The sequence below is a fragment of the Pipistrellus kuhlii genome, unplaced genomic scaffold (genome assembly GCF_014108245.1).
Source record: "Pipistrellus kuhlii isolate mPipKuh1 unplaced genomic scaffold, mPipKuh1.p scaffold_m20_p_14, whole genome shotgun sequence".
NCBI lineage: Eukaryota > Metazoa > Chordata > Mammalia > Chiroptera > Vespertilionidae > Pipistrellus > Pipistrellus kuhlii.
In genome coordinates this window covers 5,267,885-5,556,242 of record NW_023425449.1, presented here as the reverse complement: position 1 = coordinate 5,556,242, position 288,358 = coordinate 5,267,885, and the positions used below count along the sequence as shown (strand labels likewise).

Here is a 288,358-nt window from a genome sequence, read left to right as displayed (position 1 = left end):
CATGCAATAGAATCTAATAAATCATATGCCTCAATAGTATTACTAAATCAAAGCCAAAGAGAAATCTCATTGGATACAGTCCTCAGGAAGATATATGAGTCGATGGATTCGAAAGAAGGAAGAATTGATGGATTTTTTTTTTCTTGTATGGATTTCCACACTGAGACTCACTAATGCAAATTCTTTTCATCGCGCAGCAATTAAAAATCTATACGTCCCTCTATTTTTTATTTAAATAGGTAGCATATTCCATATGACTTCTGTAGCGCATGGTAATTTTTCATATAGAAAATTGCAATATACGTCATATTCAGGTTAGGATTTGTCCCAGAGAAAGCTAGCTAAAATGAACTTAATAGTATACTTTTTTGCTTGACAGAGATACTTCCTCTATGTCTTGTGTCTGACCTGCACTTTTCATTCTGAAGGAACGACTGATTGATGTAAGGAAAGAACAGCAAAGGCATTACCATAACTTCTAGATCCTGAAAACACACACACACACACACACACACACACACACACACACAATGTTTGTACTGAGGAGCAAATTACTAACATGTTTTCTGGTTAAATCAAATCCTGGGCAGCTAGAGTTATAAAAAGGATAATCGAGTTTCTATAAAAGGCAATAAATACAAATCTCTGTTAGGGCTGATTGAAGACGACAGTTCTTCAACACCTATATTTGGTTTATTTCTGCCTCCACACCCACCTCTTCCCTGCAATTACATGCAGCAGATGCTTTGCTTTGCATTCAGGATGGGTGAGGGCAGTTCTGTCAGAGGTTTCCTGTTAAGTGAGAAATAATTGGCTGCAGCTTTATGTTGTAGAGGGAGTTGGAGGGAGATTTTAAAGCTTTTGTGAATCGTTGTTAAACCTTCCACGTATTTAACAAGAGTAAGTATGTAATCACAGATGAAATCTGTAGTGCCTGCTATTTAAGAGCCTAGGTTTCATTCAGTCGTCCATCTATCCACCCATCTACCCATCCACAGGCCCATCCACCCATCCATCTACCCATCTTTATCCAACATCCATCCATCATACATCCATGCATCTATTCCTAGGCATATTGAAGATCTGGGGGAGAAAAACACTACCAAATGATGATAGAAATTGAAGAAAATAGGAAAAATTTTTCTGAGGGTTCCTGTACCTGAGTTCATATGAACTTTATTTCTCAAATCCAGACAAAGGGCAATGCTGTCCCTATACTTATCCTTCTCAGCCTCACACTTCGGATCATTGACTAGTACCCCTGTATGCCAAGTTCAAATTTCTAGTCAAGACTCTGATTGACTCAACCCAGGTTAGCCAGTTGTTTGAATCTTCGGAATCAGACACTGCCTTATCTCTAATATTTAGATAATGGACATTTTTCCTAATTCAGTATAAGCCACAGTCTCATTTCCAATTAAAGCACCTCAAAGAAAAGTAAACTTAGTTTCATTTCGTTCTTTGAACATATTCTTTTTACATGTAATAACTTTTATTTTAATCTAAATATTTTCCTCTCTAGGTTTATACAGAGGAATGTGTTCTAAATGGAAAAAATAAAGATTAAGTTTTCAAATACTAAAGTCTACTGAGCCAATGATAATACAGTACTTTGAGCAACTTCATTCCCTGCTGGAAGGAAGCATTTTGTTCCTATCTACCACTTTATCATCTATCACAGAAGTATTGTCAATGATGAATTTAATCATTTAATTCAATATCTTTTATCAAAATAATATATCTTTTAACTGTTTTCATTAACTTTAACTAATTTGTTATTAATTAATTAAATTTTTGATCTTTTAAGCTCTCAAATGATATCTGGCTTATTGAAACCAGCTAAGTGGTCAAAGACTAGTCAGAAGAAATAATGATTCCATTGCATAAAAGTTAGGATAATAAATTATGTGATATCTATCCTTTTACCCAATTACCAAGTTTAGTCATTTTCTCTTGATTTAGTCTTTTTCAACTCCAATTCAGTTCACACTTCAGTTACAGCTGTTTTGAAACAAATATCTGCTTTATGACATTCTCTCCCTCTCTCTCTCAGGAAAAAAAAAAAAAAAAAAAAAAAAAAGTCTGCTATTTTGCTTATGTGATAAAGCCCAGCAACCCTTACAGCCTGGCAACAAGACCCTTGAAAAACTATTCCCAACTGATTTCTAACACTAGAAGAGAAGTTCTAGTGTTCCTACTCCTCAAGTCTATAATACAGACAGGCTATTATTTACTAAACAGTTCAAGCTGTACTCTGCCCAAGAAAGCTTGCTTTCCTTCCAGCCCAATCCACCTGGTGAATACCCTCCCTCACTTCCTCTATCCTCTCTCCCCAGCTCTATACCTGTCAGAGCCCAACTAAGATACCAATTCTTGGAGTCGCTTTCCCCGATAACTTCAGGCAAACTTATTCACACTCCAATTAACTAACAGTAATTGTATAACGTAATTAGTTGATTTATGCCTGGGACCTCCTATAAATTATCATCTACTTGAGGGCAGTGACCCAGTTGGAGGCATTTCATCTCTAGTATCTATCACAGGGCGCACATGTGCTCATTAAATATTAACCTAAATGTGTGCATAAGTAGATAAATACCCTGCACCCGCCCCTCCTAGGCTTCCACCAGACTATTGTCTATGTCCATGGGCTATGCATATCATATATAATAAAAGACCAAAGGCCATAGCATCACAACCGGAAGGACAAAGACCAGACCACCACGGCCCCTCCTCGGGCTGGCCCCGCCCCCAAGCAAGGAATTAGGGGCAATTAGGCAGGCAGGCAGAGTGATTAGGGGTGATAAGGTAGGCAGATCAGCGGTAAGGAGTGATCAGGTAGGCAGGAAAGTGGTTAGGAGTGATCAGGTAGGCTGGCCAGTGGTTAGGGGTGATCAGGTAGGCAAGCCAGTGGTTAGGGGAAATCAGGTAGGCAGGCAGAGTGGTTAGGGGCAATCAGGTAGGAAGACAGCCCCTCCCCGATCTGGCCCCACCCCCAAGCAATCGGTTCAGGGTGAGCAGGCAGGCAGGCAGAGTGGTTAGGGGTGATCAGGTAGGCACACCTGCGGTTAGACTTGATCAAGTTGGCAGATAAGCTGTTAGGGGCAATCAGGTAGTCCCTTGCTGAGCTAGCTTTGCCCTCAAGCAAGCAATTAGTGGTGATTAGGCAGGCAGGCAGAGAGGATAGGGGCAATCAGGTAGTCAGGCCAGTGGCTAGGGATGTTCAGGTAGGCAGAGGGCCCTTCACTAGGCTGGTCCCGCCTCCCCAGCAAAGAAAGAAGGAGGCCCTGGCCAGCCAAGCCATCGCACCCCAACCTGTTGCCTGCAGATGGAGGCAGGGGATGGGATGGGGAGCTGCCACACAGATGGAAGCAGTGGCAGCAGGGAGGGTAGGACCAGCTGCCTGTAGCCAGGGGAAGGAAAGCCCTGATAGGCCCTGATCTCAGGCCAGGTCTAGGAACTTTACCTGAGGGGTCTTGGATTGTGAGAGGGTGCAGGTTAGAGTGAGGGACCCACCTGAGTGCACAGATTTTCATGCACTGGGCCTCTAGTATGCCTTTAAGTTCCCAGGTTAATCTCTCTCCCAACCCACACCTCCCTGCCTTCCGTTTGAAATTCCTTCGTCTGTTCCATGCTTCTCTGTCTCTGGATCTATTTTTTTCATCAGTCTGTTTTGTTCATTAGATTCACACATGAGTGAGATCATGTGCTACTTATCTTTCTCTGACTGGCTTATTTCGCTTAGCAAAATACTTTTCAGGTCCATCCATGCTGTTGCAAATGGTAAGAGTTCCTTCTTTTTTTATATCCACATAGTATTCTATTGTGTAAATGACCCACAGCTTTTCTATTCAAACACTTGGGCTGTTTCCGAGTCTTAGCTATTGTTAAGTTGCACAGTTTTGAACATAGGGGTGCATATATCTTTTCTGATTGGTGTTTCGGGTTCTAAGGATATATTTCTAGAAGTGGGATCACTGGGTCAAATGGAAGTTCCAGTTTTAATTTTTTGAGGAAACGCCATACTGTTTTCCACAGGGGCTGCACCGGCCTGCATTTCCACCAGCAGTGCACAAGGGTTCCTTTTCCTCCACAACCTTGCCAGTACTTGTGTGTTGATTTGTTGATGGTAGTCATTGGGCGGGTGTGTGGTGGTACCGCATTGTTATTTGAATGTGCATTTCGAGGATGATTAGTGACTTTGGGCATCTTTTCATATGTCTCTTGGCCATTTGCATGTCCTCTTTGGAGAAGTGTCTGCTTAGGTCCTCTGCCCATTTTTTGGATTGGATTGTTAATCCTTTTGTTGAGTTGTATGAGTACTTTAGATATTTTGGAAATTAACCCCTTATCAGATGTATCATTGGCAAATATGATCTCTCCTACAATGACTCTCTTTTCATTTTGTTGATGGTTTCCTTTACGATGCAGCTTTTTATTTTGATGTAGTCCCATTTGTTTATTTTCTCCTTAGTTTCCTTTGCCCTAGGAGATGTATCGGTAAACCCATTGCTATGAGAGAGATGTCTAAGATTTTGATGCCTATGGTTTCTTCTAGGATTTTTATGTTTTCATAATAGTTTTATTTTAATTACTTGGTTTGTTGTTTTGCTTTCTTCGCCATAATTGAAATGAGACTGATTCCTTTAGTACAACCATGTTCCATTAAATAGTACTTATATTATTTGAATAGCACCATTTTATACTTTCTTACAAATTTATTTTTAAGGATTTGCAAGTTTTAAAAACTTACTTATTTTAAAAATTGAACCCTCAGATTTATTTTAATGGTTAACCCTATGTTTATTTCTTGGTTATTTAAAGAATCATATGTACACTTCACCTCGTTCTAAAAATCATTATGAAAAACATGTCCATAAAATTTTTAATTGTTTATTGTGGGTGACATCAGTTATATATAATATTTATTTCATATATACAATTCTATTGTGTGTTTAACAAAATGTGTCCATAAAACTTTATTCTATGTCTTTCTTTTAGCCCATTCTCAGATAGCTTTGGTTAATGTAAGCTGGTAGCCTTTGCAATGCTTCAGCTCATGACATAGTTCAGTATTAATGTCAATCATGCAGTCAGTTGGATAGTTTTATAATGTTAACTTGAGCATGATGGCCCAATGACCTGATTAGTTCATTCATTTAAGCAGGTGACTATTATTTCAGATGGTGTTATTCCAAAATATTATTACAGTCATTCACAATATCTCTGCTTAGAGTCCAGGATAACTAGGGAACATTTTTAATCTTGCTTGCATTTCATCAGTTTTCAACTTCTTTTTATTCAGCTTCTAGTTTTCATAAGATCTGCTATTCTTGACTCATTGAACTTTTAAAATATTCAAGGAATTGTTAACATAATCTCTTCCTGACATGACTGAATTTTTGTGCCAGAATTTTAATGACAAAATTATGCACTATTCCTCACTCTTAAAAAAAAATTTTATATATATATATATATATATATATATATATATATATATATATTATTGATTATTTTACTGAAAGGAAGGATAGAGAGTTAGAAACATCGATAAGAGAAAAACATCGATCAGCTGCCTCCTGCACACCCCTACTGAGGATGTGCCTGCAACCAAGGTACATGTCCTTGGCCAGAATTGAACCTGGGACCTTTCAGTCTGCAGGCCAACACTCTATCCACTGAGCTAAACCAGTTAGGGCCATTTCCTATTCTTGGATGAGTAAGTAAAGATGGTTGGTTATAAGGAGTCAATGCTGACATCAGATACTTTACAAGTTAATTGGGGAAATGGAGCACCATTACATAATCATGGTATCCTTATAAGGGAAGATAAAACAACAATCCATAAAAACATAAAGAAAATAGTTCTTCTAGTTATGAAAAATAGTCTTCACAATGGAGATAGCGGACAAGAGCTACCTTTATTAAACCATCTGGACATTGGCTACCAGCTACTCAACGCTACTTTGTGGCGTAAACGTGCTTCCCCGTAATCACTAATAAACTGCAATGTCCCCTGAGAGGGGACATTCGAGTGATATGCTAGAATTCCGATGTCCCCTGAGAGGGGACAGCGGAGTGCAAAGGGTTAAACACCTACTATGTGCTTGTCTCGAAGAGAACATTACACAAGCCAGTATATTTATTCTTTACCACAGTCCTGCAAGCTAAGAGTTATTCATAGAGGTTAAGCAATCCATTCCCCATCACACAATATAGAAGACAGAACTGGATTTGAATTCACAGCCATAGGATTCCCAAAGCTCTAAAACTATGGAGGACAGATCTCAAAGCAAGGGTAGAATTTCAACTGGCACAGATAGCAGTAGGGGAGAAGAGCTCTGACAAGTTCATGTGTGTTCCTAATTACCTGCAGGCTTTAATCTCTCTCAGCTTCCTGGGAGGCAGACCAACATTGAAACTAAGAGGCTGAAATTTGAAGTTTTATCATCTGAATTCAAGCCTTGGGTTCACTACTAAGAGAGGGTGGGGGCAAAAGTAAGTTTGAAGTTGTTCCTATGGAAAATAATGCAATAATTAATACATTATAATATAAGAATAAACTCAGTGTTTCATGTACTCACAACTGTAAACCTACTTTTTCCCATCATTGTATGGACCATATTTTCTCTATCGACTCATCCATTAAAGAGCATTTAGGTTGTTTTTAGTATCTGGCTATTAGGAATAATGCTGCCATGAACATAGAGTGTGTTTTTACAAACCTTAAGCAGATAGGCTTTTAGTCACAGAGCAAGAACAAAGGACAAAAATCCACCCTTGACAGATTGCATCTAATCTCCATATTTATATGTAGAGATGCATGTGATCCAAAAGATAAAACTGTAGCAAAATAATTTTTAACACAAGAGACACTTGAAAATAATCAGTATATGATTTTTTTAAAATTAGTTATCCCTGGAGTCCAACTTAATTTTTGGTATAGTTAAATTGCCAAATTATTTTATTGTATAAATTATAATTTTCTTCTTCCCCTTTTTGTGTGCAAAACTTTTATAAGCATATAATCTAAGGACAGCTTTCACCTTCATAATATTCTGAGTTGGTGCCAATAACCCTAACAGTTCAATCCACTCCCAAACATGTAGCTGTGTGTGTGTGTGTGTGTGTGTGTGTGTGTGTGTGTCTGCACACATACATATTCAGGATATACTCAAATTGATTCTTTGACTTTTAGGGGATTCTAATCAAGATCGTGAAACAAATTTCACTGAGGCTGCCCTCCTGGGAAGTTTTTCTTAATTACTTACTCCCTGTATAAATCACAGCTCTCAGCCTGTCATTTTTCAAGGCCTTGCTCTGAATCCAAACCAGGTGACTCCGGGGATATGCTGGAAACACCTGAGTTTCCATTTTGCTCAGGGGCAGTGATTATTAATGTGAGAAATCTGGAGTCATAGAAAGCGGCCAGAGTTTCAACAGAATTTATTGCTCACGGCTCGGAGGTCCCCTGGCCTTTACCAGCTGCTCCACACCTGAACACAAAGAGCAGCAACATCCCTCTCCAATTTATCTTTCCTAGACTTGTTGCTTATGGGACTCAGATGTCAGGTGACAGGGCTGGGAAGCAGCAGCGAGAGCCTCCATCTGCTCGGCCTGGATTCCTCAAAGAACTCTTGTTCTGACTCTGGTGTGGACGCTGGCATTTAACAACGTGTGTGCATTCAATCTGGGAGGAAAGGGAACTTACACACAAACTTACTTTTTTTAGTGTATTTTTTTTGTCCGTTTAATCTGAGACAAATTGATTAAATGAGCAGGAGACTGGGGTCCCTGAAGGGTTCGAGGACTCTGTCTTCCATCAGACGGGAGAGCAGTAAGCAGTACTTTTTTGAAAGATTTTGCTGGATTTCTGCAACTTTCAAAGAGTTTCCTGGGCCCCCAAATGTTGTGACTGGCACATAATAGGCATGAAGAAAAGTTGTGCACCAAATGAATAAAAATAAAAATAAAAAAAATGAATGGATGAAAAATAATATCGTCTTTCTGAGAGGCACTATATTTCATTGGTTCTGCTACTTGTTAGCTATGTGACTTAAGGCAAATCCCTTCAGCTCTATGTCTTAATGTCTTCATTTGTAAAAGGAACATAATAAGGATTAAGTGAAGCAATGTACTAGTATGCGTAGCAGGATTTTTTGTCTTCCTCTTCACATGACAGTTGACATTTTTCTAGGTGAACACAAATCAGAGTAGCAAAAAACGACCCCCTTTTCATAATAGGTCCAAGGAGATATGCTAGTGAGAGGCTGATCTTGGCAGTACTTAGGTCTGATTTTCTTTCCCATAATAAACCAGTGACCAGCCTACGATGGGGGGCTCTTCTCTTCCCCTCTCAGGACCTGGCCCACCCTCCGGAGGGAAGTCCACACCAATTAACGAGCAGAGTGTTTAGGTTACTGAGCAAGGGCCCATTGCCTGACCCACATAGAACCAATACGATGGCACCGGCTTTTGAGAAAAACAAAACTAAACAAAAAAACCCACACTTTTATTGGAAAGTGCACCGGGAAGGAGAAAGGAGGCAAGATGGTTTCAGCACCAGATCTCTTTGGGCAATGGATCCTTCACTTTTACAAGAGTCCAGTGTTCAGATTTGGGTCAGTCACTGGTCCTTTGGTTCCATGGGGGTGGGGGAGGCAGTTAAGGAGTCACAAGTGTTACTCGTGAGCGGTGAGTGGTGCTCACACGTATCACCGGTGAGTGGTGTAGCCAAGGTTTAAAATTGCATTCTGGGTCTTGTTAGACGATAGGACCAGTTTGAGCTGGTTCTGTGGTTACCTTGTTTATGCTCTTCAAACAATCCCTTTCAAGAGCCCCTTCAGCAATCAGTAGGTGGTTTAAATTTCTTCCATTGGGTTCATTTTGTCTTCCTCTTCCCATGGTAGTTTTGTCTGTTAAAGCTTAAAGGACAAACATGCAAGTTATTTATGGTGCAGAAATAACGCAATGTCGGGAATGAAGAATATTTGACTTTTGGCGTGTAGTTGTGAGGAATTGGAAGACTGCCCTTGCAAAAATTCGGGCTTTTTTTTGGTAAAAACTCTTGTAAAAGTGAAGGATCTATTGCCCAGGGAGATCTGGTGCTGGAGCCCTAGAAAGCGAAGAGCCCGTGACAGCACTGCAGTCTCTGTTCTTGCTGTCGTACCTGCTGGCACCTCCTGGGAGAATGTTGTTCTCTCCCTGGAGGGAATGAATGGAGCATGACTCATGGGGACTGGGATAATGTTCACGCACCTCCTTCTGGTATAAATGGTCCTCTTGGAAGTCTGTCCTCTTTCTTAGGGTGTGAGTTTCCTCTTTTCCTCATGCTGAGTCTAGGGACGGTGGTAGGTAGAATTCAGGCATTTGTTTTCATCTTTTTTAATGAGTTATTTTCTGAGAAAAGACGCATAGGCTTAGAAAGGACATACTAGCCGAAACCGGTTTGACTCAATGGATAGAGCGTCGGCTTGGGGACTGAAGGGTCCCGGGTTCGATTCCGGTCAAGGGCATGTACCTTGGTTGTGGGCATATCCCCGGTAGGGGGTGTGCAAGAGGCGGTTGATCGATGACTCTCTCTCATCGATGTTTCTAACTCTCTATCTCTCTCCCTTCCTCTCTGTACAAAATCAATAAAATATATTTTAAAAAAAAGAAAGGACATACTAGTAATCAGTTCTCAATTATATCTTTGAGACTAGGAAGTTTATCTTCAGAGTGTTAAAATGATGATGACTTTAATAGGAAGCTAGGAAGGCATGGTACCCACTGGCATAGGGAGGGAGGAAATTAGAGAGGAATGTGGCAAAGCAGCACAATTGAAGCTGAATTATTATAGAAGAAGAACGAGGATGGCCCAAGTCAGAGGTTCTGTACTGAAAAGAGAAAGTGCGAGGACAGCATTCTGAAATGTTCCTGTCAGTGTGCCCTCTATGAGTTTAGAATATGACACTCAAATTCCTGCAAAGCTGACATTCTGTGTACTATTTATTTTTTTATTCTTCTCCTGTCTTCTCTATTTTTTCTTTTACTCTCTCTTCTTCTATCTCAACATATGCACACACAAATACAAACATTCAGAACACAAACATGTATAAAAAGAGTGGCTCAGTTGGTTGAGCATCGTCCTATGCACTGAAAGGTTTCAGGATCAATCCCTGGTCAGGGCACAAACAAAAGGCAACTGATGGATGTTTCTCTCTCACTTTGATATCTCTCTTTCTCTCTCTCTGTCTCTTTCTCTCCCTCCCTTTCTCCCTTCCTCCCTCCTTTTCTCTAAGCATGTCCTTGGGTGAGGATTACAAAATAAGTAAAGCCCTAACCGGTTTGGCTCAGTGGATAGAGCGTCGGCCTGCGGACTGAAAGGTCCCAGGTTCGATTCCGGTCAAGGGCACGTACCTTGATTGTGGGCACATACCCAGTATGGGTTGTGCAGGAGGCAGCTGATCAATGTTTTTCTCTCATCAATGTTTCTGGCTCTCCTTCTCCTTTCCTATCTGTAAAAAAGCAATAAGATATATTTAAAATAAATGAAAATTATATGTAATCAATAGTGACTATTTCAATGTGAGACATTGAATGCCCAAGCAGTGCATGTTACCAGTGCTAACAATCGCACCTTGCTTCCTGGCTCCCCAGGGGTTATTAACACAAGGTGAGTTCCCTCAGGAACAGCCTTTCTGCCCATCTCAGTCAGCTGGAAGCCCTTTTGGTCCTCATAATTGATCCTGAGCACCATTGCTTCTTACTGGCAGCACCATTACCCCTTGCTGAAACTTGTGAAAATAAAATCATACATCTCATCAGTTGTATTCAGGGCATTGTTTTTCTTTAGTGCAACTGTGACTATTTAGCTTGTAGAGAGCTATAAGAGGTTAAGGGAGGTGACCTGGAGTGTTCTCCATATACTCGGTTGTCCAAGATTTAAAAAATATATATTAGTGAATTGATGACTTAGACATGGCATCAGTAATACATCTCTTAAATTTGCACTGGAATGGGCCATTGTAAATCATATCATTTGATTTACAAAATGACAGAAGCCAGCCATGGCTTAATTAATTCAGGGTCGTTTTCATTTTAGTTCTACAGAAAGATCTCTTAATAGAAACCATGTATAAATAAAAAAAATCAGGAAACTGATACTATACATTGTTGGTGATAAGGGGGAAGCTGTCAAGAAGTAAGGTCTAAAAAATATCATCTTTTCACGAGAGACAAGACTTGGCTGCAGACAGATGCATATAAGATCGTTGGAGAGGACGGCTTTATAAATAGATGCACAATAGCAGAAGACAGCTGTTCCAGATAATTGTCAGGTGATATTTGGCGATGACAACCTGCAGAAAGTCATCACTGCAATTATTTCACACCCGATCAGTCCAGCAAAACTGTTGAACCCTCTCTCCTGTTGTAAGTAAAATACTCGTTATTCTTGAAATGCCAATATGGCTTGCTAACTTTTTTTTCTTGAATAAATAATGACTTCAAAGACTATTAATAACTTAACCAGAGAAAATTAACTCAGTGTATGAAAGTTTCAAACACGTGAGGCTAAGGTTCAACAAACTTATGTCTAGGAGATATGCTATGTCCCACCATTAAAGACTATGTAAATAACACTAGTTATTTATTTCAGAAAAGCATACCAGTTGATGATAAATCAGGAAAATGTCCTATGAATAATGTCTTGGTTACTTTATCAGGACATACATAGAATTTCCAAATATTTCTCTAGAATCCATCACTAGTTCCCCAGATGCATTTATTTTATAACTACTGATGTTCATCATCATTCACCCATTTTCTCCCATGACCTCTGCAGTGCCTGGGTTTCTGTCTTATCACTTTTCCAATCCTTTCAGTTCAAAGACCCAGTTTAGTTATGTAATTGCTCATTTCCTACAGCTACACCATAGTTTTATGAACTTTTTAGATGGTCATTGGACTTCTGTGTTACAAGCTATGTGATTTGGTTAACCCATCAGTACCACTTTGCAATATAGTGTTTCACGTGAGGTTTAAATAAGTATTTGTAGTAGGTTTATTTACTCCTTGAAAAAATTTAGATTTTCATGATACCATGTGATGGGACAGGTATTCAAGGGTAAATAGTGTTGATTCAACAAATATTAATTCAGTGAGAATAATATGTGTAGTAAAGACAAGGTATGAGAGTTCAGTAAGGCACTTTTCTAAGCAAAATAAAATGTTCTTTCAAACTTTAAATGGTGCAAAAACAACGTGCCTTTAAACTTTAAAATGAGGCTGGTGGAAAGTAGAGTGCAAACATGTGAAAAATGACTCAGGATATTATATAAAATCAAAATAACTGGAAAGAGCTAAAACTGTTTTTGGCTCAGTGGATAGAGTGTCAGCCTGCAGACTCAAGGGTCCTAGGTTCGATTCTGGTCAAGGGCATGTACCTTGGTTGTGGGCACATCCCAAGTAGGAGATGTGCAGGAGGCAGCTGGTTGATGTTTTCCTCTCATTGATGTTTCTGATTCTCTATCCCTCTCCCTTCCTCTCCGTAAAAAAATCAATAAAGTATATATTTTTAAAAATAACTGGAGTGATATGCAATCCTGGTGGCTTAGAAGACAAAATGGTTAAGATATCAATCCTACTTAATTTGCCTACAGATTTGAAGGATTTTAATCAAAATGCCAGCAGGCTTTTTGGTAGAAATTAACAAGTTCATTCTAAAGTTTATATGGAAATGCACGTGATCTAGGACATACTTATTCTAGATCGTTTGTGTGTACTAATATATTTTACATACAAATGTAAATAATTGAGAGCTATATCTAGAGTTAAAAATATTAAGAAGTTGCCGAAGCCGGTTTGGCTCAGTGGTAGAGCGTCGGACTGAAAGGTCCCAGGTTCGATTCCAGTCAAGGGCATGTACATTGGTTGCGAGCACATCCCCAGTAGAAGGTGTGCAAGAGGCAGCTGGTCAATGTTTCTCTCACATTGACGTTTCTAGCTCTCTCTCTTCCTCTCTGTAAAAAATCAATAAATAAATAAATTTTAAAAAATATTAAGAAGTTAAGGGACAATTTTAATTATATTTTAACTCTCAAAAACGGATACTGATACTCTGCATAGTTGATAAAATAATTAGATACTTATATTACCTCTTCAACTTCCTAATTTTGTTACTAATATTTTTACATGGTCAAAATTTTCATTCTGTTCTATAATCAATCATGAGTTTATTTTAATTTTTTAGCATTTATTATTTTGTTGCTATTCTGGCTCTTAATTTGATCAGTGAATTGTTGCATAAGAGTTCATTGTACAAAGTTTTTCTTTTTAAAAATTTATTAATTTTTAGCATTATTTATTTACTTACTTATTTAAATCTTTATTGCCTGTGTCCATGGGTTATGCGCATATGCACACAAGGTCTTTGGTTGATTTACCTCCCACCCACCCACTTTACCTCACCTTTCCTTCAAGATTCTGCACTCTGTTCCATGCTTCATGTCTCTGGATCCACTCTGTTCAGTAGTTTATTTTGTTACTTAGATTCAACATAAGAGTGCGATTACGTGATACTTGTCTTTCTCTGACTGACTTATTTCACTTAGCACAATATTCACCAGGTCCCTCTGTGCTGTCTTAAAGGGTATGAGATTCTTCTTTTTTACTGCTGCATAGAATTCTGTGGTATAATTGTGCCACTCACGTACTTATGGGCGCTTGGGCTGTTTCCAGATCTTAGCTATTGTACTATACATTAGGCTGCTATGAACATAGGGGTAACAGAGATTCTTTCTGATTGGTGTTTCAGTTTTCTTAGGCTATATTCCTAGAAGTGGGATCACTGGGTCAAATGAAAGTTCTATATTTAATTTTTGAGGAAACTCCGTACTGTTTTCCACAATGGCTGCATCAGTCTGCATTCCCACCAGCAGTTGTACGAGGGTTCCCTTTCTCCACATCTAACTATAGCCAGCACTTGTTGTTTGTTGATGATAGCCATTCTGACAGGTGTGAGGTGATATTTCATTGTGGTTTTAATTTGCATTTATCTGATGGATGGTGACATTGTGCATTTTTCATATGTCTCTTGGCTATCTGTATATGCACTTTGAAGAAGTGTCCATTGAGGTACTTTGCCTGATTTTAAATTGGATTTTTGTCTTCCTTTCGTTGAGTTTTATGTTTTCTTTATATTTTGGAAATTAACCCCTTACCAGATGTATCATTGGCAAACATTCTCTTCCATACAGTGGGTCTCTCTTCATTTTGATGTTGGATTCTTTTGCTGTGCAGAAGCTTCTTAGTTTGATGTAGTCCCATTTGTTTACCTTTTCCTTTGTTTTTTTCTCCCTAGGAGATATATCAGCAAAAATTCCCCTATATGAGATGCCTCAGATTTTGCTGACTAGTTTTCTTCTAAAGCCTGGGGATTATTATGCTAAGTGAAATAAGCCAGTCAGAGAAAGACAAACATCACATGATCCTATTTATTTGTGAAATCTGAAAAACAAAAATAAATTGACCAACAAAATTACTCCAGAGGCACGGAGTCCTGGGACAGAATGGCTTACCTTGGGGGCAGGAGGGGAGATGGGAAGAGATAAACCCAAGAATTTACAGACATATGCGTAGCCCATGGACACAGACCATAGTGTGGTGAATTCTTTAAATGGGATAGGGGCTGGGTGGTGGGGGGCAAAGTGGGGGAAATTAGGGGCCATCTATAATGCTGTCAACAATAAAAAAAATTTTTTTAAATAAAAATAATAAAAAGAGAACTGGCAACAAGATGATGGTGAGTTTGCTGCAAAACAATTGTATTACACTAATGTCCTAGAGCACATGTGTCAAACACAAGGCCCGCGGGCCAAATCCGTCCCGCCAGGCCTTGCAATGTGGCCCGCACCTCGCTGTCATCACTGCACTCCGCTGCGTTTCCATCACAATGACAGTTTATGACTGTTCAGAAAACCATTCGGCCCGCGATTTAGGCTGGATTTTAGATTTTGGCCCCTTCTCTGATTGAGTTCGACACCCCTATCCTAGAGGATAAGATTAAATAAAATATATTCCTAGTTTTTAAACAAAACAAACAAATAAATAATATTGGCAGAGAGATCTACTGGGAAGACATTGGTTTATAAGATTATATAGGTTTCAAGTGTACATATGTAGGATACATGATCTGTATATTACGTTGTGTGCCCAACACCCAGAGTCAATTTTGCCTTTTATTGTCTCAATACATTCTGTAGCTAGACATGCATCATGAAGGCCTTATGTAAAAAAATGGTCCTTAACTTCATGGCAAAACTTAGATGTTGTGTCAGGATCATGTGCTCATTCTAATCGGAAAAGCCTCTTTCCCCCTAGGTGAGGAACCGAAGCTTTTGAACTCCCCAGGAACTACTTCCACAGAAGTGAGTGCTATTTCAGAGAAGATGACAACTGACAAAGATATTTTCCTGATATTCATTTAAAAATGTGTATGGGACAACGCGTCTATCCATAAGAGAATAAATCTGTATGGAAATGTGGTAGACACTATCATCTGACCCCTTTCTGGAGGTAAGAAAAAAAAAGTAGCACAGTTTTAATTAACCTATCAATGTATTGCACAACCTGGCCTGTCCCTGAAAAAGAAGCTGGGGGGGGAGCAGGGAGGAGGGGGGTGGTGTCCCTCAGCCCAGCCTGCACCCTTTCTAATATGGGACCCCTCAAGGGATGTCTGACTGCCCATTTAGGCCCAATTTTGGTTGGGGTTAATTTGCATACTCACTCTGATTGGCTGGTGGGCATGGCTCATGGGTGTGGCTTATGGGTATAGCAGTGGTGTGGTCAGTTTGCATATTACTCTTTTATTAGATATCTTTTTAATGACTCTGTATAGACAAGCTATGGGTTTACTTATCTGAGAGTCATTCTAGTTTCTGAAGTTTATGTCAAATTCTGGAATTCTGACTATGGCTTAGTGGTAGTGAATGCTTACTTTCAATGCACTGGTCTGATATCCTATGTAATAAAACCCTAATATGCAAATCGACCAAATGGCAGAAAGACTGGTTGCTATGACACACACTGACTACCAGGGGGCAGACGCTCAATGAAGGGGTTGCCCCTGGTGGACAGTGCGCTCCCACAGGGGGAACACCACTTATCCAGAAGCTGGGCTCATGGCTGGCAAGCTCAGTGGTAGTGATGGGAGCCTCTCCCGCCTCTGCAGCAGTGCGAAGGACTTCTCGGGGATATCTGCCAGCTAGCTTAGGTCTGCTCCCCGCCAGCGGGCAGACATCCCTTGAGGGGTCCCAGACAGAGAGGGTGCAGGCTGGGCTAAAGAACCCTTCACAGTGCACAAATGTCATGCACCGGGCCGCTAGTCCTATATAATAAATGGGTATATGTAAATTGACCATCACTCCAACAAACAAGATGGTGCCCACATGTAGGCAACCAGGCCTGCAGGGCATGGCAGTTAGAAGGGACCATGCCTGCAGAAGAGGACAGTTGAGGGGTGGGGCGGGGGGAGAAGAGAAACAGGCCTGCAGGTGAGGACAGTTGGGAGTGACCAGGATAGCAGGAGAGGTCAGTTGGGGGCAACCAAGCCTGCAGGGAAAAGCAGTTAGGAGAGAACAGGCTGGCAGGGAAGGGCAGTTGGGAGCAACCAGGGCTTCAGTAGAGGGCAGTAGGGGAGGACCAGGTCTGCAGGGGAGGGCAGTAATGGGGGACCAAGCCTGCCTGCAGGGGAGGGCAGTTGGTGGGGGGGACCAGGCTGTCAGGGGAGGGCAGTTGGGGCAACCAGGCCTGTAAGAGAGGGCAGTTGGGGGCGACCGAGCCTGCAGGGATAGAGTTAGGAGCAACCAGGCTGGCAGGGTAGGGCAGTTAGGGGTAACTGGGCTGGCAGGGGAAGACAGTTGGGAGGGAATAGGCCTGCAGAGGAGGTCAGTTGTGGGGGACTAGGCCTGCAGGGGAGGGCAGTTGGGAGCAACCAGCCTGGCAGGGGAGGGCAGTTGGGGGTGACCAGGCTGGCAGAGGGGGGCAGTTGGGTGTGACCAGGCCTGCATGGATGGCAGTTTGGGGCTACCAGGCTGACAGGGGAGGGCAGTTAGGGGCAACCAGATTAGCAGGAAAGGGCAGTTGGGGGGGGGGGGGGACCAGGCCTACAAGGTAGGGTAGTTGGGGGCTATCAAGTCTGCAGGGGAGGGCAGTTGGGGGACCCAGGCCTACAGAGGAGGGAAGTTGGGAGAAACCAGGCCTGCAGGGGAGGGCAGTTAGGAGTGACAAGACCTGAAGGGGAGGGCAGTTTGTGGGGATCGGACCAGCGGGGGAGGGCTGTTAGGGGTGACCTGACCGGCAGGGGAGGGCTGTTGGGAACAACCAGGCCTGCAGGGGAAGTCAGTTGGGGGGGATAGGGCCTGCAGGGGAGGGCAGTTGGGAGGTACCAGGCCATCAAGGGAGGGCAGTTTGCGGGGACCAGGCCTGCAGGGGATAGCAGTTGGGAACAACCAGGCCTGCTGTGGAGGGCAGTAGCGAGGTACCAGGCCTGCCTGCTAGGAAGGCAGTTGGGAAGGACCAGGCCTACAGGGGAGGGAATTTGGGGGAGACCAGGCCTACAGGGGAGGAGAGTTAGGGGTGACCAGATTTGCAGGGGAGGGCAGTTGGGGGCAATCAGGTCTGCAGAGGAGGGCAGTTAGGGGTGATTGGGCCAGAAGAAGAGGGCAGTTGAGGGCAGCCAGGCTAACAGGGGAAGGAAGTTGGGAGGGACCAGGCCTGCAAGGGAGTACAGTTAGGGGCAACTAGACTGGCAGGGAACGGCGATTGGGGGGATACTAGGCCTTCAAGGGAGGGCAGTTGGGGGTGATCAAATCTGCAGGGGAGGGCAGTTAGGGGTGACTGGGACAGCAGAGGAATACAGTTGGCAACCAGGATGGCAGGGGAGGGCATTTGGGGGGGACCAGGCCTGCAGGGAAGGGCAGTAGGGAGTAACCAGATTTTCAGGGGAGGGCAGTTGGGGGAGAGACGAGGTCTGCAGGGGAGGGCAGTTGGCAGGGACCAGGCCTACAGAGGAGGGCTGTTGGGAGTGACCAGACCTTGAGAGGAGGGCAATTGGAGGGTACCTGGCCTTCAGGAGAGGGCAATTGGAAGGGACCAGCCCTCAAGGAAGGGTAGTTGGGGGAATCAGGTCTTCAGGGGAGGGCAGTTAGAGGTGACTCGCTGGCAAGGGAGGGCATTTGGGGGTGACCAGGTTAGCAGGGGAAGGCAGATGAATGTGACCAGGCCTTAAGAGGAGGGCAGTTGTGGTGGACTAGGCCTGCAGGGGAGGGCAGTTGGGTGGGATCAGGCCTGCAAGGTAGGGCAGTTGGGGATGATCAGATCTGCAGGGAAAAGCAGTTGGGCGGAACAAGCCTATAGGGGAAGAAAGCTGTAAGGTGACCAGGCCTGCAAGGAAGGGCAGTTGGGAGGGACCAGGCCTTCAAGGGAGGACAGTTGGGAATGACCAAGTTTGCAGTGGAGGGCAGTTAGGAGTGACTGGGCCAAAAGAGGAGTGCAGATGGGGTCAACCAGGATGACAGGAAGGGGCAATTACGGGCAACCAAGCCTGCAGGGGAGGGCATATAGAGCTGACCAGGCCTGCAGGGGAGGGCATATGGAGCTGACCAGGCCTGCAAGGGAGGGAATTTGGGAGCAACCAGGCTGCACAGGAGTGCAGTTGACAGGGACCAGGCCTGCAGTGGAGGGCCAACAGGAGAGGGCAGTTGGGAGGAACCAGGCCCGCTGGTGGGGGTATTTGGGGGGGACCAGGCCTGCAGGGGAGGACAGTTAGGGGCAATTGGGCCAGCAGGGTAGGGAAGTTAGGGGTGACTCTTGGCCCTTTCCAGGGACCCCCTGGCTCAGGCCCTTCCCAGGCTGCTCAGGGCCCATGTGGGACCTACCTCAGAGTGACCTTGGTTCCAAGGATATTCCCAGGACCCAGGCCGCTGGATGCCTATGTATGCAAATTAACTTCCATCTTTGTTGGGTTTATTTGCATACTCAGATTGGCTGTGGGTGTAGTGGAGGTAGGTCAATTTACATGTTTATCTATTGTTAAGATTCACTTTGAAATTGGTAATAAAAAGGAAAGGATGAAAATTTGCCTGTCTTTTTTCAGAGGAAATAAAGTTTATCCTAATTGATGAGAAAATGTCCTTTTTTAGAAGAACCAGAGGCTCGGTGCACGAAATTTGTGCATGGGAGGCGGGTGGGGGGGGGGTCCCTCAGCCTGGCCTGCACCCTTTCCAATCCATGACCCCTCAGGAGATGTCTGACTGCCTCTTGCAATACAGGACTACTGGCTCCTAACCCTCCACCTGCCTGCCTGCCTGCCACTAACTGCTGTGCTGCTGGCCTGATCACCTCTGCCTCACCCTGTACCCAGAACCCAGGATTCCCTCCTCTGGCCAACTACAGACACCCAGGATCTGGGCTGGCTCCACCCGAGCCGGCTGCATAAGACTGTGAGTGGGCACCTTTTCCTGGGCTGCAGGTGCCCATGTCCTTCTCCTGGGCCTCAGCCATAGGTACAGCCACTGGCACCTGGGCCCACAGGACAGGCAGCTTGTCCCTCTCCCAAGCTGCAGCCTGGCTGGTCCCCATTCCTCTCTCTCCAGTGTTGAGAGTCTAAGCTATTATGGTGTGACAGTGTGATAACCCTTTGCATATTAGCTCTTTAATATATAGGATCCCAAGTAATAATTCTATTTATCAATAGAAGAAATGCCAAAATTAGTAAAATTAACACTTTGTACCTCCCAATACAATGATTAATTCAGGCACAGATCATAAGTGGATGCTAAAATCATTGTAGGCAATGCAGTTGGGGGGTGAGGGGGAATAGGTACCATATTTTTCGGACCATAAGACGCACCGGACCATAAGACGCACCAGTTTTGAGAGAAGGGAAATGAAGAAAAAAAGATTCTGAAACAAATAGTGTCCTAAAATATTTTATGTGCATTAAAACCCAACATCACAGTCATAAACACATGTAATCAACCCTGTAAAGTAAACAGCAGCATTTAGAACCATTTTAGAGCCGGGCAAGCACACAGAGACCACACAGAGCAGGGCAAGTAAAAAAACTTTTTTTTTAAAGTATATGTGTAGGCTATATTTGGACCATAAGACGCAGGGACTTTTTCCCCCCACTTCTGGGGGCGAAAAAAGTGCGTCTTATGGTCCGAAAAATACGGTAATTTACACTCTCTACCCAATAGTCAAGTATGACTATTGCCATGGGGAAAAGGCACCTTTACCAGTACAATGTCAAGACATCTGAGTTTTTCCAGCCTAATCAGTGACCAAATGTAGGACAAACCTGACATTATATGTGCAAACCAAAGAACATCTTACACTGTAATAAAGAGTAGAAAGCATTTATTTGGAGGGGTGGAGGGGGGGGAGAGTGCTGTAGCCCGGGAGACACAGACTCAGGTAGCAATATAAATTGTGTCCCACCAAGACAAAATGAAAGTTTCTGCCCAAGTTCTCAATTAGATCTGTTTTATATGAATGAGGCATCCACGCTGTGCACTTCTGGTTGGATGGGGCAGTTCTTAGCCCACAGGTGGAAAGCTGAAACTGGAGTTTCCCTGCAGAGTTCGACTCATGCTGCATAAGAGCTCAGCCTGGGCTGCTTCTGGAATACAGAGCGCCTGGAAAGCCCCAGTCAGCGAATGGCCAAGAGGTGGTTGTTATTTCTGAAATGTGGGCCTTAGTTGACCATGTGGAGTCCGTCATGACAGATAAGTAACTTCTTGGGGTTAACATGAAATAAATCTTTCCTCCTGGGATCCATATCTGCCTCCTGTTGTGAGGTGAGGTCCATCATGATCCATGAAACATTCTTTCAGACATGTTTGACCTGAACTTCATCAATGATTTAAACATAGCTTATACTTCTACAAATTATAAATAAAAGAATAAGGACAAAATTAAAATGACAGCACAAGAAAATAATTCAGATGAATCCAAAATTTGACATGTTCTACATGACAGTGAACCTGGTTTTGACATGCATGAACATACAAAATAGGCAGCAGGACTGCTGTTATAAATGAAAAAAGACTAAAGATACAAAATATCTAAATGTATGATATGAAACTTCATTGATCCTGGATTTTTCTTGAAGCCAGAAAATACATATTAGGAACACATGGGAAAACCTTGAATATGGACAACTATTTAGATGATACTATAACATTTTTTTCACTCACTCCTTGGGCATTTATTTTTTAATTATTTATTTTTATTCTTTATTGATTAAAGTATTACATATGTGTCCTTATCTCCCCGTGGCCCCCTCACTTCCCGGCTCATGCCCTCACCCCGCCCCCCCCCCCCCCCCAGTGTCCACTGGTTATGCTTATATGCATGCATTTTTATTCATTTCTTAGGTGTGATAATGACATGGCTATAAATAAAAACTTGCTCATCCTTTAGAGATACATACTGGATCATCATGATGTCTTTCACTGATTTTCCCATTATTCCCATTGTGTATATTTAAAAAAAGAAATGTACATACATTTATGGTTCACTAGAGGCCCGGTGCATGAAATTTATGCATGGGAGGAGGGTCCCCTCAGCCCAGCCTGCACCCTCTTCAATCCAGAACCACTCAGGAGATGTCTGACTGTGGGTTTAGGTCTGATTCCGGGGATTGAGCCTAAAATGGCAGTCAGACATCCCTCTCACAATCTGGACTGTTGACTCCTAACTGCTCACCTGCCTGCCTGATCAACCCTAACTACCTGCCCTCCCCCCCACTCTCCCCCCACCAGCCTGATCACCCCTAACTGTCCCCACCCCCTTCGCCAACCTGGTCACCCCAACTGTCCCCCCTGCCGGCCTGGTCACCCCTCATTGCCCCCTCCTTCAATCTGGTTGCCATCAACTGCCCCCCACCCCTGTCACTGCTCACTGCCCACCCCCACCACCATCACCAGCCTGGTCACCCATGCAGCCTACTGTTCTATCGTTACTGTGAAGGCATCCTGACCAATTTGCATATTACCCTTTTCTTAGTATAGATTAACCAAATGTGGCAAAAGTGAATAATTATCCAATTTAGATTTTGAGTATGTGGATATCCATTTTTTCACTTAAACATTATAAATTATATAACATAAATTTGGGAACAAAACAATGCTTTTTGTGTTTTGTATGCTAAATTTTACTTGTATATATAATTTAATCTATATATGTAATTAAAAATATATGTAATTTAATCTCTAGAAAGTCAATAAAAATCCTTTGTTTCAGGATTCTCTGTGTTTTCATATGAAGCCACTTTGTAGAGGATGGATGGGCCCCCAAATCAAGTTTGTGAAACAGTGTCAGCTCATTTTGGACAGAAGAGTCCCCCCCTTACCCCAAAGTCTGTAATGTATGCACAAAATTTATGTGGTGTCAGCTGCGTGATGGATGTTCCTAACACTGGGGAGAAATTATAGACACATGTTGCAATGTTAAACGTGTAGACTGCCATGGAGTCAGAAAGGAGAGGGCACAGCCGTGAAAACCCGGATGGAAGTAGAGTTCTGAAACCCAAGAGCAGAGAAAAATTGTCAAAGTGGACCGAGGGGGATTAAGAAAATGGTGAGCATAAGGAGGCAGGATGTATGGGAGCCATGTGGCACAAGAATGTGCCAGATGGTGTTGAAAGATGGCAAGGAAAGGGCAAGTGCCCTGAAGAGGCAGCGAAGTGAAAATGACAGTTACGAAGACCAGACGGAGGTCAGCATAGCATGAGTGGGTGGCATACCTATCACAATTCAAAGCAGGAGAGCAAAAATCAGAGGACCAACTTCAGCTGGTAAGTAGGGGATTTTGAGAACAGGGAAAGGCAAGCGATTTGAAGCCGAGTCAGCTCAGAAGAGTGAAACAGGATGAGCCTTGGTATCAGGTAAATCTAATTTTAAAGGCAGGCTTTGCTATTTACTACCTGTGTGACCTTCGACAAATCTCCTCCGGAAGATCGGGGGTGGTGCCCTACAAAGTGTATTTTGAACACCTACGCAGGTGGTTTTGAGGTAGGTGAGGAGCGGGTCACTTGGAACCATTGAAAACACCAGGGCCCAGGAAGGCTGGAGCGGGAGGTGGAGGATTAGGTTTAGGGTGAGGGCGAGGGCTAGGGTTAGTTATAGGGATAGAGAGAGGATTAGGTTTATAGTTAGGGTTAGGGCTACAGGCACAAGTTGCTCATCCTGTTGGAAAAGTAACTCAGAGATGGACAGGCACAGGGGTTACTGGTTTAGAGTGTGAGACTGTAACTGTTTTTTTTGGGCAAAGGACTGGGGGTAGCTGAGCCTGGCCTGGGGAATCTGGTCCCCATTTGGTGGGCTGACTCCATGCTGACCTTCAGTAGATTATGGGAGGTGCCTTAGAAAGTGAGGTTTAGACACTGCCCAGGTTGTTTTGAGGTACCAGAGGAGCAGATCTCAGGGAATCATGAAAACACAGGGGCCCAGGAAGGCTGGAGCAGGTGGTAGAGGGTTAGAATTAGGGTTGTGGTTAGGATTATGGATAGAGCTTGGGGTAGGGTTCTGCTCTAGGCATTTCAAAATACATACATGCTTTCTGTTGTTTCACATTTGTTTTGCGACCTATCCCTTGGAAAATACTCATAGTGTTTTAAGACTCAGCTCTAATGACAATTTTTGAGGATAGGGCGTCTAAATCTCCCTATCTGTAACATGTTTTCTGAATTCTTTATAATCATAAGATCTACCACGATGCACCTGAAACTGAGCTTGTTATCAATGTTGCTAATACTCAGCACTACTTTAACAGTAGGTATTATTACAGCTCTTTATCAGCTCAGAAAATTGTCCATAATTCTGTAGCCAGCAAATGGGTGTGCCAGGATTTGGCTTAGAGCTGTTGTCTTTAAAGCTATATTGGTGTGTGTGTGTGTGTGTGTGTGTGTGTGTGTGTGTGTGTGTATCTGGCTCCCTTACTCTATGGTGTATTTGAAAGTAGGAATCATGCCCTATTAGCACAAAAATAACGTATATTAAGTAGTTATAAATGCTTGCAGAACTACACTGAATTGATTTCAATTTAGGAAGCATAATGCTGTGTTAGGGGCTGAAATCATATATTGAAGTCTTGGCCTCCAGTACCTCAGAACATGACTGTTTAGGACACAGGGCTTTTCCAGAGGTAATTAAGACAAAATGAGGTAATATGGGTTGGCCCAAATCCAACACGACCAGAGTCCTTAGAAGAGGAGATTAATACACAGCCAGACCTAGAGAAGTGACCACACACTGACACAGAGAAGGATGGCTAACCTCATGCCGAGGAGAAATACCTCAGAAGAAATCAACCCCAATGACAACATGTTCTCAAACTCCTAGCTTCCAGAACTGGGAGGAAGTCAATTATTTGCCACATAACTTACAACTGTAGTTAAACACACACACAAATATCAGGCTTTAGAGCAAGGCATTAAGTTCAAATTCTAACATCCTGCTAACTTCCCAACACTTAGTGTCTTTTTAAAAAAAATTAAATATTTTTATTGATTGCAGAGAGAGAGAGATAGAAACATAAATGATGAGAGAAAATCATTGATGGGTTGCCTCCTGCACGCCCCATCTTGGGGATTGAGCCCACAAACCCTGAGTGAATGCTCAATAGCTGAGCCATACCTGGCCCTTCGGTCATTTTTTTTTTTTAATGTATTTTATTGATTTTTTACAGAGAGGAAGGGAGAAGGATAGAGAGTTAGAAACATCGATGAGAGAGAAACATCGATCAGCTGCCTCCTGCACACCCCCCACTGGGGATGTGCCTGCAACCAAGGTACATGCCCTTGACCGTTATCAAACCTGGGACCTTTCAGTCCGCAGGCCAACACTCTATCCACTGCGCAGCTGTCCTTCTTAATCTGTAAACCATTACTAATAATTAAACCAGATGTCTTCCGGACGTCCTTCCTGACAAAGCAGGGCATGGCTGAACTGCAAACCACCCACAGCTCCTTGCCCAGGCTGGCCTCACCTCCCAGCCGGGACCCCTGCCCCGACGGGGCCATGGTGAGGCTGTAAACCCCTGGTGGCCCCTCACCCATGCTGGCCCTGACCCCCCAGTGGGGACCGAGCCCTCCCCCTCCCCACTCACCCCCACCCCGATTGTGGGCATGGCTGGCTAGCAAACCCTCGGCAGCCTAAAGCCCATTCTGGCTCCGCTACCAGCGGAGTGTGGGTGTGGCCAACCTGCAAATCGTCAGCGGCACCTCATCCTAGCCAATCCCGCCCCCTAGAAGGGACCTCCCCACCCCAATGGGGGCACGGCGGGCCTACAAACCCTCAGCAGCCCAGAGCCCAAGCCAACCCCGCCCCCCCCCCCAGTGGAGACCCCCACCATGATCAGGGGTGTGGCCAGCCTGAAGCCCAGGCCAGCCCCACCCCCCAGCAAGCACCTCCACCCCAATAGGGGCCACAGCTGGGCTGCAAACCCCTGATGGCCCCTCACCCAGGCTGGCCCCTCCCCAGTGGTGACCCCCGACCCTGATCCTGGGCGTGACTGGCCTGCAAACAGCCGGCCCCATCTCCCAGCAGGGACACCCCCCCCCCCACCTCAATCTGGGGCCCCCTTCATGGCAAGTCACCCTCCACCCATGCACCAGGCCTCTATCCTACACTGAAGGCCTGGCGCACGGAATTCATGCACAGGGAGGGGATGTCCCTCAGCCTAGCAAGCACGCTCTCCAATCTGGGACCCATTGGGGGATGTCCAACTGCCAGTGCGATCGGGCCTAAACCAGGAGTTGGGCATCCCTCTCACAATCCCGGACTGCTGGCTCCCAACCGCTCGCCTACCTGCTTGATCACGCCCTAACCAGTCTCCTGCCAGCCTGAACAACGCCTAACTGCTCCTCTCCTGGATCAATTGCCCCTAACTGCCCTTCCCGGGTGGCCTGATCACTCCCAGCAGCCCCCCTGCAGACCCAGTAACCCCAACTGCTCCCCCTGTGAGCCCAGTAAGCCCCACTTGCCCTCACCTGTAGGCCTGCTCACCCCCAATTGGCCTTGCCTACAGGCCTAGTTGCGACCAGCTACCTTCCCCTGCAGGCCTGATCACCCCCAATTGCCTTTCCAGGCCTGCCCAGCCCCTGTCAACTGCCCTCCTGTAGTCCCAGTAACCCCTAACTGCCCTCCCCTGCCTGCCCAGTAACCTGCAACTGTCCTCACTTGCCAGGCTGGTGGCCCCTAACTTCCCTCCCCTGCAGGCCTGGTTCCCCCAACTGCCCTTCTGTGCAAGCCCTGTCACCCCTAACTGCCCTCCCCTGCAGGCCTGGTCCCCCACAATTGCCCTCCCCTGTAGGCCTGGTTAACCCCAACTGCCCTCCCCTGCTGGCCCTGTAACCTGCAACTGCATTCCCTGGACAGCCTGGTTACCCTTAACTGCCCTCCCCTGCAGGCCTAGTCCCCACCAACTGCCCTCCCCTGCAGCCATGGTCCTCTCAACTGCCCTACCTTGCAGGCTTGGTCCTCCCAACTGCCCTCTCCTGCCATCCCTATCCCCCCAACTGCCCTCCCCTGCAGTCCTGGTCGCCCCCAACTGTCCTCCCCTGCTGGCCTGGTCCCCCCAATTGCCCTCCCCTGCAGATCTGATCCCCACGCAACTGCCCTCCCCTGCAGGCCTAGTATCCCCCCAATCGCCCTTCCCTGCCAGTCTAGTTGCCCCTAACTGTATTCCCTTGCAGGCCTGGTCCCTCCCAACTTCCTTCCCCTGTTAGCCTGGCTGCCCTCAACTGCCCTCTTCTTCTGGCCCAATCACCCCTAACTGCCCTCCTCTGCAGACCTGATTGCCCCCAACTGCCCTCCCCTGCAAATCTGGTCACCCCTAACTCTCCTCCCCTGTAGGCCTGGTCTCCCCCAAATTCTCTCCCCTGTAGGCCTGGTCCTTCCCAACTGCCTTCCTAGCAGGCAGGCCTGGTACCCCGCTACTGCCCTCCACAGCAGGCCTGGTTGTTCCCAACTGCTATCCCCTGCAGGCCTGGTCCCCCAACAGCCCTCCCCTGCAGGCCCAGTCCCTCCCAACTGCTCTCCCCTGCAGTATTGGTTGCCCCCAACTACCCTCTTCTGCCATCCCTATCACCCCCAACTGCCCTCCCCTGCAGTCCTGGTTGCCCCCAATTGTCTTCCCCTGGTGGCCTGGCCCCCCTAACTACCCTCCCCTGCAGTCCTGGTCACCTCCAACTGTCCTCCCCTGCTGGCCTGGTCCCCCAACTGCCCTCCCCTGCTGGCTCAGTAAACCGCAACTGCCCTCCCTTGCCAGCCTTATTGCCCCCAACTACCCTCTCCTGCCATCTTTATCACCCCCAACTACCCTCCCCTGCCAGCCCAGTCACCCCCAACTGTCCTCCCCTGCAGGCCTGGTTGCCCCCAACTGCCCTTCCCTGCCAGCCCAGTCACTCCCAACTGTCCTCCCCTACTGACCTTGTACCCCCCTGCCCTCCCTTGCAGGCCTGGTGATTCCTAACTGCCCTTCCCTCCTGGCCTGATTGCTCACAACTACCCTCCCCTGCTGGCCATCTTGTGGCAGCCATCTTTGACCACATGGGTGTGGCCATTTTGTGTGAGACTGTGAGGCTCAATTTGCATATTACCCTATATGTGATAACAAAAGGGTGATATGCAAATTGACCCTAATGGCAGAATAACCAGAACAACCACTTGACCAATCACTATGAGGCACACTGACCACCTCTTGGTCCCTTTCCCCGGCCATCAGGCACCGATCCCCCAATGGGGAACAGGAACTGCGGGCAGCTGGGGAATGTGGCCCTGATCGCAGGCCAGGCCTAGGGACCATACCCGCGCACGAATTTCATTAGCTGGGCCTCTAGTTCCATTTATATCTGTCCAGCCAGCTCCTCTACATTGTTGGGCACTTCGTTATTTTTTCAAATCCTTCATCATGCTTCCTCCAACCGGACCCAAAGTAACATCAAAGTGCTAGCTTTGCCATCCTGGCCCTCCCCACCCCCTGCCACCCAATTCTAAGAAGCCCCTTTTCCATTCATTCCTTTGGGATTAACCGCTGGCAACGTGTCCATAAGACATTGGCAAACTCCTCCTCAAAAAGGTCTTTTGGAAAAAGAGTTTCAGTTGTTTACCAACTTCATGAAGTTCTTCTGTAAATAAACCAGTTTAGGTTTCGCTCACGATCTGCTTTTATATTTAAAGAGCAGAATCAATGGTATGTTTTGTTACTGTGCTTAAAGGGAGACACAGTTAAGGGGTTTAACAGAGACCTCATAGGCCATACAGCCATTGCCTTGGGCTCAGTAGATGTCAATTAACTCCTCAATGCTCCCTTTTAGACAGATGTTCTCCAGGAAGCTTGCCAAAACACATGCATATTCTGTTAGCAGCAAAGAAGTTAAATAGAAAGCCACTTCCTCCTTCTCCTGAATGCGTGCTTGAAAATCAGAAACCATAATTAAAAGCATATGGGACATTTTTCACAATATGTTAGAGTGGTGGTTCTAATCATTATCATACGTACCATATTTGATATGGTAGAACATGTGAAAATGTTTATATACTTCTACATTACGGTTTAACAACACGCATAAACATTTAGGTACAAAGGGATTATACATTTTGGTAAAGGCATTGAGTTACTGTCAAAAAGAGATAAACGTTAGCCACGACCCCTATGTTCTTGGCAAACCTGTTGTCCCAGGACAAAGACTGTTTCAAAAGCAAAATGGAAGGAGAACCCAAATCGTGGACGTGGGGTTGAAATGTGCCAAAGAAACGGTGCCTATTTTGCTGGTGTATCTTTCAGGGCTTTTCAAGGACCTGAGACGCTGGTGAGCAGGACTCAGCTCTCTCCTCTCAGCTTTGAGTGGAAGGTGAAGAGGCAGGAATGGAGGTGGTGGGACCCACCCAGCGTCACAGAGCAGATGTCTTCCTGCACATGATCAAGAACCTACTATGTGTGAGGCAATCCTCCGACATGAATTGTAATCCTTGCAACAAACTGTTATGTTATGAACTAGAAAAACGAGTCAAAAGTTTTATAGTTATCGAGCCGACTCAAGGCAGAACCCGGAATGACAGCCGTACCCAGGCCTGGGGGTAAAAGCCTTTATTTTCCAGGACTGTCTTGGGGGGAGAAGGGTGAGCTCAGTTTGAGCTCCTCCTCTAACGTGTTAGGCGATTTACGTTGATTAAACTGAGGTGACTCTACTGCCAGAGCTGCCTGCCTAAGCAAACAAAAATAACCTGTAAACGCCTCAGGCTACTGAAATGGAAACTGAAGGAAAACCACTCACAAACAGCCAACTAGGCGGGAGGCGACAGCCAATCAGCAAGCCTCGGACTTTCTGCCTCTTCTCTATAAGGGCACACTGACCACCTCTTGGTCCCTTTCCCCGGCTGGCATGCTCCCATCACCTGATGGCCACTCACTGTGGGGCCAGGGCCAGCGATTGGGCAGGAACAGCCAACCTCTCAGTCCCTTCCTCCAGCCGTCAAGCACCAATAACCCGGTGATGAAAGGGGAATTGGGGGTGGGTGGCGTCGGGGAGTGGGGCCGGCTACGAGCAGCTGGGGAAGATGGTCCTGATCGCAGGCCAGGTCTAGGTACCATACACAAGCACAAATTTCATGCACCAGGCCTCTAATAAGTTATAAAAAGGCTCCTGGATAAGATTCTGTACACTGTGAAATACCTAATTTTGCAATTAAAATTACAGTATAGTCTTTCCATATGCTGAATACAACAAAAGTGAATTTAATGAAGAAAATATTTAATATTTTAATATAGAATTCAGAGGAACAAGGTTAAGAGATTCATATTTTGATGAGACATAATAACAGTTATAGTGGTTATGTAGAATATATATTTAGGATTTTCATTTCTATGTGCAGACACCTCATATTTGAGATATCCAAAAGGGTTGCAAACTATAACATTTAAGTACTTTCTGAAAAACAATTTAACTATGTGATCTAAAATATCCTGACATGAATCAAAATAGAAATTATTACAGTGCCTATATTTAACAATATTACAATGTACACTTAAAGTTTTCTTAAGAGGGAGATCTTAAGTGTTATTAGTAAAAGAAATAAATAAACAGCGTAGTTCATAGTTGTTAGAATGTTTGTCATCAAAAACATAGCAAGAGATAATAAATGCTATCAAGTATGTGGATAAAAGGGGCATTGTTGGTGGGAATGTAAACTGATATTGCCACTATGGAAAACAGTATGAAGATTCCTCAAGAAAATAAAAAAGGAACAATATATGATTTAACACTTCCGCTTCAGGATCTCTATCCAAAAGAAATAATTATCTTGAAGAGATAGATATACTTCAACGTTTACTACAGCATGATTCACAATAGCCAAGGGATATAGACAACCTAAATGTCTGTCAACAGATTAATAGGTGGTGACCCACTGAGGGTCAATTTGCATATTACCTCTTTATTATATAGGATAGTTTCACAGATGTATACTTATCTCCAAATTCATCAAGTTGTATACATGAAATATGTACAGATTTTGTATGTCAATCATACCTCAAAAATGTGGTTAAAAAGTAGGAATTCAAGAATGGGTAACTAGAGGTCTAAACAAAGAGGGGTAAACAGTGAGATCAGTTACACTGAACCTACATAATTTCCAATCCTATATAATAAAAGAGAAACATGTAAATTGACCATACCTCTGCTATGCTCACCAGTTAATCAGGAGTGAGTATGCAAATTAACCCGACAAAGCTGGCAGGTTAATTTGCATACACAGGTGCTGGGCAGAGAGCAGAATTGGAGAGCTTGGGGAACTTGGCTCCCCACGCCGCCACACAGAGAGCAGAGAGGGAGAGCTGGTGGCTTGGAGGACTTGGCAGAGCAGGAGGCCATGGGATGGAGACAGAGCAGGAGGGAGCACCAGGAATTCTGGGAATGGTAATTCTGGAGGCAGCTCTAGGATCAGGATCCCAGAGTGTGGGGAGTACTATGAATGCTACTGGGAATTGTAGTTCTGGTAGCAGATGGATTTCCTAGACAGTAGAGCAGAGTGAGCCTGGAGCAAGTTACTCTTGTGGTGGGGGGAGGGGGGAAAGAAAAGGTGAGAGACATAAGTAAAATCAGAGTGCCTAGGAAAAATTAAAGGGAAGTTTTCCTAAAACTTCCAGGAAATCTTCACCAATGAGGCAAAGAAAAAATAAATGCCTCTATTATTTGTGAGCAACAAACCAAACTGGGTTGGGGTCTCAGACAATTTTCTCATATGATTGCAAAGACAGACAGACACTCCTGGATTGGAGAGGGCTTCCAGATTGGAGAGGGGATGGATTGAGGGACCACCCCTCTCTCCCCTCCAATTCATGAATCTTCGTGCACTGGGCCCCTAGTATGGTTATAAAATGTAATGCAAATGTGAAAGTGGTCTTTGAAAACTAGATGCATAATGTAATTAATCTATACTAATAAAAGGGTAATATGCTAATTAGATCAGATAGAGTGGACGTCTTCCAGACAAAGCCACGGTGGGTGGCGGGAGCCGAGGCAGAGGCAGTTAGGGATGATCAGGCAGACGCGCAGGAGAAGTGGCAGTGTGCGAGAGGGGGCTGCACCAGCCACAGAGGCAGCGGTGCAGGCCCAGGCCCAATGCCATTCCTCCACAGAAATGGGGAGACAGGGGGCAGCGCAGTCCCAGAGCCTCCGCAGAGACTGGATAGGGTATGATCACTGGGCAGGGGGTAGGGGGTGGGGTCAGTGCTAAGAAGCAGGAAGCCTAGCTGAACCAGTGAGCCCTGGCTGGGTGGCTCAGTTGGTTAGAGCAGAGGTTGCCAACTGGTGGTCTGTGAGGTCTGAAAAGTTGGGTGACCACAGAGTTAGAACATTCTCCTGTACACCAGAAAAATTGTGGGTTTGATCCCAGTTAGGGGACATATATAGGTTGTGGCTTTGATACCTAGTTGGAGTAGGTACAGGAGGCAATATGTTTTTCCATTACATCAATGAATCTCTCTCTCTATCAAATCAATAAAATTTAAATCTTTCAGTGAGGATTTAAAAAAAGATGAAGGGATTGAGAAGTAGAGATTATTAGTCATAAAACAGTCATGGAGAAGTAAAATACAGCATAGGGAAATATAGTCAGTAATCTATACTAATAAAAGCATAATATGCTAATTAGACCAGACAGCCAAACAACCTTCTGGATATCATTCCGAACATCCTTCTGGACAAAGCCACAGTGGCAGAGGCTGAGGCAGTGCAGTTAGGGGTGAACAGGCAGGCAATGGAGCAGTTAGGGGGCAGTCAGGCCAGTAGGGGAGCAGTTAGGGGGAAGTCAGGCCAGCAGGGGAGCAGTTAGGGGGAAGTCAGGCCAGCAGGGGAGAAGTTTAGGGGGTGATCAGGCAGTCAGGGGAGCAGTTAGGAGCCAGCAGTCCTGGATTGCGACCAGGATCGGGCCTAAACTAGCAGTCAGACATTCCCCAAGGGATCCCAGATTGGAGAGAGTGCAGGCCAGGCTGAGAAAACCCCCCTCCCATGCACGAATTTCATGCACTGGGCCTCTAGTAGTCATAATGTTTAACTGAAATCTAAATTATGTGTTAGAAATACATGTGTTTTTAGATACATACATATTTATACACACTTATCGAAGACTCCAGGATTTGAATCTTAGTTTTACCATTTAGTTTTGTGGGATCTTGGGCACTTATATTCCCAGTGTCCACACACATATGCTCACACACCTATGCACGCATATAACACACATGTAATAGTATATATTTCAACAAAATGTTCAAACCATCTATCACTAGTTAAAAGAATTATTTGAATTTTTTATTTTCTCAATACATTTTTTTGTCTTACTCAAATTGGTAAAGTAAGCATGTATCACTTTAGTAATCATAAAATATCACTGTTAGAAAAGAGATACTAAAAATAAAGCTTTAATTCTAGCTAAGTATCTTTTTTCTGCAGGCCTGGGTTAAATTTTAGTTGAACCCATATTGGTAAACTTATTAATCACACATGCCATTCTATCCATCTTGGAATGTCAATACAATATTTTGGTGCGGTTTTGTATTTAACTGTCACCAAATCAATTGTTCCATTAATTTTTTAGGTCAACAAACTCCTAGGAACTACCAAACTAGAACAGAACAGAGAACAACATGTTAATTACCCTGACTTTCAGAAACTGGAAAATGCTATGAATGATCTCTCTCATTGAAAAAGAGGAACAGAGACACCACATTTCCAAAGCATTGCCTATCAGGGGCCTGGCTGATCAATTACCAATATGTTCTCTTCTGAGAAGCAATGAAAACCTTACAGCACGATTCACAAACCGTGTTTGTGACATTCTACCGATATTTCTGGAAAATGGTGAAATTGTCAATCAGCAACTAAAATATCTTCAAAGACACCCTGACGATAAGAGCACCATATTTTCAAACCTGAAACAGATGTGCAAGTCCTGGAGGCTCAGTTCCCCGAGGCCCCTTTTGAACTGGGAAGCATTACCCAGATGTTGCTACTTGGAAGGCCTTCAACAACTCGCGTACTTTGTCTAACATAACAGGACAGTGGCCGGGCGCCTGAGGTCAGAGGTAGGCTACCACGCAGCCAAACACACGCAATCCGCACAGCATGGCAGCGGCCCTCGGCCCCTTCCTCCACCTTGGTCATGAACTGAATCATCTTGACTAACGACGGAACTCTCGTGTCCCATTTATTTTAGTTGTGCTTCAAGGACATATGGTTCGTCAAATGGACAGACGTTAACCTCCATGATTCCAGCCCCCAAAAACATTGAAGTCTGTCTCATCTGATTTAACATCGGCAAATAGGTGCCTTCCAAGTCTCTGTTAAAGACCACCAATCTTAATGTTCAGAAAAGGCCACGGCTGACTCTGATGACTTTAAAACATGGAAGGGTGAAAACCAAGAATTTCACAAGATTGCTTTGGTTAAAAAAAAAAAAAAAAAAGTTTTATTAGTCAGGACTGCCAAATGGGTAATGTATCAAAGATAATGCTACTACAAAGAGGAGAGTGCTTTGCTTGCACTGACATATGGCGTGCAGCTGGGGCCTGCTCTCTGTTCTGAGCCTTGTTTCATGTGGTGCCCTGATTCTCCTTTGGCCCAGAGCCCAAGCATCGCTGATGATCCCTTTCCTATCTCCCCTGACTTTATACATTCAGACATTGAAACGTTAAACCACACACAGAGGAAAGGGTTAACATGCAATTGAATCTCTGTGTAATCAAGAGTTCAAATGACATGTTTGTCCAAAGGAAAAAGTAAAACAAAAGCCTTTTTTTTTTTCTACATGGAAAAGCATCTTGGAAAAGCTGCACATTAATTTTTCTATAAATAGTCCTTCCTGTAATGGTTCATTTAAAAAAGTGAGGTGAGAAAGGAAATACAAAAATAAAAAAGGAAGAGGAGAGAAAATTTTTTGAAAATTGGAAGGACAGAATATAAAATTTCAAAAATGGTGTTGATGGATGAAGGAATATTATAGTCAGAGAAAGAGTGGACAGCGTTAACAGACATTTGAAAGGTACCTGCACATTAATGCTAATTCCACTGAGAAAGATGTAACTGCTTCTGAAGCATAAACAGGTTAAGGGTCGCGCCTCTGTGTCCTGCTCACCATGTGTCCATGATTTATGACTGAAATGATTGCTTCAGTGCTTCCTCCACTCAGAAGGAAAGGCGAGAGAGAGAGAGAGAGAGAGAGAGAGAGAGAGAGTGTGTGTGTGTGTGGGGGGGGGGCACATTTGCTCTGTCATGAGGCTTTAAGATCCCTTAGCAAGCCTGACCCAAGTGTTGATGACTTCAAATCTCTTATTTTTGCTAGTTTCTTCTCAATGTTCACAACTCCCCTAGGTTCCTGAGGAGACGGACCTGACCATTTCAGACCCAAATGTTCTCAGGCCGTACTATGCTTTGAGGAGCAAAGGAGAGCACACAAACATTTGTACGGAGATGTCATGAATTCACCACCTTTATCTTCCTTTTTACTTTTAAAATATATTTTATTGATTTTCTAAAGACAGCAAGGGAGAGAGAGAGAGTTAGAAACATTGATGAGAGAGAAACATCTGTCAGCTGCCTCCTGCACACCCCTTATTGGGGATGTGCCCACAACCAAGGTACATGCCCTTGACGGAATTGAACCTGGGACCTTTCAGACCACAGGCCGACACTCTATCCACTGAGCCAAACCGGTTTCGGCACCCCTATCTCCTTAAAAGACCATTTCAGTGCCTCCAGACTCTCTCAGGGGCCACCACCACTCTAGTCGTTTGTGGGAGGTCTTTAGAAGCTCATGAACTTGACTGCTCAGGGGGTTGCGGTGGCTCTCCATACTCCTGTGGACACAGGAGATGCTCTGCCCGTGAAAACCACTGATCTGCCGGGACCAGAAGCCCAAATCTACTCCTCCCGCCCTAAACACAGAAACACTTTACCTTGGCCTCTCCCTCGTCCCTAATACGTCACGGAGTGCACTGAGCCAAGTGTCCTACGCACCTTCTCTTCGTCTCATTGGTGAGGGAGAGAGTCTTACCCTAGGGTTAGGGAGAGGGCAGAATAGACAGCACCCAACAATGGACAGATGAGATGGAAAGCACGTTCATAGTCACACACACTCACCCTGAAGGCAACACCTGAGGCCACAGGGCCCCGTGGGGCTTGCAGCTGGGAGCAGAGAACACAGCAGGGGCTGGGAATGGTGGGCTTTGTAGCTTCAAGTCTACAGAGTGTCCCCCTGGCTCTGTGGGGGCCTGTGATTGGCATGTTGGGGGGATTCCCGAAGCCAATAAGGAACTGGGACCTACTACTCCAAGATAAGCAGGAAGTACACCTGGTCCTGTTAGTAAGCAGGGCTGTTTGTTAGAGTACTCATTCTCTGGAGCAGAGAGGGGAGAAAACTTGTAGTTAGACCGGGTGACGTGCCCAATATTACCAGGTGTCCTGGCAGTACATAACATAGAGCCTTAATTTTAGGTCTTACACCATACCACGTTCAATGCAGGAGACACCACCTCTTGTATGTGTCTATACCCAGATAAGGAAATCAATGATCCTTTGCAAATTATCTGTTTCGCCTCCCCAATGCCTTCATGGACAGTCAGTGTGTGTCAGTTATATACGTTGGAGAGGAAAACACTACAAAATTTATTATCAGCAAGCCTTCTATCAGATGTGCTATGTTCTTGGGAAGAAAAGCACTAAGCATGACTTTACATATCATAGATCCCATAGTCAATACAGGAAAGCGAGGTAAGTATTGTGTCTTGCTACTGCAGTGGTTGGCAAACTACGGCTCATGAGTCACACGTGGTTCTTTGGCCCCTTGAGTGTTTACCAAAGGCCAGCTTAGCAGTACCCTAATTAAGTTTAATAACAATGTACCTACCTACAATATATAGCTTAAGTTTAAAAAATGTGGCTCTCCAAAGAAATTTCAATCGTTGTACTGTTGATATTTGGCTTTGTTGACTAAGGAGTTTGCCGACCACTGGTCTACTGGGTCTCCACTGAGCAGCCTGGATGCCTCTCTCATCCTATTATCCTATGGGTGGCTTATGCTCCTTCAGGATGAAGCTGAGTCATATTTGTCCTGGTGCCTCCAGAATTGAATCTCAAGTCTCACGGAATACAGGCACTATACCAGCCAGTTAGTAAGAATTTACCCTACGCAAATATCCTAAGCAGTATGTACACATCATCCGATTTAATTGTCACTATCAAATCATGAGGTCAGTCCTATCGTTTCAGTTTACTAGATTGGGGGATGGCCAAGTTTCCCTGTGAAGAGCCAAATGGTAAATATGTTGGGCTTTGTGGGCTGTAGCGTGTGTGCTGAGATAATGACTTTGCTATTGTGGTGTACAAGAAGCCAGAAAAAAACATGTCAATAAGTGGCCATGGCCTCGTTCCAGTAAAACTTCATTAACACAAGCAGAGAGGAAGCTGAATTTGGCCCAGGGGCTGTCGATTGCCAACACCTGTTTCTGATGACACTAATGCTTGGCTTAATTGAGCAATTTGCTCCCAGTCACGCAGTTCACAAGAGGCAGAGCAAGATTCTATGGAAACCCAAATGGGTCTGATACCAAAACTCCTATTCTGTACCACACCTCGCTACTGTACTAGTCCGTGGGGCTCCATACATATGTGTTGAATAAATTAAAATGTCTATTTTTATATTCATTTTGCAAGAGCAAAAACGGAGTCAGGTTACATTTGTCAGCACATAGTCAGGGCGTCTGAGTCCTATTCCAAACTGAGTTTAGAAAGTAATGAAAATCAGCCCTGGCCAGTGTGGCTTAGTTGGTTGGAATGTTTGTCCCATACACGGAAAAGTTGTGGGTTTAATTACTGGTAGAAGCACATAGCTAGGCTGAGGGTCCGATCCCAGGTCAAAGGATGGGTGGGAAGCAGCCCATCAGAGTTTCTTTCTCACATCATGTTTTTCTCTATCTCTCTATCCCTTCTATGTCTAAAATCAATGGATATGTTCTACGACAGTGGTCAGCAAACTCATTAGTCCACAGAGCCAAATATCAACAGGACAACAATTGAGATTTCTTTGGAGAGCCACATTTTTTAAACTTAAACTTCTTCTAATGCCACTTCTTCAAAATAGACTCGCCCAGGCTGTGGTATTTTGTGGAAGAGCCACACTCAAGGACCAAAGAGCTGCATGTGGCTCGCGATCTGCGATTTGTTGGCCACCGTACTAGGGTGAGGATGAAAAAATAATTAAAAACTCATTGAACAATTTAAAAATATATATGTAATTTAGATTGAGTCAGTCAGGGATCAGTACCCCTCTGTCTTCGAGTTGAGTGGTATATTAAGGCCATATCCAGTAGAAATGACCAGTTGTTAACAGAAGAGAAACAGACTTCAAATATGGGCTCTATTTTCCATTATTTGGATCTTCAGCTATAGCGGCCTCACTTAATTCACTTTCATTTCCTTCAGGCTTTACCTAAAAATGAATGCATTTGACTTCACATGCCATATGGCAGAAGAAATTCAAATACCCCAGCAACTAGCTCTTTTAATCTCTCACATTAGTCATATAATGCTAACAATGTTTTTAAACCGTTTGTTGAAAAAATTGCTTCCTAACTGGGGGAAGCGATGTTTAACCCAAAATAGAAAGGATAAAGAATAAAAAAAATTGCTGACACAACTTTAATTGACTATGGCTAGAATAATGAATTTCTAAGCAAGTTCAAGTATTGTTTTTCATAATCTGGAGGAATAGTGTTGTTACTTATAATTCAGAGATGGTTGGTGTTTATAAAAACAAAAACCATACGGCATCCAGAAAATGTGATTAATTTAATGATATAAACCAGGGGTCTTCAAACTTCTCTCATTATGAGAATCACCTGATGGAGGTGTTAAAACACAGATTCCTGATAGCACGTCTTATATTGGGTCGGCAACTAGGTAATTGCGTATTTTTAAAAGAAAATCAAACAATTTTTTCATGGAACTAAATAACTTTATTCTGTAATGTATTGCCCATTTTGATCAATGACCTTTTGCCATCTTTCAGGCAGCATCATAATCCCACGTTCAAAAAACTTCTGGTTTTTATTAGCAAAAAACTGAATCAGGTACGATTTGACATCATCATCATTATTGAAATTTTTACCATTCAAGGAGTTTTGTAAAGATCGAAACAAAAAGTAATCAGATGGTGCAAGGTCAGGACTATATGGTGGATGTGGCAAAACATCCCAACCAAGCTCCATTAATTTTTGCCGAATGACCAAAGATGTGTGTGGCCTTGCATTGTCATGATGGAATACAACACCTTTTCGATTTGTCAATTCGGGCCGCTTTTCTTCAACTGCATTGTTTAATTTCGTTAGTTGTTCAATGTAGACATCAGAATTGATCGTTCGGTTGGGTGGTAAGAGTTCAAAGTAGACAATTCCTTTGTAATCCCACCAAACTGATAACAAAACCTTCTTTTGATGAATATCAGCTTTTGAAGTTGTTTGAGTTGGTTCACCTGGCCTGCTCCACGATCTTTTCCGCTTGATATTGTTGTAAACAACCCATTTTTCATCGCCAGTTATCAGTCGTTTTAAAAATGGATCATTTTCATTATGTTTCTTTAGCAAATCGCAGCTGCTAATGCGTTGCGTTAACTGTGATTCTTTCAGTTCGTGAGGAACCCATGTATCGAGTTTTCGAACATAGCCAAGTTGTTTTAAGTGATTTTCAATGCATGTATGTGATACATGAAGCTTCTCTGCAATCTCACGTGTTGTACTGTGACAGTCCGAATTGATTATTGTTTTGATTAGGGCGTCATCAACTTCAATTGGACGACCAGAGCATTTTTCATCTTTGAGTGAAAAATCACCAGAACGAAATTTGGCAAACCAATTTTGACACTGCCGTTCTTTTAAGGCTTCGTCACCATAAACAGCACATAACTTTTTATGAGTTTGCGATGCGTTTTTCCCTTTGCGGAAATAAAAAAGCAAAATGTGACGAAAATGTTCCTTTTGATTTTCCATTTTTCAACGAACGCAAAACGAAAACTACAAAACAGATCAAAAAACTTTTACTGATTAACAGCTGAATAGCCAACTATCAAATAACAAAATATGTTTTACATTTGTACTACGTCTGCAAACCTAAAAATTCAACTGAAGCCATGTGTGAAACGCGCAATTACTTAGTTGCCGACCCAATAGTTGGGATCCGGGAATCTGTGTTTTAACAACTCCACCAGGTGATTCTCATAATGAGAGAAGTTTGAAGACCCCTGATATAAACCTTAAGAAATTACCCAGCATTCCCAGGAGCAGCTATGAGAAACTTAGAACATGAGCTGCCTTTAAATTGCTTACTTTGCTAACAACCAGTGGTTGAGTTGCTGCTGGAATTCAAAGGTGTCTGAAGTATTCTTACCATCCATGGCCGACGCCACCTTTAAATGAGGCCGTAGAAATTTGGAGGCAATACACAAGCCAGCATCCGCCTCCGGAGGCTGTCACTTTTCTCGCTCATAAAACAGCTTACAGTGGTGAATTATGGGGGAAGGGTTGCTGCTCTCCCTACCAGAAATGAAGCATCCAGATTCCAAATTGAGTGTTGCTGAGAGGGGGTCCAGCGGCTCCACCTTCAAAAGCTTGGCTCACCGAGTGCTCATTTTGCCAGAAACAAGCAGCCTTGCTTGCGACTGCGCACTGGGCGGAGAAGGAGGAGGGCAGGCCTTGTGATGTCACAATGAGCATAGAAAGCAATCCCAGGAAGACAGAACAGCTGGGTGGCCAGAACCATGCCTGGGGCCAGAGCAGTGGGTTTGGGCCAGGGGCTGTGGGTGACCATGAGTCTACCTTTGAATAGCTACATGGTATTTGCAAAATAAACTTATTTGGTGATAAACACTGGCTTCTGTGGTGGGCTTTCTGGGTTGAATTCCAGTTTTGTCACTTACTGCCTATATTACCTGGGGCAAGTGTCCTACCTTTTCTTTTTCTCAGTTTCCTTAACTGTGAAATAGGGATGGTAATGGAGGTTGTTTTTTTTGTCTTTATTTTAGCTTTTAACCATAAGGAAATAATAGTGCCTGGTATAAGCTAGCACTAAAAAAAAAGTTAGACTTGATTATCAAATAAGAATGGAGTTCGACTGATTCTGTAACTATTGAACCTGAGCCAGATTAAAAGCAGAGCAGAGTCAGATGTAGCAAGTTCAAAGGCGTATTACCCACTTGTTTCAGAGCGGGTGCTGAGTGCTGATTTTGCCTCAGGTACCAAATAGGATTGTCTTTAGTTTTCTTAAATGCCCAGTGGGTTTGCATTATCATTCTCACGTTATAGGTTAGGAAACCAAGGCACACACGTTAAATGAGGGGCCAGTGGCCTCACAGATACAAATATGGCAGGTCAAAGATCAGGATTTGACTTGCTTAACTCTAAAACATGTGTGCCACCACGGAGTTTGAGCCCTGTGATGTGAGAAAGCAGGTGGGGGTTAGGCTAAGGACTAGTAGGTATTGTCAAGGCTACCAGAGCTATATATGCATATAGGCATGTCTACCTGGTACTGTAAGCACTTCATATTGCACTTTCTCCTTTTCCTGGATAGAAACTCCTTGAGAGTGGCTATTTCTGGTTCAGTTCTGACTCATTCTATCACCTAGCACAGTGGTCGGCAAACTCGTGAGTCAACAGAGCCAGATAGCAACAGTATAACGATTGAAATTTCTTTGGAGAGCCACATTTTTTAAACTTAGTACCAGGGGTCCTCAAACTTTTTAAAGTGGGGGCCAGATCACGGTCCCTCAGAGAGCTGGAGGGCCGGACTATATGAACTACTAATTCCTACTGTAACACCTCGGCTGCGCTCACTGCCCAAAAAACCTGGCGGGCCGGATCAGACTCCTCTGCGGGCCGCATGTGGCCCGCGGGCCGTAGTTTGAAGACGCCTGATTCTTAAACTATATAGGTAGGTACATTGTTATTAACTTAATCAGGATACTCCAAAGCTGGCCTTTGCTAAAAACTCAAGGGGCCAACCACTGACCTAGGGCAATGGCTGAAACACCACAGATAATGTATGCTGGCTGAATGTGTGTGAGAGAACGAACGTGAGATGGAGTTCAGATAACCTGTAAATGAGGTTCATCTTTTCTTACTAGGCGGCTACCACAACCCGCCTCCAACTGTATGGTGGTAAGGTATCCTATCTATCCATCAGGAGCACTCCGGAGCCATGGAAGGTTTTCATTCTGATGATGGCTCAATAGTAGTCACTTAGATTCCTGGGGGGCAGGAGAGCAAAATGAGAGCAGTGACCTCACTTCCTTTCCACTGATTATCTCCCCAGAAGCACAGCGGCTCCCTGGGATGGCAGGTGGCACAGACATCCTGCCGCTCAGCAAGAGATGTTGTCTTGATGCTCAAGACCTCTGCGACGTTGGCAGGTGTGGCAGAAGTAGAGCTGATTTCCCCTGCACTGGTTCAACTGATTACACTCGAGTCCCCATGGTGCCCAGCGCCAGAGGGCCCCTGGGATGGGCTGCAGCTGACATTTTCATTTCTAGGTTGCCCTTTCTGTGATGCCGGACATTTTTAAAAAATATACATATATGTTTTATTGATTTTTTTTACAGAGAGGAAGGGAGAGGGAGAGTTAGAAACATCTATGAGAGAGAATCATCGATGAGAGAGAAGCATCGATCAGCTGCTCCTGCACACCCCCCAATGGGGATGTGCCCGCAACCAAGGCACATGCACTTGACCGGAATCGAACCTGGGACCCTTCAGTCCACAGGCCAACGCTCTAACCACTGAGCCAAACCAGTTTCAGTTTCGGCGATGCCGGACATTTTTAAGGCTGAGCTGGAAAGCAATTATGATGACAGCCTTCAGAGAAGGGACTCGTAATAAATAACTGTAATAGCATGTGTTGAGAGAGTCTTTCTGAGTACTTAGCAGATTACCTCATTTCATCCTCCCTCTGTTCCTTTCCTATAAAAAAAAAAAAGCAAAAGTGGTTTCCACTCATGTTTCAGCTAAAGAAACAAAAGCACATGCTGTTCTAGATCTGTGAACTATACCATCTAAAGATTGTCTTGTCCCTTTCGTTTTTCTTCAAAGCATCGGTCAAACATGAATCAATTCACTTCCCTCTTTTTTGTCTTATTCGTTTTCATTGTCAGTTTATCTTTAATTATTTATCCATTTTACCTGAGCAGGCCAGCTCCACTAGCAGAGCTAAGCTTTAAAAGAGAAAAGGAATAGATGTCAAAAAAAAAAAGGAATTTAATTTCTCTTTTTTGCCACATGCCAGGCAAAAAATGACACCCTTCTGTTTGTCTTCTCCTTTTATTGGTGAGAAGTGTAAAATGGTTCACACACCGTCTGCTTTTTAAAGACCTGCAGGCATTGCCCGAGTGTGTCCAGGTGCCATTAGCACAGCCAAATAACTGGAGAACTAAATAAGGCACATTCCCCAGGATTTCCAGATCTAGTGTTGTTTTGCCTTGGAAAATGACAAAAGAGCAGTTAGCATACGCTGGAACAAGAGATGTAGTCTTCTTTTGATTCTATTTGCAGATGATTTTTCTCCCCTAAAAATGTACTGCCATTTTAACGACATAGCAATGTATTTTAAAATGCAAATTAAACCACTCAGCTATGCCCTTGACATTGAAAGTGTTACAGTCGTCACCTTTTGGGGCTCACTCAATGTAAATCTATTTTCTCATAGTTCTGGATGCTAGAAGTCCAAGATCAAGTCACCTTTGGGATGGGTCTCTCATGCGACCACTATTCCTGGCTTAGATGGCATCTCTTCCCTGTGCCCTTATGTGTGAACATACAGAGAGAGAGACCTCTGCTGTAACTTCCTATTTTTTAGTGAAGTCTATTTGCACACAGTATTATATTTGTTTCCATTGTATATCCTAGTGATTCAGTATCACTAAGTCTAGTAACCATTGGTCACAGTGCTAAGATGTCACAACATTGGTGACTATATTCACCTTTCTCATCCATCCCTCTACCCACTCCCCTCTGGTAACCATCAGTTTGTTCTTGGTTTCTATGAGTCTGGTTTTTATTGTTTGTTCATTTCTTTCTTTTTTTTTAATTATTTCACATAGAAGTGAAATCATGTATTTGTCTTTCTTTGTCTAATTTATTTCCCTTAGCATAATAATATATATGTATCCAATATATTAGAGGCCCAGTGCATTGGGGAGGGGGGGTGTTCCTGAAGCCCAGCCTACACCCTCTTGCAGTCTGGAATCTTTTGGACATCCCTCTCATGATCCAGAACCACTGGCTCCTATCTGCTTGCTTGCCTGCCTGATTGCCCCTAACCACTTGCCTGCCTGCCTGATCACCTCTAACTACTCACCTGCCTGCCTGATCACCCCTAACCACTTGCCTGTCTGCCTCATCACCCCTAATGATTCACCTGCCTGCCTCATTGCCCCTAACTACTCGCCTGCCTGTCTGATAGCCCTGGTCTCTGGTTGTTCCACCATTTTGGTTGCTGGGCTTTTATTATATAGGAGATATATATATATATATATATATATATATATATATATATATATATATATCCTATATGGTGCCCTCTTGTTCTTGCTGGAGAGGCTGTGGAAGGAGTGGTTGAAGACACACTACTGTGGCCCTGCAGGTCATCCACAGCACCTGGCTAGAACTCCTGTCTTCTAGCCAAGCACAGAGACAACGCAAACAATGGGGAGTTTTAGCTACGCCCCAACTTCAGATGGTCTCTCTGTGTTTTGTTTGCAGAAGCTGTTCGATTGGCCCTCAGCTGTCTTTCAGGAAGGACTTTCTCTAAACATAGGAAAACATTGCGTGTGTTCTCGGTAGAAGGCAAGCTCAGTGACCTTTTACACCACCATCCCTTTCTATAATAATGAGTATTTAAAGCAAAGTGCTGCAGCAATGGAAAGAGAACTTCTCAATATCCCAGCAGAGACTCACTTGCAACTGAAAGAGAATTCATCTAGTGCCAAACCTTAATTTGGGAATTGAAAATTCTCTATCTCGTGTTTTCCCTCTGTCTTGTAATCCCATAAGAGCTTCTGATTATGCTCTGGGTTTGTTTTTGTTCCTTTTTTTTTTTTTTTTTTTTTTTTCCCCTACAAGTGCATATAGCAAATTATTAGTTGACACAGAAGAAAATAAAGAAAATTTATAATAAACCACTCTTTAAAAAATCATTGTCTGAGTGTAATGCTGCTTACAGCCTAATTATATATATGACCTGATAATTCCATTTTGGGGTATATATCTAAAGAAAACAATAACACTTATTTCAAAAGATCTATGCAGCCATGAGCAATCTGGCAGAGGATGAGGGTGGATTAGGGAGTGAAATTCTTGCTTTTGTAAGTTCTAAGATTCCACTTACCTTTTAGTTTTTCTGTAACGTCAGTAGGAAACACTTGAGTAACACTCCCTGCCCTCCTGTCATAACACCTGAGGTAAATAGAAAAGAATGAAGCACAGCTGTAAATGTTCCACAAGGTTACATTTTTCAATTTGAATAGTATTACAAAAGAAATCAGACATAAGTGGAATCATTGTGTATACGGATGCTCACTGCTTCATTTTCTATTGTATTTCCACTGCTTCTTCCTAATAGCAGCCTGGTGAGTTGATCAGGTGTTCAGTCTTTATTTTTTGAACTTGATGTCATAATACACACAAAATCCCCAGGGAATGAGGGCAAGAGAATCTAAGCTAGATGAACTGTGACTGATTGTAAATTCAAAAAGAGAGATTGTTTCAACACCATGGTGATCTGGAAATATTTTATTTATTCTAAAAGCCATGGAAGCATCTTCCTCACAAACATGGACTTTTTCAACAGAGACACGTGTTAAAGATCAGTAGGTGAATCTGAGAGAAAACAGTTATTGTTGAAGGCCAACGCTAAATTTCATCAGTTATTTGGGAACTTTTTAAAAATATATTTTTATTGAATTTTTACAGAGAGGAAGGGAGATAGTTAGAAACATCGACGAGAGAGAAACATCAATCAGCTGTCTCCTGTACACCCCCTACTGGGGATGTGCCCGCAACCAAGGTATATGCCCTTGATCAGAATCAAACCTGGGACCCTTGAGTCCGCAGGCTAATGCTCTATCCACTGAGCTAAACTAGTTTCGGCGGGAACTTTATTTTTTTTAAATATAAAAAGTGGAAAAGTGCCAAAACTGGTTTGGCTCAGTGGATAGAGCATCGGCCTGCGGACTGAAAGGTCCCAGGTTCGATTCCGGTAATTGCATGTACCTTGGTTGGGGGCACATCCCCAGTAGGGGGTGTTCCCACAACCAAACCACATGCCCTTGACTGGAATCGAACCTGGGACCTTTCAGTACGCAGCCTAATGCTCTATCCACTGAGCCAAATCAGTTTTGGCAATAACCACTTTTTAAACATATCTCTTTGTTATGCTCTTTTGTTTCTCATGAAAGGCATCAAGCAAGGGCTAATGTATCCACTGTTTTGGGTAAGCATTGCTGTAGGCATTATGTGTGGACACATATATGAGATTTCTAACCACCGGTTGAATACGCAGCTCTTATGACAAATAAAACCCAAATCTTAATGCAATTATCAAAAGAATAAAATTCATTGGCTGGAAAGTTAGTAGTGCATTATTAACTTTGAGTCCTAGCATACTCGATTCTTATCAAGAGAATTTCACATAGGCCAATGGGGAGAATTAAAAAGCTCTGGAAAAAAATCTCCCCAAATGTCTCTAAATATTTCCTAAATGCTGTAAATAGCCCATCAGGGGAACTCCGTGAATGTTTGTCTTTCCATTAGAAAGCTGTTATGATACTTAATGCCAAATATCCAAACAAGACAAGCCCCCTAAATTATTTATCCTTCTCCAAATTCCCCGATATTTAACCTCACAAAGATTCAATTAAAAGCTGTTTACTTCCAAGTTTTGTTTTGGCAGTGATTTATTAACCAGAAACTGCGAACGTTGCTGAGAATAATAGCAAACTGAAATGGATTGCTGAACTGTCAGCAAAACTGCCAGGCGTATTTTCTAATTTGTGGGAAAAGAGAACAAATAACGTAATAGACAGAGTTTTTATTATTTGCATCGAACTGCTTTCATCGTTGCCAAATCTTACTATCTGGATGCAGCGCCCCCAAAGAGGAGAGCACTCTGAAAATCCACATTAGCAGCCAATGCTTTGCCTCAGGTGTGTCCTGCCCTCTTATATTCAGTCACTGCGTCTTTAAGAGGCATTTTTACAGCAATAAAATCAGTGGTGGATATTCTTTTGCTGTCAACAGGAATAGCCCTAGAGGTTCAGGGAGGACCCTGGAAGTCAATGTTGGCTTTGAAAACGTGCATTTTAAACTATGAAGAAAAAAGTTAGTTACATTCTATTAATATGTTGCTGGTATTCACTTATATAGCGGGACACCTTTTATCAGTGTAAACACAGCCATTGGGCTTCCCCAGTGATAATGAGGTCATTCTATTAGTGAGTCCTTGTGACCAACTTAAACCTCTACATCGACGATCCACTTAAATGCAAAGACCCTTTAGGTGGAGAGAAAAATGACAAAACAGCCTTGCCTGAGAAGTGCAGTAGCTGAACTTTCATGCAATTTCTTTACTCTATGCCTTGACGCTTTTACATCCGTGACCGTCATGCTGACACAAATGAAAGACGTCAGACCGTTGCTTGAGTGAACTCTGGGATGGAAGGCACGGGCAGATGAAACCCACAGGTAACCCAGAAACACCCTCCGCAGTCCTGCCTCTGGAGGAGAGCGGGGTGGGTTTTTATGAAATCTCAGCTTGAGCTTGATCGTGGCGAATGGGTGAGTCAGGCCGTCAGGACTTGATTCGCCTGCAGAAGAGGAATTTTGGAAGCACTCCTTTGGGAGGTGTGCTCGTTATCTACGGCTGTAACAAACTATCCCAAATGGAGTGGCTTCTAAAAGATAAATATTTATTACCTCACAGTCTCTGTAGGTCAGACATTGGGCACAGCTTCTCTGGGTCCTCTGGGTCAGGGCTTCCCAGCAGGCTGCAAGCAACATGTCAGCCAGGGCTGAGCTTTCATCTGAAGGCTCAAGAGAGGAAGGACCCGTTTCCCAGTTCAGTGATCACCGGCAGGAGCCAGTCCTCCAGGCTATTAGCCTGCAGAGCTTGGTTCTTTGCCTGCTGTCAGACGGAGGGCCTTGGTTCCTCCCCGGCTGCTGGAAAGAGGCCATCCTCATTTCATGCTGTGGGCCTCTCCACATGGTAACTTGTTTTATCAAAGTCTGCAAGCTAAGGAAACAATAGAATCTGCTAGCAAGACGAAGTCACAACATGAGGAGCCTCATCGTGGAAGGGACATTCCATTACCCTTATTTTATTATTTGGTGACTAATGGCCTTGGGCACGAATCCGTGCAGGAGTGGCTGGCTGCCCCTTGCCTCAGCTGGCCGCCCCACCCACCGCAGCTCGCAGGTCTCCGTCCTCCTGCTGATCGGTCCTTATGTGATGGCATCCCGACCAATTTGGATATTACCCTATTATAAGTATAGATAGGGAACATATATGGCGATGGGCCTTATAAGATCCTAGAAATTATTTGGTCTGGCCCTGCCAAGGATTAGGGGTGAGTTTATTAAATGTTTGACCACATATAGTGCACTAGTTTTTTGTTTTTGTTTTTAAATATATTTTATTGATTTTTTACAGAGAGGAAGAGAGAGGGATAGAGTTAGAAACATCGATGAGAGAATCATAGATCAGCTGCCTCTTGCACACCCCCTACCGGGGATGTGCCCGCAACCAAGGTACATGCCCTTGACCAGAATCGAACCTGGGACCTTTCAGTCCGCAGGCAGATGCTCTATCCACTGAGCCAAACCTGTTTCAGCACTAGTTTGTTCTTTTTAACCATATGTTTATTGATTTCAGAGAGGAAGGGAGAGGGAGAGAGATATAGAATCACTGATTGGCTGTCTCCTGCATGCCCCCTCCTGGGGATCGATCCTCCAACCCTGGCATGTGCCCTTGACCGGAATCAAACTCGGGACCCTTCAGTCCACTGAGCCGACACTCTAACCACTGAGCAAAACCGGCTAGGGCAAGCAGGCTAAGTTTTTAAGCTGATGCTTTTGAATGGCCCACAAATGATGTTATAGATATCCAGATAGCCCTTGGCAGAAAAAAAGATTCCCACCCTTGGTTATGTCTAGCCCTCACACAGGTGGGGAGGGGCCAGTGAATGCTGTTACACATGGGCATGGCTACCAGGAGGCAGGGATGATTGGGAGCCATCTTAGTATCTACCTGCCTCAGGAGAGTTGAGCAGAGAAGAACTGGGATGGCAGAAGAGCTGGGTGTCTGCCCAGGAGAGATTTCTGGACTTGTGCCCAAGTTCCATGGTGACAGAGGCCTTCCGCAGCCCAAGTGGAAGGAGCTGATGTGGCTTTCTGGGCTCTGTGACAGCCTGTGGCCCTGGAAGGGCTCTTTCTTTCTTCATACAATGAGCATCGCTTTGTTCTCACAAAACCTGTGTTCTTTGCAAAATGGCTTGAGATAGTGGAGCTCTGCTGTTTCAAGAGCTGAATTGTGAGGAATGCTGGGAGATTGTAACCTTGGGGTTTTATGCAACAAGAAAAGAGAATAATAAATGCTATAGAAATGGATGACTCTTGTCTGTTTGAGCAGGTGTGCGTACTGGATACACAGATGAGCACAGTTACCGTAAGAAATGCATATGCTCTGTTTAGCAGTTCTAGTTCCTTAATTTCCATTCTTTGACTCTGTGGCCAAGTTGATGGAGGCTTTAAGCATCCTAGTTTCTATATAAAAACAATAAGGAGGCCAAATAAAATTAATTCTCTACGTTTCACAGGAGTCTGGGTGAGAAATGATAGGTGGCTGCTACTCTGACCTCTAACTTATCTCCAATATTCTTCTAGTATTTTGGATGGGTATGTGGGTGTCAGCACATTAATAGCAAATGTTGTGAGCAATTTTCTGGCCACGAAAGTGTGTCTAGTTATCCACATATACTAGATACACGAAGAGTATGTATCAACGTACATCAAGCAATAATAGGCTAAAGAAGAGGAATATATTAAAGAAAAAGGAAGAGGGAGAAGCAAAGAAAGAGAAATGTCAATGCAGTATTTTTTTCTTTGATAACTCTTATTAGATCTTTTCTGAAAGATATACTCTAGGGACCATTATAAATGTTCATACCTTTTTTTTCTTTTGAACAAAGCCCCTCAGACATCATGGAATAAAAGGAAGGACAATAGGAGACACAAATGTCAGATTTGTCTGTTGAATTGGCACACAACATTTTTTTTTATAAATAGTCTTATAATGAGCTTATGGTTGGCTATTTTCTTTGAAAACAAAGAGATTTCAGGATGATATTTCAGTACCACCTTATGTCTAGTATTTTTCAAAACAGAGGCTGAAGGATTAAAGTGTCTAAACTTTATCACACATTTGTTTCTGCTGGCAAGACTAACAATTGTTAATACTGAAAATGAGATGAAAGATGTTCTAAATTTATCTTATCAGTGCTGTCTTTCAATGTAATAATAGTAACCTGACTCTGTCTCATTGCTTTCCAGCCAGCTGAAACCAGGCCTGTAAAGACACAAATACATTCAAAGTCATGGCTCAGAAATATAGAGTGGTGTCAAATGAATCAGGTAAGTTTTCATTCACCTGGGAACCATATTTGGACTGCAGCATGATGCAAGGTGGAAAAAAATATCAATGTTCACATCGATTTAAAAACTCATACTTGAAAGACCTCAGATGGAAACTATATAGTTTTCCAAAATCCATATAGAAATGGTTATGTACCATCTGGGTTACATCTGGGGACATAACAATGCTGTCTTATGGACAACAAAAGTGTTAGAACCATCACACGGCTCCAACGTGGATTTGGCACATTTGTTCAAAGAGCAGGCAGCTTTTTATTGGTAAGATTTAACCTAGAAAGTAAAGGGGAGTTGAAGAACTCATTCCAGCACACACAGTTGAATCAGGTATATGGAGATGGATTACGTTAATATTGATGAGATAAGCAGGGTGCTGTCTGTATTCAAGGATAAAGAAGAGTGGACTTTGGAAAATGAGGCTGCATTTAGATCTTTTCATCCATGCTTTCTTGCACCCATTTTAGAAATGTAATATGTGTACAGCAATGGTGATTCTCCTAAGAAGGAAGACTGAGAATTAGCTGCAGCCTCTGCCTGCAGGTCTGTGCTCAATGCCATGTAAACGTTCAATGAGTGGCCTATGCTGGCCATGGTACAGAGAGCCTCCAACTCAACTCCTATCTGTATATTCTAATGTCAACATGAAGCAAAGTGTTTAGTAGGCTGCCTACTCTGTACTGTTGTTTGGAAACATCACTTAACAAAAATGAAACCCAGTTATTTCCAAGTCAACACACTGTTCCCATTTATGAGGAGTTATTCAGGCTCAAATCCAGTGTACATAAAAAAGGGCCTTCACTCAATATGAACAAAGGTGAGGGCATGTATGGGAGTGGTGGTGGTGGGGGGCAATGGTAAGATATGTACACATATAATACTTTAATTAAAAAAATGAAAAAAAATTTAAAAATCTATAAAATCAGGGACACACAGGTCTATTATTTGATATTCAAAAGATGATGTTAAGTAGTCCTGATTAGTTCATGGAAGCTGCAATGATGAATATACTAGATTTTAGGGAGAAAAAAAAGTAGAACAACTGTGATCATATTTATAATTGGAATAATGTGTTCCATAAAATTGGCAAAGTTGTGAGAAAAGCAACACAATCAAGTCAAAGAAGATCCTCATGTTCCTCAGCCTTCAGGCAGGAACACTCTCTGTCAGTCCACGCCTTAGTATCTGCCCCGAAACATAACCCTCCGGATGACTAAACGTAAGTGTTGTCTGTGGTGGTGGTAAAGGGAAGAAGAGAGCCAGAAGAAAAAGGCTGCTGGGAAGGGCTGAGAGCATAGCCTCCAGGTGATCCTGAACTGGGTCTGGCTGCATTTCCGGGACCCTCAGAGGACGCTCACGCTGAGCCAGGCCTTAGGATGAGCTCATGAATCATCCCAAGCACTTCCTTCATCTTCCAGTACCGTGGTCGGCAAACTGTGGCTCAGGAGCCACATGCAGCTCTTTGGCCCCTTGGATGTGGCTCTTCCACAAAATGCCATGGCCTGGGTGAGTCTATTTTGAAGAAGTGGCATTAGAAGTTTAAGCTTAAAAAACTGGGCTCTCCAAAGAAATTTCAGTGGTCATACTGTTGATATTTGGCTCTGTGGACTAATCAGTTTGCTGACCACTGTTCCAGTATGTTCATGCAGGTTAACACCGAAGGGAAAAGAAGTATGTGGCCACATGCTCACCTGACTAGCTCAGGGAAGGCCTGCATGGCAGCTTTGCAAACTCAAAGACCTAAAGTAACCGCAAAGGGTGGTCTGACATGAAAACTTGAACTACAAGCAGTTGATACTGGGTAGTCTTGTCCTAGGCCAGCATCTTCCCTGGAAAAGGTCAGTCTTGACCTTCACTGAGCCTACTGTCCTTTTGCATCTAAAATAACAACCTTGTGAAAGGTCAGGGTAACTTGTAACTTCCCCTTTTCCGGATCCCTCAGGGCACAACCAAATGCACCTGAGCCCAGGACAGAGACTATAAATTCCTTTGTTGTTACTGTTATCCTGATAACTGTTGACTGTTAACTATCCTGTGCCCACTTGAGTAAAAGAAGCATGTGTCCATCATTTCATTTTTTATCCAATCCCAGAGGTTCCTTCCCCACTCCCCACCCCGCCGCTTTGCTTTCTCCCATCTCCCTAATTTATCACCAATGGATCTCAGGTACCCACTTACGGCTCCTCTTTTGGTTGTAATATAGAAAACAAGGCGAAGGATTGCTATTCTCCAGAGCATTATCCCAATCTGTTGGGATTCTGCTTCCTGGCAATTGTTGACAGTTTGTTTGGCTCAAATAAACTCACAAAAAAAAATTCTTTACAGGTTTGAATGTGTTTACGTTAACAGAGGCATAGAAAGTTCTGATGGGACTATCACAAGGTAAAAACACTGTGCCCTGTCCAGAGGGCTGACCTGCTGGTCATAGAGGGAGGCCTGCCGGGCAGGGTGCTTCCGCAGGAGGAGGCGCCAGTGATGGATTCCTTGGCAGTGCAGTAGCCAGAGCGCTCCCAGGCCTGCACCAGATGGCAGCGCTGTGCAAGGAGCACCAGATACAACACCGGCCACAGCGCCCAGGCTAAGAAACCCAATGTGGGCGGCACCTGGAGAGGGTGGTCTTCTGAGGCAAATGTAAGGAAGGCCTATTCTTGGAGGAGTCTTGGCACAGTGTGTATATGTAGTACTGGTCAGGCCCACACCCAGAACCAAGTCACAGAACACAAAGTACCAGGTGAGGCTGCTGCACTCACGGAGCTTCCCGGTTAGTGGTATTTTGTGCTTTTTTCTTAGCTGCATCCCATGAACGGATTCATAATACTGGCTAGCTAATTCGGCAAAAGAAATTGCAGCTTTGGGATTCCAAGTCAGACACAGGACACATGAACTAATCAAAATTAATGTCCTAGCTCTACCACATTCACATATCAAGAATCACAAACTCTCCCTGGCTAAATTTGGTCAATGGTTAGTGTCAGCCCGAGCACCAAAGGGTCTCGGGTTCGATTCCTGGTCAAGGGCATGTACCTGGGTTTAAGGTTTGATTGCCCTGGTCAGAACACTGGGAGGGAGGCAACCAATAGATGTGTCTCTCTCATATAAATGTTTCTCTCTCCCATCCTCCCTTCCTCTCTCTCTCTCTGTCTCTGTCTCTGTCTCTGTCTCCCTCTCCCAAAAAATAAAATAAAAAATAATAATTAATGGAAAAAAATGGAAAAAATATCCTCTGGTGAGGATTAACAAACTAACAAAAAGAACCACAAGCTAATAACAAAGAACACATTACACAACTTCTACATGGTGTGGAATATGGTTCCAAAGACAAAAAGAACGAATTTATCATCATTACACATGTGTGCAGACTATTTCAGACAAATAAACAGTCCCAGGTTTAATTTGATCTCTTTACTATCATCAGCTTTAAGGATACCCATAGTCAGCGTGGATGGTGTCTTCAGGAAAATACCTTTGTTAGAAAACGAGGCATCCCTTCGAGATCGACCCAGCTTCCTTCTCTGCCTGAGCCCTGGAGCTTTTGACTCCAGCCCACATCCGACTTCCCTGTCACCACGAAATAGTCTCGGGGTGTCTGGCTGTCACTACAGCGAGCTCGTGTGGAACCCAGCCACCCCAGTTCGCCGAGTGCAGCCAGCGCCGAATCCAACCCACTTTAGCACTCTGTCTGCGCGCTGGGTTTAGCAGCTTGGTGATTTTCACCTCTGTCAATGAGAGCCTCATTATGCGAGATCCTAAACATGTTAACTTGGGGGGAAGAATAAACAGCATACTTAGTCCTAATGAGGTGAGGTGCTGCCTTTTTATCTGCATGGCTGTTTGAGGCTGGTGCCATCTCCAGCACGCTGCTCGCTGGCTGCTGTGTGGACGGATGCCGTTTTCCTGCACGCAGCCCTGCCACAGCCAGCTCCTTGCACAGTTCTGGGTGTGTGGCCTCCAAATTACAGCACAGCGGAGCCCCCGCCATCCACGCCCATGGCTGCTGTACAGGTGAGAAGGCCACTTTTTGTTTTCCTTTTAGCACAAACATTTGGAATGAGTAGTCACCAGCCAGAGGAAATGAATCGTAACACGTCTCTGGATGTTCCCACTCCATGCCTTCGCTACACCATGGCTGTTAAAATGCCAACAATGTAGAATAGTTCTCAGATCTTCACTCATCCCCATTCTTTCCGCCTCGATGTGACTTGGACAGATCGATGACTTAAACACATATTCAGTGCCGTTCTGTAACATGAAGCGCAATTCTCCATACTCCAAACTAGGCACGGCGGACAGCAGCAGGTAGTGCCTTCGCTATACAGTGGTTGTTAAAATGAATCCATAGGAGGCATTCGATACGTGTGTGCTCAGGTTATTATCATGGAAACACACCAGAGGGAGACAGGTACATGGATAACCCACAGCCAAACAGGACAGTAGAAGTGGTGCTAGAGCCGAGTGGTCACGGGGAGACTCGTTGAGCAGCTTTCCTCTGTGTTTGATCCCTGAGCTTTGAAAGCAAAGGCTCCCGCTCACACACACTCACACCTGGAGTGTGTCTGAGGGACAGTGTTACCGGGAAACCCCCGGCAGGGCTCAGGCGGCCTGTCGCTGTGTCCAATAACGAAGGCAGGGTTGATCATAAAAGGCGTTTATTGAGAAGGCCAGACCACCAAGAAGCATTCAAATCCTGTCTCACAGCAAGTGCAGGGACAGAATTACAAAGGGAAGGAGCTAGGATGAGGCTGGGAACCGGATGCAGCTAGTGCAGACATCAGCTATTGCCTTTAGTCATCAGGTGAGGAGATGATCTGATGAGATGAGGTTTGACTCCTGGTGGGCCGGTCTGACCATGCTTATTGGTTCTGTTTGCTGGGTTCACAGCTGAGCCATCTCCTCAATCGCCTCATACAGGCCTTAGAAAGGATACTTAAGGAAAATGTAACCCCTATTCATATGTGTATTCTAAGATTTAAAATGATGTGATTATTTTTCAGATTAATTCAGGTGCTCTATCTATCCGGTTATAGATCCCCTTATCAATAGTAGAGCTTCCACATGATTCCTCCACAGAAGGAAAAGTACAATAGATTCAAACCTCAGCAAACCTGTGAGGTCAGATCATAACCCCAGATGTGTCTACGGAAACACGTGGATAAGAACGTACCATGAACCGTAGTTGAATTCAATGTTAAATTTGGCATTAGAAACCCTTCTTCTGCAGCGCAATAAAAATTCCTTACAAAAAAATAGTTTCTTGATTGGGGCTGGTTTTGAAAAAATCCCAAGTATAGTTTAGGTTCTTTCTCTGTGTTGCATGGTGGCCTCATTTATTCCTGCGTGTTAAGTAAATTCCATGTTTCAACCACTGTGCCAGGGCCCGCCGTACTGCATGACATGAATCACACACGGTGCTGCCTTTGGACACAGATTGGCCAGGTTAGCACTCCTGTAATCCCAGAATGTGGGGAAAAGGGGAAGCAGAACGTGTAAGCTTGAAGATCTGAGAACAGGTAGGAGGGAGTGTGATAGAGTGGGACTGGGTAAGGGAGGAGAAACAGGAGTTTTGAGATTTTAGCCGTCACTTTTCATAAATAACTGTTTATGAGTGAGTTTTATTTTTTTTATAGTTCCAAAGAAATGCCAAGTTTAATATTTCATGCTATAGAATACATAGTGAACTGCTGAATTAAAAGAAGAATTGGCTAGAGATTTGAAAATAGGAGAGTTTTTTTCCCCTCTCATTTGAAATAACAGGTTTTTTTAAATTTAATCTTATTTTTAAATTAATTTTATTGGAGTGACCTTAGTTAATAAGACTACAAGAGGTGTGAGGTGGTACCTCATTTTAGTGCTGTTTCTTTTCTTTCTTTTTTTTTCTTTTTCTTTTTTTTTCTTTTTTAAGAGAGAGAGAGAGAAAGAGAGAGAGAGAGAGAGAGAGAGAGAGAGAGAGAGAGACCAATTTGTTGTTTCACTTACTATGTATTCATTGGTTGAGTAGGTTCCCTAACCAGGGATTGAACCCACAAACTTGGTGTATTGGGACCATGCTCTACCAGTGGTCAGTAAACCATGGCTCCCAAGCCACATGCGGCTCTTTGGCCCCTTGAATGTGACTCTTCCACAAAATACCACAGCTTGGGCGAGTCTATTTTGAAGAAGTGGCATTAGAAGAATTTTTTAAAATGTGGCTCTCAAAAGAAATTTCAATTGTACTGTGGATATTTGGCTCTGTTGACTAATGAGTTTGCCAACCACTGCTCTAACCAACTGAGTTACCCAGCCCGTGATACCAATGGGCGAGCAGAAATTCTTGCTGGGATCCTGTCTCATGGAATTGAAGAATGAAGCCACGGACCAGAGGTGTTCACTTAGGGCAGGAGTTTATTGCAAGCAGCAAACGCAAGCTCCCCCTGCTCGGGGAGGGGACCCAAATGGGTTGCCACCCAAGCATACTTCCCTTCCCCTTATCCCTTCTAAAGGCCCGCTCTCTGTCCATCTCTGCTGCTCTCTGATTGGTTCCTGGCCTTTTGGCAACATTTTATTTTGCACTTGCAAGAAAAATTTCCTTGTTTCAAAACTCCCTGTTTTTCTGCTATCCCTTTTTTTTGGGCAAAACATCTGTGGTTTCAGCTAGCTCCTTTCTCTTCTTCCATCCCTTACCCTGTCTACCTAATTCTGCTTTAACTCCTTTCACCAGGGCTTATTGTGGCTTTGATTTGCATTTCCCTAACAGCTAGTAAAGTTGAGCCTCTACTCATAGATCTATTGGCAAATTATTAAGCCTTCTTGGGAGAAGTGTCTGCCCAGGTCTTCTGCCCAAGTTTGTTTGTTTGGGGTTGAGTTGTACGAGTTCTTTATATATTTTATATATTAAACCCTTGTCAGAGCTGTTGTTTGCAAATGTTTCCTCCCATTAAGTTGGTTTTCTTCTTGTTTTGTTGGTGATTTATGTAGCTGTGCAGATTTTATTAGAAGTTCATTGTTTCTAATATTTTTGTGTGCGTGCGTATGTGTGGAGTGTTTAGGGTTTTTGATGTGAAGAATCATGTCCTCAATTAAAAGTGACACTTACACTTTTTCATTCCCAACTTGAAAGCATTTTACTTATTCTTCTTGCCAGATTGCTCCAGCTAGGACTTCCAGGACAATGTTGGATAACATGTTCTTAGTTTGATATTGTCCCATTCATTTATTTTTGCCTCTATTGGGGTGTCAAATTCATAAAATCTTCTCTAAGGCCAAGGTCCACAAGTTTAGGATGTATGTTCTCTTTTAAGTAATTTCTTATTTCAGATCTCTACTTAGGTCATTTATCAAATTTGAATGAATTGTTGTACATGGGAACAAATTGCACTTATTTCTTTCTTTTGCATGTGAGTTTATAATTTTCCCAGAACCATTTATTGAAGATACTTTCTTTTCTCTAATGTATGTTTTTGGCTTCTTTGTCAAAAGTTATTTGCCAATCCACATGTAGTTTTATTTCTGGGCTCTCGATTCTGTTCCATTGGTCTATGTGTCTGTGTTTCTGCCAGTTCCATGCTGTTTTGATTATCATTGCTCTGTGGTATAATTTGAAGTCAGGTAGTGTCATAGAGAGATGGTGACACTCTCATACTGAGAATAGCATAACTGCTGCTAGGCAGAACATTTTTCAACTCACACATGAATCTTGACAAATGTAGCTACTTATTAGTCTAGTGTCTCTTCATTGTCAACCCGCTGCCTGTTTTTCTTTGATGTTTACAGTTATCCAATTTATATTCCTTGACCCAGCAATGAATACTGGGGCTTACTTGAATATGCTCGAATTTGAACCCAAGTATGAGATGCAAATTTCCATCAATCCAATGTTCTCTGTGATTCTCTGAATACCTTGGCAGAATGAATGTATTATATTTTGCTTTTTGGAGAAAATAAACAAATGGTAAGAGTCTCATACAGAAATGACAGGCTCTCATAGGAATTAATACAGAGGCTGTTTTCTGTAGACAAGTGGAGCTGCATACTATAAATGGTGATGAAACAGATTTTTCTGAGAGCCAATAGTAATTTTAAAGGCACCAAATGTACCATGAATGTCTTTCTACAAATCAATGTGATGTAATATGATTAAATGGACAGAGCAAGGCACACTATGCTTCAGTTTTTGAAAAATCATTTTATCCACACAAAACATCACAAGTAAACCTTTAAAGAAGAAAAGAAAGAAGGGGAGGGCAGGAGAGGCGAGGAGGGAAGGGGGGAGTTGAGAAGAGAAGAAAGAACCTTTTTTTTTTTTTTTTTTTTAATTATGATAGACAAGAGTATCACACAGCTGATGTTATAAAATTCCATCTTCTCACAACTTCTCAACTCAGGTGTCAATGCTTATTCCCAGATTTCTTCCATTATTAGCACAGAAGCAAATATTTACATTTGACATTTATTTCCTACAGATTTGGAGGGTTTAGAAAAGGTGTCTGCACAGCAAATGTTTCTAAAAGTTGAATGTGAGTTTGGACTGTATTTTTAAAAATATATATTTTATTGATTTTTTACAAAGAGGAAGAGAGAGGGATAGATAGTTAGAAACATCAATGAGAGAGAATCATCGATCAGCTGCCTCTTGTACACACCCCATTGGGGATGTGCCCGCAACCAACATACATGCCCTTGACCGGAATCAAATCTGAGACCCTTGAGTCCACAGGCTGATGCTCTATCCACTGAGCCAAACCAGTTTCTGCTGTATTTTTAAAAAATTAATATTAATGTACATCAGTAAATTCAATTCTTTTTTTTAATTTCAAGAATTTACATTTAGCTCAGTAGGCAATAATTATCAACATTCTATGCCGTTTTCTAGTGGCCTGGCTCATCTCCCATGTTTTTCTCGTCTTCTCTTGGTGGATAAAAAAAGGAAAGATGAAGAGGTTTCCTAGCCCTGGGTCTGTAATCATTACCAACTAGAGGTGGGCCTGAATTAAAATATTCTTACTTTAGACAACATCAGTTGCTAAGAGTCGGTCATAAATCAGATCCACTGAGGACTGTCAACATTTACATATTAACATGACAAAGCCCAAATGCTAGCAGACACAAGAATCATAAAAATTCAGTTGCTTATTACTGAACCAAGAGTTCATACCTGGGGAAGCAGACTCAAATCATGAATAAAACAGGACCAAATACAAACTGTTCCCAAGTAATTGGCCCAAAAACTCGTGAGTATTAATAATTTATCTTTAAGTATCAGGAGATAAGTGGGCCAGAGATGCAAAAATTATTAAGAGAGAGTGAACATCCCTATTGGGCATATGCCGATACATCTGACATCTCTTAACAACTTAAACTATGAGTATTTTCCCCTCAACTCATTTTTTTTTCAAATATAACCAATATAGCAGTCAAAAATAAAAGAATTATTGAAATAATCTAGCTTTGGTTAGATTGGGATAAAGCCAATTAGAAAAAAAAAAAGTTTTAAGAATAACTATGAAAATCTAATTTTCTGGGTGTACATTAAAATTCATGTGGAGAGCTGTTTTTTATTGTTATTGGTGGTGGTTTACTTTAGTTTGATTTGATTTGCCTTTTAAATATGTTTATGCCTTGGCTCAATACAAACAAATTTAATAGAATATCTGGAGGTTGGTCTTAAACATCAGTATCCATTTTCTAGGTGATTCAAACTCAGAGGTAAAGTTGAGAATAACTAGCCTAATTCTATCAGTCCTGGAAGTCAAGGTCAGCCTTTTAGGAATCGTTATTCTTATCAAAATTGAATCTTAGCTTTATTAAGAAGTAGGCAAATTTATCTTCAGAATTTCAAACTGTTCTTTCCGGGTCTTTCCCACTCATATTTAACATACTCTTTTCCACCAACTTGCTTCACAACCATGGAGCATATCCCTTTAAAATGTACCTTAAGGTCCCTCAAGTTCACAGAAAGATATAAATAGCTCACACTACATAAATGTATGCTGTCAGTAATAAAGATCAATTACCAGTGATAGTGAGAATAATTTATCTTTGCTTATATTTTACTAGAGGCCTGATGCACGAAATTCATACAAGGGATTCGGCCCTTGTAGCCTGGGCTGCCTTGGCCCTAGCCCTGGCTTTGTCTGGAAGGTTGTCAGGACAGTTTTCCAGACAGCTGTTGTGTTGTTCGGTCTAATTAGCATATTATCTCTTTATTATATAGGATAGTTTGCAATACATTTTTTTTTTTGCCATTACTTAATAATTTGCTCCTCACAAAGGTTCTGTGAAATAGTCATGCATGTATCATTGTCCACATTTTTCAGGTGGTGAAAGGAGTTTTAAAAAGATGAGCTTCAAGGGGGAGAGGACTTGTGTGCATGCATATAAGCCTAACCAGTGGCCATGAACAACAGGGGGGTGGGGGCATATGTGGGGAGGGGTTTGAGATGGGAATGGGGGGATGAGGACAATTATTTGATACCATAATCAATCAATCGATCAATAAATAATAAATAATAAATAAAAGAATAACTATGATTATGTTATTTATCAGCCACACAATGAGCATGCGCCATTGCCATTACTCAAACACCAAGTCTTCTGACTCTAAATTCATTGCTAACCACGCAGACCATGGTGTAAAGTTGGGACACCCTTTTTGTTCTGCGGGGGATATTTGGAAAAGTTTTTCAGTTCTTGAGACATCAGGTCCTAAAGACAGTCACTTGATTTGCTATATTTAACCAGCCCCGGTGATATGACGAGGGACACATAAGCTTCCTGATAATGTCCCCTTTCTCCATTCATGTAAGCTTATCATTTGTCAGAGTGAATTAAACTAGGGAAATTAAAAAAAACAAAAAACTAAAAAAAAAACACCACTTCACAGGAAATCAACATTTAAAATTCAAGACTAGAGCATAATTTGGACAAGTTAAGGATGTCAAGTGGTCTACTGATACTATATCTGTCACTCAATAGCTTTCTTAGGGTTTTCATCCAGCAGCAAAATAAAGTGTCGAAGCTTAGCCAAAATAGGACCGATAATCATACGGAGTGACAGCGCTTCCATGTCACTGGAGACAGTTCAGCGAGTTCTTGCAGAGGGCTCCTGGGAGATGCATATGGAACACTCAGTCTATGAATGAGGCATGTGTGCTCTCCGGGGAGAGCTGGCCAAAGTGCTAAAGTGCATGGATTTTAGATAAGTCAGCGTGAACATGTGGTGTTGTGTGAATAAAATGTGATAGTGCCTATCAGAATGAGCCCGTATCATATTCTTACTTGACACGTTAAGCATAGCTTTCAGTTCTGGGCATACCAATGTTTCAATTTTGTTCACAATTGTGTTTTTTCCCCCGAGACTTTAAAACCAAAGACTCTAACTTTCAGCATCAAGAAATACTTTTAAAAAGTATTATACACTTAGCTCATCTGTTTTGGCTCAGTGGCTAGAGCGTTGGCCTGCAGACTGAAAGATCCCGGGTTTGATCCCAGTCAAGGACACATGCCAGAGTTGCGGATCCCTGGTGAGGGGAAGGAGGGTGGGCGGGAGGCTGCCAATCAATGATTCTCTCTCATCATTGATGTTTCTCCCTCTCCTTCTCTGAAATGAAATATATATATACCTCCATACACTGAGTGGCCAGAGTATTATGATCTCTGAATACATAACAATCTGGCCGCCCACTGTATATCTTACCTAATAATAGAGAAACATGTAAATTGATTATACCTCCACTATGCCCACAGCCAATCAGAGTGAGTACAAAAATTAACCCAACAAAGATGGCAGTTAATTTGCATACGTACCTGGGTCCCGGGAACCTGCTTGGCACCCAGGTCACTCCCAGCTGGCCATTGGAGTGTGTGGGGGAGGGTGCTTGGAAGGGGCTGAGCAAGCAATTGGGGGGGAGGGGTTGCTCGCTTCCCAAGCCTAAAGCTTGGGGCAGAGGCTTTAGGCTTGGGAAGGGGCCGAGCCTGCGATCAAATGCAGCCCATCCAGAAGTCAGCACTGGGTTGCCCAGCTGCAGCCTGGCAACCCAGCACTGGCTTCCCAGGTGGCTGAGACCCAGGAAGTGAGTCAGGATCTGATCTGCAGCCTCAGTGGAAGCTGCTGACCAGTGTACTTACCTCTCTCTTTCTCTCCTTCTTTCTTTCTGATCTTCCCCAGCAACCAGGGTTTTCTTTTTCTTCCAGCCACCACAGGGGCTGCTGGTAAGCCCTGCCTCTTTGATCAGGCCCAGAGATAGGCCTAGAGATGCTGACTGGCATAGGAACTGACCAATCAAAACCAAAGATGGGTGCTGTGGGAAGCCAATGGATGCCTAGGAGGCGGAGCTTCTGACACTGTCATAGGAACCAACCAATCAGAACCAAATTGACCATCAGAGGAGGGCAGTTGGGGGTGACATCAGGCCTGCAGGAGAGAGCAGTTAGGGGTGATCAGGCTGGCAGGCAGAGGCAGTTAGGGGCAATTAAGCAGGCAGACAGGTGAGCACTTAGGAGCCAGTGGTCCCAGATTGTGAGAGGAATCAGGCCTAAAATGGCAGTCAGACATCCTACAAGGGGCCCCCAATTTGAGAGGATGTAGGCTGAGTTGAGGGAACCATCCTCTATACACAAATTTCTTGCACTGGGCCTCTAGTCCTATATAATAAAAGGCTAATATGCAAATTGTCCCCTCAACCAGGAGTTCAACCAGCAGGCAGGCTGGCCAACCGCCCATGTCCCCTCCCCCTGGTCAGACTGGCCAGACCCCACCCATGCACAAATTCATGCACTGGGCCTCTAATATAGTACATTTGTTCACATTTATTGAACTGAATAAATGGGGTAATATCTATGTTTTTGTTTGTTTGTTGGCACCTTATTTTAAACCTCTAATGGATATCAATATAATTACTTGCTATATTATTCATGGATCATTTTAAGGTATCTTGGATTGGGTTCCCCAGGAATCAGGATCTATGATAAAGTAGCAGTGCTTTATTAGGAAATGAGATACACTAAGTAGAAATGAGAAGTGAAAAGAGGGAAGAAGAGAGGACCAATCCAAAGATGCCTCCCGAGCTGACTGTTGCTACAGTGCAGGTGGCTGCTCACTCCCACAGACCTCTTGAAGAACTTTGTGAAGCACATGTAAGGGCTTTCTCTAGAGCACATGTGTCAAACACAAGGCCCGCGGGCCAAATCCGTCCCGCCAGGCCTTGCAATGTGGCCCGCACCGCGCTGTCATCACTGCACTCCGCTGCGTTTCCATCACAATGACAGTTTATGACTGTTCAGTAAACCATTCGGCCCGCGATTTAGGCTGGATTTTAGATTTTGGCCCCTTCTCTGATTGAGTTCGACACCCCTACTCTAGAGTAAGGAAGGAGGAAACTTCTATCCGTGGGCTCCTGTTTCCCTTCCGTCAAAGGTCTGTTTTTCAGAGCACATCCAGATCCCACTTGAGTGAGTGTTCAGAGATTACCTCACTCCAGCAGCTATATCAACAGCGGCCTTCAAGGAGGGTCGTAAATGCTGTCAAGAAATGCAGGCATGAAAGTGGTTTGAGCCAAGCAGAGCTGGTTGTTCCTGTGGCTCCAATAAGGAAGAATAGGATGTGGTACCTAAGAGGTGTCTGATGTGTGAGGATCCCACGATTAATGAGTAAGCTGGATTCCATAAGTGTACTCATAATCTGTTATAGGAATCAATGCTTAATTCTTCACATGAACTATCTAAAGCTCTAGATCCATCTCTTTCTATAAACATTTATGAAGAAAATCTCCAGATAATCCATCGAGACCCATTTTACCCATATGGATAAAAATATTAAACTTTTTCCCCAATGAAAATTGTGTCCAACTGCATCAGCTAAACATGCTGTTTGTCATTCAGCAGCTCTTGGACAATGAGTCAGGGTCAAACCAGGCTTACCTCCAAGATCTCTGTTCTGTTCCATGGGTCTCTATGCCTGTTCTTGTGCCAATGTGAGGCTCTTTTGATTTTGTGGCTTTGTAGTATAGTTGGACATCCAGTATTGTGGTCCCTCCAACTTTGTTTTTCTTTCTCAAGATTGCTTCCACTCTTCAGGGTCTTTTTTTTAATTCCATATACATTCAGGGAATATTTGTTCTAGAGCCATGGAATATGCCATATTATTTTTTTTTTAAATAGGAGTTGCATTGAATATATAGATCGTTTTTGGTAATATGGACATTTTAATGAGGTTAATTGTTCTAATGCATGAGCATGGTACATGCTTCATTTGTTTCTCTTTTCAATGACATGTAGTTTTCTGAGAACAGGCCTTGTATCTGCTTGGTTAAGTTCATGTTAAGGTATCTTACTCTTTTGGATCCAATGATACATGAATTATTTATTTTTATTTTTTTAGTTTTTCTGTCTGAGAATTCATTATCTTATATAATAAAAGACTAATATGCAAATCGGCCAAACAGAAGAATGACAGGTTGCTATGACATGCACTGACCACCAGGGGGTCAGTGCACTCTCACAGGGGCCGTGTTGCTCAGCCAGAAGCCAGATTCACAGCTAGCAAGCACAGCAGTGGTGGTGGGAGCCTCTCCTGCCTCTTTGGCAATGCTAAGGATGTCCAACTGCCTGCTTAGGTGGACCTAAGCAGGCAGTTGATCATCCCCTGAGGATTCCCAGACTGCAAGGGTGCAGGCTGGGCTGAGGGACCCCCTCTCCCCCCGAGTGCATGAATTTCATGCACCAGGCCTCTAGTTAGAGTATAACTATGCCATCAATTTCTAGATGTTGTTTCTGTATCTTGCTACTTTGGCAAATTCATTTATTAAACCTACCCTGTTTCCCCGAAAATAAGACAGTGTCTTATATTAATTTTTGCTCCCAAAGATGCGCTAGGTCTTATTTTCAGGGGATGTCTTATTTTTCCATGAAGAAGAATACGGTACACTTTTATTGTTAAATGAAAATAAAGGAAATTTATTACCTGAATACGGTACGGTAGTACGGTAGTTGTCAACACAAACCAGACAAACTGTGAATCCTACAGGATCAAGAATTTACTCATTTATTCAATGACAATCATGTCATCATCTTCTGGAACATCATCATAACAATCCAATTCCTGAATTTCCTGGTGAATTTCTTGTGACTCCATTTCTTTCGAAATCAGTGGACCAAATCTCTCATGTTTAGCCTGGGGGGGGGGGCCTTATTTTCGGGGGGATGCCTTATATTTCACTCAGAAGGAAACCTGTAAGTAGGTCTTATTTTCGGAGGATGTCTTATTTTCAGGGAAACGTGGTATTAGTGTTTTGGTTGAGTCTTTAGGTTTTTCTATGTACGATAATGACAAATTTACTTCCTCCTTTCCAATTTTGATATCTTTATTTTCTTCTTGTCTGATCACTGTGGCTAGGACTTCTAGTTCTATGTTGAATAATAGTGGTGAAAGTGGACCTCCCTGTCTTGTCCCCAATATTAAGGGAAACATTTTTAGTTTTTTCCACTGAGCATGATGGCAGTGTCCCATGGCCCTGGCTGGGGGCACTGGGTCTCAGCCACTGCCCACAGTCTCCTCCTGAGACTGCACATCCTTCAATATGGCCCGCTTTCCCATCCCCAGTGGCTAAATGCTCTGCTGAGCAGTGAGTACTGGCTGCCTCTGACTCTCGTGCCAGGAGAGCCAGAACCACCCATCCCAAGTCCCTGCACCGACAGACACCCACCCCCACTCACAGGCAGGCATGCTCTCCTTCCCATATGCTCACCCACCCCGCTCACCTATCCATACTCTCACCCTCAGTCTGACCTGCCCTCCACCATGGTGGAATCCCCTCACTCAATTCTTCTGACAAATCATTCTCTACCAGATTATTCTGTTCTACTTTTTTTTTTAAAATTATAAAACCTTGAATGCCTATAATATTATCTGATTGCAAACAAAATTATTTCTTGTCATATCTCATATATACAGCATGCACATGCATAAATTATCAGTGCCCCATTAGTTGTGGGGGGAAAAAAGTTTTCGTAGACAGATAAAGTGCTCAACATTCTCTAGCACAGAAAGACTGCTGCCATCGCGTACCTTCAAACAGCCCTACCCTCTCTCTTTCCCAGCCCTCTCCGTGTTATTTGTATACCCCTAGTTAAGTAAGTAATGGATTTGGAGAACTGTGATTAAGAGTGTTTGACCTATGCTCATACTGCAGGCTATAACTGCAGATTAGGTAAATATTGTGACAAGTAGATTACTGAAATGCCATTTTTTTTAATTTTCTAATAAACATTACTACTACTACTATGCTTGACAAGTCAGCAATGAGGGGTTGACAAAATATGCCAGGAGATGGGAATTCAAGACATTTTCCAAAACCACCTCTCAGCCATGTAGTTTGAGGCATTCCACCGCGTGCTTCCACGAATGAAAATGCAGACCTTGCTTGCTCTCTCCCTTAGGATTTCCTTCACGTGGCCTTTCTCGTCTGGAATGTCTTCCTTGTTCACCTCTGTTCATTTAAACTTGACCTTTTCTCTAAGGCTCAGCTGGAACAGCACCCCCACTAATAGAGCCTTCATCAATCTTTTATTGCTGGGACTATTTAAAGCAATTACAGGATATACAGTGTAGCCTGTGTATTTTGTTATGTGTTTTTCAGCACTGTGTAATAAAGTTTTTTCCCCCCTCAACCAAAGAGCGAATGGTGTCCTTCACAGCCCCAACTGTGCTATGTATTTTCCCAGTAATTCATCTTTGATTGTTTATATATTCTAGTGACAAGCATCTAATCACATTACTTTTTCTGTTATTTAAATTCATTTCTTATTTTATTCATAGATAAAAATTGTCTGAGCCAAAATTCTATTAACTAAATATGTGAGATATATATACATATACATATATATACATATACATATATATATATATATATATATATAGAGAGAGAGAGAGAGAGAGAGAGAGAGAGAGATTCTTTATGTGTATACTTTATCTATTATCTACTCAATACTTCTTATTTATCTATTATCTACTGAATATTTCTTATTCATTTTGATCAAAACAACATAATTTTGTAGAGAATTGGTCATTTTTAACTCAAAGGTTTTAACACAGAGTCTTATTTTTAGAGTGATGGCCTACACAAATAAATAGGCCCTTAACAATAATTCTGACTCCTTTAAAAACAATGAAAAACCTTCCTAACGTTGTGTCCATAAGAGATTCTAATGAATGACTTTTTTTTTCTTCTGCTTAAAAAAATACAGGAAAAATAAGTTTTGGCTAAAACATCATACAACTAGTTTATTGGCATTTTTCTTTTGTTAACAAGCTGTTGGCATCGTGTATATAATGTTAATGTCTTCTTGGTGCCAAAATATTTACCATAACAGTAAGCTGACATATGGGGAGGAACCCACTTGATTTCTTCCATATACTTAATGCTAAACAACTGCCTTGACTTCGTTTTTAAAATGGAAACAGCCACATTAACCGTTACTGTGGAGGATTATATCCCAGTCCCTCAAGTGTAGACTAACCAATGATGGAGAAAAATGTGAATAGATATATAAAACATATAGATATATATAAGTCCTCTGTAAAATAGATAGGCAGAGTCCTCTATAAAGCCCCCTGAGGACCCTTGGCTTAAAGAAAATGGGTTTCCCGCTCTCGGGTCCAGGAGCAGCCTGCTGAGTAGGCTAGGGAAACGCCGTGCTTTATTGATGCCAAACAGAAATTGTCTCAAGCAGCGTCCACCTTTACCAATAAAAGCTCACCGGAAAACTGTTGTGATACTGAAAGCATGGGGGACTGGCCAGGGGAGGAAACAGACCACTTTTTAAAAAAGATATTTTTAAAAATATATATATTTTGTTCATTTTTCACAGGGAGAAAGGGAGAAGGATAGAGAGTTAGAAACATCGATGAGAGAGAATCATCGATCACCTGCCTCCTGCAAACTCCCTACTGGGTATGTGCCTGCAACCAAAATACATGTCTGCAACCAAGGCACATGCCCTTGACAGGAATCAAACCTGATCTGCAGGCCAATGCTTTATCCACTGAGCCAAGCTGGTCATACCACTTTTTGATCAGAAAAAAAAAAAAAAAAAAAATCCACTGTTTTCCATCTTTCCTTTACTTACTGGCACGGGAAATAGCATTCATCTAATCATCATTAAGTCTGCCCTGCTATATTCTAACACCATCATTGTTCCTGGAGTTTTAGAAGGACTTGGATTCTGACATATTCTGCTGAGGGGTAAAAGCATGAAATGATAAACTCTAAGACCTACTTTCCAGAAAAGGTCCTGAGGGAAGAGCAGTATCTGTCCCTGAAGGGAAGGAAATTTGGAGCCAGAGGCTGGGTTAAAGCCGCAGTCTCCTCACCAGCCAGTTCTGCTTTGCCATGAACCAGCGATGCCACTTTGCCCTGACTGCTCTGACTGCCTGGATCTCACCCTCTCACCTGTAAAAGCGATGAATAATACCGTACCTGCTTAAGAAAATACCCACATGACCTGTCTGTGGTGACATTAAATAACGTAAGAGATAGAAGTACTCTTTGTAACCCAAAAAATAAAAGACTGTCAGCCCAAGTCACTGATTTTTCTGTCATTGTCATTAATATTATCAGACAGCAAATGGCCCTTTCACCTAGAGCAGTGGTCGGCAAACTCATTAGTCAACAGAGCCAAATGTCAACAGGACAACGATTGAAATTTCTTTTGAGAGACACATTGTTTAAACTTAAACTTCTTCTAATGCCACTTCTTCAAAATAGACTCGCCCAGGCCGTGGTATTTTGTGGAAGAGCCACACTCAAGGGGCCAAAGAGCCGCATGTGGTTCTTGAACCGCAGTTTGTGGACTGCGACTCCATCCGCGTCCCCTAAAAAAAAAAAAAGGTTTATTGGTTTATTCTCCCTGGCTGGTTTGGCTCAGTGGATAGAGTGCCGGCCTGCAGACTGAAGGGTCCCAGGTTTGATTCTAGTCAAGGGCAAGTGCCCGGGTTGCAGGCTCAGAAATACCATATATCCTATTCTAAACATATACATTTAGAGCATTTTGAACTTCAAAATATAGCATACCACCTAGGGAATCTTTCCAAATGAACTAATTATAGAACATATATTATGGGTTAAGAACTATGATATGTTATTTATAGATATTATCAAATTTGATCCTCACAACACAGACCCCAAGAAAATGAAGCCCAGAAAATGAGAAGATTTAGCAATGGCAGATTTTAAAGTCCATAGTTACCTCAGAAACCAAGAAAGAAGGCTTTCAAAAAATGGATTTGATTACTCAGGTCAAGTGCAATATAAAAATAAAGCTAGAATTGGGGCGGGAAGGGTGGTGGTGGGGGAACAGATTTGGCCATTGCAATACCATGGTGACTTTAGAGGGTGCAGCTCCACTAGTTCCATGGAACCTGTTTGTGGTGGTTAAGTGGAAAGTTAGAAGTATGGACATGAGAAGAGCCGGTCTCATCCTGCCTTTCACGTGGCTTTTCTTCATTTGCTTCCATATCATATAATCATAGCTGCACATATTCAATATCCCTACCTTTGAGATTTTAATCAGAACATTAATTACATTTAGACTTTGAGTCTTTGCTGTCTGGTTACCTTAGCCATATCAGGTCACCCATTTAGTTCACAGGCATCTTCATGCTCTAAAAAGAACAGACGATCCTGTCAAGATTCCAAGTCACATTGACTTGCAACAGACAGAAATCCTTTACGAGGGAAAACAGTGGGAAAAAGCTGTGTGGTGACCAGGGAAAGAGGACAGATTTGATGAAGCTTTCTGAGGAATTCCTTCCTTTCCCCATGGCACCTGTCTGGCCACAGTCACTCACAGCCAGACGGGTGTCTACACTTCCATGAGCTGACTTTCTGGCCAGCCTTGTAGCAGTCCTGCTGCAGAAGCTGCTCTCCTTCTAGATTTCAACATGGAATTTTTGTGCAGTTGTGCTGGTTTCTCTTTGGTGGTATAAACCAGTCGAGAAGACACATATGGCTGGTAATATACACCGAAAAAAATAAACACTTTCATTGAATTATATGTGGGTGAGTTATTAAATGAAGGGCATTGTCTATATTACATCTGTCATAACGAAAAACTTCCAACTTGAATGGACCTAATCCATTCATTGTTTTATGAGCATCCTGGCCTCCAGAGAGAATCACGAACCCAAATAATGTCTCTGAGTGATCGGTCTTATGTTCTCTTCACGGGGATGGCCAAAAATATTTGTAAAATTTGTATGCATCATGACGGCTCTTCTTTGGCCAAACATAAAAAAAAAAAAAAAAAAAAAAACCAAAACATTTAAAGGAGAGTTTCCTGAGACTATTTGGAAATGTTTCTGTCCAGCTGCAAACATTATAACAGGCATGATGGTGAATACTAGCTTCGAGGGGAGAGCTGCAGGAAGCCTTTACTTCCTTTACTAGTTCTCATCCCATCTCCAGGTCCATCCATGCTGTTGCAAAAGATAAGACTTCTTTATGGCCGCATAGTATTCCACTGTGTGAATGCACCACAGCTTCTATTGTATATTCATTCATCTACCGATGGGTGTTTGAGCTGTTTCCATATCCTCGTTATTGCAAATAATGCTGATATGGACATACGGGTGCTACATTATTTCAAATTGGTGTTTGGGATTTTTAAGATATATTCTCAGAAGTGGGGTTGCTGGGTCAAGAGGCAGTTCCATTTCTAATTTTTTTTTTATAAGACTGCCTAATGTTTTTTACAGTGTCTGCACCAGTCTACATTCTCACCAACAGTGCACAAAGGTTCCTTTTTCTCCACCTTAAAAAAATTATTTATTGAGCTAATCAGATTATTGAACTATACTTGAATTCCTCTCTTTAAAATACTTAGCAACACTATAGACATCAGGCTCTTTGCACAGAAGGCTGTGCGATGCCAGTATCAAAGTTGACATGCAGGATTAGGTTAAATATTAAAATGTGTCTCTTTGTGGACAACATGTGCTGTTTGACTCATCCATTAAATTAAAAAAAATAAAACTACTTAGATCATTCCATTTAAGTATATTATTTGATGGCAAACCATTTTCACTGAAAGAGAAATAGTGACATCTACTGGAACAACCTGGTTTTATCCTAAAGTCTAGTCATTAACAGTTCCTCTCAAAATAAATGTTTAAGATACACATGCTCTACCTGGAGGAAATGAAAATGTACCTTTATGGTGCTATATATCATGCTGTTGCTTTATGGTGCCAATATCAGTAATTAATTCCCTTCCTAAAATAAAAACATGTAAATTCTTCAGTAAATTCCGAGAGCAAAAACAAACAACAAACAAACAAACAAAACACACATCTTAAAACATTGAGTTTTCCATTTTTCTAACCATTTGAACAATGCAATATGAGTGTGGCAAGCACTGTGCTCTGTACAAAGGTATGAAAACATATGGATTTTGATCTGTATATTTTTAGATGGCAAGATCAGTAGAAAATTGAGGGAGAAAAAATGCATAATGGCCTTTATGTAGAATGTGGGGTTAGGCAAGATTACCTGTAGAAGATCCTTAGAAATGGGATTTAGAAAAGAGGTTAACAATATGGTGATGGTTTAAAATACTGAAAAAGAGCTGAAACTGGTTTGGCTCAGTGGTAGAGCATCGGTCTGCAGACTGACAGGTCCCGGGTTCGATTCCGGTCAAGGGCATGTACGTTGGCTGCGGGCACATCCCCAGTGGGGGATGTGCAGGAGGCGGCTGGACGATGTTTCTCTTTCACCGACGTTTCTGGCTCTCTATCTCTCTCCCTTCCTCTCTGTAAAAAATCAATAAAATATATATTTAAAAAATAAAATACTGAAAAACAGAAATAGCAAAATTACTGAGCCCAGGGAAGTGAAAGCATTGACTGACAGCTCTAGAGGCTAGGAATTTTCAAGGACATAAATCGGATCACCCTCCAGCACCTCATTTGTTTACCAAACCATCTGGTGGTCTGTGACATGCACCACAGTTGGGATCCAGGATCTCAGGAACACACATACTGGTAGTAGATACTGTTCCATTTTAACTTAGACTGCAAGGAATTTTTCTAAGCTTTATTACATCCAGTTTCATACTACCCTGTCTCTCCCTCACATTGGCATTAACCTAGAGGGGTTGCCCTGGGAAGATGCACAATGAGTCCCCCTCACAGTTCCTCTGGGACTTGGATTAAAGAACACTGCCGGAAGCCAGTTCCAGCATGTCATAATTGCAAGAGTTTCATCAAAAGGTTGATAGAACTTGGGGACTCAACAAGGGCTGAGTCACATATGTTATTGCCTGTTGGAAATGGCTAAAGGCATTTCTCCAAACCTGAAAGGGATGTATTAAATTGTTTGCTGTCAGACAGCTCAGGGCATCTTCATCTACATGTTATTGTCTCCTACTGGCCAAACACCTGAACAGCCATAGGCTATTCTGACAATGGACTCTGTATGAAGCCCTACCCTTTGAAGTGTATATCTCCATCTTGCCTTGGGACAAATTGTGTTAATAAAAAGCAAGGGGTCCTGAGACAAGAAGAACTTGGTTTCTTTAGCCAGGCTCCTCTGACCCTCAATGCCTTTCAAAATTATCGTTCGTCTCTGGACTCTTAAGTTACACACAGCCTTTCTCCAGATTGCTGAACCATTCTTTATATATATATATATAAATTAATTTTTTACAGAGCGGAAGATAGAGGGATAATTAGAAACATCGATGAGAGAGAATCACTGATCAGCTGCCTCTTGCACACCCCCTACTGGGGATTTGCCCACAGCCAAGGTACATGCCCTTGACCGGAATCGTAGGCCGATGCTCTATCCACTGAGCCAAACCGGTTTCGTTAATGGTGAAACAAGAACCCTAGCACATTGCTGCATGAATTACCTTTAGAACAATTTCTTACTTCCTTTTTTTGGATTATGAGATAAAGTCCAAATACATATTTTCTTTTTAAAATTCTTATTGAATTGATGTTGGTGACATTGATTAATAAAATAATATAGGTTTCAGGTATACAGTTCTAGAATACATCACCTGCATATTGTGTTGTGTTCACCACTCCAAGGCAAGTTTCCTTCCATCACTATTTATACCCCCTTTATCCCTCCTACCTCCCCCCTCTCTCTAGTAATTACCATATAGTTGACTGTGTCCGAGTTAAGAGGCTGGGTGAAAAAGGTGAAGGGATTAAACACACAGCAACCATATTTTCTTAATTTGGGGCTCTCCTGAATATTTAATGCCATTAAATTCATTACCCAAAGAAAGAGACTCACAAAGTAGATAAAAAATGTACTACAGTAAGCACATTTCAGAAAAATGAAACCTGAAGGCATGAATTCACACATCTGGCAGTGATTCATAATTGAATATTATTTTTCTCTCCAGTTATGACGGTTTGCATCAGCCTGAAGCCTCGAACTGAAAGCAGCTGAGCGATACTGCTGAAACCTTCCCTTTATCCCAGCTCCATCTGTGCACAATACAATATTTAACTAGAATCCACTCTGGTAGCATCACACAAGCAATTTCAAAAAAGGCACTGAAAGAAAACGATTACCTGGGGCCTCGGGCCAGCAGGGAAATCTCTCCCTCCCTGCGTGTGTTTCTAAGGGACGTCCGTGAGGAAGAACCTGGAGGGCGGGACTATTTCCTTGCATTGGTATCAGTCAGAGACAGCATGCATTTGTAAACTAAGAAGGAGCTGACATGTTCCCTGATGAGAGATATTCAACACAAACTTCCAGTCTTGGGAAGTTCACTCAGGAATATATGAATAATACAAGTAAGCTTCCAATATTTTCTGATTCCGACCAACTCATGTTTGCCAAAAGCTACGGGTGAATTTTACTTGGTCCTTTGCCAGATGACATGATTACACACCTAGTTCTGGTCACATAAGAGGAGCCTCCTAGATCTATTATGGAGCCACAACGCTCTGTGACTGATGTACAAGGCCAAATAGAACTGGGGATGAACACCTATGTGCCCGAGAATGAGAGATCAGGGGCTTTCTTCGTAAAGCAGACTGAAGAAAGGCTCTGTGACTGTGACTCCAAATTTCAGCGTGTAAAGTTAAACACTGGAGGGGTGTTTGAAAGCCCCTAGTCCTCAAGCCATCCCAAAGAAGTGTTGATCCACTAAGGCCTGCATTGGGTGCTTGAATCTGCATATTTCGCAAATACACCAGGTGACTGTGGTGCAGTTTATTATCCGGATCACATTGTTACTATGATTTAGGAGAAAGCTGTATCACAATCTGGTTGGTTTTCATTGATAAAGCCCCTACTATGTTAAGTGAGATCTTGACTATGTGTATTTTTATTAGCAGTGTGGAGAAGGGCAAGTAAAAAAATAAAAAGGCATACACAAGATAAAAATGACATGTCAGTCACGTTGTTTCGGCAGTGACACTGCTATTCTCAAATAGGCCTCTGGGGCTTGTCAATTACTCTGCTGGTTGGTGGGTTTATAGATACTGTATTTTCCGGCGTATAAGACGACCCCCTAGTTTTACAGTTAAAACATAGGTTTAGGCCTATATTCACTGTATAAGACTACTCCCCACTTCAAAGAACTTACTTTGCCGTCAAGATCTGCAGGTAATTTTTGTGCAATTTTGGTCTTTTGCCCCGATTTTCGGTTGACTTTTTTTCGTTTCAAAAGTCATCTTATATGCCGGAAAATACAGTAATCACATACCCAAGCTCTCTACAACAAAAGTAAAACATACATAAATAGCTAGACAGCGATAAGTGTATTATGTTACACTAGAGGCCCAGTGTGCGAATTCGTGCACAGATGGAGTCCTTCTGGGTGGCCTGCAGAGATCAGGCTGAAACCTACAGTCCAGTGCCACAGGCAACTCCTTCCTGCCACTCGCACTCATCCCAGTCCCACCGTGCCTGCCTCAGGATCGTGCCCAATCAGTCCCGATAGGGAGAGGCTCACACTTCTGTGGCAGCGCTCTCACCAGCCATGAGTCCTGCATCTGGCACTCTCCCTGCGGGATCGGGCTGAAACTAGCTCTCCAACATCTCCCAAGGGATCCCAGATTGTGAGAGGGCACAGGCCAGACTGAAGGATCCCACTGGTGCACAATCAAGCTGGAGAAGTACTGGGAGGGCTCCAGGGCATGTCTAGCCCATCTCTCTCAGTCCCAATCGGCTGGACCCCAGCAGCAAGCTAACCTACCAGTCGGAGCATTTTCCCCCTGGTGGTCAGTGCACATCATAGCAACTGGTTCGCCAGTTGATTATCTTCCCCCTGGTGGTCAGTGCATGTCATAGCGAGTGATTGAGCAGCCTTAGCATATCATTAGCATATTACATTTTGATTGGTTGTTTGGTTGTTCTGCCGTTTGGTCTATGTGCATATTACCCTTTCATTATATAAGATTGACTGTGTCTCTGAAATAAGGAAGTCTCAAACTACTGTAATCTTACATCAGAACAGCACAAAGCTGTAAATACTTATCACTGGTATTTTCTCATCTGAAAATCATATTAGTGAAAAAATATAAAATGTGCAACTTGCACATTCTAGGGCTCCAATAAAAATTAAGCTGAAAACAGGTTTTTTTATGCGATGGGGATATGGAAATTAGGGGTATCATGTCTTATGATCTCCTAATCATTTCCAATATTCACAGCAAAAGAGATTCACCTAAAGAACTTGGTCCCATTGGGGTACCGATCATCTTGACAACAATAATCTGGAAGACCACCGTGCATGGAAAGGTATGGAGAACAATGATTGCTAGTGTGTCATTTGTTTTTGTTTGACTTACCGGTATTTGCTGTGAATTGCATATCACATCAAATAAAATAGGTATTTAATTGTGTGTGCTTTTTGTAAGGGAAAAATGGCAATTCACTATGTTGTTTTTGTATATTACTTACAGAAGATCCTGGATTTTTACAAACGGTTTGCAAATGTTCTAAGTCTCTGATGACAAGGTGTTTCTCAGTTTTACAAATTAACTGACAACAAAAGAGAAATAAAATAACAACAACAAAAAATACCAGAAGAAAGGAAATACATTCATGCTTACCTTTCAGTATACCAAAACTAAATACAACCACATTTTATAAAATAACTATAAAATAACCTATTCAGTCAATTTGCTTACTAACAAAAATCAGAAAAAAAAGTGCTAGCAAATCCTGACCAGGGACTGTGTAGTTAACAAGTCACATTGCACGGATAGTAGCAGAGGTCTTCTGTAGGGTCTGGACCACGAAACAGGTTGTGCAAACGCTAGCGTGTGTTCTCCGCAGGGCAGTTGCTAAAGCAACAGCTGTGCTGCAGCAAAGGGGGCTTCAGACTTCACTCTGCTCACTGAGCTTGCTCAGATTCTGAAATTGAAAAGGAAGCAGTAAGCACATGCTGCTGACCAGTTTAAAAAACAAACAAACAAACAAACAAAAAACAGTTGGAATGGAAGCAAGCTGTCCAGCCAAGCCACGAAAAGCCTCTGAGGCATCGGAGTCAGCAGTTTAAAGCTCCAAGGCCAGAACCAGAGTGCTGACTTTGAAACTGCCTCCATCACTTACAAATGTTAGAACTCTCTGGGCCTCTGTTTCTCCATTTAAAAAAAAAAAATTATTTCTTTATTTCTTTTGGGAGGACACCACGATAAAACAATTTTATTCTTTCTCACCACATCTCCCAGAGGGAGCATTTCTCTTTTGTTTTCCATTTTTATTGAATTTATTGGGATGACACTGGTTAGCAAAATTATACAGGTTTCAGGTGCACAGTTTCACTGCACATCATCTGTACACTGTATTGTGTGCTCACCACCCCAAGTCAAGTCTCCACCCATCACCATTTATCAGCCCTAATCCCTCCTCCACCACCCCACCACAATCACCACACTGCTACTATTGTTCCTATTGATAAGGTTTTTTTTCTCTTTATTTTCTTTTTTGATCAATCCCTTCACCCCCACCTGCCCAGTTTCCTCATTTCCAAAATAAAATAATAGGTTAAATAATAGTATCTTCCTTATAATTTCATAGCAAATTTAGTGAATTCATATGGCTGAAGTTCTTAACATATTCTTAGATCAATGAGTGTTAGGATGTTACCTCACACTAATAAAAGAGAAATATGCAAATTGACTGTACATCTGTGATGCTCACCACCCAATCAGGGGTGAGTATGCAAATTAATCCAATTAAGATGGTGGGCTAATTTGCATATGCATGCACAGAGCAACCAGGCAGGGTGGGACACCTGCTATGAGGAGGAGGGCGAAGGTAGAAGGAGCTACAGGAACAGCGGTGCTCCACTGGGAGCAAGGACTTCTAGGCTCTCAGGTAGCCAGGAGTGAAGCAAGGGGAAGGAAGGCCTAGTCTTGCATGAATCTTCATGCAACAGGCCTCTAGAAATAATAATAGTAGTAATGTTATTATTTTGTAAATGCATACAGCTCTGATAGAATATAATAGAAATGACTCTGGGAGGCACCAAATTCTAATCTAGGGATGAGAAAAGGCAACATGATTTTAAAATCAAGGAAAAATCACAGGAAATCAGAGCTCTAGGAACGGTCCTAAGACTAATCATAAAGCCCAGCATTTGGACAATTCAGTGTCAGTGCTGGGCTTTCTAGACACTATTTCCAAAATGGCAATATTTGTAGAGAGTCAAGGGCATCCGAGCAGAAAAAAACGCTATAATGCTATATTTAGAGTTTTTGTATTTGACAGAGGTAGAACCAAATTCCCAGAACAGTGGATCCTGCAAGAAAGAAGCATTTATTTTGCAAGCTAGCAGACTGCACTGAATAGGTGATCACCGAATCCTCTATGCCATGATACTGTTAGAAAAATCTAACTTATTAAATAACTAGAGGCCCGCTGCACAAAATTTGTGCACGGAGGAAGGGGGTGTCCCTCAGCCCAGCCTGCACCCTCTCCAATCTGGGACCCCTCAAGGGAAGTCCAACTGCCCGTGTAGGCCCAATCCCACCTAAACAGGCAGTCAGACATTCCTCTCACAATCCAGGACTGCTGGCTCCCAACTGCTTGCCTGCCTGCCTTATTTATTGCCCCTAACTGCTTCTGCCTGCCAGCATGATCATCCCCTCACCACTTCTCTGCCAGCCTAATTGATGCCTAACTGCTCCCCTGCCAGGCTGTTTGCCCCTAACTGCCCTGCCCTGCAGGCTTGATAACCCTCAATTGCCCTCCCTTGCAGGCCTGGTCCCTCCCAACTGCCCTGCCCTACTGGCCATCTTGTGGCAGCCATCTTGTGTCCACATGGGGGCAGCCATCTTTGACCACATGGGGACAGCCATCTTGTGTGTTGGAGTGACAGTCAACTTGCATATTACTCTTTTATTAGATAAGATGTTCATACCTGGTCCAGAAAAGGAATGGAAACATTTCTTTACTTGAGATGGAGGCCTCTGAGGAGGGTACATTTTAATGCAATGTTAGATGCCAGTGGAATAATAAGCTAATATTTAGAAATACAAAGCCCTTGATCTTACATTCTAATTTTTCTTATAACTGTAGCAGGCCGACTTACTTGTCTCATTTTATTCGCATGGATATCACTTATGGCAGCAGATACTGAATTAAAAAAAATTGGCTTCTCTGAATCTAGGTTTCCAAAGTACTTCATGGCTTTCACCAAGGAAGCTGCAAGAAAGCACAAGTGATGTAAAGTATATGTAGCAGCAGGGATCTTGTTCAGTTGTTCGAGGATCCATGTTAGCTAAGGACTTTCCCTTACCTGTGCAATGGGCTAATGACACATCCACACTCCTGCTCGTACAATCCCTGTAAGCCTGGAAGAATGAAAATAGGAAACGGCAATTACTGCAGGATAGCCAGCAAGAAGGGACTACAAGGGCTTCAGGAACAAGGACCATTTCCAGCAAAAAGAAGCCATTTTTATGATCTCAGACCACCAGAGGGCGGTATTGCTGCACAGTCGGGCATACCCTGGCAAACTTCTACAAGAGCCTGTCTTAGCAAAGAGGAATGCATCAGGGCAGTTTACCTTTAATGCAAATAAATTTGGCTGTTGACATTTTCCACTTCGTTTAATGAAAACTATTAAATAATTACCTTTTCTTCCCTCTACGAATTATATAAAATTGTTCTCAACCTTCTTTTATTCAAAGGTAAGGACCCGTTTATAAGTGATGAGAACAGCTGACTTTAATGTTTGTACAATTTGTGCATATTCATGGACTCTCAAAATCCCACCTCTGAATAGTAAGTTGAGAACCTCACTATACTTGAAAATAAGGCTGTTTGCCTTCCTTCCATTTTCAGGATACATCAACATAAGAGATCCTAAATGATGTGCTTGCCACACTGTAAGGTCTTGCTTCATTTAAGTCCAAGAAATGCTCCAATAGAAACAGGTGTTGAAGGCCCTGACCTTAAATTCACCCAGATCAAAATCATCCCAGGAGTGCAAGCAAATCTGACGTTTTAGTAACTGTAGGACGGATTTTGTTACGTAATAGTGACGTATCGTACATATAAAATAGCAAGCAGCAATTCTGAGATTATGCGTGATACATCCAAAAATATCCCTTATATTCCTGTACCAGCATCCAGGTCTGTGTTAGGAGAACTGCAGACTGGGAGATGTATTGCTCTGAGCATGAACACACAGACAAACAATGAAACAAATCATGAATACATGAGCCTTGGCCATGGAATTTATAGTTCCTGCTTTTAGAAGGTAAAATGATTAAGTCAAGGTGACCTGACAGTGTTTGACTTTTCCTGAAGCCCACGAAAGCACAAACACAGGGCCATGGGTGGTTTGTGGATGCTGATAGACATAATCTACAGTTGGTTGATTTTTCCTGTGTCCTAAGTATAAAAATAAATAGAAATCCTTCCATTTCCTTCAACCTCTAACTCATATGAGAATGTTGCTTATGCTAAAGCAGCTAAGAAAGCAATCCAGGAAATGTTATTGAAAAACGGAAGAGGATGGATGGAACTGGAGAGCATCATGCTAAGCGAAATAAGCCAGTCAGAGAAAGATAAATATCACATGATCTCACTCCTTTGTGGAATATAATAAACAATATAAACGGATGAACAAAAACAGATCCAGAAACAGAGAAACATCGATCAGACTGTCAAACCTCAGAGGGAAGGTAGGGGAGGGTGGGGGTAAGGGGGAGAGATCAACCAAAGGACTTGTATGCATGCATATAAGCCTAACCAATGGACACAGACACTAGGGGGTGGGAGGGCACGGCACCAAAGGAGGGTTGGAGGGCAATGGGATGATCAGGACACATGTAATAACTTAATCAATAAAGCATTAAAGTAAATGAATGAATGAATGAATGAATGAATGAAGAAATTCACTCTGAAGAGACTCTGTGGCCCTTTACCATGACCTTCTTTCAGGATGGCTACAATGAAGACGTCAGTTGCCATGATATTATTTCCATTTTAAGAAATAACTATTGCCTCAAGGTCTATGTCCTCTGGAGAGAGGGGGTGAGGTGAGAATTGAAACAAGCTGAGTCAAGACCCCAGCGCTGAGAGCCGATGGTGGAAACCCTCTTGCTGAAGGGAAAGGAAGGGATCAGTCCACACAAACCCTGTCCATACCTCAACCAGCACGGAGACGCCAGCAGAGTCAAAAAAGGCCAGCCCGCTGCAGTCCAGGATCAGGGAGCAGGTCCTCTCCTCCGGGCAGCGCTGTGCTGCTTCTTCTGTGGGAGGAACAGACTCCAGTGAGGACCATTCTTTGAGATTTCTGTCGCTGATTTTGTCGAAAAGTGGCACCCTAACAGCGGCCTCGCATGTAATGAGACTAATACCAAACCCTCTTTAATCTTTACATTTTTCAGTTGATTGCTCATTATTTCCAACATCTTTATATTTTTGTTATTCAGAGGTTATTTCAGGTAATGACTGCATAACTCAGAGAAGAAGAGGGGGGAGAGCTTCACTGCCAGTGTCATTCCACAGATGGATGGACAGAAGCTCAGCAGGTTAGGCCTCCTTTTTGATGAGAGATCCGGCAAGTCCGTGCCCATGGACTAGAACCAAAGCCTACAGCCACTCTGCATGGCACTCCTTCCCACAACCTCACAGTTTCCTTCCTGGGGACGGCCAGAGGGAGAGCCCTGATGTGTTGTGCCTGGAGCTTATACAGATTTGGAGTCAGACTTTTAAGGAAAATATTCACTGTGGACTCTTGTCTGTTGGCCTCGGGGAGGACCTGAAGGAGGGGCCCTGACATTAAGTTGCATTGGGTTCATGGGAAATCTGCCTCTGAAAGCACCTGTTGGAAAAAATAAAAACTTTTTCACAGGAGTTCCTGACGTTTGTACACTGATGTCGTAAGGGCCACACTTCCCTCGTGGGAAATGACATACTTCCAAAGCAGTGCCAGGCCCCATCCGGGTCTTGCTAAGGAGTGACAGGGCTCTCCAAGCAGATCTATAGGCTAAGATTTTCTCACAGTCAGAGGACAAAGTTGGCCAAGTATGTTCCAATGGACTAATTATTATGAAGTTCTCTTAAAAATGATTTCTTAATTGGAATCACTTGCCACTTAAAATGCCCATGGTTTTTCTCCTGATGGTAGCTACAGCAAAGTGGGAATATGGTAGAATCTCAATTAGCATTGAAAGGAAGTATTAGGGAAATTGTGTATTTTTAAAAACTACTGCTTTGAGGAAAATACAGGCAAGCAGAAAATGTAACATAAATTCTGAACACTTGTGTAAAAGAATAACTGATAGGAAAAGGATAAGTGCTGCGAAGTGGTTTTAATACATTGAAAATTGCTATTCAGGCATAGGATTTGTTTCTAAGTTTCACCTTTAGATCTACATTAACAGTTACGGATTGAAAAATAATAGCATATACTATGTTCAAAACATTTTTTTCAAATGTAATAAAAAGTACAAATGTGAGGAAGGTCCTATTTCTACTAGGAGTTTATCCATGAGTGGCAAAGATAAGTAACATGATTTAAGATGTAAAAAAGGAAAAAGGATGGGAATTTATAAGAAAGGAGAAGTCTCTTTGGAGTGATTAAGAAGACTGCAGGCAAAAGTAGTCTTGAAAGACATATACACTTTCAAAAGGTAGAAATGGGAGAAACCAAGATGGCGGCATAGGGTAGACACCTGAATACAGCCTACCACGACAAATTTGAATTTAGAACTCGAAAACAGGGAAAACATTGCCCTGAAGCGCCGGTAGGCTGGCTGAGAGGAGGTTCTACCATCTGGGAAGGAGAGAGAAGGTGCACTGAGCCTCAAAAATATGGAGAACTGTGTGCGGAAAAGGCAGCCCCAGAGTTCGCTGCTGGCTTGCTTGTGGAGCACAGACAGGGCGGGCCGAGTTCACAAGGTAGAAATGATATGGAGATTTAAGCATTCCAGTCATACAGACAGCTTTAATTGAACACTGATGACAGTTTGAGCTGTAAAACTCCTCCTGCTCTCATTAAACCAGCATTTATTGAGCACCTCTTCATGCCATGCTTCTCCCTTCCTCAATGAAATCAATAAAAATATTTTTTTTAAAAAGAAATAAAATGGCAAATTAGAACCTTAAACAAAACGGGAAGTAACCACAATGTAGTTGATCCACTGACCGCTCACCAGCAATCACCATCTGCACTATTGGCCAAATTAAACAGAGGACCTACCTCTATTATGCAAGAGCTCTTATTTATATTCTCAAATATAACCTGTCCCTGCCCATTACCAGAGATAACAGGGAATCCAGATCACAGAAAAAATAAAAATACATATGCCAAGCAAAGATAAACATTTGAATTTATCCATTTTATCTCCTAGTCTCATCACACACACACACACATACACACACACACACACACACACACGTCGATGCTACATTAATTAGGTTATAGATACTATATTAAACTTTGTTTAATCTGGGACATGTATTTCCTTGCATGTTTTTATGATTCATAAGTATTTTTTTATTTCATTTGGAAAAATTTTACTGAATTTTCAGAGCATAAAATATTTACAAATTAAATATTAGTTAAACTTAGAATAGTTTAATATTCATATGATATATATGTAATAGATATTTTCTTACCAAGTTATATATAAAAATAGTTTTAATAAGACTAATCATATTTGCAATTTTCCATAGAGTTCAATATTTGAAGGGTTCCTATGCACATACTTTTCAACACATCTGTTTTAGAAATAAAATGTATGGGATGTATTTAAAGACAGTAGAGAATTTAAGTCAACTCATAGCAGCTGTTTTGACATCTTTTTAATATGTCAATTATGTCCATATTTCTTCAGCTACAAGTTTAATAATAGCATGTTGGTAACTTGAAATTAGCCATAACAGAGTTATTTATATCCTGGATATTGGCAAGTGCTACTCATCAGTTCTTCTCCAGCACCTCACACTGTATTCTCTGCCCCAAGAGTTCGTAAAGATTTACCAGTACATCACTGCTTAAAATGGATACTCTCGTTAAACATTGAGAAAATAATCAATAATTTTTAAAAAAACAAATGGTCTTGATTATATAAATGACTTACTCTACTGACATCTTTAGCAAAGGTTCTTAAAATGACATGATAACACAATTTGTTACCAAATTTGGTCAAGTTCTTTTTATCCATCTACTTATATAGTTCTGTTCTTAACAAAAGACGTGCCTTTTACAACACAGTATGTATTTCACAATAAGCTGCAACCTAAAATTCATAGTCAGAAAATTTATGTAGAAAAGTTGTTAGAGAAGGACCCAGCAGGGAAAGGCGGAGAAGAACAGAAGGAGAAAGTGGGAGGAAGGAGGAAGAGGAGATACAGAATGGAGGAAAAGGAAGGTAGGGAGGAGAGGAAAAGGAGGACAGAGGAGGGAAGCAGAGAGAAAGGAGAATGGGAAGAAGGTATCATTCTATGGTCTATATTCAAGGCAAAACACTTTATTAAAAAAAAAAAAACACAAACTGACTCACCAATGCAATTGCCATTGGACAGAGAATTGAGCAATGAGTTTTGTTCACACTGAAATGGAAACAAATATAAAGAATAAGGACATTTCGAAAATGTATTTCTGTCCCTGAAAAAAAGTACATAATTCTTTCCTCCATAACAAAATACTAGTCTTCAATAAGTATTGTCCATAGTCTACTTATTTCAGAATGGTAAACACAACAAACTGAAATAATAAAATGATAATTATTATAGCTCTAAGTATAAGTTTGTCCTGTAGATAATTTATGTTGTCAACTCAGACTATCTTGTTTACAATATTTTATGCAAGTTGTTTTAATTTTTGACTGGGAATTAAATATTTGCATGTGTTTTCAGGTAGCATATCCAATCAGAAGTAATCTCATTAACACAGCATTCTTTGAGAATCATTAACCTTATATTTCATATTATACAAAAGTTAAATGTTCATCAGAAGATCCATGGAAATGTCTGAGAAACACTCCTGATTTATGGAAATTCTAAAAAAATAAAATGACTATTTTATAGAAAATGACTCTATTTTATAATTAAACTTAACAGTGATTATAACTGATGCCCTAAAGCAGTGGTTCTCAACCTTTCTATTGCAGCAACCCTTTAATACAGTTCCTCATGTTGGTGACCCCCAACCATAAAATTATTTTCATTGCTACTTCATCACTGTAATCTTGCTACTGTTAATGAATCGTAATGTAAATATCTGTGTTTCAGGCTCTGCAGCAGCTGTTCTTTGGTTCTAGAGCAGTGGTTCTCAACTACAACATGAGGAACTGTATAAAAGGGTGCTGGAACAGAAAAAAAAGTACATAGGTAACACTAATAAAACCTGAATTAGAGCATGGACTTTAATAATAGTAATGTATCCATATTGGTTGCTTGATTGCAACAAATAAGCCACACTAATGAAAGATAGAGGAAACTGTGTGGTGTAAGGTACATTGAAACTACTAATTTAAGTGATTTTATTGATTCAAGATTATAGTACCTAGTACACATGTCCATTAGATATACTATTCTGAATGAAAGTATATATAAGTTAATAAGTTAGTAAACAAATCACCAAATAACAAATGAGAGACTACCCAAGAGCTAACTGTAAGAACCAAATAAAAAATCATAATACAATAGAATGTTTTGCTGAGGTAGAGGTCTCTGTACACTTTTATAATGTATTCCATTGATGTGGTACATTTTTTAGTATGGCGAGATAAGGTTATCATCACATTATCATCATGAAATAGTTGATCCTACCTTGCTGGTATCATCGAGTGGCTGGTTGCTGGCTTGTTCTTTTTGGATTATATCCATTAGATCAGCACGAAACTTCTTTGCATTCAGAAAAACAAGCGGGTTGTTTACTGAGATAATTTTCACCCGCTGCTGGGCTTCCTTTTCGGAAAAGAAATGGATTCAATTCAGAGTGCTGAAGACTATAAAAAAGGATAACTCTGTCCAATGAATGTGTCTCACACGGCCAAAAGTCACTCAGCCATGGGAGCAGTCCCTTAGCTAACGTTTTCATTATTCAAATGTACTGGGAGAACTTCATAGACTATCATGTTCCTCAGGGAGAATGTGTGCATTCTCTTCACCAAGAAACATGAATATCCATGAGATGAGTCTGAAGCATTTTAGGAAACGACTCTTATCCTACCTCCTGGGTTTGGGAGACACAGCAGCCTACCAAAGATTGCCAGGAAGACTTATCCTTCCAAAACAGGGTTTTCTCTACTTGATCTAAAAGTCAACACTTCATTTACTTAACCATGAGTATTTTAAAAGCAAAAATAGGACTACAGGCTCAAACGGGCAGTCATTGACCTCCTAAGGACATAGCTTTCCCTTGGCTGGCATATTACCCTGCAAGTGCCTGATAGTCCTAATTGAGAGAAGGAAATCTAGAGATTAGATCAGAAATCGAGGCCCTGGATTTAAGGGTGTAGGTAAGGCACACAGAAAAAGAGAAGGAAAAGTGTCACTATGAAAAGTATCTCCTGAGGCCATTTGCCCAGGTCTCCCTAGGCAGCCACTGATGGGTATGCAACTATAATAAAACTGTCTTCTCCATGACCTTTGGGAAAGGGGTCAGACTGAGAAGTTGAGAGGATGGTATTTTCTATGAAATGATAACTCCTTACCAATTAAATAAAGCATTACTCCTCCCTGTTTTAGTATGTCCATAGAAGAGACACAGAAAATAGTGAAGAATCCATGCAGTGAAAGACAAATAAGAGGAAATATTAAGAATGTGAAGTTGGATAATTCATTTAACCTTTCTCAGTTTCTTCATATTAATAATTGGGTAAATATTTAATCTAGATTATCTCAGGAAGTTCCTTTAGTTGTACAACTAACTATACTCTAGAAAGTGAAGAGATTTGCTACAAATAACTCAATTTTTAAAAAGCCTTAAATTACCAAACCAACTTCTAATCAAGGGTAAATTTCTTACAAACCAAAAATAAAACAATTCTTGAGTCTGTCATATTTAATTATCACAAACCTACACATGGTGTGATTATATCTACCCACTAATCACACCACATGATTGTACTAATGTATTGTTTTATGTTAACATTATTAAAAGACAGGTATTTGTTAAAGAATAAAGATTCAAATTGTGCCAGAAAATAAATTCTCCATGTGATTGAATTTACTAGCATTGAGTGGGAAGAGATATCCCAAATTGAGAATGAGTATTTCATATTAAAAAAGTATGGAAGAATATATGAATGAAAGAAAGGGATGACTAACTGCCACCAAGCTAACTTGGTTAGCTTAAACCTGGTCTGGTAGCTTAGTTGGTTAGAGCATCATCCTGATATACCAAGGTTGCAGGTTCAATCCTGGTCAGGGTACATACAAGAGGCAACAAATATATATATATATATTCTATTTAAGAATTTTAAGTTTGAAACTCCAATTCTGTTTCAAAGTTAAGAATGCCAAGGCTAATGTATGTAACTGTACATGTGGGCTAGATACATGAGAATCTTAGGGGCTCAAGAGTCAGTCTGCACTAATTCCTATGTAAAATGTAAAACATACACACACACACACACACACACACACACACACACACATACACACACACACACACACACACAAAGAGAGAGGAAAGAAAAGAAAGGCAGCATTGGTAGGAAAGTTGATACTGGGGCACTTTCAAAGGCTCTGACTGCCAATAGTTCTCTGAGAACCAAATCTCTTGGTGGTTATTGAAAACAGGCCATTCCCCTGGTGTCCCAGGAAGACTCCTGGTGCTACTTCTCACTCCCAGTTCACTCAGAAATACCCTGACTGTGGCCCTGCTGGTGGAAGGCCAGTTCTCTCTGAAAGTAACCAGGAGGTACTGGAACAAGAAAATGTAAAAAACAAAGATGAGGTTAACCAAACATTTACAAAACAGGTTCAAAGGGAGGCCAATCTGCAAAAAGTTCAAGGTAATATTTTTTCCCTTCACTTTAAACTTGTCTTGGCCATCCCTCAGAATAAAAATCCTAGAACAAAAACACAATTGGCCTGATAGGGAAATTTAAAAAAAAGTTGTTATTTTTTTAAGTGTGCACTGTACAAGAAACTAATTCTACTGGCTTTCCATAATCATTGGAATAAATTACTATCTGCTAATAATACAATCTCATTGTATGTGTGTTAAAAAAAACCACAACAAAACAAAACAGCAACAACAAACTATAACAAGATCTGACTTCAACTTATTTCCTTTCCTATTCCCTCTCTTCCTTCATCATTTAGTTTGGAATGGCCTGTTGGTTTCGTTTGACTGTTTTATGGAACTGAGCAATGGAAAAGAGGTTTCCAAATGCCTGCATTAATCTGGACTATGATTCGACTGTGGAGTGTAGTTCTATTGTCTTACATGAATGCTAATATAAGTTTTTTCTTGTAGATGTTCTATTTGCTGCTTGTCAACTGCCATATATATATATATATATATATATATATATATATACATACAGTTATGTTAAAATAGTTATGTTAATGACATAATTTATCTGTTTTTAATGGTATCTTAAAGCTATCCGAATCACAAAAATTGTTAATAATTGCACAAAGTAGAAAACAAAAACTAAACTTACACCATCAATTTCTGTTTTCACTTCAAATTCCATTTCTTTCATATTTTTTATGTTCAGTGTCTTTGCTCTAGAATTAAGGCAGATAGGAAACAAGATGTCATTTCCTAATTACTGCACTAACCATGAAGAAGTAAAAATTATCTTTTAATAATAGGAATATACCTAAAATGATTTAGACCTTATATCTCATTTGTTAATGAGACACTGGTAAATCTGCATTTTTCTAAAATCATCAGGAATAACAACTTTATTATATACCATATGTAGATAAAACCTTTTCTTTTTGTCTCCAATAGAAAATAAAACATGAATTGTAGCACTATATAGACAACAGAAATAAAAGTAACCGGTAACACCATATACTGTGCTGCAGTGTCATCATAAACAGAACATTTAAATAAGATCTTACCTTGGGAAGCGACCAATCACCATAGCTATGGTACCAACAACGCCAAACAGTAGCCCCACATTGGCACCAAAACATATTGTAAAGACATATGTACTGACCCAAATGCCCTGAAAGAGAAGCAAAGAGAAAAGATGCGGGTCCTTGGATATTCTCAGGATTGATAAATTCATCACAGTTTTATTCTACAATATTCCAATAACCGCATCTCTCAGGAAGAATGTATTATTTAAGATGTCATAAACAGAAGCCCAGGAATACAGAGACAAATCCTTGCCCCATCACACTCCCAGGAGCAGTGGTGGGTAAAAGGCAGATGCTTTTATTTCTACACACCTCCAATACTTAATTCGATCCCCAACTAACATTTTATTGAAGATCTGTAAATTATTGGTTGATGTGTGGGGTTTAAAAGCATGCCATATTGTTTGGTCATTCCCAAAAATATTCTGCTTCCTAGGGTTGCTATAAAAAGGACTAATTTACTTTTCCACACGACTCAAACCGTAATGTTAAAATGACTGAATCTAACATCATGATCAAAGCCATTTTTAGATCAACCACTCCAATGATAGTTATGATTTTATTTGCAAGGGGCCACTTTTTGTGAAATTGTAAAAGCTAAAGCATCAGAGCCAATTTGGCTCTTGAATAGCATGTTAAACATTTATGTTAATAGAAGCCACACTTTCCCACTGTTTAGTATAATTTAATCCCTTCCTGGCAATATCCTATTAAAATAATGATTCTCTCAACATAATCGATTTAAAACCCAATTCATGAGACTGTTTGTATTTAGAATGAATATGGTCACTATTAAGATTTTCACCTTATGTTAATGTGGTGTACATAACTTAGCAATTAATGATTTCTCATACATGTTAAACTTGTCATATCTTTATTAGTGTGTTCTTCATGAACTCACTGGCAAAAATTAATCCATAACAGAAATTAAGAATCCCCAATACACTCAAGTTAGTTAGCATTTCTTTAAAAGTTCTCAAACAACACATCAATCAAAATTTGACAAGATCCCATGCCTATTTCTTATAAAGACACTTCACATTTTAATGCATCTCTTGGGATTTTAAAAGAAATTACTGCTAGTTTGTAAAGCGTAAAAGTCTCCAGTGACTAAAACTACTTTCTGCAAATGAAACAATTAAAATTTAGTTTTCACATGTGTTTAAGTCCAAGATGAAAATGTAGGTTCAATATCTACTAACCCAATCGATTTTATCCACATTCCAATATTTTTTTAAATCCCGAAACTGGATGAGCATTCCTTTCAGTCCCACGACAATAATACTTGCAAGAACACACTACAAATAAGAAATAGGTCAATGAAAAGGCAAGATAAATATTTTAATCAAAATTTAAAAGGACCAAACTATTTTCATTTCTTCCTTTCTTAAAGTACTTACTAGAAAAAAAGCAATCATCATTTAGAAGACTAATGTAGTATTCATTTTGCTTAGAACTAACCAATTATTGCACCTCAAGAATACAACATCAATTCTAGGAAATAACAGGGTAAAACATGTCATTCTAAAAAAATTAAAAAGAAGGAAAAAGAAAAGTAATGAATGATAAGGGCAAATGGTATAATGCTGATTGACCTCAACTTTATAATAATAACCCACCACCATTTGTTTGAAAATAGTTTGTTGCAAATTAAATATTTATATCATGTATTTCTTAAATTTATGGATTGACTTCAGAGAGAGAAACGTCGATATATTGTTTCATTTATTTGTGCACTGATTGATTGATTCTGGTATGTGACCTGATTGGGGATTAAACCCGCAAACCTTGGCATATTGGGATGATGCTCTAACCAACTGAGATCCCCAGATAGCTAAGTATTCCTTTATAACTGCCTTGCGTACCAGTTTATCTGGTTTCACTGAAAGCTATAACTCTGTTGAAGTAAGAACTCGGTTATTGAAAGATCCTCCAGTGGAAATTACATAATCTCATGATATGAATGAAGACAAGGGAGGACTGACACTATCTCTGGTTCTCTGAAGACCAGAATCTTACTTGTGTAACTTTGGTACCTCAGGCTTAGGAAAGGCAAGATGAACCACTGGGACTAGGATTCTGAGTCCTTTCGATTTTTTCTGTTTGTTTTGTTTCTATCTATATATATAGAGAGATTTTTTTTTTTTTCTGTGTCCCGGCACTTGAGGATAGAACTGGCGGACTGGACACCGCCGGAGCCCTCTCCCTCTGCCTCCGTACATTACGGGGTCCGGGACCACATGCCTGAACCCTGCCAAGAAAAGAAGGGTCTATCTATATTTTTATTGATTTCAGAGACGGAGAGAGAGGGAGAGAGATCAATGATGAGAGAGAATTACTGATTGGCTATCTTCTGCATGCCCTACATGAGGGATGAGATCACAACCCGGGCATATGCCCTGACTGGGAATCAAACCATGACCTCCTGGTTCATAGGTCCATGTTCCACCACTGACCCATGCTGGCCGGGCTCTGAGTCACCTGTGTATAAGGGTGTGTCAAAGGTGGTAAGATGTATTTTGTATCCCACTTTCTTCTCCAAACACATTTTCTAATGGTACAAATTAGGATAAAATTCTTCCAAATTCTATTTCTTATAACAAATATGGCCTAGTTACACTCTCCAAATGAGCACAGAATAAATTTAATTCCATAATGGCATTTTATACAAGAGCCTAATGCTCAGAAAACTCCTGTTCCTCCCCCATTCATATGGTCTTTTTCCACCTCTCCTCCGTTCCACCATCACTTATGTCACATGAATGACCTGGGGATCATTAACGATTATTGAAGTAAGTCATTTAGGAAATTTAAAAATATGTTTTTATGGGTCTCAGAGATGAAGGGAGAGGAAGAGAGAACTAGAAACATCAATGATGAGAGAGAATCACTGATCCACTGATCGGCTAGCTCCTGCTTGCCCCCTACTGGGGATCAAGCCTGCAACCCAGCATGTGCCCTTGGCTGGAATTGAACCTGGGACCCTTCCGTCTGCAGGCTGATGCTTTATCCACTGAGCCAAACCAGCGAGGGCAGTCATTTAAGAAATTTTAATATGCAATGCTTCTCATTGAAAGTAAACGTATGGAAGAGCACTACTATACCATTGGCAGCCAGTAAAGCAAAGGTCCTACGGCATAAATGACTGTCAGGATGAAAATGCAAGATATGAGACAAGCCACCTGTAAAATACAAGACAGATAAAAAAGAAAACTGTGAACTTTCTAATAATTCCAATGTAATAAATGGGGGGCATAAAATTCTTAGTTCATCTTGATTAGGAAAAACAATATGCTGGCACATGATTATTAAATTACGTAGATTGTTATCTCTATTTTTCAGCTGAAGGAATCCGAATGTGACATCTGACAGACTGGTGCAATCTAATTAAGTCAGTGATGACAGAAAAGCAATTCTAAGAAGAAGAAAAAAAAAAGACTTTTAGTACACATAACAACAATGGCTTTTTTTGTTTCATAGTAAAGACATTTCAATTAAAGGTCCTTTGGTTTAACTCCTCTCCTCACTTCCCAGGGAGTTATCTGGGTAATACTTGAACATGCAGCTGAAGGTTTTGCTGATAAGTTTTCACTGAGGCATTTACCCTCTTCTGTGGAGTCCTTTCTAACAAAGGACTCCAGTGTGAAGCAGTTATATAGGATTACGGTAGAAGTCTCTGCAATGAAACAGATGCATTTTATTAATCCTGAAAAGCTATGAGTATCATCTTCACATCAATCCCTGCTGACAAGAGGACGTTCACATGACTTGACTCTTAGCTATGTTCCATCTAATGGAAAACCTGGTTTCACACAAGCAAATGTCCATGACGTAACAGAAACTTTTGGCCAAACTGGCAGCCTCACAGAAAAGAGGGCTCTCACAGCACCACAAAGATGCCCAGAATACCATGACTGAAAAAGCCCGGGGAATCAGGGTCCATTAGAATGGCTAACACTAAAGATAAATATATAACTAATCAAGTAGTCAAGCAATACTAAGGGCTGGCAAGGATTCAGAACAACTGGCGTTCTCAGACTTTGCTGAGAAAACAGTTTGGCAGTCTCTTAGGAAGCTACACATACACTTACCGTATATCCCAGAACTGTTTAACAGAGATAAAAATGCACACGCATGTCAATACTTATAAAAAGCTTTATTAACAAACACTAAAAACTGTAAATAACTGAAAGGTCCACCAGTTAGTGAATAGATAAACAAGTTGTGGTATATCCTTACAGTAGAATACTACTTAGCAATAGAAAAGAATACAAGAATAGACTATTGATATACTAGTAGGCAACATTCTAGATGAAACTCAAAATAATTAAACTAAGGAAAAGAAGCTAGTCATAAGTTCCTTCCTTATTTAGTAGACCTTAATCTCCAGTACTCACCAGCATATAAAGAGGAAATAAGTCACTAGGTAATAAAAAATTGCCCATAACAGAAGGTATAACAAATTGTCACTAAACTAGTCATATAGTAGTAATTGCTGATTTTACATTACAAACATTTAAAAAATATATATAAACATATTTTTATTGATTTCAGAGAGGAAGGGAGAGGGAGAGAGAGAGAGAGAGAGAGAGAGAGAGAGAGAGAGAGAGAGAGAGAGAGAGAGAAAGAAGCATCAATGATGAGAGAGAATCATCAATCCGCTGCTTCCTCCATGCTCTTCCGACCTCCTCCTAGGGATGGGATTGAGCCCAAAACTCAGGCATGTGCCCTGACTGGGACTCAAACTGTGACCTCCTGGTTCATAGGTCAACACTCAACCACTGAGCCACACCAGCTTAGGTTTGATAAAAATTTTAAACACAAATTGATGCTGTCATTCCACTAGACCAGAGAGAGCTAGGTGTTCAGAGAGCAAATAACAGAATTTATTCAGATACCTTAAGAAGTAACTCATTATACCACCGCTTATATGGAAGAAGAAAAAAAAGGATAACTGCCAAGGTTTATTTCATGATAAAGACAATGGCATTCACCCTTGGGTGGGATCCTCACTCATGCATTTATAATGTACCTGAAAATAAAACCCTTATTCTTAGCTGCAGATATGAACTTGGGGAAGGTAGCCTACACTCTGTGAAATGCTCTGAGGCTCAGGAAACAAGGAGATTTGAGGAAGGTCCTAAAACGAAGGAGTTAGAAGGTGTATGGACCATAAACTAAATTGGGATCCATCAAGCTAAATACTAGTATATCTTAAGGTCCCAAAAATATCTTGTAGTAAAGATGATAAAGAAAATACAACTTAATTAAATAATCCTATTTCAAAACAGTAAACTATAACTGCCTTTGGGCTTTTCTCTAACATTTAACTTGTTTTTTATTTACATGATGCTTTGTATGTACATCAATAACATTCTTACTAAACTACAATTTTGGTCCTACTGTTAAAATAACTCGAGTTAAAAGGGTCTTACTTATAAAAGTGACAAATGATGGGTGAAACATACTATTTGTTTACTTTACATGGGAAGTCATAAAATAAAATGGGTCAGATAAACAAATGGCAAATGTCAGTAAATTCTTTACTGCACTTGCCTCATCATTGTTGATGCCCGAGGACAAAAGACAAGTGCATCTAATTGGACAAGAAATTTTTATCAGTTCTGCCTCATGTATCTACTCCTCAGGCATGAAAATCAATAATATAATAGCTTCTGCCCTCCATGTCCTCAAAATACTGCATTCGTTGTCTCCATAAGTAAGAGATCCAGATCTAAACTTCAGATTTTTAAAAAAATTTGTGAGATCATGCAATCCAAGTCATCACTTCAGAGATGGACAACTCAGTAAATGCCACAAAAAAAAAGTTAGATTAAGATATTTTCAGTGCTATAATAAAATCCTCTAACTGCAAGATTCTGTAATAATCCCACTTAGTTATATTTTTAAAGCTTTACTGCCGTTTTTACTTTAATTTGCACATAAAGTGCTGTTTCCTTATATATCTCTGATCAACTAAGAGGAAAAAATTTAAAAGCAAGTTGCAGCCAGAACAAGAAAGATAAAATTGTAACTTTTGCTGAAGCTAGTTTGGCTCAGTAGATAGAGCGTCGGCCTGGGGACTGAAGGGTCCCTGGTTCGATTCCAGTCAAGGGCATGTACCTTGGTTGCGGGCACATCCCCAGTGGGGAGTTTGCAGGAGGCAGCTGATCGATGTTTCTAGCTCTCTGTTCCTCTCCCTTCCTCTCTGTAAAAAATCAATAAAATAATTTTTTTTTTAAATTGTAACTTTTTTTAAAACTCAGAAACAAAACAAAACTAAGTACCCCCTTATATGTTTTAACTAGTAAAATGTTCACATCCTTAATTACCCATAGGACAAACATTTTCTAGGTATTTTACTTTTCTTCAACCCTTACCATTTTATATTTAGGAATAAAGTGAAGAAATGTAAATGAAATCATGATAGTCAAGCTGCTATTAATAATTACTAAAATCAAGCAGGTTGAGGGATGATAAAATGATTCTATTATTTTTTAAAACAAAGTTTAGATTTTGTTTATATTGAAATAAACTATACGAAATCGACTTTCTTCACCAAAAGTAGCAGCAATATTTTCTATGTTATTCCTAGATGACTACAGAACACATTTTTTTAGGTCTTCCGGGCTTTGATTATAAATCAAGATACGGAGTAGGTACAGCATAGTCATGGAAAAAGACAGATGAGACAAATCCCTTGTCAGTATCCACAGACTCTGATCCTGTTGATGGTGAAACAGAGTGTACACCAAGAGCCTGCTAAAAAGCTTATGAAGATACAGGTTCAACAAAGGAATGTAAACAGCAACATCCAGATTTGGAACAATGATAGGTTCTTCCATTCAACCTTTAGCTGTAACTTTTTTCTTTAAGGTAACTGAATAAAGACAAAATCTACACTGAAATCCTTGTTTGGCAAGCTCACCTCTTTCTTTTACTGTCTGATCATTCCCTTAACTGTCCATTACTGATTTTTAACAGCATACTTAAAACTCCTGCTGGTCTTTACTCATCTTTCTCCTGCCACTTGCTCCCCAAGGTAAAAACAAAAACAAAACACCATACCCTTTCAAATGTATTATTCTAATCACCACCCCCAAAAACAGTCTTACTATAAGGGTAGGCTCCTAAAAATGTTCGACCTGTCACATAATATAGTTTACAAATCCTTGTTCAATTCCAATGTTAAATACATGTGAATTGTTTTAATAATGATAAGCAGATAATATGAGTTTCTATATTAACACATACATGCATTTTCTTGTATAGAACTTCGGATAACAGTGCAAGATCTGGAGTAAATCTATCTGGGTTAAAATCCCAGCTCTGCTAACTCATTAGCTCTGTGAACTGGGTAATTTACTTTAACCCTCTTTTCTTTAACTTTATCATGTGGAAACTGAGAATAATAATTGTACTTTCTTCAGAGTTGCTTAAAAAGGGCTAAATGAGTTAGTTCATTTACATAGAAAGTATGCTATGCAATGCCTGGCACATGAATCAATGTATGTTTCCACTAACACTAACACTATGATAATCATCACAGATTATCTTCATTGTCATCACTGTCATCTTGCTTGGTATAGAGGAGGCACTCAAGTGTTGAGTTGACGTGAGTTCCTAAAAATATATCATAATTGTTTCTTTAACCTCAAATGTGCACAAACATCTTATTACTTACTTAAATACTTGTACATCTATTCCTACAGGAATCGCAATGGTAATGACTAATTTTTCATACAATTGATTTCATCTCATCTAAAGAAAGTGAACAAAAATAGAAATTCTTCAAATGGATTAGCTTAGCAACAACAGAAAATCAGAGGCTCCAGAAGTGAGAGCTTTGGCTCAAAGGCCGCCAGCAGCAAAGCTGCTATTGGCAGTATTTTTTTTTAGTGAGCTCACTGAATCTATTGGGTTTTGGAAGGAACATTTACAAGAATGAGAGGAGAAATGGACTTCCTTGAAAGTAGTTAGAAAAAAAAAAATGAAGTAGTAAAACTATTTTCTGTGCTTGTTGGAGAGTGGGAATTTTTGAGCATGCCCCATTCCAGAGAGACGGTGGACTATGCCCCAATAGAGTTGTCAGTGCTGACACTAGGCCAGGTCTTAAGATATGGTCTCATGGCCCCTTCCCAGCACGTAGGCCTTCTTTCACAGGACACTGTCAGCTTTCTGAAGACCAGGATGACCCTGTGAATAACATGGTCGTCGATGGCATGATTCTGACGTTACTTGGGAATAATTGTTTTGTCTTAGGTTACATGCTCTGCAAAAACAGGATGTGGTTAATGTGCTTAAAAGTGGTCTTGCTCAAAGGGTCGCGGCTGTTCTCTGGACTCATTGCATGGAGAATGGCAGAGCAGACGCCCAGCTAGTCACTCACCAGGCCGGCTAATAAAGGCTCCCTAAATTTTAATTTGGTCTGGGCTCCAGTGGTCTTTACTCACATTTGCTCCACAACAGTGTTTTTAAAAAATATATTTCTATTTTTGTTGGTTTCAGAGAGGAAGGGAGAGGGAGAGAGAGAAACATCAATGATGAGAGAGAATCATTAACCAGCTGCTTCCTGCATGCCCCAGTGAGCCCACAATGACCAGGAATGGAACCACGAACTTCTGGTTCATAGGTCGCCACTCAACCACTGAGCCACGTCAGCCAGGCTATCTTCTGTACTTCAGACAGAAGCCTGCTCTTAAGCACTCTCCCACAGAAGGAGCATAGAGGCCAGGGAGTTCCCTGCTAGACAGGAAGTTACCTGTGTCTTTGCCCCTGTGCTGTATAGGCCAATGGTCCTCCCCATGACAGCAGCGTTTGGTATGCAGAAGAAAAATGAAGGAATCACATTGCTGAGGCCGTGAGCCAAACATTCCTAGAAGATTGATAACAGGGGAATACATCATTTTTTAATAACAATCAACTTTTAGAGACCACGGGTACAATCTATCAAACCATGAGTCTTGTTCATATCCCATTTCTGTTCTCTCCAATGGTTGTGATTTAGCCATTGCAAAAAAACAAACAAAACACACACACACACACACACACACACACACACACACACTCAAAAATGGACATTTACTAAGTGATGAAATGAGGAAGAAACTATTCTAAGTACTTTAATCATTTAATCCTCATAACAACCATATGGAAAAATACAAGATATTTATTGTCTCTGTTGCCAATTTCTCCCCCGTCTTTTAAATCTCTATAATCAAGGCTGTAACACTGACAGCAGCCTCATATATCTCATGTTTACTGTGTTTCTTGATCATATTATTTTTGTTGGGCTGGATTAAGTCTCATGTTGTTTTGTACAGTAACATGCTGCACAGGTTTGTAGTCTAGGAGCAATAGGCTATAACATATTCTGAGTGGCCAGATTATTATGATCTCTGAACGCATAATAATCTTGCCACTCAGTGCATGAATTGATGCATGGGTGGGGTCCAGCCAGCCTGGCCAGGGGGAGGGGACATGGGGGCATGGGGGGCTGGCTGGCCTATCTGCTGGTTGAATTCCTGGTCGAGGGGACAATTTGCATATTAGCCTTTTATTATATAGGTTATACACTGAGTGGCCAGATTATTATGCATTCAGAGATCATAATAATCTGGCCACTCAGTGTATATGTAGGTGTGTAGTAGCTGATACCATCTAGGTTTGTAAAAGAGAACTCTGATGTTTGAAAAATGACAAAATAGCCTCATGACACATTTTTCAATATGTATCCCCATCAGTCACATGACAATATTCTTCAGTCCTTCCCTTTTTCCCAGATGGTATCTACATTTAATCCAGAATCGGTCCACTTTTCATCTTTTCCACTGCTACATCCTGGTACATACCGTCTAATTTTACCTGGATTCTTGTAAAAACCTCCTGATGTTTTGTTTTGTTTTCTGCCTTTCCTGTTACCTGTAACTACAGAGACCAGTCTCCCTGCCCTTACTGAACTGACATTCTAGTGAGGGAATGCTGACAGAAAACAAGATGAGTATGTCAAGTACAGCATAGGAAGGCATGGAAAAATCTGGAGTTTAGGATTTTATTTTAGGCTTCTCTGAGAAGGGAACATTTAAATAAGGGAGGCATGCAAATATGTAGGGGACCAGTTTCTGGAAAAGGGAAAAGCAAATGCAAATGTCCTGAGCCAGAATCATAAGTGGTGGATTCAATGAAAAGCAGGCAGCAAACAGAGTGAAAAAGGATATCTAGAGAAACAAAGGGATGTGGAGCTTAGTAAACCTTGGTGAAGAGATTTTTAACCTGAGTACAAGGGTAAACCCACAGGAGGCTCTGAGTTGAGAAAAGATACTACCGTATCCCTTGTTTTCAGTGCCTGGATGTTAGTAAGATTTGATACTCATCTGTTGAATGAATAAATCTTCTTTTGTACAGATGACAAAACTAGGCACAAAAATAATGAAGAGCACCCACCCAGTGTCAGGGTGAGATTACACAAAGGTGAGTTGACATTTGTAACTAGTGTTCCGCAGCTATCTCTGCTGAGCTGTAGGGATATGGGGGGGGCGGGGGGAGCAGGGGGACACCACAGGACTTAAAACCAAGACACTGGGAGAAATAGATTCTAAAATGTGATTAACATGATCTGCATTGTTTGACCTTCCAAAAGTAGATTTTCACGTCCTTTAGTTTTCTACTAAGAAGAGTAATACTACTGTTTTCTGAACTTTAAAAATCATCATTTTTATAAGTAAGTACTCAATGGTAATATATTTGGATTCCCACCTAAAAGCAAATTAAAAAGGAAATCAAGATGCCCCTCTTTCTCAAAATAAGATAAAGTTATAAACCAACCCATAAAGGACAGATATTCAGCTATAAATGATGTAGAGATTTTTTTTTTCCTTTTATTTTTTGTCCAATCTATTCTTGCTGTACATGTAGGAAAGTTATATTTTTCATAGGGTCAACATTTTCAGGATCTGGGAGTTCACAGCAGGATGATACGATAGCGATGAAGAGGGGCTGGGGCATACTCCACCTGGTTGTCATCCACAGAATATTTGAACTTTCTGGCAGATTCTTGAGCGAGAGCCAGAGAGGCCGCATAGCCCACGAGTGCGACTCCAAAAGCTTCTGTGACTACTGCGGAGAGGACATTCATGGGGGGAGCTCTCGGTGAAGGAATTCTGTGGAAGGAAATACACAATGAAGCCATCAACTTCCATGTAATTTCTGTAACAACTTGCAATGGATTCCACTATGGAGGTATGACTCTGAAGTTAACAGAGAATAAGTAAGAAGCCCATGAGAAAGCCAGGCAGCCTTGCCCTTAAAAGCCCTTTGCTTTCCACATTATTGAACAGAAAAGCAAACTCGCAAGGAACACCCCGGGGACAACACCACACCACTGCCATCTGCACTCGAGCTCACCACAGGAACTTGCCCGGCCGGCTAATAAAGGCTCATCAATGATGAAAAATAACTCGATGAAAAATGTTCTATATTGGAACAAAAGCGTATTTGGAGCTTTCTTTCATTTGAACCTTCTCAAATATTTATTTGGCTGGCATGAGAGACTGGATTCCCTGCCTTGAACACGATAGACCTGTATGAGGACACTAGTTTACTGTGAGCTACAGCTTCCTGAGCTAATCCTCAAATTGGCCATTGAGTTCATCAGCTTAATTATGTTTCTAACTCGATTCTTTCACAGCACACTTAACTATGCATCACGTATGTCAGGGAAAATAGGCATAAAGGCTACATCTACCCTCTGTTGCAAAATATAGGGCCACCGTTAACTGTATCTCAGGTTTAAAGAATTTTTTAAAATATTTATTTCAATGAATACCTGACCATTGTCTTATTGTCTTTTGAAAACCACTTGCTCCAAATAAAGTTTCATCATTTATTTATGCCTAATGACCCTTTGGGAGATATATATCTATAATAATTTTTTTATAGATATATATCTCCCAAAATATATATATATATATATATATATATATATATATATATATTTTTTTTTTTTTTTTTTTTTAATAGCAACCACCTGACTGGCATGGCTCAGTAGTTGAACGCCGACCTATGAATCAGGAGATCCTGGTTCGATTCCCAGTCAAGGCACATTCCTGCCTGGGTTGCGGGCTCTATCCCCAATGTGGGACATTCAGGAGGCAGATGATCAATGAATCTCTCTCATCGTTGATGTTTCTATCTCTCTCTCCCTCTTTCTTCCTCTCTGAAATCAATAAAAATATATATTTAATTTAAAAAGTACAATATTTTTGTAAATAACTTCCAAATCTTTTATCTGAAGCAATGTGTATAAGACAATCAACTAATAGATCTCAGAGGGAAGGAGTTGGAAGACAGGAAGAAATTAACCAAAGAATTAATATGCATATATGCATAACTCATGGACACAAACAATAGTGTGGGGAAGGCCTGGGAGGGCTGCATGCATAGAGAGGAACAGATGGGGATAGGAAATTGGGGACAACTATAATACTGTCAACAATAAATTTGAAAAAACAGTTACCAAATGTCCTAGTTACATTTAAACAGTCTAAGATGTTAGTTTTTCTCTATATGTGCATTATTTGTTTTAACCACTTAAAAAAATAAGAAAATAATTAGAATTTTGTTCTCTACAGGTTCTTTGAAAGAAATAAAATCCATACCACCTACCTCCAGTCTAGTCTTTCAAAAAACAAAGAAACACACAAACAAAAAAGTAAGAAAAAAGACATTACCCTTTTGGAATATGACCAAGTACATCTAATCCATATGTATTTTCCATATCGATATAATAACAAGCAAATGATGCAGCAATAACCTGCGTGGTTACATTTGGAAAAAAAATTATTAGTAGCCTTTCAAACACCTTTTAAAAAATTAATGTTGAAAGTAAACATTATTCATGTGTCCCAGGATTGTCATGAGTGATGTAGCAGTTATACGAATTTTTTAAAAATTAGGAAATTTTAAAATTCAAAGGATACTTCTGAGATTTTAGAGCACTTAATTTCAGTTTCGAAAATTAAATGGCACTATAATAATACTAGAGGCCTGATGCATGAACTTTGTGTGCTCGGGGGGCGGGGAGGAGTGTCCCTCAGCCCTGCCTGCGCCGACTCGTAACTGGGACCCCTTGCTCCTTTCAGCCGCCAGCTCACTGCTCCTTAACGTTCACCAGCCGTGAGCCCAGCTTCTGGCTGAGCGATTCTCCCCATGTGGGAGCACACTGACCACCAACGGGAAGCTCCTGCATTGAGCATCTGTCCCTTCGTGGTCAGTGCACGTTATAGCGACCGATCATTCTGGTGGTTCCACCATAATGGTTGCTTATGCTTTTATTATATAGACTAGGGGCCCAGGGCAAGAATTTGTGCACCTTGAAAAGAACTGCAGTAGGCAAATGGGCGGGTCTCGGCCCATCCTCTGCGCTCCCGCCCTGCCCCTCCTACCACGGCCCCCGGTTCCCTGTCTGCTCGTAGCCATGTTCCCGGTGCCACAGCCACCCCGGCTCCCACACGTTGATGGTGCTGGTGCCACTCGCACCCACTGACACCCCCCTTTATTTTTTACATTACAATCAAAAGAGGAGATGTAGGTGGGTCCCATGGAATCCACAGGTGGGAGAAGATAAGGTGGGAAACCTCTGGGATTGGATGGTCAGCACACATCATAGCAACCGGTTATTCCACCATTTGCTCTATTTGCATATTAGCCTTTTATTATATAGGACTTTTTTTTTTTTTAATGTTTTACTCTACTTAAACCCAATTATATCTGATTTTGAAGAGGGGGAAAAACAGACTATAGGAGTGTGTGTGTGTGTGTGTGTGTGTGTGTGTGTGTGAAGTTACCACAATCCAACCTTAATACTTGTCTCTTGTGACATGAAGGGATGGTTTAGAAAGTAGCATGTTTTGAGAAATTGCATTGATATTCCTAATAAAGATTAGTAATCAATAATGTGGACAAAAAGGGGCCACATGCTAACCTGACTAGCTCAGAGAAAGCCTGTGAGGGGGCCTTGCAAATTCAGAGAGCTGAGGTAACCACAAAGGAAGCTCTCAAATTAAAACTTGTTGTTGTTTTTTGTTTTTTAACTAAAAGCAGTTTATGGTGGGTAGTCATGTCCGAGGCTGGTATCTTCCTTGACAAAGGTCAATCTTTACCTTAACTGTACCTCTCAATATTGTTTGCATCTATGATAACATATCGTTGGGATATCGAAGTAATTTTCCTTTTTCCGGACTCCTGAAGGCACAGGCGCTGCCCTGCGGAGACCACAGACCCCCTCATTGTCACTGAGTTCATTGCTGACTGTGCACTATCCTATACCCACGATGTAAAAAAGGTATGTCTATCCTTCTACTTTTTATCCAATCCCAGAGGTTTCCCACCTTACCTTCTCCCACCTGTGGATTCCATGGGACCCACCTACATCTCCTCTTTTGATTGTAATGTAAAAAATAAAGTGCAAAACTTTGCAGCCAGTATCTCCGCCAAGCACCAGCTCCCAGGGAGCTCTCCTTTCCATGACTCCCCTCCTCTGACCAGTCTCTAGGTGTTCCTTTGGTGCTCCTTAGATATAATACGTCCACACAGCTATGCTTCTCTTGTTTTGTTTTGTTTTGTTTTCTTTCAAGTTGATTGCATAGTATTTTAGGTATAAATCCCATCCCTGACTAGGAGCAAAGGATGGGATTTATAGCCACAGCCTCTGGCCCCCTCTAGAAATGTCTCCATATTCAAAGTCTTAGGATATATGTTCTTATACTTAGATAAAAATAACAAGAATATGGGAAATTCTGTAATAACCAAAAACGTGTGTGTGAAGTGACTTCAAATGTTTCCTGGTCTTACATGAATGGATAGTCACACAAATGAGACATCTTCATGAGAGGTAGGAGCAGCTGTGTGCTACTGTAGGCAACATGGTGAACCTCAGCAGGTCACCCCAACAGCTGGCAGACATTGTAGGGCGGAATGCTAACTGTAGATTTCATACTTACCAGAACCAAATCGACAGGCAGGACAGCTTTAATTCTCCTTTTAAACTGCTCGTTTAACTCTTTCACTGTCACAAGCACCACAATGCTCAGCACGGATAGGAGCAGGGCTTCCAGGCGAACAGACTTGATGTTCTCAAACACATATGTGTAGATCTACAAAGATGAGAAGAAATGCAAAGAAAGTAGAGGGTCACCCACACTGTAACCACCTCTGACTCCAAATGAACTTCGCAATGTTTACCAAGAACTCTTAATGGCTGTAGGATGGGAAGGTGAGGTAGAGATGGGTGGTCAGTGCAAAGCTCTCATTCGCTGCACACACAAAATTTCTTTGCCCTTCTAGCGAATGCAGGGGTTGCTTCTTTCATACATAAGAACACTATGTGTGACTCCTCCTGACCAGCCACTTCAAGAAAGAGATGCTCATGGGAGACTTACTGTTAAGCTCAGTAAGTCTCTTGGACCCCTCCACTCTTCCTCAAACCCGAGAATCCAATACAAAGGAGTTAAGCGCTGGTATTTAAATGATATCAGATATTTGGTTTAGCGTAAAATATTACCATATTCTCATTCATTCAATATTTTATTTACCTTTCAATTGTCACATGCTTTATGCCAACCACCATGCTCAATTCTAGGTCTACAATGGTGAACAATTTAGGTGAGCATCAGTATTTTTAGAGCTAACAATCTAGCAATTTAAATTACCAATTAAAGCAACAAATTAGTTCACCGTGGTGCTATAAACATAAAGGTGCACCCGAAGCATATGTGTCTTAGAGGAGTTAGTGGTCAGCAGAGCTGTCCCTAAAGAAGATAAACAGGAATCGGCCAGATGATGGATCAGAGAAGTAGTGGGAAGAGTCTGTTTTGCCTAAAATACATAGAATGTGAGCAGTGAGAAGACTGTATGCCTTTTATATACTCAATAGATCTATACACACACACACACACACACACACAAATATATATATATATATATATATATATATATATATATATATATATATGATGATGATGATAAATAGGCTGAGACACTGGTGCCATTTCAAATACATCCATTTGTGTGTGTGTATTCTTTATATTTATTTGAGAGTACTTTTCTTTTCTTTTTCTCACAGTTTACTTTCAATTTCATTTTGTATTGTCTGGGTATACAGGTTAAAGTCAAAGAAAGAATCTTAAAAGCAGCAAGAGGAATACAGGATTGTCATGAAATATTCAAAGTGATGAAAAACAAGGTCCTTTAGCCTGCTACATTTTCTATCCAAGTCACAACTGAATCAAGCTACCGATGAGCTTTCTGTTTCTCTCCCACTCAATTTACGCTGTCCATTTTTCAGGGTATATGAAACATTCCTAAAATTCACAACAGAAATATCAAAATAACTGAGAAGCAGATATGGGCTTTCAGCAAACCACCATGAGTTCTTAACTCAGATATCTCAGATTTGTTCTCCACATCTAAACCTCATGTGTACATATCTAATTGTGATCTCATTCTCTAGAGAAGAAAAAGAGTCATGGGCTCTGCTTTCCTTCTGACTTTTTAATCCCTTTTTATTAACATTCTTGGTTCCCACTTTGCAGCCTGCATGAGTGTTTAAACTAGAAAAATGCTTTGCGTGTCCTGCAGAGACAGGGCTGAGGATGAAACTGTGTTCCAGTTCTGAAACTCCTTGTTTTTAAGGAAGGAGATAATACTTCCAACAAAGGCAGTCACATAGATTGCCACATTGCCCTCTGCTCTTGGTTGCCCTGTCTAATTAGCATAGTTTGCTTTTAGTATTATAGATAACTTTTTTTTAATGTATTTTATTGATTTTTTACAGAGAGGAAGAGAGAGGGAGAGAGAGAGCCAGAAACATCGATGAGAGAGAAACATCAATTACCGCCTCATGCACACCCCCTACTGGGGATGTGCCCACAACCAAGGTACATGCCCTTGACCGGAATCGAACCTGGGACCCTTGAGTCTGTAGGCCGAGGCTCTATCCACTGAGCCAAACCGGCTAGGGCTAACCCAACTTTCTTTAACATGGAAATATCTCAGTGTTGTAATGAACCTAATTCTACTTTGTGAAATGCACACCAAAATGTGTATGAACGAAGACAAATTGGAAAACTCACGTGAAATAAGCGGAATGACCCGGTTATGTAGGGCATTTTCATTCCCAAGAGATACTTGACTTGTGAAGTCACAACATTCGTGGCAGCCCCAGTTGTCATTGCGCTGATCACAGGCTCCGTGAACAGAAAGCTAGCGCCGCCCAGCTGCAGGGCAAACATGGCCACCTACGAGGACAAAGCACAAGACGTCTCCCAAGCTGGCCAGACAGTGTCATATCCCACACCGCCGCACTTCACACAGACATGGAGAACCAATGTCAGAGGGGATGCTACAATGTTATGAGCTCAATCCCTGGAGTTTTCTTGACAGCATTACCAGGCTCCAGGACTCCAATAAATGGTATTAGGCACAATCGAAAGTGTTTCGATTAAAATGAACATGTTATTTTTTTCCTGAATATTTACTTCCCTGTATTTCTCTTTTCCTGATCACACACGTTACCAAGAAATTCTAGAAAATCAGTTGATCTATGGGGCTCTGGGGGGGGGGGGAGAATCAAATTTGCATGATCATATTTGCAATTATTTTAAAAATCTAAAATGGCACCATTACTGGTGCCTTAATATGGTTGAATCTGGACTGGCAAGACAAAAATAAATAAATAAATAAATAAATAAATAAATAAAATAACAACAAGAGAAAAAACACCTCTTTTTTTCTTCAGTGAAATAGCAGGAAGCTCCAAAGGAGCATGTGTTCTGAGTAACCACAGGTGGCGGGTGCCAGGAGTATAAGAGGATTAACCACTTCAGTTCTTCGAGGAAGACTGGAAGCCAGGGCAGGGACTTATGCATAAGGTAGGAATCCCAGCCAGGAAGACTGAGTTGGTTTTAATGTACAGAACTGCACATCATTATTTAGAAGAGTACTCATGTGACGCCATGCCAGTGAAACCAGCTTTGTCAAATTTATCACAGGCTGAGACACTGGTGCCATTTCAAACAAATCCATTTGCTAAGACAAACTAAAAATTTTTATAATTTTTATTTTGTCTTCTTGAGGAAGACACTCTTTCCAATAATATTTTTTTTTCTAGAGAGGAATTAAGCTTTTCCCTCTTAACTATGTAGGAAACCAACTATCATTCAAATATTTGAATCCTAAGAACAATCCAAGTAAAACAACTCAGTGGTGAGCCAGGGTCCCAAGTCAGAAATGAAAAACTCTTTTTAGAATGTTTGTTCTTAAAAAGTCAAAAACTATTTCTCTGTAACTTCAATATATTAATTCTAACCCATTTACTCAACCAGTACTTATAGAGTAACTATTCTCTATACCAGACCGTATTTTCATAAAGATAAAACACATCTGCCCCTTATCCATCTAAACAGACACACCCATGAACATGAATAAAAATAAAGCTCTGACTGTCTCTCCTTTGCTCTGTCTCAATTTCCTCATCCTCGCATCTCAGTACCACTTACCTGAATCACACCTCCCAAGAAGGAAACAGATGTAGCAATACCAATTCTTTCCATCTCAAAGTCAGATAAGCCCAGGATGCTTGTGTTACTTTGTTTAGTGAGGTTCTGGCTACTCGGGGGGACAAGCCGTTCCACCGCATTGGCTGATATTAAGGATGTCAAGGCACAAGTGCCTAAAACAGGGGATGGGGAGGGGAATCTCCTATTAGTAACAGACACAATAAAAATTGTTGCAGTCCATCATTGAAGTTGAATCCATACTGTAAAACCAAGTCCATCTATTGGAAACACTCACCTCTGCACCCCCATTACTCCAGCCTTTGTTCCACTCCATGGAATAAGTAGAAAATCACCTTTTTTATACACATATTCCTTCAACAGACAACCACACCCATCTACTTGCTACTCCCTCCCAGACCATACACATCCCAACCTCTTGGTAGACCTGCACAGAGAATATCCCCAGTGTAGGGATTAAGATCATGGACTAGACATAAATCTAGCTCCTCTCATTTTTTCTCAAAGCATATTACTGTGAGTCTAAAATTGCCTCATCTGTAAAATGGGAGTCATATATCTATATTTCAGAGTTTGGGGCAATATAGTTAAGATGATAGATATAAAGACCCCAGTATGGCTTAATATGAGTTCTTTGCATGAATTTGAAGTTCTTCACCTACTATGCTTGCTCTTCTATCTACTTGTGCAAACCCTGCTGTCTTTTAAGATCTGTTTCCAATCCCATAGCCATATGGATCCATTTCAGAACATGCAAGCCAGGTTTAATCATTCTTCATGTGCTTTCATCGGAGAGTATACCTTTATTATAGTATAACAACATTCTGTGGCCATAAAATGATTAAGTATGCCATTTCTGTGTAATGTAATTAATGTTCAATGGTATTTCCCCAAAATTGTCCTGGTCTCACACAAATGTGGAACGATTTTCAATGCCTTCTTGTGTAGCAAGTACACAAAACAGTGTCTTGTTTCTAAGCCAGACACTGTATATCAATCATCTCATCTAATTCTTAATATAATCATGTGCATTTTTTTGCATTTTAATATTAAGAAAGCATCAAATAAACCTTTGAAACTTTGTTTAAGCTTATGCAGATAACAAGCAAAATACGAGATATACACCCAGGACTAATTCTAAAGCCCATGTTTTTAACCATCTCGTTCAATATCAATATATTTGTGGCAGTTCACATTATATTTGGAAATGCAGAGCTCCATAAGTTAAAAGATATATATTAATTAAAGCACATTAGAGATTATAGCTTAGAAGAAACCTAAAAGATCAATTATGTGGAAAATACTTTTCAAGATTTAAGTCACGAAATTTTAGAAATTCTTATCTTTATCTCTCAAAGTGCTTATCTTCTACATTTCATTGTAAAATCAGAACATTTGTCTTTCTTTTACAGGCTTATTACAGCTAAAAAAGCAAAGACTCTTGAACAATAAACTGGTTACCTAGTAATGTAGTTCACAACATGCATCGAGTGGCTGAGGCACAGAAAGTAAAATGTCTTAGCTCTAATATTTGCTGAGATTTCCCATAGTAAAGGTAGAAATGTAATCTAATAACTAATGATCACTTCTCAGGTCCTTTTCTTCACAAACACAAGAGGCATAATCAGAAACAGAAAGTATTACCTGTGACAACATGACGTCCCATTCCGAAGATGGCATAAATGATGGCAGGGAATAAAGACCCGTATAAACCGAACACGGGGTGCACAGATGAGAGAATGGCAAAGGCCAGCCCTGTGAAGAAGAGCAGCATAACAAAGATGATTTTAAAACCCAGAATGTAGTCCATTACAAAGCAGAATGAATATTGGCTTATTCAGTAACAAGATAAGCCATAATTTTATTATTCTGTTTGCTCCATGAGAGACTAGCATCATGGTTCTAAATAACAGAAAATTCACTCATTCGTTTATATTTCGTTTCATTTCCAATTTTTGGAGTACTGCTTTTTGTCCTTGCTTACAAAGATCTATATATATAAAAGCCCAGCAACCGGATGGTAGAATGAGCAGAATCACCAGTCGACCAGTTGCTATGATGTGCACTGACCACCAGAGGGCAGACGCCCAATGCAGGAGCTGCCCCCTGGCGGTCAGTGCACACGCAGAAGTAGGAGCGCTACCCAGCTGACCAGGATGAGCGGCACTCCCACAGAGGACAGATCCTCCATAGGCCTTGCCCCCCCACCAGTGCACAAATCCATTCTCCTGGCCTCTAATAACTACATGAAAATATTTGTGTTGAGTGTCTTCCTGTAGAAGTGTCAATATCACAGCAAAATATCTTTGCACACTTAGCAAAGCATTTTCATGTGTATTTTTTTTTAAAGTTTTTGTTTTGTTTTTGTTAATCCTCACCTGAAGATATTTTCCCATTGATTTTTTAGGGAGAACAGAAAAGAGAGGGAAAGACAGTGAGAAATATGGATGTGAGAGAAACTCATCAATTGGTTGTCTCCTGCATGAGCCCTGACCGGGGCCCACGCCCAGACGGAATCTGCAGCCATGGTACATGCCCTTGACTGGAAATGAACCTGTGGCCCTTTGGTCAGCAGGCCAATGCTCTATCCACTGAGCAAACTGGTTAGGGCTCACATGTACAATTTTATTTGCCTAATAACATCTGTGAGATAGGCAGGGTTTATAGCATTACCACTGACAAATGAGAAGCCTGACATGAAAGATGACTAAGGCTGGGACAGAAAGAGCACACATTCAAAGTGGCCTTGTTGGGCTGGCTGACTGGCTGGCCTAAGATTGTGTATCTCGGAGGCGGGGCCAGTATGTGCATGCATGCAGTTCTCATATCTGGACCACAGGGATTTAGTCATTTCGGTACAATTTCTTAGAGTGAAAAAAGAATCAACTTTGATTATTCAAAGAGCTAATAACTATTATTATTCAAAGTAGCTAATAACTATTCATCTTCATTCCTAATAGATTCTACTGTCTACATACTTTGTATGTTGTATGCACATCAAGAAAATGTCCTAGTGTGTCAAAATGACTACTAGTGGTTTAAAGGTGACCGAAATAAACGTGATCTTGTTTGTGGCTGGTTCTTGTCATTAAACAGCTAGTTAAGGTCCTGATAAATCCAATCAAGTCTATATACATTCTTCTCCATGTTTAATAAATAGGGTGTTCCATTCAATAAGAGCACAATTACAACCTTAACTTTCTTAATCTGGGATAAAATTGCTGCATGTGCTAATAGATATTTGTATTACTTCATCTAACTTAGATAAGAGCAAAAGCAACACAATAAACAAAAGTATAAAGGAATGAAATAAAAAATGAGTATTAAGTTAAAGGATACCCAAAAAGGGATAGAGATAAAAGCAAGGAAAAGAAGAGTGAAGAGTGAAGAGTGAAGAAAGAGAGAGAGAGAGAGAGAGAGAGAGAGAGAGAGAGAGAGAGAGAGAGAGAGAGAGAGAGAGAGTGTGTGTGTGTTTGGAGAGAGAAATAAAAAACTTAAGATTTTTAATGGCTCATTATTTTGGTGATTTTTGATTTACACATTATTTACACATAAATCCCACTTAAATGAAATAAAAAACTTAAGATATTTAATGGCTCATTACCAATCATATATTGGTAATGCAAGTTTGCTATATCCACACACACAAAAATGACTACTGGAAGACTTTAAAAGATGCAATATTTGAGGGAAAATGTTTTGTGGGTACAGTAACGTTTAATATAGTAGAGGAATAGAAAATACTCTACATTCCTACATCAATCTCATCAGTAGTTTCAAGGCTTGTGAGCACTGCCAAATTCCCAGGGAGTGTGAAGTTGGACATTAACCACAAACACCCCTTCCTCTTCAGACCCAGGCTGCAGTGAGAATGGCTCCCGTGGACATAGGATCTGAACCCTGACCAAGAAGGAGCGTGAAAGCAGGCAGGTAGCTCAGTCTCTGCCTCTGCTGCTGCTATAATCTCTTGGCTGAGAGAGCTGGAAACTGACACTGTCACTACTGATGAGAAAGAACCATTTATCACAGAGAAGGCGATGTTTCATATTTAAGATACAAGTATTTACTTTCAGGACAGTTTTGTCTGGATTTACACAATAAGCAATTATTCTGAAAATCAAAGAAAACTGGAACTGTAAGAGATTGTTTCTAGAACTTGAGAATTGCGCAGAAATTATATAGAGAGAGCCAATCTGTTGAAGACTTTACATTTTGTTGTCTTAATGACCTCACTATAAAGTGGAGAGGCAGACTTAGAGACAGGAAGTGGTTTTACTCCCATACATACAAGAACAATATTATTTTATAGACTGTAGTCCATGGTTATGGAGCTTCAGTTACTATCCAGAAAATGACAGCTCACACTACTCCATGGATCAACTATTCCCACAGGATTCCCTGCCCTCACTTATCAATCCTTTTTGTGAAACACCCTTCAGGAATAGCTTCTGGTCAAGATGGCGAAATAAGTCAACTCTATGCTCACATCCTCCAACGGCCATATCAAAATTACAACTAAATTATAGAATAATTCTCTTTGAGAACCAGCTGAAGACTAGCGGAAAGGAATTCCTATAATTAAGGATATTAAAAAAGCAACATCAAGACCACAAAAGAGGAAGAGAGGCAGAACAGGCAGGTCCCACATCCCGGGTGTGGAGAATAAGGATTGAGAGTGGTATCTCAGACGCAGAGGTCTCCCTGAGAAATGTGGGGTCCCAGTCCCACATCAGGCTCCCCAACCCGGGGCATCAATGCCAGGAAGAGGAGTCCCCATAACACCTGGCTGTAAAACACAGTGGACGTTAGTGGTATCCCAGATATACAAAGGGCTCCTATAGATGGAGGCACGTCAGGTCTTAAAGAGACCAAGCACATACTGACTTGCTCAAAAATTCAGCTACTCTAAACTCTAGCACAGGGGTTACAGCATGAATGGCTCCAGGGACATACAGAAAGAAACGAAAATGACTAACTTCAGGGCAAGAGTGGGAGGGTCAAGGGTTGGGAAAACTCTATCTGGGGTGCTAGAAGGCATTGTAGTTTCTTTAAGGAAACTATCAGAAAGAGAAATTAAATAAATGATCCCACTTAAATGAAATCACAGGTATTATGAATAAATGGGTATATACTCATAAATTTATTATGTATTTTATTATTTATTCCAAGGTGGTGAAAGACCTGCACTTAAAAACTATACAACATTGAAGAAAGAAATGAAAAAAGATACAAATAAATGGAAGCATATACCACGCTCGTGAATACGAAGAGTAAACATTGTTAAAATATTTACTAATATATGACCCAAAGCAATCTAGATTCGGTGCAATTGCTATCAAAGAACCAATGGCAGTTTTCACAAAATTAGAATAAATAGTCCTGAAATTTATATGGAATCACAAAAGATGAGAAAGAAACAACAATCACAAAGTTGGCGGTATCATGCTACTTGATACCAAACTATACTACAAGGCAATAGTACTGAAAACAGCCTGGTACTGGTATAAAAACAGAACATAGATCAATGAAATAGAGCAAAAAGCCCAGAAAAATTCCATGCCTAAATGACCAACCAATCTATAACTGAGGAGACAAGTATATACGATGTGGTAAAGATAGTCTCTTCAATAAATGGTGTCGTGAAAACTATACAGATAGACACATACAATAATGAAACTAGATCACTATCTTAAATCATTTACAAAAGTCCATTCAAAATAAATTAAAATGTAAATGTAAGACTTGAAACCATAAAATTCCTAGAAAAAAATAGGCAGTAAATTTTTTGGCTTTGCTTTTACTGATACATTTTTTTATGTGTCTCCCTACGCAAGGAAAACAAAAGAAAAAAAAATAAACCAATGGGACCACATCAATCTAACATATGCACAGTGAGTGAAGGAAATCATCAACAACAATAAAAAAAAACACACATCCTACCAAATGGGAGAAGATATTTGCCAATGATATATCTGAGAAAGGGTTAATATCCAAAATGTATAAAGAACTAACACAACTTAACCCCAGAAAAACAAATAGCCTTATTTTAATAATGGGCTAAGGATCTGAACAGGCATTTCTCCAATGATGACACACAGGTGGCCAACAGACATATTAAAAATAATCAACACCAGTGATCATGAGGGAAATGCAAATGAAAACCAGAATGAAATATCACTTCACAGATATCAGAATGGCTATCATCAATAAATCAACAAGTGCTGGCAAGGATATGGAAAAAACACATTGCTGTTTGGGATTATAAATTAGTGCAGCCATTATATAAAAACAGTATAGGTTCCTCAAAAGATTAAAAACAGAACTACAATATGACATAGCAATTCTACTTCCGAGTATGTATCCGAAGAAATCCAAAATACTAACTCAAAAGGATATACACATCCCTATTTTCATTACAATATTATTTTTAAAAGACAGTATATGAATGCAACCTAAATGTCCTTTGATAAACAAATGGGAAAGAAGATGTGGTACATATATACAATGGAATATTATTCATGCATAAAACCGGCAACCAGACATCTCCCGAGGGGTCCCAGATTGCGAGAGGGTGCAGTTCGGGTTTAGGGACCCCCCCTCCATGCACGAACTTCATGCACCGGGCCTCTAGTCTATGAAATAGAGCAGAAAGCCCAGAAAAATAAATTTGCATATTGATTCAGTCAATGTGCATATTTGCTTTTTATTATAGATGCCTAAATGTTATAGATTGGTCGGTCATTTAGGCATCTCTAATAAAAAGTTAATATGCAAACTGACTGAACAGTGGTACGACCGGTCGCTATGATGTGCACTGACCACCTGGGGCAGACACTTAACGCAGCAGCTGCTCCCTGGTGGTCGGTGCACTCCCATAGGGGGAGTGCCGCTCAGCCTGAAGCCGGACTCACAGCTGCAGAGTGCAGTGGTGGTGGTGGGAGCCTCTCCCACCTCCAAGACAGTGCTAAGGAGCAGCAAGCCCTGCTTCTGGCTGAGTGGTGCTTCCGCAGGGAGAGCATTGGGCTCACGGCTGGAGAGCACAGTGGTAGTGGTAGTAGCCTCTCCCGCCTCCACAGCAGCTCTAAGAACCCCTCAGGGGATGTAAGCCGGCGGGCAGACATTCCCCAAGGGTTCCAGATTGCAAGAGGGCACAGGCCAGGCTGAGGGAGCCCCTTCCCCTTTGCATGAATGTCGTGTGCCAGGCCGCTAGTGTATATGTAAAAGAAAGTCAGTTTAGAGCTAGGTAGCTAATACTAGGGTTCAATATCCCCAAAGCCTGAGACCATGAAAACCTTTTAACTTTTGCAATATAATATGCTTCAGAAGTTTCCATTTATTGTTCACATGTCATTAAGCTGCCCTCAGGAGTGCAATGAAGCTCCATTTCTACACATATGTTTCTTTCTGTGCCAGTAATGCCACACATTCTGCAGAATTATAGGAACATCCATCTTTTCCCTGCTAAGGCAGCATAAAATCTTCATGGTGTGGGAACAGAATTCTAGGTTATCCCTTAGTATTACAAGCCCAAACATCCTCATACTGCTCCTCAGTGACTTAGGTTCTTATATGGCAAGTGATGCATTGTAGGCCTCCACTCTGTCTCAATGCTTGAGTTTTCAGGTTAGAAACACAGAAACTACTTCCCCCCAAGTGTCACCCAGACTAGAATGTTAACTAAATACTCTCCAGACCAGAGTCTTATACTATTTAGCTTGCCATCCATGTTGGTGGCATGTTTTAAGTCAATGACCTTCTCTAGAATGTTTGCTCATCTTCAAAATACATTCAGTAGAGTGAAAAGAGGTATTCGTTTCTATTGTTTGTTATGAGGGATAACAAAACATTACCCCTTAGTACAATAGTCCTTACAGCAATGTCATGATATTTCACTTTTCATATTTCCATAGTGGCATGAGATAGTTTGAGAGGATTGTTTTTAAAAGAAGAGGTAATTTTAGAAGAATGAATCTTTCATTGCACTAACAAAAACATTTAAGGCCTTTCTAGCGGTGGAGACTTGTCCAATCACTGGTAGACTTGAGAGAGAAATAGTAACCAGACCCATAACTTTAGGAGACACGAGGTCTGAACAAACTTTGTGTTTCTCATCAGTTGGGAGCTGGCCAGTTTTTCCTCATAACTAATTAAATATGTAAATCATAAACAAAATTTCTCAAAATCTATACAATTAATTACTAATGACTTACAACATAAATGCTATCACTAATGACATACCACAGGTATTTTATTATTATACCTCCAATTTCTTTATTAACCTGATATTTTACAAAGGTGAAAAAACAAATTGGTTTTAAGTATGTCTTTAATTTCACATTAAAGTAAAACAAAATAAATTTATAACAAATACTGAAACTATAAAAAAGCCCTTGTAAATTAATCACCTAAGTTTCAAAGTATGTCATAGTGTCTCATTTGAATAAAACTGACTAAAATCAAGGCAGGAAATAACTCTAACCTGTTTATTTTGAACTTTTATGAAAGATTAATATGTTTTGCTGTTGACAAAATCGTCATTAAAAATGCAATACAAGATTATTCAGAAAAATGTAATCCCATAAAATTTGGTAGTATTATGGATCTTAAAGCACCAGGGCAGATGTTTCTAATCACATTAAAAACAACACAAATACACAAATAAATTTGTTTCAATTACTCAATAATTCAGTTAAAAGAGTGCATATCATGGAATGGTATGGATAATAGTTCAAGACAGGGAGGTAGTGAAACTGCAAGGAAACATACATCTATTAATACAAAGTCTGTGCTGAGGAGTGTTCCAAATTCTCAAGGCTGAGAAGACAGTTCCTTTCTTTGCTACAGTTAGTAAATTATTACCTGAATTAAAGAAATATAATGAGTATACCTTTAAGGAAAACACACACACACACACACACTCACTCACACATGTGTGTGCACACTAGCTAACTAAAAGCTTTCACCAAGAGAAACACCTACCTAAATCCAAAAGGTCATTTAGAATTTGCCTTGGGAAAATTAAAATAAGACTTCTCACCAGTTTAAATTTCTTACTGAGAAATAAATACAGTGCATAATGTTGTGACAGAAGAGTGAGAAGCTAGAAAAATTCCTGGGCAGGTGGAATAGGGAATCCGAGATGAGAAAATTAAACAAGGCCAAACAGTTTTGGCAGCTTGCAGCCAGCTTGTGAATCACAAGACCTTATCTTCCCCAACCAAGGACACTTGAGAGCAAATGGCTAATACCTCTCCTCCCCAACCAGACAATACATAGCTTAAATCACCCTGGAAAGAACTGTTAAGGCAGGGGGTGGGGGAAAGGGAGAAGGAAAACATGAGGCATTTTATCTCACTCACTGAACAAAGAGGTAAGCAGTCTTGGGACATACAAGATGGTCTCATAAATTCTGGGAAAGCCACCACAGAGTAAAAGAGGAACCTTGAAATCTATTAGTCTATGCCCAAGAAATCCAGCAGAGGAATCTGGAAACCTCTAGACAGAAGGTCACAAAATCCCTTGAACCCACACCAGGCATGCACTCAGATTAGCTGGGTGCCCACTTACGTTTCATGCCAAGTGCATTTTTAATAAACTTGCTTGCTACAGCACTGCTGTCCTGTGTCACTCATTTGAAATCTTTCCTACAAGACTGATAAGAGCCCCAGCTGACCCAGGGGCTATGTGATAACACATTTTCTGGTGTGATAGAGAATTACTGTAAATTGGCTTGTACAGTCGATATTGGGGGGGGGGGGGGAGCACGGGAGACTTGGCTGGAAAGTTTGTAAGGAGAAAATTCTAACCTAGTGGAGTTGGCTGAAGGCAGCCACTCCTAATAGTTCCTTGACCTTTCCAAACAAGTCTGTGTGCGTGTGGACACTCAGGTGTTTACCGGGATCTTTATGTTTAATCTTTAGACGTCCTTGCCTAAAGGACACTGCAGACACATGTGTCCTCCCAAGAATGCCTACCTTGATTTTATCTAAAAGTTAAACTTTAACTCAAACTTCTGTTACCATAAAAGCCAGAAGAGGCAGGAGAGAGGGGCTATCTGGTTCCTAGAGCCAGGCAGTCCCTTCGCCCTTTCTTTCAAGGCAATAGGGTGTCAGAGTAATCATTCATCCATCGCTCAGGGTCTGCTGGTCAGCCCCAGCACAAAGTAATCTCTAAGGGCATACAGGACTCTCTATATATTTATACAGATATTCAGTATATAAATATTCAATGGGTCTATTTTCCTCAGATTAATTAAAAATTCATTTCATTAGCTAAATTGTAAATCTGAGGTCACAATACGCTTCCACTAAAACAAAGTGACAGTTTCTCTGCATCAAAACAGGAAAATCAAGTGCAACACATTACCTTGTGTCACCTGTTGAACTGCCAACATGATCCCAGACACAGTATCTGGAAGCAAGTTTTCTTTCGGATTGTAATGTAATGCCCATTCCAAAATCGGCAGCCTCCTTCTGCACCACTGTTTAACGCCTGCCCCACGGGGAGACTTCACCTGGCTCCAGAGCACACTTTTCTTTTTCCTCTTTGCCCCTGTCATTTTTCAGATTTTTCTCTTGCAGAAGTAACCGTTAGATAAGAAAAAAACTGCTGCACAACAGCTCCTTTCAATACAGGGCTCCAATTCTTCTTTGTTTTCAATGTCAAAGCTATCAAAAAAAATCAATAAAAGAGAGAAGCAGGTAGAGAGATTAATAGATGCACTTAAATATATGCAGCTGGGCTGTATGTATTATAATGGTGCAGCTAATCATTCTATTTTATATTTAAAAAAAATTCTAGATTAAAACCTTGAAATCTTATCTGAATGAGATGGGGAAATGGTTTCGGTTAGGATAATATTTTTCCTACCTTGGAAAAGAAATGGGTTCAGTTTAAGTTGGTCTAGAGCTCTCTCACGAGTAAATTCTGATATATGCTCGGCAGTCTTAAATGTCTGGCTTCAATCTCAAGGACGAATGTAGTTCTGGGCATGTGTCGGAAGTAGGCTGGGTCACGCCAATGAAAACAGGCAGCATTCAGCTAGCTGATCTCTCCCTGTTAGCTATGCAAAGAGATAAAGCCTCCAGAGGGCTCAGTCCTGCAAAATAAAATCCGAGAATTTCGACTTACATCTTTGGGAAGTATATGCTTTCTGTTCTACAAAAATTCAGAAACATGAGATAATGTCCTTATCATCTTTAGTCCCTGGGAGAGTAAACATGTTCATTCATTCACTAACAGCAATACTTATCTTTGTATTACATACTTCACTCAACACATAAGCAAATAATTTCTGAAGCTATACTGAGTATATATTATTGAGTATACTGAGTATATATTATTTTTATAATCCAAATTCACAGCAAAGACTTTTTCTAAACATATCTAGATCATAAATTCAAATCTATGCTGACAAAATAAGAAGACTTGAAAGCTTGACTGAAGTCACTGATCAACAGCAATGATTCATTTAAATATAACCATTTAAATTCCTTTTTTTTAACTCTGTATTATATATCAGTAACAAAGAATTCATGTAAACAGGATTATTAGAACTGAAAATGAATCTATATCAAAGTACCTAAACAGTGCCAGCAATTATGCTAAAGCATCCTAAGACCAGGAGGGAGCAGAAATTAGCTTGATAAAATATTTTTATAGTTTCTCAATCAAAAGACTTCCAAAAATTTTGAATAAACATTTCCTTAAAATCTTTTAAGTGTAACTCTGGAATTCCATTTCCAGATTTTTTTGCAATTTCATGTACTTTACACATTATTTAAAACATACCAAAATCTTACTCCAGAGCAAGGTATCACTCCTATTTATAATCAGCAATACCAAAAAACCTTTGTGAAGAAATTTATTCACACCCATAAGATTATCAGAGAATCTTTGACCCAGCCCATAAAATTCAATAATATTTATGCAAAAGTTTCAACGACTAAATTTATATTAAAGTTCAACACTATGTATCATCTACATGAGAAATCTGTTCCCAGATGTCTAGGTAACACCTATACAGATAAAAACATAAACTTATCTTATCTTTGACCTACCATGTGAAAGTACAGAAAAATTCCTCTTTCTAAAATATTATTTTGATTACATCTCTAACATATTTGATCATTCAGTGTTCAATCTTAAACTCATTAGCACAAGCATGAGACCTCTCTCCCCTCCCTTATACTCCTCTGATTATCTTTCCATCAACTCTATTTATTAACCCAGCAATTATTGATTGAAACCCATATACTGTTAGACTCTGTGTGAAGTTATATGAAAGAGGGGGTATATATTGTCTTTATTGTCTAGGAGCGATTTAATTAAGGAAATAGGAAAATGTATAAATCACTCAAGGCAGAATGAGATAATCAAGTCACACAATAAATGCTGTGGAAGCTCAGAGGAGGGACAATTATGGTCCCACTGAGAAAAACCCTTCACACACCGCATCGACCCTCTGTTCCAGCAGATAATTAGACTCACCCTCTGTTGCATACTGGCCCTCCAGCATAACCCTACAGCAATTTCCCTAACTCCCTGGTATTTCTCCTTGTGCTAAACATTTAGCCAATCCTTACCTCTTCCATGAGACTTTTTCTGGTTTCCCCACAGTTCTGTTCCTGCTGTACACGCAACATCCAGGAAGCCCTTAAGCTATTCATGGGTGTACAGCTGCGCTCCTTCTCACTGTCTGTTGGTTTTCTTCCTTGAAATCTACTTCATGTGATTTCATCCAGTCACGCTGGTGAGATTGTGAATTCCTTGTGAGGAGGGATTACTCACATAACTCACTTTGCGACTTTCCTAGGACCTAATAGAAGGTCCTGCAGACGTAGGACCCACTCAGTAAGAATTAACACATGAATGTCCCTACTCCTGGGAGGACCCAAGAATTCTTGAGTCTATTTCAGCCTGGTTCCAGGCTATGCTGTTAGAGAACCAGGAGACTGGGTGGAGAGAGAAAAATAGTTAGAGATAGCAGGGAAAATAAAGACTCCTCCCCATTCTCTCACCATGTAGGGAAAGGTCTATCTCTTTTCAATTCCTTTTGCTACTGTTATAGAATCTGGATAATGGAGAGAGGAAAAACTAGATAGCGAATGCAAGAGAAAGGAATATATACCCCGTGGAAACAGGGAACTATTGTTCACTCACGCCTGAGAGGTTATAAGTACAGGCCCAGAGACACACTGTAATAAGTAGAGGAACATGAGCAAGACGTGCCAGGCAACCAGTAGACACAGTGTTCTCACTGCAGGGATTGCATGCAAAAGGCTAACGTGGGCGTGGCATGGAAGCTTCAGGGTCCTGGAAGGAATAAGACTGGAGAACAGTAAGGTTAAGAAAATTAGAGTGGCAAGAGGTGAGACCAAGGAAGAGGTAAGGAAAGCTAAGTTACACAGTGCCTGTGAGGTAACGTTAAGGAGCTTCTACTTAGAACTAGTGTAAGTGGTAGCCACTGCATGTTTCTAAGAATGCTTTGGTTTGTAACAGCTCATTCGTAACAGATAGAAACTAGAAAAAGCCCCAGGTGGAGAAGAAATGAACAAACAGTGTTACACATGCATTATGGAATGCTATTCCACAGTAAAAAGACACAAACTCGTGATAAATGCAATGATATGTGAATTTCAAAAGTATTATGCTGAGTGGGGGGGGGGGGGGGGGGAAGGGGGAGCCACACAAAAGAAAATATACATTATGAAGTTCTAAAACAATTCCCTGCCCTGCTTTAAGGAATTTACATTAGAGTGGAGGGAGACAGACAATAAATGACATTAGTAGGTAAATTATAAAATGAAACAGAAGGTAAGAAGGGATGGGAGAAACCAAAGGGAAAGAGTTAAGTGTGCTGGGGGTGGGACTCACAATGTTAAATATTCTGGCCAGGAAGGAACTTCCTTCAGGTTGTGGGGCAATGAATGACAGGCAGATCTGTGAGGAGAGCAGTCATACCAGGGAAAGGAGGGGATGAGGGTTGCAGACGGGGACTGGGCAGTGAGAGTGAGATTGGTGAGAGGAGGGCTTGATCTGATTTGTTTTAAAGGAATTTCTCTCTGCTTATTATGATAGGAACAGTCAGAAGCTCTCTGAGGTCTTCTCCACTCTTAAATTTAGAAAATGTCTTCCCTATTGCAGATATCAAGAAATATTTGTTGGCTAAGCAATTATAAACATGAAATAACTCTTTCAGTGGAAAATGTATATTTTATTCTTTTAAGTATTTCTTTTTAACTTCAAGCCAATACAATAGTAGTTGACTGAGACATTTTAAATGGTCTTGAACATTTTAAATGCCCTTTCTCTTTGAGAAGATAAAATAATAAATCACATGGAACCCCTGATTTATACCAGAAAGAAATCAAAGGCCTTGGTTATAATTCAATTGCCTATTTTTCCCCCCCAATTTTACTAGGACAGTGATGGTTATTTATGATCCTCTTCCTCCTTGCATCCAGCTGCTTCATCCTTCAATACACCTGCCTTTTTTCTCTCTCCAAATTTTTATCAACTTACACAATAGAATAAAAGGTAAAGATTTCCCATAAGATGGCTCTTGGGAAGACCCTGCCCCACGCAGTCCTTGTCCCATGCTATTGGTCTGCTAACCATGATCCAAGATTAATTATGACCAGCTCCCTCACCTACAGTCTGCAGCAATGATGACTAGCCCCGTCTTTCTCTTAAGATCCAAGCACTTGCCCTAAAATGTGCCGGATCTCTCAGCTGCCCTGGGACAGTTTGACTCAAGGAGATTATCGATCCGTTGTCTTCCCATTCCACCATCTAAAGCAGTCTTGCTTTTTGAACTTTTGCAGCTCACTCACCTACCCTTGACCTCCCATACCATTTATGTAGGGTGTTGCCCTACTCCTGGTGTGCCGTGGCTTGTCTATGAGGCTCAGTGTCTCTTCTGAACTGCAGGTTGGAAGCATCCTGCCTTTTGAAGTCCTGTGACCTACAGGAGGCTCCCAAGTAAGCAGCAGGTTAGGAACGCTCTCTGCACCAAGAAGCAAAACAAATTTAGCAAGTGCAAGTGACTTCCAGCCATTAATTTTTCACAGGTACAGTGGGAAAATAACCTAGACAAAAGAGATGTTTTATGAAGAAATGGCGATGAGAGTCCCAAGTGTGATTTTGGAGTTTTAAAAAGTTTTATCAGGTGGGGAAAAAATTCAATAACCTTAATTTAAAACACTCTCAGTAATCTCCATTAATAACTGTGAGTGTAAAGAAAACAAGTTCTGCCCTTCATTTAAAACATTCTCAGTAATCTCCACTAATAACTGTTAGTGTAAAGAAAAAACAAGTTTTGCCCTTCATTTAAAACATTCTCAGTAATCCCCATTAATAACTGTGAGTGTAAAGAAAACAAGTTTTGCCCTGACCAGGTAGCTCAGTTGACTAGGGCATGGTCCCAGTATACCCTAGGGTTGTGGGTTTGATTCCCCAGTCAGGGCACATACAAGAACCAACCAATGAATGCACAAATAAGCAGAACAACAAATCAATGTTTCCCTCTTGTGCTTTCTCTAAAACCAGACAATAAGTAAAAGTAAATCAAAGAATGTTTACCATAAAGGTCAAAAGAAAGCAAATATCCTTAAGTACTTATTAGTATTGCTTTAATTATAGAAAATAATAGCAATACTTTAAGCCAGCTCTATTGATTCTTCACCCACTGGATTCAACTAACACCATTCTAAAGATTATTAGAAATATTGAGTACATAGAGAAAATCCATCTTGAATTGTGTAGAAGAAATACACAAGTATAAGTAATCAGAGATTATGCTTGAATCATTCATAGTAACTAGGGACATGTAGAAATTAATTAATTAATAAACTAGAGGTACAATGCATGAAATTTGTGCAAGGGTAGGGCTTCACAGCTCCAGCTGCCGGTGCCCTTGCAGCCCCCACCCCCTGCCCACACCAGCCTTGGCCTGGTGATGCCCATGTCCACCGCCCTATCCCCCTGGTTCCCCAGAACCCTCGATTGATCACCTGACAGAGGGTGGCCTGGGCCTCCCTCGTTGAGGTTATTGCAGAACTCCCTCCCCTCATCAATCATCTCCCTCCACAGCCAGTGGCCTGGGCCTCCCTTTGTGGGGCAATCACAGGGTGATGGCAGGGCCCCTCAACCAATCCCATCGCACCAGCCTTGGCTGGCCTGTTACCAGTGGGTGTCATAGTTTGGTCGTCTGGACAATCGTTCTGCTGTTTGGTTGATTTGCATATTATGCTTTTATTATTAGAGATGACTGGGAACAAATTAGTAACTTGGAAAAATGAATTCATGAAATAATTCTAAAATAATACATCTTATTCTGTTTGAAACTACTTCCCCAAAACACAGATAATAGCTTATAATAAACAGTATAAAAGACTTGAGAGAGATGCAAATCAAAACAACAGTGTGGTACCATCTCACACCTGTCAGAATGGCCAACATCAACAAATCAACAAACGACAAGTGTTGGCGAAGTTGTGGAGAAAAAGGAACCCTCGGGCTGCTGGTGGGAATGTATACTGGTGCAACCACTGTGGAGAACAGTATGGAGCTTCCTCAAAAAACTGAAAATGGAACTCCCATTTGACCCAGTAATCCCACCCCTAGAAATATATTCTAAGAAACTAGAAACACCAATCAGAAAGGATATATGCACCTCTATGTTCATAGCAGCACAATTTACAATAGCTAGGATTTGGAAACAGCCTGGGTGCCCATCAGCAGATGACTGGATCCTAAAACTATGGTACATCTACACAATGGAATATTATGCTGCCATAAAAAAGAAGAAATTCTCATCATTTGCAGCAACCTGGATGGAATTGGAGAACATCATGCTGAGTAAAATAAGCCAGTCAATGAAAGAGAAACACCACATGACCCCACTCATTTATGGATAATAAAGAACATTATAAACTGATGAACCAAAAGATAGGTATAGAAACAGTAAAGCAACAAGCAGACTGTCAAATTACAGAGATCTGGGGTAGATAAGATATCAACCTAAGGACTTGTATACATGCACATAAGTACAACTAATGAACACAAAACTCTGGGGAGGGAGGGCGTGTATGGAAGGGGAGGCAATGGTATATGTACACATATTAATTTAATTTTAAAAATTTTTTAAATTAGGCTTAGGCTGAGGCTTAACTAGGCTTAGGTTTAGGCTTAAATAGGCTTAGGCTTAACTAGGCTTAGGCTTAGGCTTAACTAGGCTTACGCTTAGGCTTAGGTTTAGGCTTAGGCTTAGGCTTAACTAGGTTTAGGCTTAGGCTTAGGCTTAACTAGGTTAGGCTTAGGCTTAGGCTTAACTAGGCTTAGGTTTAGGCTTAACTAGACTTAGGTTTAGGCTTAGGCTTAACTAGGCTTAGGCTTAGGATTAACTAGGCTTAGGTTTAGGATTAACTAGGTTTAGGCTTAGGATTAACTAGGTTTAGGCTTAGGCTTTACTAGGTTTAGGCTTAGGCTTAGGCTTAACTAGGCTTAGGCTTAACGATACTTAGCTAACTAGGCTTAGCTTAACTAGGCTTAGGCTTAACTAGGCTTGGCTTAACTAGGCTTAGCTTAACTAGGCTTGGCTTAACTAGGCTTAGGCTTAGGCTTAACTAGGCTTAGCTTAACTAGGCTTGGCTTAACTAGGCTTGGCTTAACTAGGCTTAGGCTTAGGCTTAATTAGGCTTAGCTTAACTAGGCTTAGCTTAATTAGGCTTGGCTTAACTAGGCTTAGGCTTAGCTTAACTAGGCTTAGCTTAACTAGGCTTAGCTTAACTAGGTTTGGCTTAACTAGGCTTAGGCTTAGGCTTAACTAGGCTTAGGCTTTAGCTTAACTAGGCTTAGTTTAACTAGGCTTAGCTTAACTAGGCTTGGCTTAACTAGGCTTAGCTTAACTAGGCTTGGCTTAACTAGGCTTGGCTTAACTAGGCTTAGGCTTGGCTTAACTAGGCTTAGCTTAACTAGGCTTAGCTTAACTAGGCTTGGCTTAACTAGGCTTAGGCTTGGCTTAACTAGGCTTAGCTTAACTAGGCTTGGCTTAACTAGGCTTGGCTTAACTAGGCTTAGGCTTGGCTTAACTAGGCTTAGGCTTAGGCTTAACTAGGCTTAGCTTAACTAGGCTTAGGCTTAACTAGGCTTGGCTTAACTAGGCTTAGGCTTAGCTTAACTAGGCTTAGTTTAACTAGGCTTAGCTTAACTAGGCTTGGCTTAACTAGGCTTAGGCTTAGGCTTAACTAGGCTTAGCTTAACTAGGCTTAGGCTTAACTAGGCTTAGCTTAACTAGGCTTAGCTTAACTAGGCTTGGCTTCACTAGGCTTAGGCTTAGGCTTAACTAGGCTTAGCTTAACTAGGCTTAGCTTAACTAGGCTTGGCTTCACTAGGCTTAGGCTTAGGCTTAACTAGGCTTAGCTTAACTAGGCTTAGCTTAACTAGGCTTGGCTTAACTAGGCTTAGGCTTAGCTTAACTAGGCTTAGCTTAACTAGGCTTGGCTTAACTAGGCTTAGCTTAACTAGGCTTGGCTTAACTAGGCTTAGCTTAACTAGGCTTAGCTTAACTAGGCTTGGCTTAACTAGGCTTAGCTTAACTAGGCTTAGCTTAACTAGGCTTAGGCTTAGGCTTAACTAGGCTTAGGCTTAGGCTTAACTAGGCTTGGACTTAGGCTTCACTAGGCTTAGGCTTAGGCTTAGGCTTAGGCTTAGGCTTAACTAGGCTTAGGCTTAACTAGGCTTGGCTTAACTAGGCTTAGCTTAACTAGGCTTAGCTTAACTAGGCTTAGGCTTAGGCTTAGGCTTAACTAGGCTTAGGCTTAGGCTTAACTAGGCTTGGACTTAGGCTTCACTAGGCTTAGGCTTAGGCTTAGGCTTAGGCTTAGGCTTAACTAGGCTTAGGCTTAACTAGGCTTAGGCTTAACTAGGCTTAGGTTTAGGCTTAACTAGGCTTAGGCTTAGGTTTAGGATTAGGTTTAGGCTTAGGCTTCACTAGGAAAAACATAAATAAATAAAAGACTTGAGTTTCTCCTTTTTATTCTCCTATGTCCTGAGGCGAATGTGAGTGAACAAATAAATTGCAGAGATCATTCACAGAAGAGACAATAATGAAGAAAAATTGAATCTAAATAATTCAAAGAAAGTTAATACTCCAGTTGCTTCCACTTCCCCTGAAAAAATAAAAGTCGGCTCTCATTGCTATAAAATAAAAAAAATATTTTAGTGTTTCAGAGTCCAAAAGTAGCATTATCAGATGAATTGCAGATTGACAAGAGGAGACCATCCACTTACAAAACCGTACACACCCACATATACATGGAATTGAAACCAGAATCAAGTGTTGAGCTGCAGGTTGCTACCAGTTGTAGCTAATTTGTTTTAACCTTACCTTGTCAAAGAGTAGAACAAGGATGAATCTTGAGGTGCTTTTATTCAGAGGCAAGTAAGCCAAGAAAGAGTGGCAGATATAATACCCCCCCGCCCAAAAAAACAAAAAAACAAAAAACAAACAAACAAACAAAAAACAACTCTCCCATCTTGTCTCAAGCCAGCTGAAATCTAGAGTCCTTATAAAGATTAGACCCCAGGCATTTATCTCCCTTTAGGAAGATCCTGTCCTTGATTTGCTTTCAAAATGTACGAGTATGTTCTTTCTGAAGATACATTATCCCTCCAACTTTGTTTTTCTTCTTACAACCTCCCTAGTTTCCCAGGGTCCGAAAGATAAATCTCTTATCTATAGTTGACAACATGGATGGACCTTGAGAATATCATGCTAAATGAAATAAGTCAGGCAGAAAAAGCTAAGAACCACATGATTTCACGCATCAGTGGGATGTAAAAGTGAAACTAGAGGGCACGCACAGCAGGGTGGGGGCTGCCAGAGGGAAGGGAGTAGGTAGGTGGGGGATGAAGGAGATCAAATATATGGTATCGGAAGATGATTTGACTTTGGGTGGTGGGCACACAGTGCCATATACAGATCTTGTAACATAGAAATCCACACCTGAAACATACATGATCCTATTAGTCAATGTCACCCAAATCAATATATATATCTACCATGGACATGGATAATAGTTTAGTGAAGGCTAAGGAAAGGTGAAGTGGAGTGAGTGGAGGTGGACAAAGGGCAGGGAGAAGGGGGACACCTACAATTATGTCAACATTAAAAATTTTTAAGAAAAAAAAAAAGGTTTATTTCCCCATATTTTTCTTCCTGAGATTTACTGACTGTATGGGGGAGGTTTCAGAGTGCTTTTCCTCTGAACTATTCACTTAGGTCCTGTCGAAGTAGAATCCTTAGGATGTAACAACATGAAAGGTTGCACGTAAGTCACCTATGGCAGAACCATTCCAATTAGTCGCTGACTTAAATGTGCGGGTTAGCTAAAAACAACCTCCTGGGCCCTGATGGAACGGGAGACCAGACTCTTATCTCACAACGGAAACAAAAACAACAATGGAAGGTTAAAACAAGTTAGCTACAGAACAGCAACAGTCAAAGGATGTCCCCAAAAGACAAGAAAACAAGCAAAGAACAATTGTAACCGAAGTGTTGTTTCAGACAGAGGCGAGCTCTCAGCCAGAAAGGGCCTACCGACTGACCTCCCACGGAGACTCTGGAATTAGCCAGAGTCTTACCCCCTGCCAAACGGGGACTGGGCTGTCTGCTGGCCAAGACCCAGAGGGCTAAAACGTCCAGAGGCCAGTGCCAGAGGACTCCTGGCATGCCCACGGGTTTGACTTGCCCCGTCAGGCTTGGGAGTCAGTCCCGGGGCTCCTCACAGATCTATTTCCTTCACCAGCTAAGCATCTCAGGTAGCTAACACCTAGAGAGGGAGTGTCCTGCAGATAAACAACTGCTGGCAGGCACCTGGAAGTTCCTGCCATCCCTGCCATGGGCGGTCAGTCTGCTACAAGCAGCTGGGACCCTAGCTAAGTGGTAACCAACAAAACAGACAGAAAGAACATAGCACCATACACATATGTCTAAGCAATGGTGCATGTAGCAGAGATATACAAGCCTCGATAAATATCTGGCTCTTGCAGAGACAGAGTCCCTGGTTTGGTTGTCTCCCACCTAACCACAGAGGCAGAGGCGCCTCACACCTCTGCACCCAGAGAAGCGCTTTGATCTGGAGCTGAGGAGGCTCAGCCCGGACTTTCAGATTCAAAGAAAAAACAAACACACCCACATATAGCACTTGATGAACTGGATCAACTCCTAACGAGGCAATGGGGAGACTGATGATTGGGAGTGGACTCCTACAGGGAAAATTCCTGGCAGTGCTGCCAGAAGGAACCAGTGGGACTCCCACCCTTACCAGTCACATACCTGAGAGTCCCATGGCTGTCCCAGAGGCGTCGCCGTAATTTGAAACTGGAACTGGAAGTTCAGCTGTCCTTGGCTACCAGAGAAATAAGTAGAAACAAAGTTGAATCTTTGAGGTGCTTTTCGTCAGATGCTGGCCATCTAAGAAGGCAGCAGGTATAACACCAGCCCCAAAAAGCCACCCTCCCATCTCACTTCAAGCCAGCCGCTATACAGGGTTAGCAGGTGGCAAAGAATCTAAAGCTTACATGAGTTCCCAAGATGTGTTTTCTGTCCTGGTTCTTGTAAAGATTCACGTCCACTCTCCACCCTCACCCCCCACCTACGTCTCGCTCCCTTCAGGCAGGTCCTGTCCTTGATTTTCTTTCAAAATGCATCTTCTCTTGGAGGGATTGGCCCATCTTTCAAGGCTGCTTATCTTTATTTCTCTTACAACACATCCTCCACAGAGTCTGTAAAAAAAAAAATAAATAAAAATAAACCTCTTCTCTATAGTTAGTGCAGTGGATAGTTATTAATCAACTGTGATTCTCTTCTTATTGCTACCCTTCCCCTATCAGAATAAGATGAAAGTTTTTAATTAACCAGGGATGCAGAACACAGAATTGGCCCCACAGGGCACAAGCAGATCCATCCATCATCCTAATATGTAAAAAGCCAGGGGCCAATCACGACCTAAATGACCAAGTGGGTGGCTGAACAAGAGGCTGCGTGGGGCGAACTGGCTGGCCGGGGGTCAGTGAGGGAGGACCCAACGACTGGGCCCTGAGCCCCAGCCAGGGTGCGGCAGCAGAAGGGAGTTCTGGGCTCCAGCTGGGGCGCGGCAGAATTAGGGGGTCTCCCGTGATTGGAGGTGTGGCTAGGCCTTCAAACCTGGAGCCCAGAACTCCCTGCTGCCACCCCATCACAGTCAGGGTTCAGAGCTCCCTTCTGCTGCCATGCCCCGTCAGGGGAGGCAGTTAGGGGTGACAGGTCAGCAGGGATGACAGTGAGGGGCAACAAGGCCGGCGGGGTGGGGGGTGTAGGGCAACTAGGCAGTTAGGTGGTGATCAGGTCAGTGGGGAACAGTTAGGGGGTGACCAGGCCGGCAGGAAGGTGAGCAGTTAGGAGGCAGTGGTCCAGGATTGTAAGAGGGATGTCCAACTGCCGGTGTAGGCCTGATCCCAGGCTTTGGGCCTAAACCGGCAGTCAGACATCCCCCAAGGGATCCCAGATTGGAGAGTGTGCAGGCTGGGCTGAAGGGACCCCCTCCCTGTGCATGAATTTTGTGCACCAGGCTTCTAGTATATATAATTCTTTATTGTTCAAAGTATTACATATGTCCCCTTCCTCCCCTCTATTGACCCCCTCCAGCCTGCCCCAGCTCTTCACCATCCCATTGTCTATGTCCATGGGTTATACATATATGTACACAAGGTCTTTGGTTTATTACTCCCACCCACCCACACACCCACGCACCCATTCACCCCCACCTTCCTTATAGGCTTCTGCATTCTGTTCCATGCTTCCAAGTCTCTGGATCTACTCCGTTCATCTGTTTATTTTGTTACTTGGGTTCTACATGTGAGTGAGATCATGTGATACTTACCTTTCTCTGACTGACTTATTTCACTTAGCATGATACTCTCCAGGTCCCTCCATGCTGTCTCAAAGGGTAAGAGATTCAAGAGGTTCTTTTTTTAAGCAACACTAAATTTCTTGATGTCAGAGTCATGATATTTTTTTTTTTAGTACACATCGTTATTCAGTGCTTGCTAGCATCATTCTGGGTGTTCAGCCTTTCTACACAAAAGTGGTTTCTATTCTCAGACCCAGATTGCCTTATATAAAAAGTATTCCAATCATTCCCTCTCTCTCCAATTCTATTTTCCTTCTCTTCAAAGTACCTATCACCATATAATTTGTCTATTTTTAACTGTTCGCCTCCCCCATTAGATGGTACGTTTTTTTAAGAGAATGGGCCCTCTCAGTTTTGTTCAGTGCTATATCCCAAGAACAGAAAACAGTGGTCTATCCACAGTAGTCCCTCAATAAATATTTAATACATGAATAAATGGGAAAACAACATTTTGTGAAGATGTGAAAGTGTTATTTCAAACATGCTAAAGTTGAGAAACTTGGATACATGGGTTAAACATGGAGAGAGCTAGGATTTACCCACTCAGATGTGAAAAATGAGGCCCAACGAAACTGTGGGAGTAGATGAGTTCCTACAGGTAAAGAGAAAGTGCTAAGAAAGGAGAAAATAGGACTGAGTAGAGACAGGGAAGACCAGCCAGAGGAGGAGCAGGTGGGTTGGTAGGCACTCACGGATCCCCTCTGAGAAACCAGTCGTGGAGTAGTGGGGCAGAAACCAAGTCTCAATACCTTCAGACATGAAGAAGAGAGCAGGGTGAATGGTGTAGAGTCAAGATTCTCTTTCTGTGTCACCTGAGCTTCAAGGATCCCTGAAATAAGGGATAGATGAATAAGTGGATGCAATTTTCTCTCCTCAGTGAAGATGGCACATACATTTTGGCTGAGGTCCTGGGGTTCAAATGGTGAACAAAACACCCTCTTCCATGGCACAGGCCGTATAAAAATAGTTCCCTAATCAAAATCAACTTACTGCACAGTGTTTGCCTCCGTGGTTTATTTCTGTAACTCCTTTTTAATGAGCTCCTGTGACTTTCATTTTTACTTTTGCTTTGTGTTTTCAGTTTAAAATGCATTCCTAGTGCAGGGAGCTTTCAGAGAGCAGCCTGGAGGCCCTCATCTCTGCCTCAGTAGGAGCTGACGCTCGTGTCCTTTGGGGCTGAGGGCCTCTCTGCTATGCTCCAGTGACTTCGCTTCCCAGGTATGCCGGCGGGAACGCTGATGCACACAGGAGTGGGACCGAAAATAAACTAACGAAAGGCCCAGTTAGGAAGGTAACACGACAATCTATGGACTATGAGAATCCACTCAGCTTTCCACCAGAAGAGCCACCCAATCGTGTATGAATAAGTATATTCCTAGTGGGGTTTAAATGTAAAGTTATGATTAAATCTCTTGCTTTTCTGAACACACAGCAGAGGGTTATCAGCATTGACTAGACTAAGGATTTCTTTAAAAAGATGGCTGGGCCACATACTGCCCCATTTGTGATCCAGTAGTCTGGGGTGGGACCAGATGTTTTGCATTTCTAACAATTTCTCAAGTGACCTGGGTGCTGCTGGATATACTTGCAAAAACTGCTGGTCTATGCAATCCATGCCATATATTTTCAATGACTTTTCTCCACACTTTTCTGTTGTCCTTCACAGGAAAAGAGCCAAATTCACATTCCAGCTCTTTTGCTCTGGCTTCTGTCAGTTTCATTTGTGAGGAAAACAAAACAAAACAAAACAAAAAATGAACAAAGTGATGCCAGGAATAACCAACCCTGGATTTCTAGCCTTTTACTCATTTTTAAGTGGAATGAAGGTTTTATCTTAGTCAGTAAGATGTTAATGCCTTTTAAAAAGTAAGAGCTTACCTGAATTATACAAAGGTGATACAACTGTCTCACACTAAAAAGTGATTCTCTTTCAATTACAAAATGTTTCTCCATTGAAGTCTCTTAATACTAGAAAAGAGAGATGGTGGTCATAAGATGACAGGAAAAAAATAAGACTCACTTCCCACAGAGATCGGAGTTATTTCATTTATTACTTTGTTTTTTAAGACAAAGACAAAACAGTACATCCAGAGTGTAAATGATGTAGGCAGATTGTAATACTGACATTGGGATGTTCAAAAGGAATTGTTTTTCTTCCTCTAGTTTAATGTATTGACAAAGAGAAACAGCATGATGTCATAATTAGGGCATAATCTGACTGTATGTAGAGCTGACAGGGCAACTCCTGGGAAGCTCTAAATGAGCTTCTCACTGATTTTGCACGTGAGCAATTCCAAACTGGTTAGGGCCACGTTGATTAAAACATGCGAAAGAACAAATTAATGTTCGAAGAGGTACCAGCTTTAGATTTCTGCTCGTCCTCCAGTTCTAAAAAGTAAAGATTAGAAATAAAATTAAGGCATTGCTCAACAAATACTTTTGAATAAAATAAATATTAATTTTTTTCAGAGATTTCATGACATTGATTTCTAAAGGACCCACTCTTCTGTTTATGCTATTTCTCCCACACAAATAAACTTTACTAGCTAATAAAGGCAATATTAAACAAAATTCAAATGATAAACAATTACCTATGCTTTTATCAAACATATAATATTGTCCAGCCATAATGTGTTTGGGATGAAGGTAAATTATTCTATAGAATCTATCATCCTGGGTAAACCCCACCCACTGACCTGCAATCAAAACTTAATTACAATAGAAAGGTGCACATCCCTCAGCTGGGGTGGTCATGGAGGCTGTGCCATTGGACCATAAGGATGCCACTACATTAGGCCATGCTACCAAGCTTAAGAGGCATAGCAGCTCTACCTACTACATAGAAAAACACACACAGGGAGGTGGGGAAAACGGTGAGACAAAGCAACAAGGTCCAAATGAAAGAAAAGAATAGTATTCCAGAAAAAGAGCTAAACAAGACAGAGACAAGCAATCTGCTAGATGCAGAGTTCAAATCACTGGTTATAGGGATATCAAAAAACTTAGTGATGCCGAAACCGGTTTGGCTCAATGGATAGAGTGTCGGCTTGGGGACTGAAAAGTCCCGGGTTCGATTCCCGTCAAGAGCATGTACCTTGGTTGCGGGCATATCCCCAGTAGGGGGTGTGCAAGAGGCAGCTGATCGATGTCTGATGCTTGCTCAGGCATGGTGGGATCAGGCCTAAATGGACAGTTGAACATCCCTCTCACAATCCAAGATTGCTGGCTCCCAACCACTCACCTGCCTGGCTGTCTGATTGCTCCTAACTGCTTCTGCCTGCCAGCCTGATCACCCCCTAACCATTCCCCTGCCAGCCTGATTGATGCCTTACTGCTACCCTGCCAGCCTGTTTGCCCCTAACTGTCCTCCCCTGCAGGCCTGGTCCCCCCCAACTTCCCTCCCCTACAGGCCTGGACCCCCACAACTGACTTCCCTGGTTGGCCCGATTGCCCCCAACTGCCCTCCCCTGCTGACCTGGTATTGCCCAACTGCCCTCCCCTGTAGGCCTGGGTCCCTCCCAACTGCCCTCCTTTGTTGGCCTGGTCATCTCCCAATGGCCCTCCTCTGCTGGCCTAGTCACCCCTAACTGCCCACAACTGCCCTCCCCTGTAGGACATCTTGTGGTGGCCATCTTGTGTCCACATGGGGCAGCATCTTTACCACATGGGGGTGGCCATCTTGTTTCTTAGAGTGATGGTCAATTTGCATATTACTCTTTTATTATGATAGATAGGATTTTTGTTTTTAAATTTTTTAAGGGATCTATTGGGTTGACATAGGTTAATAAAATTATAGAGGTTTCATGTGTACAATTCTATAATACATCATCTGTATATTATATTGTGTCTTCACCACCCAAGTCAAGTCTCCTTCCATCATCATTTATCCCCCTTTACCCTGTTCTACCTCCCTCTAGTCCTTTTTCCCTCTGATAATCACTATATATTTCAATGCTCTTAAGACAGTAGATTTTAAGTATTCTCCACACACACACACACACACACAAAATGAAATAACTATGTGATAGAATGGAGGTGGTAGCAAATACACTATGGTGACAATGATTTTGCAATTTTTTGCAATGTATTTAATCACATCTTGTACACTTGAACATAATGTTATATATCAATTACGTCTCAATAAAGATAGGAAAAAACATTATACTTTGATAGAAATAAATTCTTATATACAAATCTAGTTAGTATTGGGAGATTTAGATATGAATAAAGAATAAGAGGAAGTCTTATGCTCATTTTCACACACAAAAAAGCACCATTTACCTTTGATGGAGGAACAAACTCAACACATTCTATCCACATGGCTAAAAATGACTTTCCACATATTGCACATAATTTTCCCTTAGAGATTGTCTGCCAGATCTGCGGGTACCATGCCATGGCTTCCATTAGGAAAGGATTCATTTCTATCAGCTGATTCATTATAAATCTTGATGTTATTTCCTAGGTTAAAAAAATATGATGCCTCAAGATAATTTTCAAAATAACCATTCTTTATTATTCTTCAGTGTCTGTTAAATTAATTTTTCAAAGTGTATATAATAAAGTATATTGTCAATTATTGGCATTATAAGTAAGTTTAAATGTGTTTTTTAATATATTTTATTGATTTTTTTACAGAGAGGAAAAGAGAGAGATAGTTAGAAACATCAATGAGAAAGAGTCATTGATCAGTTGCCTCCTGCACGACCCCTACTGGGGACGTGCGGGCAACCAAGGTACATGCCCTTGACTGGAATCGAACCCGGGACCCTTCAGTCCACAGGCCGACGCTCTATCCACTGAGCCAAACCGGTTTTGGCAGCATTATAAATAAGTTTAGTTTTCAACAATGTAAGAAAAGCAACTTACTCTTATTTTATTATTATTTTTTAATATATTTTATTGATTTTTTTTTTTTTTTTTTTTTTTTTTTACAGAGAGGAAGAAAGGGATAGAGAGTTAGAAACATCGATGAGAGAGAAACATAGATCAGCTGCTTCCTGTAGGTGCCCTTTATCAGAATCGAACCCGGGACCTTTCAGTCCGCAGGCCAACGCTCTATCCACTGAGCCAAACTGGTTTCAGCAACTTACTCTTATTTTAATATTTCCATATTTTTATATACAGGAATCCAAGTTATAATACACTTATTAAAGTTTAGTTTAAATTTTGTACCGCTTATTACAGTAAACAAGGACTGTACACATATTCAGACTGACTTTAAAATTGACTCTATTCTATCTATTAGTGTCTAAATTCTTACTACTAAAATTGTTGATCATGAACCAGTAGAATTTGCATCACCTGGAAGCATATTAAAAATTCACTCTCAGGTGCACTCCAGACTTACTGAATCAGAATCTGCAATTAACAAGTTTCCTTAGATAATGCCTTTGCATATTAAAATTTGAGAAGCATTAGTTTAAGTTACCTACTGCATTAAGTACCTAGATACTTGGTAAAGAATACTTGTTTCTATTAACCAAATCTCTGAATTCACTCTGTATTAAACCTATCCACACAGGTATGTTCAGAAACTAATAATAATATGAGAATATTTTTATATATAAAAGGCTGACCGGCCGACAGGCCAGTAGATATGATATGCACTGACTACCAGGGGGCCGCATTCTTTAAAAGAAACTCTTTAAAACTTAAATCAGGGCTTCATTTGGAGACGTGTGTGAATGACTCAGGCTTCACCTGTAGGCTCAGGACGTCCAGCTTCTTGATGGCACCAACAGGATGCTTCAGGTACAGAGGGTTTCCCTCACAGTAGAATTCCTTCAGCTTCATATACTGAAACTTTCAAAACAAAATAAAAACTTCGTTTCACAACAAAATAACAAATTTTACTCCTGAGGTTACATCTTCAAGAAAATTTGATTTAAAATGCTTTATTTAGGACTTACATTCCACATTAGTATTTTAACACCAGGACAGTTGTTAGAAACATAAGCAAACAAACAAACAAACAAACAAAAAATCCAGAGGAGAGCTTCAAACTAAAATAACAGACAGAAACACAAGGGGAAAAAAAATAAAGCCAATGGGGACACAGAATTACCAGAAAACACAAATAATTGGATACAGGAAATCTTTATAGGCTAATAATCACCCTAAAGGGAAATGGGCTGAACTCACCAATAAAAATGCATATAGTAAACAGTTTGTATTAAAATCCAAACCCAAGTGAATGCTGCCTTCAGAGGACAACTCAGCTGTAATAACAAATATAGATTCAAATGGAAGGATGGAAAAATGATACTCCACCAAATGGTATCCAGCCATATTTATATGGCAAAAAGATGTCAAGATAAAAATGTAGAAAGATGGATATTTTATCATGATAAAAGGGACACTACATAAAAAAGACATAACACTTAATTCATAGTCACCCAATCTGAGAGCACCAAAATAAAGATAGCAACTACTAACAGAACAGAGAGAAACTGACAAAAACACAATTATAGTTGGAGACATATCTCATTTAAAGCTGTGGATTGATTATCCAAACAGAATATGAATAAAGAATTATCAGCCTTAAATGACACATTAGACCAAAGAGGCATAAATAACCATTACTGAGCCGTTCATCCCAGAACACCAGATTATCAGTTCTCCTCTAATGCACATGGAACATTCTCAAAGATCAACTATGTGGCAGAAAACGTCCCTATCATCAGCAATGTCTATAAGTAGGAAACCTTTTTAAACTAAAAGTATTCAAGGCAAGACGGGACATCAGGGTAAGTAGTAGGCAACATATTGAGTAGAGTGTCTTCATGAAAAAAGGAAGGTCAGTAACCATGGGCCTTATTTTCAGGGGACTCTTGTGTGACAATCAGAAAACAAGTGGTTCAGGAAGTGGAGGCAGTGTGAGAGGAGTGGGTGAGACAGAAATAATCAGAATCAAAGGCCAAGATCCAGGAGGCAAAGGACTGCATTCAGGGAGAGAGTTTGTTGGTTATAATTTATTGCTTACCCAGGTAGGCCAAAAGACTGTAAGTGGGTTTGTAGAGGGAAATCAGCTAACGTAGCAAAGAGCACAGGGGAAATAGGAAGCACAGGGTACTGAGAGCAGGGACAGTACCCTCAAGTATACCTATCCATATGATTAGTCGTTACCCTGCTATTTGCAAGTTAGAATCATCCAGGTGCACTCACAGCTTTAAAAGCATGCAAAGGTCCCTGTTTGGGAGATGAATTCAGTGGCAACTAACTCAAATCAAACTTGAAAATAAACAGCAACATTTAGCAGCCAATCAATGATACTCTCTCCTCATTGATGTTTCTATCTCTCTCTTCCATGGCCCTTCCTCTCTGAAATCAATAAAAATGTATTTTAAAAAAGGTATGCTCTGGAAAACAATATTTTCAAAAAGTCTGAAGTGGCCTAAGACAGTATATACTAACAATAAATACCAACCATACAAGTATATTAAAATATTTGATAGCAATCATAGTTCACTTAGTTCAAACAACTTCAGCTGGCACAGAACACAAAGGACAATAGGACAATAGAACCACAAAAGATTTTGAAATATAGAACAAAAAAAGGTATTTGAGTCATTTGTATAACTCAAGATTCCAATTACTACAAGTTCTACTGGTTTTTCATTTTGTTCTAATCCCAGTAGCATAAAAAAAATATGTTTTTCAATGTTAACAGAAGTTGACTCTACTTACTCCTGATGGAAATATCTGAATGAGATTTCCGGCTATGTCTAGGGATTTTAGGTTTATAAGATGACACAATAACTGTTTAAAAAAAAGAGAGAGAGAGATTTTTTAAGAATCTGTAAAATACATAGAATCATAAATATGTCTTCTAAGTTTGAACTTGATGGTATTGGCCATCTTTTCTAATTACCTGATCAATTCTTTTTTACATCCTTCCCAAAGAAGATCTCTGTAACATGAATTGTCAGATTCTCTGAATTTCCTATTTCCCATGACCACTCCAGGGCAACTGGCCAAGAGTTAGGCTATTTGTAGGTTCAAATCTCATTTCTGACATTGACTATGGGTAATTTGTACTTAAATTTCTCCATTTGTAAAATGGAATTGCTAATGGAAGCCCCTACTTCAATGATTGTTGAATGGATTAAATAAGTTACTAAGTGCTTACTGAAGGACCCAATACAACCCAGTCGGTGTGGCTCAGTGGCTAAGCATCGACCTACGAACCAGGTCACTGTTCTATTCCTGGTCGGGGCACATGCCTAGTTGCAGGCTAGATCCCCAGTTTGCATTGTGTGTGGGAGAGGGGCTGATTGGTGATTATCTTTCATCATTGAGGTTTCTATCTCTCTCTCTCACTCCCTTCCTCTCTGAAATCAATACAAATATGTTTTTAAAAGGGCGCAGTACATAGTGAGCAGTAGGCAGACATTACTATTATTACAATGGAAAGAATCTTTGAGAAATGGAAAAGATGTTGAAAGTTGTCTCTAATTGACAATTCTACCACTGGCATATATTTCTTATCTCCCTCTTGCTTAGCACTGTGCTAAATGAACATTTTCCTACACTTGATCTTAGCCAAAAGGCCGAGAAGCGATTGAACATTTTCCTTATACAGTAAAGAAAAAGATCTGTTAAGGTCTCTATCTACATGTCTAATGTGACTGATGGACATATACATTCATACACATGTGAAGATATACATACAATTTATAATGTATCAGAAAATGATTCATACTTTTTTTCATAACCAAAACAAGTATTTTTTGTAAATACCTACATTTACAAAATAATTATAGACTGAATCATATTAAATTACAAGGACATAAATGATCGTAGGCATTCTTTATATAATAATTCAAGATAGGACTTATTAGCATTTAAATTTTTTTAAATTTAAACTCCTGGGGATTTATAAAATTATAGAAAGAGTACTTTTAAGTTAGAGAGACATGGATTTGAGTTTCTTCTCTGATCTTTGCAAGTTGTTTCAAGTCACATATCTCTTTTCCTTATTCTAAAATGGATATAATAAAAAGAGCTACACCATAAAGTTGTTATAAACACTAAATAATATAATGCTTCATCATGACGCTCATATTGCTGCTGTTAAAGCTTTTCCCTAAAAAAAAAAAATGAGTTATACTTTTAATAGATTTAGTCTGTAATTTAAAGATATTTTTACTTGTTTATAGAAATTAGGATTTTTAAAGAATTTAAGAATACAATTTTTTTAAATATATTTTATTGATTTTGTACAGAGAGGAAGGGAGAGATAGAGAGTTAGAAACATCGATGAGAGAGAGTCATCGATCAGCTGCCTCTTGCACACCCCCTACTGGGGATATGCCCGCAACCAGGGTACATGCCCTTGACTGGAATGGAACCCGGGACCCTTCAGTCCCCAAGCCGACGCTCTATCCATTGAGCCAAACCAGTCTCGGCAAGAATACAATTTTAAAAAAAATATTATTTGTAGCCTACAACTTGGTATATTTTCACATATTACATTACAACAAGCACAGAATTTTTTAAAGGAATATTCCTTTGAAAGAAAAATGAAAGCAGGATTTGACCTGCTTTTGTTCTCTCTCAATGTACTGCATGGCATGCATTCCCTCCTACCTAGTTAATTCTAATTTGCATAAGAAGGAAAGGTAAACCCATTGACAGGTTCCCTTCAGGAAACAGTACTCTCAAAGGGAGAAATGTGAGGTGAATTTAGTCAAGTCACTATTTTTAAAAGTTTGACAGGATTTAGAAAAACCTAAACCACAAAATGTAGTTCCCTAAAACCTCCAAGTTCCCAGGAGCTGGGAACCAGCAGCAAGGTATTTTACCACCATAAGCCTAAGGAGCCAAGGGAGATGGTAACAGCCCATGAGAATCACATGACTTCAGCTATGGCTTTCCAAGAAGGTGTGCAGGAAACTCATAGCCCCCCATCAGGCAGGGTACCTGATACTCCTTCTCCTATCCTTTCTCCTGCTAGTGCTGCCAACTGGCCATGTCCAAGAGGAAATTTTTAAAAAATATATTTTATTGATTTTTTACAGAGAGGAAGGGAGAGGGAGAGAGAGCTAGAAACATCAATGAGAGAGAAACATCGATGAAAGAGAAACATCGACCAGCTGCCTCCTGCACACCCCCTACTGAGGATGTGCCCGCAACCAAGGTACATGCCCTTGACCAGATTCAAACCTGGAACCTTTCAGTCTGTAGGCTGATGCTCTTCCACTGAGCCAAACCGGTTTCGGCCTCACTTAAATTTTAAACAATGAGTTTTTTCATATAGTTATGTACCATGCAGTATTAGGAACCTACTTATACTAAAAATTGTTTGTTGCTTATCTGAAATTCAAATTTAAGTGAGTATTGTATATTTGTATTTACAAACCTGGCATCCTTAACTATGTGAAATAAATTAAAAAAAGTTACAACCATCCTTTGTCACAGGAACTTGGGAGCTGACTCCATCTAATCAATCACAAGGAAAGCAAATGGTGGTGCACACTCAGCCACAATCTACAATCATTCTACAATCCCTCCGAATCGTGTTGTAAGGAGAGTTCTTCCCCAGCCAAAGAAAATTCTGTCCCATGCTTTGCTTACCTCTGGCAAAACTTCAATGTTGTTTCTGGCCAGGAAAAGCTTCTGGAGACTCTTCAAGAACCAAATATCTTCGGGTATACAACTGATCTGATTGTAGTTAAGTTGAAGTTCACAAAGATTCTTAAGAAAACAAAGTTCTCTAGGAATACTTGTTAGCTGGTTATGATTTACACTCAAGTATATAAGGTTTTCTAATCTGAAAATTAAACAAGGAACATGAATGAAACTCACACAGAAAAGGAAAGTCTATTGCACAGACACTGCTTGTCAGAAGCCATGTGTGAATTAATCTTCTTGTAGGTCATCTGAGCTTTATTTCAGTCAAATGTTCACAACTACTGTGAATAATCGGAGCATAAAAATTCTTGATTGCAATCAAACTTTTGAAAATAATTTATATTCAGATAGCTTGCATTTTACGTAATCAAAACATAGTTGTTTTTTAAAATATATTTTTATTGATTTTTACAGAAAGGAAGGGAGAGTGATAGAGTTAGAAACATGGATGAGAGAGAAACACTGATCAACTGCCCCCTGAACTCCCCCTACTGGGCAATGAGCCTGCAACTGGAATCGACCCTGGGACCCTTCAGTCTGTGGGCTGATGCTCTATCCACTGCCAAACCAACCAGGGCAAAACCTAGATTTGAAAGAAAGAAAATTCTATTTTCATTCTGTGTACTTACACATTCACTATATTAAAGAGGAAGACAAAGACAAAGGAGGACATATACATGCAGAAATATACATATACATATAAACACATACATGGATATAGGTATTGGTATAGGTATAGTTACAGTTTAATGTATCGTGTGCTAAAAATTTGTGAGAACCACTTAGTTCCTGAGGAAGATGCAAAGATGGGTCAAACACAAACTCTGCCTTTATTTATATATCCTGGTCTAGAGCCAGTTTGCCGACCACAGTGCTAAGCCCATGAGGTGGAATAGAACTGGGATTCAGGTACTACTAGCTGCCCCCACCGAACTATCCCTGTCCCTTGTGGTACCTCCTAGTGGAAGCAGCTAAGTCAAGCTGGAGTAGCTCTGACTATAGGGAGTGCACATGGAGCACCCAGAGGATCCACAGCCTTCCTGCAGGGGAGGGGTTCCCCGAGTCTGAGATAACAAGGTAGTGGAGGGGATGCCCAGCTACTGGGCAATGGGGAAAGGTCTGCACAGTTTAGGGACACTGTCCCACAGAGATCTAGGCAACCCTTGCAATAGAGGTAAGAGAAAATAAAAACTACCGCTTCAACGCCACCTACTGGAAAAAAGGAACTCTATTTTAATTCTTTTTTAAAAGCAGTTTACAAATGCCAGAGCAGAGAATTAAACCATCAAACACAATGAACAACCAAAATAACCAAAGAAATCCAAAAGAAAAATCTTAAAATCTCTAGAAATTGAACTTAACGTCATGGAAATACCCGATTTAAATGTCAGAATATTAAAGACTGCAGTTTTGAAAAGCTCAACAAAATACAAGAAAACTCAGGCAACTCACAAACTCAGAAGTAAAATCAGCGAACAAAAAGGACTATTTTACTGAAGAGGTAACAGCTATAGAGAAAGAGCCAAACAAATACTGTAGCTGAAGAACTCAGTAGGAGATGGAGAATGAACTAGCAAGCTTAAAAAATAAAGCAGACCAGGTGGAGGGAAGAATTTGTGATATCAAAGATAGACATCTAGAAATAAGTCAGATGGAAGAGGAGAAATTTGAAAGTAAAAAAAAAAAAGTGAAAGCCGAAACCAGTTTGGCTCAGTGGATAGAGCGGACTGAAAGGTCCCAGGTTCGATTCTGGCCAAGGGCATGTACCTTGGTTGGGGGCACACCCCTAGTAGAGGTGGGCTGGCTGACATCCCTAGTAGAGGTGGGCTGGCTGGACCCCACCCATCCACAAATTCATGCTCCGGGACTCTAATATACTTATATGCATAACCCATGTACACAGGCAATAGGGTAGTGAAGACCTGGAAGGGTGGGTAGGGCCAGGGAGGGAGCAGGGAAAGGAGTGGAAATGGGAGACATCTGTAATACTATCAACAATAAAAAATATACTTAAAAAAGCCAACCATGTGAAATAGGCGCTATTAATATCTTCATTTTGCAGATAAAGACAAAAGTATAGGAAGGTGAAGAAATTTTCCCAAGGGCAGAAAACAAAACCATGCCTGGGGAGGTACAGCTAGAATACAGACAATCCATGGTAATCTGTAAAACTGTGTAAACCTATGCATTTTTCAATTCTACTTTCTTTCACTTTTCTGACATATCACCATAGGTTTATACAGTTCCTTTTAATATTTTTTTTTGTACTTTAAACAGAGCTTACAAAATTGTAAAATCATAACATGTTACAGCTGCAAAGATTTTGGAGTTCATCTACTCAGATTTCTTACTTTAGAGATGAGAAAGCTAACATATAAGACAGTTAAAGAACATGCTTTAGGTCATCAGGCTGGTTGTAGAAATGTACATTCACAAGATCTTCCAAGTGTTCTTTTTTCATTCAACCAATACATCAATCAACTGAATAAGTGAAGAAGCAAGCAGACAACTATTGGCGTTGTCATTGCTATAGATATTCCTCTTCTTAAAAAATTAAATTGCTTCAAAATTTTTTTCTAGTTGCTCTGACTTAAAACATTATTTTCTTTTTTAAAATTTTTTACATTTTATTTTATTGTTTAAAGTATTACACATATTAGTACATATATCCCCCCCCCCCCGCCCCACTGACCTTCCCCCAGTCTCCCTACACCCTGTCGTTGCTCTTATCCCACCCCCCAGTGTCTTATGCCCATTGGTTGTGCTTATATGAATACATACAAGTCCTTCGGTTGATTAAAACATTATTTTCTATGCAAAAAATCTACCTGGAAAACAATACATTTGTTAGAGGTATTGGTAAGTGAATTAGAATAGACTTTTATGATACCTTTCTATCAATCTGAAAGTGATTTACAATACTCACATGAAATAAAATTTACTGTCACCAATTCTGTAGTGGAGCAACCTCTAAGAACTACAGAGTTGGGAGTTTAATAACACTTTAGAACTGTATGTTTCACACCCCCACTCTTACACTTAGACTACCAAGCCATGCTGTTTCTCATTTTTCTTCAGCGTTTAAGGAATCATCTGCTTAAAAATGGCGGCTTGTCTCAGTTCTTCAGATGTCCCCTTTGCTATGTACAAATCCCACAAGGACTTGAAGCTCAGCATAAGATTTTCCAAGGGCCCTGGTGGGTAGGGGGGTGGGCGGAGGGGTAAAGAGGTGGGGGGGGGGGTAAAGAGGTAGGGAGTAAACTAAATGTCGCTATCAACAAAATTACCTGCTGACTTCTTTAGGAATATATGTGAGCTGGTTGTTGTTCAGATTAAGTAGGGTCAAATTTTTCAAGCCATCTGTTAGAAAATAATTTCGGACACTTTAGCTATATACAAGTTAGCTATAATTTTTAGACATTTTTCTGTATAACTTGATTTTCCTTCTGATTTCTGGTCTTGCCCATGGCTCTTGGCTTGCTGGTAACAGATAAATTCTTAAACTCGCTTCAACAAAAAGTGGTGAATTTACCACAAAGTCTTACTATGCTAAATCACGGTGCCTGAGGATAGAAGGTATAGCCTAGTTAACTGAACTCAAACCAGAAAGGCACTACAATAGACACTGGAACACATAAATATTTGTGGAGGGAATGAATGAAGTCCAAAATTCTTCTTTACGGATGACATTCATCTACCCAACAAACATCCTGTGGGATATCAGTCCGACGCCCCATCCCCCCGCATCTGTGAATCCCACATTCAGCTCTGACAGGCCCAGCAAGCGTGTCCACCCAAGCAAACCAACACGGGCACACATAACACCCTCTCTTGGCACTTGTGCACACCTATCCCCTTGCGGGGCTCACTTCTCCTGCCCATGGTTCTGTGCCCTGTGCCCCACTGCTACACAGCACCTCTGTGAGACTGTCCATGATGACAGTTTCTTGAGAGCTGAGCAGGTTGGACTCCCATTCAGCCAGCTCCTAGCAATTGCTGGCATGTGGCAATGTGATTCCAGTATTGCCTAATCTTTCTTTTTTTAAAAGAGAGAAAGGTCCAGAAATTTAGCCTTAATATGAATTATCTTGATCTGCAAATCTTGATGCTAAATTCAAACTTATATGTAATACTTTCAACAATAAAGATAAATTTAAATAAATAAATGCACTGCAGAGAGAGAGAGAGAGAGAGAGGGGGGGGGGGAGAGAGAGAGAGAGAGAGAGAGAGAGAGAGAGAGAGAGAGAGAGAGGGAGAGGGAGAGAGAGAGAGAGAGAAAGGAAAAAAAAAGGAAAGTGAGAAGGAAAGAAAAGGAAAACACAGACAAAACAGAACCAACCTATCTGTGACCCAAATTCAGCTCATGAGCCACCCATTTACAACTACTATCTTATGATTACTCAAGCCAATTAAATTTTTAAAGATTTTATCACAATCTCTAGCAAAGCATGTATGACTGACCCAGCTTAAGATACATGTAACCCTAGTTCACTCTGCTCTGGTCAGGAGACAGGGTCATGTAATACATGATGAACAATGCAGTTGAATAATCATGATCTGATAGAGACCATAATTTATGTCAACCACATAGGATTTTCAAAGTTCAACAGCCAAAATTAAGATATACAGGAACCGAAGACATTTAGGGGCAGTGTACACAGATCAGATATATTTTATAAATCTCACTTAAAGGCAACATGAGAAAAAGATTCCTTACAGAAATCTAAATTAGCATTGAATTGTTTAATATTATATATATATATTATAATTATATATATATATATATATCAGATTTTACTTAAATTTATTCCCTCAGTATAGCTAAAAGATATTGTCTACTTTTTCCATTCCATAATTGTTTTCTTGTGTAAACTGTTTTCTTCCTAATTAAAGTGTAACAGAATGCTAAATATGTGGTTTTGTAAATAAAATGTGCGTAAACATTGATAAGTATTTGTCACATTTTTTTTTAACCTTCACCTGAGAATATGTTTTTATTGTTTCAGAGAGAGAGAAAGGAAGAGAGAGAGAGAAATGAAGAGAGAGAGAGAAAATCATTGATATATGAGAGACACATAGATTAGATTGGTTGCCTTCCTTACGTACCCTAACAGGGGCTGGGGATCGAACCTACAACCCAGGTACATGCCTTTGACTGGGAATTGAACCCGACACCCATTGGTGCACAGATCAACACTCTAACCCCTGAGCCACACCTGCCAGGGCTAAAGCTATCATCTTGATCAAAGACTGTGACTTAGTATCTGAGACAAAATAAAAAGTATAAAGGAAAAGGAGAGCTGTGGAAAGCTTTCCTTGATTTGATTTTCCACTAGTTTTCACTCTGGCACAAAGGAAGGGCCCATAGATTCAAGAGTATAAACAGATACAAAAATTCACTACACTAATGCTTGCTTAGGTCTACATCTAAAGAAATATAGTACAATAGCTGGGGAAAAAGTACCCCAAATTTCATAATTTCAAGAGTAGCAGGTAAATATCTCCCCCCAAAAGCAAAACATGTAACGTTCATTTTTCCTTTAGTTATAAATGGTTAAATATAAGGGGATTAAGTTTGAGACTATAATACTGCTTTTCTTTGACTAACTTACCACATATTTCAGATGCAAATCTACTAATCCTATTTCCAAATAAATGAAGCTTCGTCAGGGATGTGAGGTATTTCACCTCTTCTGGAACTTCTTCTAAAAGATTGTTTCCCATATTTAGTACTGTAAGCTGCAAACATAAAGATATTTAATGGACTCAGACATTATCTACCTTCAAATGAGAAAAAAGAAATAACTAAGTCCCTTTGCTGAGGTCCACGTAACCTAAGAAAACTTCCGCATGATCACAAACTGTTATTTTACACATATCTAAAATAATTTTTATAAAGTTCATTTAGTTCGTGTTCAAACACTTTATGCTAATTAAAGCACACTTTAATTTTATCAATTACAGCCCTTCATTAAAATTTCATCACAAACTATTCCAAGGGTATTTAAAAATGCAGTTAACAGTTCATCTATAACTCACTTGAACAGCTCAAGAATACACTAGCATTGTGACCTATAGACTCAAAAACCATTAAAAAAAAAAAATCAACAAAAGAGCTAATTCCCTGAACTAAGAAATGTTGCCAAAGATCTGAGGCCCTCCTGTCATACTACTCCCAAAGGAAGCATTAAATTCGGATGGAGCAAGAGGCGAGGACAAGGATAACAGAGGCATGACTGCAATGGGCCAGGTGGGAGAGAAGGATGGCTTGGGCGACATCTTTGCTTAGATCCTTTTCCTTCTCTGCTCTACTCTGCTTCCTTCACACCCTTATGGGTTTCTCCTGATAGCACAGCCTCAATCAATTACAGAAATCTATGACTCAGGCTCTACAAGAAATAGAGCGTCACAGAAACCAAGAGAAATGAAAAGGCAGCTATTTTAAGAAGGTAACTATGGCTCAAATCCTGGAGAAAAGGTAAAAAAAAAAAAAAGAAAAAGAAAAAGCAAAGAAACAACCATTGGAATTAGCAATGTGAACATCAATAGTGACCTTGACAATGGTACTAAAGTGTTGGAAAGGAAAAACTCTTTGAGGTGTGCCGTCAAGAAAATTTGAGAAAGCAGATAATTATTTGAAGAACTTTTTTTTTTTTTTTTTTAATAAAGGAACACTGGAAAATTAGGAGGCAGCTGAAGGGGTTTTCCAGAAAATAAAATACACTTCATTTTGTTATATGCTGATGGATATAAACCTGTAGATAATGAGTAGCTACTAATACAAGGAGAGGAATAATTGCAGAAATCAAAATCTTTTAGATTTTAAGATGATAGGATCCAAAGTGCAAATAGGACCTTTTCATCTGGGGACTAAGAAGGAAAAGAAAAGGTGTGTGCAGATCAGAACACTGGATCGATTTGGTGATGGAAAAATAAGGGAGCTCCGACTGATAGTGTTTATTTCTCAATGAAATGTGAACCAAAATTTGCTGAGAGGAGAAGATGTAAGAAGTTTGATGAAGTGTAATTTTGAAGACCAATTTTGGGAAATATACTAGGATAGTTGACAGCCAACAGTTAGCTCCCAAAAATGATATTAAGTAGATAAAAGGCTAATATGCAAATAAACCGAATGGCGGGACAACCAGTCGCTATGACACACACTGACTGCAAGGGGGCAGACGCTCAACGCAGCAGCTGCCCCCTGGTGGTCAGTGCGCTCCCACAGAGGGAGTGCTGTTCATCCAGAAGCAGGGCTCATGGCTGGTGAATGCAGTGGTGGAAGCCTCTCTCACCTTTGCAGCACTGCTAAGGATGTCCGACTGCTGGCTTAGGCCCACTCCCCACAGGAAGCAGGCCTAAGCTGACAGTCACACATCCCCTGAAGTCTCCCAGACTGCGAGAGGGCACAGGCTAGGCTGAGGGGCTCTCCCCTGCAGTGCCCTCCACCCCTCGCGAGTGCACGAATTTCATGCACCAGGCCTCTAGTTAACCATATGGCTTTTTGGCTAGAAAAGGCTATCATGTGAAATTCTGAGCACCACCACCAAGAATATGACACTAGATGATGAAGAGGGTTCAACTGATAACCTCAACATTTAAAGGATTTCAAAGTTAAAACTAAGATGAAGTCAATGGAACTGGGATGATTCTAGATGGAATAAGACCACTAAAAAAAGAAGATTCACTGATGACCTTCAAAGTCATAAAGGTATTTGAAAGACCAAGTGGTTACCCTCTCTCACCCTGGCAAATATGTCAGAGTTCCAGCGTAGATTATATAAACTATACAGAAAGGTCCAGAGACACCTTAGCAAAAAAAAAAAAAAAAAAAAAAAGGCCGAAGCCTGTGTGGTTCAGTGGTAGAGTGTCGGTCTGCGGACTGAAAGGTCCCGGGTTCGATTTCGGTCAAGGGCATGTACATTGGTTGTGGGCACATCCCCGGTAGGGGGTGTGCAGGAGGCAGCTGGTCGATGTTTCTCTCTCATCGACGTTTCTAGCTCTCTATCTTTCTCCTTTCCTCTCTGTAAAAAATCAATAAAATATATTAAAAAAAAAAAAAAAAAAAAGAGTTGCCTTTGAGAAGTACCTCAGGACCCAATCTAAATATTCCATTACTTCAATTGTGTTTGTTATATGTGTACTGTGTACCTGTTATTATTCTGAATACTAAAGTTAAAAAAGACACACAAAATTCCCTCTCTCATAGTGCTTATACATTGGGAAATGAGACAGACAACAAATAAGTACACAATTTCTGTTACTGCTAAGTGCTACATATAAAGGAAAGAAAATAGGACAATGGAATGGAAAGTAACTCGGGCTGCTATTAGGGAGGACCACTCTGAGGAGGTGATGTTTGCAGGAAGGCAATGGGATGCCTTGGCAAGGCTATTCTCAATGGTGCTTTACTCACAAGGCTTTCAGAAATAGCAAGCATCCAGAATGAACATGACAGTGTTGCATTAGTAACACTCTCTATGGTTATGGGCAGTCCCCAAGGGAAGGCTTTAGTCATCTAAGAGACAACTACTTGGGTTAGTTTAAAACTTACATTACTTTAATAATTGTATATAGAATGAAGTTCTGCTTGTGTTTTCAGAGTGTAGCACTTCTATTCCTTGAATGTGGCATAGTGCTATAGATTGAAATACACCATGACTACTAAATAGTTTTTCATAGACCAGTAACACAGAGAAAAATGAACTTTTAGAAGTCATCTAGTGTATCATAGAATGCAAATGGGCTATATCTTCCTCATGACACAATAATGGGTAGCTTTTTTTATTTTGCTAGATGTTTTTATTTATTTTTCTGTATTTAGGCTCTCTGAAACATCTACCCAATTTTTCCCACAGTAATCATAAAAATAGTTTCATCCCCCATATAACAGTCTTTCAAAATGTTAAAGATTGCTATTATATTTCTCCTAAATGTGTTCCATTCTTCCTTAACCAATTTCCGCAGGACATCATTTGCATACCCCTCACCATCCTGGTCATTCTTTAAGTTTTGTAAGGAGACCTAGAACTTGGCTGAGACAGGGAATGTGGTCTCCGCATAGATACTGATGAGACCACAGACTCTCCCTCAGGCAGATGACTACACTTATCTTAATGCAGCCTACACGGCACCCACTCTTTGTTCAGCAGCACACATTGTTGGTACATAATTAATTTTGTTTGTGACAACAAAAACTGCTAAGAGTCAAGGAGATCACTAACATCCAAGACTTAGACAATTAAGTTATTTTCTTAACCTAAAATGCAGTTATCCCTGCAAAAATTGCATCGTGATGGTTTGGGCTCAAAAGACACCTCAAGTGAATGTGAAGTTGTCGCTTTAAATTCAGTCTAAAACTGGACAAGCCAGTTCTGTTTTTCCCATCTGCACTTTGGTTGACGCACCCATCGTTTTTGTAATCCTATGGTAGCCCCACTTTGAAATCACCTAGCACTTCTTTTTATCCACCTACATTCAATCAACAAATTCCATTCTCAAAATTCCTTGTAGATGCAACTTTCCAGCTATACCTCATTGCAATCACCCTATTACTAGTAATCATCACTGACTAATTATAGCATTATATAGCTGAAGAATGCAATAAATAGGATGTGCTATCATTTAAATTCCCTTTATTCGACCCTGTTGGATTACATATAAACAGCTGCCCAAATTATCAGCTGAGGAGCAATTTGTTTACCCAATATTTCCTTAAATGTTTCAACCTCTCTGTAGCCTTTTTGACATTTTTATACACTTGCCTTAAATAGTGTCTATCCCAAGTCGCCCTAAATTTGATTTATCTGATTACATTGGCCCACTCATACCTCTGGGTTATAACCTATCTGTGGCCTGCCTTGAAATAAATATGTGTGTTCTTACATCTTGGATGTGAGATAAGCATCTCAGTGTCCACTGATGCCTTTGGATAATGAAATCTATGTTTAATGTGTAGCAATCCTACCTAATAAAAGAGTAATATGCAAATTAACCACCACTCTACTACACTCCAAGCCACGCCTACCAGCCAATCAGAGCGAGTATGCAAATAAACCCAACCAAGACGGCTACAGCCACAGAGAGCAGGAGGAAGGCGTTTCCCTGGCAATGGAGGAAGCCAAGCTTTCTGCCTGCCCTTGCTGGCCTAAGCCTTCACTCAAGACTACAAAGTTTTAATTATGGAAGGTAGACAAATTCCAACAGAAATGGCTGCTGCTAGGGAGCAAGCAGGAGGCTTGGCTCTGTTCCAGGTTACAAAGTTTCAATTGTTGAAAGTATTGAGCCTGCAACTGAAATATGTGCCCTTCACAGAATCAAACCTGGGACCTTTTAGTTCACAGGCCACACGCTATCCACTGAGCTAAACGAACTAGGGTGTAACTTTCTCTCTTCTTAACCTCTCATCTGCCCTTTTATTAGCAAATGTGAACATGAATGAGCAATATTTCTCAACTGTGTAAATAATCTATATTCATCTTTTGAGTGTTTCCAGCATATTTCATCCCAGAGGCCCAATGCACGAAATTCGTGCAAGAGTAGGCCCTTGCAGGCCTGACTGCCTTGGGGCGCCATCCTCCACCCACTGGTAGTTCCAGGTCATCTCACCATCCAGTCTCAACTTTGGAGACTATATATAAGAAAAGTTAGGAGTTCATGAGCAGCTAAACAATGTCATTGCCCTAAGTAAAGAGCTGACTCAGCTTAGCCCTTACTTTTAAATAAGAAATCATACTTTACTTTTAAAAAATGAATATAACTGATTTGAAACTACTTCAAAAGAAATGAATATCCCTTCCTTCCCATTCCCTGACAACACTCCATTTCAAAGTTCAGCCTACTGTAGCTGGTTGGTGTAGTTCAATGGTTGAGCATTAAACCATGAACCCAGAGGTCCTCCTGGCCAGGCTATCTGCCTGGGTTCGGGTTTGAATCCCTGTGGGGGGTGTGCAGGAGGCAGCCAATGAATGATTCTCTCTCATCATTGATGTTTCCTCTCTCTTCCTCTTTAAAATCAATACAAATACTTTAAAATTTTCAGCCTGCTGTAGGAAACTAAAAGGAAACCCCATTCCATTACCCCAAATGTCTCTTCATTCCATAGGCAAAAGCTTCAGGAGAGTCCCCAGGATGCACAGCATTCTAGGGATCTTCAAATGCACTTCCAGATGGAGTCCCCAAGGTAGACAATTAGATCTAGACTCTTAAGCCTTTCCAGAAGACAGCCTTCAGAAAGATGAGTATGGCAGAGACCTAATCATGAGTCTAGATGTGCTCCCAAGAGAACATGAACAAACTGTAACTTCTTCCCCTACCACATGGAATTCCTAAGGGAGGACAACTCCAGGTGCCTCTCTAACAAGGATCCATGGGAAGTCTTCAAGAAACCAAATCTCCATATATCAAAGCCTACTGTTCTCTCACCTCTTTGACCCTTAATCCCCAAAGATAAATTCTTCTTCACCTGGGTTAAGGTGCTTAACTCTGAGCACACGCTGGGGATTAGGTTATTCTGAAGGTTTAGAACCTTCAGGCCAGTCAGGTTTCCTATAGTTGAGGGTATCTTCCTCATCTTCTTCCCATTCAAGGTGATGATCTTCGTGGTTTTACCACCCTTTACTCCTCCAAAGAACAACTTTTCTTCCATGAAGTTGGAAGAGTGATAGAAAAAGGGTACGGTACACATTATGGATTAAGTTCCTTAGTAGGTAGCTTTACAGTCTCTCATTGCAGAATTGTTGTCGTGTCATGGAAACAAAAACATTCTAAGATCTACCACGCAGAAGGTGGGAGGCAACTGACAGTTTCTTGAGTAAGAGGTAGGGAGGGGAAATAGCTGATTCCAGGCTTGGGGTAAAAAAATGTACAAGATGAGCTGAGAATATCTTATGCCAGAGACATGGAAGTAAAGACTAAGGAGATCCAAGAACATGAAAGCCAATTTACAAGGAACATCACTGGCCTAAAATCAGAAAATTTGAGGATCAGAAAAAATAATCAAGAGTGGCCTCGTACATGAACATGTACGGATTCATAAGGGTATTTTTAAAATAAAAGAAACTCATTGATTACACTGGGGCTCGCTGGGAACCAATTCATAAATGTGAAAATTGATCAAGGAAAAAAAAAATGCAGCATTTATCAGGTATCTTGATCTGAAGGCTTATGAACTAAAAAGACAAGTTACCTGTTATCATATATCCAGAATTTAACAAAGGGTTTTCTAGGCATGCCCTTGACTTCACCTTTAGACTTTCATTTGGCAAGCTTATTTTGTGATTAAATTTGCTCTTTCTTGTGGTAAATGTTTCCAAACATGAGCAGATGCTTCGTGTATTAGAAATCTGTAGAAATCCTCTCCTGTAATAAAGAAGAATATTGTGTTTCTCTCGGTTTTCTTTTGAAATTTGGAAATGGCAGTTTTGATTTCAAGTGCTGTGGATCCTCAAAGACCCACTTTCTAGGGGCAGCCTCACCACTTAATAGCCCTGTGGCTAAGTTATTCATTCTCAACCTCTTTGAGTCTCATTCCCATGAGCTATAAAACAGGAATGACGATACCAACCCCTGCCTTCTGTGAGGAGTGAATAAGCTTGCTTATGCAAAGCATTTAGCACACCGCTTAGCACAGTAAATGCTCGTTACATAAGAGTAATTATGTTTTCTTTTGTACCACCTCACAGACATTTAAATTCAGATTGCTGTTTTGTTAACAAATCTCAAGCATGCAAGCATAACTCTATTCTCAGGATTAATACAAGGTGCTAACATGTTACAGAAAACCGAAGAACAAAGCAATACTTACAGAGATGGAGTTACATTTATTAGGCACGGGTCCAGAGGAAAATGTATCTCAAATTCTGGGCCCCAACATACAGGAACTTGCCCCATTTATATGATTTTACCTTCTTTATCTCCCAAATATGGAGTGTTTCCGGCCTCTTTTGCAAGTTCTTAAAGAGCCCGTGTGTACTGGGCCTTGAGACCTCAACCAGAGGCCCAGCCTGGTGCCAGCACCGATAACCTTGTCTGGGGAAAGTTTAATGGCCTAGCTGAAGTGGGAGTAGTCTTAGCAAGCAAGAATTTACAGAAGCCCATTAGCAGGGTTAAAATTTCAAACAGCAGTTTTCATAGAAGATGGATGCTTCAAACATATGCCTACTGTGCTAAGTAAGGCCTTTTCTCCCTATGGCCACCCGCATTCACCATATTGTTATCAATCACCACTTCATCTGCTTAGACACCTGAGTGCACTCTCAATATGAGGGTCTAGGTGAGATCTTTCAGAGATGTTCTTCAAAGATTCTCAGTTGGTCATGAGATTAGAAATATGTTGGGGGGTGGGGGGTAATGGGGAAGTAAGGACACATATGTAACACCTTAATCAATAAAGAAATAATAATAATAATAAAAGAAATATGTTAGGGGTTCACACTTTAAAACAGGAAGCAATCTGAAAAATACAGCTACCAACTTTTACTTTTGGCAAGTAAAAGCACTTAGAAAATTCTCTCATCTACCACCACCCCAATTTTGTTTAAAAAAAAAGACATTTTAACCCCTCTGCTAAAAGAATATCACTATCTCATATTAAATTTTCTTATTTTGCCAGTGGTTTTAACTTACAGACCATATTTGATTACTACTAGGATGGATAAACCCTCTGAGATTCTACTTACATATACCCTTTACAGTTTTTTGAAGCTTCCGCAAAAATTAAATAAGAAAACAGAAGAAAATAATTAAATAAAAAGTAGAAATAAGCAGTGAAAAATAGAGCAGTGAGGTAAAACCAGGTCCAATAAGATAACTAATCATCTACAAAGTCTAATTAAGGATGGAATGAAAGCAAAAGAGGAACAGAAAAGGGAGTAGTAGAAGATAATGCCAGCCGAAACCGGTTTGGCTCAATGGATTGAACGTTGGCTTGCAGACTGAAAGATTCCGGGTTCGATTCTGGTCAAGGGCATGTACCTTGGTTGTGGGCACATCCTCAGTGGGGGGTGTGCAAGAGGCAGCTAATCGATGATTCTCTCTAATCGATGTTTCTAACTATCTCTCTCCCTTCCTCTCTGTAAAAAAATCAATAAAATGTTTAAAAAAAAAAAAAGATAATGCCAAGCAATACTTTAGCTCAGAAATTGGGCATTCTTGCCTGAGGCATAAAATGGAAGTTAGCAGACCAGGTAGGAATGGTGGGAAATGAACAGAAAATCTGCATGCTCTAATGACTGCAATGATGAATGCTGACAAGACAAAGTCCTGGCCCTGTGGTGCTGACCGTTCTAATTTTTTTTTTTTTTTTGAAAAACCAGAAATATGGCTTTTAAGTGAAATCTCCCAGTTCTTAAACACTACCAACTAACAGATTTTTTTTTTTTTTTTTAATCACTTGAACAGTCCAAATAAAATCCACCTCTGGGCCACATTCAGCCCTCCGGTTGGGAAGCTCTGGTGTAAAGTGAGAAAAAGATGATCCTGGGTAACAACCTGAAAGAAAGTCAGAGGAAGAGGCACAGCCCAGAACAAAGACTAGGACTACAGAGGAGGAACCAGCAAGGTGTGGTGTTATGAAAAGTCGGAGAATTTCAAGGAGCAGTCTCCTGTGAAAGGCAGCGGACATTTCCAATAAGATAAGAACAGGTAAGTGGTCACTGGGACTGGCTGTAGAGCAGATTCAGTGGAGTGGTGGGGGCTAAAACACGGGTGCTGGTTGAAGAAGATATATAGTCCAAACCACCAAGGTTCAATGAACGGCAATGAGTGGAGATATCCCCCTCACATCTGCTGCTGGCGCTGAGCTGGCTCATGCCGGAAATGCTGCTGGCCATCTTATAAGGTGCAGACGGCCTCCACAACAAGGAAGTACCCAGCTCACAAAGCCAACACTGTGAGGTAGGTGTGCAAGACTTTCTGATTTTATGGGGGGAGAAATGCCTGTTTCAAGAACAGTTAGCTAAAACAAGGTCGTTATTTTTGCTCAACTCATGCATTCAGGGTCTCTCTCATTAGGCCCCATGCTGATACTGTATTTGTTAAGATTATAAAAATAAATAGGTGTTTCCTTTTGTCAAGACAAGAATGATAGAAGAGCCAAAACCGGTTTGGCTCAGTGGATAGAGCATTAGCCTGCGGACTGAAAGGTCCCAGGTATGATTCCGGTCAAGAGCGTGTCCCTAGGTTGCGGGCACATCCCTAGTAGGGGGTGTGCAAGAGGCAGCTGATCGATGTTTCTAACTCTCTATCCCTCTCTCTTCCTCTCTGTAAAAAATCAATAAAATGTATTTAAAAAAAAAAAAAAAAAAGGAGTGATAGAAGAAAAATCAGGAGAATTGTAAGTCATCTCTGTTTAAAGAATCGATACATTCAACGATCTTGTAGAAAGGCAGTAAGTTTCAGTAAGACATACCATCATACCAATTATAATAAAATAAGACAACTACAAACTTCTTAGTAAGTATATTAACAATGCTTTTAATATATTTTTAGTACGTACACTTATTTTCAAGGATCTTTATATTTTTCAGGTTCATTAAAATCAAATTGTCCTAACACACACATGAAGGTATAAATTAACCATAACACACTATCAGAAGTTAAGAAAAAAGGAAGTTCCCTTGAGTTCCATTCCACAAAAGAACAAAAGTTTTAAGAATTCATCCAGCCCTAGCTGGTGTGGCTCAGTGGATCAGTGGATAGAGCCTCAACCTGCGGACTGAAGGGTCCCAGGTTTGATTTCAGTCCAGGGCACATGCTGGGAGTGTGGGCTTGATCCCCAGTGCGGGCATGCAGGAGGCAGCCAATCAAAGACTCTCTCATCACTGATGTTTCAATATATCTCTCCCTCTCCCTTCCTCTGTGAGATCAATGAAAGGATACACACACACATATAATTCATCCAAAGGCAAGATAAATTATAAAGCAGCCCTTTTATGAAAAAGCACTATTGTCAGTCAGTATTTCTCTTTTCCTAAAAGTCCATTAACCTAATGACAATTCCTCAGTCATATACTGTACTTTCAACTGATCATAAGTATACTGTCAACAAACATTTATTAAGCACTTAATATATAGGCCAGGCAATGTGCTGAATATTATAAATAATAGTGAACAAGTTATTTCTAAGCATTTAAATACTAGGAGAAGATAACAGCAATAATAAACAACGATAACAAACTAAATACAATAACTAATTTCAAGTGAGTAGTCACTAGAAAAACGCATTAAGTGGGGTACCTACCCACCTGGGTGGCAGGATTCTGGGAAGCTTGCCAAGATGGGTGCTATTTAAGCTGAAGACAGGACAGTAAGCTAGATGAAGCAGGTTGGCCTCAAAGGCCTCCAAGTAGGAGGGAAAAACAATGGGGTAAAGGACAAGAACTTTGCTTCCTAAATCTTACCTTGAAAAAAAAATTAGAAACCCCATTAGTTCTACTATTTCTATAAGATGCAGAGAGACTATTTTAAACAAGACAAAGTGGAAGAATTGATTATGTTAAAACATACTTGACAGGAAGAAAAAGACTCATTTGTTCAATAAGCAAAAGCAGTATAAAATTGCTAAATAAATCCTCAGAAAAAACAACTGATCTGCTCCTTCATCTAGTTCATGACAACTTGTACCAAGACATTAACAAATCTGTGCCAGCATTAATTTGCACAAACTTCCTTCTTACTGCTTCACATTCTTGCACACTAATTATTCATTTGTCTTTTCCTCAACACCCACCAGTCCGAGAATATTCCAAGTCACTTGCCCTAAGGCCTAAATAAACCTTCATTATTTTAAAATATCCAAAATTCCAACCTGATTTCCAAGAGCCATACCTTAAGTGGCTATTATTTTACTATTTCCCTCATTCAGTTTGGGGCATAATATATTTATTCCAAATCTTTTAAATGCAAGAATAGGTTGTTGCATTATTTTCAATTATATGTGAGGACAATATACTAGTGTAGGCTGGATATAATTCTACAACAAACTGAGTTTTCTCTATTTCTATTATATTATATAAAAGTGTTAACGAATAACAATTTAAACAAATGTTTATTGAATTCATCTTTTATTCTTCTTTTGGCAAACAGATAATATAAACAAAACTATACCGCTCGCTATAGTTATACACACTCTGTCTTGCTTTACACAGTTGTAAACATATTTAAGTGGATAAAATTCTTGACTTAACACATTCCAGAATTCTGACACTTTTTGAGTTAAAGCAAAAGAAAGCTTATGAAACTTCCATTGGACTATCATTACACAGCAAACAAAATTAGTATATCTGCTTTTAAATTAACATCTACCATTTTTTAAAGACTTCAATTTTAGGTTTAAGCTAAAAGGATTTTTATCTAAAGTTTTATGAAAAAACAGAGCTAACCATACAAATGCTATTCATAACCATATCAACCATTTAAAGATGACATATGTCAGAGGGGTGGTAGTGGGCAGAGATTAACCAGTGCAGTTATATGCACATATGGACACAGACAACAGTGTGGGGAAGGCCTGGGGAGGGGGCATGAATAGGTTAGAGGGGAACAATGGGGGGAAGGGAAGGACATGTGTAATACTTTCAATAAATATGTTTTAAAAAATTATACAAATTAAAAATAAACCTATAATTTAAAAAAATGCCACTCATCTTGTTAAAAAAACAACAAAAAAACCTATCAGTAAGGTATTTTCCAATGCTTTAAATGTAGATGGAACTTATAATAACTGTTTCATGATACTTTATTTTATTCTTTTTAAAAAATATATATTTTATTGATTTTTTTTACAGAGAGGGAGAGGGAGAGCCAAAAACATTGATGAGAGAAAACATCGATCAGCTGCCTCCTGCACACCCCGTACTGGGGATGTGCTTGCAAACAAGGTACATGCCCTTGACCGGAATCGAACCTGGAACCCTTCAGTCAGCAGGCCAGGGCTCCATCCACTGAGCCAAACTAGTCAGGGCTTATTTTATTACTACTTAATGGTTATCTTTTAATTTTAAAGCAATACCTTACTTCAAATAAAGGTAATATAATTAGTTTATAACTTCATTACTTTATAAATTTTAGAGCCTCAAGAAAACTCAGCCTTCAGAATGCATTTTGCAGAATGGTTGGTTTTTAATCTCTTTAAATGGAATACCTTCATGTAGTACTTACTTGCTCTAGTTGACCAGCTTCCCACATCATCAATGAGATTGACACCATATTTTTAATATATAAACCTGATATTTAACTGCAAAAATTAGTTGCATCCATAAAGCAAAAATTCAAATATTAAACACTTCATGATAAATTACGCTTTTTCTAGTTGGAGAAAAACATAACTAATCAAAAAAAGTCTAATTTTCATAATACTTTTTTATCAAATTATCAGACATTTGTATATATGAGTACTATTTTCTTAGAAGGAATACTGTTACATGTAACTTGAAATTTGAGCTAGATATATCATTCACACCTAAAGGTATTATATACTCATTTCTACTACACCGTCTGGCTCCTAAAAAGTGGCTTTCAACTTGATCCATGTATGTGATACAAACATTCTCAAATAGTTCAGGTTATAGAAAGGTGACATTAAAAGGCTAACAAAATAACAGAAAAAAAAGGCTTTCTTTTAATACTAGAAAATGAAGCAAAATAGAAAGGTTTTGAAAGATAAATTGGAAAAGAGGAAGGATTTGAAGTAATTTGGCCTTGGACACTTTTGAAATTGCTACTACTTCAACTTGTACAAGTTACAAGTTAATGGGTAAGAGCCAAAACCAGTTTGGCTCAGTGGCAGAGCGTCAGTCTGCGGACTGAAAGGTCCCAGGGTCGATTCCGGTCAAGGGCATGTACGTTGGTTGCGGGCACATCCCCAGTAGGGAGTGTGCAAGAGGCAGCTGATGGATGTTTCTCTCTCATCGACGTTTCTGGCTCTCTGTCTCTCTCCCTTCCTCTCTGTAAAAAATCAATAAAATATATTAAAAACAAGACAAAACACAAGTTAATGGGTAAGAGAGGTCACAAATTGTTTCTTAGTGGAAAAAAAGTGCAAGGAAAGCAAACCAGCTGAGCAGTGAAGGAGAAAACACCACAAAGAGTACAGAAATTAGTAGTTATGAAAATAAGAAGTTTAAGAAACAGCAAGTAGTAACAATCAGACATTAGTATGCTAAGACTTTTAAAAATTACACAAAAATAAAAAGCTAATCTGTAATTCTTACAGGTTTAAATCTGATAGGGAACACATATATATTTTGAATCTGTCTCATTTTTTTAAAGTTTTAACAGCTAATTCCCATAAAAAAACATTTAAAAATTCTTATTCATTAAAACAAGCTTCTTGGCCGCACTTTGATAGGGTTATAAAAAGCTTCACAGCATTAAATTCCCTAATACTAAGGTTACTGCACTCAAGTTTCTTTATCAGGATAAATTAAATTTTCTATCACCATCCCCACATTACTGCAATCTTCCAGAAAAATTACACTGAAGTGGTTACTAAAAGCTTTTAGTAAAACATTAAGATTTATTTCAGCACAATGTTCAGGATCCTAGTTTAATAAAAAATATAAGCAAATAGGGCTGCATCTTGGGAGTATGAATGATACTCTCCACAATGAACTTAAAGTGTTTAAAATACCAGAAAAGGGGATACTGTGTTTATCTCTGACATTTTTATAAAAAAAAACACATTAGCAGCGATGCCATAAAACTGATTTAAAGTAGTTGCTTTTCAGTAACATGTAAAACAATCCAGCACTTGTATAAATACTCATATCGGCACAGTACTAAAACATAATAGCGCAACACTTTGTTTACTAGCTGCAATTTTCAGTAGGTCTGTTCACCAACCACGTGACAGAATTGTAATGTTCTCCTAAGCCATATGCATGTCTCATATATCTGAAACAAATAAAAAAAAAGACTGGTTTTAATGAAGGGAATTCTTTATATATAAATGTTTATTATGCATATAACACCAAGCCCTCTGAATGAATCACTCCACAGATGTATCATTCAATAAACTGCATAAGCATATTACTTAAAAAGTTCAACAGCATGTAAAAAGCATAAGATCTTCAACCAAGTCCAGTAAAACACAATCATTAGTGGGGGGAGATGGATTGAAATTCTGAGTACTCAATAAGCTTAAAATTTACCTAAATCCAAGTCATTAATGACCACCTTAGTAGTTTTATCTAATAAACACTAAAGCCGATAGCAAACTCTCCATACTGTGTTTCAGATTTCTCAATCATGTAAAATACTTTTACAATACAAAGAAAAAGATCTCTAAAGAGTAAACAATCAGGCAACATGAATATATTTCAGTTTTTCACTTGTTGAAACTTTTAGCATTATTAATGTCAACTCAGAACAATGTTCAAACTAACCCTAAACCTTTCTAACCTTTAGAAATGATTTGTCAACCTATATGCAAAAATAAATCACTATAGATTTAAATAATTATCTAAATCTTACATTTTGGCAATGCTTTTAATTCTATAACTGCCTTTAATATACTAGTAAATAAGCTTATTTAATTCTGCTAAGGATAGATTTTTTTAAAATTATTAATCAACAACCTAAAATATTTCAATAATCCTTTTTGTCTTAATTATGAAAAATAAAACAGTAGATATTTCCAGATACTTACACAAGTATTAATGGTTTGTTTGGATATTCTTCACCAACTACAATAGGAGGAGAATCTGCCTGTATTATCTCTATTGGTGTTTGTAGAATATGAGACAGGGCTCTTAGCTATAGGAAAGAAAATGTATTAGTATAAAAATAATTATTGAAATCATAAACTACTGAGGTATTCATGAATAGGGCAATCATTCAGAGCAGGAATTCTCTCTGTTCATCAATATACAGAGAACCTGGCACACAGTAGGCACTTAATACATATTTGTTAAAATAACAAATATAATATTTATTAAATTGAACGCGGAAGTTTCAAGTCCTGGCTACATAATAGCTTCTTGGAAAGATCAATGTCATAATAAATAAAGTGAAGGAATTGGTAGACGGGGCTCATTGTATAGACTCTCTACTTTTGAATATAATCGAAAACTTCCATAATAAAAAGTTTTTAAAAAATCATTGTTAGACACCAGACCAAATCACTTACAATTTTGGAGGGAAAGGGGGAAAAATAGGGAACAGCGGAGAATAAGAGGTTTATTTTTCTTAAAGCTTTTCAGATTATTGTAAAGTACAACCAGGGTTGACAGCCACTACTCTGTAATTTTCAAGGTGCAAACAGAATGAAATATGTATCTGAATTGCACTACTGTTTCATGGAATTTCCATCTAATTAATACACAAGTTTAAGTAATTTTATACCACAAAATATAAAATTAGAACTTCAAGTGGATGAATAAGTTAGTAATACAATCAATCTTCACATTATCTTATGGAAAATACAACACGTTATTTTATTTTTTTACTATATTTATTTTAAAGACCTAGAATTTGATGCAGAGAAGTTAAGAGGCCTGCCTAAAGTCATGCACAAGGAAATAAAATGACTTGCAAACTTACCTCCAGCTGCCCTCCCCATGCAGCTGTGTTTATAATATCATCACAGTACTTTCCAAACTCTTCTGTAGAGAATAAACAGAATATAGCAGTTAATAATTGTCACAACTCCTATTATAAAATCTCTAGTTTCTACAATTCCTAAAACTACTCAAGATTTGAACTTCCTCCTTTTCTACCTGTACTCTCAGAATTTAGTCCACTTACAGATCCAAACTTAATTCACTACAATTTTCCACCACCTTTCATCCAAGAGCGAAGCATTTCTGCTTCTCTCAGTCTGAGACCCAAGGAAGGACCTTAACTATATAACAAGCCTACTTCCCTCTCCTTACCCAAGCAATGACTCCCAAATCGTCAACTTATTCACTACCTTGACATGTATTTTAAAGCCTAAAGCTGCATCAGAAATACACCAAAATAAAAATGCAGCCTCTATAAAATCAGCTCCACTGTAAGATCTTAAGAAATGTGTGAAGAGCCGAAACCGGTTTGGCTCAGTGGTAGAGGGTCTGTCTGCAGACTGAAAGGTCCCAGGTTCGATTCCGGTCAAGGGCATGTATGTTGGTTGTGGGCACATCCCCAGTGGGGGTGTGCAAGAGGCAGCTGGTCGATGTTTCTCTCTCATCGACGTTTCTAGCTCTCTATCTCTCTCCCTTCCTCTCTGTAAAAACAAAAAAACAAAACAAAACAAAAAACAAAAAAACCCAATAAAATATATTTAAAAAAAAAGAAGAAAAGAAATGTGTGAGGAGAATCAAGAGTAAAAGCAGTACAAATGCGCTGAAACTCCTTTCTCAGAGGTAGCATCCAATAGGGCCTCCACTTGTTATTTTGGAAACATTTACCTTATTTGTATCAAGATCGTATAGAAAACAATATATTTTAACTGCAGAATAATTAAATACGTAAAAATATTAACTACCTAGTAAAGCAACTTGTACTACAAAGTTATAGAAAATAATTCTACCTAAATTTTGAAATCTTTTCCCCATAAGGACTATACCAGTTTTTCTTATTCTCAGTCTCAGGAGGCACTTGATTTAACAATAACCACCACCACAACTGCAACACCAATACTGAGTAAAGAGAAATAAATCACCTGGAGTATACATATCTCCTGTATTAGCGTTTGTTAAAAATGGCAGAAAGTCATCCATGTGGCTTTGCATATAGTTAGCAGTTTGGCTTCTTAAGGCAGCTACAGTCAGAGGGCATTCCCGCTCTTTCAGTTGATCTTCAATGGCTCTATACATACAGTGGCCATCCGAGGGAATCTGTTTGATTTCCAACTCTCTAGCTGCCAATATTTGAGCAAGTTTTTCACTTTCTACATGTCTAGCTCCATATAAGTTCTCAATTTCAGCTTCAGCTATTCTTTCTTTCTGCTCCTTTTCCAATGCAGCTTTTTTATCCTAAGAAGACAACATAGGAAAGTTAACTCATACAAATTAGGTCTAATTTACATTTATTAAGAAAATATAAAAATAAGATTCATAAAACATTTTGTCATTTTTCTTCCTTCTCCCATAAGCACTATCCTATTGTGATCTCATCACTTGTAGAGTCTTCTATACTGGGAACTCCTTTGTTAGAACAAACTACCTTTCTCACTAGTGCTATACAGGGACAAAAGCCCTCAAGTTTTCCCTTGAAAAAATATAAAATTTGTAAAAACTATATCCCTACATGTCAAGTTTCTAAAAACTTTACTTACTGATTTCAATGTCCTCTCTTAAGACTCGCTTATCCTAGTTCTTAAAACACGCATTACCAATTTAAGTCCAGACTCATACCAAGTTTTGTAACTTACCACTACACCAGTGGTACATTAACATGCTAACACCTTTAGAAGGGAACAAAAATTCTACTTATATGTATCTATCTAGCTTTAAAGGAAATGTTTGTGTGAACATAGACACAAACGTTTTATTCATTTAACAGATAAAAATATTCTTCTATAATAGATAAAAAATTAAAATATTACAAATGAAACGAAAGTTCCCCTTGAGGACCGCTATCAATCCCAGTACCTGCTCTAGCGGTCTGTTGTATATCCTTCTAGATTTTTTGCCTATATGTTTTTTTAATTAATTAGTTAGTTAATTAATTTATTTATTTTTGGTTGATTTTAGAGAGAGAAGGGAAGGGGGAGAGGGAGAGAGACAGAGAAACATCACCTTGTTGTTCTGCTTGCTATACATTCTTCGTTGTTTGCTGTAGTGCCCTAACTGGGGATCGAACCTTAAACCTTGGCGTATTTGGGAGGATATTCCAGGGTCTCCTTTGTATTTTAATAAATACAGATGTACTTATAGAAAATGTGTAAAAAAAAATTTTCTTTTCTTTTTTTTAGTAAAAATGGTATACATTACATTCTGTAACTTGCTTTCCATATTCAAATGGCATAAGAAATCTTCCTATAAAAGCATATGCAAAGAAGGGGAGGGTTAATGAGAGATTTGCGATACGAAGGATGGTTAGGAGGTAGAATGAGAAGGTTGGAGAAAAAGAGAAAACATTCTTGACAGCTGGACTCAGAAAGATGAAAAACCAGAAGCGATATATGTCACACAGATTAACAGAGCTCATATAGTTAGAATACCAGAGAAAAGTGTCAAGAGCTGAGGTTGGAGGAAAAAAGATAGTTACAAACAGTCCCGATTTACGATGGTTCGGCTTAGATTTTTTTGACTTTATGCGAGTAGGAAAGCATGCACCTCCAGTTTCAACCTTCCTTCAAATTCTGAATTTGATCTTTACTCAGGATAGCTCTATGTGGTAGGACACTTTTTCATGATAATGGACAGCGGCAAGTGACCATGAGGGTCAACCACCACACGCTACAGTGCAGTCATTGTTAGATGATTTTGCCCAATGTAGACGAATGTGAGTGTTCTGAGAACACCTACGGTAGGTTAGTTAAGTGGAAACTCAGCAGGTTAAGTGTGTTAAATTTCATTAGGTCCTTCAACAAGGAACTCCATCGTTTCTTTCCTTCCCTCTTCTTATATGACACATAAGATACACTGAGCACACAGCACTGACTTAAGTACTTGGTGAAACGACTTCCATACCCGTCTCTTTTGTGCTCTTGAAATCCGAGGCGGCTGATTCTCAAGAACCAAGTTTGAAATGTTAACAGCATCAAAATCTCCCTAAAAAAAAAAAAAAAAAAAAAAAAAAGAAAAGAAAAGAAAAGAAAGAAAAAGAAACAGAGAGAAAGCATTAACTAGTTAATAAAAAAAACCTTTTAAGTTAGTATTCAAAGTATCAGAGCAATACATTAATGAAAATCACAAAAACATATAATCCCATAATTCAAATTTGAGTAACAGCAGTAGGTATTAGATAGTATAGTTCTGCCTCCTTTCTCTTTACAAGAGAAAATTTACCTGATCCTCAACAACTTTCCTTAGAGCTCTTCCAAGACAATGCTCATCCCCGCATGCTTTTCTTCCTTCTTAGCATGCCTACTCCATTAATCTAAATAATGCTTTTAAGGGCCAGTGCATTCAGCCCTCTACCTTTCCCTTCTCTAAATGTTAGTATTGCCCTAACCGGTTTGGCTCAGCTGATAAAGTGTCGGTCTTCGGACTGAAAGGTCCCAGGTTCGATTCTGGTATGTACCTTGGTTGCGGGCACATCCCCAGTGGGAGGTGTGCAGGAGGCAGCTGATCAATGTTTCTCTCTCATCAATGCTTCTAACTCTCTATCCCTCTCCCTTCCTCTCTGTAAAAAAAAATCAATAAAATAAAGTTTAAAAATGTTATTCAGAGGCTAGACAAGGTCCTGTGCTGGCTCAGTTCATTGCTACCTTCTTCACCTCCAATGTGGCATTAGCATAATTAACCAGAACCTAATGAGCACTGCTTCTTGACCCTGGAACAAGCTGAGTCTTTACTATCCTTTCCCGTCTACACACAGAATCTAACTTATAAATATCAGCAAGGCATCACAATGAATTTTAGACATTAAATGGGGATCTTGTACTTGCTAGAGAAAAAAATATGTTAGACTCTTAACTATCAGGATTAGTAGCTAGTATTTTATTACTGCAAATAAGTGAAGCTAGCTTTTAGTATGACACATTCACACACCACATATCAGTACCTCTAACAACTCTCCAATGACCAAAATATCAAAATCAGATTAAAATTTCAAGAGTGGTTATCACCTTTAGTGAAATTAGTATTCTTATATTTTTCAGAGAAATCTGTTAAAATGTATAAATTGCCATACTGTCAATAGGCAAGATACAGAGAAGCATTTGGGGGGAAAAAGGGAAAGAAATGACATAATTCAGGCAGCCTGCAGAAAGGAAACAAGCTTAAGTTAATGAAAAAGTTAGTAGTCCCAAATAAAACAGCGGTTTGTATTTGAACAGTTGGTTAATATGTAGCTTAAGAATAAAAGATTTTTGTCCCTAGAAACCCAGGAAAGAAATTTCAAAACGGAAAGGCCTGAAAGAACAAGCAAAACTATCTCACTAAAAAGACGGGGAGACAATTAGGAACACCCTGATCGTGACAATACAATTAAACACCTGCAGCACCAACCTTGCGGCTTGCCAATAAAATATCTAAGGGCACAGAAGGCCAGGATCTGGATGACTGGCTAGTAAAGTTAAAGAAAATGAGACTCTGTTTAACATAACAACACTGTAAGTCAGTACATACAAGCTGATTTCCCTGTCATCAGCAGATCAAAAATGAACCAAACAAAATAAAAATTAATTTTGGCAGGAGAACTTTGCATAGACATACAGAACTTTCTGACTACCAAAATGGCGTGAGGTTATGGAGTCTGGCCTTTGCTATCCAAAACCCAAGCAATAAAATTACCCTATTATACAAAATTATAACAGAATTCAACATTCACATCTGGCTTTGGCACTTAATAAACGCTATGCATTCAGAACAATGTTCGTAATCTCGTGGAGTCTGTTGCCCTCTTGAACATGGGGTCATCTGCACTTAGCTCATAGGCAATACCTCAATGTGTTACTATGAGAACCATCATGAGATACTGCATGCAATACGTTTATCACAGTGCTTGGCATACAGCACATATTAACTATTATAACAAAAAGATGACAGTATGCTCGTTTACCCAAGGAGCCAGTAAATTTTCATTCATTACAACCAGTCCCTAAAGCACTTTTATACCTTAAAAATGACTCATTGTCCCATGCGATGCATACAGTGTCTTGACTCAAACAGCAGAGGTGTTTGTGTTTGTGTAAGTGGAGAAATGGATGCTCAGGAAGTTTAGGTAACGTTACCCAGGTTACAACTGTACTTAATGGCAATGTAGGGACTACCCGTCTGTCCTTCCAGCTTTCATTGGGCGGGGCTTCCTCTAGTCTGCGTTACCAATCTGTCCATCTTCTGGGCAAGTAACACTTAGGAGTGTCCTTCCTTTGCTGACCTCCCTTACAAAAACACATACTACCACATACACCTGGTCACAGGAAGAATGAGGCAATGCGCCGGCGGGACTGGGTGATGCCATTTCCCTCCACAGGTGTGATTTTACACAGTGAACAGTTTATGCGGACAATCGCTGCCAAGCACTGCGGGCAGAGAGAAACGTACCTGGCTCCCCTTGGCCGTCAGCTTCAGCTGCTCCAGTTCCTCCCGGTGTCTCTGCTCCATCTCCGCTTCCAGCTTCGCAACATCCTCCGTGAGTTGCTTCCTCCTCTTTTTGTCATTCTTGGGAACGGCATTCTTCATACCTTGGATTTTGGCTGGAAATCCACCAAAAAATAAAAAAATAAATAAAAAATCGAGGTTAGCAGTGGTCCTCAACCTTTCTCATGCCGCCACCCTTTAATGCAGCTCCTCGTGGGGTGGTGACCCCCAACCATAACATTAATTTCATTGCTACTTCATCACTGTAATGTGGCTACTGTTCATGAATCGTAATGTAAATATCTGTGTTTTCCGATGGTCTTGACCGGCCCTGCTAGCAGTTCTCAGCCTGTGGGCCGCCTAAGACCCCGGGAAAAAACAGATATTTACATCACGGTTCATGAACAGGAGCCACATTACAGTTAAGAAGTAGCAACCACGACTCTCTCATTGCTGTTTCTAACTCGCTGTCTCTCTCCCTTTCTGTAAAAAATCAATTATATATAAAAGAAGTAGCAACGACAATAATTGTATGGTTGGGGGTCCCCACCAACATGAGGAACTGCGTTGGGACGGTGAAGGGGGAGGACACGGGAAATGGCCATGTAAACAAGCCATGTCACGGCGATCCCACAGGGCGGGGAGGGGCACAGGAAGCAGCCGCGTGGCTGCCGGCCCCCCACGTGTCCCACGGACACCGGAGCCGGCTGTGTGACCGAGGAAAAACAACATGCCGGAAGTGTCTCCCTCCTTCCCGGCACCCCTTCCGAACCCCCGAACCCCGAACCCCGAACGGAGGGAAGGCTTTTCAAAAGGCACCCGAGGGCCCAGGGCGGTGACTGGGCGGGACGGGGACCCGGAGGCCGGAGGGAGCGGGGCGGCCGTCCTCCCGGGCGGCGCGGAGGGTCTCAGACCCCGACACCCGCGGGGCGCGGGGCTGGGGCCCCCAGCGCTGAGGAGGGGGGACCCCAGCGCTGAGGAGGGGGGACCCCAGCGCTGAGAAAGGGGGACCCCGGAGCTGAGGAGGGGGGACCCCGCGCTGAGAAGGGGGGACCCCAGCGCTGAGGAGGGGGGACCCCAGCGCTGAGAAGGGGGGACCCCGGAGCTGAGGAGGGGGGACCCCGCGCTGAGAAGGGGGGACCCCAGCGCTGAGGAGGGGGGACCCCAGCGCTGAGAAGGGGGGACCCCGGAGCTGAGGAGGGGGGACCCCGCGCTGAGAAGGGGGGACCCCGGAGCTGAGGAGGGGGGACCCCGCGCTGAGGAGGGGGGACCCCAGAGCTGAGGAGGGGGGACCCCAGCGCTGAGGAGGGGGGACCACAGCGCTGAAGAGGGAGGACCCCAGCGCTGAGAAGGGGGGACCCCGGAGCTAGGAAGAGGGGACCCCAGAGGTGAGAAGGGGGAATCCCGAAGGGGGGACCCCGGCGCTGAGAAGGGGGACCCCGGAGCTGAGAAGGGGGGCCCGGAGCTGAGAAGGGGGGACCCCGGAGCTGAGAAGGGGGGACCCCGGAGCTGAGAAGGGGGGACCCCGGAGCTGAGAAGGGGGGACCCCGGAGGTGAGAAGGGGGGACCCCGGAGCTGAGGAGGGGGGACCCCAGCGCTGAGAAGGGGGGACCCCGGAGCTGAGAAGGGGGGCCCGGAGCTGAGAAGGGGGGCCCGGAGCTGAGAAGGGGGGACCCCGGAGCTGAGAAGGGGGGACCCCGGAGCTGAGAAGGGGGGCCCGGAGGTGAGAAGGGGGGACCCCCAGAGGTGAGAAGGGGGGCCCCCGGAGCTGAGAAGGGGGGCCCGGAGGTGAGAAGGGGGGACCCCGGAGCTGAGGAGGGGGGACCCCAGCGCTGAGAAGGGGGGCCCGGAGCTGAGAAGGGGGGCCCCCGGAGCTGAGAAGGGGACCCCGGAGCTGAGAAGGGGGGCCCGGAGCTGAGAAGGGGGTGCCCCTGCAGAGGAGAGGGTGAGCAGCCTCCGGGGCCGGGGAGGCGAGCGGGAGCCGCACGCCGGCCGCTCGGGAGGAGCCTGAGACCCTGCAGACCGGAAGCCAAGAGCCCCCTCACCTTGCAGCTCCTTCTTCTCTCTGCGCTGCTTCCGCACCAGCTGCTCCTCCTCGTCAAACTCGTCCGCCGCGCCGTCCTCCATGGCCACCCGGGGCCGCACGCCGAGGAAGCAGCCGGCGCGCCGGCGGGCGGGCGCCGCCCACCTCACCCCTCACCCCGCGCGCCATTGGCCAGGCCGGCGCTGGCCCCGCCCTCCAGGCGGAAGCGGATAGGCCGCATCTCCGGAAGGAGGAGGCGGGGGAAACCGGAATGCTCGCACATGCGCACTCCGGCGGGACACGCCCCCCTGGAAGGGGCGCGGGAGCCGGGGGGCGCGCGGCGGGCTCTGCGGGGCCGGAGGGTGCAGCCTGAGCCCCCGGGGCCCTGAGGCTGAGCTCTGGGCTCTGGGTCCTGGTGGGAGGCGCGCAGGGATGACATAGGGAGGACCATTTTGGGAATTTGTTTTTTGTTCCAATTGATTTTTTTTAAATCTCACTTTTGGTTCCATGGCTAAGAAGGCCAGTTGAAAAGGTAAGAAGAAAAAAAAAGAGGAAAGGTAAGAAAGAAAAACCAAACGTCCATAGACCACTGCTAACTATCAATAGGAATCTGTTCGTTAAACCAGTCCAACAGTAAGTAGTAAATATGTGTATTGTTTTAAAAGTGCTTAAGAGAATAGAAACAGAGGCACTTTAAAAGTGGAGTTTGAGCTGCCATCCCAGGGCAATGGCCTCGCAGGTCTTACTCCTCAATCCTATGGAATTTGTTAAAATGACCTTTGGGCCCTCACTGGTTTGGCTCAATGGATAGAGCCTCGGCCTGTGGACTGAAAGGTCCCGGGTTCGATTCTGGTCAAGGGCGGGTACTACCTTGGTTGTGGGCACATCCCCAGTGGGGAGTGTGCAGAAGGCAGCTGATCTACCTTTCTCTCTCATGGATGTTTCTAGCACTCCCCTTCCTCTCTGAAAAAAAAAAAAAAAAAATCAATAATATATATATATTTTTAAAAATGACCTTTGGACTGGGCCTAAAACAGCATTGCACCCAAACAGTTGTTTTCAAAGAGGACAGTAAAACCAGGCTGAAAATTAAACACATGAATTAGCATCACTGTGTTAGCTAATCTGCACCTACAGAAACTCCTATTCACGTCATTGCTTCCCTTCCTTTTCCCTGCCTTTATTGTCTGTGGGCCCTGACGATAAATGGGCTCAAATTTTTTTTTTTATTAAATTATTATCTGTGTACATATTTTAACATTGCCCTCCCCCCTCCCATACATACCCTCCTTCCCCAGAGTTTTGTGTCCATTGGTTGTACTTATATGCATGTATACAAGTCCTTCGGTTGATCTCTTATCTCCCCCAGATCTCCTGGGCTCAAATTTTTAAGAATAGAGCTTTGCCCTGACCCTTGCGGCTCAATGGTTAGAGCCTCGTCTTGTGCACCTAAGGGTCATAGGTTCAATTTTTGATCAGGTGACAGGTTCAGTCCCTTGTGGATGGGTGGGCATGAGGCAGCCCATCGATCTCTCCAATAACCCATCCCTTAGCTGAACTTCCCTTGGCCAGTTTTTGTATTTAGCACTGGGTATGTAGCTTCTGCAGCTAAGAAAAAGTCAATTCGTTAGTTCCCTCCTGTCAATTGTACCCGGGGCTCCTGTGTTGTTTTTGCTCTCATCAAAACAGCATTCTTCCTTGCCTGGGGACCATAATGAGCAGAACAGAGATGGGAGTTTTATGTTAAAAGGGAAGTGAAAATAATTGCACCAGAATTGGTCTTAGTGTTGTGGCGAAAGGAGGATTTCCCCAGTTCCTTGTAGACAAAGTCGGATTCTCTATTCAGCTCAGAATTCTTCATTTAAGCTTCATAGCTTCTCAATTAAGCCTGTTCCAGGATGCTTTAATAGATTTTTTTTAGCCGCTTTTTGCACTTCTAGCCATCTCTTACAAAAGAGATTAAGTGGAAATTGTAGAGAAGCACAAAGAAAGAAACAACTTCCCCGGAGGGTGCTTCTCAGCAGTGAAGCCGGCAGCCGGCCCCGAGCCTTTTCAGGGTAATATCGGAGAGAAATGAGAGTAATCCATTTGGAAGAGGCCGTAAACAAGTTGCAAATTTACCAGAATTCTACGAACCTACTGCTCTGCAGAGGAATGGAAACACATGAATCCAGACCGGCGATAAACTGAAAATGCCATCAACAGATTATGATGGTAATAACCTTCTCTTTGGTTTTCCTATCTGAGGAATAGGACAAAATGCCATCACAAATGGCTGGTTCCTTCTATTTAGGAGGAGGAAGAGATGTTTCCCTAAGTATACATTTAAATTATGTTAAATCACATTGTTGCCTTTGTTACAGGGAGGCTTCCCTTACCATCAATATTGGGTTTATCTATATCCTATATAATAAAAGGCTAATATGCAAATGGACTGAATGGTGGAATGACTGGTCACTATGATGCGCACTCACCACCAGGGACAGAGGCTCAATGCAGGAGCTGCCCCCTGGTGGTCAGTGCTCTCTGACAGGGGGGAGCACTGCTCAGCCAGAAGCTGGGCTCACTGCTGGCGAGTGCAGTGGCAGTGGCAGGAGCCTCTCCTGTCTCTGGGGCAGTGCTAAAGACGTCCTACTGCCGGCTTAGGGAACAGGCTTAGGGAACGGGCCTAAGCCGGCAGTAGGACATTCCCCCAAGGGCTCAAGGACTTCGAGAGGGCATAGGCTGGGCTGAGGGACTCCCTCAAGCCCAAGTGCGTGGATTTCATGCACCAGGCCTCTAGTTAAATAATAAATGTATTAAACATCTTTTTCCAAGGTAAAATATGTACTCTGATATATATGATTTCATACCTGAGAGAAGTTGTTCTCTAATTGAAATTATTTTAAAAAAATTTTTAATTTAAAAATAATTTATGAAAGTTTCAAGGTGTAGATGGCTTTTCTAGTTTTATGATAATTTATACTACTGATTTTTATATGTTCTTTTTAAGATGATTCAGTGCTTTTCCTTAGTGTAACTGTCATTGGCCTTCATGATTTGGGTGTGTGGGCATAATTCAAAGAATCTAAACCTAATTTGTAAATGCTCTTCTAACTGTTAATTGTATGATTGATTTTTTTTTTCTTTATTTTGCTTGAAGGTTATTCATACTTTTTAATTGGATAGAAAGAAAGTTTTTCCTGCTTATAAAAATAAATACATAAAATTTTTAAGTAAATGAAAGGTAAGGTCAGAGGTGAATAGGATTATAAAAAATTTTGCTATGAAGGGTATAAACATAAAAGGATCAAGACAGTGTACAACACAAAAACAGTTTATTAGAAAACCCAGTAAAGGAGATTTAAAAATAGGATCTTTGTTCCAATTAAGAAATAACGGTTAATACATAATATCTCATGGTACTTAAACACAATACAAAATCAGCTCTAAATAATGCTAAGAGATTATATTGATGTGGTTCAGAAGTGGGTATTGGATTCATCTAGCCTTATCTCTCACAGGAAGTGTGTCGTGCCCAGAAATAATTAGAAAAATGTGTCAATAAGAATGAAAACTCCTCCTAGCTGGTGTGGTTCAGTAGTTGAGAGTCAGCCGCTGCACCAGGAAGTTCGATTCTATTCCCTGTCAGGGCACAAGCCAAATTTCAGGCTCAATTCCCAGTAGGGGGCAAGCAGGAGGCAGCCAATCAATGATTCTCTCTCATCATCTCTCTCCTTCTTTCTCATTTCTCTTCCTCTCTGAAATCAATAAAAATATATTTCAAAAAACACCAACTTACCTATCCAGTCTTGAATTGAGGTGTAGAAATAGTGACCGAGCGTTCAGTAAATGGGAGCACGGGCCCATTCCCATGCTCCATCTCTCCTTCCCACCCCGTGGGAAATATGACGAAGGCCATCCGTTACAGACTGCATGACCTTGGAGTCTAGTCAGCTCCCTAGTCAAGAAAACAGCCAGCAGTTTTGGTCTTACATAGCTTGCTTGAAAGCACATCCCCCTTCCCTTGTACGACCAGTTTTTCTCTGTTTTCTGGGCTCTATAAAACCTTGTGTTGGGAAAGTAGGGGTGGTGGCAAAACAATGGCACAGGCCAGCTCCTTCCGTGTGGCCAGTCGGCAGGCCGGATGGGACTTGGTAATTCAATTTTGCTAGTGGCAGCATGTGTGGCGGTAACTTACCCACCTGGCCTCCATGGGGTCTCCCCATGTGTAAGACATAAAGGCTGACCTTCCCTCTGGTCCCTGCCCCTGATTTTTTGGGACTATCAAAGAACAGTGTGGTGCTCCCAGGAATGGAGCTCTTATGTTATATCAAGGAATAATCCATGTATATATGTATGTTGTGGATTTTTAAAAAATTGATTTTAAGATTTTAAAGAAAGAGGAAGGGAGAGGGAAATAGGAACACCAGTGATGAGAGAGAATCATCAATGACGAGAGAGAATCATTGATCGGCTGCCTCCTGTATGCCCCTAGTGGGGATTGAGCCCACAACCTGGGCATGTGTCCTGACTTGGTTCATGGGTCGATGCTCAACTACTGAGCCACATCAGCCAGGCTATATTACATATTTTTATAGAATTATACAAGTTTTTATGCACATGGTTTTGTGTGTGTGAGGATTCAATGAGGTTAGCAGAAATTATATTACCATTGTATATATGGTGTCAAAATGGCTCAAAATAGTTGAGTCTTGTGTAAGTTATACAGCCAGTGTCAGTTTCATATGCAATATCATGACTCTAGATCATACTGTATGGAGGTTTTGCTTTGCATTTTAAATCCTCCCCTCCAAAGGACTGAAATTTGTGCTAAAAATGTTTCACAAGGGATTGAATGACCTGCTTTGGGATTCCCAGTAGCCACCCAATGGCACTAAAATTTCCAGTGTATATAATTGTTTTGATGTTTTACATTCACATTTTACTATGTTTACATTTTTAAAACAATAGTAATTTAAATTTACATTTAAATTTTTATTCTCATTGATGAACTTTAAAAAACATATATATGTTATTGATTTTTCACAGAGAGGAAGGGAGAGAGATAGAGAGCTATAAACGTCGATGAGAGAGAAACATTGACCAGCTGCCTCCTGCACACCCCCTACTGGGGATGTGCCCACAACCAATGTACATGCCCTTGACCGGAATCGAACCTGGAACCCTTCAGTCAGCAGACTGACGCTCTACCGCTGAGCCAAACCGGCTTCGGCTCATTGATGAACTTTAAAAACTCTTCTTCTCCAAGAGTGATATTTCTTTAATTTATCTCAGTTTATCTGCTCCCTAGTTTTGAGGTACTTTGTTTATATTCTTCTGTAGTATCAGTTGTTAAGTTGCCTTTACTTTTTTATCATCTTAGTTCTCATAACTAAGATGAGGAAAATAAGGAGTGGATTTTGTTTTTTCAAAGAAAGACATCAAACTAGATTATCTTCCTGGGACTGACAGTTCAAATTAATCAACCCTTTTTTTTTTTTTTTTTTTTTTCCTTACTGGCAGAGGGAGAGAGAAAAAAAAAATGAGGGGAATGATTGAGAGAGAGACAGCTGAGGTCAATGCTCAGGAAGAGAGGATGTGTTCCTCAAACTCTGAAGAATAATATGCATTTAATTAGTAACATCCTGGTACTCTGTGCCTCATTTACATGCTCTTATTTGGTGTGTTACATTTCTGTCATTGTCCTTGTGAAAGGAATTTTAGAGACAAAACAGGCGGACTTAGGGAATTAAGAGGGCCCATGGGAGAGGAATACATATGTGAAGGACAGAGGCGTCTCTTCCCTGAGCAATTAAAGCAACTATAAGGCAGATCAAAAGCAGCCCTGTCCTGAGCAGCTTGGAGAGCCATAAGGGGAAATAAAACTTCTCCAGCCAGGATAGTGGAGAGAGAGCCATAAGGGAGGAGATCAAACGCAACTCCGACCTGAACAGATTGGATGGGTATGTGAAGGATAGAGAAATGCCACAGGATAAGGGGAAAGGAAGACTTACATTCATGGAAAAAAAAAAAAAGTCACAGGATGTGGGGAAGAAGGAAGCATTTCACAGTGGATAGAGGAATGTTGCAAGATAAGGAGAAGGGGTAGGGGGCACCAAGTGGGCTTTCAGCTCTGAAGCTGATACTGTGTAGCAGAAGGACCGGTGAGGAAAGCGTGGGGGCCCTAAATTGAGGAAGAGTCCAATTAGAAAGGGCCAGGGTCAGACAGAGAGCATATAGAAACTGGAGACAAAGGGACATGAGACAGACTTTTAGATCTTAGGTATTTTGAGAGAGAGAGGGGGGGGGGAGGGGGAGGGAGAGGGAGAGGGAGAGGGAGAGGGAGAGAAAACAAGAACGAACAGGCTTTTCCCCTTTGGGGATCCCCTGCCCAGCTGGAGTTTGTATATGCTTCCAATAAACTTCTACATCTTTTATGAAAGAAGCCATGAATTTATGCTTCCTCTTCGTCGGACAAGAACCCACGGGAAGAAAAGTCTGCAGTCCCAGCCCCACGCTTCACGTGCTTCTCCATTGCCAGAGGAAATAATTGAAACAATCAATTGAGTCCACTGGACTAAGCATAGTGTGAAATCCTGGGGGGGGGGGGGGGGGGGCTCTTTAGCTCCAGAGAGAGTGGCTCCAGAGAGGGGCCCCCACACCAAGGGGTTGCCGTCTCTGAAACTTATCTGTGCAGATGCCAAGTCCTTGTCTATGCAGCCCCGAGCAGCCTGCCTGTGCCTCCATTGCTCTAAGGGGAAAAGGGAAACTTCCAGAGCCATCATCTATGTTCCCAAGGGCCATCCAGCAAGACACCCCCCTCCCCAAGGAGCCTCAAGTGACGGGTCCTGGTGTGCGCATCCCTCTGAGGTCGGATGGCTTTTTACCAGACAGGGTGCGGGAGACACCCTCACACCTTCTCCAGTGCTTCTGCCCCAGACGCCTGCGGGAGAGGACGGGGCCGGGCTCCTGCCCACGGCGGGCACGGCGGGCTGCGGTGGGTCCAGCCGGGCCGGGAGGCGGGCGCTGCGGGCTGCTGGCCAGCTGGGGATGCCAGGGCATCCGTGCATCAGCAGCAGCAGCGACCCGGCTCAGCCTAAGGAAAACATGGACTTCTCCTGTGAGTACAGACCCCGCCTGCTGGGCTTCCATTCCCCCAAAGCATCCCCGTTGGGTGACTGCGCCTGGCAGCGCCGGGGCTGCCACCGCCCCCGCGGGCCTAGCTCAGCGCGGCGGGGACCCGGGAGGACAGCCACCTCCCCGGGCTGGGCGGGGGGCAGCGCCCCCCAAGGCCGGGCCCCCTCGGCGATAGAGGGACAGCCCTGCCTCTCCCCCCTCCTCTCGGGATCGGAGGGAGAGGGATGCGTGCGATTCGCGGGGAAGCGAGGCCAGAGCCACCGCCAGCCTCTGTCCTGCCGCCGCCGCCTGGACAAATCCGTGTTTCTCTCCACCCTCTTCCCTCGGCACCCCAGTCCTCCTTTCTTTCCCGAATTTCCTCACCAGTCTCTACCCGAGTCCTCCCAGACCTGATTTTGATCCGTTTCCCAGCAGTTTCAGCGTCGTGTGAGTGTCTGGATGCCAAAGGTCTCACCCTACCGGCGTGTGCGCCCTGTGCCAGGGCGGGTGCGGAGCCCGGGTGGGTGACCGCCCTGGGGACCACCCACCCACGCCCTTCCCTCTGCCGGGCAGAGCCGCAGGTGCAGGGGGCAGGGGTGGGGGTCTGCGCAGAGCTGGGGCGACGGGCCAACCAGAGCCCGGAGAGCGCAGACTCGGGACCTGGGAGCTTAGGGGGTGGGATGGGGGGTGGGAGCAGAGTCGTGGGGGGAAAGGGCTGAACCCCAGGCGGACAGCTGGCCGAGATGCGGGCAGCCCTGGCTTTAAAAGGGCGGGATGACTTTATGCATTCCTTATTTGATCCTTTGTGAAAGCAAACTCCCGCCTCCTGCCCTCCCCTTTGCTCCTCCATCCTCCCCCCTCCCTCCTCCCCGCTCCTTACAGGATCCGGGCTGTGGGCGGCTGGGGAGCGCTCCCTGGGATGCAGCCTCCGAGGCTCCGGCTCCGGAGCCCTGACCCAGCCGGAGCGGCTGAGCTGCTCTGCAAGGATCCCGGCCGGTTCAGCAGCGTTTTCACAAGGTAGCACCGCCGCCGAGATGCCTTTTCTCTTCTGTTCGTGTTGTTTTTATTTTGCCATAAGCTGTTGTTTCTGGCTTGGAGGGTCCAAGAAGAACCCAGGACCTCTTTGCTGCGTTTAATCTAGGAATCTGCAAGCGGGGTTTCTCAGGATTTCACTGCGGCTCCCCTAGTTGGCAGTCAGGGTGGCAGGCAGAGTCTTCCGAAATAGACCCTTTGCGTTTTATGTAAGGAGAGACCCGAAGAGCAGCCCTGGCTTCTCTGTGATGCATCATCTGTATTCATTCCCTCTCTCCTCTCTCTCTCTGTCGCTTTCTCTCCCTCTCTCTCCCCCCCTCTCTCCTCTCCCCTCTCCCCCTTTCCCTCTCTCCTTCTAGCCTTCATTCCTATCATTGGGAAACTCGTCCAGGGCCACTGAAAAGTCAGGAAAGGTTTACATCTGATCCAACACGGATTCCTACTCGCAACGTCCAATAATCTCCGGAAACATCGCCACCAAACAAGTATGAGGATATTATTTCGGAGAAGCGATTAACCCCCTACCGAAACAGAAGGCGCCAGAGGGGAAGGTGAGCCCGGGAGACCGGGAGGCCCTTTGGAGGACAGCGATCTGGGGACCGGCTGGAGGCGGGGCTCAGACCCCGGGCTTCAGTACCGGAGGGGATGGACAGCGTCTCCCGCCTGGGCTGCAGCCACCAGGACAGACGTGCGCGGCCGCGGGCCCTGCTGCTGTCCTTGCCTCCGGGGCTGCCTGCTCCTCGCTTCTAGAAGGCGGTGCCTCGTCCTAACCCCTCGTCCCCGCTCTCCTCCGTTACTAGAGGGGACATAACGGTTCTTATCCACCTGCTACCACGAGCCGCCGGGACTCGGAGGAGTGCTCTTGTTGCACAGACTCAACTCCCAGCAGCAACTTCAAAAAATAATTTTCCTGGGGGCCTGGGAGACATGCAAACCGAGGAGTGAAGCCCAAGTTCTCAAAGGCGCCAGGAAGTCATGGGCTCTGCAGTGAGGATCGAGGTGCTCAAAGGCCCACACTTTTTGGAATAAGCCATGTTCACGAGAGGACACCCCTGTGTTTGGATGTAGCTCCGTGAGAGGAGGTTCCAGAACTATTCAGAATCCCGCGTTAGAGAAACGAGCAGACATCTGATTCTTTCCCTGGGCAGGTAAGTGATAAGGCTGTTTGGTTTGTTTGTTTGTTTGTTTTTTGCTTATTTACAACTCTACTTTTTCAAGGATTTCGCAGAAAGATATCTAAAGCATTCTATTTCCAGCTCTAACTGGTTTGGCTCAGTGGATAGAGCATCAGCCTAAAGCATTCTATTTCCTTGTGGATGAAGTAAACCAACTTGATTTTTAAATAATTGTTCCTGCAGCGTGATCTTTGGAAATCTCTTGCCTGATAAGCTAGTTGAATATTCTTATTGTTGAATATTTTATTTCTATGAAGTCCCTTATATGACAAGATATTAAAGAATTTATATTGTGTTATATTATTACAGTAAACTCTTAGTTGGGTATTTTTGTGTTGCTGGACTAACATACTTTTAAATTTATATATGTCTTGGTTGTACAAAATCTGGACTTTTATTAAGAGGGTCTTTTTTTTAATCTTATACTTGCAGTTTAAAGTGATCTTGTCTGTTACATAGTATGAAAAATTCAAAAAGTATCAAGTAGAGATTGTTTAACCACTCCTTCTATTACATTTAGATGATTTTAGTTTGCCAAACAATGCACAGGAACAAACACAAGTATGCATGCACACCTGATTCCTCTTTCCTCCTCAACACCCACGTATACCTACACCTGTAGAATCTTAACTAAAAAATACACACATTTTTACTTAGTGTGGTCTTTCCTGCCTTTTACAGCTTTTAAGACTGCTTGCTCAAAACACATTTGCCAGAAGGTAGAAAATGAGAAGCTTTAGTGTGCCTTTTAGATATATACTAGAGGCCTGGTGCATGAAAACTCATGCACTCTGGAGGGAGTCGTCCCTCAGTCTGCCTGCACCCTCTCACAGTCCAGACCCCAGGGGATGTCCCACTGACAGCCTAAGCCACAGTTGGACATCCTTAGCACTGCTTCCGTGGAGGTGGGAGAGCTCCCACCGCCTCTGTTGCACTCACAGCCGACAGCGCAGTTTGTGGCTGAGTGGGGCGCACCCTATGAGAGCACCCTGACCACCAGGGGCAGCTCCTGCAGTGAGCATCTGCCCCCTGGTGGTCAGTGCGCGTCATAGTGACCAGCCTTTCCTGGTTACTCTGCCATTAGGGTCAATTTGCATGTTACCCTTTTATTATATAGGATATATATATATATTTCAGAGAGGAAGGGAGAGGGAGTGGAAGATTGAAACATCAATGATGAGAGAGAATCATTGATTGGCCGCTTCCTGCACACCCCTTACTGGGGATCAAGCCGGCAACTCAGGCATGTGCCCTTGACCGGAATCGAACCCAAAACCCTTCAGTCCACAGGCCAACACGAAGCCAATCCAGCTAGGGCTTTTGTGTGCCTTTTTGGAGAGCTGTGTTTTTATAGCAGTCTGACTTAGTTCTATAAAATAAGCCTGTCTCTAAAATCCAGAAAAGTGGTAGAGGAAAATAGGTTCTTGACAGACCATAAACTTTAAAGTGTTTATTAAATCTGTTTTTGTTGATTCTTATTTCTGGAGTCTTCCCCTGGAGCTTTAAAACTGCCATCTTTCATAGTGACCTTGATAAGCATTCAGCTTTGATAGAAAGGTTTCATTTAGGTAAAAGAAGTTACACAGATTTATAGCCTTCGCCCGACAGTTCACTGAGGGCTCCATCAACTCCAGCGTTCACATTCAGTTCTGCGGAGCGTGTTGACTTGCAAGGATAGTCTTTTACAGTCACGGAAGCACATGTGATGCTATATGCATAACCAACACTGTGGAAAGAGTTTGCCCCTTTGAAACACTGTAGTTCCTTAGTTTACTTCTTTTAATGTGTAGGTCACATCTAAACGATAATGAAGTACTCCTACTACATACCCATACAGACATACCTTCCTTCTCAGTCTCAGCACAGAAATCCCAAGCCAAGTAAGATGGTATTTGTTGGTAGATTGATGGGCCCTTGTTTTGCATTGGCTTAGAGTAGCAATTACACTGGGAAGGAAAAAACATCATTCTTCACTGTCTTTACCATTTACCACGAGCCTGCTTGTTTAGCAGAACGGGAGCAGAGACATCTGTGTCATTGAGCTGCTTGGGGGCTGTATTGCTCTTTATAGGTCAGAAATGACTAGCCTTAGCCAGTTTGGTTCAGTGTAAGGAGTATCAGCCTGCGTACTGAAGGGTTCCAGGTTCGATTCCAGCCAAGGGTGCATGCCTGGGTTGCTGGCTCAATCCCAGTGTAGGGTATGCGTGAGGCAGCCAATCAATGACTCTCTCATTATTGATGTTGCTTTCTCTCCTTCCTTCCTCTCTGAAATAAGTAAAAATCAAAAATAAAAAAGAGAAATGACCATCATGTGAGGAGGAAATGTACATTGATTTGGATTCCTTCCTAGGAGATCTACGATGTGCTCCTAACACAACCTGATATATATATATTTTTTCTAACCTGAGAGCTGTGAAAGTGAAACTGCCTCATGGAATAATTCATGATGCTTTAAGAGACGTAGGGTATATTTTTAGACTGATATTTTGGTTGTCAATGAACACAGACTCTCCTGGCTGTCACCTCAGAAAAATGAAAGCAGGAAATGTATTCTAGGAAGCATCTTGTAGGTATGTGGCCGCAGCTACCTTCAAGTGGTACAGAGGGCAGGCTTTTCTCAGGTGTGTGTGAAACGGCACAGAGTAAAAGGCATCTTTGCCTAAATCTTTTGGAGATTTAGTCATAGAAATTAATAACTCGAATTCTCCCTTGCAAACTCAGGCAAAGTGCACGGAAGCTCATAACAATCATTATCTTTGCAGAGATGTCATTTACATTGAGATAGAGACTGGTAAATCAATTTAATGCCTACCTAGATGCTGATCTCTAAGTGCCTCCTTCCCAACAAGAGTGGGTGTTAATGTTAGCAAATCTTTTTTGCACATAATCACTGTGTTCAAAGATAAATCAATGCTGTCTTCCAGGATATTCAGATCCCCGTAAAGGAAACTGCTTGGTAGTTATTTTGGCCCATTAGGAAAACGGACCATGCAGGTCTGCAGAGTACTTAACTAGGCACAGTAATTCAACATCTCCTCCCCCTCCTCAGGTGAGGGCAGGGGTGGTGCTGACACTGCTTTGTTGATAAAGGTTGGTGACCTTTGTTTACATTGAGATGCAAAGGAGAAAAGTGAAATAGGATTGCATAGACAGGAAATGTAAAGTGTATGTAGGACCAGAGGATAATCAGAAATGAGCCCTGGGATCTCTCCAATTGCTTTTATTTACGTTTTTCATGAGAAATGGTGTGTGGCAAGTGGGACAGGGAGTTCTGGCCTGAATCTTTAAATCATCCTATCTAATAAAGAGGGATTATGCTAATTGACCATCACTCCATCACAAAGATGGCTGCTCCCACAGCTGAAGCCAAGTTCCCATAGGGAATCTTAAAGAGCAATCAGCAGGGACCTGCCTGAGGTTACACCCTCCCCCACCTGGCAGGGCTTGACAGGGGACATGAGGCCATGCTCCCTGCCCAGCGGCTTGATGGGGGACCTCAAGGTGCATTTCCCATCCTGGTGCTAGGCTAGGGGACCTCAGACTGCTCCCCCACCCCCACTCCCATCCCAGAGCCAGGGCAGGGGACTCAGGCCTCGCCCTCCACCAGGTGGGGCTTGACAGAGGCCTACAGGCCACGCCCCCCACCCTGGCACCAGGCCAGGGGACCTCAGGCCACACCCCCTGCTTCAGCACAGGGTCAGGGGACCTGAAGCTGTGCCTCCCCGCCTGGTGACACTTGATGGGGGACCTCAGGCCATGCCCCCACCCAGTGGAGCTTGACAGGGGATCTCAGGCCATGTACCCCACTGGCAGGGCTTGACACACACACACACACACCCCACTCTGGTCTGGGCTGGGGGACCTCAGGCCATGTCCCCCCGTTCTGATGCCAGGCCAGGGGATCTGAGGATACATCCCCTGGAGAGGGTTGGGAGGGGGGGCTTGAAAAGGGTGGCAATGGCTGGGTTTGCATCTGGCCCAATGAGGGAGGGGGCCAGCTGGGTATGAGTCTCTTGCGATTTTGAGACACATGTGGGTGGGCTGGGACTTGACTCTGGGTCCCGTGGTGTGTCTCAGACTCTGACAGGAAGAAGGTTTTCATATGCATTTTACTACTTTTCTTTCATCTCTGACACTTCTATTGTAGAGAAAGGGCAAATAGCAATATTACATTATTTCCTCTAATTAATCCCCTTTTAATGTGCATAAATTTCATGCACCTGGCCACTAGTAAAATATTATAAAAAAAATACAAAACACACTCTTGTTTAATGTTTTGTGTAGATCATCCGAATATTAACAGGATAGTCTAATGTCATTACTGATACCTACAGATCATATTGGATTTCAATGTCCAGAGTTTGCCTTAGAAATTTTTTTGGGGGGGGATTTGAATCAAGGTATGTGTATATCAAAAAATATAAAAGTATGAGATGATTAGTTACTGGAATTGAAGAAGGCCCTCAGTAACTGACTTTTATTTTTATGTCATTTTAAAGCTGTGAATTCTGGGCAAGCAACTTGCTTATTCACCCAATTCTAACGAGCAAGGTAAAAGCCACTAGTGAAGAAGAGCATGTTGTAACCTGGAAATGATTTTTATAGTCAGCTCTCCAGAAACCTGTATAATGAGTCATAGAATAGCACTCAAATGCTATTCTTATTTACTATCTTCTTCCTGTTTAGTTTAGGTGAATGAGTTATACAGGAGGCGTGCTCAAAGAGACGATGTGCTGTAGTGTAAAATATGTTACCTGTCATGATGGAGCAGAACAAGTGCTGTTTGATAATCCAAAGATTAGGAGTCTTAAATGCTTGTCATTAGATCTTAGGCAAGTCACTGGACCCAATGGAACTTTTCTTCTGTAAAAGGGGGTACTATCTGTATGGATTAAGGTGCAATTCTAATGTGGTTGACATCTAACTCTCTGTGGGATGAATGAGCAATGCCTACAGGGTGAAATATTGGAAAGTTCCAATATAATGCTTTTGAGAATGTTTTGAGACGGAAGTGCTAGGTATTTAAGTTGTAAGTAATCTTTAGTAGCATTCATTTATTCCTTCATCAAAAACCTCCCTACTGATTACAATATGTAGGCATGCCTCTCTTCTATTTAAGAACTCTCAGTACAGATAATATGTTTTCTGTGCTAATTCAGCATCAGTTTTCTTATATCTATGAATGGATTACATACTTTAATGCAGGTAGGAGCTGGTTTAAGGATATTTATTTATTGCCCCGCTGGTGCGGCTCAGTGGTTGAGCGTCGACCTATGAACTAGGAGGACAGGGTTTGGTTTTCCATAAGGGCACATGCCTGGGTTGCAAGCTTAATCCCCAAAAGGGGGCTTGCAGGAGGCAGTCAATCAATGATTCTCTCTCCACCACTGATGTTTCTTTCTCCCTTCTTTTGTTCCTACCAGTTACATTATTTGGGGACATACTGTCAAAAATACTGACAAATGCTGAAGATTTTAAAAGAAATTGTTGTGAGAAATAAGCAACTCTATTACACACACTTTAATTATTTGTGTGAAAATTAAATTTCTTGAAATTTTATTCAAATTTTATTTTTCTGAACTTGTTTTCTTAAAAAGAAGTATAATCATAGAATAAACAATTGAATGAAGCCATTTACATTATTTGCAGAAGCACTGAAAACCCCCAATAGGCTATTTTTTTTTCCTGAACAGAATTAAATCTCCAAATGGATGCAGTTTCTTCTCTCAGTGTGTAATTCTAGTATATTTTCTTTTTAAAAAAATATTTTATTGATTTTTTTTACAGAGAGGAAGGGAGAGGGAGAGAGAGTTAGAAACATAGATGAGAGAGAAACATCGATCAGCTACCTCCTGCACACCCCCCATTGGGGTTGTGCCCACAACCAAGGTACATGCCCTTGACCAGAATCGAACCCGGGACCCTTCAGTCCACAGGTTGACACTCCATCCACTGAGCTAAACCGGTCAGGGCTCCAGTATATTTTCATAAGAAGCTTACTTCATTGTGCTTATCTGAGCCAAATCATTGTGCTTTTACAGGTTTATCAAGGATACTTATTAAGAGATTAAATCCTAGGAGCAAGATGGCACTCAACTAGGTAAAATTTTTCTGAGTATCAATCTAAGACTATAACCATTCTTAATGAACATACAGGCTGAACACTTGAAACAAGGCTGACATGTGGCCAAAAAAATATTTGGCATTTGATGAATTACTTAGCATTTCTTTTTATAAAGAATAAAAGCTTTCTGGCTTCTAACAAAGAGTTTGTGAGTGTATGGCAGTATTTTGAACAAGGAGATCATTTATGAATGCAGTCTTTATATTTAGAAAATGATTACAGGAGGCAGCTGCAGGTTTTAATGTCTTTTAATAAAGCACGTTATGAAGTGAGTTAGCAATGAATGTTTAACAGATGATACTAATTAAACACATTACAGAACATCATTACATCTATATGTTAAATTGTTAAAGCAATACATATGTTTCTATAATAACAGGGGTTTTATATATGTTTCTATAATACCAGGGGTTTTGAAATTTTCTAGGGTATTTTGAAAGGAAGTTCAAGGCAGGTTAAATTTTAATGGATGGGATTAATGTCTCTACTAGCTCTGGGAAACCAATAACATTTTATTTATTTAAGTAATAAATAAGCTGAAAGCTCTCTAAGTTTATATAGTATATAGAATTATAAAACAAGATTCATGTGTGAACATATGAAGATACATTTCAACCATTTTAAATTCTTAAGTCTTTCATAAATAAAAATGAACTTTACTTTGTAGAAAAAAATAATTTGTTAGAAATAATCTGATTGAATACTTGCTTTGCTGGCATTGCCAGAACTCAGTCATAAACTAAATTTCAAGTCAAGTGACCAGAATACCGATGGACAGAAGCAAACACAACTCATAACTCACGTGCCTGTTTGTGTAAGTAGGCTACCTCAGCATGCAAAGTGATAGTTTAGATTACTTATCCCTCCCCCCGCCCCAGTATAAATTACTTTTATTTTATTTTATTTTTTATTTTTAAAATTTTATTGATTATGGTATCACATAATTGTCCTCATCCCCCCATTCCCATCCCAAACCCCTCCCCTCATCTACCCTCACCCCCCTGTTGTCCATGGCCACTGGCTAGGTCCATTTGCATGCACACAGTCCTTTGGTTGATTTCTCCCCCTGACTCCCACCCTCCCCTACTTTCCCTCTGAGGTTTGTGAGTCTGATCACTCCTTCTTTTTCTCTGGCTCTGTTTTTGTTCATTGGTTTATGTTGTTCATTATTTCCTCTAGATGTGTGAGATCATGTGATCCAAGAAATACACTTGTAAGAACCAAAACTGAGACAAGCCATAATGGTTAAGACTAAGCTTGGTCTCTGATCTCAAGAAGGCTGGCGTCTCATAAGACAAAGCTAGGATATTTAGAATCACAGGGTAAAGTTGGAAATGTAGTCACAGATGATCATGTTAGGAAATTGACTTTGAGAAAATTTGTGAAACTTGTTCAAAGATTCAAATTTAGTTTTTGACTGAGTTGAACCAGAACTGTAAATGATGGTTTAATTAATAATGATACTCCAAGAACGGTAAAGGATAACTGAATACTGTTCAATGAATATCTCTTTATGGATCCATAGACCAGGGTAAACTAGTAAGCTAGTATGTTGAGTAGTGGTAGAGAAGTGGTAAGTTATAAGTCTTCCAGAATTTCAAGCAAATGAGATTGAATGCCCATAGATGCAATTAGGGATAACAAGGTTGAGTATGTGTTTTTTTTAACTTTGCATTTATTTTAAAATATAGACTCAAAAGAAGTTGCAGAACTTTATTTTTTTTAATTATCTTTATTGTTGATAGTACTACAGATGTCCACATTTCCCCTTCTACCATTGACTGCCCCCCCCAACTCCCATCCCCCCCTCAAGCCTACTGCGCTAACATGAAGCCTTCACTCAAACCCTCCAATCGTAACATTTTACATAATTATAGTAAGTAATATAACCAGGAATTTATATTGCCACAACATTGTCAAATAGATTATACATCTCATGAAGAGTTCTTCAGTTTTTATCTGAAGTCATATATATATGTCACTTTATGTACTTTATGCCACGTATAGATTTGCCATCACAATTAAGATAGAGAGTAATTTTATCACCACAATAGATTTCCTTGTCCTGACTCTTAATTGTGTGGTCTACTCCCCAATTTCCTGGCAAACACAAATCTATTCTCCATCTCTAGAGTTCTGTTGTTTTGAGAATGTTCTTTAAACAGTTTCATACAGCATATAATCTTTTGAGATTGGCTTTTGTTTTTCCATACAACATAAGGCCTTTGAGATATATCAACATAGTTGCATGTGCCAGAAGGTTATTTTAGTTGCTAAACAGTATTGCATGATGTGAATGCACTGTTTTGTGGGCTTATCCAACAAAAGCTGAAGGATAGTTGGGTTGTTTCCAGTGTGGGGCTACTATGAATAATGGCTTTTTGAACATTCACGTCTAGGTAGTTCGTTATGAGGTAATAGGTGACCAGAATATTTTCCTATAAGTACACATGAACACGTAACAGCAAAGGGCAATAAAACAAAGGACTTTCAACCAGTAATAATAGTTTTTGAGTTTTTTAAAATATATCTTATTAATTTTTTACAGAGAAGAAGAGAGAGGGATAGAGAGTTAGAAACATCAATGAGAGAGAAACATCAATCAGCTGCCTTCTGCACACCCCTACTGGGGATGTGCCCGCAACCAAGGTACATGCCCTTGACCGGAATCAAACCTGGGACCTTTCAGTCTGTAGGACGACACTCTATCCACTGAGCCAGACCTGTCTCGGCAGTAATAATAGTTTTAAACTTTGGTATTCCAATAATGAAGATTGTTTTATACCATTTACTTTTGCTCTAAGAGCACTAGGTACACAACAAAGGTTTTCTAAGAATTAAGGCAAAAGTTTAAACAATTCAATAAAGCTCCCACACAATTATTGACTTTTCTAAGAAGACATTTTAGTTAATTCCATATTTACTTGATTTTATAATCTTCCACACACTCCATAGAAGAACATAATAATATGGGTATACGCACGAAAAATCTACACACAATATATATACAAATATAGAATATCACTGCATTTTGAAATGGAAAAGGATGGGGCCATTAACAGAGCTGGTCCAAATTAAAAAAAAATATGAAAATTGATTTATATAAAAGGAATGTTTTCTTTTAACATATGGTACCCTCGTATCATTTGCCTTAAAAATTCAGTGTACTGAAACTATGGAAGTCACTTTTGCTACAATGTCCCTGTTTTTACTTTGATTTTATAGTGAACTGAATAATCTTTTAAGAACTATTATGTAACTTGCAGTTTTAGAGAATTGTAGAAGTATCAGTCACAGGTTTGGTTATTAAAATATAAAATGCAGAATTGGTTAAGTGTTCAGTATCTTTTGTTAGTCCGCACCCAAGGATATTTTTCCATTGATTTTTAGAGAGAGTGGAAGGCAGGGGGAGAGAGGGGAAGGGAGGAACAGAGAGAGAAACATCCATGATCGATGTAAGAGAAACACATCAATCGGTTGCCTTCCACACAAGCGGCCCAACTAGGGCTGGGATGGAGCATGGAACCGAAGTACATGCCCTTGACCAGAATTGAACCCAGGACCCTTCAGTTGCTGACCAGTAATCTTTCCCCTGAGCCATACTGGCTAGGGCCAAGTGTTCAGTAACTTGATTTTGGTGCGAGTTTTAACTTGCACACTTTAAATACGTGCACTGTGTTACATATCAATTAGCTTCACTAAAGCTGTTATAAAAATTAATTCCATTTTCTGTACCTTCTAAAGATGAGACTGCCAGAGTATTTAAAATAACCTATGTGGCTGGTATTACATTTCTATTTGAAAATGCTAATCTAGATCTAACTGCCATTTTTCAGGAGATATGGAGGGAAAAAAATATGTTAGCACAATGAGGATTCCATCATCTGTATTCAGAATGTGGAGCGTTTAGGACAAGGACTAGGCTTTTTCCAGAAACATATGGCAAGAGATACTATAAATAAAAAGGGACATAAGAAAAATAGCAATCCAACGCAACATGTGACTTTTCTTGGATTTTACATTTCTCTTTGTTTAGCTCTCTTGAAGACACTGTGTTCTCTCTCTCCCGCCCACTTTCTTTCACTACCTCCCTCTCTCATTTTAGTTTCCGCTATGAGACATTACTCCAGTCAGGCCCAGGAGCTTGTAATTCTGCTAGAGTCATTGGCTCTGCCTTTCTGCCTCCTATTTCATACCCTCTCAGTAATGTCTGAAATTCTGCCTTGAGCTTAGCTTTGCCTTTGCCTTCTGGTCCCCTGACTATCGAGGACATTCTTAGGTTTATTTTCCAAAACACAAATCCTAATCTTTGCATGCCCTCAACTGCCAACCTTGGTTGGCTGTCCATAACTGCCAGGCTAACTCCTTGGCGTCCGTTGTCGCGCTGTTTGCAAGCTGAGCCCGTCTGGCGCTCTAATCTCATGTACAATCATTCTCCATGATATGTTCCAAGGCAACAAAATACCAACTCAGCGTGTGCTAAGCACTCTGCATGTCACATCTAATTTCATCCGCACAAGAATCCTGAAAGGTAGGTAATTATAATCTCCATTTTCTACATGGAGAAACATGACACATGCTTATGAAATTGGATGCTCAAGATGAAAATCTTGGCCACGTCGTCAGGATCCACATTAGCTGCCGTGCTAATCTGCCAGTCCCTAACATTGAGTGGAATTCCTCCCTCTTGTTCTCCCTTCCTTCTGTTACGCTCTTGGACTTGATGACAGGAAATTAATTCATCATACTGCTTCCTCCCAGTCAGTATCCCGACAGGAAACTAGATCACTGAAGTAGGTGATTTGAAGAAGGTTTAAGAAAAAAAAAAATCTTATATACCAAGTCTTAGTGAGATATGGAAAAACAGCAAGGACTGTAGTTGCTCACTGGAAGGCCTCGGAAGGGGCAGGCTGTAAATGGGAGCACTCACCTCATCCCAGAGATGGTGATTTTATGCATAGAGCTGCCTGCCAAGACTTGTGTGTCCCTGGAGAGGAATTGAGCCACCCAAGGCCTTGGTAATCGGGGCACACCAGATATTTGAGGTATTTCTTAAACCTTAACTCTCAAGCTACTCAACAATTGCTGTCTTATTCCTTAGTCATCTACCGAATAGTTTAGTTGGAGTGTTGTACTTGAATCTCCTTTAAGTACTCGTTATATTTTTGGTTCAAATGCCCTCCATCTCCTCTAACAGCTGTAATTTGGTAAAACCCCATTTTGTTAAAATTTTCCTCCCTCTGGATTTTTATTGGATTCTGCTATTCGCGATAGACACTTAAAGCTCAGCTCTGCCTGTTAAGCAGAACCCATAAAAATGATGGAGCGCCTCTAGGCCAGAAGGTTGTCAGTCTTTTGTTGAAACATTAAAGAAGCCCTTGTCTCCACAGTTGCCATAACTACAAATTCTGAAGTACTCCCAGGCTCAGGGGGTAGAGGAGACCGTTTCTTTAAAAGTTCCAGAGCCTCTCCTGGCCAGTTTGGCTCAGTGGGTAGAGCAGAGGCCTGCAGACTTAGGGTCTCAGGTTTGATTCCAGTCAAGGGCACATGCCCGGGGTTGCAGGCTCAATTCCCAGTAGAGGGTGTGCAGGAGACAGCCGTTCAGTGATTCTCTCCCATCATTGAGTTTTTTTTCTCTCTCCCTCTCCCTTCCTTTCTGAAATCAATAAAAATATACTTAAAGCTGAAAAATAAAAAGTTCCAGAGCCTCTGAGAACCATGCTCTCAACATTATAAGTAGTCTGATTCTCACTCCTTGGCTTTCACTCTCTGGTCCCAAAGCTTTCCCAGGCCAAGTAGAAAAAAAAATCCTGTGCTAGTCCTTATTCTAGATGCCATCAACATTTAAAGCCACAGTGTCTAGGTCTGATGCTTTTAGAATCTGCTCTTCCTAGGATAAGAGTGGGGGTTGGCTTGTGATTGTTGAGGAAGCCAGTTGGCATGCTGTTCACCAGAGTTGCTAATGAGTCCTTTGAAATGATAGGACACATTTATATGAAAATAGATCAAGAAGCAATGTCATCATTGCCTAGCTGGTTTGGCTCAGTGGATAGAGCATTGGCCTGTGGACTGAAGGGTTCCAGGTTCGATTCTGGTCAGGGGCACATGCCTGGGTTTCAGATTCAATCCCGAGTGCGGAGTGTGCAGGAGGCAGCCAATCAATGATTCTCTCGTCATTGATGTTTCTATCTCTCTCGCCTTCTCCCTTCCTCTCTGAAATCAATAAAAAATGTATTTAAAAAAAAAAGAATCAATGTCATCATGGTGTGGGAGAGGGGAGGAACTATGAAACTATTTCCACATGCAACAAGGGTGATTTACAGCTTAATTACAAATTAATAATGAATACTCAATCCTTAAAAAAAAACAAAAGAAACTCAATCCTTGTGTGTTGGATTAAATGTAACTCAGCCCTTATGCCTAATCCATAATTCCCTGCTCTTGTTAAGAGAAGACCACTGCCTTTTTCTTTTCTTATGGGCATGAAGCTCACCTCATGAGATCGTAATTGTAATTTAGTTATTGTATGAATCCATGTGATATTAGTTGGGACAAGCATTCGGTTCTTTAAAAAAGAGCATTACATGTGACAGATGGACTTATTGGACATCTATGATTGCATATGTGCAATTTAGATCTCTCCTTATCACAATTGAAAAACTATACTATATAGGAAACTTGTGTAGTCTAAGCATGCCACAGTTCCAAAAGCTTGAGGGCATACTTGTTAATGTACCCATTTGGGTTAATTGAGTTATCCTATTCTACTAATGCTTTTATGAATATAATTACCACTAATGTAATCATTAATTCTCAAGCATGTTTCAGTTACTATGGGGACATGTGACCTTGAATGAAAGTTCAGAGGACAACTAGTTTCATTGAATATTTATGACTGTTCCTCTCTAAGTAAATCTTAAGTGTTAGCTGCTTCACTTCTATTAAAACTGAAGTTAAACATATTACCGACCATCTGAAATGTCCCATACCTATAACTGATAAAATAAATAATTGATTTCCAGATTAAATCATAACGTAGAGGTTTAGACAAGTGCTGTTTGCCTTGTATATGCTATCCCTCTTTCAGTTTCTATTTGCACTAATATTTAGGCTCTTCACTTTTTTTTTCTTTTTCAAATGAAGTCAGAAATTCAGGGGCAATGCTATTTTTACTTTTTTTTTTTTTTTTTTTGCCAATCAAGTAAAAGGCAACTTATTAATACCTCAGTATTTGTTTAATGTAAAGGATATACTTTTCTTTCTCAAAATGATAAATTTATTTATGAAGTACATGTCTGGGCAGTTGGTTTTGATTGGCATGTAGAAAACTGTCAAGTTTCACTGTCACCATCTGCCTAATGTAGGCAATAATAATGCTCCCTAGGTTTCCTTCATTTCTCAAAGCTCTGAGATGTGAATTTCCCCCAGAGTTGCAAAAAATAGTGTCACTCTTTTAAAACTACATTTCTTCTCTTACAAGTTGCTCATATCACAACACCCCCTCAGTTTAAAATGATATTAATCTGCTCTCTAAACAATACCAAAGCTATTTTTCTTTATTCATAAAACCCTTATCACAGTGTTGGCAGGTAAAACTGACTTTATTCCAACACTTTCATTTTTGGGGACAGTGAAATTCTTTTCTCTAATTTTGCACAGTAATTAGTGGTCAAATTAAGAATGAAAATTAGGTTTGCTGACATCTAATTCATCATACTATTATGGCACAGCAAATACTTCAAAGATGAAAGCTGTGAAGTTTTACCAGTGAAAGCAAATATAATCAGTGAGCTTAGAAACAAAAAACTAAGTGTCATTAACTGAATGCTTACTATTCCCAGGTTTTACATAACAAATCTAAATGAGTCCTCTGAACCCCATTTTACTTAGATACTACTGAAGCACAGAGAGAGTTTACCATGGCCATGGTCACATGATCAGGAAGTGGCAATACTATTAGTATTAAAAAGTGTAAATTTTTATTAATACCCATTTAATTTTTTGAGACAATTTGTGAACATAGTAGTCAAGAGTGTATATATAAAAATAAAGAACAGACATAGCCCCTTTTTTCACAAGGCATGTGAAGAAAGAGAGGAGCCAAATCATGAGAAATTGTTTAAGCTAAACATTTTGGTATTGTTATATCCAATAATGCAAATGTCTGATGAGAATGTGAGAAAATCTCCTTTGGGATGAAAATGGAAGAGAAGGAATTCGTTCATTTCACATAGGGGAAAGTATTCACACCTCATTGTGGAAATGGGAAAAGATTTGGGCCTGTTCAACAAATTAGAGTAAGCTGGAGCTTAAGAATGAGGTGGCAGACTTTAGAATAAGGTGGAGAGTTAGGCAGGTGAGTGGCATACTATACCCTTGGTTGTTGTTATTGTTATTTTTATTAATGAATATCAAGGGATACTTGAAAGAATGAGGCACAGTTTGATGCCAGTGTAGTGGTCTAGGCCACATGCTATGTGGCTTGGATGAGGATCCTGAAACATGTTTTGATGGATTTCGGATGTGTTACTGAGTTGAATATATAAGACTTGTTGATAGACTTTATTTGATGGGCGATAATAAAGAATGAACCAAGGAGAAGCTCCTAGGTTCCTGCTTGGCCAACTAGCTGGGTGGGTCCAATTTACTGAAATGGAGGTAATTTGGTTAGAAATAAGTTTGGACGGTGGGGTAGGTGGGAATCAAGTGTTAAGTATCAGGCATGTTCGTGTTGATGAAATTGTTACCTTCCAGATAGAGATGCCAATAAGTAAGTGGCTGTACACATCTGGAGCTCAGAGCAGGCTGAATTGGATGTGTACATTTAGAAGGTTATAGAGGAGGATCATATTCACAAGAATGAATGAAACCAAGAGAGCTAATGAGAAGAAAGGAGAGGAATGAGCTTGAAAAACTCTACATGCAGAAGGAAGACAGAGGAGACTATCTGTCAGGGTTCCAACAGGAAACAATGGCATGCCAAGTTAGGAGGATTTACATGTAGGAGGACCAATAACCAATATGCCACACACGTCCTCATCCATAGGGACAACAGGCCTGCTAACGGGGAACGCAGCTTACCCTCTAGGGATTTTGTCAGTCAGAGGAGACCTCTGGGAGGCAACCAGAGGATGGATGCCCTGTCCTTATTCTTTGGCCTCCTTTCCTCCTGTCGTCCATTCCCACTGCCTTCTTCCCAAATCCACTCAGAAGCTACAGAGCCTGTGAGGCTGCTGGTGTAATTACACTAGGTCAGAGTGACAACATGGCAATATTGATTTTTTACAGAGAGGAAGGGAGAGAGTTAGAAATATTGATCAGCTGCCTCCTGCACACCTCCGACTGGGGATGTGCCTGCAACCAAGGTACATGCCCTTGACCGGAATCGAACCTGGGACCTTTCAGTTGGCAGGTCGACGCTCTATCCACTGAGTCAAACCAGATAGGGCGAGAGCAAAGTATTTTAAATCTAGGATTTGGAGCTCCTGCTCTCTCTTCTTATTCATAATGATATATAAATTCAAAGGAAATAGAAAAGAGATCTGTTTTATTATCTCCTCAGGGTCTGATGAGAATTAAATTACTTTAGACATTGGAAATCACCTTGAAACATTTAAAGCCTTATATAGTCATTAGTGTTGCTATCGCTGATGCCAGGTCTCCCATAGAGTGAAGGAATATATGGCATCATTCAGAAAAATAAATATAATTTTGTGGAGGCTCAGTTCATTTCCTAGAAAGTCAGAATTCTATAAAGATGAATACCACAATGATGTGTAAGAAAAAGCATGAAATTATTTTATGTAGCAACTCTAACCTGCTGCTGTTTTCTCCTTATTTCTTATTTTACAGTCATGTCTCTTATATTTGTAACAAAAATTCCCTGTGATTAAAAATGAACAGGTAGAACTGCAAGTAACAGAACGTATTTCACTATATTTCTTGAGTGGAGAAAATTGAGCCTTGAAATGATCTGTTATGTTTTCTGTTACAATCAAAATGTAGATGAAGAAGATATGATTATAAATGTAGTAAGAATGGTTTGCATAGACATAATTGTGACAATTTAACATCTATTTTCATGTTATCTTCATTTCCCTAATAAATTGGTAACTAGCTGGGCGATTTGTAGAGGAAACCAAAGCAGTGAGAAACTCCCACGTGAGCAGAAAGAGAAATTTAAGTGATGGCTATTGTCTTGCAATGTAGGACTTAAATTAGCACAGACCACATTCAGAGAGATGTACAATAGCGAGATGGTTCCTACATGTGATTAGTAATTATGAATCAAACAAAAAATGGCTAACAGCTCTCTTTAACAGAAATTATTGGAGGCTATAATGTCTAGTAAGCATCATAAGTTAAAGCCAATGGGTAAGTGGTGCTATTTAGAGGGAGAAAGGGGATCCAGTTTATATTTCCATAATTTTACTTTAAATTCTCATACAGAAAAATAGAGCCAAAAGCAAAACTTGAAATAATTAGCATGCATATTTTCTCTCTCCTTTCTTTTTGTCTTTAATTTATGGTTTTAATAAAATCTGCCATTTTCTTGAAATTTTACATAACACACCCCTTCATTAAACCATGAACTATTCAGCCAGAGAACAAATGACAAAAGCTTATTTTAGGTATTATAAGTCCAGAGTGGTTCTCAGACATAAGACCAATGTCTTACCATGAATGCTTGTTTTGCTTCCTTAAAAACAGATAAAAGCCTACTGACTTCATATGCAATATTCCTTTAAATAATATATTGGTTATTCACTGTTTACTTCAAAGAAATCAGAAAACTACAATGTTTTTAGTTATTTAAGATCCGTATATTGTAAATTCTTATGTATCCAGCATTCTGTTTAGCAGAAGCATTTATAAACTGGCATCTCTCTATTTGGTAACTATAGGACTCTCTTTCTCGGCCCGCGTTGAAAGAGTTCCAATTCAGGGTTCAGCTTCTGGAGAAGGGCCGCACACAAATGAAGAGACTTGAAGAAATTCAATTTGGCGATTTGGGGGGCCAGGCGGTAGTCCAACTCTAGTGGGAGAGCTACTCTTGCTCTGGCCCTGCCATCCCCTTTTATTGAGGCTTTGGGGAAAACATCTTAAGCAACATAAACAGAAATTTACATGTAGCCCCTGGGCAGGAAATAACAGAAATTTACACAGGACAAATAAGGTAGATTCTGCTTCAGCTAACAATATCTCAACTAAAGGTTAGAGCAATTAAGGTTGTTGACCAGCCTTCCTGGCTTCCTGTCAACATCTCTTTTTCAGTGAAACTGATTTGGTTTCCAGCAGGTAACATTATTCATAACTCCAAAACATGAACAAACTTAAAGCATTTCCAAGAGCATCAAAAGAATAATTATGTCTGGCATCATTGTATTGTAATATCAGGTATCCTATTTCTTGAAGATCCTTCACCTACGTACCTATGACATCAGTGAAACTGCTCTCAGCAAGGATATTTGGTATAGTTCATTTCGCTTTAAGACCAAAGACTTTGTATAATGTAGTTCAATGCATATTGTTATTTCAGAAACCTGTTGTATGTACTGATTAGACAAATCAGTGGGGGTTTTTTTCCTCGCTAGTTTAATTTTTAAACTTAAATTCATTGCTAGAATATATTTATGCAGTAAAGTGATATTCCCTGTTGGCATGTTTCCACTCTCTTTGGATCATCATTCAGTGGCAGGTGTGTTTAATGTTGAGCTCAGTGTTTCTGCTGTCTTGAAGGATGAGGTGAAGTGAAGCTGCCTGCTTAGGGTGAGTCCCAGGGCTTTCACAAGTTCAAATGCACAAGCAAGAAGTAAGGCTCTTACAATTTCAAACCAACAGGCAAAAAAAATCACCCAGAAGTTTTTCCTCAGTTACTATCTTTAGTGGGAAATGGATTAATGTGATCTATTTTTTATACTCAGGAGTATTTTTTTTTGCTTGTAACAGACTTTCTGCTTTAAAATGTTGTGAATTTCTATTGGAATCATTCTCTTCTGTAAAAGAGTAAGACAGATAAATTTTGTGTAAGACTTTTGATTGGAGAGAAGTATTTTTAATTAAATCTATTTGGGTAATAAAATTCTATAGGTTTCAAGTGTACGATTATATGATACGTCATCTACACATTGCATTGTGTGACATAATCTTGAAACACCGCAAAATCACTGTGGTCACTGCTGAGCGGATTTCCTATGTGTTGAAAGCTCCAAATTTTTCACTATTTTATTATTGAGATATATGCCATGTATGAGCTTTGCTCAGGCTGGTAAGCTCTGAGAGGCCTTAGGCCTTGATTTCAACGCCCTTTGCAAAACAATTCAAGGACCCACATATGTCATCTCATTTTCACTGTCGTTTTTCTTCTGCTTCCTTTTGATTGACATACGCTCCCTTTCAATGCCAACTTTGTCTTCTTTCCAGCTGGAGAGATTTTCTCATCTGTGAAATCTGCAGTGTTATATGTATCTGTTGCTGTTTACTTAAGAAGAGTCATCGGGACAAAGAACATAGAGATTTAAAATTTTTGTCTGTCTCTATATTTTGCAATCAGAAATTTTAGTTATTCTTACATGCACAGTAATACAAGCATAAGTAAGGAGTTGGAGCAGAATACATTGTGAAACCAAACCAAAGGCAATCTGTCAGTCCAGAGGCCCGTGGCTCGGACAGGGTGGTAGAGAGATGATGTCTGTTGGTAGAGAGATGGCCATCTAAGAAACAAGCAACCCTAGCTAGTTAAACATGCCTGCTAATGGTGACATGCCTGCAAATGTTTTCTTTCTACTCCAGGCATTTACTACTGTGAAACCTAACTAAGATCATTCTTAGGTAAAACAGGGAAGTGGGCAATCACAGGTGAATTAGTGCTGGTCGTGGCGTAGAAAGATGATGTATGTTATTAGAGAAATATTTCTCCATTTGGGTCTGCAAAGCGGCCTTTGAAAAAGTGCAAGTACTGTTTCAACCAGACTTTAACTGATCTCTCTCACCCTGTGTGAGATGGAGTAAGAAAATGGCTCTTGCATTTCTGGATAGAAAGAGGAAGGCTTTAAATTAGTGAAATGTGGAGGATCTTTAGTCTGAATTTGGCAAGGAGCTTTAACAGAAACAGCACTATGTAAAAGGGAAAGGGTTGCAGGTATAGGAAAATATGCTTTTCTTAAAAGACCATCTTGGGGCCTGGCCATTGTGGCTCAGTGGTTGAGTGTCCACCCATGAACCTGGAGGTCGTGGTTTGATTCCAGGTCAGGGCATGCGCCCAAGTTGTGGGCTCCATCCCCAGCAGGGGGCGTGCAGGAGGCCACTCATCCATGTTGATGTTTCTCTCTCATGGATGTTCCTATCTTTCTCTCTCTCTCTCTCAAATGAATAAAAATATATATATTTTTAAATCTCAGAAATTCATATTTTATTTTAAATTATTTTTTAAAGTATTACATATAGTATTACATATGTCTCCTTTTTTCCCATTGGCCTCTTCCTGACCATTCTCTCCCCGTCTCCTCCCCAGCACATGCCCTTACCTCCTTACTTAAGTCTGTGTCCATTGGTTATGCTTATATGCAAGAATACAAGTCCTTTGGGTGATCTCTTATCGCCCCCCTCCTCTAATCCTCCCCTGCCTTCCCTCTGAAGTTTTATTTTTTTTAAATATATTTTTTATTGATTTTACACAGAGAGGAACAGAGAGGGATAGAGAGTTAGAAACGTCAATGAGAGAGAAACATCGACTAGCTGCCTCTTGCCACCCCTGACTGGGGATGTGCCCGCAACCAATGTACAGGCCCTTGACCGGAATCGAACCCGGGACCTTTCAGTCCGCAGGCCGATGCTCTATCCACTGAGCCAAACCGGTTTCGGCATGAAATTTGACAGACTATTCAATGCTTCTGTGTCTTTGGCTCTATTTTGTTCATCAGTTTATGTTGTTCATTCTATTCCATAAATGAGTGAGATCATGTGATATTTATCTTTCTCCGACTGGCTTATTTCACCTAGCATAATGCTCTCCAGGTTCATCCATGCTGCTGCAAATGGCATATTTAAAAAAGAAATGTTTAAAAAAGATCATCTTGGACACTGTTTTTCTATGTTATCAGGACTGTCATTTCTCATAATGTTAGCTGATGGTTTGCTTAAGAAGAAATTAATTGCAGAGGGAGGAAGCTGACCTACCGTTATAGGGGGTTAGCTACACGGGGATCGTTACACAGGGTTCATTATACAGGGCTGTAAGGTTCCTGTTTTCTGCAGTCCCTGCTTTAGAAACACAGCTGGCCTTTCCTCTCCCACCTTGAGAGTGATATTCCCTTTAAAAGAAATGTCTATCCTCTATTGTGTGCAAGGCAACAGCAGTTTTCAGCAACATGAACATTGAATATTATACTTCAGGTTTACCAGCATTATCAACAGTGAAAAGGGAAGATCTTTCCTCTACAAAGAAGCCTACACCCCACTGTCTTTCCTAGGCTCAGGTTCCACGTGGAGAGAAAACTTCTGGCTGTGGGAACTCCTGTGGCTGGTGCTTTCTACCGGGTAGAAACATGGATCCCGTTAGTGCCACTTGTCATTCCTACATCCTGACCCACTTTCTTCCTGAGAGGGAATTTTCCAACTTGTCCTTTACTTTTTGCTGAAGGTCTGTGTTTGTCACTTTATCCTGGTGAGTGAGAAATCTGAGATAAAGACCTACCTCACTTCTAGTGACATTCTTTCAGTGGGCTTTCTTGAAGTACGACCTTCTGTCATCAGTTATTATAATGCAATTGGCTCACTCTGCATTAATACAAAGCCACTGATAGTTCCCATGGATTGGACTCTGATGCTGAGTCATCGCCCCGTGGCAGTGCTTTTTGCTGTGGATCACTCGGCTCCCTCACATTTATCTCATGAGCCTGGAACTCCTATCATCTGGTGGAAGAAAATGCTGAGGCTAAGGAGAATCCAATTGCTTGTTGGAATCTCACACTTAATTACTACCAAGCCCAATTCTTGATTCTTTTTGTTTTCTATCAACTTGTAAGGGGAAAAGGACGTTGTTTCTACTCATTGGACAAAAGAGTTTGAGATGGGATTTGAGGGAATCTGAGGATTGCAGGCAAAGCACACCAATGGCAGCGGGGCAAACACCTGTCTCCCCTCTATTTCTCTGGCCCTCTCAGAGGCTCTGTCTAGCCAGTTCTTGTAAAGGGCATGTGCAGAAGCAAATGGGAACCTCTTTGGTGGTGGTGTTGAGGTCAGAGGTCCAAAGGAAGAAGGACACACAGGATGGGGATGGCACTGAGGGCCATCTACCGGACGTGCACAGCTAGCCTCAGTGATCAGTCACGAAGCTATACCTTGGAAGATGGATATGGCAGAAGGTAGATGGACATGACTTCAACACATTATTAGATGTTGGTGAGGCTTGCCCTGGGGCTCTCAAGTAGCTGGGTGAGGCTCTGTGGCGGGATTCTTGGGCCCTGTGTGTGATGATACAGGCCGTGTCCTGGAGGGAAGAGGGCTGGTTTGATAGGAGCAGAGGTACACCTGGGGTTCCAAGGACCCTGGGTAGGGAGTGCTTGGGCCAGAAGCATATGGAGCTGCTGATTTTTCGTGCTTTTATTGCGCACCTACCATAGTTGTAGTGGGTAAAAATGAAACAGATGAATTAAAAGATTATATGAGAGGATGAATGAATAAAACCTAATTGGATGAATAACATATCCAACCCCAAATTAGCAACCCCGGTCCATTCTTAACCATTTTTACCTCCTTGGCTTTGCCTATCTCAGGATGCAAAGAGGCTGGAGGCATGTGCCCACAGCACTTGCTGTTTGAGCATTTCTCTGCAAATGCTCTTCCAGGAATCCAAACATAATAGATTAGCTACTATTGTTTGAAAGTGTTTTTTGGCACCTTGCCCAATTCTTACCTTGGCAGGCCTGTTCTTATTTGATTCGCATTTTGGATTTTCAGTATTCATTTGCATACTAGTCTTACAATTTTATTATCTTTTTTTGAGTGATGGTTTATAAGGGCTTGATTTATGTTGCTATTCAGCAATAGAGTTTCTTTTTAAATATTTACCATATTTTCCCAAAACTTTAAGGGTCATTTGCCTTGTGGGGAACAGTCCTAACCAAGCAGGCATTGCCTCTGTCCTTTGTCTCTTTCAGTTCTGTAAGCCAGGCAGAATTCAGGTTCAGTGCTTATAAGTTGGGTTTCATATACTCTTTATTACTGGTTTTTGTATTGGACCTCTGGATGACTATATGAGCTGGAATCCATGACTCAGTGCTATAAATAGGTCCCAATTTATTTCAGTGAGTTCTAAAACCTGTTAAAAATAGGACCTTGTAGAGTTCATTTTATCCTCTGTTTTTCCATAGATGACATGACAAATCATGTCATGGTAAATCTTTCCAATTAGAAAGAATTTTGCTTGGTCACCCCACGAATGTCTTACTTTTAAATCTCATTTCTAAAACTCAAAATGAGAAAAATGGTTTGACTCAAATCTGTTAAATTCCCACAATTTATTTTCAACCTAACACAAGTTTCCTTGAGCCTGTACTTCACACATTTCACCATGCTTTTTGCATAGTAAGTCTTCCATGTGATTTTCATTTTGTATTTCAGGACCAAAGTCCCCAGATAATTGGGCAAATATTATTCTGGATGTTTCTGTAGAGGTATTTGTAGGTGAGATTAACATTTAAATCAATAGACTTTGAGTAAAGCAAGATTGTCCTCTATAACATAGGTGCATCCATCCAATTATTTGAAGGCCTTCATATTATAGAAAAAGACCAACCTTACCTGAGCAAGAGGGAAATCTGCCAGCCAACTAACTTTAGACTCCCACTACAGCACCTGCCTTTCCCCAGGACTCTGGCTTCTTGGCCTCCCCTGCAGACTTTAGACTTGCCAGACTCCACAATCTCTCTCTTCCTCTTCTCTCTATGTGTTCTCTCTCTCTCTCTCTCTCTCTCTCTCTCTCTCTCTCTATCCCCCCCCCCCCTCCATTCTATTGGTTCTGTTTATCTGGAGAACCTTGACTAGTATGCTTAGTTACAATGGGGTTTGGTCCTTTTGTCTTTCTCTCCAGGTGACAAAACCCTGGTACAGGCGTGTCCTACTCACATTTGCAATTTTCAATCCTGGCACAACCCTGGCGTAAGGAAGAGTCACAATTATGTTTGTCAAAACAAATTAGATTTATTCTTTTAAAAATAATTATTATATTTTTCTTTTTCCCCTTTTCACCAGCGTTTTTTTATTTATCCAGTTACATTAAGCAATAAGTGTCCATTAGTGATGTCTTTGAGATAATCAAGTTTTTAAAATTATTATAAAAATCTTCATGATAATGGAATTATGCCCAGTATAATCTTGAAGTTCTAGACATTTATTTTATACATATTATAGTCGTCAGTGATATATGAAGTATTAGCCACACACAATAGCGCCAACATTTATGTAAATTAGAGTTTATATGTACATTATTCAGTGACACAAGTTGAAGTTAATTGCACATAAAGGAGGGTAGGACATGGAATTTCTGACTTTTATTTTTAGTTAAAACAAGAAGCACTAAATCAGTCTGCTTTTAATGAAATGTCTAAGACCACACACTGTTTTGTTGTGGTTGTTAAATTTGTAATTGTAATAGTGATACATTAAAAACCTGAGGTAAAAAAATACCTCATCACTGCTAATGGAATTCTTTAAGGTTTTGACTGCTCTCCCACATGTATTAAAATGGCATGGGTTTTCTATCATTAGCAGACTCTTCCTTGAATATGTTTTTACACCTACGGGAGTGATGGACTTGCACTAAGAAAATTTTGATAGGCCACACATAAAAAGGCTAGTTTTCTACTGCTGATTGTAACAGATCTAAAATACAGAGAGCAAGGGATTAAACAGGTGATGATGATGGGGGACTGATGAGAATGTTCTAAAACTAAATTGTGGCAATAATTACACAAATCTGTGACTATATTAAAAACTACCAATTTAATACAATTTACATAAAACATTTTTAAAAAAATATATTTTATTGATTTTTTACAGAGAGGAGGAGAGAGGATTAGAGAGCTAGAAATGTCAATGAGAGAAACATTGACCAGCTGCCTCTTGCACACCCCCTACCGGGGATGTGCCTGCAACCAATGTACATGCCTTTGACCGGAACTGAACCCGGGACCTTTCAGTCCGCAGACCGATGCTCTACCACTGAGCCAAACCGGTTTTGGCTTAATACAATTTAAAAAGGTGAATTTAATGTTATATGAATTCGCTCTCTCTATATATATATAAAAGGCTAATATGCAAAGTGTCTCCTTAAGAGTTTGGCCAGGAATTCAATCCCTCACTGTGACCACCAGGGGGAGGCTCAGAACGAATGAAGGCCCCAGCCAGCAGCCAGAAGGTCCCAGTTGGCTCTGATCACCAGCCAAGCCTAGGGACTCTGCCCAGGCATGGATTTCATGCACCAGTCCGCTAGTATATCAATTAAGCTTTATGTTAAAAAGGCAATGGCATTTTATATTTATTTAAAATTGAGGGCAAAAAATTATTTCTTTGTATTACTTAAAGCCTTAATGTTAATTAATATTAATTCTCCCCCCACACCCAAACAGTTGCAGAAGTTTTATGGAAAAAAACATACGCTTTAGGAAAAATCTTCATGGAATCTAGCAACAATTTCCATGTTTTCATTAAGTACCTGAACTAAAAATAATTTTATTTGATTCAATTTAAAAGTAAAATTTAGATTTGATAATAAAACAATACATTTCAAAATATTATCATGCAAATGTTTATTTGTCTTGCTTCAATTAAAATGAAAGGTTATTGTGTGAAATCTATTTTTTTTTCCTCTTGAAAGAAAAATCTTTTTAGAAGATAGCTATATTTATTGCTGGAATTTCTTGATATTTTACTTTCATTTCCCACAGGAGGAGCTGTCCTTGTATATATTAGGAACTTGTGCTAATGCCTCCAAGAGGAATAAAAATGGTCTGTTCATTTTCCTTCTGGAAAACACCCAAATTAAATTGCTTGCTCTCTTGGCATTTTCAGTTAGAATTAAGTCATTGCTCTCACGAGTCGCCATCCTGTTCCCCAGAGTTTGGTCCTCCTCCAGGTAATTTGGTGAGGTTAATTTCATTATGGGTGGCCCAGAGTTATTGCTCCACTTAAAAGACTTTGCCAAGGAGCCAAAATTATGGTGGGATTTTTATTCCAGTTTGATTTTCAAAATTTGCAAAAGGGTACATATATATTATGGTAGTAATTAGCAGCATATATATTGAGATCATGTGATCATTGGGGCATTATTTAATGTCTTTTAATCTTTTTACAAAATTTCTTTGTTGGTTAAGGTGTTACATGTGTGACCCCCCCACCCCCACCCCATCACCCAACTCATGCCCTTACCCCCCTGCTGTCTGTGTCCATTGGTTAGGCTTATATGCAAGCATACAAGTCCTTTGGTTGATCTCTTCCCCTTACCCCCAACTTCCCCTACCTTCCCTCTGAGGTTTGACCAATGTTTCTATGTCTCTGGAACTGTTTTTGTTCATCAATTTATGTTGTTCATTATATTCCATAAATGAATGAGATCATGTGATATTTGTCTTTCTCATCTACTGGCTTATTTCACTTAATCTTAATTTTTTTTAATCTCATATTACAGTAATATGCATCTACCATTAATGATTTTTATAAGGGTTAAAAGTAACATTGTATGCAAAGCTTTAGCATGATAAGTAGTTTTAATGGAGATAATACAACTGCTCAAGTCTAGCCTCTCTTCTGGCCCATGGATTTTACCTACAGGCCACGTCACTTCACAGAAATGGGGAAATGCTAAGTTCCAGTAGACATTTAGTCTGGAATTTGTACAGAATGCTTGTGGTTCCAGTGAATAAAACACCCAATTATGTGTCAAGATGGGTGGAGAATGGTCAGGGCAGGCTTTGCCTAGGCAGCTGGGTCAAAGTCCAATACTGCCGTCGGAAGCACACACTTAGCCCGGAAGTGTAGGGCAATAGCAATTGTCAAGCTCTGGGAAGCCAGAGACACGAAAAACAAGACAGATAAACAAATCCATGAGAGCTGTATGTCCCTTCCAGCACTGATGGGTCTCCTCCAAGGCGGCCTGCAACTTGGTCAATACCTTAAACGTGTATTGAATTAAGTTGTCTGAAACTGGATTTAATTAAGTGGAATAGAGTAATAGATTACCTCTAGCCTGCCTGGAAGTGTGATTTGTTGTTGTTTTCATTAAAAGGATTTTTTTTTAACCTGTTCAGGACTATTTACTGTTTACTGTCTGCATTTTCAGGAAGAGTTATGGTGCCAGAGCTACCATGTTTCCTCGAAAATAAGACATCCTCCGAAAATAAGACCTAGCACATGGAAAGATAAGACATCCCTTGAAAATAAGACCTAGTGCATCTTTGGGAGCAAAAATTAATATAAGACACTGTCTTATTTTCGGGGAAACGGTATATATAGAGTTGAGGAATGGCGTCCATGTCACCCACGTTCCCATTGGAACCCATTTACAACTTGCAGTTTCTGGGGAAGTGAAGGGTTGGGGGGGAGGAGGGTAGATCTTGATCTTGTATTCATCCTCGCACAGTGCAATTGCTAGCGAGAAGCCATAGATGGAACTCCAAGATCTTCAGATTAAAGGAATATTTAGAATTTTTCCAGTGGGAGGTAGGTACATAATCAATGTGACTGGACTGACAGCAATGGAAAAAAGTCTTCAATTAGTTCATGTTTCCTGTAAATAGATGGTAGGAAAACCATCACAGGAGCAGTCTTAGAAATTTGGCCATTGATGGAAAAATCAACATGACTAAAAGTAAAAGAATAGTGAAGGGAACGTTTTATTTAAGCTGGGAAAGAATTGAACTTGTTTGCTATCCATCAGGAAGGGAAAAAACATCAGAACCACTCTAAAACTATGCTTTCACGTTGCCTTAAAAAGCACACCGCACTTCCTAATGGCTACATTGCTATTTTTTTTTTCTTTCATTGTTGCATGTTGCTGTACAGATTGCATCCCACAGGCTACAGGGAAGCAAATTATACGATTCCCCACCTTGATAAAATATTAGACCGGTGGTTACATAAATGAGCTTGCACCCTGCCAGCAGTCCTCCCCGAGTTCTGTATTTAGGTTTCTGGCCCAGATTTTTGTCAACCATTTAGGCTGATGTATATTTAGACTAGAATACAAATGAGTTGCCGAAGAGCATAAATTATCTAAAATCATTCCCTCCTGCAAAAAGAAGTTCCAGTGTTTATTTGTAAAACCTTTCTTTGATCACTCGCCTACTGTTTTTGATAAACATGCATGCTGCTTCTGATATGGTATAAAAGTGGTATTATATTGTTAACAAGTTCAGGCTTTAGATTACTTTTTCAGTCTATATACATAATTTTGTTTTATTTGGAGGATTAAAAATGTCTTTGAGCCCTAGCTGGTTTGGCTCAGTGGATAGAGCATCAGCCGTGGACTGAAGTGTCCCGTGTTCAATTCTGGTCAAGGGCACATGCCAAGGTTGTGAGTTTGATCCTTAGTGGGGGGGCGGGGAGGGGTGTGTGCAGGAGGCAACCAATCAAAGATTCTCTCTCATCACTGATGTTCCTAGCTCTCTGTCCCTCTCCCTTCCTCTCTGAAATCAATAAAAGTATATTGAAAAAAATGTCTTTGAGCATGGGTAGAATTTTGGGCCTCTTGTTCTAGAAAAGCTTTGCTCTCTGAATTCTACATCTTGGACTACTTGGCACGTGTATGTGCATAATAACCTAATTAATTTTTCCCACTTTAATTGTAATGCACTTGAATGGCTAGTCAGGTAGTTAATCTGGTATAAGGGAATGGATAATGTGATGAAGGTTATAGATTTGAAGTAGCTGTCGACCAATTACCTTCATGAGGAAGAGAACCCAGTGCCCACAGTCTTGTGCGGGAGACCACCGCATCACAAGAGCAGCAGCGGGTTGCACAGGAGTGAAACCTTAAGGATGGTGCAACAGGAACACAAAAGCACAAATAGGAAAATGGTCCAAATTAAGAAATCCCCAAAGAAGGTGATTAACATCTTCATTCAAAACCCATGGATACAGACAATAGTGCAGTAGGCCTACGGGGCAGGGGGTGGTGCAAGGTCATATGGAAACTGATGGCTTAAAAAAGTACAGTTATTTTTCCCGCAGTTATTGAGGCTGAAAGTTACAGCAGCCTAAATAAGCTGTAAAGCCACGCAACACAATTCATTGTATATAGCAGGTGCTCAGAGTGGAGAAGAATTTTTATTTTTGTACCTCGACCCTCGTCTCTGAATTCATATATTCTCTGGATGGATGAATAATTTTTGATACTTTTCATTTTGAAATAAATGTACATTTACTGAAATAGTACAGAAATATCAAGTTAACCCTTTATCCAGTTAGTACAGAGACATCCAGTTAACCCTTTGACCAGTTTTCCTCTATGGTTATTTTGTACATAATTAGGATACAATATTGAAAGTAGAAAACTGACATTACGTATATAGCTCTATGTCATTTTATCATATGTACAAATGCCTATTATCACCACCACAATCAAAACACGGTATTATTCCATCTCTACCAATATTATATATAAATATATAAATCACTATTTATTATTTCACTCATCTGTGGGATAGAAAACTGAATGCAATAAATGCTTCTTTGTTGTAAACTTTTTTGACTCAAGTATATTTTTTTCTGATAATAATATAATTTTTTTTACCCCTTTACTTTCTAGCTCTTTATGTCTTTTGATCTTACATTAGTCTCTTGTAGATAGCACAGAGCTGAATTAGAGATTTAAAAATTTTCTGCTAATCTCTGTCTTTTTATTGAAGGGTTCAATTCACTTGCATTTAAAGTAAATACTATGAAGAGATTTATTTTCATCATTTTCTGTTCCTTTTATATTTTTGGGTGCACAAAATAGGTTTATAGTTTATTCTTATATTATTGTTTTTGAATTACTGCATTATTTTCCAAAAGAACAATGGTAACTCTACTTTTTGCCCACTCCTTTATGCTTTGTAGGGTTTTTTGTTCCTCATTTCTTATATTACTTTCTGCTTTTTTGTTTAGTTTATATTCTGTAATGAAACATTTAAATGTTTTTCTTCATAGCATTTATGTGTATTCTCTAGCTATTTTATTTGTGATTAGCATGGAGATCACATTTAACATTCTATAATATGATACTCTAATTTGAATTTATACTAACTTAATTTCAGTAACAAATAAAAAATCTGCTTGTTTATACCTCTACCTCTTCTACTTTTGGTTGTTGATATCACAAAATTACATCTTTGCATAGTATATAATGCTTCAGATATAAACTAATAATTATTTTAAATGCATTAGCCTCTTAAATTAGGCAAAAAACAAAATGTGGAGTTATAGACCAAAGTTACAAAAATACTAGCTTTTAGGCAAATAATTTAAAAATTTTTTAGTCTCTTAAATAATGTAAACAACAAAAAATGGAAGTTATAAGCTGTAATTACAATAATACAAACTTTTATAATTGCCCATGTATTTATCTTTATCGAGAATTTTATTTTTATATAACTTCAAATTACTGTCTGACCTTCTTTCATTTTACTTTGCAGAACTCCTCTGATCATTTTGTTCTGGGCGAATCTAGAAGTAATAAACTGCCTTAACTTTTGCTTTCATCTGAATGCCTTAATTTTCCCCCTCACTTAATTGATACATAATTCTGAATTCTTTTTTTTAATTTAAATTCTTTATTGTTTAAAGTATTACATAAGTCTCTCTCCCCCCTCCCCAATTAATTCTGAATTCTTAAGCTTTTCCATTAAAAACAACCTTAATTACATGGAGGGGCCCCAAGGCTGCAATCGCAGGGCTGGCCAGGCTGTGTTCTCCTACAGAGCTCAGGGACTTTCTCTGGGTTCATTTAAGCCATTGGCGGAATCCGCTTGTTAGTGTTTGTAGCGCTGATTTCCCCATTTTCGTGCTCCGATCTCCTAGCAGTGCTTTCTAAAGGACATAAGTGTGTGGCCATCTCCCAACAAAGCAGCTTCTTCCAACCCAGCAGGACCATCTGTCTCAGCTGGAATCTCCTTCCCTTTGTAAGAGCTCCCGCTTGACCATGTCTGGCTACTCAAATTGGCTTATCCAACACTAACTGATTTGGGAGGTTACAGCTGCAAAATCCCTTCACCTTTTATTTTTTAAATTTATTTATTGATTAAGGTATTACATACCTTATCCCTCCATGCCACTCAACCCCCTGGTGTTTATGTCCCTTGGTCAGAGTTATAATCTTGCATACAAGTCCTTTAGTTGATCTCCTTTCGCCCAATCCCTTCACTTTTGTCATTTAATGGGACCTTTTCCTAGTCACAAGCTCAGTCCATAGTCACAGAAGGGGGTAATATGGGGTGTCCACCAGGGGTCAGGGATCTCAGAGCCATTCCTGAACTATTTACCACCGCCCAGAAGCTCATGTTCTAGTTTAGGTTCCCAACTTGGCTAAGGTTCAGAGTTCTCTGGGGAGAGTATGAGAAGGCCATGTTGCCGGGCCTCTGAATAAATCTGAATCAGAGTCAGAATTAGAATGTGCTTACTGAGTCCTTTCTGGGTCTGATGAGTTAGTTACACAGGTACCTCCACTGTGTGCCTCTGGAAATTCTCTGGATAACCACTGTTCTCTTAATATGATGTCTCACCTGGTTATTATTTTATCAAAGTATAAAAGTAGTTTCAAGACTACAATTGAGTTTATATCATAGATTATATAAGTATGATCGTTAAACATTAAGTGGCAAAGGCAGAAACATTATTCTAACCTTTAGAAATAGCAATCTGTTGCTCAAGCCTTGATTTATGGAGATCAGCCCCTCTCCCGCAGTATAAAACTGAGTTAATAGCTATGTCTCATTAAAAATAGTAATCACTTTTTGGCATCAAACATGAAGTGATTCCTCATAAGGAAGGCTTTTAAAGATTATTGATAATTTAAACTTGGCGTTACCCTTAAGGCTGAAGTATTGGCTGTTTAGATCTGAATGCAACTACTGGCACATACAATTTTGGGCAAATTATCTAATATCCTTTTGTGCTTTTTTTCTTAAAGCCGATTTTCCCAAACCATGTTCTGCAGAAATTAGTTTTATGACATTAGCCACATAAGAAATACTTGCTATATTATTTCATCGATAATCCACAAGGTTTTGAGTTACTCCTATAAATTGACAAGAAATGGGATAAATTGAATGCGATACAAGTGTAAATTGGACGTGTCTCCTTATGGATGAAATGGGTTCGCTTCAGTGTATAGACTGAATTGCATCTATTTAGAATGTTTGCAAGACTTTTGTTTTGTTTTCTGTATCTAGACGATTCTCCAGAATGTTGTGATTGCCAGAGGAGTGACTTCTGATAAAAGCAAAATACTGCTCTACCTACACTCAAGTAAGATCATTACTTTTCAATATGCTGTTGTGAGTAGATGAATGAAAAAAAATATAACTTTCTCTACATTTTAATAAGCATGTAATTTTCTTCAATATTAAGGTTTAGGAAGCCTCTTTATCTGTTTTAGAACAATATCAAACTTAAAAAAAATATCCTGGTGTGGGGAGGGTAGCAATATTTCACATGCATGCCAGTGTTTAGTATTTGGACTGTATTTGTATATATCTTCCTACCATATTTATTTAAACAACTATATTGAGTTTTTTGTTACTCTAATGAGCATCATTCAGAGGAATGAAAACTAATCAATTTTCAAAAGCTTACTTTATGGTAAGGCTTCCATGAGTGAGTGCTGAACTACTGGAAAAAGGGTAGACAGGTAATAATCGAAAGGGGGGTCTTGGCAAAGTGTTTCTTTTTTTAAAAAAAAAATATATAAATATTTTCATTGATTTCAGGGAGAAAGGTAGAGGGAGAGAGAGAAACACTGATGATGAGAGAGAATCATGGCTGCTTCCTGCATGCTTCCTGCTGGGGATCGAGCCTACAACCAGTTCATGTGCCCTTGGCCAGAATTGATCCCGGGACCCTTCAGTCCACAGGCCAAGGCTCTATCCACTGAGCCAAACTGGCGTGGCTGGCAAAGTGTTTCTTAACATGCTTTACCACAGTAGAGCCTAGGGTACTAGTACATCCTCTTTTGTTTATTCAGAACAAAGTATGAAAGTGTGAAATTATAAAAGAAATTCAATATTCCTGGAGAAAATGTGCATGAGACAGTAGAGTCAAATCAGAAGATGAATATTGTCTGTGACATTGGTGCTAAGATGAGTGTTCCTTTTGGAAGGATTCGAATTGTATTTGCTCTAAAGACCAGAACCTGGCTGCCAAAGTTTTGGCTGAAAATCACTAAATCTACTTTCCTAATAAATTGTTGCAGTATTTCGCAGTTTATATTTTCTGGCAGAAAAGGGATCTCCAAAGTGGTTTTAGTGAGAATCATAAAACTCATTACCATCTATTATGCTTAAATGGATGCTAACACTTAAAGGTGTATTATGTACATATTGTTTTATTAAATCATATTTCAATGTAATACAAAAATTACAAGAATTCTTCAGAATATTTGTGTGATGTAAAAACCATAGAATTGTAAGGCTGCACACATCCTTGCAGAACGTTTGATATTGGATTTCCTTGGCTGTCTTCTCAAAGATTATGGCAAAGATGATGACATTTAAGATTACAAACAGTTAGGTCTACTTTGTTCTTATTACTAGATGTCCTTAGACCAGTGTTTCCCAACCTTCTCTCATGATGAGAATCACCTGGTGGAGTTGTTAAAACACAGATTCCTGAATCCCAACTAAGAAGTGCTAAACTAGAATTTTTGGGAACATATAGGTAAAATTGTATACTTAACTAGTGCTCTAAGACAGATTTTATATACAGAGCACTAAGTTAGGTATGCAATTTTACCTATATGTTCTCAAAAATTCTAGTTTAGCACTTCTTAGTTGGGATTCAGGAATCTGTGTTTTAACAACTCCACCAGGTGATTCTCATCATGAGAGAAGGTTGGGAAACACTGCCTTAGACTATGAAAGCCATTTTGTGTCATAATCACACCCAGATAGTGATAGGTTGCTAATAAATCTATTGTTCTTTCCTCAACAAATTGTGATTCCTACCCACCTGAACCCAGGTACATTTTCTCTTATCATTACATTAAACACTGTTTTCTCATTATTTGAATAAACAGAAAATTCTAAGGCATAGTTTTCTAGGAAGCAGCAAGAACACATTCTAGTCCACAAAAAAAAAATGTTATAGCCAATGTTTTAGAATAATTTTCATGACGAGACCTATATAGAGTTATACCTCCTTTCCTTCAATGAAAATGCCGTAGAAAAGCTTGATAGATAATAGAGGAAAATAACCTATTTTTAAAATTGAATCAGGAGTGCGTGCTCTAGAATGACCTATTGTCTCTACCGTTGCATTTCCTTGCCTCTGCATCTATTCTTCATTCCCCCAACCATTCGAACTTGATGGACATTTCTGTTTCCTGAAACCCTGTGATTCCTTGAAGCTCATAAGAAGGAGTTAACTAAACAGAGACAGAGAGCAAGCTATGTACATGGAAACTACCCAAATGACGGCGTTCTAGCCATAAATGGCGATGTTATTGCTCTGCGAGAGATGGTCATTTATTACCTACTTAGACTTTCCCAGTATCCTGCTCCATATCCTTTCACTTCATCCTTGTGCTAAGTGTCCTATACTGTAAGCCCTGACAGAGTTCTAAGGAAGGTGACATATAAATGAAGAAAGAGAGAAATCCATTTGTAAGGAGAGTAATGACAATTCATCTGAGAGTGACTGATTTCATCCTCAAAGTATAATACCTTCTATAATCACAAAGAATACTTTTTATTGAAATAAATCTGGATGCATTTCAAACATTTTCCCCTCTTCTTAGGTACATATCATTTCCTCACATTTTTTTTTAAAGAATTCAACATACTTTATGGAGAAGCAAGAAATTTGAATTGATATTTTTTTGAGAGAAGATAAAGAGGAGGAATAATAAACAGTCTTAAAACACATAGCCTACTATTTTCTGATACTTTGAAATAAGAAACATTTTAAAACTACATGCCTTAGCATGCACTATTCATGTATTTTTATAGTCTCTCCCCTGACCTGTAGAACTTTACTTATGCTTCCCCTGTGGTTTATTCATGATCACATTTGACTATATTTAAAGCGAGGCTGGCTTCATACTCAAGTGGAAAATTTCCCATGAGCAAGAGCAAACTGGATCTATTGTGTGAGCAGATGTCCTAGCTGCATTGCTTGCCACTGCTTTGTGCTTGCTGACCTCCATGCTTGGCTAGAGGACAGCTCTGTCTTCCTGGGCATTTTTTTTTTATTATTATTGCCGGAACAAAATCACTGTAATAGAAATACTTGATATTTGAACAGGTGAATTTAATGCTGTTGCTGCTTTTCTGTGCTTTGAGGATGTTTGAGGCATCTGACCTTGCACTTTGACAAGTCTTTTCACGGTCTGTCCCTTCATTGCACCTAACCACAGGATGCAGCTTCTGTTGGCCCATTTTCCTCCAGAATTGTTCATCAAATCCCCCAATATTTTCAGGCATGTTTGAGGTGGGAGAGCCACCGGCTGCATTGATAAAACATTTTTTTTGGGTCGAGAGTGTGGAGTAGGTAAAAACTGTGCTTGCCTCCTCCCCAGAACATAGACATCAAAATTACAGCTGAACTACATAATAACTATCATTGAGAACTGCCTGCAATCTTACTGAACAGAGTACTATAACTAGGGATGCACAAGAGAAGCCATGTCAGGACTGTTAAGAGGGATGCAGACGTGGAACAAGCTGGTCCCACACCAAGCCATGGCAGTTAAAAATCCTGAGGGATATCCTGGTTGCAGAGGTCCCCCTGAGGAGACAGGAGAGTTTGCCTCACACCATGCTCCCTACATCAAGGTTTCAATGCCAGAAAGAGAAGTCAGCATAACTTTTGGCTGTGAAAACCATTGGGGATTGTGGCTGAGTGAGACAGAGGGCTGCTGGAGACCCAGACAGTTCCTCTTAAAGGGACCACACACACACTTACTTGCTGATAGACTAGTAGCCTTGCTCTGGGGCAGCAGCTCAAAAAGTACACAGGTATATAAAGAAGAGGAACTGAATTGTATGACTTCAAGGTGAAGGCTGGGGGGGAGGGGGGGGGCGGGAGGTAACTTTCTCCTAGACAGAATTTCAGGCAGAAGTAATTGTTCCTTGGTTGAGTTCTCTCCCCACCCCTAGCCTGCAGGAGTAGGCAGGCACCATATCAGAATCTCAATCGACTTAACTAACACTATTCACCTCGCCTCACCCAATTTGTGAGCCTAACCTATGATGCTTCCAGTGACTTTTTCCATACGAACTTCACATCTTGGTTTGTGCTAAAATCTCCCAACATTTCACAAACCCCATGTAAGGAAGGTGTGTCTCAGTTTGCTTAATACATTTTTCTAAGTAGCCCTAAGCCTAAGACCAGTGGCAGCCAGCCTCAGTTTGCAGTTTAGCCCAGCACAAGTGGCAACTCTTTGTAGATCATTCTGTAGCTCATACCATGATGGGCCCAAAGCAGTGACTGATCTTAGTCCACCTAGAGACCCTCTCAAAAGACTCAAGAATCAACATACCTGGTGGCCAGCTTCAAACCCTACTAGATACTACAGCATCAGTTCAACATATTACACACCCAAAGAGCATATTCAGCAGACCCATGAGCCATGCTTCAATGAATCTTGTTCAGTAGACTCAGACCCTACACAACAACTTCTCTGTGTAGTCATGGACAGTCCTTCTAGCCAATCAGCATGAGGGTAATTCCCTCCCATTGGCATGCCAACAGAACTACAATAGGAGAGTATACACAGTCCACATTGGAGGGTGGACCTGAAGTGTCTGGCTCTGGTGAACAAAGAGGCTGTGCTACTGGGCCCTATAGGACATCTACTAGATTAGGCAACTCTATCATGCCCCAGAGATGTAAGAGCTCTCTCTCATACATTGAAACATACAGGGAGGTTGCCAAAATAAAGAGACAGCAAAACGTATCTCAAATAAAAGAACAGAAAAATACACCAGAAAAAAAGACTAAATGAAATGGAGACAAGCATTCTACCAGATGCAGATTTCAAAACATTGGTTGTAAGGATGGTCAATTAACTTAGGGGAAGAATTGTTGGTCTCAATGAGAATTATAATAAAGAGATAGGAAACATAAAAATGGAGATTAAAAAAAAACATAAAAAAACAGACAGAAATAAAGAATAGAATAACTAAAATGAAAACTACATTAAAGAATAGATGAAGTAGAAGAACAAAGTAGCAGGAAACTTCCAATTAGAACAGCAAAAAGGAGAAAATAATCCAAAAATGAAGATAATTTAAAGAACCTCTGGGACTTCAAAACATACCAACATTTACATCACAGGGGTACCAGGAGGGGGAGAGAAAGAGCAAGGAATTGAAACCATATTTGAAGAAATAATGCCAAATATTTCCCAAACCTGGTGAAGGAAGTAGATATACAAGTTCAGGAAGCACAGAGTTTCAAACAAGATTAACTCAAAGAGCCTCACACCAAGACACATCATAATTTAAATATCAAAGTTAAAGGCAAAGAGAGAATCCTAAAAGCAACAAGAGAAAAGCAGTTAGTTCCCTACAAGGGAACTTCCATAAGGCTGTCAGCTGAATTTTACAGGCCAGAGGGATTGGCACAATATTTTCTCAGTGATGACAAGCATGGACCTGCAACCAAAATTACACAACTCAGCAAAGCTATCATTTAGAATTGAAGGGCAGATAAGGAACTTCCCAGACAAGAAAAAGCTAAGGTAATTCGTCACCACCAAATCTACATTTAAGAAATGTTAAATGGACTTCTTTAACAAGATGAAAAGACAAAAAAGAAAGAAAATATCAACAACATGAATAATAAAATGGCAAAAACTACATACCTATCAATAAATACTTTAAATGTATATGGATTAAATGCCACAAACAAAAGAGTGGCTGAGTAGATAAGAAAACAAGACCCTTACATATGTTGTCTTCAAGAGACCCACTTTGGATCAAAGGAAAAGGAAACTATATTTCATGCAAATGGAACAACAACAAACAAACAAACAAAAAAAGTTGGCGTCTATTTCTGTGAGACAAAATAGACTTTAAAACAAAGCCTATAACAAGAAACTAAGAAGGACTCATCTATTACACTTCTGGGTATTTATCTAATTTGAAAAGACACACACATTCATGTTTATTGCAGCATTTTTTACAATGGCCAAGATATGGAAGAAATCTAAGTGTCCACTGATGTGTGAATGAATGAAGAAGAGGTGATATATCATCTATCTATATCTATATCTATATCTATATCTATATCTATATCTATATCTATATCTGTCACTCACTTATAAAGAATGAAATCTTGCCATCTGCAATCTCTAACTGCACCAAATGTGCAGTTGGTCCTTTTATGTCAGGGTGTTTGAGGCGTTTATTGCTGAATGATGACAGTGCTGTCAGGAAAGAGCTCAGATACAGAATAGCACAGTTGGAGCAGCTGTTTTCCTCTGAAGTACAATTACATTTTTTTCTCAGAACCAATGCGATCATTTTAATAGGACCATTTCTTCTATGTACTCAGGTTGTAAATGTATATCAATGTGTAGCCTCACACAAATACGTAAGATCTGTTATATTTTATATCAATTGACAGCTTGAAGTTGTCTCAAATATAAAAATATTGCCCCTCAAATAAACTAAAGTGTTGGTAGCAAACCTCTGAAGATTACAGAACTGAACAGTGATAAGAACAAAAACGATAAAAAGGAAAGTTAAATAATGAAAAACTACTTTTGAAAAGATACTGCTAACTTTGTAAAAACTTAACATTTTAAAGCTTTTGGAAGTCTTCCAACTATCTTCCTAATCCATAACTTACAGAATGGCTGAGTTCACTTTCCTCATGCATGAGTCTGTGCCTAATTTAGCTATCTCACTGCGATATATCTTAAATGATGGTTAATGTAGCACACTTCCAGGAATATTTTAAGACATGAAACAGGTTAAACTCTAGAGTTCCTGGCTTCAGATCCTGACCTCACCACTTCATAACTATGGGACCTTAGACTTAATAACGGAACCTCTCTTTGCCTGTGCTTCATGATCAACAAAGTGGCAATAGTAAAAGTGCCTATCTCACCAAGTTACTGTTGAGATTAAGTGAATGAATATTTCTCAAGTATATCTATTGTGTCTGACACATATTTTACACTATTTTAGTGTTTGTTTTGTGTTTTCATTCCCCACAAACTTTTTGCTTCTCTCATTTATCATTCAGCATTGTATAGCCTCAATTCCTAGCGGATTAACTGATAGCATCCTGTAGTCCTTCAGTTTATTCTTTTATTTTAAAGATAGTTTCTGCTGTTTTTGTGTAGGATGAGCACACATTGCTATGTACCATTACTACTGGGAATAATATTGTTTCCCTCTACTCTGAGACTTATCCAGGGGGTTCTTCTCAACTTGCTGTCCTGTTCCCAGTGGTTCTGTGTATTCATGTTCTATCTCCATTTATGCGTTTGCAGAGACGTCGCTCATTTGTCAGTGCCACTCATTTTTGGCAATGCTGGAGGCTTTGTGAAGTTCTCCTTGATTATCTGAACCAATTGGTTATTTTTCTTCTTGTCTTTGTACAGTAATTTGGTTATGTACCTCATATCACGCGAACCCGAGTTATAGTCTGCCTCCTCAGCACGGATGAGTTTTCTCAGGCAGAGAGGATGTTTGTGCACCCCCAGCCTCAGCAGAGTTCCATGCACATGGTAAACCTATATTACGTTTGTTTGTTGAAGTAAAGGAATGATGTATAAATGATTGCCCTAATAAATATCAAAGATATTTATTAAATTCGTGTATCTTAATAATAAGAGTTTATATTTGTATAGACCTTATCATTTGCTAGGCACACATATCCTGCAGTAGGAAGCTAAGACCTGGGACAGTTAAATAACTGCACAGTGATGACCCAAGGAGTGGTAGAAATGCACTTGAAACCCAAGCAAAGACTGAGTTTAGTTTGTACTCTTCCCTATTGCTGTCTCTTACCATAGCAACACAACTAAAGAAAATAACTGTGTTAACTACTTGTATTTAGTATGCACCAGACATTATAAATGTTGCTTTGGGAACATTAACTCTTTTTACTAGACCTTTTTTTATTCTTCAACTTCATCAGATCAGAAATGTGAGAATTCATACTTCCGGTTTCTGTTCTGATATGTAGAGTTTAGAGGTCATCACAACCTTTCTCACAGCAAGGAAAAGCCAAGAAGACTGTAAGTCAATGTTTCTTATCCTTAGAAAACTGTAGTCACAGAGAAAACTTCCATCCCCCGCAAACTGAAGCAGAAAAATGGTAGGAAAATTGAAATTGTAATTGACAAATTATTGGAAGTTCGTTGTAGACTAGCTTGAGAGTTTACTACTCCCAGGTTCAGCCTTCAGAAGGCCACTGGGAAATCATGAGTTTTATCTCCAGGAGCCCCACCAGTTTCTCAGAGTAAGGAACAGAGAAAAATGCTCATGTATTTCCTGCAGTGCAAGGGGAAAAGTAACTATTTTGAAATATACCAAGAACATTTTTTTTCTAACTAACTAAAGTCTTCCCTCAAGAAAAACTATTTAGAGACTAAAAAACATAGGAAAAGGCAGATACCAACCTCCAGACCCCTCATGCTTTCCTATTGGATCTAAGTGCAGGAAGAGAAGAAAAGCTGAGAAGTACTTGTGAAGGTCACAGTACAAGATCACTAAAAGGTTGCAACTTAATCAGAGGATTATGGAATATTTCCACTTCCTCCAGAATTTATCACCATATCAACAAGGCTCCAGTAAAATAACAGTGGATTCAAGCTGAGAGAACGTCCAAAAATAGAGTATACTTATGAAAAAAAAGCTGTAGGAAAACCCCAAAATTACAGAAAATAAAAATAACGAAAGTAGAGGAAATTGATACCTTGGACATCTATAGCTGTAGCTATATCAGTAAACATCAGATAAACATAAAAAAAAATCACACTAAATTTTCTTTTTACCTATCTGTGTTTCCCCAAAAATAAGACATCCTCTGAAAATAAGACCTACCACATGGAAAGATAAGACATCCCCTGAAAATAAGACCTAGCACAACTGTGGGAGAAAAAATTAATATAAGACACTGTCTTATTTTTGGAGAAACAGGGTATATATCATATCCAGCTTTGAACAAATACTACTAAAGGTATACTAAAAGATAAAACAAAACAAATTATGTTTGATAAGACAGAACAAGCAAAATAATGCAAATCAGATATGCAGATATTTTTGGAATTATCAGAATGTGAGTTTAAAATTGCTATAATATGCTGAGGAATATAATGGAAAATAGTGGACATCATGCAATATCAGATGAGTGCTATAATCAGATAGATGGAAATTGTGGTAGAAAATCAAAAGTAAAAGCTAGAGATAAAAAATAACAACACTATGACAGACCTGAATAATGCCTTTGATAAGCTTATAAGAGACCAAAAAGAGCTAAAGAAAAAACCAATAATCTTGATGATATGTCATTAGAAAATCTCAAATTGAAAAATCAATTTAAAAAATAGAACAGAGTATACCAGAATTCTGAGACAATTTCAAAATATACAACAAAAATAACAGGAATACCAGAAGAAGAAGAAACATAGAAATGAACAGCTGAAATATTGAAGTAATAATGGCTGAGTATTTTCTAAAATTAATGACTGGCTGAAATTACAGATCCAGGAAGTTCAGAGACCACCAGATAGAATCAATACTAAGAAAAAAAATCTATCCCTAAACCCAACACATGCAAACTGTATAAAACCAAAGATGAAGAGAATTTTTTGAAAGAAGCCATAGGGAAAAATAAGACTCAAAACACCAAGAATTAGAATGACACCAGACTTTTCTTCAGAAAATATGCAAGCAAGCAGACAGTGGAGTAAATATAGTCTCCCCCCAAAAAATATATACATATATATATATACACACTTTTACAGCTGACAGCTTGTTTGAAAATGAAACGTATTTTAATAAACATTGCCTTTATAATTATTCAAAGTGTGTATACATTTTTGGGATGCCCTATACTTAACTATCGAGAATAATGAAAATACCAAACTAGAGTTGTGTATCCAGTGGAATTTTCCAGTCTGAGTAAATTGTTACTGCATGAGCTTCCTATAAGAGACCGACACCCTGGGCCTTGGCACATCACACCCCTCTCTCTCTCTAGGCAGCTTTCCTTTCCTAGTCTACCAAGATGCTACTCTTCCTTCAGGATTTGGCTTTAGCTTCTAATTGGGATTCCCTCACACCCATTGCCTTTATCAACCATACTCTGCCACTAGCAAGTCTCTCCCTTCTCTCAGCAACCAAAGCTCAGGGCCCTGTTCCATCACAGCCCACAAGGCTGGGCGATTGTGTTTCTCTTTGGTGTCCTTCACCAGAACCCTCAGAGGGCAGGGCTTTCGTCCTCTACCTCTCTGCATTCCTACATCGGTTGCTATCCTGGCAGGCAGACGTAAATCAATAAGTGCTCAGTTAAATTGAATCGCAATGGCAGACTAAGTGTGCCTATTGTTTCTGAGACATGCTTTGTTATGACTTTCAAGCAATATGAATTTTTAAAGCATCGGACACATTGCTGTTCTAAAGTGAGTTCAAAATGACATTGCAAAATCAATATAAATGTTCCTGGCATTGGGGAATTATCACTATTATTTTATTACCGAGATGGATATATTTTATGTGAAATCAACATTATTCTCTGTGCAATAAGACTGGACTTAAAAGGAAATTGACCAGCCTTGATATTGAAACGCTATCATTACTGAATGCCATAATTGCTTGATTGTTCTTGTCAGTCCATTCATACGTATCTGTCTTTCTAGAATGTCATCTGTGATTATTTCCAGTACATTAATAACTGCTGAGTTACTTTAAAAATTATATAGGAATTTTATCTTGTAGTTCTTAAAAATGAGGAAATAGGGTTAATAAGAAAAACTATATATATGAACCCCAAAGCCAACAGTAAATAATTGCTGGATTACAGTGATCTGCATTTCCTTTCAATAACCCAGATGACATATTTGATTGTGTCCATATTGAGTGTTTTATAATTAGAAGTTGTTTTTGTTTTCTCTTTTTATGGTGGTTTAGTACTTCCTTACTCTTTTAGAATCCTACCTCATTTTATTCATAAAAGACCTTTGTAGCCATCTTAGCATAATGTGATATCTCTTTAAATATGTATTGTGTGCCTACCATGTTGCAGGAGCTGGGGATACTATGCTAATTAGTGGGGAGCAAGCTGCCTCTAGGGGACCCAAGAACTATTTTCAGAAGCCCTTTGAATTTTACTGGAATGACAGTTAAAGAAACATTGAATTGCTATATAACTTGTGCTTCAGGTCATTTTCAGTTTCTTTGGAAGAATTCTCACACTCTGTAGTGTTCATTAGAGTAAGGTAGGTGTGTGTGTGTGTGTGTGTGTGTGTGTGTGTAAGTTAATTGACTACTAGAGGATAAAGCAAAGGTCAGGACCTTTATCTTCTTGTATCTTCAGGAAACACCCTAAGACAGCATGAGAGAAAGAGTTCCATGCTTTCATTTGATGAACTAAAAGAGAGATTCTAATAAATTTAAGGATGGATATTCCAGAGACAGTTAATCCAGGACCCCCATTTGCATTTTAAGATTCCTGATATAGGCTTGCCATGATATGGACCCTAGAAAACCTTGACCAAAAAATGCTATGTTCAACTATCATAACTTAATTCTTAAAGAAATTTCCTTATAATGATTATTTCAATAATGTAAATCACTATAAATTACCAAATGGCTTTACTGTAAGTATAAAAAAGATAATTCGTTCTTATCAGCATTGAGTTTAATGCTTTATTAGTTTTCACAGATTTTAAATTCAAAAAATAAACATATTGTACTAAGGAAAATGACCACCTTCTGTAAGATAGGGCAGTGTTTTTTAAACCTTGATTAATCATTCAAGTTCAAACCATCAGGTGTGACCATAGAACATTTTCCAGCCTGCCATTTTTATTTCTTATTATTGTATCTGCGAATTTGTACATAGTTGGAGATTCCTTTGACTCTCAATATTTTAAGAGCAATATTAGTATTCTGTGACCTCAGAAGGGGCCTCCTGACCTCCTCATTGGTGATTATCCACAGACTAATCACCACAATGTACTGCAATGTCGGTCAAAGTAATAATTTTTGCCTTCCGATTACAGAATGTCCTATGTTTATCCTTTTGCATTTGCTTTTATAACTGAAGCTGTCAGCTAGTTCTTCCCTTGCATACGAACATCCAAATTACTCAGATTCATCATGCCTTTTATTCTGGTCTTTCCTCAGCCTTCATCTGAGTTCACTGCCTTAGTCCATAAAAGCACTCCCCACTTGGCAGGGTCTTTAGATTTCCGACAGTTACACGCTTCATACTCTTTCGTTCACAGGCCCCCTCTGCACTCGGCTGATTCCCCAGCATACATTGGCCATTTGGACTGGAGCTGAACGTTTCAGTGCTCTGTGCCGTTTGCTTTCTGGGTCAACGCATGTAAACTGTGGCATTTAAGTGGTCCTAAATTTACTTTGCCTTGCATATTATAATGCCATATAACTCTGGCTTATCTCCAGTTTTTATCTCTGGTTTCCTTATTGTTCCCAATGTGATCATCTTTTTCAAGAAAGCTTGCTTTGAGCTAGTCTTGCATCAATGATAGCGGTAATGTTTTCCACTCTTAAAGTGAATCTCTTCAATAAAAGATGCCACTGTCTTGCAAATGAAAAGAAATCTGGTGCTAAACTAAATGTGTGGGGGGGAAAAAAAACTGCGGGGGTAGCTCAACTCTCCTTGTCCTCACCTCTTTTTTAAACTATCTGTCAGCACGATGAGAAGAAAAAAAAATGTTAAGGTAGAAAGCATCCAAATTAAGAAGTTAAAAATATTTCAAGGTATCTTTCTAGTTACTTTTCTCCATTCTGTTGGCTTCTTTCAATCCTTTTATATTTAAACCCATAGTCTTTTATTCTCTTCTACTTTTCCAGTATGATGCCTTTCTTCTCTCTTTTCATATGATTGTATTATGAATTTTTTTTACTACATTGATATCCAATTAATTCATTGAATGTTTATGTTTAATAACAACAGACTTGAATCTCAGAGGGAAAGCAGGGGTGTTTGGGTGGGTGGGAAGAGATCAACCAAAGAACTTGTGTGCTTATATGCATAACCCATGGACATAGACAACAGCATGGTGAAGGCCTGGAGTGGGGGAAGGGTGGGCTAGAAGGGGTCAATTTCAGGGGGAAAGGGAATATGTGTAATACTTTTAACAATAAGGACTTAAAAAACTGAAATAAACAACCACAACAAAATAAAAAAATGTTTTTTAAAGAAATGTAAGCCTTTGTGTAGAAGACTTAGTAGGATACATTCATGAATGACTCAATTCTAATTTTTAATCAGTGTCATAATAAACAACTATTATTAGCCAGTGTTACTATTCATATGGAATATACTATACACACACCCACACAGCTAGGTCATCACTACTGTAGATATTTCAGTTTTCCCTATGATCAAACTAAATTAGGCACAGACTTGGCAGGTTTTATATATACTATACAACTCATCACCATTTCCAAAATATTTACTACACAGTTTTATATGTGGTTTTATATATTACATAGGAATCTCCCAGACACTCAGCATCTACTTGATAGTCCATTTTTCTATTAACATCTGGCAGATCATGGGTTTTCTCCTCCCTCTCCCCCCCCCCTTTTTTTTTCTCTTGAGGAAAGGCACTTACCAGTTTTACTGTGGTTGCTGTGTGGTTTCCTGGAAAACTTTGCAAGGTTATAATTTTTCCTCCAACACGTTTAAAAAATTATGGCATTTTGCTTTTTATTGAATCCCAAGTGCATGTCTTATGCTTTATCTCATCTACCTCAAGGATACTTGGATACCAAATAGCCATAAGAAGAAAGATATATCATCTCCCTCCACAGCAAAGGACAAGCATGCTTCATGGATGTTTATCACCTACTATAAAACATTTGGGTTCCTTGAGCTCAAGTTTCCTTTACTATAATGCAACCCACTCTGTGTGTTCTCACCCATCTGGACCTATCTGTGTCACCTCTGTGGGAGATGGGGGACAGGGAAAACTGACACAATGTGACCATGCTGATGCTACTTGCTGTGCTGAGAGTAAATTCTTAAAATCTGACCAGAAATCTCATGTTCTGTCAGAGCCTCAACACTCGGTCAGGCTAAATGTAGCTTGCAAATAAGTTGTGTGTTTATCAAACCTCAGATTCTTTCAAGAGCCAGGACATGGACTAATGATTATTATCTTACAATTATCTTAGCCATTGTTAATAATTAAGAAGCAATTTATAAGATATTTAGAATTATAGATATTTTAATATAAATTGGATTGTTTGCATAAGAGTCCTATTTCTGTTGCTACTAATATAGTTTTGCTTAAAATGAATGACATCTATTCACATTTGCCTCATATTGTTTACAAGGGATCAGTAACAAAAACAAAAACAAAACAAAACAAAATATATATATATTTAGAGGTGTCATGCTTAGTTTCTTCCAACAAATAATTAGAAAATTATTTATAAACATGTGAATTATTACCAAATTTATAATTTGAATTTAATATCTAGGTCAGATGTCATTAAAATATTGATTGAAAAAAATATAAATTGCTAGACAAAACAAACAAAATCAAAACACACACACACACACACACACACACACAAAAGATTTTAAAAATCCATTGTATTTCTGCATGGAAAAAATAGGGAATAATTGTCTTCTTGTCTTTAATCGGTGACCTCCCAGAAAACAATTATTCCCTACTTTTTCATACTACAGAAGATTGTTCATGCATCTCAGAAAAACAATTGTTATCCAAATTTAATAGGGGAATAACAGAAAAGTAAAGCAATGCTCTCAAATGTTTCAAGTAAAATTACAATGAATTATAATGAAAATGAACACTTTGAAAAACTGGCACTTCCTCTATTTTTCTTCAGATAATTTTGTTCGCAGCTTTATACAAATATTAAAGATACCTGATGTTTATGTTTACTTTGAAATGTAATAGCACAATGTGAAAATGCTTGGGAAAATCACAACCACTTAAAAGCTTGACTACTCTCCTTTACTCTTTATTGATAATTTATTTACAATTTAATCATTACAATGCAGAATTGCATATTTGTTAGCAAGCAAACTCTTTAATCCAACAAAATGTTCTTTTAATGATTTTCATCAAAAGTTAGTAGATTCGCCAAAACCAGTTTGGCTCAGTGGATAGAGCGTCGGCCTGTGGGACTGAAAGGTCCCGGGTTCAATTCCGATCAAGGGCATGTATCTTAGTTGCAGTTACATCCCCAGTAGTGGGTGTGCAAGAGGCAGCTGATCGATGATTCTCTCTCATTGATGTTTCTAACTCTCTATCCCTCTCTCTTCCTCTCTGTAAAAAAAACTCAATAAAATATATATATTGTATATATATATTTTTAATAAAAGTTACTAGATTAGCCCTAGCCAGTTTGTCTCGATGGATAGAATGTTGGCCTGTGGACTGAAGGATCCCAAGTTCAATTCTGGTCAAGGGCACATACCAGGGTTTTGTGCTTGATCCCCAGTAGAGGGTGTGCAGGAGGCATCTGATCAATGATTCTCTCTCATCATTGATGTTTCTATCTCTGCCTCCCTGTCCCTTCCTGTCTAAAATCAATAAAAATATAGTTTTTAAAAGTTGTGGACTCCGCTTTCCTGCACCTGGCTGCACCTGGCGGTGGGCCCAGGGGACCTGCATGGAGCTCCTGCCTGGACCGGTCGCCCATCTGGTCATGACAGCCCTAGTCTATTATTAGAATAGATTATGACATCATGTAGTCATATCTCCAAACCACTGCATTGTAAACATGGATATTCTTCTGGATCTATTCAGGTGGATCTAGAGACTTACCACTGTTACCCACGCTTCTCATATAATAGAGTCGGTTTAAATTTTGGGGAAAAAAATGTGTTTTTTCCTCCTAGGTGGGTATGTTTAGAAAGAATCTGAACTCTAAATTCAGATTTAGAGTTATTCTGGGGCTTGTCAAATGTTTCTTGCCTTTGAACTTTATAAAATCATGGACTTTAGAAACTCTTGAGGAAATAAATGTATAAATAATTTTTAAGAGATATATCTGGGCATGAAATTATAAGAATGGAAGCAGTAATTCAATTTAGTTACTCTTGATAAGAGATCAATCTCTTTTCTTTCAGAGGCATTAGTAATAATCCAGGGACAGTATAAGTGAATGTCTTACTCTGTTTCACCCACAAATACTTATTCCTTAATATCATGCAATAGAAAATTATAAAGAAGGACAAAATAGCGTACTGTTGTAAATACTAGAGGAGGAGTTTTCAGGAGTATAAAGTCTTCTCTTTTGTAATCCACATATGTTTTACTTTGAAATCTTATTTCCATACGCCATTTTATTTTGGCTCTGCATTTTCATGTGTTAGAATGTCAATTTTCTACGATAACTCACTTTTATTAAGTTATCATATCATTAAACTCTCTACTAGCACTTAAACCCAAACTTTAAGTGTTATTTTTATACATTGAAGTGCATGTCCACCATTTAGATACTATGGTGACCATATAATGAAGACGTGGTACAGATTTCATACATCCATTATCTTACTATTATTCATTCTGATAAATAGCTTGTTTCCTCACATCATACTGTTTGTGATTAAAATGTTAAGTTCCAGAGAGAATTACTCACGCGTGTCACTTTTTAATTAAGGAGAGAAAGATTAGCCAACCTTTTTCCAAGAGATAAAACCACATGAAAGTCAACTTGTAATTACTCCTTTTGAAGTTTCCATCCCAGTGGCTCACTGAGGTCCAACGTGAAGGCTGGGAATGAGCCACCACTGGAGAGGAGAGGTTTCTCACATGTAGATCATGTGTGAATGCTGAGGGGAGCGGGGCAAGGAGGCAGACATGCTCCACCACACTAAGCCAGGGCAGGGGGCTGACACTTCCTTCAAGCAGGGACTCAGACGTTTCCATCCTTCCTTCTCCCTTCATTGTACCCTGGGACCCTTTGGTCCAAACAGGGGACCATGAGCATCATCTGCCCACAGCATCTGCTTCATCTTCTCACACGTCAGTAACGGTCTCTCCTCTCACACCGGCTGCTGTGCTCAATGGCAAACCATTTCTCTCTTTGCAGACAGAGTCCTTTGCGGTGCCATAGCACATGGATTTCAGGACTGCCTGTGAGGAGGTAGGTGACATGGCTTTGTGCTTTTCCGGTTTTTCTAAACGGGAAACCATGGGCCTTCCCTTGACAGGAGTGGGACATTGTGTTTGGTGGAGGTATGTGTGATGGGTTTATTTTTCTTCCAGGGTAGGCTCTGTGTCTGAAGACTGGAAAGCCAGAGAGAGCCCGGGGAAGGCACAGGTCTTCCCTCTTCCTTTAAGAAGGAGACGGGCACCTATTTGGCTTGTGATGTCACCTTGCTCCATCAATGAAGCACTGCAGGGTTTCAGTAGTGTCAGGGTCAGGAGTAATTCTTTCACATAAATGGTTATAACTTAGAAGACTTCGAAGGTCCCTTTTCACACTAACATTCTAGGATTATATAACGTCGATATTCTATAAGTATCTCAATATAATTTCATTGTTAATACGTAGCAATTCAGGTTCTCTGTAGAACTGCCATCCCACCTCAGTCTGAGTTAGTGATATGACATTGCTCTTCCAAGGATAGGAAAGGGCACGCAAGTGTGCAGTCAAAACAACGTGGAGGTGGGCCTCCAGGGACTGTAGCTGTTCTATTTTTGGAGGAAATACTATCTTTTCTACTAAACAAAGGGCATTCAAAGCATTGTTTTTTCATTCTTTGGGTAAAATGCTAACATTCATAGGTGAAAATATTTCACACATTTGCCTAGAAGGTCTAAAATATTTTTATTGTGTTCAACTAACACAAGACAAAAACAACTATAACTAGGTTACCTAGGATGGAGTGAAAAACAAGCCAGCAAAAGCTCCAGTTATTAACATTTATGAAGACTTTTTTTTCTTTTAATGAAATGTCATGTGTTAACATTCTTGCAAAAATATCTTTTTAAAAAGTGTCCCAGTTTATTCATGGCTCAGAACCGAAGTCTTTCAGAAAACGAATTGCTTTTATGTTTTTCATACTCATGTGCCTCTTACATTCTTGTTATTGGTTTACAGACCTCTCAATGCACTGAATGCTGTAACATATGTTATTATAACAAAAGCTGCCTTATTCTCTCAGGACCGAAGCATAAGCTCAAAGACTGGATTTTGCTTCCCAGGCAGCTAATAATGAGGGGACATTTTGCACGTTATTTGAATGTGGAGTGAATAAAATTTTGCCTACATCAGGGTTGCGATGAGAAAAGCTTCTTTCTACTGTTTTAGTCCCTGAACTTTCCTAGGTGATCTTTTATGTCCCTTTGATGTGTAAAAACAATGTATGTAAGGCCTCTCAGAAAAGGCCCCCCTTGAGATAGAGCATTATTTGTGAACGCTATTTCTTCCATCACCTTTGGAGGGGAGCGTCAGGGGAGGGAAAGGCCTGATGGTACTGTGCATTGAAAAATCAATACATGAGAGTTCAAACTGTATAACACTGTTCAAAACTGAAGAACATTAGGTGCCAGTGTCTTTATTCTGCTCCCTGTGATCCTGCAGAGGAATTACCCTTCGCCACGGCTCAGCGAAATCATCGTATATGCTTAAGGCTTAATCATTACGTCTATTATTTCATTTTATTTTTTTTCCAGTTTCCTCTCATGAGAGTGTCTCTGCTATTGGTTTTTAAGAGCTTGTTTATGACTAAAGAGATGTTAACCATTGCTCATGCATTGCAAATGAAATACATTGTTTTTTGTTATTATTTTGCTCTGGTTGTATCAAACTTGTGTATTAAAGATAATCATGTTCTGTTGTTTTTTGGCTTTTTTTTTTTTTTTTTAAATCAACAGATATGCTCAACTATGTTCACATGCCTTTGATATTTTTATGCCCCTCCATTCCCCATGCAACCTCAGTGTCTGGATGTTGGCTTCTGGTTGAGATCACATTATAAGCATGAGAGACTTTTCTATGTGAAAAACACAGAAAATTATGTTTTATTGGAAGAAACATATAATTTGTTTTTTTTGAAATATTGTCATCCTCCAGACATATCCATCCAAATGATGCGTTAGGATAGATTAATGGACACAATTGAGTGAGTTCCTGCTGCGTACTCATCTCACAGAGGCGGAAAGGACATGGTCCTGCTCCTTCAAAAGCTTCATTTTCCTTGAAGTAGATGATAGCCCTTACGAAATAATTACAGGGTAATAGCATATCATATGGGATAGAGGGCGTAATGATATGCATTAGTGCATGGTGTAAAGCAGTTTACAAAGAGAATTATCTTGGGAGGCTGCTTTATCTAAGCACTAGAGGCGTGATGCATGAATATTCCTGTGAGAATGGGCCTTCCTTCCCCTCCGTGCTGGCACCTCCTTCGTTCCGGCCAGAGCTGCCTTTTCACTCTGGCCCAGAGCAGCCTTTCCATCTTCCTTCACTGCCCAGAGGCCCAGAGCACCTGGGGCAGTGGCTGCTTATGCAAATTAACCTGCCATCTTTGCTTGGTTAATTTACATATTCATTCCTGATTGGCTGGTGGGTGTCGTGAAGGTATGGTCAATTTGTGTCTTACTCTTTTATTAGTGTAGATATTCTTATCAACATTATGAAACATTCTTTTAAAGAAACACACCTCTAGCAATTTACATTAAATGTATATTTCAAGAGAAAGCCTGATATTATTTTGCATGGAATTGTGTGTTCATTAAATACTTAGAACATATATGCATTTCTATGAGCGTATCCCCTTCTCTAAATGAACACTAATTCAATAATTATTAAATTAAAACGCAATTGCCAAAGTAGTCACTCTTCCTATGGATTTGGTGCAGAATAACAGCCGGAGACTAAATGATGTCTCAAAAAATGTTTCATTTTGTATCTCTGACCAATGGGAAGGCTAAGGGCACGAGCTAGTGAGAATCTGCTTATTTATCAGGGTGCATAGTATAACACTGACCTGCTTCAGGAGGTGGCAAGACTCTTGCACTTCCTCAATGATTACTAGGCTGCTGGTTTAAAGCTACATGGTACAAGTTTGGAAATCATCACCAGCTGTTTCAAATTCCCAAAACAGTGTGAAAGCAAAATAGTGGATTGCGATTTAAGACTCTTGGGTCTCAAACCACGCTCTGTTTTTTATTAATTGTATTAATTTAGGCAGTTCACATTGCCTCTTTACTTTTTAAATTTATCTTTATTGCTGGAAGTATTACAGATGTCCCATTCCTCTCTCCCCCTCCTCAACCCCCGCCCTTGTTAACCCTCTCCACTCCCCACCCAGGCCTTCACCACACTATTATCTGTCAGTGGGTTATGCATAGATTTTTTTTGGTTTATATCTTCCCAGCCTCTTTATCCTTGTTCCCTTATCTATACAAAGTGTGTGTGTGTGTGTGTGTGTGTGTGTGTGTGTGTGTGTTGGTGACTAGAAATGATGAAATAGCGAAGGTTAGAGAAGATGTTTAAGGGGTTCGTTTTCAGATTTAAAATTTCATGATAGAGACAGAAAGTAGATTAACATGGTTGCCTAGGCCTGAGGAAGGGGCTAGGAAAGTGGTGATAATAGATTCCTTTTTGGAGAAAATGTCCTAAAATTGATTATAGCAGTAGCTGTAAAACTTTTAATACACAAAAGTTCCCACATTGAATTATATAATTTAAGGGTTAAATTTTATAGAATGTAAACTGTAACTTAATAAAGCTGTTACAGAAATTCTAGAATTAATAAGTATTAAACAAAATGTTCTTTAATTTTCTAACATAGTATAAAAACTACACTCTTTACTCTCCAGATGTTCATGTGGATTTTCCATTACTGGGGGGTCCGGGGACTTGATGTGAACTGGTTATCCTTTTCTCTGCACCTACGTTAGGTGTTGAGTCTCAGACTCCCCAGAGTGCATTTTCTGTCGCCATGACATGTTATTCATGTTTTACAGGAAATGCACCATGCAGCATCATTTATAAGCTAAGCATAATATGTTCTCTGTTTTTGTCTGAAGACAAAGACAGGGATTTGTTTGCTGCAGGATGGCAATCAGGAGCCTTTCAAAGTCCGGCTGCACCTGGCCAAAGACATTCTGATGATCCAGGAGCAGGATGTGATATGTGTGTCTGGTGAGCCTTTCTATTCCGGTGTAAGTAGCTCTTCCTTCTGTTGAAGATGTTTGTGTTTATTCATGAAAATATTTACCCACAGAAGATTATTAGTCTGTTTTCTTTTATTGTAGAGCCTAGTAGGTCATCCTGTGTGAAATTTCTGTGTACATTATGAAGGGAGCGGGGTCCTGGTATAAGTACTCATACTGGCTTTCCGGCCACTCATTTAGTGTGGCGTCTCATTGTTAAATCTGGGAAGGCTTTCTATGGACAATGATATCTAACATAAAGCCATTTCACTGCTACCTTTCCAATTGTTATGTTGTTTATTTCCATTTCCATTACCAAGTTAGTATTGAGTAGAAATGAAGCAAGTCATGATCCTTGACTTGCTCTCAAACTCTGAGAGCATGCTTCATGTGAAATATCATGCTACTGAGAAGAGAAGTGGTCATAAGATGCTCAGATTAAGGAATTTCCATCCCATTCAGACTTTGCAGAAAGTGCTTTTTATAAATGAGGGTCAAAGTTCATCAAGTGATTTTTTTTTCATTTGCTGAGATTATTATGGGATATTTCTCTTCAATTCGATCCAAATTCTCCCTGGAACTTTTTTCCAAAAGAGAGATTAGGTCTGTGTGTATTCGTTATTCCAACTGCCAAATTTAGAAGCGATAACAATATTTCAATGTTGAAATACTGAATTTCACAAATTACAAAAATTTTCTGATCTAGGTCCTGTGTAATACATTTATGCCAGATTTATATAAATCATATTTCATTAGTAAAAAAAAAAAAAAAAAGAAAAAAGAAAAAGAAAGAGAAGGAAGGAATGAAAGAAGGGAAGGAGGAATGAGAGGAAGGAAGGAAGAAAAAGAAGAAAGAGAAAGAGGAGATACAGCACTAGTTTTTCCTTAACTAAAAGAGAGGGTAATCCCATGGTAGCAATTTAGTCTATCTTGACAACAAGACCCATGGTTCAGGATGATTTAAATAGTCTGTGACAAAAGAATGATCAGCAGTCTGCCAAAAGGCCATTAGCTTTGGTTAGTGAGGGCTATTGATTTAGGACCTGGTGTGACTCCCATTGGATGTCAGTGAGGAGTGAGGTGGAAAGTTCAGCATTATTCACCACCACCAAGACACTCCAAGGTAGGTCTATTAATAAGCTGAAAATTAAGTCTTCAAGCTAAAGAGCTACAGTGTCTGGGGAATCCCGGAAGCCAACTGTTTGATACTTGCTGTAATTTTCTTCTCAGATCACATATGGCAACAAAGTGAAGGTGATGTCTTTCATGTTATTGCACAACAAATGATAAGTTCTAAAACTTGTCCTGTTTTATAATAAAATTGCCCTTAAACGAAACTAATTTCACCTAAGGATATCTTCCACAGTGGTATTTCAGTGCTAGTTAGAAGAGCAATGAGTGTGAATGATAACTTATGGCTCTTTCTGAGGCTAAATTATAGCATTAGATAGAACTTTCTAGAACACTCAGACATATGGTGTTAGATAAAAGTCCAACTTCATTCTTACAGATGGGAAATGATATAAATATTGGAACATTTAAATCCCATTTGCTTAACCCAGCTCCAGGTTGAATGTGGAGTCTTCGAAAGTGTGCCTTCTAGTGAATTATTTTTTCTTTATAGGAAATCTGTCCCTTCTGTCAGATTCCTTTGGAGATTTCAGAGTCTCTGCCTGTGGTGACCTGCAGGTTCACTCTGATGCATCCATCTAAAGATGTTTGCTATTTGCTTTGCTTCAGAGGCATACGGCTTCTTAAATATGAGGATTTCTGCATTTCTTCCATTAAAAAAAGTGATCAGTTATTAACTTGTTAAATGTTGCTTATTTCCCATTCCCTCTGTCCTTCCCTTTAGTAATATTTTTTACATGTATTTAAAAACGCTCCTTTGATTCTTCACTCACTCTCTACTTTTTCTCATATTTTATACCTGTTTGTCTCTCTGTGGAGTGCTAAAGTAACCCCTGCAGTCTTTCTTTCAGTCCACTAAACTCTCTTTGGTTAAATTTAGTCTTTTGTTTGAACTATATATTAAAATTCTGACTCTGGTAATTATATTGTTTGCTTCTAAAAGTTCCATTCTGTCCCATTCATTTGCCTCATAATATTTTATATTACTGTCATTCATTTGACATCTCTTTTTCTAGTAAACATGTTAATCCTATTTCTAGGACTGGATCTGGAATTCTAGTATCTGCCATCTTTGTACAATAGATCTTAGTGTGTTATTTGGCCCTTGTTTGTTTGTTTGTTTATCTGTTTGCGATTCATTCATTGTGCTCTATTTCCTCCTGTGACTTTTCACTGTGACCTCATGTTATTTGATTCTGTGGGGGAATTTTTTGGACTTTAGCTCTATAATGTGTTACAAAGACTATTTGCATCCTTAGACAAGTGCCTACGGATCCTAGCAATTCAGATATCCTTTAAACTTAATGCCCAATTTGAGCTTTTGAGGCTACCTAGATAGAACAAAATTAATTTCAAACCCACCTGTGGACCAATTCATTTACAAATTCTCAGAAGAACTGGTTTTCAATTCTTATATTTAGAGCCAAGTTCAAAATGGGCAGGTCTTCTGCTATTGCTCTTTTGGTGGTTGGAATCATTTTTCATCCTTACACTTTACGATGGGGCCACGTCTCACCTTGCCCCTGTCCTGCTAGCTGTGGGCTCCCAGCGGATGCCCTCAGGGCCAGAGGTCATGTGAGCCTTCTTACCTCTTGGTTCTTCTTACCTTCAGACCACTTCAACGTTGTTTCTGACAACTTAGTTTTTCTTCTTTGTTATTTCCCTGACATTACTTTTTGTTTGTTTTGTTCATTATTTTATTGGGTTTTATTGTGCTGCCCTGGAAAAGGATTTCAGTATATTTGACTTAAGAGTGTCAGACCCAAGGTTAGTTTTGTGTGTGTTGTTGTTTTTTTTTTTTTTTTTTTTAACTGTAGAAAGTCTATTGGTTTTTAAATTAAACAGACTTGACTTGTAATCTCAGCTTCATCATTTGCTAGCTTTGTGATTGGAAGTGAGTTCATTACCGTCTCTGAATATTGGTTCTTATGAGTGAAAAAGATGGAATACCTGATTTTCATAATTCATGTGACAGCATTAAATGAGATTGCATCACCATGGTGATTCCTAGCGGTGAACAATGAAGATTGTTCCCTTTTTCTCATTTTCTGATTATGTGCTATTTATATATTTTTGTGTTAGTTTTACAACCTTCATTTGAGGTCACAATTGTTTCCTAAAATAATGAATGAACTACAAATCTGGATATTTGTTCCTTTCTACAGGAACAAATTTTGTGTACACTTTTGAATGCTTCCTCTGGATGAGCAATTTAAGCTGGAAAAATAGTCTTTCTGTATAAAATTAGAAAATGAATCATCTCACCTCAAATGATTTGAGTGAATCTTTTAAATACAAGAGTTTCATTACTAGTGCTTTAAGTCAAAGTATTCTTAATATGACACAAGTAAAAGGAGCCTTAGATTATTTTAAAAATTATAGATTGCACAGGAGGTCACAGTTCGATTCCCATTCAGGGCACATACCCAGGTTGCTGGCTTGATCCCCAGTGTGGGGCATGTAGGAGGCAGCCGATCAATGATTCTCTCTCATTGATGTTTCCATCTGTCTTTCTGTCTCCCTCTCTGAAATCAATAAAAATATATTTACTTTTGAAAAAGCAATTCCTTTGAACCTGGTTTATTTGCACTTGCAATTCCAGATATACACATGAATCATTTATGTGCTGGGACATGACAGCCTCCCAGCTCTGTGCTCTAATCTTCATAACAATATGACTTGTGGTGATAAAGATAAGAACTGAGTTGACAAAGATAGTATTTACCGTTGACAATGAGTTCCTTTGATGCAACCAAAACATGGTCATTCCTTAGACAACAAGAATGCTTAATGTGAAATTGAGAAGAGATTTAAAAGTTGATCCCAAAATATGTCCAAAAAATCGTGGGAAAGAATCAATCTTTAGACATTTAGCTATTTAATAACTCTATAGGCCTTTTATCTTGACAAATAAATTATTAATGTTCGATTTTAAAATTACAAAACACTCCATTTATTGCATGATTTGGGAGTCTCTATGCGGACACTGTGTGTGTGTGTGTGTGTGTGTGTGTGTGTGTGTTTGCATAAAATAAAACCTAGAGGAGGAGTATGCCGTGTAAATGTAGTTTTTTAAAAGCTAACCATTTTTAACATCATTTCTTTCAGGAAAGAACGGTGACCATTAGAAGACAAACTGTAGGAGGATTTGGATTAAGCATAAAGGTAACCTGTGCTTCCAGGCTTAGCCTTACAAAGGTTTTTTCTATAATGCTGTATTTTCGTGTGTTTTAATTTTATCTGATTAATAATTAGACAGATGTGGCTATAGCAAACTCCTCAATATTTGGATTGAAATATAAGTTAAGTAGGTTCTCAAAGACCTTGGTCACCTTTTGATTAAGATGCAACTTAATCCAGTTATCCCTTAAATTTTGCAAAAGTATTTGAAACTTATCTCCCCTGGCACTGAATATAGCAAACTTTCGTATCTGGTTTCCTCTAAATTACCAAATATGGTGTTTTAGTGTGCATATCATACCTTAATCAACCAGAGTAGGAAATCCTGACCTATTGGTGAATGGAATAAGAGCAGGTTCTATGTTAATAAGATCTTAAGTTAAGTATTGGTTGAATTCTATTGTAGCCTGTTCAGTTTCTCATTAAACACCGCATTTTTATTTCTTCCAATTAAAAAAGCACAATATATGATTTTATCTTTACAGGGGGGAGCAGAACATAACATTCCAGTTGTCATTTCAAAAATCTCCAAGGAGCAAAGAGGTAAAGAGTTAAGAGAATAGTACAGTAGCCATTCCTTTGTAAGCTATTGTTTTTGAAGAATGAGATGGCATTTAAGAATCATAAGTTAGTATGTCATTGAACAGCTCCAGCTTCCCCAAGACCAGGCAGAAAGTGACTTGAGTCTGATTCCTGAGTCTGTGCCCTTTATTATCCCAGGGAAGGTCTTCTCTCAAGGGAGAGTGAGAAGGAAAGAAAACAGAGGCTATGACTGCATATGAATTGGGGGAGGGGGGGTGCATCGCGTTTTAATTCTTTCATTAAACAAACACACAGATAAATGAAATAATAAGTCACGTGGAGTATAAGTAATTTTAGACATTTATTATTTGCCATTCTCAGATGCAAGTTGACCCAGTTATCCCTCCTCCTAAACTATTATCTAGGAAAAACACTGAAGGTATAAAGTGACGGAGATGTACACAATAATCAAATGTTTAAAAAGAAAGTTGGAGCTGATTCAAGAGCCAATGGACTGAATGTCTAAACTTTTCCTTAAAATGGTCAGTACATGGTAACATGTAGTCATCCATCCAGAAGAGTGACTGTTCTTTTTAAACAACTGTACAATCTGAAATGGTAGGACTAAAGAGAAATATTATCACAGCTTGTGTCTCAGTATTTGGGCTGAATCATGTGATTAATTTCATATTTCCATGGTGCATCTTTTAAGATAATATCTACAGAAAGCATGTATTTTTTCTTTTATCAGTTTGACTTAAAAAAAAATCTTATCTGTGTGAGGAAAGTAGTTCATGCACAATCAGCTGTCCCTTTGCATTCACAGCAGAACTGTCAGGGCTGCTCTTCATCGGGGATGCCATCCTACAGGTATGCATTTCGCCAGGATTGTTTTATGGCAACCAAAACATGAAGTCAGTCATGATATACCATAGGAAACTCTCCTTCTCCTTCATTGCAGATAAATGGAATCAATGTGAGGAAATGCAGACATGAAGAAGTGGTGAGTTTTCTTTAAATCATGATTTTCCCCAGGTGTAAATGAAGGGTTAGTACATTGCCAAAAACTACAAATTTCATTGATTTGAAGGGTGTGACATGGGAATAAGGTGCTGGCAGATTTACAAAGAGATCTCTTGATCTCTTAATTGGTGTTTGAGGTTTGTTTGTGTGTGTGTGTGTGTGTGTGTGTGTGTGTGTGTGTGTGTTTCATATTTGAAATAGATCAGCAGCTGAAGATGAGATGTAACTCAAAGATATACATAAGGAGGGTCATTTGCTATGTTTTTCCTATTTTTTTTAAATTAATGCCTACTAATTAATGTCCACGAAGTATATTTCTATTGGAAATATATCTCAAAATTTTTGCAAATATTTTAAAGCAATGAAATGTATGCCTGTAGAATCTCACACAGTAGCAGGTCAATTGGATGACCATATAAAGACAGGCAGGGCGGGGAGAGAAAAACAGAATTTAACAGAGCTTACTTTCAAGCCAAACAGGCTTAACACTAGGCAGATTGGTCTTCACTTTTTATTGTGGTGTTTTATTGCCTTTTGGTAGATCTGCCGATCTGAAACTTGGCCTCAGATATTCTAATCCAGTCAGTTTAGGTTGGACCAGGAATTAGATTTTAAACAATCAGCTCAAGTGGTTCCACTGCATGTGGCTTCTAAGCTATACTTTGGGAGAAGATAGGAGGTTAAGAAGCTTCTGTTTGAGATGCTGAGATGCCATAACAATCATGCAGAAAGAAATAGGAAATGCCCTAACTGGTTTGGCTCAGTGGAGTGTCGGCCTGAGGACTGAAGGGTCCCAGGTTCGAGTCCAGTCAAGGGCATATACGTTGGTCTTGTGTTGCGGGCACATCCCCAGTAGGAAGTGTGCAGGAGGCAGCTGATCGATGTTTCTAACTCTCTATCCCTCACCCTTCCTCTCTGTAAAAAATCAATAAAATATATATATTTTTTTTTAAAAGAAGAAAAAAAAGAGAAAGGAATAGGAAAATGTTAGGGACTTCGGAAAAACGCTTGCCATGGTTGATTAAACAATACTTACAGAGCATTTGCTGAATTTCTGTGTTACTTCATGTGGGAAGGAATAGAGGAGAAATGATGGTTAATTGTTTAGACTCAAGGGTCCAACAAAATATAAAACATTATAAGCCTTTTGCTGCCTACAGCTCTAATTTATTTGGTTGTGTAATGCATTTCTCCTCTGCTAAAAGGGATTTAGAAAGCACTCTGATACACTTACTTATTTCAAGCCTCAAGTGTCTGTGAAAAGCTGCAGTTCCACAAGTAGTAATATTTATTACGGAGAGATTTGATTATGAGCACTCAAGATAATTAATCAGTATTTGTCACTTGTCTTTGTCTTCTTAAAAATCTTACTTGGGTTACCCCTGTTGCCACTCTGTGGTGGATTTTAGGTAAAATATGAATCTGTCAAGTCTCAAGCTTCCTGCAAGTATGCAGAGAGGAAAGTAGCGTTTTAAGCAAGCGAGAGAACAGCGTAGCAAGGAGCACTTAGTGTGCAGACTCATGTTAATTTTAAATATGGCAGTGTAAGCAAAGATATTTTCACTGTAGTCTTTCCCCCCAAAAGTACAAAGTGATTTTGAGCTCATTATACAGGGAGCAAAAAGACGTGCCTTCTCTTTCCTAACCACCTGCTGTTAGATGGAATCGTTTTTGCACTTTGCTCCTCAGAAGCAGGCAGCGTGCTTAACATAAATAGTGATGGACCTTTGATTAAGCAGATGCACGGGGCTTGAAAGTCTAGAACTGACTAATATTGCTACTTGTTAAGGATGTCCACTTTCTTTCAAAGAAAAGGACTTTAGAATTGCATTACAAATTGTGTGCGGTGCCCTAGCTGGTTTGGCTGAAAGGATAGAGCATCAGCATGCAGACTGAAGGGTCCCAGGTTCAAATCTGGTCAAAGGGCACATGTTCGAGTTGCAGGTTCGATCGCCAGTAGGGGGCGTGCAGGAGGCAGCCAATCAATGATTGTCTCTCAGCATTGGTGTTTCTGTCTCTCTCTGCCTTGCCCTTCCTCTCTGAAATAAAAAATATATATTTTAAAACCCAAGAAATTATATGTGGTCCTTCACAATAAACTTTTATCTTTAAGATGCTTAACGTTATCAGCTTTGAAATATAGATACCGTATTTTCCGGCGTATAAGACGACCCCCTAATTTTACAGTTAAAACGTAGATTTAGGCCTATATTCGTAGATTTAGACTACCCCCCACTTCCAGGGCATCACCAGTTCTTTCTTTAATAGACCACCTCTCTGACTCTGGCCAATCTGAGCAGGCTTTTTTTCGTTTCAAAAGTCGTCTTATACGCAGAAAAATACGGTACTAACGTCCTTATTTAATTTTAATCTTTTACTTCCAACAGAGATTTGATGCTTGTGTCCTCGCTATTAATTACCTGAACAAATAGACGTAATACACCTCAGTGGAACTAAGATGCTAATTAAATGTCTAAGAATGGATTTACACGGGCAAAAAAAGCACAAGCATCTCAGGGGATGTCGATGGTCTTAAAATAGCATGCTGATATACCACGTTCCTTAGTCCAAGTCAAGTAATTCACATAAAGTTTCAAATTCAGGGGAAAGTCCCCGGACCGCGGGCAGAGAGTGCCACGTGCGCACGCACGCAGACCTCCCCGCTTCTCGCTGTGAATCCGTGAATCAAATTCAGAGACAAATTTTGTAGGCATGACTATACACTGAGTGGCCAGATTATTATGCTCTCTGAATGCATAATAACCTGGCCACTCAGTGTATATCCTATATACAATAATAAAAGGCTAATATGCAAATTGTCCCCTTGACCAGGAGTTCAACCAGCAGGCAGGCCGGCCAACTGCACATGTCCCTTCCCCCTGGCCAGGCTGGCTGAACCCCACCCATGCATGAATTCATGCACAAGTTCAGGTACCAGGCTTCTAATTATACACACACACACACACTCTGAGTGGCCAGATTATTATGCATTCAGAGATCATAATAATCTGGCAACTCAATGTATATTATTTGTGCATGTAACTTTTATTAATCTACACTATTCAGTCACATTGTTAGAAATTCTGCATTTAGCTCTGATCAGTTTCACTTTTTATTTTATTTATTTATTTTTATTTTTTCCACTCCCATTTATCCTTCCTACGCCCTCTTCCACCTCCACCCCACCCCCACCATACTGTTGCCCATGTCCATGATGATCAGCTTCACTCTTTTTTTTAAATTTAATTTAATTTTTTAATATTTTTTTTATTGATTTCAGAAAGAAAGGGAGAGATGGAAACATCAATGATGAGAGAGAATAATTGATCGGCTGCCTCCTACATGCCCCATACTGGGGATCGAGCCCACAACCCGGGCATGTGCCCTTGACGGGAATTGAACCTGGGACCCCTCAGTCTGCAAGATGATGTTCTACCCATTGAGTCAAACCGGTTAGGGCCAGTTTCTCTCTTAAGAAGCCTTCAACAGTATAGCTGTTACTTTTGTACTGAAGTTTAAGGTTTAACTTTTGTGGGAGGGGGATCCCATATTGTCTGTCCTGGGTGTTCAGTAGAATTGTTCTTGAAATTCTTTGTACAAATGCTTCAAATTAGATGATCACAGTGCTTGTATCTGTACGCTTCTGCCTGGGGGTATAAGTCAATCCTCGGCTTCCCCGACACCGTACAAGCCATTCTTCTTGTTAGAAGACTGTTAAGGAAGAGAAGCTCCCGAAGTTTCCTCATGAAGAAAGACTGGAATAAGTGCCAAATGCTGCTTTTCATGTGACCTGGTGGAAAGGTAGCAGGATACCACGTTCAGAGGGTTTTAACGCTCAGGAAAAAAAAAAATGTGTATGAATCTTACCTGTGCCCACTTACTAACATTATAATTTCAGGCAAATAAACGTACCTTTTCTGTCCCTCTCTTAATCATTAAACTAATAACTTTTATAAGGATTGAGTTAGTGTAATGTATATAAAAATGCTAGCACGGCTCTGGAAACTTAGAAAAAGAATACAATATCGAATATTATTGCTTCCGACACTGGCACTAGTAGTGGGAAGAGTTTGTATCCTGATTCTAGAATCAAGATTGTTATAAATCTATTGATATAACTGAAATTTATATCTCATAAGACTTTTAAAATAAAACAGGTCATTACAAGGCCAAGCAGGAGCAATAGGTAGATGATTTCAGAGATTATTCTAATAAATGAACATTTCTGATTTCAGGTTAGAGGTTCGTGGGCCCTAAAAAAGAGATTCACCTGCTTTTTTCTAATGTTATGGTCTTAATAATAAAAATATTATAGTTCTGATGTGTGATTTTAAAATCAATTCTAAAAAAACTGTAATTCTTGGTGGAAAACCAACATGATGGCAGGCAAGACCAGAGTGAGGGTGAGAGTGTGAGTGGGTGTGAGAGTAGTTGGAAAACTATAGGAAATTGAAGAAAGAACTAGAGGAAGATGCAAGCAAACTGAAGCACCTTGTTCATGGATTAGGAGAATTAATGTCATTAAAATGTATATACTACTCAAAGCAATCTATAGAGCCAATGGAATTCTGATTAAAATATCCATGGCACACTTCACAGAATTAGAGCAAACACTTCTCTGATACTGTTCTTTATCAACAGTTAGAATCAGATTATATATATCTTCTAGTTACATCCTGTTGAGTTTGCTAATTAGTTTGGAAAATGACTAAGAATGCCTTCTTAGTTGCTTTCACAAAGCAAATATAAAAAAGAAGGCATACTTGATTGCCGCTATTGACTTCCTTGACAATGCAAATATTTGTTGCTGTTCATTCATTGTGTGATTCCTGCACACTGTAGCGGAAGTGAGCTTGTCAGTTCCAGCCGTGAACAGAAACAGTGCTGGGCCCATCTTCAGACCTGCAAGCTATGTGTTGGAGACATATTTATTGTGTCACCAGTTTATGAAGCTCCAATGGGACCAGAATCAGCGGCGGGGTTGTAGTGATTTCCCAGTCCAGTGAGCTGACAAGATGTTGCCCCAATCAATCTGTCAACATGTCTCTCCCATCTTTTCTCTCTCTAAGTTGTAGCTGTGGACCAGCACCACCTGGGGTTATGGCTGCCCCAGGTTGCCATGGAGACGGAGCAATAATAGAGATGGAAGTAAAGCTTTGTTTCCTCCTGTTATTACTGGCACACATGCTCTTGTTGTACTCAGCACTTCACATAGAACCAAGGCAGGTGGCATGACAATAAGGGAATTTCAAAGACATGCACGTCTAGTGTCTTTAACACTCCATCCGGGCAGGGAGTCCGGCTTCCCTGATGCTCACCTGCTTTTCAAAGGAAATGTTTGTGGGAATTACAGTCAGTCCTTCTCTCCAAGGCTGTTTCACTGGAAAGTATTCTCTGTGAGTTTAAATGCTCTAAAAAAAAAAATCCTTCTTAAAATCTCTGTCTGAATAGAAATCATTTTTATTTTATGTCCCAAGTGAAAAGTCTATAGATGGCATTCATTCGCTTCTATTCCTTTAATGGGCTAGAGCTTAAATTCCCTGTTACTAAAGCATTGCTAGGAGGTCACAAGACATACTCAAGACTCTAGATGTTCTCTGACAAACTGTGGCTTTATGTAGAGGCTAATCTAAAAATAGACTGGCCCGGAACTATTTTTAGCAAATTGTCATTAGTGTTTACCCCTTTCCTGGCAGTTTGGGGAAGAATGAAGGTGCTAATGAACCCCGAGTGCATGAGCAGAAAGTTTTCCTAAGGAGTGTTTTTTGTTGGTTGGTTTGTTCTTTTTTTTTTTTTTTTTTAATATATTTTATTGATTTTTTACAGAGAGGAAGAGAGAGGGATAGAGAGCTAGAAACATCAATGAGAGAGAAACATCGATCAGCTGCCTCCTGCACACCCCGTACAGGGGATGTACCCGCAACCAAGGTATGTGCCCTTGACCGGAATCGAACTTGGGACCTTTCAGTCCACAGGCCGATACTCTATCCACGGAGCCAAACCAGTTTTGGCTGTTCTTTTGTTTTTGTGGGTTTGTTTTTTGGTTTTTTTTTGTCATTAAGGAGTGTCCTTAAGGACTTTGTCGGAATAGAAGTAGAAAACTAGATGAGAGAGAAGGTTAAGAAGAAAATACTTTTATAATTTGCATCCTTATATATTTTTAGTAATTTCCATATAAGTAAGATGGGGACATATATGGCTTCCAAATAAAGTAAATGCCTCTCATGAAGTATATGCATTATGCATAATTCCATAAATATCTGATGGATATACAGTTGTCATCTCTCCGGTATTGTTGTGCATGGTAAGTTTCTTCATGTATTTAACAATATATAAGGCAAACTATTTTCTCCCTATTCTAATATATTCTATTTGAGATATTCATTTACTATATTATATTTGAGGCATACACATCTATTTTTAGGTATTTGAAATGATCAGACTCCCAAAGACACTACTATTTTCCCCTGGCAAGTACAGCTGTGTTTCCCTTGTGCAAAGTTCTGTAACCAAGGAAATGCTGGCATAGGCTAATCTGGTGACCCCTCAATGATACTCATGGTATCAGAGGATACTACACTCAATGAGTATTATGGAGGGGGCAGGGCATTTAAAATAAGTAAATTGACTTACACAATAGGTTAAAATGACAGTATATGGCAGGAAACAGCACAAGCAACTCTAAAATGTTTACTTCTTAGGTCTGTGTTCTGCAAACATGTTAATATACACAGATATTTAGTAATTGTATGCTGCAGCTGCAAATCTAATGTGGATGTGATAGTGTTTGTTTTTTCAGATCTTGACAATTCATTTTGTATGAGATAATCATACAGAATCTAAAAAACATAAGGAAGAGAGTTATGATTTCCCCATTTTCCTTCAAAATTCGACTTAATTCTGTACACTGTTTACAACCTAGATGTTCATGTAGCTATGGTTTTTAATATCATACATTTAGAATAAATATGTGCATTCGTTATTTCAGTCAAGTGCGATTATACAAAATATTTTCATCCGTATGAGGTTATTTTAATAACTCTGTATTTTCCCAGATAAATATGGAGATGTTTTGTACCTCACTATCCTGCCTTAAACATATCGTAACTCTATATAAAAGTACAATACAGCATGTCCAACCTGTAAAATATGCCTTTTTCTCCCACCTTCCATTGCTTTTTAATATTTATGAAAGTAATTTCATTTTCCTATCCTGTATTTGTAAGAACTTAAGAACAATTTTTGAAATATAATGAAGACAGTCAGCATCTTTATTCAGTGCCCGATTTTAAACGACATGGTCTGATTCTTTGAACATTTAAGATAATTTTATTGCTTATTAAAATTAACTTATTAAGGGTGTTCATTCTAAAGTCTATAATGATGATATTTATGGGCCAGCTGCCAGGCCTAGCTGTTTGAATTCATCTGTGAACAAGATATAGCTCGCTGCCCCTGTGTAGCACACCATTTCATGGAGCAGAGACAGACTACATATTAGCACAGTATTCCATAGATTACAAGGTGCAATTGACCATGAAGAACCATGGGCAGAGCAGGTAAACAAGGCAAGAAAGGATTTGGAGAGCTCTAATTTTAAATAAGCCGATGAAGGTAGGACTCATTGGAATGTTTTTGGAGCAGAGAGTAGAAGGAGGTAAAGATTTAGCCATGCAAATGTGTAGAAAAGGGCCATGCTAGACATAGAGACGGTCATATTAAAGAAATATCATGAGTTTTCTTATATTCTTGTTTTTCCTAACTTTTTATTAGGAATTGCAGCCTAGTTTGACAAAATGTTCTTTGAGAATTTCCAATGAAAAAGAAAAAATCTACTTGTATCTATCTAATCTCTATCATCTACAATAGTATGTCACAATAATATTCATTAGATAATGTAGGTACATTTAACTTGATGAAATTAATTATATGGGCAATAATTTCTTGGTTTTTATCCAGATTTGCTCTGTTGAAATAAAGGCTCATAGAACAGTTTAATTTGTCAATTGTTGGATTCTGTATGCTAATGGTGAATTTTGAATTAGTTCATATTCATATTAATAATAATCTCTTATTTATTTTCTTCAAGCTATTTATGTAACTGTTTTGTATTAATTTTTATTTATTTTAGTTTGACTTAATAATATGGATTGAAAAGATCAGTAATTTTATGCTGGAATAATTTATTCTTTAAGAATTAGGTAAAATATTGCTTGAATGATTAAGGTAACCATTTTGAGATTAAAACAAATAGTGGGAAAGTATTTCTGTTATTAAGTCAACTAACGAACAAAGCATTCTGCTAGCTGAGTTAAAGTTCAACTCATCTAGGATGTGACTTTTCACGGGCTTTTTGCATAAAATCTTATTTTAATGGGGCCTTTGAAAGTGATGGAGCTATTTTTAGTTTGAGCTTTAAAATTTTTAACAAAATTCAAGCCAGTATTTCAACATTCTTGCATTTGCCAGGGTGGCTAGGAGAGGCTAAGGGAAGGTCAGTTGGGAGTCCGTGGGGGTGGGGGAGATAGAGAAGGAAACATATGTTCTACTACTTGTAATACTCTAAACAATTAAAAAAGAAAAAGAAATAAAGGACTAAAAAATAATAATAAAAAAATTAAAGTGACTGGCTCTTACCCATACTGCAGCACACCCATACTGGTCTAATTCTGTGGCTGTGGTTCCATTGCCAATGTATCAATAATTCTTAGAGGCTCTTGTTGCTACTCGGATCTGATTCCCTTTTCTTGCTCCTGTTGTTCCCTGCTGGTGCTATTTGAGGAGGTGAGAGGACCTATCCCTAGTGTCTCAGTGGATAAAAGAATGTTTTACTTAGCTGTGGGGAGAGGATTCATTGGGCAAAAACACTTAAAACATTCCTCCCCTGTTCTGGGGTCCCTACTCAATTCTTTTTAAAAAATCTGCCTTTGAGAGTTCTGTTTTGGTTGTCTTTTGCATTTCCCCCTCATGTTTATAGTTGCACTTTAGAGGGTGAAGCATCTTTTTGGGACCAGAAATTAACGTACATTATTTTGACAGCCAATTCTTTCATAACTGTTTCATAACAGTTATGTTCCTATGTCTAGTAACTACTTTTTCACTAATTATTCTTTTTTATAGCTTTATTTTTTTTGTTTACACTATTAAAGATGTCCCCACATTCCCCCTGACCTTTGCCCACCCCCACCAGCTCTTGCCTCCCCTTCCCTCTAGCCATCACCACAATGTTGTCTATGTCCACCGATTATGCAATACATTCTTTGTTTACTAATTATTCTTATTTCTTTCTTTAGTTTACACAAGATTTTTAAAATTATAAATATATTTATATCTTTTCCAGGTATGTTTGCTCTAAGTAAATCCTCTGCTTCTTGTATTTCTTTTGATGTACCCTGCACTTGTCCCGGAACAATTTTTTAAGAAATTGCCATTCTTTTAACTGGTAGATTGAGACCTATTGATTCCATGATTTAGGAAAGGTTGAGTTATTGGTAATAATAGTATTGTTTTTATTTTAAATATCCAGGGAAAGTAAAATGTACAATAGTATAATGGGAAAATAATACCTTTTTTTTCTTTCTTTTTTGGCAAAGAGTTTGAGTGAATTGGAGCCATTTTATTTACATAAAATCAGCACTCTGGACAACATCTACAAGGTCATTTCTTTGTAGATCTCCAAATGTTGCATATATGCTCAATATTTTTGACTTAATAAATATAGTGGGTTGAGCACTACGTTTTCCTGTAAACTTGGTGATGGTTCACATTTATCTGATGTAGACCATAAGCTCAAGATAACCTTCATAAATATGAATGGAAGATGATGATATTGTGAGCGAACCAGGGACCACAGAATGATAGAAAGAGGATGAATATTGATGGCTGTATTTCTGCAGAGTTAGACTATTTATTCCCCTCTGTCTTTCATAACATATTTCTGACCACCGGGGAATAGTGACAGGTGGAAAAGGCAGCACATCATTTCAAGAGTTTGTAACCATAAAACTTTTGTGACCACACTGATAATATTGTAATCTTTTTTTTTTTTTTTTAATTTAGGTTCAAGTTCTTAGGAATGCTGGAGAAGAAGTGACCCTAACAGTGTCTTTTTTAAAGAGAGCACCTGCTTTCCTCAAACTCCCACTGAATGAAGATTGTGCGTGTAAGCATTTAAGAAGAATAGGTCTAATCATCACATTTACTTTATAAGTATTATTTCCTGACACTAATTAGTAATGGGGATTTCTTTTCCAATGTGGATTTCCGCCAGAATACTTTTAATACGTATGGAAAAAGAACAAGTGTTATTTTTACTTCAGAATATATTCATTACATTTATAGTTCTTTTCCAACATTTAATTGAAGAAGCATTGTTTATTTAAAAAATAAGTATTATATCAAATATATGCATTGTGTATTTCTAGTAAGTATTATTAATAATATTTGATGAATGTAATTTTTTAACGAGAGAACGATGAACATTTATTTGACTGCTGGACTTGCTAAACAAGCATTGACACATGCTTTCTGGATGAAATTGTGGAAACACATTAATTTTTGTAAGAGTTACTTAAAAATGTCTATATCATTTGCATACTATGAAATATATATTTTCTAATATTTTTGCTGAAACTATCAAAGAAGGATACGTTTTTAACTCAGGCATAATTTGCATGCAATGAAATGCAAATTACGTTAAATGAATAGTTGGAACAGTTCTAGCAAATACACGTTTGCTTACTCCACATCCTGAAAAATCTACCCAGCCTTAAAAGAAACAAGGATATGATGATAAATGGGAAATCAATGATTGTTTCTGGCAATGTTATTTACTGGGAAGGCTGGGTAGAGTAGAATTATACTGTATTTACTCTTTTATGTCTGGCTTCTTTCAGTATGTGCAATCATTGTTTTATCTTTCAGTAGTTTGTTTATTTCTATTGCTGTGTAATATTGGATTCTATCATATGAATGTAGTAGTTTGATATTGCATTATTTTGTTTCTAGACAACCGAGCTGTTTCCAGTATTTTGCTATTATAGATTGAACTGCTATGAACATTCTTGTGTAGGTGTTGGAAGTTTGACAGTTTTATGTTACAATGATAAGTATATAGAAATGGAGCAGCTGAGTTACAGAATATTATAATTAACTTGTTAACAAATTATCAAGCATATTTCTAAAATAAGAATATATTTAAATACCTCTTACTTTCTACTCCAGCAGTGTATGAGTATTCTGGAGGCTCTACATTATTCAAATATTTGATGGTCAAAGCTTATTTTTATCCATTATATTGGTGTGTAGTGGTATCTTATTATAGTTTTAATTTGCGTTTCTCAGAAGACTAATGATGATTAGCTCCTTATCATGTTCCATTTGCATATCTTATTGCCATTTGCATATCTTATTTTGTAATTTGTCTACTCAAGCCTTTTGTCCATTTTTCTATTATTATGTCTTTATAATAATATTATTGCACTGCAAGAGTTTGAAAAATATAATCTGTATATAAGCCTTTGTCAGCTATATATGTTACATTTTCACTTCATCTGTGCATAACTATATATTTTTTATCTAAAGTTGTCTTAGGTTTGCAGTTTTAAATTTTGATAAAATCTATTTCCATTTTTTTGTTATTTTTGTTTTATATGCTTTTTCCTTTCTGTATACTTTGTGAAAAATAATGGCTGAACCTGAGACCACAGAGATATTTATCTACATTTTTCCTAGTAACCTTAGAGCAGTGGTCAGCAAACTCATTAGTCAACAGAGCCAAATATCAACAGTACAATGATTGAAATTTCTTTGGAGAGCCAATTTTTTAAAACTTAAACTTCTCCTAACACCACTTCTCTCTCTCTCTCTCTCTACATATATATATATATATATATATATATAAAATTATATATATATATAATAATTTATATAATAATATTGCTTACTCCACATCCTGAAAAATCTACCCAATAATTTATATAATAATATATATAATATTATATATATATATATAAAATTATTATTATTATTATTATTGATTTTTTACAGAGAGAAAGAGAGAGAGAAAGAGAGAGAGAGAGAGAGAGCTAGAAACATGGATGAGAAGGAAACATCAACTAGCTGCCTCTTGCACACCCTCTACCGGGGATGTGCCTGCAACCAACGTACATGCCCCTGACCAGAATTGAACCCGGGACCTTTCAGTCCGCAGACCGACGCTCTAACACTGAGCCAAACCGGTTTCGGCCTACCACCACTTCTTATTGACTAATGAGTTTGCCGACCGCTGGCCTGGAGCCCTTCAGCCCTCTGACCGGAGGGGTGCTGTGTTTTGTTTCCTGCAGGTGCACCAAGCGACCAGAGCAGTGGCACCTCCTCTCCGCTCTGTGACAGCGGTTTACATCTCAACTATCACCCCACTAACACGGTAAGACGGCCACAGCGTGGCTTAAATATGTGATTTATATTTTGCAGAACCTGAGAGTGAATCTGGCTTGAAATCCTTGGTGGCTTCCTAATGTAAGCATTATGATAAGCCAGGAAGGAAAACATAAGTAGGTCAGGTATCTTTCTCCTCTGAGGTCTGAAAGCTGTAGAGATGTTTAGCTTCAAGAGGTCATGCATAACACCTTATAATCATTTTATGACATTAAATGTTATATGTTATGTCATGCTCTGAATGATTTGCCATGATTTGTATCGTTTTTCTACTGAAATTATTTAGCTTAAAGAAGCTATTTTACTTGCCACTTTTTAGATTTTCGTAAAAATCTTCATGCATATCAGGGAATTAATGTAAAATGAGAGAAATCTAACCCATACATTATGTTAGACTATAATGAATGTTAAGCTATACATACATTTAATGATTGATAAAATTGGCATGTGTGTTTTTTTATATATTTAATGAAATGGATTTTTTAAAAAAATTTTCACATGTATTTTGGAATAAGGTTTTGACTTTTACAATTTTTTAAACCTTTTAAAACATTCATGCATTCTAAATACAAAACAATTCTTTCTGGTTATATGTAAAACTAACAATTATCCTTTGTGCTCACAAACATGAAGGCTAACAGAGCTAACTATAAGAGGCTTTTATTTTTTTTACTAAGGTTTTTATTAAAATGTGAGAGGCACTGGGGGAGGGGTCCCTCTCACAGTCCGGGGACACTGGGGGGATGGTCCCCTGCAGCTTAGGCCTGTGACCATCCTTAATCTGAGTGATGTACTCCTGCACTTTCTGTTAGAATTCCATTAATAAAGAAGTTAAATATAATCTTATTGTCAATGAATATGGACTTCTCCTTGTGGTAATCTGTAAATACCTTCTGATTATTTAGGGGGAAATATATCCCCCCAAAGGATTTGTGAAGTAGAAACACAAAACACAGAAAGAAAGAAAGAAAAAGAAAAAGACATGAGTGAATGTTGGGATTCTTTTCAGGACACGCTCTCATGTTCTTCATGGCCAACTTCTCCAGGCCTGAGATGGGAGAAGCGGTGGTGTGACCTGAGGCTGCTCCCTCTACTTCATTCCCGCTTCTCTCAGTATGTGCCTGGGACAGATGTGAGTCGGTGAGTTCATGTTAACCGAGTTCTGATTTTTTCTTAATTCAAAATGGGAACTTTAGTCAAACTCTTAATATAGGATACCTTTTGGTTCTTATTTTCATACTAGAGGCCCACAGATTTGTGTACCAGTGGGGTCCCTCTGCCTGGCCTGCAGGGATTGGGCCGCAATTGGCCCTGTGAACAGATTCGTGCACCAGTGGGGTCCCTCGGCCTGGCCTGCACCCTCTAGCAACCTGCAGGTCAGGCTGGGGGACCCCACTGGTACACGATCGGGCCTAGGGAAGGATTGTGGGAGGGCTCCAGGACATGTTCTGCCCCTCTTGCCCAGACCCAGTAGGATGGACTTCAGCAGCAAACTAACCTACCAGTCGGAGCGTCTGCCCCCTGGTGGTCAGTGCGTATCATAGTGATTGGTCGAAGGGACATTTCGCATATTAGGCTTTTATTATATAGGATATTTCTGGTAGTATGAAGAAAAATTAGAAAGAAGAGTATAACACAGTAAAACATTTGTTAATCTGATTTAAAAAAAAATAGCACTTAACACCCTGACTCTAATAATAATTTTATAATGGATTCAGTGTCTTTAATAGATAATGTATTATTGAATTTTTGTATTTCTTCTTGTATTTTTTTAATATAGTTATAATATTCTCATAGTATTAGATTCTTAAGTATAGGAACACTAGTGATGTCTTACTTTTCATTCTTGAAATTTGTTTTTTTCTCTTTTCTCTTGGTTGTTTTGCTGGGGGTTGTAAATTTTAGTAATTTATTTTTTTTCAAAGGATTAATTTGGGGCTTTGTTGAAACTATTTGTTATGTGTACATATTGTAAATCATTAGTTTTGGCTTGTTTCTTTTTTTGTATTGTTTTCATTCCTTAAATTCTTTGGCTTGCTTTTCTGTTCTTGCAGTTTCTTGAGATGGAAGTTCTAGGGGCTTAGAAAGTTTTCTGTAAAGAGTAAATATAGTAAATATTTTAGGCTTTGCAGGCCTTAATGTTTGCCCTTTACAATAAAACTGCCATACATAGTATATAAATGAATGGGTATGGCTCTTTTCCAATAAAACTTTATTTATAAAAACAGATGACAGGCTGGATTTAGCCCATAGGCCACAGTTTTGCCAAACCCTCATTTGATCATTAATCTTTCAGATTATTTTCCTAATATATATAATCAGAACTAAACATGTCCATCAAAGTTTGCTTCAGCTATACCCACAGTTTTAGGGTTACATCTTAGTTTATTTATAGTGTTTTTGAATATTACATTTTCCATAGTTTTCTGAGTAGTTGTTCTAAGTTTTTCAGTATACATGCATATCTTCTGATTCTACTGGTACTGACAATTTGTCACTTTGAATGAAGTACAGAAACATTAATTCCATTTAGGCCCTTTGATCCTCCCTAATTTGTAAGTATAATTATCTTAGTTTCCTATATATACATCAAGCTTTTAGCAATTGAATGAATTACACTCAATAAACAATACAGTAATAGGCAGTTATAAACATGACACTATTCAGAGTGGATAGCACAGCAATTCAGATTCAAGAGCAAATTTATTGTACACTCCTTCACTCAATAAAAGTTTATGTCATGCTTGTGATTGGGAGATGTGTTTGGATCCGTCTCTAAAGAAGCACACAGGCAGTGGACATAGTATGGATCAAAAAGAAAAGATAAATAATTGTTCACGATGACAAGTATATCCTTCTTTTATCTCTCTTCCCTTATTAAGTTTTCCACCTTTTTAACCACCAGAGAGATATCATTCTAAAACACAAATGAGATCCTTTCATTCCAATGCTTCAGGCTTTCAAGATTATATAAAAATGTTACAGCATGGCTTGCAAAGTTGTGTGTGTGTGTGTGTGTGTGTGTGTGTGTGTGTGTGTGTGTGTGTTTTAACTATTATGGATTTTTTTGAGGTGGGAGAGTGAGAGAGAGTGAGAGCAAGAGAGCAAGAGAGCGAGAAATCTATTGGTTGTCTTTCGCATGTGTCCTGACTGGAGATCAAACCCACAACCCAAGTTATGTGTCCTGACCAGAACCTGCCACTTTTTGGTGTATATTATTCTCGAGTTCCTTTAGGGAAAATTGGGGCCCTGTGGACCAATTAATCAACACTCGAATTCATTCAATAGTAGAGGCAAAATCTCTCCCCAAGCAGTAATCTTTTTAATCAGTCTATTTTTTGCAACACCTTCCCAAATAACCAAATAAGAGATCGTATGTAAGTAAAGAAGCTCTTCAAATACTTCCCTTCTATTTATGGTAGGGTTTCCACCAAGCCAACCTGGAAAGTAGAGGCAGAATGTCACAAGTGATTTATGTTAATATATAGCCCTGGATTTATGAAAGGTTCATCCTTCAGAATTATTTTATCTGGGACTTATGTCACATATAAGATTACATAGATTGCAGATTTGATCTAAGTGCATTAACTCCAATCAGCTAAAAATATCAAACTGCCATGATTCATTTAAAACAGAATGAACAAATATGCCCAAGACACACTTTAATTCATGGTACATGAAGCAATAGTTAACAATCATCAGAGAGTGGAAAGAAATGTATATTGCTAAACTCAAATTAGTTCTCATTTCCAAGGATGGCTGAGCTTCTGTCTAGATATTTCAGTCATACGCACTGTTGATTCTAAAATTAAACCTAAGAAAATCATGTAACATTACATCCTTTTTGTGCCGTGCATATTTTTGTCACAAATTCAAAAGAAGATTGCGCAAACAATAGTTGTAGTTATCTAAAGGCTTTTCATGTAGTTTTAAGGTAAACCAAACATCATGGGTTCGATTCTAGGTCAAGGGCACATACCTTGGTTGTGGGTTCAATCCCCCACCTGGTTTGGGCTATGCAGGAGGCAACCAGTGTATCTCACATCAATGTTTCAAATAATAAATTTCTATGTATAAGAAAATTATATATGGTAAACTGGGAAAGAGTCCTAACATATCATAGTTGTACTTCTATTTACATAACATATATTTAATAACTCAGAATGTCTTCAAATGTATCTGAATCTCCAGGTGCTTTCTGAGAATTCAAACTTACATGCTATCTTAGTTTATCTTTAACCTTCTATTTAAAAACAGATATTAAGAGTTGCAAACAAGTCTGAACTTGAGGCTGTCTTGGTATAGTTTGAGAGAAGAATTTTTCAACAGGCTTGATTTCAATTTGCAAATAGACCCAGGAGATGACGTTTTGATCTGATCTGTGCTGACACATCTGCAGGCAGAATGCTTTCCAAGTCATTGCTGTGGACGGGGTCTGCAGCGGGATCATCCAGTGCCTCTCCGCTGACGACTGCATTGACTGGCTACAAGCAATAGCAACTAATATTTCCAACCTCACAAAGCACAATGTGAGTAGTGATTCAATACCTGGCCGTAGAGTTCCTCACTTTGGTAAATCTCTTTAAAAAATACATTCGCGCGCACACGCACACATAAACACACACACACACACACACACACACACACACACACACACACGTCTATATAAGTTTACACCAACTAGTCGGTGTTCATCTAAGAAAATCCATCATGAAAGCTTTCTGGAATACTGACCAAAAGGAAATAGGGTTGTCCTGTGTAGCCAAATGTATCCGTTCAAGAATACATTCACTCAGAAGTTTCCATCCAGAAACCTACTAAATTTCTGCATTGATTAAATAAGTGAAAATATATATTTAGCATGTAGTCACTTTCTATATAAAATATATAGAGATATGTGTGCATGTGTGTGTGTGTGTGTGTGTGCGTGCGCGCGTGCGCGTACACATGCGCCTGTGTGCACATGCATGTATACAAAAGTATTCTGGGATGAAACAATACTAAATTTCGAGTATTGTTGGTTTTCTTTTAGTGACCTTCGAATCCCAGGTGTAGAAATGTTTGAAGTGGTTGGAGGAAGGATAAAAAGAGTTGGCATGTAGACTGAAGATCTTGCCTAAGACTGTACTGGCACAGGAAGTTAGTGATGTTCTTGTGGGAAATGCTAATCCGCCCATGAGATCCATGCCAATAATTATCAGGACTGGCTTCTCTGCTTTTCCCGCTGTCTTTCTACTTCAGACTGTTTTTTCTTTTTCCATTCCTGTCTCTTTATTATTGCTATCTTATGATTATCACTATTAATTAACGAACTTGTCTATCCTTTCTTTCCCTTACTTTTCGGGAAAGTATGGTTTAACAAAAAATATCTGAGACTATAAACCTTCATTGAGTATTGGTATAGAACATTTAACTTATTTGATCTTAATTATTCTTTTAAAATATATATTACAATTATCTATGCCTTAAACACGCTCCTCTTTCCGCAACTCTTCATGTTGGAGCATTTAAGAAATCTTAAGAAAAATTCAAAAGTCAAGCAAAAGTATATAATTTTTTAAAACCAACTCATGAACATGCAGAACTCTTTTCACATAAATTACTTTCCAGATCAAATCATATTTGCACAGATTTTGCTTTGAAATCTGAAAAGGACGATGGCAAATATTTCTTGAAAATAGGAAGACAGTCAGCCATTGAAGGCAATGATGGGTGTCATAGGTGATCATGCATACATCTCCTGTGTGAATGATTAGGGATTATCTGGGAATGAAATCGATAGTCATGGGGTATGTCCATGTTCAGCATTTTCTGATAATGCCAAATGTTTTCCAAGGTACTATGAAATTTATGATTGAGCCCTAACTGGTTTGGCCCAGTGGATAGAGCAATGGCCTGAGGACTGAAGGATCCCAGGTTCAATTCCAGTCAAGGGCATGCACCTTGGTTGTGGGCACATCCCCAGGAGGGGGTGTTGCAGGAGGCAGCTGATCGATGCTTCCCTCTCATTGATGTTTCTAACTCTATCCCTTTCCCTTCCTCTCTGTAAAAAAAATTGATTAAATATATTTTAAAAAAAGAAAATTTATGGTTGACAGGTCTTTTTTCACGGGTCATATCAATACTTGGTATTATGCTACCTTTTTAAACTTTTGCTTATTTGGTGTGTTTAACCTGTGTCTCATAATAAAGTTAGGTGATTTTCTTTTTCACGATGCCTTACTTGGGATATCTGTAAACAAGGAGGCCTGGCTTGGTATGTCTGTGTTGTGCAAGAATGACCCTGCAATGCTCCATCTTTGTGAATGTGGTGGTTTCATCATATTGGAATTACACATGATAACAAGAGACATCAGAGTGACAGAGAGAAGAAAAAAAAAGATTTCGAGGATTACACTTCCGATTCTCAACCCTTATTCCTTTGTTCTAGGGTTAAAGAAAAGAGAGGTGTACCTTGTGAGAGTACGAACTCTGTATTTCATTGCAAGATACAATTAATTCTCCAAACAAACCATGATCTTATATTTATTAGGAAAACATTGAAGAAGAATAGAATGTTAAGCTTTTTCTCTTCACCTAGATCCAAGTTTACACTGACCACCCCACACCTAGGAGTTCTCATCAAAACCGTTACATGGGAATGGATGTGCGGAATTAGAATGCTATAAACTAGGAAACAGGCATTTGAAAAGACAGTGCTTTATTGTAGACAGAACGTGAAGCTATAAGTGTCTCTCTCCTCTGTAAGCACCAAGCAGGAAAAGCCACATTTTACTGCCTGTTTTTCAGCCCTGTGCGCAGTGCTCAGCTTGAAACACAGGAAAGCAGACAATTGTCTTGTCTGTACTGTTTTAGCTGCTGAGAGAGCCACATGCCTACGATGATAATGTTGATCTTTTTTAAGTCCCTTACTTGTTCTTTAACCTCCCTGTGATTATACTCTAATTGCATGTCCTTTTGATCTTGTAATCAGTTCTCATTCAAAATAATTATAAAATAAGTTAAAAATAAAATCGTGAGTTTGAAATGATGTACTTGAAATGTACTTACATATAAATAAGTGATGATTAGAATAGAAAATCGAATATTAAAATAATAGCTTTGTAGGATTTTTTTTTTTTTTAATGACATAATAGTAGTTGCCTGGCCAGCGTGGCTCAGTTGAGCGTCAGCCTATGAACCAAGAGGTCAGAGTTTAGACTGGGATGTCCCTTCCTGAGAAAGCCAGGGCTGCAAGGGAAACCCGGATCCCGGGTGCCAGAGGGAAGCTGGTACCCGCAGCCAGGGGAAGGAAGGCCTACTCATGCAGGAATTTCATGCATCGGGCCTCTAGTTAGATGAATAAAAGTTATTAAGAACAGGTTGAGCTTTGGCTGGTATTGCTCAGTGGACCTGTGGATTGAATAGTTGTGAGTTTGAATATTGGTCTAGGGCACATACCTAGGTTGCAGGCAACCAATAGATGTATCTCTCTAACATCAATGTTTCTCTCTTTCTTCCCTTCTTCTCCTGCTCTTTTCCCTTCCTTCCACTCTGTAAAAAATTATTTTTTTATTTATTTTTTTAAAATATATCTTTTATTGATTTTGTACAGAGAGGAAGGGAGAGAGAGAGAGAGAGTTAGAAACATCGATGAGAGAGAGTCATCGATCAGCTGCCTCTTGCACACCCCTACTAGGGATGTGCCCACAACCAAGGTACATGCCCTTGACCGGAATCGAACCCAGGACCCTTCAGTCCCCAAGCCGACGCTCTATCCATTGAGCCAAACTGGTCCTGACTGTAAAAAATAATTTAAAAATCAATGGAAAAAATATGTTTGGGTGAGAATTAACAACAAAATATCTAACTCCAAAACGTATGCGATATTAATGGAATAAATTAGAAAACTATTCACACACACAAGATATGGTAGAAAAAATAAATATTTATTGAAGATTTGGGTAATAGAAAAAAACTAAGATCTGTATGGCTGAGTTGGGAATATAAAATATAAAAATTAGTAAAAAGGTATTTGCCAATGTACCAGATCTGAAACTAGACCAAAGTATAATTTCAAACACTCTCTCATCTGATGAGCCATAGGCAACTGAGGTGATGCTTTTGCAGAGGTGCCTTGCAGTGTTAAAAAGTGGTAACAGAGTTAGCACATATTTACTATTTATGTGACTTCAGCTTTTCATAAACAGACACTGAATTAACCTCAGGCACAGTGAGAGTTGAATGAAGAGAGTACTTTAAATATTTTGGTCTTTCAATGATGCTGAAAAATTTGCTCTTAACGTCTCTCCAGTTTCATTCTAAATGAAAGGATTTAATCCATGAACCATCAGTTCATGGCAGGATCAATTTATTTATTATGAGGTTGCACATCTTTGTTTTGTCAAATTGTCACTTGAGATTTTGAAAGAGTTGTTTGGATAGCAGGGTGTTGGTGAAACTGGACAGAATGTCTGATGGTGTCTAGACCATTCAGTAGATATAATTTTTGATAAGCCAGAGAAGTGGGTCTCAGTTCCATCATCTCTAAGAGACAGAGGAAGCAGATAAAATGCAAAGCTATATTTCAGCTAGTGTTTCATGAATCCCACTTTTCCAACCATTATTTACTGTGACAACACTAGCATAATCTCCTCTGATAGTCTAAATTCTTCCATATATATCCTATGCATTCATTTTCTTTATTAGAATGAAATGTGTTATTTGAAATGTAATGTGTGTGTGTGTGTGTGTGTGTGTGTGTGTGTGCACATGAGAGAGTAGATAGATAGGTGATAGATAGATGATAGATAGATAGATAGATATTTAGTGCTTCTATCCTTAAAGGTTTGTTGAAAATTGGTGTTATCTGAAATGAGAATGTATAATTTGCATATGTCCCCAAATATATAATTCATATTTTATTATGTGAAAGAGAATAGAGTCTCTTTCCCATATGTGTGTATCAATTAAGAATGTTTTCAATGACAAAAAAGAGAAATCCTAAGGACTACTGGAGTTAATAATTGGGTTTTGTCCTCAACCGACAAGAATTCTGCATGGTGGCATCTGCTGGCTTTCCTTCAGTGGTTCTGTGAAGCCACCAAGCACCCATCTTTTATCTGTCCACGTCATTGCCCGCCACTACCCTTAGAATGTTGGCTTTCGTCTTATGTTCGCACCTCATGGCGACCCAGCGGCCACAACACTTTGAACATCACGTCAGTGTTAAGAGCAAGAAAGAAAGTGAGTAAGAATAAGTAGCATCACCTACATCTCTTCCTTTTTATCAAGCTAAGATAAAAATCCTTTCATGGCCACATTATGAGAAGTCTCTCATTCTTCTGAATGCAGTCCTGTGAAAATCCCAGCAGGAGGGAACTCAGGGCAGTGAAGGTGGCTGGTCTTCACCTTCTTTAGCTTTTATAGCAGAATATAATCAAGAAAAGAAGATGGTGAATAACCTTTGATTCAGATAACCAACAATATCTACCACAGGGCCTGATACTAAAGACGTATTAATCCTAAAGAAAATGCATAGATACTCAATACCCTCTGTGATCTTTATGGGATCATCAGAGTCCCTCAGGATTTGCACACACACTCACACACAACACACATTTAATCAGTCAGCAAATATTTCATCTATCTTCCTATATCTTACTCATCTACAGAAGTGAAAAACATTTAATCCATGGACATCTGAAACAATAGATGGCAAAGACTTGCAAGTGGAACAAATGGATTATTTTTTCCAGGACGTGCTGGTTGTGAAAACTAAAGAAAATAAATTTCTGTTAGATCTGCCACATTGAAAAGACTTGATACATCTTGCAGTCGAATTGAAAGTCATGAAAAAATAATACCTCGCAGAAAGGAGATTTATGGAAAATAAATGAAGGCCTGTGGTTAGAGGTTGCAGAATGTGTTTCTCACAGGCATTCGTGTCATTCCAGTAGGTTTTTTCTTTGATTGCTACTGACATTTCTGAATCCTTATATCTGCTTTTCAAGGCTAGCATGTTGTTCATTTCTGCGCTGTTTTTCCTCAGACACACAAATGTGAATGTGAGCCATGCCGTTGTCAACCAAAAATGGGTAACGGGGTGAAATCAGACAGTTGCAGTCCGTTACTTACGTCGGGATAAAAGGAAGGGAAAGTTTGGGAATTAGATGCATATTTGGACAACCATAGTTTGTGATTTGCATATTGGAGTTTATTACTGGCAGTGTACGTCAGGAAGCATTTCAGTAAAATAGCTACCCTACCCTGTCTCTTGGAAAACTACTCCCTGAAAGTTAAATTATGTTTGAACATTTTCTTGATATTGGCAAATATTAGCTGGTTTGCACTTGCACAACCTAAAACATCTGCTTTGATATTAACTGGATAATGCAATCATAATAACATGAGGCAGTTTTTTAACTGTAGTAAGCTTTTAATCTTTTATTTGTTTATTTGTTTTTAATTCTCACCCAAGGATATTTTTCCATTGATTTTATAGAGAGTGGAAGAGCGGGAAAGACAGCAAGAAACATTGATGCGAGAGACACATCCGTTGGTTGCCTCCTGCACACGCCCTGACCAGGGCCCAGGCAAAGAGCCTGCAACCAAAGTACCGTATTTTTCGGACCATAAGACGCACTTTTTTCCCCCCAAAAGTGGGGGGGGAAAGTCCCTGCGTCTTATGGTCCAAATATAGCCTACACATATACTTTTTAAAAAAAAGTTTTTTTACTTGCCTGGCTCTGTGTGGTCTCTGTGTGCTTGCCCGGCTCTAAAATGGTTCTAAATGCTGCTGTTTACTTTACAGAGTTGATTACATGTGTTTATGACTGTGATGTTGGGTTTTAATGCACATAAAATATTTTAGGACACTATTTGTTTCAGAAACTTTTTTTCTTCATTTCCCTTCTCTAAAAACTGGTGCGTCTTATGGTCCGGAGCGTCTTATGGTCCGAAAAATACAGTATGTGTCCTTTGATTGGAACCAAACCTGGGACACTTTGGTCTGCAGGCCGACACTCTATCCACTGAGCCAACCTGGCTAAGGCTACATGAAGCAGCTTTACGGGACACAATTCACATGCCACCTTTGATCCAATAGGGTTTTGCTTGCCTCATAGCAGCCTTCTCTTCCCATTAGACCTCATTCTTTCTTTCTGGCCAGTTCTTCATGTTCCACAGTCTCAGTGCTACAGAAACTGCGCAAAAAAGCATAGTTCCACCAAGTATTCAATATGGACTTTTTGTTTGATTGGGTAACAGATGTTTAGGGGTCTGCTCTTTCTGTCTCCTTCTCTACACTGTCCTCATTTTAGCTGGTGACACATGTAGTTTTAGATATTTCCTTAGCTGATTCCTCACCAAATAGTTTTGAAGTGATTCTTGCCACGTGAGAGAGACATGTTTTTTCCCTTGCTGAAATCACACATAAATCTTGTCATTTTTTTTCTTTTATATTTTAGAAGAGAAATATCTTGCCAATAAGTCTGGTCTTATGATGGGCCATTTGATGATTCTCCAACTTTGTCCACAGTATTCATTAATTTCTCATGATCTACAACTTTAAAAGGAAAAAATAAAATAATTCAATAAAACAATGTATAAACAAAAATAGTCTTCATTAATCTGATGTACGATTATACCACACAGAATTAACACTTTGTGTTTCTCTTAGAAAAGCAATGAGAAATTACAATTAGCTTTAACTAACACAAATTCTGAACAGTGACTCTGAGTAGCCTAAGCTCATTTTTCTCAGTCTCCTCTTCATGTTCATTCCCTTCTTAGAGTATTTTACATCACCTAGAACAGAAGGAATTCTTGTTTTGAGGATTTATTTTAAATTCTAATAAAATGTCACTTACTACATTGTCTGAAAGTCAATGTTATGCTTTTTATGGGATTCTGACTAAAAATATTTTGACACATTTTCTTATCCTTTAGTGCTTAAGTACTCTGTTTTCTCTGTTCTCGAGTGTCAAAGCAAATTGGAAATAATATGATTTCAAAGAGAAAATACAAACAAGAATATTACTCTTTTGTTCTCGGGAGGTAATTATTTACCAGTGTGTGGAAACGTAGGCATTTGGTTTTTCATACTCAACAAAAAAAAATTAGATGGGAAGCTTTTTCAAAACCAACAAAAGCCCCCCTTTTCTTTTTTGTATGACTTACTGCACAGATGGTCTGTTTGGTCCTCTTGAAGTGGTATCCTAATATTCATTAAGATTCTTCATATGAAATTTGAAAAAATGTTGATAGGAAAAAATGCTTTTCCTTTCATAATTGCTGTTTTTGATGCAATGACTTGTGTCAATGTATACTTACTCACCAACTCTCAGAAGATTTAGGCAATCTTGTGTCACCTTTTAGTTCTTACTTTTACTATTTATTTATCATTGCAGATTAAAAAAATCAACAGGAACTTCCCTGTAAACCAGCAGGTAAGATGGAGAAATACTTGAAAAGTCAAATTATATATTTCTTTCATTGTTTCTATTATAGAAGATCATATTGATTAAATTTAATTTAATGTGGAAATAATGTGTACTATTATTATCTATCTTCGGGAAAACGCATAGCTTATTAGATTTATTTCATATTATGTGATATGTCTATTTATCTAATCACATTAAAAGCAGTCTGTAATACCAACAACAATCAAAAGTATATTAAAAAAATTTTATCTAAGTAAACTAAGTGAACACTATTTTTTACACAAATTATATTTATTTAAATACAATGTCAAAGAGCACGGAGAGCAATTTACATGAAATAGTTTTACTTTATCCACAGTTAGGAGTACTTTACATAAATAATTTAAAAGTTAAAGAGGATTTTCACAATTTGCTGACTGTATTTCAAATGAGTCTAAATTAATGCATAAATAGAATAAAGATAATGTCTGATTAATCAAGCAAATAATTTAGTTGACTTACAAGACTAATAATTGATTATAAAATAAAATAAGTTGATTATAGAAAATAATAATGGATTCCCCTTCCCATTTTAGTATGCTAGAACTAAGTTTTGTATTACTTTCATAAACATACTAAAAACATTAACTCAAGTAAGAAAAGTAAGTGAAAGCTCAGTGTTTTGACTCATGTCATGGGTGTATCATCTTTGAGCTCATGTCTTCAGCGTGCCCTCTTCCTTCCTCGCCCAGTTGTGTTATCTTAGTAACTGGTTCCAGTTCTACTTCCTTCCCCCTCTCACCCATGGCCCCAATTCCTGACTACCTAGCTTCCTTCTGTCTCCTCACCTCTGCCTAATTCTCTTTCTCCAGACAGAGATAGGGGGAACTTTCAGTTCTGTTAAGCCTGTTCCCAAATGTTCCCTCTGTGAGACCTTGCACAATCTCATCTAGAATATCAGACCCTTTGCAATACTCTGTATCTCCCCTTCCCTGTGCTCTTAAACACACACACACACACACACACACACACACACACACACACACACCTGTTTTCTTGGGACTGCTTATTCGTTCTTTTAGCCTATATTCTAGTTTTTTCTTTTGAAATGCAGTCACTCAGAGTGGAATCTAAATTACATTATTGCATTGCATTGAATTCACTGCTGTATCGCCAATGAGTAGAACATTAGGGAGATAGCAGTCCCAATGTCATCTTGTCCACGTGAGAAGGAAAAATGTCCAGGTGATCAGTCACCTGAAAATGTTGCCTTTATAGTCAGAGAGCTGGGAGGCCATTATCTCTGAGATAGCTCTTTGCCAAACAACCAACATCTTTAGTGTGACTCTTTAAGTATGAGTCAGGATGCCTGAGGGCCGTGGTCGGCAAACTGTGGCTCTCGAGCCACATGTGGCTCTTTGGCCCCTTGAGTGTGGCTCTTCCACAAAATACCACGGCCTGGGCGAGTCTATTTTGAAGAAGTGGCGTTAGGAGAAGTTTAAGTTTAAAAAAATGTGACTCTCCAAAGCGGAAAGAAATTTCAGTCCTTGTACTGTTGGTATTTGGATTTGTGGACTCATGAGTTTGCTGACCACTGGGCTGGGGTCATTTCATTTGTCAGAGTAATCCATCCAAGAGGAACAGTGCTTTTCAGATCGCACCGACCCAGGTTGCTGGACAGTCGCCATCCCACTTCCTGTTAACACACTGGGCCCCTGCTGCCCAGTCTGCCTGCTTTCAGGCGCTGCCTGCGGTGCCTCTTCTTTCTCTCCTGATTGCTGCTCTGCTGAAGGCCCTGGCACAGGCCCAGCCTGCTTCATTGCAGCGTCTTGAGAAAAAGCCTTTGGAGCCAGGCCTCAGTGGTGGCCAATCAGAGTGATGGATTGCCGTGGTCCCCCGTGGAGGGCTTTGTGCTGTGGCAGTGGCCGGCTCAGCAGTGGTTTGCAGGGCAGCAGCTGGCAGGAGGAATGAACGGAGAGGGTTTTCTGCAGCTGATACACACAGGACAATAGGCTCAGCTGTCCACGCCTCGCCACCTATGCCCTCCACCCGCAATGAGGAGGACCTCCTGCTTGTCTCAGAGCCCTCGGGAACATTCAGCTCACACTGTCACTTCTCTTCCATAGTTAGCTTTCCTTTAAATTCACTCTCTTGCAGTTTCTCTTAGAGAAATATTAATAAAGCAAAAGTCTTGTAAACCGCCCACCTTCCTCCCCGCCCCCCCAAAAAATCACCTGATGAAAAGTTTGACTAAATAGTGGGTGACTGACATTGCAATGCCATGGGTTTGAACAGAGAAGAAATTTCCCCCCGAAAGGACTGGAGGGGCGGTTTTGTTTGCTTTACCCAGGAAGCAGGCTGGCCTCCTGGTTTGAGGGGGAGGGTGAACTTGATGCCAAATAATGTCGAAGAAGGCTGTCAGGAGATATAGTCTGGCCTGCTCCTTAGGCTGAATGGCCCACCTTGTGGGAGTGGTGTCCACTGAATGCCAAGAACAATGGAAGGAGAAAAAAGAATGCATTCCCATAGGAAGTGGGTGAGCCGGTCCACAGGAAGGCTGCTCAGACTCCCAGGGGTGAAGGAGTGGATACTGTGGGAAAACGCCCTCCGGGCGCACTGTGGGGCCAGCCAGGGACCACCTCGTGTCACCCACAGATGTGTAGAGGCATGGTTTTGTCAGAATCCTCCTGGGAACTCGATCAAAAGCAGACAGGAGGATTTATTAGATGTCGTGGAGGTCGCTGTGTGAAAGAATAAGAGGCCAGGTGGAACATGGAGATGATGGTAATTTGGGTGGAACATGGAGATGATGGTAATTTGGGAGGAACATGGAGATCATGGTAATTTGGGTGATATCGCGTCTCCTCTCCCTTGGTTTAGGGACTTGAGATTAATTAAGAAATTTTCTCATCTCACAGCACCCCTGACCTTGCTGTGAGATGAGAGACCCACTAAGCCAGAACTCCTTGGTAAATATATATATATATATATATATATATATATATATATATATATATATATATATATATATATAATTTTAGTCTTTTGCCTCTTGTAGGCATTTCAGATTTCTGTGGCCTTGAGAAACAGCTGTTATTCCAAGATGCTTTTAGTTGTAACATTTTAAATTCTACTAATTATCTGTGTATACAAACACATGCCTGCCCATAAGTGTGTGTGTGCACACATATCAAGAGGTAGAAAAATGGTCTTTTTAGTATGGAACTGCAGTTGATTTTTATGCTGATTTTGTATACAGTGACTGTTAAATTCACTTAATTCCATGCTCCTCTTTTCAGCTGTATATAAACTTCTGAAAAATCCTTACATTGCATGGCATTTTCATTTCTATGTATATGTTTTATTATTTCAGAATTTCCAGTTATCTGCTATAATGTATGGACTAGTCATCTAAATTTTGAAAATATATTTAGTTAAGTAGTAGTTTCAATGTTTGGGTTTGATACCTCCAAAATCTGTATCTCTTATGTGTGTGTTTCCTCTCCCTTTGTCTGTTTTATTCCTTGGTTTTCTGAATTGTATTTATTTTGTCCCCTTATATGGCTTCTAAATAATGGTTATATACTAGACATTGTACATAAGAGTCACAGGCATAACTTGAGGATGGGAATGATGCTATCTTGCCCCAGAGAGAACTTACTTTTATTTTAGGCAAAATAAAATCAGAAGTACAATTTAGCCCTACCTGATTTGGCTCAGTGGATAGAGCATAGGCCTGTGGACTGAAGGGTCCCAAGTTTGAAACTGGTCAAGGGCACATGCCCAGATTGCAAGCTCAATCTCCCATGGGGCACTTGCAGAAGACAGCCAATCAATGATTCTCTTTCATCTTTGATCTTTCTCTCTCTCTCTCTCCCTCTCCCTTCCACACAATACAGTGTACAGGTGATGTGTTGTATGCCTGAACACTGTATAATTTTGTTTGAGTGCCACCCCAATAATTCAATGAAAAGGAAAATAAACCATCATGAATCATTTCAAGGTGGATGTTTTCTGAATCATCTGGATGTGAGCTCTTGTTCCGTAAGAGCTAAGTAGCATTTGCCTCAACACTGCAGTTAGGAAGCAGGTACCTGTGACTTGAAAACCAGAGTATGTTCCTAAGGCTCACCCCCTGTGGACGGCCCAGGACTTTGCCTTATGCCCCAAAACCAAGGCTGAAAAAAGCATCTCAATCTTTTATGGCCACTTCTGTGTTAGAAAGTCCCCCTCTGGCAAAAGCTGATTCACATTTGGATTCACTTTTATCAACCACCATATTGCTATGAATTTCACCCCCCTGGTAATACTTTATTTAATATGTTCTAAAATATCTAGTGATTGAAGCACATTTGAAAAATAACATTTTTTGTTTTGTTTTCTGGCGTGACTTCAGTAAGTGTTGTCTGATGACATAATATAAAACAACTGGAAGTGAAAAATAATTATCTCCTTTTATTTTTATCTCAAGTAGTCTGACAAGTTATACTAGCCTCCTCTAGTTAATCTAATCATTTTCTTTCTTCTTTTATGGTATTTCCAGCTAGTAAACTTTATTGCTCTTTTACTCTTTAAATTTATTTTTTACAAGTTATTTTTCAATTACAGTTAATATACTCAATATTATTTTAGTTTCAGGTATACAACATAGTGATAAAACATTTATTGCTTTATGAATTGATCTTGATCTTCACTGGTTAGTAATAATATTAGAACAACCAGCTATAGTAATTGGTTATTTTCTAATTGCTTATATGGCCAGGTAGATACTTAATCAAATAGCATCATATTTTTAAAAGAGTATTAAAAAAAAGAAAAGAAAAAGAAAGTCTTGAAGTAGGAAAGAGCATTCTGCCAACACTAAAACCAAAGTAAGTTACCTGATGTAGAAAATATATTCTCCCAGGTACCTCTATCATGTAGGGTGTGGTCAGAGGTAAGTAAAATGGCCTCTGAATATGTTTTCAAGAATGTAAAATATTTATTTAATAAATGCTTATGTACATGCGTCACCTTCACCTCAATGAAATGACGAAAAGAGAAGCAACCATTTAATTTTTTTTTGGAAATTGATCCACTTAAATTTAAGAGCTAGAAGCAATAGTGGTTGCCAGTGCCATTTGACATATGAATAATGCTTAAACAGCCTTTAGTCATCTTAGACCAGTGACTAAAGCAAGAAAATCGCAAGGGAGATGCGGCCCACCACAGGAGCGGTGATAACATCGGGTGTCTCTCTTTGGTTTACCTCCTTACCACCTGATTGTTTTATCCTGGGATCACTTTCCCAGATAGCAAGATGTAACTAACCGGTAAACAGATGGTGTAAGTCAATGAATTCTATTACAAACAAATATTCTCATAGTGTGACTGGTAGAAAGTGGATTATGTAAACAAATAAACACTTGCAAATCTTTGTTAGTGGTTTGCATAGTCTTATTGAAGGCAAATCTGGTTTGTGTACTTTTGCATCCGTTAACTTGATACTTTCATTAGAGCATTAAGGTATAAAAATGCACAGAATGCCTCTAATCTGAGCTTTAAAAAAAAGTAATTACGTTCCCTTTCCTTCCAGATAGTCTACATGGGTTGGTGTGAGGCCCGGGAGCAGGACCCCCTTCAGGATTCGGTGTACTCGCCAATATTTCTAGCCTTGAGGGGCTCGTGTCTTTACAAGTTCCTGTCACCTCCAGTAAGTGTTTTTGTCTGATACTTATTGTCCTATGCGATCACAGCAGAGCGATATCGATTTAACACTAAAAATAGCAAGTGGCCAATATTTTTTGAAAATCACCTATAGAACAAAAATAGAACACCGTCCAAATGTTTTTGAGTACCGTATTTTCCGGCGTATAAGACGACCCCCTAATTTTACAGTTAAAACATAGGTTTAGGCCTATATTCGCTGTATAAGACTACCCTCCACTTCCGAGGCAACACCAGTTCTTTTTTTAATAGACCGCCTCTCTGACTCTGGCCAATCTATTAAAAAAAGAACTGGTGTTGCCTCGGAAGTGGGGGGTAGTCTTATACAGCGAATATAGGCCTAAACCTATGTTTTAACTGTAAAATTAGGGGGTCGTCTTATACGCCGGAAAATACGGTATGTCTTGCTAATTATATGCATTCTGTCATTAAACATTACTTTATAACCCTTGAGAAATCTAGAAGTCTTTTCTATTTAGGCACTTATGATAGGCAAGATATGTTTATGGGGCACAAGTCTGTCTACATCAAATCAACAGTATTTTTGATATCCTCTATGCTAGTCATCGGGCTTTTTATTAAATATGTATGAGTATCTCTTGCACCTAATATCTTGCTTTTGAAACAGATACCTTCTATAATTATCATTTTCAATAAATATTTATTAGATATAAATATCAAATATCAGACCACTTACAGGTCTAATAATGGAGAGGGCCTTGGAATATCAAGTCTGACTTGCTGTTATTTTGAATGTCTCTGTGTATATGAAGTTATAATACCAGGGAGGCAGAGAGAAAAGCCATTCATGTGTATATCCTTTACTATATTACTACTCTGAATGATTTCCTGTGATTGGAAATATAGGTGTATGGTTTACATTTCAGTAAGTGAAACAATTTCACCATCGTGTTTGTACATTCATAATTTTCTAAGGTGTTCACAGCTTGGAATGACGACTAATATAAATTATGTCTTCCTTTGAAAATTCAAATCCATGTTGCTATCTGGTATTCCTCTTTGTAGGTAATCAGTGGTAAACTTAAAAAAAAAAAAGGGGTGTGAAAGGTAAATACTTATTATTGATCTGTAAAGAATACACATATTTAAAATATGGAAAGATACTGGGCATGTTGAGATTGTTGCATGTAACATGAGATGTTTGCTGAAAGAGGAAAACAAATAGTAATAAGGCTGAGAAGAGAGGGAACCACAGCATTCTACATGAACACCTATAAGAGTTACAACCGAGAGACTCTCTAGCCAGTGGTCGGCAAACTCATGAGTCCACAGAGCCAAACATCCACAGCACAACGATTGAAATCTCTTTGGAGAGCCACATTTTTTAAACTTCAACTTGTTCTAATGCCACGTCTTCAAAATAGACTCGCCCGGGCCGTGGTATTTTGTGGAAGAGCCACACTCAAGGGGCCAAAGAGGCGCATGTGGCTCGCGAGCCACGGTTTGCTGACCCCTGTGACAGGTTCCTCTAAGCCCCATACTATGTAAATAACTTGACGAGGGAATAGGAGCTGTCTTTCTAAGACAAACGGCACATTACTTTCTCATCTTTTAAAGGTGACCACGTGGGATTGGACCCGCGCAGAGAAAACATTTTCCGTTTATGAGATCATGTGCAAGATTCTCAAGGTATGATCAATAGGTAGTAAAAATGTTAATTTTCCCTCAGCAGACAGTGGTTTAGCTAATAAGTAGAGTCTGAAAAGCAATGATGCATGATTATAACAGAAAATAGAAGACACAGGCAGATAAATTATAGGTAGGGTGTCCAAAAATGTGTCCATACGACTTTGAATAATAATAAAGGTGATGTTTATTGAAACACAGTTTATTTTAAAAATTGAGCTATCAGCGGTTAACACTGTGTATACAATAGAATGCAGAGAGGTGTGTGGGCACCCTCAAATTGGCTTAAATAATTGTTAAGCAGGTTTTTCCGTTTCTGAAAAACAAGGAGGAGCTTGGCAGAAATCCATTGAGGAAGAAGGAGAAAGTGCAATTGGAAATAGCCTGAACTTAAACATCTGTTACTACCATCGTTTTTGGCTGAGTAAAATATGAGAGAAACATTTGGATATATTTGTTTTAGAAAAATGTAGAAAATATAAAGGCATGTGCAAAGCAAGCTAATTTGTGTGGGGGGTGTTTTTTAATTATCAGGGTTGGGTTATCTCTCTGAGTATGCAAAACAACATACAATTACTTTTTATTTAAATTTCTGTACTATACATAAATTTGCTGTGATAGCAAATCATCCATAATTCTTCATAATTTCAAAGGGTTTCTGCAGCCATTTTTAATAAAGGAAATGGGAATACTTATATAAAAGCTAAATAATAGACTATCTTTAGTTTCTATCTTCAATTTCTACTTAACAAGTAGGCTTGTTAAGGTTGACCTTGTTTGTGTAATCAAGGAGAACTGAGTTCCCTGTGCTTCATGTCAATTATTTCTCTTCCAGTTAAAGACACAGTAGATTAGAAAATGCTGGAACATTTACAACACAATGAAATGTATCAAAAGTGTCGGAAAGCAGAGACAAAGAAACATGATTACCTCAAAAGCATTCATAATATTTCCCCCTACTGAATAATTCCAAATGAAAGCTGACATTTACAATAGCACAAAAGCTAAATAAAAATATAGGTCATTGTTTGATCATCACTGTGCATGGTTTTAGTTTTATTGTGGGATTAATGGTAGAACAACTCTGATATGCTTGAATTTATTGTTAATGAGAAAAAAGTTCTGGAAACTTCTAAAAGATGTACTGGTATCTGAAGAAAAAGAGAGATCGTACTCAATTTCCCTTAATAAAAATAATTACCAAAATGACTAATAAGATTGCTTTCTCTCTTCTTTTTTTTTGGGGGGGGGGGCGGTTATTGTTGATAGTATTACAGATGTCCCCCAATCTCTCCACTCCCCCACTCCGTTTATCCTCTTCCTCTCAGCCTTTGCCCCAGTCTAGGCCTTCACCAGACTAATGCCTGTGACCATTGGCTATACATATATGTATATAAGTTATTTAATTAATCCCTTCCCATCTCCTCCCACCCTGAGATATGTCAATCTGTTCCATGTAACCAAGTCTCTGGACCTGCTTTTTTCATCAGTTTATTATGATCATTAGATTCCACATGTAAGTGAGGCCATGTAATACTTGTTTTTCTCTGACTGGCTTATTTCACTCAGCACAATATTCAACAGGTCCATCTACGTCATTACAAAGCAGAAAATACCGTCCTTTTTTATAGCTGTGTAATATTCCATGGTGTAAATGTACCACAGATGTTTTACCCACTCATCTACCGATGGGCACTTGGGCCGTTTCCAGATCTTAGCTATTGTAAATAACTCTGCTATGAACATAGGGGTGCGTATATTCTTTCTGAATGGCATTTTGGGGTTCTTAGAACATATTCCCAGAAGTTGGATTGCTGGGCCAAGAGGTTGTTCCGCTTTTCATTTTTTGAGGACACTCCATGCCGTTCCCCATGGTGGCTACAGCAGTCTGCATTCCCACCAGCAGAGTGCTGGGTTCTCTTTTCCCCACATCCCCGCCAGCACTTGTTCGTGGATTTAATGGGAGCCTTTCTGGCAGCTGTGAGGGGATAGCGCATTGTAGTTTTTATTTGCATCTCTCTGCTGACAGGCACCGCTGAGCATTTTTCACATGTCTGTTGCCCATCTCTGCATATCCACTTTGGCATGAGGTTGGTGGTGGTGTCTGTGCGGTGGAGAGCAGATAAAATAACATAAGAAGGAACAGAGGAGAGCCATGGAAGGATTGCAAGCATGAGGGATGAAGCGTTTGGCTTTCTAGCTCCAGAGCTAAGATAGGATTGGGAGGGTGTAGGAGGAGCAAGCCAGGGGCTTCCAAGTGTGCAATAGGATAATCCATCATCTGTGTAAGTCTTTGTATGCTCATCACCCCAAGTTCAGTCTCCTTCTGAGCAGTGGTCATGTTTCATGAAGGCTTAGTGATATGGTAGAGCATAATCTTTCTGACTGCCATCTCCAAACGCGCATTCGTAGACACCGAAGGAAGGTACGAGCATGTTAGCAATCTGAATTGATGTTTGCCAGCCCGGGTAACTCCAGGTTTCCATCAGGACAGTGACCTCCTGGACCAGCGGAAGCACTGTTTCACTGTGCAGTCCGAGGCCGGGGAGGACCTCTACTTCTCCGTGGAGTCAGACTGTGACCTTGCCCAGTGGGAGCGAGCCTTCCAAACAGCCACGTTTCTGGAAGTGGAACGGATCCAGGTGAGAGTCTGCAGAATGTTAGGATCTGGGACACGGAGACGCATGCCCACCAGCTTCGAGTTCTCATAGAAATTCAAATGAGCACAACAGCACCATTTTGGGAATCTTGACCTCCTTCTCAAATACGTTCGATAATCAGCCATTGTGATTGAACGAATAGTAGCGCAGCTCTGAAAACACATTTTTAATTTCTCTACAATTGGATCTCTCGAGGCTATTTCCTATCACTCATCAAAAATACATTGGACATTTTAATTAGAATCCGTTCCACTTTAAATCTAAAATGAACACGCTCTGATTTTAATTATACTTCACAAGACTGTTTTCTGTTCTGCAATCATGACCACCTCATTTTCAGCCAAATGGCTTCATTCACTCACAATGCTTTTTCTTGCTAGAAAGCCTTCGCTTCCTTTCTATCCAGTCTTTGAAACTTTCCTCATAGGTCATCTCATCTGTGAAAATTCTGCTGACTTCCAGTCTACCCTGCCCCCTGACTACCACTACTCCTTGTACAAGAGTGCTGTTCAATATGACTTGATTTTGTCACCAATATTATTTCCTGAGCTCTGCTCACCGTCTCATCGCGGAGTGAAGTGTGCTTGACATTGCTCACACTGAGTTATAGTTTGCTTGGAATAGTCTATCCATCTACCAACATGTACAATGATGTACAATGCATGTTGTACATCACAAGTATTCAACAGATGCCTATTAATAAATGTTATTTCTTAAGCATGACGTTATATCTAGATCAAACTTCCAAGAACCTTCAGCCTCTCCAATTTATAGAACCGTGAGGTGGAACAGGCTATGAAATATTGGGCCTGCCTCTCACAGCCACCGGAGATGTATGGCAAAATGGAGTAGTTACCGTGCAGTTGTCCCATTCAGAACCTGGACATGAATAAACACGAAAGTAAATAGTTACTTTGGAAACAGATTCCTGATGAAGATAATATAGCTGTGAATAATTCTGGAATGCTTGTCTACAATAAGAGACTTAGATGCATATTTTTTTCAATATGTTAAACAGATTTGTAACATCTATTAATTTTTTTTTCCTGACTACAATCCTATCGTTAGGACATCAAGTTGCACCAGGATGACAATTCAGGGAAGAGGACAAGAAGAGACTCCTATTTCACTTGTTTCATTTATCAGTTGACATTCTCTAATAGCTTTGTGGATTCGCCTATATTTAAAAGCATTTAAATAACTGAGAAATGTTGTCTTAACAATTTAACTGTATAGAATTAAATTTCATATTTCTCAATTTGTATTACATCTATTTATATCATGTCATTTCTACATAATAATTATTGAGACAATGTAATTTAATTAGTAATTCTGAGCTTAAAGAAGTAAATGTTCCATAATATTTAATGTTTCGTCCTCACATATTCTTTTTAAATGATAGTACTGGAAAGTACCAAACAATTATGTCTAAATTAAAGGAAACAAATGGCCTTGAACTTTACTTAATGTTCCTAGTAGTATTAACAAAGTAGTAGTGGATGGATCAGAGCAAGGACTATGTTCAAGTGGTAAACCAATTAAATCACACCCAAAATGAACTTAAGTTTGTTTTCTAATCCACCAAAAATTAATGCCAAATGAATAACTTGGCATAAGTTACAACTTTCCTATGTAAATTAGACTTAAATATAGGAATATAGAATATAACTTTTTGGTGAAGGCAAATGCATTTATTATTATAGTGAGATGTGATTAATTTAATGGACTTTTATACACAGTATTACAAAACCCGATATAATGTAAGGCTTAAGACAGATTTCTCTCCTTCCTTTTCTTTCATCTTGTTTAATTGCAAGTATTTTTTAATTTTAATTCCCACTAAAGTTTGCAACTGAATGCAAATAAAACTGGACTATAGACATAAAAATGTATCCTGTTGCATATAACCTAAAGTTTTTATTTCATATATGTTATTCTTGTATTTCAGTATCTCAATTTCATTAATCTTTCCAAATTTTTTTTTATATTAATATATTGAAAAGTCACCAAATGTTGATTTCTTTTTTTTAATTATTTTTAATTTTTTTTTAATTAATTAATTTATTTTTTTTACATATTTTAATGATTTTTTTGCCCCCCTCCCTCCCTCCCCCATATCCCCTGCCTCCCCATAGTTTTATGTCCATTGGTTGTACTTATATGCATGTATACAAGTCCTTCGGTTGATCTATTATCTCCCCCAGATCCTCCTCCCCTCCCCGCTGTAATTTGACAATCTGCTTGTTGCTTTACTGTCTCTATATCTATCTTTTGGTTCATCAGTTTATAATGTTGATTTCTGAAGAATCAATCTGTTTATACAAATAATAGGCGAGTGGTAAATATCTTTGGGAAATAGTTTGCGTCACATGGATGAGCAGAAAGAGACTGTTTTAGGCCAATATATTTTTTCACTGTTGTTTCTGTCTTGGTTACAGAATCTGTGTTTGTGTGCCTGAAAATTCTCTTTAAATAACTTCTATAAAATAAATATACCAAGAATTTAACACCTTAGTCTTTAATAATCCACTTTTGGCTCAATGAAAATGCAGGGGTAGTTAGCTGGAGGATATGACAACTTAATCTTGCCTACATCTAAAAATGTTTGTTCCAGTTTTATTGCAAATATAGTAAAAAGAGTCTGTGTGGTACATGATAAAAACAATCCTTTAAAAAAGATTGGAAACTTGGTCCTGCATACCCCTTGGCAGGTCAAAAATCACTTGGATTCTTTCTTTTCTTTCTTTCTTTTTCTTTTTTTAAAATATATTTTATTGATTTTTTTACAGAGAGGAAAAGAGAGGGATAGAGAGTTAGAAACATTGATGAGAGAGAAACATTGATCAGCTGCCTCCTGCACCCCCTCCCTTCCCTCCTCCCCCACTGGGGATGTGCCACAACCAAGGTACATGCTCTTGACCGGAATCGTACCCAGGACCCTTCGGTGCACAGGCGATGCTCTATCCACTGAGTCAACTCGGTTAGGGCGGATTCTTTTCTTTATTATTAACATTATAATGTTGATAATACTGTCTTCCTTACACAATTACTGCTGAAAATATTAACTATTACATAAGAACACATTACAGAAGCTTTCACAGTGTTTGGTAACTATTAGCTATTAATACTGATCTTGGATCCATCACACAAAAAGTAATAGTGTTTTCTGTTCCATCTAGTGCAAGACATATGCATGTGTATTAGAAAGTCATCTGATGGGACTCACGATCGACTTTAGCACAGGATTTATCTGCTTTGATGCTTCGACAAAGGTAATGAGCTCTGAGAAATGTTCTGCAGACATTTTAGTTAAAGAATGATTGAAATAACTTTGAACTCCTGTCAGCATTTTAATTATCTTATGTCAAATATAAGATTATCAGTTTTGTTAATAAAAGTTAAATTGTACTTTAATCTTTATAGAAAACAAAAGTTTAAAATTGGAATGAAATAAATGGGTTGGCACACAGCATTAGAACTATATAAACTGAATATGAATATATATTCTTTTTTTCTTTTTTACTAAAGCTATGGCCTTATATTGAGGAAGTTTTCCTCCTCAAAAACATTTTTTATCAAAATATTCCTTTGATTATTTTTCTTTAGCAACATCTCAATTATCAAAATGGGGAAAGTATATTTTTATCTTTATAGGTAAAATGTTAGACTTATACCAGTAGAATGGGGGAATTTGAGTGTGAAGTTTCTAGCTGAGGAGTATAATCCTTGTAAATACTTAAAAAGGTTTTGTGCTGTCTGACTGTGTGCCTTTTCCACAAAGGTTGTGTCTCTGGCAGGACTGTATACTGAATGATGAGAGGCACCTTCTGAGCCAGGCGCATCTCAGATCACTTCAAGATAAACTCACCCCTCCCCACCGCTAATCTCCTCCCAGGAACTGGCCTCACTGCTGCAGACTCTGACTTGGGGCTCTGGTCTCCACATAAGCCATTCTTCTTCCCATAGGACATATAAATTCCTTAGCTCCACCCCACTTCCCTCTATATCAGAGTCAACACACTGATACATTCCTTCTCACTCATTTTAAGGACTTAATGGCAATCCTCTACTAATAAAAAAATTATAAATAATTCTAGAGGCCTGTTGCATGATATTCATGCAAGGACAGGCCTTCCTTCCCCTGGCTTCACACCCTGGCCAACTGGAGCCAGCAAATCTTCACTTCTGCTGCAGCACCACTCCAGTAGCTCCCTCCACCACCCCCCTTCCCCTTCCCTGCTCCATGCCTGCATATGCAAAATAACCTCCATCTTTGTTGGGTCAATTTGCATACTCATTCTGATTGGCTATGGGCGTAGCTGAGTGATGGTTAATTTGCATGTTTCTCTTTTATTAGGTAAGCTATCATAATGAGTTTACATAAAATGAATTTATGATAATGAGATACAATGAACTTATATAAAATGAACTTATATGATATATAATAATGAGGTATAACGAATTTATATAAAGTGCCATTCACTTATCTATTTATTGATTAAACATTTATTATTTTTCAAGGCGAGGTCAGTCACCACCTGTGCCCTGCCTCAGGTCAACCAGAATGAGCTGCAAACTAATCTGTAGATGGCTGCTGTTTATGCTGCCTTGGAAGTGCCCCAGAGAGGCCACACTGCAAACTAAGTCCAGATGCAGCTAGTGCTGGGCCTGGGGCCACTGAGTGAAGGGTATGGGGCACTCTGAGGCCAGATGCTGCTTGTTTGATAAATTTTAGAGAAGTCTGAAACATGAGCCAAGAGAGGCCATTTGTAGGGACTTACGATAATTTTATTTTATACTTTTTAAAGTGTGAACTTTTAAATTAATATTTATTTTGAGTGGCTTCTGAAGATACAATGCTTTCAGAATTTTCAAGTTTTTTTTTAATTGTTGTAATACGTTTTAGTATAAAATTTTCTGTTTTAGCCATCATTAATTGTACATCCAGTGACATGAGTTAATTTGCACTATGTTTCCAAAACTTTCCATCACTCCAAATGGAAACTCTTTAAATCATTAAGCAATAACTTCTATTTTTCTCAACCCTGCAGAACAGCAAAACAAAAACAGCCAGGATCCAATCACATGCTGTCTACAAGAGGCTGACTTTATATATAAAGAAAGATACAAATGGGCTGAAAAAAAATGATGTAAAACTATATTTCATACAAATTGAACCGTAAGAGAGCTGGGTGACTTGTGCATGTTTCTTTTTTCCCTGTAGGCTGTACTTTGGAGGTATAAGTTTTCTCATCTTAAAGGCTCTTCAGATGATGGCAAGAGCAAAATCAAATTTTTGTTTCAGAATCCAGATACTAAACAGATTGAAGCAAAGGTAAGCCCAAGTTCATCATATAAAACATCTCTAACTACACTAATACTGTTAAGAAGCAAAGGAGAGAAAATTTAGAAGGATCAAAATACATTCCCTGTTTACCTAATGGCCAAAAGAAAACAAAAATTTTAATGGCTAGTTTCCACTGAAAAGCATAACTTAAAATAAATTACACTCAACAATTATATTTTATTTAATTCCTTAGGGGCTTTATTTGTATCATACTACAACAACATTATAGGAACTAAAAAAAAAAAAATCATTATTTTGTAGTTTCATTCACTAAATAATAATTTTAAATGCTTAAAAGTTTCTGATTCTCTTTTATCGTTATTTATTCCATTTTTAATATGAATAAAAATCTTTAAAGAATCTTATTTTATGTCAACTCATATTTGCTCATGTTATGTATTAAAATGCATGCAAGAATGAGTTTTTGCTTTTCCTCATGCAAATGTTTAGTATTTTTAACTATATTAACTATGTTGTTTTTTAACTCATCTAAAAGATTCACTACTTTATTTTTTAGAAACTCATATATTTTAAATATTCAAATTTTGAGTTATTTCCATTATTTTACTATGGAATTCACAATAACAGTGTTTGGGTCGGAATGCATCATAAGTATAGTATTCCATTGTGGAAGAATAGGTAAGTAATAAATACCAAAGTGAAGACGTAATTGTTACCTGTGGGCTCGCCACACAATAGCTGTATTATGATGAAGTGCATTCTCTTGATACCTACTTTGTAAAGAGTTTTTATCATAAATGGATGTTGCATTTTGTCAAATGCTTTTTATGCATATATTGACATGATTGTGCATTTTATCTTTACTTCACTTCGCATAATGTTCTCAAGGGCCATCCATTGTGTTGTCAATGACGCTCTTTCCTCCTTTCTTATGGCTGAGTGGTATTCCATTGCGTATTAGTCCCACATCTTTTTTATCCAGTCTCCTACCACAGGGCACTTTGGTTGTTCCCACGCTGTGGCTACCGTGAGTAATGCTGCAGAGAACACAGGGGTGCACACGTCTTTGTGTGTAAATGATTGCGAGTTTTTCAGGTAGATACCCAGGAGTGGAGTTGCTGGGTTGAATGATAGCTCTATTCTTAATTTTTTGAAGAATTGCCAGACTGCTTTCCACAGTGGTTATACCAGTCTACATTCCCACCAGCAGTGCATGACTTTCAACAACCAAGTTCAACAATTAAAACTACATACATGTAAAATTCATGAAATGCATTATTTTTTGAAACAGAGCCATGTGGCTCCTCATGTCATGACCACTCGTGTCCCTTTTCTGTCAGTAATTCCTATTCAGTGTCCTACGCCAATGAATAACTTATTCTGAGAAAGTAGTAAAAATGTTTTCTAAAGTCATTCCAATCCAAATTTATCATTTGAAGTATGTACAAAGCAATAAAAATACTTTTTAAAGTACACCTGTGGTTCTCTTTGAGTTATATTTGATCAAGAATAAAATTTTATTCAGGCCAAATACACTTTTATGCAGCATTTATCAATACTGAAATGACTTTAGTGAAGGATAGTATGCATATTCCTTCATACTAGTTCTTTTTTGTTTCCTTCTATTTATAATATATTTTATTGATTTTTTTACAGAGAGGAAGAGAGAGGGATAGAGAGTTAGCAACACCAATGAGAGAGAATCATCGATCAGCTGCCTCCTGCACACCCCCTACTAGGGACATGCCCGCAACCAAAGTATATGCCCTGGACCGGAATCGAACCTGGGACCTTTATTCTGCAGGCTGATGCTCTATTCCCTGAGCCAAACCGGTTTCGGCTCATACTAGTTCTTAGATCACCATGTCTTATAGTAAAGCTGCAATATATATATATTAACGTTACATATTAAACAAAAATTGAACACTAGAATTGCCATGTATTAGATATAACTGGCGACAGTTAAGTTTATTGCACTTGAAAAAAAAATGTCTATTGTCCACTCTTATGGTTTATTATCGAATTTTTTAAGTAAACTGTTTATATTTATTCCATCTGACCCGCGTCTTTTCTCTCTGCAGGAGCTCGAGTTCTCGAACCTGTTTGCTGTTCTGCACTGCATTCACTCCTTCTTCGCGGCCAAAGTAGCTTGTCTGGACCCGCTCTTCTTGGGCCATCAGGCTCCTGCCTCTGCCGCGGCCAGTTCCGCTACCGTGAGCAAAGCCAAGTACACGACCTGACGCCCTGAGCTGTGGGTTGCCGCTTCCCAGGACTCTATACGTAGGTGAACAGCTTCATCATTGCAGACCTTGGAGAGACAATAATATCCTCAAGTCAAATGGAAATTTCATCAGGAATAAATAAATAAATAAATAAATAAAGGGATCTCCGAAGCACTTCTATTTTGGAAGGGCTCAGTGAATAGTCCTAAAGGAACAAAGCAGCTCGTTCTTTCCCTCGGGTGATTTGTAACCAGTGTACTGCTTTTGTCAGAAGTGGAGAAGAACAGAAGGAACGATTTGAATTATGTAAGTAATGTAAAAAAAATTGTACAGTCTCTATAAATAAAATAAAAATACCGATCCAAGAGTTACTCCTGTATTTTAGGATATTTTGTATGCAGAATACATGTCGGTTCAGGTCATGAACGAATGCCCCATGATTACATCATGAGTGAGTGAAAGGAGGCAAAAAACATATGGCAGCAAGGACACTAGCATGTGGACGAGGGGGATGTTGGGGGGGGTTTCTCATCAAAGGAAAAAACACACACTTTCATTTGCTGCTGTAGATTTCTCCTCGTGTTATCTTTCATGGTTTGGCACTGGCACTCCCATTTCAGCTTATTGTAAGATGTTTTTAAGAACTGCAAAAAGCTAGTAACATGGACCTGGAATAGACGGATTGTGAAATGGACCGTTTCCTCCTCGGAGCACTTATACCCAAAGTGTTATTCATGGCCAGTGGCAACCCAATATGCCAAAATGTGTTAATTTAATTATGAATGAAGGCAACATTCCCGAACATCTTTTGTCTTTCGCTTAAGGAGATTTATATTTTACCTCATGGAATTTATTTTCCAAGTAAAGTTTCCTAAACTTTCTAGAAAAAAATAATATGAACAACTGTGGTGTAAGGAACAATTCTTTGTAATCCTAATCCTAGCTAATCATAAGCTAAAATGTTTCTAGAAAGCAGTCTCAAAGCTATTACTCATGTTCATTAAATATTTTCCCCATTTTTTAGTAACAATGATAACGTAAGATTTGAAAATTAAAAATTTAAACTTCTATTTTACCATGTCATGACAAGTTATTATAGAATTCTAAACAATGTGGATTCTTTCAGGTATATTTTCTTGGGAATATAGATATGAAGAGGCTGGAAATTTTAAATCACTGTGAGGGGAGGGGTAATTCATGACTCAGATTTTAGATCTTATGTAACAATTTGCATCATGTGGAAAACATTTTTACCCTTCACTACAGCTCTACTGAGATCTGCCATTAAACAACCAGCTGGCCATTAAAAAAAGGAAAATACACTTTTTTAAATTCACACCAATATCCCCAACTAAATAAAAATTGGATTATTTCTACATGAAAACGACCAAGAATCTAATAAAGGAGTTCGATTAATTTTTTAAATAAGAGAAAAATATCACTCAAGAGGGGAAAATAATTTGTAAAAAGGCACTACCATTATAATTAAAATTTAATATCCAACTATTTCTATCATAGATTTTCAATTTACTTTTCATCTGATCAGTTCTAAATCACATCAAACATTTTTTTTACATGATAAGTTTCATAATTATACATGGGCAAGTGTTAAGCTGGGCCTCCAACACATTATTAAGAGAACTGAGGGAAATTCAACAATAATTAATATAATTTATTTTGATCACAAAACTAAATATATATCCATAATGAGGGTAATGCTGTGGAAATACTACTCATTATTTATCAACCAGACCCAACGGTCATTCAAAATAAGAAGCCCACCAAAGACAGGCTTGACTGGGGTGCCATTGAAGTTACCGAGAAAAACAGGAAGGCATCTACCCTAGAGGGAGGTGAAGCAGCAGAGAGCAGCCAGTTCATTACGGAATCTTGGCTACTAACTAAATGTTACCCTGTTAACATCTCTGTGACATCAGTGTGATAATCCAGTCTACATGGAAATATGAAATGGGCAAGATAGCGAAATAGAAACGTGTAAAACTTTATGTTAGGGTCATGTAATTATTGAAAAATGAACGCTAGATTTCTAAAAGCTCCATTTGAAATATACAAAAGGCAATGTATTTAAATATCTTTTTTGTTGCACTATAACATTATTCTAGCCTGTGCTTGTGGGTATGGTGAAAGAAAAGGTGCAGTGAGGCATGTGTCTCCTCATGCCACCAACACACACAGATACAAACACCTATATGTATGTATATACATATGTATATATAATGACGTTAACCACAGATTATATGAAAAATATTTCAAAGATGTATACGTAATATCTTTACATTTGCATTGTAAATTGTAACTTGAATTAAAATTTATGATGATACTGCGTTTATTTTTGATACTATTGATTAAAAAAAAAGGCCTAAATTACTACATTACATGATTGGGAGAGCAGCCGCCTATTAAAAATATTATTCTACTTTTCACTGGTTAGCAAGTAGAAGATAACATTTTCTTTTACAATGCAAATCGTAGCCACTGTCATTTGTTATAACTTGGATTCCTGAATGAGAGAGCTTAGACATGAAAAAACACTAAGGTAAATCTCGACTTCTCATGGAATTTAGTTTCAGAAGCATTGGAAGTATTCACATTAAAACCTAGTTCATACTAGAGAATATTTTGACAGCAGAATGTTTAATTTTGTGTTAACCCCTCCAGTGCCTTGGTATGTGTGTGTGTGTACATGATGCATGTATACATATGTTTGTATGTATACATGTGTATGTATTTATACACACTTTTAAAGGGTTCCTTATAATTGTACATAGTGCAAGCTCAAAGAGAATATTGTATTACAGATACTAAGGTTAGATAAGGGAGTTTAAGTATTTCCAATTTTGCTAACTACTATAATAATGTACTTTGCTTGATTTAAAAAAAAAAACACAATTAATTTAAGCTGAAGTAAATGAAAGGGGCATTTTATATTTGTTATATTGGAACAAATCTTTATTTAAAACTACTTTCGTAGATAATGTAAGTATAATGGGTAGCCTAACATACATCATCCAACACTTTTTAAGGGAGAATAATCAACTAGTAATTTATTGCCCATTTTCCAGGCTTACGCCAACTTATAGTTTGAAAGCCTTTGCTCGCAGAACTGTCATCTTAGCAAGTAGAAAAGTAATTACTTAAAAATAAATGTCAAGTCCATAATAACCATGGAAGCAGAGAAAGCATTAATTTGTACATTGACATTTCCCTCATGGATGACAATGCTTGCTCATACACTTTTGTCTACTTTGAATGCTGGATTTGAGAAAAGCTTGATTTGTTCTTGTGAAAAATACTGATTTCAGGATTCAGAATTACTGCTAGACATCAGCAGAATGGAGAACCTTAAAAGCACAATGGCAATCTTGTGCTTTCCTTTTTTTAAGGTAAGTGTAGATGCTCTGACATTAAAAACAAGCAGTTTGCCACTCTTACCTCTTCTGTACTCATGAGCTCTCCTTGTCCCTCTAAAACTGTGATTTATGATTTATTCTGATTCCTTCATACTTTACAATTATGACTCACTTTTTTTGCACATTGGAAGTTACTTTGGAAGATAGATAAAATGTTGTAAATGTTATATATTTTATACATATGAAAATAAAAGGAAATACCAGAAATATGAAATGTAAATATATTTATTTCATTTTTTTTTATTGTTTTGGTGGATGTTTGTAAATATAAATTAATATCCGTGGCAATAACTTGTCACCTTGTTCTTTAAGTTTATTAACGTAATACTAATAAAACTGTATCTTTTTTAATGGAGCATACGAAAAAAATAAAAACGAACACTATTTACTACGTGTATCTTTTCACTTCTTGGGCGAGACTTGCATGGTTTACAGACGTGAAGAGCAGGCTCCTGAGAGCCAGAGCTGCAATGCACAGCAGCAGATGTGAGCTGTCTGCCTTGGGGGCTGACCTCTTGGGACATGCCCTGTCCTGGCTCACCAATATTTAAGAAGGTAAACTATCTGAGCTCTAGTCTAGAGATTGAAGAAAGTTGTTATTTGACCAATTACTATAACAGCCAGAGTTACGACGTTGGAAAGCATGGGACAACGTTGATCTCATCATGGTCCATTATAAGCTAGGTCTATAGAGAAGACTGCCTGACAGGGCATCGCGATCTGGTCACTGGTAACTGAGAAGCGCTCATCACTTCATGTCATACAAGGCCACCGCTGTCTTTAATTACAGTTCTATCAAATGTTGATCACATAAATCATTTGAAAACAAGTGTAATAACTATATTATGTTTTCTATTGATAAAAATTTTAAGAGTATATGCTCATCATAGGTAATTTAAGCACTTAAGAATACAAGACAAAATAAAAAAGTTATAGATATTATATTAAATCTCCTAACCACAAAATTATGCACTATTCATTTTAGGTAAATGTCATCCTACACATATGTCTATGTTTATATAGAGGTAAAAAACCAGTTTGTATACAAGCATATGAATTTAAATGCTTGTGAAAATATATTCCCACAAAAATACAAAATAAAATAGATAACAATGCTTGGGAGGGGGGTATATATGAATAAGAATTGCAAAGTATGGATTTTTTAAAAAGTTAACTACATACAGTTGGCCCTTGGCTGATGTGAGGGTTGAGGATATTGACTCATGTTGAAAATCTCCATATACATTTTGTTTTCCCCAAATCGTATCACAGCCATTCCTTGGTATCTGTGGGGAGGGTTAGTTTCAGGATCCCTGTGGATACCAAAACCCCCTTATGCTCAAGTCCTTTATATAAAACTAGAGGCCCAGTGCATGGATTCGTGCACCAGTGGGTCCCTCGGAGATGGGGCTGAAACCAGCTCTCTGACAGCCCCAGCCTCTCCCAGCTCCTCTCGTAGAAACACACTGGCTGCATCCTGAGGCCCGAGAGGCTGTGGGGTGGTAGGCCCCCAAGACCGGGGACATAGCTGAAATAGTCCCCCCTTAGCTTATGAAGCAGGTGTCAATAGGAGATGCATTTCAATCCCGTTTCTCTCCTTGACAGATCAGCAACCGAAGAAGGTGTGAGTGTGTGTATAGTTCAGCTGGGCCCCCTCCCGCTTTGCTTCAATCAGGCCAAATGGGGAGACGTTTACGGAGTTCAAGCCTTTTCACTGCTGTCCAGCCATAAGTCAAAGCCAACAAGTTGTCAGTTATAAAAAAGTTATGAGAAATTCTGTTTCAAGGTAAAAGTAACCCCCGGGGGTTAAATTAAAGGAAAAAGGAAATCTAGCTGAAATAGAAACTGGCGAGAGCCAAAAGAATCCTATTTTCTTCTTGAATAAGATGAAATTTTTATCATCTAGATCCATTTTTTTTTTTCATGACTGAGGTTAAATCGTTTTCCCATCTCCTGCCACCGGCTTTTTGCTCTAGTTTTGTATTATCTTAGAGGGCAAAGCCAGGTTTGTACATAAGGGAAGTGCTGTAAAATCAAATATTTAAAACTTCACACTCTACATACTTTTGAATTTAAAACAAGGAAAATTATATCAATACTCATTAATATTTACTAATCACTTTGGCCATTTGTAGTGTTAAATATGTTATTAATATTGTTTTCACTGTTATAGTGACAACTCATATATTTTTAAGTATGGTTTAACAAAATCTCTGATTCTCCTGAAATTTAGCCACATTCCATTTGTCTTATCTTAATGTGTTCAGTTGTGGTCCTTCATGCTATTGCTTACCTGAAAATGTAATCCTATTCAAGGATTTCTGGTCCATAAGAAGTCGGGGGCCAATTTTTATAGACTTTATATTTCTCAGCTTTTATACCCTCTCTCTAATAGAGGTCACAAACTCAAAGCCCTGGGCCTTTCACTTTTAAAATTTAATAAGCTACTAGTATTTACAAGGTAGAAAATTTTACTTTTTATATCCACCATTTATTGAAAATTTTGGCAAGTTATTAACAAGCCCACATTTCCACAGGGCAGCAATCAGCTGAGGGGACCCATTGGATTCCTAAATTCTGATGGGATTCTACTTCCCACCATGCCTCCTGGGTGCGGGTTAGTTACTTGTTATTCAGTAAGGCGTCCATGCACCCGGTATTCCACATATGTGGAGGGTCTGCTTTGGAAAACCAACAGTGTCTCATGGGCTTGAGTGTGAGAACATCACCCATGCAGGACAAGGCCCAACAATGAACAGAACAAATGTCGTTTGCCAACTTACAATCAACTGGAACCACACTCTGAGCTTCCATTAGCGCTTTCCTAATAACAGGCAGCTCGATGTGGGGAGGAAGCGCTGACCTCCGGGAGCTCCCAGGTCCTGAGTGCTGCTGCCGGCCAAGCTAGAATGCGCCTTCTTTAATCAGAATAAAACGATCATGGTTAATAGAGCATGACTAGTATTTCTCACAGTTCTAGCTGGTTCCCAAACCTCCTGTTTCTGCCGCTTTCAGAACCAGGCTGAGCAACCAGGCTGGGCTCTGCTTTTCCTGAGCAGCCTGAGCTGGCTCTGGGCACCTGGGTGAGCGGGCCACCCCCCTTTGCGGACAGTGAAAAGAGCAGGCTTCTTCAGCACACCAGCACATCGCAGTTAAATGCATATTTTTTGGTCACTCTCTAAGCAGTTATCTAAGAAGGGTTTTGGTTTTATCTTTAAAGACTGAAATTTTCAAACAAATTTCACCCTAAACCAGCACTTTTAAAAATGTAGAAGTAACAGAAAAACAAATTGAAACATGGATGGTCCCAGATGACTGGACCGGGAGACACATCTAGTGAGCGGAGAGCTGGTTCATGGAATTGTTTCAACGTCATTCATGGGCCTCCTCTCTGGTCATTTTCTGATCCCTTTGCGTTCCACTGTAGGTGCACACTGCCCTCTGTTGGCAAAGTGTTCAAACTTAAACGTGTGGGGCTTTAGTTAAGACATGAAGATCAGAAGAAAAAAAGTTAATCATGAACAAGAATGATTTATTTTAAAATAAATCAAACTTTCAAGTACTCTGGACATTGTTCGTGTGTCTTTTATTGTCTAAGTATAGCAATAAGCCATAAAAGCCAATTTCTTCCTTTTCACTCTCACTCCTACAATTACTAAGCGAAACTTTACAGAAAGAAAACCTAAAATCAAGGAACACTTAAAGAGATTACACACACACACAAACACACACACACTCACTCCTCCTTAATAAGTCACATAGCCCCTGCCAAAGAGGCAAAAATCAGTACCAAATGTAGGTGAGGAGATGGAAAAATGGAACATATGAATGCTGCTAGAAGGAATATATACTGTTACACTGGGAAACACATTTGCGACATGTCCCATGACCCAGTATCGCCTTTATGTACACACTAAGACTCTTGCTCACATACAGCCACAAACACGCTGAAGAATGTCCACAACAGAATTATTTGAGGGAACAATACGTGCCCATCAACAGATTAATTAAAATATGAGATGTGAATGTAAGTAACCTAACTAGGTACATCCTAGTTGAATCTTGGGGTAAACGTGAGTAGAAGATTGCATTGCAAAAGAATGCATGAAGTATGATTCCACTTTCATAAAGTTTACCAATACAGGTACATGCGACGAAAGGACTACAGCAAAAGCAAGTCCCTGATAAACACAAAGAGTTACCCATGAGCAGGCAGGGATTAAGGTGAGGTTGTGAAGGAGCACACATCTAATGGTAAATCAAGTAAGTCATCCTAACAGTAGGACCACACACACAGGGCGTCCTTGAATAACTTATTTTTCTTCAACATCGTTTCATTACGTTGATGAGGAAAAATAAGCTGACTCCTGGCGAGGCCACCGTGTGTGGCGTTTCCCACCCTCCCTGTGCGGGTGGGCTTTCTCTGGTTTCCTCCCACATCCCGAAGATGTGCACAGGAGGTGCATGGCGTGCCTAAATCTCCCTGTATGTGTGCACGCATCATGCTGCCAGGCTCCTGGGACAGGAATAAGTGGGCTAAAAACCAGTGGTCTTATT

The 288,358-nt window shown here is 39.9% G+C and overlaps 4 protein-coding genes, 1 long non-coding RNA gene and 2 pseudogenes across 6 annotated transcripts; 1 reads left to right on the top strand and 6 right to left on the bottom strand.

The window, feature by feature from the left end:
• Window positions 1-76,092: 76,092 nt before the first annotated feature.
• On the bottom strand, window positions 76,093-117,968 carry SLC26A7 (solute carrier family 26 member 7). The gene is made up of 18 exons (XM_036437573.2): window positions 117,734-117,968; window positions 109,013-109,123; window positions 107,351-107,523; window positions 105,926-106,090; window positions 103,796-103,948; window positions 101,525-101,607; window positions 99,808-99,955; window positions 97,558-97,671; window positions 91,901-91,978; window positions 89,999-90,094; window positions 88,776-88,882; window positions 88,367-88,433; window positions 85,518-85,655; window positions 84,248-84,296; window positions 80,883-80,986; window positions 79,024-79,078; window positions 78,817-78,929; window positions 76,093-76,634 (listed from the first exon to the last, which is right to left on the bottom strand). The coding sequence occupies exons 1-18, from the start codon at window positions 117,924-117,926 to the stop codon at window positions 76,599-76,601; spliced, it is 1,983 nt and encodes a 660-aa protein (XP_036293466.1). The 5' UTR covers window positions 117,927-117,968; the 3' UTR covers window positions 76,093-76,598.
• On the bottom strand, window positions 90,945-91,064 carry LOC118718732 (annotated as a pseudogene).
• Window positions 117,969-118,001: 33 nt separating the features above from the next.
• LOC123652284 lies at window positions 118,002-120,919 on the bottom strand. The gene is made up of 3 exons (XR_006741540.1): window positions 119,953-120,919; window positions 118,286-118,466; window positions 118,002-118,035 (listed from the first exon to the last, which is right to left on the bottom strand). It is a non-coding gene; the product is annotated as an uncharacterized LOC123652284 (long non-coding RNA).
• Window positions 120,920-131,805: 10,886 nt separating this feature from the next.
• LRRC69 (leucine rich repeat containing 69) lies at window positions 131,806-153,820 on the bottom strand. Its single transcript, XM_036437582.2, has 8 exons — window positions 152,423-153,820; window positions 146,571-146,697; window positions 144,246-144,318; window positions 140,902-141,097; window positions 138,013-138,084; window positions 136,027-136,128; window positions 134,605-134,784; window positions 131,806-132,711 (listed from the first exon to the last, which is right to left on the bottom strand). Exons 1-8 carry the CDS (start codon window positions 152,642-152,644, stop codon window positions 132,592-132,594), a joined length of 1,092 nt encoding a protein of 363 aa, XP_036293475.1. The 5' UTR covers window positions 152,645-153,820; the 3' UTR covers window positions 131,806-132,591.
• LOC118718699 lies at window positions 138,684-138,887 on the bottom strand (annotated as a pseudogene).
• A 6,811-nt stretch (window positions 153,821-160,631) lies between the features above and the next one.
• Window positions 160,632-170,316, bottom strand: OTUD6B (OTU deubiquitinase 6B). The gene is made up of 7 exons (XM_036437581.2): window positions 170,174-170,316; window positions 168,093-168,244; window positions 165,573-165,653; window positions 163,598-163,910; window positions 162,499-162,560; window positions 161,606-161,712; window positions 160,632-160,851 (listed from the first exon to the last, which is right to left on the bottom strand). Exons 1-7 carry the CDS (start codon window positions 170,253-170,255, stop codon window positions 160,767-160,769), a joined length of 882 nt encoding a protein of 293 aa, XP_036293474.1. The 5' UTR covers window positions 170,256-170,316; the 3' UTR covers window positions 160,632-160,766.
• A 7,828-nt stretch (window positions 170,317-178,144) lies between these two features.
• SNTG1 (syntrophin gamma 1) lies at window positions 178,145-280,507 on the top strand. Of its 2 annotated transcripts, XM_045581303.1 has the most exons (21): window positions 178,145-178,266; window positions 178,673-179,429; window positions 211,008-211,083; window positions 218,387-218,512; window positions 228,057-228,110; window positions 232,007-232,141; window positions 236,372-236,428; window positions 236,929-236,986; window positions 237,792-237,835; window positions 237,927-237,968; window positions 248,048-248,150; window positions 250,333-250,415; window positions 251,436-251,566; window positions 254,826-254,955; window positions 262,816-262,854; window positions 268,403-268,519; window positions 270,112-270,183; window positions 272,670-272,822; window positions 276,020-276,112; window positions 278,065-278,175; window positions 280,230-280,507. In XM_045581303.1, the coding sequence occupies exons 5-21, from the start codon at window positions 228,084-228,086 to the stop codon at window positions 280,386-280,388; spliced, it is 1,554 nt and encodes a 517-aa protein (XP_045437259.1). In that variant the 5' UTR covers window positions 178,145-178,266; window positions 178,673-179,429; window positions 211,008-211,083; window positions 218,387-218,512; window positions 228,057-228,083; the 3' UTR covers window positions 280,389-280,507. The 2 variants fall into 2 exon arrangements, with proteins under 2 accessions (XP_045437259.1, XP_036293467.1); XM_036437574.2 differs by lacking the exon at window positions 218,387-218,512.
• The last annotated feature ends 7,851 nt before the right edge of the window (window positions 280,508-288,358 follow it).

Excerpts from the sequence above, each read along its gene's own strand:
- OTUD6B (XM_036437581.2), bottom strand. The coding sequence starts at position 170,255 with ATGGAGGACGGCGCGGCGGACGAGTTTGACGAGGAGGAGCAGCTGGTG. Across the intron at positions 163,911-165,572 it reads CAAGAGCACAAAAGAGACGG|GATAAAAAAGCTGCATTGGA; the intron begins GTATGGAAGTCG and ends TTGTCTTCTTAG. Across the intron at positions 162,561-163,597 it reads AGGAGATATGTATACTCCAG|AAGAGTTTGGAAAGTACTGT; the intron begins GTGATTTATTTC and ends TATTCTCTACAG.
- LRRC69 (XM_036437582.2), bottom strand. The coding sequence starts at position 152,644 with ATGTGTACCGTACCCTTTTTCTATCACTCTTCCAACTTCATGGAAGAA. Across the intron at positions 141,098-144,245 it reads ATTCCTAAAGAAGTCAGCAG|ATTAGAAAACCTTATATACT; the intron begins GTAATTTTGTTG and ends TTTAATTTTCAG. Across the intron at positions 132,712-134,604 it reads AGTTTGTTCCTCCATCAAAG|AACTGGAGGACGAGCAGAAA; the intron begins GTAAATGGTGCT and ends TTTACTTTTTAG.
- SNTG1 (XM_036437574.2), top strand. The coding sequence starts at position 228,084 with ATGGATTTCAGGACTGCCTGTGAGGAG. Across the intron at positions 254,956-262,815 it reads CCAACCTCACAAAGCACAAT|ATTAAAAAAATCAACAGGAA; the intron begins GTGAGTAGTGAT and ends TTATCATTGCAG. Across the intron at positions 276,113-278,064 it reads GCTTTGATGCTTCGACAAAG|GCTGTACTTTGGAGGTATAA; the intron begins GTAATGAGCTCT and ends TTTTCCCTGTAG.
- SLC26A7 (XM_036437573.2), bottom strand. The coding sequence starts at position 117,926 with ATGACAGGGGCAAAGAGGAAAAAGAAAAGTGTGCTCTGGAGCCAGGTG. Across the intron at positions 106,091-107,350 it reads TCTTGGGAGGTGTGATTCAG|GTGGCCATGTTTGCCCTGCA; the intron begins GTAAGTGGTACT and ends TTGTCCTCGTAG. Across the intron at positions 88,883-89,998 it reads ATGTGGATAAAATCGATTGG|GGCATTTGGGTCAGTACATA; the intron begins GTTAGTAGATAT and ends CTTCTCTTTCAG.